Consider the following 271,624-nt stretch of genomic DNA (forward strand, 5'->3'; position numbering starts at 1 on the left):
GCTTTATACAGTTTGAGATTACTGGGCCTAGTTGAATGCTCTATTTTAGATTCATTAAAGCAAATCATAGAATGTTAGAACTGAAATATTCCTTAGAGATCATTAAGTGCAAATCATTGTTTATCTGCTAGGAACAGGCTGTATAGCAGAGTGGGTAAGGTTACATTCTCTGAAGTCAGGCTAGCTACGTTAGATTTCCATTTCTTCCACTTGCTACTTGGGTGGTTTTGGCCAGTTACTCAGCCCATTTCTTCATCTGTAAAATGGAACTAGTAATTTACCTACTTTCTGGGCTTACTGTGAGATGTTTAGATGACAATCTAGGAAAATCTTATATATAGCATAGTGCCTGGCAGGTGGTAGACCTTCAGAAATGTTGCTGCTGCTGCTGCTGATGAGCCTTCAGTAAATGTTACTGAATACTACTACTTACTACTACTACTACTATATCAGGATTAAGATATAAAGATTATATTAAGATTACTCTGGGCCATAATCATGTCATATTTGTTTGGTTCTTTTGGGGCAACTGTTTTGTTTGCCCTCCATTAGATTCTTTTCTGCTCCCTCAATATGAATAGCTTTAGTTATTCCCAAAATCAAAGTAATCCTTCCTGGGGCCTAAAGCCTACTTATGTTTAACTTAGGCAAATTAAATGAAATGAGCTTGGCCAAAAAAAAGAAAGGTGAAAGGAAAATAATTTTACTATTGTAAGTGATTGTGCCTTTATTAAATGAGCCTATGAACCTGTACTTCCTTGGATTAAGTGTGAGTTGGGATTCATGGATTCTCTGTTCCCTCAGTCTCAATTCCTATGTGTCTCTCTTAAGAATAAATGTCTTGCTGGGCTGAATATATTTTTTATGTTTAACAATATGTAAATTTTGTATAAGGAAGCCTCTAAGCATAAGCCTATTACTTCATCAGGTGTGAAACAAAAAACAGCAACTAGTTGAAATGCTGAAGGAAGAATAAGCTGCATTGGGCTTATTGTTTTATGGGAGATGGTTACCTTCCTAAAGGATTCTAACTCTTTTTAAGTTGTAAAATGTAACGCACATAAACAAAAAGTGAACAACAATAAGAAATGTATAATATACACACAAATATATAAAATACATACAAAAAATGAACTACGAAACAGAATTTATCAACAAAGCAAAAACCTATGTAATCACCGCCCTGTCAAGGAATATCACAATGCCAGCACCTTGGAAGCCTGCCTTATGCCTCCTCCCGTAAAGACAAGCTTATCGCCCAGTGTGTGAACATTCTTTATACATGTTCCATGTGAGCTTTTAAAGAATGTTTATTCTGCAGTTGTGAAATTCTACATATGTGCATTCGGTTATACTTGCAGATTGAATTGTTCAAATCTGTATCGTACCGTTTTGTTTTCTTGGTGTACTCTTTGTTTTGGAGACGTACTGAAATCTCTCATGACCCTGGATATACATATTTCTCCTTCTAGTTCAGACAATTTTTGTTTTATAAATTTTGATGCTGTGTGATTAGGTGCATATAAATTTAGATTCTGCTGTGTTTCTGGTAAATTGAACTTTTCTAATTAGGAAGTTTTCCTTTTTTCCTAAAGGCTACTTTGTCTAACATTAGTATAGTAACATCAGTCTTCTTTTGGTTAGTGTTCATGTAGAATATCTTTTTCCATTCTTTTGCTTTTAACCTTCTGTCACTTTATATTCTTTTCACATTTTGACAAATTTTAAACCTACAGAAAAGTTAAAATAATTGGCTAGTAAACATCCATATACCTGTCAACTGAGATTTACCAGTTATTAACATTTTGATCCATTTGCTTTCTCTGTCTTTAAACATACATTTTTTAAAATGAACTTTTTATTTTGGAATAGTTTTAGCTTTATAGAAAAGTTGCATCTAATATATGGAGAGTTCTGGTACACCCTTCACTCAGTTTCCCCTAATGTTATTATTTTATGTAACCTTGGTTCAGTTGTCAAAACTAATTAATACTGGTACGCTGCCATTAACTAAAGGCTTCATTAGGATTTCACCCCTTTTTTTTAATATGTCTATATTTTTATAAATATTTATCTTTGGCTGTGTTGGACCTTCGTTGCTGCACGTAGGCTTTCTCTAGTTGCAGCTGGCAGGGGCTACTCTTTGTTGCGGTGTGCGGGCTTCTCATTGCAGTGGCTTCTCTTGCTGCAGAGCACGGGCTCTAGGCGCGCAGGCTTCAGTAGTTGCGACACGCGGGCTCTAGGGCGCGGGCTTCAGTAGTTGTGGTGCATGGGCTTAGTTGCTCCGTGGCATGTGAGATCTTCCCAGACCAGGAATAGAATCCGTGTCCCCTGCATTGGCAGGCAGATTCTTAACCACTGCGCCACCAGGGAAGTCCCACCAGTTTTTCCGCTAATGTCTTTTTGCTATTACAGGATCCTATCCACGATACCGCCTTGCATTTAGAATATAGTTTTTAAAAAATTTGAACCATTTAACAGTAAGTTGCAGACACCATGACAATTCACCTTTCAATACTTTAGCATGTAACCCCTAAGAACTAGGACATTCTCTTGTATAATCAAAATATATATATATATATATATATATATATATATATATATATATATCTTGCCAAAGAAATGTAACACTGGGCATATATTTTATATGCCCAGTGCAGTTTAGCAATAATATTAGGTATTTTTTTTCAGGGCCTATTCAGAGATTAAGCATTACATTTTGTGGTCATGTCTCGATCTCCTTCACACTAGAACAGTTTCTCAGCTTTTCTTTTTCAGTCTTTCATCACAGTAACGTTTTTGATGACTCCATGCCAGTTACTAGTAAGTTTGCCTCACAATCTGGATTTGTCTGTTTTCTCATGGTTGGATTCAGATTTTAAAATCTTGGCAAGACTACTACAGGGTGATATTTCCCACTGCATCATGTATTGATGATTGTCAGATTCATACATTGTTGGTGTGTTCCCGTTACTGATGATACTAAGTTTGATCACTTGGTTAAAGTAGTATCTTCAGATTTCTCCATTGAAAAAGCAATCTTTCCCTTTTGTAATTAGTAAGTAGCCTGTAAGGTGATATTTTAAAATTTATGTGAATATCCTGTTTACCAGCAAACTTTCAGGAAATAGGTAGCATTCATCGATCATCTTTCTGCCAGTAACTACACTGGTAGTTGTAATAAGGTGAGTTCTTAGTTTTATCATTTCTTCTACATGTATTAGGTATCATTCTTCTGTAAAGAAGAGGTTTCCCCTTTGCTTCCATTTTTTGCCTTTCACCATTCTTTACAAACCACTATGGACTGATGGGTTCTTTTTTTCATATATGCTATAATCTATTACCATTGTTATACTTTGCTCAGATTTTCTGGAGTTATCCCGTGGGAGCCCCGTTCAAGCTAGTTCCTGTGTCCTTTTGCTATCTCCCCATCAGTCTTGGAACATTTCTTTGCTTAATGGCACAAGCAGTTTCCTGTTCACCTTGTATTTTCCTGTCCCCAGAACAGGAATCAGTTTTTTCTCCAAGGACCTCTGCTTCATTTTAATGGAGAATGGTATTAAGAAAGCAAGATCTGGGTGTTTTGTGTGCTCATTGCTACTAAGTTGTGGGGCCTTTTTAGGTTTTTCCAACAGGCAGAGCTAAGAAATATGTATATATAAAAATCATAATTTTATCTAATACCACAATTCTTTCTTGCATTTTCCCTGAAAATATTTGTATCTTTCTTCTCACACAGTGAAAATTCTGGTTCCCAAGAACCTCAGTATATTTACTCATTTGCTCTGTTAATAATTTCAGACTTGCCAATGCAGTGCTACTATGAACAACAAATTTACTAAGTAGAGTTCAATGTATATTTTTTGAAAAACAAATTTGCAGTTCTTTGTGTCCTTAAGGTGTTTCTCACTAAGGGAAATAGAGCACTGTGTTTAAATGTTACTTGAATGAATGCCTTTTCATTTGTGGTTTTTTTTTTTTTTTTTGCGGTATGCGAGCCTCTCACTGTTGTGGCCTCTCCCGTTGCGGAGCACAGGCTCCGGACGCGCAGGCTCAGCGGCCATGGCTCACGGGCCTAGCCGCTCCGCGGCATGTGGGATCTTCCCGGACCGGGGCACGAACCCGTGTCCCCTGCATCGGCAAGCAGACTCTCAACCACTGCGCCACCAGGGAAGCCCCATTTGTGGTTTTAATATAAAGTCATTTGTTTCTCTTATTTAATTTTATGGGTTTTTCCCCTTTTTATTTATTTTTTGAATAAGTAAAGTACTTACACTGTTTGAAAGTCAAAACTACATCCATTCAGAGAATGTTTACTCTCTTGCACCACATTCCCATGTTCTATAGCTAACCATTTCGCTAGTTTCTAGATTATCTTTCCTGTGTCTCTTTTTCTAAAAATAAGCAAATATTTATATATATGTACTTTACTTCCTCCTCATGTAAAAAGTAGATGTTATAGATAATTATTTTATACCTTGCTTTTTTAAGTTAACTTTATTTTTTGATAGATACATGTGTATATTTATTTTCTTACTTTAGTGCATGGAGAACTCTTTCTTTGTCCTTCTCCTTTTCCTCCCTTGCCCCCTTCTGTCCCTCCTCTTCTCTTCTCTGTGTTATACTTTTGTAAAGGTGTACCGTAACTCATTCAATTAGTTTCCTATGGATGGGCATTTAGGTGTTTCTAAGTTTCTGATATTTTATAGAACCTGTATAGAATTATATAGTGAGTAACTTTGTGGATATGTGGTTTTGTATTTGTGGAAGTGTATCTTAAGAGTAAATCTATGGAAGTTGACTTGGAGGTCCAAGGGTAAATGCATATATAGTTTTGTTAGCAGATAATCTGGGTAAAAAAGCATATTAGGCAGAGGGTACAGCAGGTGTAAAAGCTCTGAGGCAGAGGCGTGTAGCTGGTGTGCTGAAGGGGTAGCAAAGAGGCCACATGAAGAAACAGGTCTAGAGAGGACAAGTGACCTGTCCAGATCCTATACATCAGAGGCAGAGCTGTGTTAGAGCCCTGGATTCCATAGCTCCAGTCCATCGCAGCATACTTATTAAACAAGGAATGCATGCATGGGAAACAAGAATGTATTTGACCGAGGCCAGCGATGTCAGGGCTGTTAGGTCAGAAGAGGGAGAAGTTTCTGTGGACTTGAGTCGGATAAGACTTCACAGATGAGGTGCGATGTGAAGGATGATTAGGATTGGAGTAGCAGCTAGGAGAGCAGGGCCGCATTCCAAGCTTTTAGAACCAGGTGTGGATAAGGGCTAGGAGGTGAAAGCAAATGCATGGCTTGTTTGGGAGGTAATGCCAGGAATGGAATGTTTATCTTGGAGGAATGAGAGAGAAATTGGAAACAGGTAAGTAAATTGGGCCTTATTATAACAATTCTTGGATTCCAGGCAGAAGTTCGAAGTTGATTTAATTACCTAGAGAGTCACTGCAAATTTTTAGGTGGGAATGAGATGATATGTTCCTTCATGTCTTTCATAGTTTGTAGTTTTGTCTTTCTGTTTTTCGCTTGAAAAATTCGTTCACTTAGTCATTCTGATGACTATTTACTAGATACTTATGTGCCTGGCTCAGGTAAGTTCTCAATATTAGCTGATACTTCGTTATGCTATTTTCTCTCCTTAATATCTTTGGACATAACTTCACATCTGTATTAGAAAATACTTAGATGTCACCCAAGACTTACAGCATCAATTAAGTTTTCTAACTGCTCACTGCTATCCTTAAAGCTTAATTGATTATAAGGTAGGGACCCCCCCCCCACACACACACACATGAAAAACAGGATAGGACACGATCCTTATTCCTAAGGGCTTAAGGAATGTGACAAAGGAGTAGTTAACTGCATTTTCACTTCGGAGGACTAAGTGGTGATTTGTTGTATCCCTTGTTTTCCTTATACTGGAGTTAGGTCTAGAGCTGTGCTGTCCAATAATTTAGCCACTAACCACATGTGTCTGTAGAGGACTTGAAATGTGAGTAGTCTGCATTGACGTGTGCTGTAAAAGCGTAGAATACACTTCAGATTTCAAAGACTTATTATGACAAAGAGAACGTAAAATACCTCAATTTTATGTTGATTACATGCTGAAATAATATTTTGAATAAATTGGATTAAATAAAATATATTAAAGTTAATTTCATCGGTTTCTTTTTTTAAAAAAGTAGCTTCTGGAAAGTTTTAAATTGCATATGTGACTCACATTTTATTTCTGTTGGACAGCATGGTCTACAGACAAAGAGATTTAGGTTAAACATTACTTCCTGTGGTACCATATCAAGAGATATGTAATATCAGTTTGTCCCACTCTTAGTGATGCTAAATTTGATAATTTCTCAAACTCTTCCTTTTAAAGATACGTTTTGATCACTTGCAGAACTTTCCATTATAAAGATACATATTTTTAATCACTTTCAGAGTTTTTTTTTTTTTTTTTTTTTTTTTTTTGCGGTACGTGGGCCTCTCACTGCTGTGGCCACTCCTGCTGCATAGCACAGGCTCCGGACGCTCAGGCTCAGCGGCCATGGCTCACGGGGCCCAGCCTCTCTGTGGCATGTGGGATCTTCCCGGACCGGGGCACGAACCCGTGTCCCCTGCATTGGCAGGCGGACTCCCAACCACTGCACCACCAGGGAAGCACCCACTTTCAGAGTTTTTGTTGTAAAGATACATTTAAAGAAAACACTCTCAGGACTTTCCATTGTAAAGATACATTTTGAGTATTTCTCCAGAGTTAAGATCTGTTATTTTTTTTACAATTAGAAATCTGTAGAGTGATGTTTTGGCACCTTGCAAATGTCCTGTTCCCATTTTTTACCTAATGGTTTTATTACCCCTGATCCTTTCCTGAATAAATTATGTTGGAGACTGTGCAAAATGGTGATTTTCTAATGCCAAAATTATTACCAAACCAGACTTGGGTTTGCTTACCTGCTGCACAGCAAAGCCAAGCTACTGACACTGGGTTGTGGTGAAGGAAAGCGCAGCATTTATTTTATTTGCGGGGTGCCAAGCAAGGATAATGGACAGGCAGCTTGTGCTCAAAAGACCGGAACTCCCTGATGGCTTTCAAGTATGAGTTTTTAAAGGCAACATTTGGGGTGAGGGTTGTAGCTCCTGGACTTTCTTCTGATTGGTTGGTGGTGAGGTAACAGGCTAATGTTTTGGGAATCTTAATCTTCAACTTTCTGGTTCCAGCTAGTCTGAGATTTCTGTGCTTATGGTCAGCAGATCGTCACCATCTTCTACCAGGTTGGGGGTCTTAGTTTCTGCAGAACAACTCGAAGATATGCATCAGATTGTGTGTATATCCCTTTAGGAGGAGCTCGGCCTCTGTTTTATTGCTGAACTATTTGCTTTTCCTTTATTTTTGCATTCCCTCACTTCCCTAATTAGTAATTGCCTTAGTCTTAGCCCTTTAGAACTTAGGGGGAAGGCCTAGGAGACTAAAGCCATTTTCTACAAATAAGAAACAGGGAACATGGAGGGACTTTTGTACCTGAGAGGGCCCTGCAAGGTCCTGCTTGATTTCAGTCTCCCCTTTTCTTTGATAATACTCAGTCCTGAGGGGAAGAGGGGCTGGACAATAAAGAGAAAGTTTTGGATAGAGTGGTTAATCATAAACTCAGCAGGGGACTCTGTTTCAGGGGACTGGGTTTCAGTTACTATATCTTTTCCATAAATAGTTGTCATTCTTCTTTAAAGGAGAACATTTCTTTTTCTTCTTTCTCTTTTTCATTTATTTTTAGGTGAAAGAGCTGTGTGGCATGTGGATTGGTCACTTCATACAATAGATGTTTGATTAGAAAAGTTGGCACAAATGAAATTTTAAAAAATGGAATTAGCTTACATGTGCAATGGTTGCTCATTCTTCAAAGGAATCTTATTGTAAATCTTTTTGCAAAGCTAGTAATCAGTTAATTTCTGTTATTCTTATAAACTTGAATTTTCATATATAGCACATTTATTCAACAAATTATTGAGTTCTTATCAACAGTGTTTCAAACACTGTGTTAAGCACTTGGAATAGAGTGGTAAGCAGAAGAAACATGGCTGTCCTTCATGTGGGATGCATCCTTACAGTTAAGAAGACAATGAGAGTTGTCCAGAGCCTAGTGAGTGAAGGCAATTATGAAGCTGTATCTGAAGGATCTTGATTTGGGAGGTATTATATAGGCTTTTGCTAACAACCCTGTTAAGTAAATGCTTTGAAGTTCAGAACCCGAAACAATCATTCTCTATGGGTCTGATGAGAATATATAGTAGAGTTGGCAATTTCCGCCTGTTGTCTTTCTAGTATAAATAACATTGAATTTTTATTGCAGACCCCTCCCCTCAATGTGCAATTTTCTCTAATTTTTTTCCTCTAGGAATATTTTCCTAGTGTTTCTGGTGTCCGTGCCTCTATAAGACATGCTCTAGAGGCATACTTCAGAGGCTCCTAAGACCCTGAAGATTCAGAGCAGTAGGGAGGCGATCACCAGCCAAGCCCTGCTTTGTTCCAGATTCCATTTGGGCTGTGTAGGGAAGAAGCACCACTTCCCCGGCATGCTCAATGAAGTCCATGGAAGAGTAGGAGATCTAGAAGTTGTAAAAATCCTTAGAGACTTGGGACAACTTAGCATAGCTTAAACTTTAGGAAACCATCTTTTATTAGGTGGTTTCAAGCACGATATCTGTGCTGCAAAGACCTTTCTTTCTGTCTCTGTTTTCAGGTTATTTGTGGGAACTCATACCCTCTTGCTGAATTGGACCAGCAGCCCTGGGGATGATGAGAGGCCCCCACTACTTCTCAGTTACAAGGCATGGCGGAAATCTGTAGCCTTTTGAGTCCCCTAAGGAAAGGTCAAGTGACACTTAGCTAGATAAATGTTTGCTAGAGTTATCTCTTAAAGCAAAGGGATTTTTCCACCAAAGAGAAGTTTTATTTTTATTTAACTTACACTCTATCTTCAGCAGTATCTCCCTTCAGGTTAGTAAGATGGACGTGCCCACTGTTAACTGTGTACGTGGCTTTAAAGAAATAAGATGTCTGCCAGTTACACTGCTATGACCTCAGATTCCAGAATATCAAGGCAACATTCTTTAGATGTTTCATTTTGGAATGAACCTAAGTTTAGAATCAGTCAGCTTATTGTTGAAGGGAAAAGGATATCTATCCCAAGTGACAAGAAAGTACCTATTAACTATGAATTGGTTTGGAAATTACTTCTCTAAGTTTCCTGAGGATATTTCCTTCTTCAACACACACTCACCTCTGTTGCTTTCACTCATATCATCTGAAGATGAACAACATTTTATTTCCGGCTTGAGGTAGGGAGTAGGGTGATTTTACCCCCAGCTTTTGCTCTTTGGTTGGAATATCAAATCAATCTCCTCTTATGAGGAGCCAGGAAAAAGAAAACTGGGCTCAGGAAGAAAGCTGCTCTTATTTCCCATGTGTACTTGAAAAGGAGGCAACTGATTATTTCCTGCTGGCCTTGCTTGGCTGGTGAAAAGAGAAGAGCTGGCTTGGATGGAAAGGTGTCTCTATTCTTAACTGAAAATGTTGCACCCTGACCAAGTGAAACTTTATTTCTGGTGGCTGCCATTAATTTCCACCCTTTTGAAATCAAAACTCAAGAGTTTTGACTTCAGTTAAGAGTTTGAAATGGTTAATCAAGGAGGCCTCAGTGGAAGGCAGAACAGACTCTTAGTACTGCAAGTTTCATTAAGGTAGAGGGTGACATGAAACCCCCCCACCCAGGCTGAAGCACCAGGTGTGTGGGAACATGCAGTGGGGAATGTGTTTAGCTGCTAGAAGCGGTGAAGGTTAGGGTAAGGCTGAAAGGGGGAAGGCTGTGTGTCTCATCCGTCTCAACTCTGTTGTTTGGTAGGAGCTGATAGCTAGAATGACTGCAGTCAGTCCTCTGCCTCCCACCAGCTGAAGCCTCTCTCTGCTTCTCTCCTTTATGGTGACCAACCCTCTTGGTTTGTCTGGGACTGTTCTAATTTTAACACTGAAAGTTTTCCATCCTGGAAAAACCCTTAGGCCAGGGCAAACTGGGATGATTAGTCACCCTGATTGAATTTTAAGGTATTTGGATAGCACATATGACAACTGAGAAACTGCCCCCAATCTCTCGCCTCCCTCTGTTCTTCGTTTCTCAGAAAAGTGTTCAGGATGCCCTAGGGTATGTGCAAGATCCTTAATTTAAATAATAATGGTAGCTGCCATCAACTGCATACCTACTATATGCCAAGTACATAATCTTGTTTAATCCTCAGGGCGACTATGGAGGTACGATAGTTTAAATCCAATTTTATGGAAGAGGAGACCAGAGCTGAGGACTGGGACAAGTTGTATTTTACAGGGTCAAACAACTAGAATGCAGCTGAGCCACATTTGTACTTTAGTGTGCCTGAATCGAAGCTCTGTCCTCTTTACACTAAATGAAGAACTTGCTGAATTTGATGGCAAATGGATAGCTACTCTGGTTTAGAAACTGTGTGACCATCAGCTTCACCCACTGCTTCCAAACTCATTCTTATTACTGGTAGTGTAAGATTCTATCTATCTAGAGTAATATACAGAGCTAAAAGCTACGTAGGAAGCTGCAATAGCTACTTTAGTCTGACACCTGTAGCAGCCCCTGAATAATTATTCAATTCTTAAAGGAACTACTAAGTGCCTGGCACATAGCAGGTACTTGGTGAAGGGTAGCTATGCTTCTTATTTTAATTTTGACACATGAGCTATAATCTTGAACTGAAATGTTTTAGCTAATGAATGTCAATTCAAACATTTTAATATAAAAATCACCAAAGATTCAGAGTATTAAGGAAAGAAAATAATACAGTTCTTGAGTTCAAAATTAGGCAAACACACACACAAAACCCCCTTTTTTTTCCCCACCAAGGAAAAGCTACCCTCTTAGTTATTTGATTTGCAATAGCTAGAGGACAGGCTTCCTTGCCATAATAGGTGTTACACATATAATGCTGAGATAGAAGCAGAAAATTCTCTTCTAGGGCTCCAAGCTATAAGTGCGTTTCAGGGGAAAATCTAATCTAGGGGCTCAGCGCTAAGAAACTGCTTTACTAAAATTGCTGGAAACTCTTAGTGTAATAATGGAAGTCCCAACTTGCAGGGATCACGTTGAGAGGTAAATGCCCTGGGTTATGTGGAGGCATGCAAGAAGATTTTAGGCTACTCTCTATAAAAACTCTTGATGTTTTTATGTAATCAATTCACATCTGAGAGTTGTGCCTTTACTAGAGAATGAAACCTGGTTAAGGTCACATAATCTGAAGCTAGATTTGAGGAGGACTCAGATCTAATGGAAGAGATGTGTGAATTGAGTTTAATCCAATTCAACAGTTGTCGTGCACCCACTAGTTTTCAAGGAGTGCACTGGATTCTGGGGATACAGGGAGAAGCAGCAGGTGCCCTCTGACCTCAAGGAGTCCACATGGAAGTAGAGGAGATAAGATATGTATAGAGGTAGTTTCTTCAGGACCAATCTGAAGTCTTCATAGGTGTCTTAGTCTGCTCAGAATTTCATAACAAAATACCACAGACTGTGTAGCTTACAGAACAGATACTTATTTTCTCACAGTTCTGGAGGCTGGAAGTCCAAAATAAGGGTGCCATCATGGTCCAGTTCTGGTGAGGACTCTTCTTGGTTTGCAGCCTTCTCTCTGAGTGCTTACATGGCCTTTCCCTTCTTATAAGGCCAGCAATCCTATCGGACCAGGATCCTACCCCTATTCTTTATCTAACCTTAATTATCTCCTTGAAGCCCTACCTCCAAATACAGTCACATTGGGAGCTGGATCTTCAACATATGAATCTGGGGAGACACAATTCAATCCATAGCAGTAAGCTTTAGCCCACATCATAGCAAATATATTAACATGTACCCATACATATGTTATATCCTTTTTTTTTCTTTTTTCTTTTGAAATTACTTGGCTTTGAGTAATTTAATTTATGATTAGCTGCTGCTTCTTAGCAGTCATTCATTCTTGTTTTTTTTTTTTTGCAAAATGAGAGAATTGTAATTTGTTTTCAAATGTAATAAAATATGTGTGAATTCCAAATTGAACATTCATGTGACAGGTATCATGCTAGGTTTTTGTGTTTAATTGAGCAATAACTAATTTCTACTTTGCAGTTTTTATATTTTGTAGCCAATACTTTTTTCCAGGTCTCAAACACTTTGATAGGTTCTTGAAAAGCTTGTGAGACCCTACATATTGTCTATAATGCCGAATGGATAAAAGGGTAGGGATGTTTCATAGCTCTACTTTCACACTTCTAGATAGGTCACTCCCAACTCTACTCGCTCTTCCAAGCTCTTGTGCATCATTCTCAGCTGTTGGCTGGGATGCCCCTCATGTCTCACTGGCTCTGTAGATTGCCTTTGCTCCCAGCATCCTCTTCCCTTCTGCCTTACCTCCTATTCTACTTTCCTTGCCATCTCTGTTACATTGACATCGCCACCTACCTGGTAGGAGATGCAGAAGCCATTGCAGTGATCATCAGTGGTCTCCAAGTCCACCTGTATCAGCTTTCAGGCTGTTCTCAGGATGACTATGTGGGCGTTGCCTGGGAACTTTATTATGGACACTGATTTCTATACCTCATCCCTGGAGTCCTGTACAGTGGTCTGGGGTGAGGCTTAGGAATTTGTTTTTTTAACAAGCTAATGTGCTGTCAGCTTTGGGAGGGTGTGGGTAGTATTGGTGGAATGAAAAAGAGATGTGATCTTAAGAACAGTGCTCCCCATATTATGATAACTTGAAATCCCATTGGATTTAATGTCCCAAATCAGATGTTCTCAAAGGGCTCCACAGCTGTTTCCAAGATGCCCACAGGGTGTTGCCTTAAGGATGCCCAGGAGTATTCTACTCTGGCCTCTAGGTTTTGTGTCCCAGGTGTCCCAGGTGCAGAATTTTGGTGACTTACTGTAACAACAGCTGTTACAGGAAGAAATTCTGCTGTCTTTTTATTTTCTCTCAAGTATGAGGCAAGCTCTTTATTTCCTCATAACACATCAGAGACCAGGTACAAAATTCTTAATGAAGCTTGCTAAAAGGGTAGCCCCAAACAGAATAACTGCTACTATGTACAGGCTGAGACTCATTCTCATTCTTGGGCCCCTCTATCCCACTCTTGACATACCCCTTCCATGAGGCTAGATAACAGCTTACCCTTCACTATAGGACTCACTCCAGGTATCCCTGTGGTAGGCATTCAGGCAAAACTAACTTTCAGCCCCAGAAAGAGAAGGAAGTTTTTTTCTCACCTCACTTTTGAAGCCCACCCCCTGGGCCTGTATTTCTATTTCAGAATGACTGAGTGGAATATCTATGCCCTTCAGGGAAAATCGAATCAGAGTTGTACTATGTGGCTGCACGAGGAAAACCATATAGTGGTTTGATATCAAGATATATTCTGAAGTCTGCGTTATTCATTTAAATGATACTACCTGTCCCACCTCAGTAGCCTCGTCCAGATTTAGATGTACCATTCAGTCCAATTCCTTATTTGTCTTTTCAACAAAGTTTCAAAATCCTTGCATACAGCCTCACTCAGGGTCACATTGTTACACATGCTGTGTGCACAATAAACAAATTACCTGTCCTTCAGTCCACATAATAACCCTGTGAGGTAGTTTTTTCATCTTAAATTTGAACAAACAAAACAGAGAGGTTAAGCCACTTAACCAAGGTCAGGCTTCCAGGAAGTGGCATGCTGGGGCTTGAACTGAGGACTCCTGGTTCCAAATTTGTGAATTTATTATTAAACACTGAGAAACACTGAGGAACTAGACTGGACACTGAGTCTAAGTGACAGAACTTGGAATAGTAATGCCATTAATAGAAATGGGGCAAAAAATCAGAGGAGGAGGTACAATGGAGGAGGAGGGAGGGAGATGGTGAAGTCAGCTTGGGCTATGAAATAAGAGCCACTGGGCATCACTGGGTCTCTATCTCTTTATCACTGTGTCTTGGCTTGATGATTATCCTTCTGAACCATCTTCTTTGTTTCCAAGTTAATCACCATCCTTGACTCTCCAGGAGCCAAGCACCAGCCCAGGCTGTGGTGAAGCAGCCTGTCCGGGGAGCCAGTGGCAGGACCACAGTCACAACGATTGTCCAGACTGGTGGGGACTGGAGCACCGGCCTCTTCAGTGTCTGCAGAGATAGGAGAATTTGTATGTTTTTTCTCTTCCTTTAAGTTCTCCTTTACTGTTTTATTTCCTAAGACACGAGTGGGTAGAAAATCTGCGTCAGGCACAAGAACAGAAATTAAATGGTTTCAGACTAACTAGACTAATATTCTAGGGACTCAAATACACTCCTTGGCAGGAAGGATCTTGCTTTTCAGGGATGTGGATGTTTTTATAAAATAAGTGATGACTTCAAAGATTTTTTTAAATGACAAAATCCATTGCATGTAAAGACGCACAAAATGGGCTCCCTTATCTGCAGCTGATGGAGTATAAATTGGTACAAGCTTCCCAGTGAATGGTTAGTAACACCTATAAAAAGGACTTCAAGTGTTATGTAGCCTTCGACCCAGTAATTACAGTTTTAGACATTTAGTCGAAGGAAATAAATCATGTGCAAAGATTTAGCAGCATCATTAAATGTTGCAGCATTGGTTATTGTAGCTACAATCTGGAACAACCTAAATGTTCAGTGGGGGCTTCAATACAATGAATTATACAGCCATGAAAAGTCATGTTGTAGAATAATACTTCCTGAGATGGAAAAATGTTGGGATATAATTTTAAGTTAAAGAATCAGATTGTAAAACCATGTACATTAGACATTAATTTGGGGGAATATTTAGAAAAATATCTGGAAGGATATAAATAAAATGTTTACAGCAAGTGTCTCCAGATGGTATGCTAATGAATAATTTTTCTTTTTGCTTATCTCTAGTATTTCTGTGAGGAAAGTGTAGTACTTTCCTTACAGAATAGTGAGGAAGACCAATCATTGAATAAGACCAATCATAAAAAGCTGCTCCCTTTGTTTTTTTTTAAATTAATTTTTATTGGAGTATATTTGTTTTACAATGTTGTGTTAGTTTCTGTTGTACAGCAAAGTGAATCAGCTATACGTGTACGTGTATCCCCTCTTTTCTAGATTTCCTTTCTGTTTAGGTCACTGCAGGGCATTGAGTAGAGTTCCCCATGCTATACAGTAGGTTCTCATTAGTTATCTATTTTATACATAGTATCAGTAGTTTATATATGTCAATCCCAGTCTCCCAATTCATCCCTTCCCCCCTCCCCACCTTGTATCCATAAGTCCATTCTCTATGTCTGTGTCTCTATTTCTGCTTTGCAATTAAATTCATCTGTATCGTTTTTCTAGATTCCACATATAAGCAATGTTATATGATATTTGTTTTTCTGACTTCACTCTGTATGAGTCTCTAGGTCTATGCACGTCTCTGCAAATTGCACAATTTTCGTCCTCTTTATTATGGCTGAGTAATATTCCAATGTATATATGTACCACATCTTCTTTATTCATTCTTCTGTTGATGGACATTTAGGTTGAATAGCTCCCTTTGTTGATTGAAATCTTTTCAGACACTGGTTTAGCTGTAAAGAAGTACCAACAACACTGTCCTCTAGCTGCCTGATTTTCCACTGGGTTTGAAGTTCAAAGCACATTGATTCTATTTTTACCTTAGGACATTCTGATCCATCTCTGGTACCACATGTCAGTATCCTTTTCCAGGACCTGATGTTCTTGCCCTAGGGAGTAACTTGGTCACAGAATCTTTTTTTTATTTTATTTTTTGCGGGGGGGGTGGGGGGCTGTCCTTTTTGATGGATGAGGGCCAGTCTCTTAAGTTCAACAGACTCTGGATCTGCTATTTTTGAAGAATATGGCTCCCCCACCCTTTAGAGGGTCTGGCAAGACCTGAATTTATCCTAAAGCCTCACAAGATGGATCAACCAGAGAGCTCTGAGCTGCTACCTGATCCACGTCCTTATTCAGCTGAGTCTTGCTGAGGCAAAAACTCTAACAAAATTTTTGGTGCTCTGATCATCCAAGCCTGAGCCTTCACTGTTTGCCTGTGCCTCATAGAGAAGAGACCGCCCGGCACCAAACACTACCCTCCATTGCTGTCCCTTTGACCATCTGACCCAGAGCTCAGCAGATTTCTTCCTGCCACAGCTACCCATGTGTACTTCTGACCAGACAATTATGGCAGCTGTTCTTTGAATCACTCAGGATTCTTCCTGGTTCTTGTCCACATTCTCTGACTTTGGTTGTCACCCAGTACTGTGGTACAGAGAAGGCAGAAAAGCTACTTGGAGATGTGGAGACCTAGCCCCAGTTTGGGAAGTGGACCATTTTCCTTTCATAGCTTATAGTTGGTGGTTGGAGGGGTGAGGGTATCAATGCATTTCTAAGTAGAGCAAAGCCTGGAACATAATGTAGTGGTTAGGAGAGCACATTTGTATTGGATATAGACCTTGCCTTGAATCTTAACTCTGCCTCTTACTGGCCATTTGACCTTGAACAAATTCTCAGGGCCTTCATTTTTCCAGCTCTGAAATGGGGGTAAATAAAGGTGCCCACCTTAAAGATTGTCAAGATTAAAGCAGATAATGCATAGAACCCACTCTAGAACACTGGTTTGGAACATAACTGGATCAGAGTTTTTTTTGGTTGCATGCTATATATTGGGTTAAATAGTGTCCCCTCAAAATTCATGTCCACCTGGAGCCTCTGAATGTGACCTTATTTGGAAATAGGTTCTTTGCATTGTTGTCAAGTTACAAAGTTACAAAGTTATAGTGGATTAGGGTGGGCCCTAAGCCAGTGGCTGGTGTTCTTGTAAGAAGAGGGAAATTTGGACATACATACAGAAAAGATGGCCATGTGAAGACAGGCACAAATTAGAATAATGCATCTATAAGCCATGGAATGCCAAGGATTGCCAGCAACAACCAAAAATTTGGAGAGAGACATGGAACAGACTTTCCCCCAGAAATTCCAGAAGGACAAAGCCTGCCAACATGCCAATTTCAGACTTCTAGCCTCCAGAATTCTCCAATGAGAGAATACTTTCTATTGTTTTAAGATGTCCAGTTTGTGGTATTTTGTTATGTCAGCCCTAGGAAATTAATACACAAGCAAACATAGGATTTCATTAGAAGGTTATGGGGTAGCTCACAAAATCAGGAAATCAACTAAAAGCTAAGCTCAGGAGGGACAAGATGCATTATCAGGAGATAGCTGAAAGTCTGGTCAACTCCAAGCATTTTAATCCTTTTGCTTTCCTGTCTGAGAATTGCTGTTTCAGCAATGGAGCCCAATCTGCCTAGCATAGGTCATGACTGCTGCTTGACTAGGCCAGGGCATTTTGAATGACAGTTCTCTTATTTCCCACAATAGGGAAGGAATAAATTCCTAAATTTACTATTGGGGTGTGTTACTATGAAAATTCCAACCAATATACAATAATGCACTTAGTAAATCTTAGGTATTAATGTTATTGTTGTTATAAATTTTTATTTTCCAGAATGTTGAGAGCAAAGAGTAGAATCAGGAGACTTAGATTGGTTGCTGCCCAATCCCAAGAGTACCTAAAAAGTTGACCAAAGAAAGGACCACATGCCACCCCCTCAGCCTTAAACATTGTTTCACTGCTTAGTTCTGCGCTCCACCCCCATCAGTGTTCAGGAGACCAACCACAGGGGTCTTCTGGGTCCCTGCTTGTCCATTGGAGAGCCCATTCTAGGGGCAAGAAGGAATGACATGTGGAGAATACAGTATTCTTTACAGCTGGACGTGATCGGTGGCGGAGAGGCCATGGATATACAGTACTGGCTGATCTCGAATGTACTGTGTCCTAATTGTTGTTCCCTGGATGGGCCTCCATTTTGTGACTGCTCATAGTATCTCTAAGCTAATGGTCTCACAAGAGAAAATTTATAGGCAGTATCAATTTATACACTGGTGATCTGCACCATGATTCCCAGGATGCAGTTGGAGTATGAGTGCTACGAGTCTTAGGTTTTTTTCCTTCCTTGTTTAAAAGGGCTACTTCATCCACAAAGTTTTATTTTAAGCAAATCACTGTGACAATAGTTGTGACAAACTTGGAAACAAAAGGGACATCTTCTTTCCATGACTTTGTTTCACGTCAGATTCCCATCTTGGGATAGTTTACCATTAAATGTTGAGAAGTACTGCTACAATTTTTCATTCATTAAGCAAAGGGTACATTATGAAGAGTGATAATTTCCATTTATTTTTGACATTTTGCTTCTTCATTTAATTACACTTCTGTTTTTTAAACTGCCTCCCTCTTCCCACCTCTGTGCTTTCTTCTGAATTCACACTGCCCTGGGATGAGAAAATGGGTGCTTTTGTGTCCTTTGAGGATGTGGTTTCTGAAAGCTCAGATGTGAAGCTGAAGCGGAGGTGAAATAAGTGGCTGTGAAATGGCCTTGTGGGTGAAAGGCTGGCTGTTCCAGCTGGGGATGTTTTTGATGTTGCCCCAGAGGAGGTTTATGTGGAAGGTGTAATCAACACTGGTTTGTAATTCAGCCAGCCTTTACTGAGTTCCTACCTATGTATGGTCATGTGATAGGTGCTACAGATATAATAGTGATTAAGACAGAGACGGTCTCTGAGAGCACATAGGCAATAAGCAAATAGACGAAATAATTGCAGTTGTGCTGAGTGCCGTGGAGGAAATAAACAAGGTGTTTTGAAAGGAAATTACAGGGGGCAAAGGATGGCCTCTCTGAGGAACTGACTTAAGCTGATACCTGAGAGATGGGTAAGAACCAGCCACTAAAATCACCTTTCCTGTGGAGGCACCACAAGCACCAGGCAGTAAAGGGCTTTGTGTGGACGAGGAGACATCAGAGGCCCAGTGTGGGTAGGGTGAAGCAGTCCAAGAATTTCTTTGGTTTTCTGGAAGAGGAAGGAGACATGAAAAGGCCTCAGACTGGGATTCGTGTCCTTGAACTGTATCTTGGGTAAACTATACACTGTACACTGCAGTCTGAAAGCAGGGACCACTGGCCCTGCTCACTGGTCCTGCCCAGTGGAGCACCTGACCAATAGAAGGTGCTTATGAATATTTCCTGAACGACACATCTATGAATGAATTTTAACCTGTATTCTCACTTGCTTCCTTCTTTCCTGCACTTCATTGAAACAATCATAAAGACTTAGATTCAGAAGGGATATTGGGGTCGGCTGGTCTGGCCCCTCACCAGCTTGTCTAAGTCCCCTCTGTAGCAAGCCTGATACCAGCAAGCCTGGTAAGGACCTGACAGCCTTGGCTTTCTGAACATTTCTGGGGAGGAGGCTCCTCTCCCTTGGAGCCATCTCAGTGCTTAAAAAAAAAAAAAAAAAGATTTTTAATAGGTTACCAGGTACATGATGCAAAATTCAAAAGTACCTACCCCTTAGCTATATGAAAAGCAGCAACTCCATCCTTGCTCTCCTGCCCTGCCCAGTTCTCCTCAGAGGCCACCACTCTTACCTGAGCCCCAATATAGTCTATATGCTTATAAATATATAAAAATTTTTAATGAAAATAGGTTAACCTTTTTATTATAAAAGTATCATATAATCATGGTAAAAAAGAAAAATGCAAAAGACTATAAAAGAAGAAAGCAGTATCCTGTAATCCCAGCTGTCGGAGATATATATTGTTAATATTTTGGTATCCTTCCAGATTTTTTCTGTATATGTGGTATATATAATTGACACAAATAATAGAATTGTAAACACACACAGTTCTGCATCTTTATTTTGTTTTAATTTAACAATATAGGTGACCATATTGTGCAGACCATATCAGCACTTCTGAAGCTAATAGTTTAAATTGCTGCATAGATTCCATTGTATGAATGTACCATAATTTATTTATCAAAAAATTCTTATCAGTGGATCTTTATGTGGTTTCCAGACTTTTTGCTATTCAAACCAGTGCTTTGTGAATATTCTTGTATAGGTGCCATTTTGTATGTGCGTGAGTTATCTGTTGGATAATTGCTGAGGGTCAGATAGTACGTACTTTTTTAAATCTTGATAGATGTTTCCAAATGGCTCTCCATTTAGAAGTTGTACTAATTTACACTCCCACCCACAATGTATGAGCATGCCCCATTCCTTATTTATCTATCTATCTATCTATTTATCTATTTATTTATTTATTCTTGGCTGAGTTGGGTCTTCGTTGCTGCATGTGGGCTTTCTCTAGTTGTGGTGAGTGGGGGCTACTCTTCCTTGCGGTACATGGGCTTCTCATTGCAGTGGCTTCTCTTGTTGTGGAGCATGGGCTCTAGGCCCACGTAGTTGTGGCTCACGGGCTCTAGAGTGCAGTCTCAGTAGTTGTGGCGCACAGGCTTAGTTGCTCCGCAGCATGTAGGATCTTCCCCGACCAGGGCTCGAACCCGTGTCACCTGCATTGGCAGGCGGATTCTTAACCACTGTGCCACCAGGAAAGACCCCCATTCCTTTTTAAGCATCTCTTATTGTTGCAGCTCTATTCACAATAGCCCGGAGCTGGAAACAACCTAAGTGTCCATCATCGGATGAATGGATAAAGAAGATGTGGCACATATATACAATGGAATATTACTCAGCCATAAAAAGAAACGAAACTGAGCTATTTGTAATGAGGTGGATAGACCTAGAGTCTGTCATACAGAGTGAAGTAAGTCAGAAAGAGAAAGACAAATACCGTATGCTAACACACATATACGGAATTTAAAAAAAAAAAATGGCATGAAGAACCTAGGGGTAAAACGGGAATAAAGACACAGACCTACTTGAGAATGGACTTGAGGATATGGGGAGGGGGAAGGGTAAGCTGTGACAAAGCGAAAGAGAGGCATGGACATATATACACTACCAAACGTGGGGTAGATAGATGGTGGGAAGCGGCCGCATGGCACAGGGAGATCAGCTCGGTGCTTTGTGACCGCCTGGAGGGGTGGGATGGGGAGGGTGGGAGGGAGGGAGATGCATGAGGGAAGGGATGTGGGAACAGATGTATGTGTATGACTGATTCACTTTGTTATAAAGCAGAAACTAATAAAAAAATAAAAAAAAAATAACACCAAAAAAAAAAAATAGATTCTGCCTTTTTGTGATAATGATCTGAAATGTGCCTTGCTGCAGTTTCCACCCACCTTTCCTACTTCTGCTCTCTGGGGCTCCACACTGTGGTTTTGTGTAGCCTTCTTTTTATCTCGACTCCCCCTGTGAGTTAGAGGGATGAATAATGAACCACATTCCATGCCTGAGGGTGGAGTTCATGTTAGAGAATAGGCCAGGAATGTTTAGGCTGTGGGAGCTGACATGACCAGCAGGCCTTTGGGGGTAAGAGGAAGAGGCTGAGCTTCTTTTTTTAAAAAAAGTACACGCACACACACACACACACACACATATGCACACACACATACTTGCATATATATATATATATATATATATATATATATATATTTTTTTTTTTACTTCACAAATAACACATGAATATATTCACTTTATCAAAGAAATGAAACATTACAGAAAAGGGAACCATGTCACTCCTTTTTATTAAATAAATTTGGAGTGTTTTCTTCCAGATCTTTTTCTCTGTATTTACATATGCATCTATTAGTAATATATACTATTGCTTTGTAACTTTTTTTTTTTTAAGAAGATGTTGGGGGTAGGAGTTTTTATTAATTAATTTATTTTTGCTGTATTGGATCTTCGTTTCTGTGCGAGGGCTTTCTCTAGTTGTGGCAAGCAGGAGCCACTCTTCATCGCACTGCGCGGACCTCTCACTATCGCAGCCTCTCGTTGCGGAGCACAGGCTCCAGATGCACAGGCTCAGCAGTTGTGGCTCACGGGACCAGCTGCTCCGCAGCATGTGGGATCTTCCCAGACCAGGGCTCGAACCCGTGTCCCCTGCATTGGCAGGCAGATTCTCAACCACTGCGCCACCAGGGAAGCCCTGCTTCGTAACTTTTTAAACAAAGCGTAAATGGTATTATGCTGTAATATCACTATGCAATTTGATTTTTTTAACTCAAAATATGTCTTAGAGATTTATCTCTGTTGGTACTTAATTGATCTTTCACTGCGTTCTTAATTATTCCCTAGTATGATCTGCAGCATCATGGTTTATTTACATGTTCATCTATTAATGTACTCTTGTCTTAAGTTTGAAGCCACAAATAATGCTTCTGTGGATATCCTTGTACCGGCCTCTTTGTGTGCATGTGTAAGCATTACTCTAGGGTAGATGCTAACAAGTGGAGTTACTGAATCCCAGAGTATTTAAAATTTTACGAGATTCAGCCAAGTTGCTTTCCAAAGTGACTGTGCCAATTTCCATCTCCATCAGTGTATGGAGCACTTATTTCTCTGCAGTGCCCCACAACATTTGACATGCTCTAAAAACGTTAGAGTGTGGCCAGCCCTGAACCAAGCTGGCGGAGTAGAAGGACGTGCTCTCCCTCCCTCTTGTGAGAACGCCAGAATCACAACTAGCTGCTGGACAATCATCGAAAGAAAGACACTGCAACTCAACAAAAAAGACACCCCACATCCAAAGACAAAGGAGAAGCCACAATGAGACGGTAGGAGGGGCGCAATCACAGTAAAATCAAATCCCATAACTGGTGGTTGGGTGACTCACAGACTGGAGAACACTTAAACCACAGAAGTCCACCCACTGGAGTGAAGGTTCTGAGCCGCACATCAGGCTTCCCAACCTGGGGGTCCAGCAACGGGAGGAGGAATTCCTAGAGAATCAGACTTTGAAGGCTAGTGGGATTTGACTGCAGGACTTTGACAGGACTGGGGGAAACAGAGACTCCACTCTTGGAGGGCACACACAAAGTAGTGTGCACATCGGGACCCAGGGGAAGGAGCAATGACCCCAGGGAAGACTGAACCAGACCCACCTGCTAGTGTTGGAGGGTCTCCTGCAGAGGCAAGGTGGCTGTGGCTCACCGTGGGGACAAGGACACAGGCAGCAGAAGTTCTGGGAAGTACTCCTTGGTGTGAGCCCTCCCAGAGTCTGCCATTAGCCCCACCAAAGAGCCCACGTAGGCTTCAGTGTTGGGTTACCTCAGGCCAAACAACCAACAGGGAGGGAACCCAGCCCCACCCATCAGCAGTCAAGCAGATTAAAGTTTTACTGAGCTCTGCCCACCAGAGCAACAGCCAGCTCTACCCACCACCAGTCCCTCCCATCAGGAAACTTGCACAAGTCTCTTAGATAGCCTCGTCCACCAGAGTGCAGACAGCAGAAGCAAGAAGAACTACAGTCCTGCAGCCTGCAGAACAAAAACCACATTCACAGAAAGACAGACAAGATGAAAAGGCAGAGGGCTATGTACCAGATGAAGGAACAAGATAAAACCCCAGAAAAACAACTAAAGGAAGTGGAGATAGGCAACCTTTCAGATAGAGAATTCAGAATAATGATAGTGAAGATGATCCAGGACCTCGGAAAAAGAATGGAGGCAAAGATCGAGAAGATGCAAGAAATGTTTAACAAAGAATTAGAAGAATTAAAGAACAAACAGAGATGAACAATACAATAACTGAAATGAAAACTACACTAGAAGGAATCAATAACAGAATAACTGAAGCAGAAGAATGGATAAGTGACCTGGAAGACAGAATGGTGTAATTCACTGCTGTGGAACAGAATAAAGAAAAAAGGATGGAAAGAAATGAAGACAGCCTAAGAGACCTCTGGGATAAAATTAAACACAACAACATTTGCATTATAGGGGTCCCAGAAGGAGAAGAGAGACAGAAAGGACCTGAGAAAATATTGGAAGAGATTATAGTCAAAAACTTCCCTAACATGGGAAAGGAAATAGCCACCCAAGTCCAGGAAGCGCAGAGAGTCCCAGGCAGGATAAACCCAAGGAGAAACATGCCGAGACACATAGTAATCAAATTGACAAAAATTAAAGACAAAGAAAAATTATTAAAAGCAACAAGGGAAAAAGACAAATAACATATAAGGGAACTCACATAAGGTTAAGAGCTGATTCTCAGCAGAAAGTCTACAAGCCAGAGGGGAGTGGCACAATATGTTTAAAGTGATGAAAGGGAAGAACCTACAATCAACATTACTCTACCTGGCAAGGATCTCATCAGATTCGACAGAGAAATCAAAAGCTTTATAGACAAGCAAAAGCTAAGAGAATTCAGCACCACCAAACCAGCTCTACAACAAATGCTAAAGGAACTTCTCTAAGTAGGAAACACAAGAGAAGAAAAGGACCTACAAAACAAACCCAAAACAATTAAGAAAATTGTCATAGGAACATACATATCGATAATTACCTTAAACGTGAATGGATTAAATGCTCCAATCAAAAGACACAGGCTTGCTGAATGGATACAAAAACAAGACCCATCTATATGCTGTCTACAAGAGACCCACTTCAGACCTAGGGACACATACAGACTGAGGGTGAGGGGATGGAAAAAGATATTCCATGCAAATGGAAATCAAAAGAAAGCTGGAGTAGCAATACTCATACCAGATAAAATAGACTTTAAAATAAAGAATGTTACAAGAGACAAGGAAGGACACTACATAATGATGAAGGGATCAATCCAAGAAGAAGATATAACAATTTTAAATATGTATGCACCCAACATAGGAGCACCTCAATACATAAGGCAACTGCTAACAGCTCTAAAAGAGGAAATTGACAGTAACACAATAATAGTGGGGGACTTTAACACCTCAGTTACACCAATGGACAGATCATCCAAAATGAAAATAAATAAGGAAACAGAAGCTTTAAATGGCACAATAGACCAGATAGATTTAATTGATATTTACAGGACATTCTATCCAAAAACAGCACATTACACTTTCTTCTCAAGTGTGCACGGAACATTCTCCAGGATAGATCACATCTTGGGTCACAAATCAAGCCTCAGTAAATTTAAGAAAATTGAAATCATATCAAGCATCTTTTCTGACCACAATGATATTAGATTAGAAATGAGTTACAGGAAAAAAAAAACGTAAAAAACACAAACACATGGAGGCTAAACAATATGTTACTAAATAACCAAGAGATCACTGAAGAAATCAAAGAGGAAATCAAAAAATACCTAGAGACAAATGACAATGAAAACACGATGATCCAAAACCTATGGGATGTAGTAAAAGCAGTTCTAAGAGGGAAGTTTATAGCTATACAAGCCTACCACAAGAAACAAGAAAAATCTCACATAAGCAATCTAACCTTACACCTAAAGGAACTAAAGAAGAACAAACAAAACCCAAAGTTAGCAGAAGGAAAGAAATCATAAAGATCAGAGCAGAAATAAATGAAATAGAAACAAAGAAAACAATAGCAACGATCAATAAAACTAAAAGCTGGTTCTTTGAGAAGATAAACAAAATTGATAAACCATTAGCCAGACTCATCAAGAAAAAGAGGGAGAGGACTCAAATCAATAAAATTAGAAATGAAAAAGGGGAAGTTACAACAGACATCGCAGAAATACAAAGCATCCTAAGAGACTACTACAAGCAGCTCTATGCCAATAAAATGGACAACCTGGAAGAAATGGACAAATTTTTCGAAAAGTATAACCTCCAAGACTGAACCAGGAAGAAATGGAAAATATGAACAGAACAATCACAAGTAATGAAATTGAAACAGTGATTAAAAGTCTTCCAACATGGGGTGTGCTCAGAGCAGGGGGTCTGAAGAAATGGCTTGTCTGTTTACAACACACCTGACAGGAATCAGGGTTCATTGTGACAAGGGGCACAAAACCTGTGGCCTTCCTATGAACAGATAGCCAACACATATCCCCCCCTTCACCTGCACGTGGCTGCTGGGCAGTACCAGTGGGACAGGGCTCAGTACTGGAAGGAAAGCTACAGTATTTAGTGGAGGTGTTTGCCACCTGGAGCCTGTCCAGTCCACATGTGGCTGGGCCATGTGTGGTGTTACAGGCATAAAGGCTTTGAACCCCTCTCTTCAAGGAAAAAAGAAAAATAGATTCCGTGTATATGCCATTCTGGAAAAGGCAAAACAATGGAGACAATAAAAAGATCAGTGGTTGCCAGGAGTTTGTTGGGGAGGGAAGATGAATACATAGAATACAGAAGTTTTTATGAGCAGTGAAAATACTTTGTATGACATTATAATGATTTTATGTCATCATACTTTGGTCCAAACCCATAGAACGTGCCACAATATTCACTTCATAAAGCGAACCCTAAGATGAACTAGGGACTTTGGTGATTATGATGTGTCAGTGCAGTTCAGCCTTAGTTTTTAAAAAAAAGTCTTAAAAAGAATTAACACTCGGGGTAGACGTTTTTTGCAAAACCTTTGTTTCACATTTATATATGTATATGCATTATATATGTGTTTTTTGGACTGTGATGTAAAATGTGCTTTCTAGAATAAAAATGTTTGCAGGTTACTGTAGTTATACTGGCAAATAAAAGCACAAATTAATCAAAAAAAAAATCTTCCAACAAAGAAAAGTCCAGGACCAGATGGCTTCACAGGTGAATTCTATTAAACATTTAGGGAAGAGCAAACACCCATCCTTCTCAAACTCTTCCAAAAAATTGCAGAGGAAGGAACACTCCCAAACTCATTCTATGAGGCTATCATCACCCTGATATCAAAACCAGACAAAGATACTACAAAAAAAGAAAGTTACAGACCAATATCACTGATGAATATACATGCAAAAATCCTCACCAAATACTAGCAAACAGAATCCAGCAACACAATAAAAGGATCATACACCCTGATCAAGTGGGATTTATCCCAGGGATGCAAGGATTCTTCAATATACGCAAAGCAATCAAGGTGATACACCATATTAAGAAATTGAAGAAGAAAAACCATATGATCACTTCAATACATGCAGAAAAAGCTTTTGACAAAGTTTAACACCCATTTACGATAAAAACTCTCCAGAAAGTGGGCATAGAGGGAACCTACCTCAACATAATAAAGTCCATATATGACAAACCCACAGCAAACATCATTCTCAATGGTGAAAAACTGAAAGCATTTCCTCTAAGATCAGGAACAAGACAAGGATGTCCACTCTCACCACTACTATTCAACGTAGTTTTGGAATTCCTAGCCATGGCAATCAGAGAAGAAAAAGAAATAAAAGGAATACAAATTGGAAAAGAAAAAGTAAAACTGTCACTGTTTGCAGGTGACATGATACTATACATAGAGAATCCTAAATATGCCACCAGAAAACTATGAGAGCTAATTAATGAATTTGGTAAAGTTGCAGGATACAAAATCAATGCACATAAATCTCTTGCATTCCTATACACTAATGATGAAAAATCTGAAAGAGAAATTAAGGAAACTCTCCCATTTACCATTGCAACAAAAAGAATACAATACCTAGGCATAAACCTACCTAGGGAGATAATAGACCTGTATGCAGAAAATTATAAGACACTGATGAAAGAAATTAAAGCTGATACCAACAAATGGAGAGATATACCATGTTCTTGGATTGGAAGAATCAACATTGTGAAAAGGACTATACTACCCAACGCAATCTATAGATTCAATGCAATCCCGATCAAATTACCAATGGCATTTTTTACAGGACTAGAACAAAAAATCTTAAAATTTGTATGGAGACACAAAAGACCCCGAATAGTGAAAGCAGTCTTGAGGGAAAAAAACTGAGCTGGAGGAATCAGACTCCCTGACTTCAGATTATACTACAAAGCTACAGTAATCAAGACAATATGGTACTGGTACAAAAATAGAAACAAAGATCAATGGAACAAGATAGAAAGCCCAGAGATAAACCCATGCACCTGTGGTCAACTAATCTATTACAAAGGAGGCAAGGATATACAATGGAGAAAAGACAGTCTCTTCAATAAGTGGTGCTGGGAAAACTGGACAGCTACATGTAAAAGAATGAAATTAGAACACTCCCTAACACCATACACAAAAATAAACTCAAAATGGATTAGAGACCTAAATGTAAGGCTGGACACTACAAAACTCTTAGAGGAAAACATAGGAAGAACACTCTTTGACATAAATCACAGCAAGATCCTTTTTGATCCATCTCCTAGAGTAATTGAAATAAAAACAAAAATAAACAAATGGGACCTAATGAAACTTCAAAGCTTTTGCACAGCAAAGGAAACCATAAACAAGATGAAAAGACAACCTCAGAATGGGAGAAAATATTTACAAATGAAGCAACTGACAAAGGGTTAATCTCCAAAATTTACAAGCAGCTCATGCAGGTCAATATTAAAAAAACAAACAACCCAATCCAAAAATGGGCAGAAGACCAAGATAGACATTTCTTCAAAGAAGACATAAAGATGGCCAAGAAGCACATGAAAAGCTGTTCAACATCACTAATTATTAGAGAATGCAAATCAAAACTACAATGAGGCATCACCTCACACCAGTTAGAATGGGCATCATCAGAAAATCTACAAACAACTAATGCTGGAGAGGGTGTGGAGGAAAGGGAACCCTCTTGCACTGTTGATGGGAAAGTAAATTGATCCAGCCACTATGGAGAACAGTATGGAGGTTCCTTAAAAAACTAAAAATAGAACTACCATATGGCCCAGCAATCCCACTACTGGGCATATACCCAGAGAAAACCATAATTCAAAAAGACACACACACCCCAATGTTCATTGCAGCACTATTTACAATATCCAGGTCACGGAAGCAACAGAAATGCCCATCGACAGACGAATGGATAAAGAAGATGTGGTACATATATACAATGGAATATTACTCAGCCATAAAAAGGAACAAAATTGGGTCATTTGTTGAGACGTGGATGGATCTAGAGACTGTCATACAGAGTGATATAAGTCAGAAAGAGAAAAACAAATATTGTATATTAACACATATATGTGGAACCTAGAAAAATTGTACAGATGAAACGGTTTGCAGGACAGAAATTGAGACACAGATGTAGAGGACAAGCGTATGGACACCAAGGTGGGTAAGCATCAGGGGTGGGGTGGTGGTGGTGGGATGAATTGGGCGATTGGGATTGACATGTATACACTGATGTGTATAAAATTGATGACTAATAAGAACCTGCTGTATAAAAAAATAAATAATTCAAAAAAAAAACCTTAGAAAAATTTGGCATTCTTATAGGTAATAAATAGTTTCTGATCGTCTCAGTATGCAATTCCCTGATTACTGACGATATTGAGCAGCTTTTCATGTTTGTTCTTGGCCATTTGTATTTCTTCTTTACCTGTTCATGTCTTGTGTTCATTTTCTTCTTCTGTTTAATCCTTGATATATTAATTTGCAGGAATTCTTTGTATGTTCTGGATACTTATCCTTGGTCTGTGATTTGTTTAGTGAAATTTCCTCCTAGAGCCCGCTGAAGACAAAGGATTCCATCATCCTACCCTTGTGCATCTCTTGTTGAGGACAGTGTTTATCCCACAGCACTCCATCTCGGTACACCTGACCCAAGGATCTTTCCTAAAGAAGTTGCATGATTTCACACTCTCCACAGGAATAAATACCAAACAATGGTAGTGAGGACACTGTCTTAGAACACACAAGTCCACAATTGTTTACTAGTTAAATACATAAAACATGAGAACATTTGGGCATATGTGGTATGTGTAGTAGTTAAGACCTTGGAGCCAGACTACTTGAGTTCAAACATAACCTCTGCCCCTTCTTAACAAATGTATGAACTTAGGCAAATGGCTTAAGTCCTCTGGGCATTAGTTTGTTCATCTGTAAAATGGGCCTAATAATAGTAAATTTTATAGGCTTGTTGTGAGAATTAAATGAGTTAATAAATGTAAAGTACTTTTAGCAGGGCTTGGCACATAGTGAAATCTGTATAAATATTATCTATTATATAATACAATTTTGGCTTTTATAGTGTTTTGTTTTTTTTTTAATCATATCTGACTTCTTTCCCAAGGTAATTGAGTTTTGGGTGTGTTTCCTCAGTATCTAGTACTCCCTCATAAAGAACACTTAGATAACCTGGATATACAAATGGAAAGGCTTAAAAATAAAATTAACAGCATGTGTTATATGAGTCATAAAAATAAGGTACAGGAGTTTCAGTGCACAAAATAACTTCTTTACAATATGCTTATTGAGGATGCGGGCATTTCTCTCTTCCAGTTAAAGTGGTACAGCTCAGGCAATTGTGTAAACACAATTTATTACTCACTTAGCTTGCTAGCTTTATAATTATGCAACTTTTGATTAATTTTTTATTTGCAGGGATATACACTACAGTATTTTGTAATTCATGCATAAGTTTTGATTGATTTTTATGTGCCATGATCTCAAAGTCCCCTAATTCAGGGTTGCATACAATATTACCACTCTGAACTCACTGCACGTTCATGGGCCATTTGCTGTCCTCTGACCTGTTTATACCAGTTGTCAGTGCTGAGTGGGACCTGCTGATCTCGCTAGGAGTAATGATTTTTTTAAAATGTGGGACAAAACATCCCAGACTTAATCAGGGCTGAATTTAGTGTTTGCTTTGGGCCAAGTGATGCCTATAATACATGATTTAGTGATTTTCTTAAGATTCCTGATGAAATAGATGTTCTGTTCCTCAAAGATAGGCTGCTCCTTGTCCCCATCCCTGCTCCAGTCCTCATGCCCTCCGTGCACATGTGCTACCTCACCTCTTATATGAAACTGGAGAAGTCCAGAGTCCAGGCACATCCCTTGGAGGTTCTAAGATAAAACAGCATTCCTAGATTTCTGCTTCTTTGTCACTGAATTTAGAAGTGGGACTCTGCACTCCTCACTGTTGAAGAAGGAGGGAGGGATGAGGCAACAGAGACAGGTGTTTGACAAGGAATTCTTCTAGTATGCTAGTGACATGGTATGTGAGCCTTTGTGTCTGGTGCACTAGAAGGCTATGAACACTACCATTTCACACTCATTAGAATGGATAAAATAAAAAAGGCTGACAATAGCAAATGTTGGTGAGGATGTGGAACAACACTCTCTTACATTGCTGGTGGGAGGGTAAAATGGTACAAATACTTTGGAGAACTCTTTGTAAATTTCTGGTAAAATTAAACATAAGTCTACCCCATGACCTAGCAATTCCATTTCCAGGAATCCACCCATGTGAAATGAAACTACTTGTCCACATAAAGACTTGTATATGAATATTCATAGTGCTTATTCATAATAGCAAAAAATGGAATAAACAGTGGGAGAATGGACAATTTGTAGAACATTTATACATTGGTAATACTACTCAACAATAAAAGGAACAAACTGCAGATATACATAAGAACATAGATGAATCTCAAGAAACATGATGTTGAACAAAAGAAGTCAGATACAAAAGTAAACATGATTCCACTTATATGAAGTCCAAATCGAGGTAAAACTCATCTATGGGAATAGAAATCAGAATTGTGATATGTCTGGAGTGGGGGTGGGAGGACTGGGATTGCCTGGGAAGGGGCACACGGGAACTCCCTGGGGTGATGGCAGTGTTCTACACGTTTGGTTACGTGGGTGAATATGATTGTCAAAACTCATCCAACTGGGCTTCCCTGGTGGTGCAGTGGTTGAGAGTCCGCCTGCCGATGCAGGGGACACGGGTTCGTGCCCCGGTCTGGGAGGATCCCACATGCCGCAGAGCGGCTGGGCCCGTGAGCCATGGCCACTGAGCCTGTGCGTCCAGAGCCTGTGCTCCGCAACGGGAGAGGCCACAGTGGTGAGAGGCCCGCATACCGCAAAAAAAAAAAAATCCTCATCCAACTGAACATTTATGATTTGTGCATTTTCTTGTTTATAAATTATGCCTCAATAACATATTTATTGAATACATTTTTAAAGGTTATGCTTAGTTTTTTTGCTCTTTCATAGTTCAAATTATTTGTATTCGTCAAGGTTGTCATCTTTTGCAATGATATAGCATCTTAATCGTTTACCAGGGGTTCTTAACCTGTGATCCAGTGATAGTTTTCAATGGATCCTTGAACCCCGTGAAATTGAATGCACAATTTTGCATGTCTGTGTTCATGTATTTTTCTCTCCCCTTCAGGAGCAAGTACATAGCTATCACCATATTCTCAAAAGGTTCTGTGACCCAAAACGTATTTAAAAGAGAACCTCTGTGTTAATGGTTCATGCAAGATGTGTAGGAAACAATATCAGTAGTTAAAGATGAATGAATGAATAAATGACCAACTGTTTCCAGCTGATGTTCAAGGAACCAAGCCTCTACTAGTTTACAGATTAAAACTGGCAGATGTCAGTGGCTCCATGAAACTGCAAACATTAGAGAAACCTTCTGGCCTGAGAAATAGAATAAAGTCATTATAAAAATAGCAGGCAGAATCAGTGTACCATATAAGAGCTTTCAATCACATTTATAGAAAAAGGCACCTGCTATTCAAAAGTATCATATACTGTGTCTATTTTAAATATTGAAATTAGATAGATGAACATAAGAGAAGCAACAGTTATGTTTCAACTATAAAAAATTATTTAATGCTTTTCTCTTGACAGAAAAAACAATTACTGTAGTGAACGTTAACAGAATTGTAGTAGGTTCAGCTTTGCCAGTGTTTAACAAAAGAAGACAATTTTGATGTGGCTCAGTTATGGCAATTCTCATATAGTGAGTTTTGCAAATTGGTTATTCATTCTCAGTCCCTGATTGCAGGGGGACAATGCAGTATTAAATTGATGGCATAGGGCCATAAATGCTCTTTGAGATGTGAAGTTGCTCCAAGCACAACTGAGAACCTGAGCTTGCTTTTATGTGGTTATTGACAGGTTTCTGTGGTCTCTTTTGTCCCATGTGTCTTGAATGTGACATCGCCAGGCATTATGGAGAGTGTTTTTGTTGGCCATTGTTACCTGGGTCCACCTTTGCACTAAGAATTGGCACCAGAGAGAGACATAAAATACGGGTAAGTGTGTTTGGATGCATATGTGAAGCTGGATCTATATGAGAACCTGGATGCCTTTCAAACCTGTGATTTTTTTAAAAAAAATGAGGTGTGGGTGAGGATACTTAAAAACACCACACTTAGTGGAATACTTTGAGAAAGGAAAGGGAAGAAATTTCTGATTTCATTTGTTACTAGGATGTATATTAACGAAAATGCCACATTGTGAAGGGTATTTCCAAGGGGGACCTATTATAATGTAGATCGTTGGCCACTTCTGTTTCTCTGTCTCTTATTACATCCAGAGAAGATGATAGGTAGAAGTGCACCAAATTTGGAGGATACACTTGGGATAATCTCACCTAAAATGTAGCCCATCAGCATATACAGAATTCACTTTGGGGGTTCCCTGGGGACCCTTCAAAGAGCCAGACAATTTCCAGTGCAGCTGAGGCTGAGGTACAATGAGAGACTGAGGACAGACATGTCATACCTACTAAGATGTGGACAGATAAAAAGGCATCTTTTTATTATTTTATTTGTTTTTTTATTGGGGTATAGTTGCTTTACACTGCTGTGTCAGTTTCTGCTGTACAGCAAAGTGAATCAGCCACACGTATACATATATCCCCTCTTTTTTGGATTTCCTTCCCATTTAGGTCACCACAGAGCACTGAGTAGAGTTCCCTGTGCTGTACAGTAGGTTCTCATTAGTTAAAGGCATCTTTTTATATATTCATGTGAAATGATCCCTGAGATATATTTTTAAGTGAACAAAGGAGCAAGGCATATAAGTATGTAACGATTTACTTAAAAAGACTATATATATGTAGGTAAAATGTAATGTGTATATATCTGTATGTATCTATATATTTGCCTAAACATAGAATTTATCTGGAAGTGTATATAAGAACTACCAACAATGGTAGCCCTCTGACAGGTAACTGGGTGGCTGGTGAGAGCTGTAGAAGGGGGGGATTTACTTTTTACTTCCTATCCCTTCTTACTGTGGGGATTTTGGACCATGTGCATTTATTACTCTAAAAAAGTAAATAAAATAATTACAAACATTAAGTTCTAAGAGGAAATAAAAAGATGTTGACAGAAAATTTTCTGTCAGTGAGACAGTGGTTTCAGGTATGAAGTCTTGAGGGCAGGTCTCTGAATTGCAAGGATCGATTAGCAGTCGAGCTGCTTGGCACGTGGGTAACGTGGTGGAGTTGTGTCCCTGGGCGATAACTTCAGGGTGGTGGTGGATCTTGGGGGCAGTGGGTGGGATGGGCCGTGAGGTAATACTGCAGAGGTTCCTGGGAAAGGGAACTGAGCCTGTGTGATTGAGCCAGAACAGAGACCCGGTCTCCCCTAGGGCACGCTGTGCGAGGACTGGCTGGCAGTGCACTGCTGCTGGCCTTTATCCATCTGCCAGGTGGCCCGGGAACTCAAGATGAGGACCTCCCAACTCTACGAAATCTATGTGACCCCTTCGACTAGGGAAAATCTAATCTGACAGAGCAAGAAATCTCCTCCTCCTCACTTCTCCGCACCCTCCTCTCAAATCCCTCTTAGTAGAGAGATTGTTCTTCAGGTTTCACTGAAATAGTATGAAAATAAATGATTTCCCACTACTGTCTTTACTGTTGTCCTTTCTTTACACGTACCCCCGACGAAGACTCTGTTATTTGTCTGAATTTGCTATCCCAGCCCAGCCATATTAGGCAGATTCGAGAGGTGCGTTTTTTGCCCTCCACCACCCTGCCTGGAGTTTTGGAAGGCTGCATTTCCCCCCATCTTCCCCTTTCACAAGAGCTGTCTGGGAAGCTGGAAGAACTATTATATGGCTAAGCTAAGCCTCTTTTCCCAAAGTACCAATGATGGGGTAGAAGACGGTTTATTTTTTTATTATTTTTAAAGACTGTTATTGGATTATAGTTGATTTACAATGTTGGGTTCGTTTCAGGTGTACAGCAAAGTGAATCAGTTAGCACCTGGACTGGGCTCTAATTATCACTGTAATGCAGGAGCACTGTCCTTCCCTTGTCCTGACTCCTTCAGTCCTGACTGGCATATAGGAGAAAGTCTCAGCTTGTTGCTGATCATGAACAGCTCTCCAGCATTTGTAAATCTTCAGCCCCAGATTCAAAGCCTTAGGTGGGCCACTGTTAGAGGTTGAACTATGCCCCCCACCAACCCCTTCCCACAAAAGAGCTACTGAAGTCCTGACTCCTCGTATATGTGAATGTGACCTTATTTGGAAATAGTCTTGCAGATGTAATTAAGATGAAGTCATTAGGGTGGGCCCTAATCCAACATGACTGCTGTCCTTACAAGAAGAGGAGAAGAGGGCTTCCCTGGTGGCGCAGTGGTTGAGAGTCCGCCTGCCGATGCAGGGGACATGGGTTCGTGCCCCGGTCCGGGAAGATCCCACATGTCGCGGAGCGGCTGGGCCCGTGAGCCATGGCCGCTGAGCCTGCGCGTCCGGAGCCTGTGCTCCACAATGGGAGAGGCCACAACAGTGAGAGGCCCGCATACTGCAAAAAAAAGAAGAGGAGAAGAGACACAGAGGTAGACACACAGTGGGAAGACAGCCATGTGAAGATGGAGGCAGAGATTGGGGTGATGCTGCCACAAACCAAGGAATGCCGGGGCCACCTGAAGCTGGAAGAGACAAGGGAAGATCCTCTCCTAGAGGTTTTGGAGGGAGCACTACCCTGGCAGCATCTTGATTGTGGACTTCCGGCCCCCAGAACTGTGAGAGAATAAGTTTCTGTTGTTTTAAGCCACCCAGTGTGTGGTATTTTGTTACCACAGCAGCCCTAGGAAGCTAATTCACCAACCATCTACCATGGGAATAGAATACTTTTGTTCTTGTTAGCGTGGCAGCACAGAGCAGTGCTGAGGAGCTTGGGGTCTGAAGCTGAACTGCCTCCTTCATTTACTAATTGTGTAACTACAGGCAAATTTGCTAATCTGTCAGTACCTCAGTTTCCTCCTCTGTAAAATGACAGTACTGTCTTCATAGGGTTGTGAGTATTTTAACAAGTCAAGGCACTTAGCACAATGGCTGGGAAGGAGCAAGGACTTGGTAAATATCAGCTATTATTACTATTTACTGTTACCTTATATTTGCTGCAAATGATACAATTTTCCATTTACAGTTGGGTTATAAAGTTTTCTATCAAGTTTTAGGTTAAAATTGAGTTAATTAAAAGAAGAACATTAGGTAAATAATAATATAATTGGTTGGTGGATAGGGCAAACATTATGCAGGTGGTAAAACATGAATTGAGTGCTTGTATTGCCAGGCACTGTTCAAAGCACTCTACTTGTTTTAAGACATTTCATCCTTAACATCCCTCAGGAAGGAGCTATTACAGCTCCATTTTCCAGACAAGAACCTGAGTCACAGAGAGGTTAAGTAACTTGCCCAAGGCCACACAGCTGGTAAGTGACAGGCAGGCTATTGAGGCTGTGCTACTAACTCCTGCACTAAGCAAGCAGAGAAAGTTTCTGGCTAAGAGGCCTTCTTGGGCCCTCGTGGTTGCACAAACCGGAGTTTGCTCTAGGGAGGCGAACTCAGCCTGGTGAGTGTTGAGGGGAAGTGTCACTCACCCCTGCACTCAGCCATCCCCACTGAAACTAAGCAATTCCTGTCTGATGAAGGACTCCTCTCAGCCCTCCTTTTGGATGTCCAGGGCAGCTGCCAGGGGCCAAAGCTCTTTGGGAACAATAAAATGCTCAGTGTTGACATTTAATACATGATAAAGTACTCCCTGCTCCAAGCCAGCTACTGAAAACACCAGGCCTGAGGGACGGGTCTATTAAGTGAAAATAAACCTCTTTTATTGTTCAATGCAAAAACACATATTGTGCTTCACAAGCTTACAGCTGGGAACAATATGCATTTTTGGCAAAGGAGACTTGGGTGACCTCTCCACTCTCACACGATGACCCCTCACTGTGTGAAGAGTAGATGGCATTTCACACAGCGGCTACTGTCCCAGAGCTTCTCTCGGCTGTGGTCAGAGGTGCAAGCGAACCTCTCCAGCAAGGGAGCTCCCTTTTCCCCTTTGCTTCTTCTGATCAGTCTCGGTGGTAGAGCAAACTTAACACTTCTTTAGAGCCACAGACCCAAACAAATAAAACTCTGGGCTCTGAAAGCATTGAGTCTGCCAATGAATCACGGAATATCAGAGAATTAATATGTGGATGGTTCTTTGAAAACGGATGGTGGAGAGTGGTCCTGAAGAAAGGTGGCTTAGGGCCACGACTTCTAGTTTCCCTTAGAACATGTCAAGTCCATGAAGAAAGAACTTAACAAAAATATGTACTTGCTTCCCAGCAGAAAAGTTATCCAACGCCCAGTGCTTAAGTGAGAGGCAACAAATTTGATCTTAAACTTCCCGTTTCCTCAGACTTACAAGAAGCTCTCAGTGGTACAAAGTTGAGTTACCCAACAGTGGAGGCTTCTCTGTGTTTTTCTTCTCACTAGAAAATTCCTTTTGGTTTTCCAGGCTGCAAAATGTGGGATGGATCTCTGATGACTCCATGTGGGCAAACAATACCAACACATATGCAACAGACATTTCAAAGTAATCCATTCAGATTATTATAAATTACAAAACCAGAAAACAAACAAATGAAACCCCACCAAACCTTTTGGCTTTACAGTGCAATATACTAATGAAGAATAAGATGCCAGCCCTGGAACTCTAGTTTTTGGAACGAAGATATGAAAAGTGTCCACTGCCCTATAAAATAATTTTTATATGTTTATATATTTTACATATCTAAGGTTTATTTATACAGTAGTTGATAATGACTAACATGTTATATATACCCTTTTTATAAACATTATTCACATACCTATTACATCATAAAGATTGTCTTTTGGTCTATTAAAAACATTGTACTGAAAAAAGAAGCAGAGACACAAGAGTCTATAGATTTTCTGCTGATATTTCCATGGAGGAGTGAATTTTTCTCCACTTTCATTTTCTCTTTCCTCCATTTTCCCCCTAAACAACACCCTCTCCCCCTGACCCAGCGTGCAGTAATAAGAAGCAACAATTCGAGAAGATGAAACTCAGACTTTATGGTTAGCAGACTATTCTCCGGTGCATTTCTGGGCTGACCTCATTCTAATCACTCTACTTCATCCTTGGCTGCATTCCCACCACCTCCAGCCCTTTTTGACCCACGACAATTTGGAATATAGGTGCTGGAGCTCACAGTCTGGAGATGAAAACTTTAGCAAATGGGGGAGCTTTTCTTATGCTTCTGAGTTTGGGTGGGAACAAATCATAGTCTTCATTTTGTGCTTTAGAAAAAAATATTTTGTTTATTTGGCTAAGCAGTTTCAAAGGAAATCTAAATCTTCATAAAACCCTCCATGAAACTATAAGACATGGAAAGTTCTCAGAGAAGAAAAAACAGCAAGTGTAAAAATTAGGAGTGGTGGTTTCCTGTTATTCTAAATGTGAGAGGGGGAAGCCAGTCTAAGAAGAAGAAAGTCTGAGCGAGAGGGCCTTGGGGACAAAGCTATAATTAGCCAATGTGGTCTAATGGTTTCTGGGCATTAAAAGTTGTATTGTTCCCCCATCCCCACCCAGCTTATACAACTTGCTTTTGTGTGGACAGCTTGCCTATACTTAACCTTTCTGTGTATCACCTATAAATCTAAAATTCCTTCCAACTCTGACACTCTATGACTTTGCCCTGGCAAGTGAAGTCTTTGAAACGTATCTATAGGTGGGTTGTAAGGCCTCATGATTGTAACAAGTAGATGCCAGAATCTGAAGGCAGCATCTCTCTATTCATTGCTCCTGAGGAGCCAGCCAAACCCAAATTCATCCCAGAGGAAATGGAACCAACATTTAGTCACAGTAGTTCAGAGAAAAGGGGTGACTGACAATTGGCAGTACCATCATGGACCACATGTAAGAAGGAGATGTTGTCACTGCATTGGCCTTTCTGTGGTCTCAGCATACCTCTTGCTTCTCACTCACCTCTTGGCAGATAAAGCCAATGCTATGGGGCTTTTTGTTGCCTATTATCACCTTCCCCTGGGGTTAACCAAGAGAAGGCTATGATTAAGAAGTTCATTAAGTTAGTCATCCCATTAAGACACAGATGCCAGTTTGAGCCCTACAAGTGACAGCTTCACACAGAGGAAAACATTTCTGTAACCACAAAATACAGTCCTTACTCAGCTCATGGTTTGGCTTGGCTCCTTACCAGCAGGGCTGGATGAAAGACTGGGGATGCTTCAGTGCAAAATTATGATACTGAACTTCAAAACCATCTATCAATACATATCCAACTCATGCTGCATTCCTGTCATTGTCTTTGATAATCAAGGTGGCATGTGCTTTTAGAAATGAAACTCTTATTGATGTCTTAAGATGGGGGAGAAGATGAAAACACATGGCTCAAAGAGTCTGGGGGTATTTGTGCATTTCATTTATCTGTACAATCTCTCTCAGGTTAGCACAGATAATTTAAAATTTATATTTTAAATGATAGTTTTTTGAAAAAATAGGGGTAGAATATGTTCTTTTGATTTCTTTAAGATGACTTATTTCTGAACAAAAAAGCCTGCATGGTTATAACTGATTTTTATATCTTTAGACTTGAAATAGCACTGCAGTCTGTGGCATCTCTCTTATAACATCATGCATGTTTCTTGTCTGAGATTATTTATGTACTAAGTCCTTATTTCCTTGATTGGTATAGTCTAACAAGAACCCTCTGGATCAGAAAGTATCAGGGTGGAAAGACAGAACGGAATTGGAGTGGAAAAAAATGTGGATGTGGTGGAGTGATGCAGGGTGCACAGTCAGGGGAGGGAGTGAAGGCTGGGACATTGTGAAGAAGCACTAGCCTCTCTGGCTTGAACATCTGAGAGGAGAATATTATGCCATCCCCTGTTCTGCTCTAAATCTGAGCTGGAGCAATAGGCCAGACACAGTGTTGGGAGGCATTTGATGTCCAGTCTTTTCATTTGTCAGTAAGGTGCCAAGGTGTGAGAAATTGGCAAGACAAAGTTTGGCTTTGACAGCAGAACAGAATAACGGGAGGGCCAGAAGTCTGGTGTAACCTGTAGCAGCATGTGACTCACGTGCTATTCTCCAACCTGGCCCGCCACCCATTGATACTGTGGGAAGACAGATTTGCTTTTTCTCGTATTACCCTGCTGTCTTGGAGGCCAGCCTACTGGTATTCCTGTACCATCCCTGATGTCCAAGGAGTATCACATGGTCCACAGCTCTGTACCGAGTGGTTTCCATTCAAGCAGACGATTTGCTCTCTTCAGTATCCGGTTATTGCTAGCTCCTCCGGGGAAGATTTCCAAGGCGGGGTCTGTGAAGGTGAAAAGGATTTCAGAATCTATTGTGTGTGAATGCAGCCTGGTTAGAATTATAGTTCTTTAAAATTCTTAAGTCTTTTGGGCAGGAATTTGTCTTTTCTTTTTTTTTTTTTTTTTTTGCGGAGCACAGGCTCCGGACGCGCAGGCCCAGCGGCCATGGCTCACGGGCCCAGCCGCTCCGCGGCATATGGGATCCTCCCAGACCGGGGCACGAACCCGTATCCCCTGCATCGGCAGGCGGACTCTCAACCACTGCGCCACCAGGGAGGCCCGGAATTTGTCTTTTCATTTCACAAAAGAGATGTCGTGTCCTCCGTTCATCCTATCGGGAGGTACACACTATCTACTTCCCCATTACTGGGGATGCTAACTTTGATCTTTTGGTTAAGGTGGTTGTCTACCAGCTTTCTTCACTATAAAATTGTTATTTTCCCCTTTGTGATTAATAAGTATCTTTTGAGGAGATACTCTGATACACTAGTTTTAATCCATTGATGACTTTTGCTCGAACCAATTGTTACTGCAGTGGTTGTCAAACTGGGATTTTAAAAAATTCCATCATTCCTTCTACAGTTTTTAGTTGGCCCTCTACTGTAAGGAAGAGCTTTTCCTTCTCCCTCATTTCTTTATATAGTATGGACTCAGGGATTCCTATTTGATTATTTGTAAGGATTATCATCCATTACTGCCAAAAATGAATAATCTGACTCTATTGATGAAGAAATGTCAGACAAAGCCTAATTGAGAGACATTCTATAGAATAAATGACCTATATTCTTTGAAATGCCAGGATCACGGAAGACAATGAATCTTGTGGAACTGTTCCAGATTAAAAGAAACTAAAGAGATATGACAAATGCAATATGTGGTCCTAGATGGGATCCTAGACAAGACAGCAGAATCTGTTTTCTCTGTAAAGGAAAAGAGTAGGACAATTGGATAAGATCGGTAGAGTAGTTAATAGTGCTATATCAATGTTAATTTCCTGATTTTGGTAATTGCATTGTGATTATGTAACACCCTTGTTTTTAGGAAATACACACTGAAATGTTTAGGGGGAAATGGGCACTTGATTTTTAGCTTACTTCCAAATGGTTCAGAAAAATTATATATATTATTTATATTAAATTTTAATTTAATAATTAATTAATATATATGTACATACATATATAAAAGACAGGATCAAAACAAACATAGTAAAATGTTAATATCTAGGGAACCTAGTTCTGAAGGGTATACAGGAATTCCTTGTACTATTTTAGCAACATTTCTAAAAGTCTGAAATTATTTAAAAAATAAAGTTAAAATTCACAAGCCCTCAGAATTTCTCCAGAGCCTCAAATATTTTATTTTTGATTTCCAAACCCAACCTGCATTCCTGTCATCCCCACACATGTAGCCAATGTCCTCCCCCTTCCTGCCTAGCCCCGGGTGCCTTTTCTCTTCCTGAGGCTGAGGCTGCTCGGAAGGAAGTGCAGCCAACACTTCCAGCTGCCCCTTGTCCAGGTGAGGGCAGGCGGTTTGGATGGGCATCACAGGAGCTGGCTGCTCTCTGTGACTTTGCTGCCAGTGCTTGGCTCTTGGCCTTTCTGAGTGCAAATGAAGTCCCAACGGACCATGCTGAAGGGGGACAGGAGAAAGCTAAAAGGATGATGGGAAATTGGTCCAATAACATTTAAAAAGATTTGCTTTCTAAAAGACCCAGGCTCGGAGTTTGTCCACAAGTGAATTCCCATGAAAACCCAGTAAAACAGGAAATAAGTAGGAGAGGGAGTTTTCTATAACCCAGTAAAACAGGAAATAAGTAGGGGAGGGTGTTTTCTATCTCCTGCCCAATGTCTTTCATTTGGAGCCTGATTCCTTTTCTATCCAACGACTCCTGCTGATTTAACAGGCCAGTTTTGTCTTTGGGGAAATTTTTGTGATGATCACAGACAGGTTCATTCTTTGTGGGGTGGCACAGGACAGCTGGATCTTGCAAGCAAAGTTTATGGGAAGTATCGGTTTTGGGAGTCTGACCAAAACCCACTCTCCAAAGGCAGAAGCATGAATCGTGGCTACAGAGACTAAGTATACTGAAGGAGCCTGAGCTTTCAAGCAGGCAGCCACATCTGGGCTAACAACTGAGCTTCTCTGCGCTCTCAGGGCCTGCCGATGCAAGACAGGACTTACGTGCTCCACTCAGAATAACACAAGTAAGAGCCATTGGAGGCTCCAGGTGGCTGCTTCCTGTTCAACGGGAGAAGCAGGAATGAATAGAAAGCCTGTGATTATGAGGACGCATTCTGCTTCCCATCATGACAATAAGTTACACAGGATTTGGAGTTATGCTGTCTCCATCGTAAACCCCCAAACATGGGCAGGAGTTTCAGCCTGCTATTCACAACTTTTTTTTTTTTTTTTTTTTTTTTTGCGGTACGTGGGCCTCTCACTGCTGTGGCCTCTCCCGTTGCAGAGCACAGGCTCCAGACCGGACGCGCAGGCTCAGCGGCCATGGCTCACGGGCCCAGCCGCTCCACGGCATGTGGGATCTTCCTGGACCGGGGCATGAACCTGTGTCCCCTGCATCGGCAGGTGGACTCTCAACTATTGCGCCACCAGGGAAGCCCTATTCACAACTTTTATCCCTAAAAAGGGAAGACACCTGTGTTAGACATAGTCTGCTTCTCCTCCCTGTGCCTAAGTGGGTACCGGCACTGATGCTGGGCACCTGCCTTTGGAGATGGGTCAACCCGTTGCTATCACAGGGGGCCTGGAAATGGCTGCTTTGATCTGCACATCAGGCCTGGCATCAGCAGCTGGGGGCATATCCCTCCGAGACTGGAGGCAAGGTGATTTGAGACAACTGCTTCTGGATCTCAAGGGAGTAGTGGTGGTTTGTTAGCTCTTTAACTACCTTTATTGTGATGTAGCATTTCTGAGGGTGAGCGCAGGGACAGGGAAGTAATAAGGAAGTAACTGCCAAGGGAAGGCCAGCTGCCACATGAATCTGATCCTTCAGGTTGTGCTAAATGATGTAGAAAGAACTTCAACTCTAAGATCCACTGACATTTTAATGGACACTCAAAAATCCCATCAGTGGCAGGAGGTGTGAATTTACCTATGGCTGGCGTTGTACAGTACTGGGCAGCAGCTCTTATCAGTCCTGTATCTACAGGCCAGGGGTTTTAGGATTAGGCAGATAATAATGCTTTGCTTATTGAGTGCTCAGGGGACAGGTCTGCTTGAAGTAGAAAACCCTGATGTCTGCAGGAAAGCTTTTGTGTCTCATCCTAAATGAGGTGGCAAGCAGCTAGCAGCATCCACTGGAGTCCGATTGCCTGGGTTTATTCCCAAGCTCCACCAAGTCCCAACTGTATGACCCCATGAAAACTATTTAATCTCTCTAGGTCTTAGTTTCTTTACTTGTAAAATGGGCATAGTAATAGTATTTACTTTGTATGGTTGTAGTGAGATTTTAAAATCAGTCAATATAAGTAAAGCACATAAAAGTGTCTGGCACAAGGCAGGGGGTCTGTCTATCATTGTTGACTCAAAAGTATTACTATAAATTAAGAGACCTCTTCAAGGCTATTTATTATGTTCCTGGTTCTTGATTATCTCAAAGAATGGAAAACCCTACAGGTGGATACAGATCATTAAACTGGCTCATGGTCACACTCCTTACTGGAGTTTCTTTTGCCTTAAAAACCTGAATAGAGTTCTTAAAATTTTACATCCTAATCCACAAAATGAGGATAACAGTAGCTCAGTATTTACTTTATGTGATTGTCATGAGAGGGCCTCTATTATTCTTCCTATTATATAGATGAGAAAATTGAGACTCAGAGAGGTGAAGTGACTTGCTCAAAGTCACAATACTTAAGATCCTGCAGTCCTGGAATGCTAGTGCCTGAGCCAAGCCCCTTGTTTGAGAGGTGAAACGGGGCTGGAGAAAATGGAAGTAACTTGCCTCTAAGCTTGTGGCATCGCCCATAAGTTCATCTTTCCTGTGAAGGTCCTTCTTGGCAGGAAAAAGAGGATTCATTGATTCTCCAATTGTTCATTCAACACATATTGAATGTATGATCAAAAGTGTTTGATAAATGAATGAATTTCCTTGGCACTTTGAGCTTGTTCCTCTTTATCTCACTAGGCTGCATGTCCGATTCCTTCTCAGTCTTCAAATCTCAGTTGAAATCTCACCTCCTTGGAGAATCCTTTCCCGGCCACCCTACCCAGTGTAGTGCATACCCCCCAGCCATTCTCTGTCCCACCTCTTTGTTTCCTTCATAACATCTGTCATATAGAAACAATCCTGTGTGTTTAATGGTTTACCATTTACTCCTGTTCATGAAGGCAGGAACATTACTTGCTTTGTTCACTGCTGTTATCTCAACTGTATGGAACCAAACCTCACACACAGTAGATGCTCAGTCAATATTTGTTGAATGAAAATGAATGAATAAGTGAATGAAGTGACACTGATTTCTACCCAGGAAGAAAACATTCTGTGACTTTAAATGGAGATGGAGTGAGAGCTAGGACTTTGGCCTGGAGCCTCTTGGTCATAATGGCGTGTCCAGCTGGGGATTAACTAATCAGCACATGCATTTTCTGAATTACAAAGTGTGCCAGGGACATTTAATTTCTGTTAATTAGCACCGAGGAGGAGGGGTTGTTATCGAAATCACCAGCCAGCTGGAAGCATGTCCATGTCAGACCTATTTGCAAATCAGAATGGACATTTCATAAACCTTGTCAACCTTGTGAAGCTGCAAGTAAGTCCCCAGAGGGGCAGCACCAAGGTGCTCACCAGCTGCATTCAGGGTCACAGACGACCTTAAACCTCAAACCTTCAACAGATGAGGAGGTGAGGTGATAGGGACAACCAGGAGACAAAAGACTGATGAGGGTTATGGCATGAGATACATTTAAAAATAACTGTAATATTTCCTCAACTCTGGTGCCACTGACCAGCTGATCTGAAAAGCGAAGAGAACAAAGAAGCTGAGATTTCTAGTCTTACAGAGCCAGCCCCACTGCTTCCTTTCTGTGACCTTAGACAAGTGATGTATCCTCAGAGCCTCAGATCTGTTTGATCCATAAATAGGGGACAATAACACCCAACTCATGGGATTGTTGTGAATGTTAAATGAGAAAAGGCATGTAAACAGTCATGATAGCTAACGTCACAGAGCATTTTCTAAGAGCTGGGCACTGTGCTAATGACCTCATGCCCATTGTCTCTTTTAATCCCCACCAAACCACTCAAGGAAAGCACAGTTAGAACCTGCATTTTGCAAGCAAGGGGACTAAAGTTTGGGAAGATTAAATGACTTCCCCGTGATCACACAGGGAGGAAACGCAGAGCCTGGATTTGAATCCCGGTCATCTGACTCACTGTGCTTTTAACCACCCTGTAAATGAACCTCTAAGGGGTTAGCTCAGTCCCTGGCATTTAGTAGACGTGTAATGAATGGTAGTTAGAAGATTCTGTTCTTATTTTAGCATTTCTTCTGATCACCTGCCTTTGTCATGACTGCAGAATTCACTGCTAGGGTCCCTTCTGCACGCCAGCATCTGGCCTATCTGTCTTACTTAATCTTCCCAATGACTCTGTGAAGTGTTGATTATTGTTTTCACTCTTCAGATGAGTAAAGAAAGTCTCAGAGAGGTTAGTTAACTTGGTCCAAGGTCAGACAGCCAAGAAGTGGTGGGGCCAGGATTTGAGCCCAGGGACATGTGATTCCAGAGCCCAGGTGGTTTCCTCTTCATTTCTCCATGCTGCCATCTTTCAGAATCTGTTTCGCCTCAGTGGAGCTCTCCTGACAGCTGAAACACTCCATTACTCCCCACTCTTGCTTCTAAGCCTAGCTCTTTCTTGTACTCTGTTTTTGAATTGTGCCTCCATTCCCACTTACAGGTAATAGCTACCATTTATTGAACACTTTGATGTACCCCGTATCACCATCAGAGCTGTACATGCATGATCTTGTTTAATCCTGCTGAGAACCCTATGTGGTGGAGGTTCTGATTCCCATTTTACAGATGAGAAAGCAGGTTTAGGGAGGTGGTGTAACTTTCTCAAGTTGCTTCAGTCATTTGCCAAAGGAAACCTAACTAGTAAGTGACAAACTGGGACCAAACCCCAGATGATTTGGTTCCAAAACCCGTCACCCTAGCTATTATATTGTTCCTCCATATCTTGTAAAGTTCTAGTGGATTGGGAATATAGCTAGAATAGCTACCCCCAAATCCTTGTTGACTGATGTTTTAAAATTTAGTCCTTTACTGGAGGTCTCCATGAAGAAGGTCCAAACTATCAAATTTGCCAAATCTAAAAAGACTGTAAGCTTAAAAAAGAATTCAATTTATAAATAGAATGTGCAGGATGGAATATTTGGAAATGTGGTTGTGATATCTAAAATTAGCCTTCTGTTCCAAACAGTATGGCGCCTTCCAGCTGTCTGACTGCTCTGTCCTTTGTCATGGAAGCTGGTGCCATCTCTCTCGAGCTGTGACTGACATGTTCTCCTCAGGCAGTGCGGTCCTCCAGCTCTCTCCTAGACAGAGATGGAAAACATCTCCCAAGGAACTGGGTGGGGAAGGTGTAGGGATCCAGGTACAACCCTTTGAAGGTGATATTTGTTTGAATTCCTTTATGGTCCTCCAGGCGTTCTTGCTGTCTCCTTATGTTTTGATTCACGCTTGCTTTTGCTTATTTCTGAGAGTCTCCTGACTGCAAATAGTTCTCACAGTCCTCTCAGATGGTCCAGGGAGTTGTTTTCATGGGAAGGACATTAGGATGGCTCTGGCCTCTAGGACACGTGCGACTGACAGCAGTCACACTCTGACATTGCAAGTGGCCTTCATCAAGTCGGTCGGTCACGCTAGCATTGATTCTAACAGCGTTAACCAAGGATACACAAAATGGCCTTTGCCAATGCATTTTGCCTTTCTCCCTGGGTCTTGGCTGGCATCCTTTTAGTCCTTACCAGGCTGCAGCTCTTGTCCATCCAGCAGTGACCCTATCTGCATAATTAGCTTGCATCTGTGGGTGTGTATTTACCCCACCCCCACCCCCAAAAGCAATTGCCTTTGAACTTCGGAAAAATACCGGCATGGAACACTGGAAGGTGTCAGCTCTCTGAGCCCTCTTGTTCCCACAGAGAAGATGAAAGTGGGGGTCATTTTGGAAATCATATTCCCCTTCTTCTGGACTCTGTATCCTTTAGAGTGAGGACAGGCAAAACCGGAAGTAAACTCAAGAAGAGGGAGAGATCTAGGGAATGCAAAATAATCATTGTGTTTTGATGTCAATGATCCAGAACCACATTGCAAGCTTTGGTTCTTTTTCAAGCTGCTGGGCTGTGTCTGGCCGCCCTTGCAGCAGGCGTAGATTTGCTTTTTGGATTTCTCTGTACAGAGCACTCTCAGTCACCTTCTTTCCCGCCCCTACTTCTTGGATGATAAGACCCTTGTATGGGTTGGCCAAAGAGTTCATTTGGGTTTTTCTGTTAAGATGTTATGGAAGAACCTGAACGAATTTTTTGGCCAGCCCAATACTTTTCTCTGGGAGGGCTTGACCCCCTGAGTTAAACCATTCCCCCACCCCCGTCTCCATCCTCATCCCTGTGGTCTCAGCAGCACACACACATTTGTGCAGCCTCTCCAACCTCAACCATGTTATGTGTTTACGGTTGCTATTGAAGAAGAGGGATGTGGTGATTTAAGATTAAGGTTTGGACTTAGAGTCCTGGGTTCTAGTTCTTGTTGCCTTGGACAGGTCATTTGACCTCTGAGTCATAATTCTAATCCCTAAAATGGAATAATAGCAGTACCTGCCTTCATAGGGTTGGGTACGATTGGATGGCATAATGCATATACAGTGCTTGGTACAGAGTAGGTGCTCAGTAAGTGGTGACAATTATTGCTGGACGAAGAATCAGTAGTCTCCCTTCCATCTCAAACTAATTATGTGACCTTAATCAAGGCATTGAAACATCTTGAGTCTCAGTTTTTTGATCTGTAGTCTGGGGACAAAATTAACTTTTCTCTGCTCTCTTCACGAGATTCTTATAAGAATTTGGTGGTAGCAGCAGCAAGATCTGTTTTAGTTTCAGAAGTTGAGGAGCTACTCTGGTTTTTGCATTTGGCTACCCAGAGGCTCCAGGCAAGGCCCAGAGGAGAGCTAGGTAGAAAACCCTGTACTCAAACAATGCAGGCACAGCCACAACCCATATTTTCTCTATTCAGGAGCAATAAGTTCTCCTAAAACAGCTGTACTTGGAAGAATTCTTATAAAAACCCCTTTAAACTCAAACTTCTCAAAACCAGACATGCTGGTGCATCAAAATCTCAATTCCCAGCAATGAATCAAAGATTTAGAGTCCCAGTGACAGAAGCCAGATGGGAGTTCAAGTATTCAGGCAGGGTATCTATGGCCCCAGGTTGCAATATTTGCTTTGACTAGTGCTTACTGAGTACCTCTATGAGCTGCACTCAGAGTTCCATATGGTACATGATTGGGAAATTTACAGGGAGTGATAAGCATGGAATTCAGGATAGTGATTGTGAAGGAAGTGGGGAGGTGGGGAAGGAAGGAATGGGACTGGGAGAAGCACACAGCAGGTTTCAATTATTTTTTAAAAAGCTAGGTGGTAGGTATATGGTTATTGGTTTTATGATCCTATATATTTCTATAGAACGTTTAATTATAAAAGGGGAGAAAAGCAGAAAGGAGCCCCAAATCCAGAAAAAAGTAATAAGAAACAACATTCTGTGAGGGCCATATGTATTTTTATCTATCCTGGTAACTACTTTATTTCTGTTGCCTCTCATAGAGCCTTGTCCAGAGTACGTGATGAATGAACTGTTGTTGCATGAGTGGATGGATGGATGGATGGATGGTTGGATGGGTGAATCTAATGCTCCTCCATCCCATCATCTTTGATCCCACCTCTGCTGCATTCCATTTGTCAAAGTATAGGTCAATAGGCAGAAGGGCTTCCTAGGAACATTTTGTTTCTGCTCTGGTCTAGGACACAATACTATGGCCTGGCCAGGTGGCAGGTGGCTTTGGTCATCATTTAACATTGCTCTATTTCAAGCAAAACGTCCTTGTGAGATTCATCCTCAGGAACACCAACCTGCTGCAGGGCTCTCTGGAGTTAATTCCTCTGGCTTAGTCTTGCCTGCCAAACACATTCCCCTAGGTGACTGCCTTTCGGGCTCACCTAAGAGGTTTCTGTAGGTGCTAACACTCCTTTCACTTAGCCCAAGGGGGAACTGGAGTCTTTACTCTCAAGACTAAGTAAGAGAAACATCAGTGGCAGCAGCTGCTGCCCCAGGAGCGCCCAGCTTGTTAAGTACTTGCTCCCAGCTGGAGAGGCTTGAGAGGCCCTCGTTATTCTACCTGCTTCAGCTTCTCACTTCCTGGGAAGGGAGTCAGAGGCTGTGGGGCTGCCTGTGTGAATAGGGCCCGGGGAGAGGATCAAGATGGAGGCCTGCTCATCTTATTGAAGCAAATGATGTGCTTCCATACCTGCCAACATGATGCCAGAGGAGCTGGGAAGCTGAAGTGCATTACTTATGCCTATGAAACTCTTAGCTGAAAAAGGTAGGTGAACAGGCATGGAAATGCTCATCCTCCAAGTCAGCTCCTTTTCTAAGCTAGGGGCCTGATGAAGGTGCTTGTCGAGGGATGAACAATGGCCAGGATGGGGGTTGGGAAGAGTGTCAGGTTTGACAGCAGTGCTCTCAACCTCTGGGCCTGATTCTCTATAATAGGGTAACAGTCAAGATATTTAATAATCAGTATGGCATAGGCACTAGCCAATCAGCATGAAGAAGGGCTTTATTGCTGGAGGTCTCAGCTGCAGCTGGCCTTAGCTTTTTAGCTGTTGGATGGGAGAGCGATGGGGAGGACGACATGGAGAAAGGGCCAGGGTATGGGAAGGGGGAGAGGTCTCGGAGAGCTCAGAGCATCTACTATTCACCTATCAGTACAGGACGATTTCAATATATTAACCAACAGTGAGGTCATACTCCTGCTGAATGTCAGATCCAAATGTCAGCTCTGCTATACCACATGAGAAAGGTGAATTTGATTCTCATACTTCATGTGCCTCAGAATCCCTTGGGGAGCTTGTTGAAAGCACAGATGCCTAGTCCCCACCTCAAAACTACTGAACGACACCCTGTAGGGCCGTGGCTTGGCCCGCTATGCTCCTGAGACCTGTGTGCCTGGATCAGTGGATGTCTGAGGATCCAGCTCTAACTTTCAAGGGGTTTATGATGCCTCTGGGAGATGAAGTCAAGCACACAGTCTCTAGGGGAACACGCCCAGTTCAGGTGCAGGTCGTGTGTGTGAGTGAAGCAGGCTACTGGGGCTGCGTGGCAAATTGAAGAGCGCATGTCCGTTTCACGGCAATTGCAACCCCACCAGATGGCTGCCATTCGGGAGCGCAGGCCTGGTGTGGATGGACCTTCTGAATTGTCAAGGGAAGTTGGAAGTCAGCGAGTCAGCTCTGCATCTTACCAAGTCACAGGTAGGGCGTTGCTTTAAACTTTTCCTGCTACCAAAGCTCTGTCTGGGAGGGGGAAGGGTGGAGGAGGTGCAGCTGGTCCCATGTGAGAAGGGAAGGAGACAAGTTTTAAGTGAGGACCTTGATGCTGCTCAAGTCAAGTGTGACTCCACCATTTCCTTAGGTGTGGCCCTCAGAGTCTGTCCTCAGCTGGTTGCACCCCTCCTTCACCTCTCAGATGTCCCCCCTGCTCTCTGCCCCCGCCCCCAGGAAGAGCCTGCCCTCCACAGCTTTCCTAGTACTGAGGTGTCAGATCTGCTCACGAGGTGAAGGGGTACCTCTTCTAGGGACTCTGAGTCTTAGCTGAGGATGGAATATCTGGCTTCAGACGTGAGGTGCTAGGGATCCAACTGGGATCCCGGGAATGTTCCACAAAGGAGTAGATTCCTCTGTACTTAGGTACAAGAGAACTTGGCTTGATTGCTACGTTTAAACCCATTGCCAAATGCTTCTTTCCCTGCTTGGGCACCCTTTCTCCCACCCCTTTGTCTGCCTGACTCTTTCTTGCCCTTCAGGACTCAGACTGTGTTGTGACCTCCATGACTAGGCTACTTGGTCTCCTTTTAGCACCACATCCCCGGACAGGCCCTTGTTTTAAGCTTTTTCACCTGGAATTTCGATGGTCTGCTTCCTTAAAAACATTCAAGGCTAACATCTCTCAGGTGTTCACTATGTGCCAGCACGGTTCCAGTCACTTTATTACCTCAGTTAACCCTCACAATAGCCCAGTGAGGTTGGCACTATTATCGTTCCTATTTAAGAAGACAAGGCTCAGATAGGTTAAGTAACTTGCCCAGCATCACATAGCTAGCATGTGGTAAGTGAAGATTTGGACCCAGTCTTTGTGCAGCAGAGCCTGCAATTGTAACCACTGCATTATGCCACCTCCTTGCAGTTTGAAGTCAGTGGCCTGACATCAAGGATGGTCTCTTGATTCATGTAGCATAGTTCCAAGTTAGGCTCTAAAGTTAGATATCTTGAACTCAGGGTGAGGGCAGCTATCAAACTCGCTCTGTCACTGTCTGTAGTTACCCTTCAAGCCTCAGTTTCCTTGGCTCTATAATGGGGACAATTGTACTTGCCTTATAGGGTTATGGTGGACGTTATAGGAGAGGATGTATCTCTTGTTCTCACTGCAGTACCCAGCTCATAGGAATATCTGAAACATGGTGGTAGAATAAATGATGGGCAGTGCCCAGTGAGTTCAACTTGTACTGCCCCTTTCAAATCCTCATATGACTCCGCAGAGATGGGATTTGGTTTGGGAGGGAGTGAGTCTGATGTGGGGCATGGGGGAAGAAGGCTGGATGGAATGGGGATGGCCAGCCTCTGGCGTTGTTTACATTTCTCAGAGAGGTTACTCTATAGAGATCGTGGACAATGGGAAGACTAGTCTGTTTCACTTGGAGGGTATGGAATGTATCTTCATTATGCCCAAACAACCTGCTTTTCAGCCACAATAGTTAAAAATTAACTGGCTCCATTGCTACTGAGGCACAGACTAAATGTTTGGTTAGCTGGGCATGCCATGTATCTGCCACTCTGGGTGTAGATTGCGAAACTCATTAACTCACCGAGAGTGCTTTTTGGGGTAAATACGAGGTGTAAGTGCTCATATTTTGACAAATCATACAATGCCTGCCTGTCTTTATGACTTTTCCCCATTTCTCCATCTGGATTACAATATTCAGCTCATTGAGTCATGCAGTTGGGCCTGACAATTCTGTGGAATAGACATGGGTCACCATCACACAGAAACACCAGGGCATGTGACCACATTGGCTCTACCAACCCCAAAGGTCTGACACAGGTGCAGTATTTCTTGGCATGATTATGGTTTTGTTTTTGTTTTATTAAGGTCTGGAAAAGTCTTGACAATTCAGTTTGCCAAGTGTGTGGTTGGTACATAAAATATGGATGTTTTTAATCCCAGGATCTTCAAGAACTGTCCAGGGAGAAGGTCTAATTAGAGCTGCCTTTTTTTTTTTTTTTAATGACACCCAGGCTTAGTAGCAAATGGCATTTATGCACTAAAGTGCCCACATTGATGGGCGTGCAATAAATGTTAAATCACAACAATTAAGTTAAATGAGAATTAATGATTTGTCTTACAGCATTGCCTCCACTCCCTGGGATGCTCTTTTTCCCCCGTTTACAAGGCTTTGCCTGGCTGGTCCCGCTCACTTCAGCCCCATCTTAGTGGGGTCACCTACTTTTGCGACTCCATCCTTCTTTCCCCACCTGTCAGGAATGTCAAGGCTGCTCTCCTACTCTTTTATCTTCTTCCCTGACACCTCCCCTAGTCCTCTTTCTCTCTCACTCTCATCACCTCCCCACTCTCTCCTCCATATTTTCTTCACTCTCCCTTTCTCCTCCTCCTTACCCACTTTTCCTCTCCAACCTTATTTGTCCAGTCCCTTTCCTCTAGAAGGCACCCCCAACCCAGCCGTGGATTGGCATCTCCTCAATGACATTGTTGCCTTATTCTGCACCCTGGTGAAACAGCTAGTCTGCCCCAAATAGAAGAAATCAGTGAAAGTAAAGACTGTTGCAAGGCAAATAGAATGTATATCTAAACTCAACCCCCTTACCAAGTTGTTTCTAAGCATGCTGTGTTTTCTTGGGGAAGTCAGACTAGAGCCAGGATGAATGAATTGTCCGTAACACCATACAAGACCCTCTCCACAAGTACGAGATTCCTGCTTATCTATCATGTAGGATTATATGTGGGCAAACAGATTAAGAAGCTTAAAGTATGACAATAGTCAGCTTTCTCTCTGACCTTGTTTGGAGCAAAGCCAGGAAGCTGACTCTCTTTGGTTTAGCGGGTTCCTGGAATTTTCAAAGTATCCGTCTCACACCCTTCCCAGAAACTCTCCCTTGGCAGCCAGGATTTTGACTTGATGGAGGGACAAAGATATGGTGGCTACTAGTGGCTGGTGTCTAGGTCCCAGAAGATGGCAGAAGCTGTTCTAAGATGTTGAGGTCAAAGAAGTAATGCCAGCATTCCACCATTGTGACATCCCTGGCTGAAGCCCCTTTTATAACATCATAGAAATTCTACACAGAACCCAGAGGATGAGAGGCTGCACACTCCATGCTGGGGAATAGAGTGGGCAGGATGAGCTCCCATTCCTTGGTCTGGGTAGTGGCCTTGCTACATCGAATCATTATGTTTGGAAGGTCACCTAGTCTATCTTCCCAGCCAGGGCAGGAATCCCCACTCCCACCTGTCCTTTCCTGGAGGTAAAATGGGCAGAACAAGGACCCATGCTCGAGTCCCCAAAGAATGGCAGGACGCCCTCAGTGGAGGCATACTGTATTTAAATGCAATTCACCTCTTTGGGGTCTAGGAAAAGCCACCTGTAGATTCATTTGCTGGGAAACACGGTCTGCGTGGCCGAGGCAGTGGGCGCTGGGGTCATGATTTTGCTAAAGGTTGACTTCCTCCGGAGGTCTGTCTGCTGTCCAGAATGGCAGCCACTTCGGTGGGCGAATAGGACGGTCATCTCTGGGCTCAAGGGGGCTGCTTCAGGCTGGGACCCCTTCGGGCTGGTTGGTTGTTCAGGCTTCCCAGAGGTGTGATGTTTGGCCGGAGGAGGGCTGTAATTCTGAAATCTCACGGTTTTGACTTGCTGTAAGACAGAGGAGAGCAAAGGGACACAGGTGAGTGGGAGACCTGTGCTATTTCCCCCTGGGACTTGGTTCATGCTGTTTCTCTACACTTGTCCCTTCCTGGAATGCCTCATTCACGTGTTCATCCAGCAACTACTTGTGTCTGTCATGAGTGTCGACCATGCATCACCACTCTGTCAGGTGCTGTGAAGCCAAGAGTGAACAAAACCGCCCTGACAAATGACAATGATAACCAGTGCCACCGCGGGGGAAGCAGAAGATGCTGAGGAATGCGGAGGAGTATCCAACTGAAGCTGGAATGGGCCTTGTCAGAGAAGGCCTCTTAGAGGCAGAGTTATTTCAGTCGAGAACAGAAGAACGCCTGGGAATTAGCTACGAGAAATAGGGGGGACAACCACCTACCTGAGAATAGGGTCCTTCACCTCCCCTCTCTCCTTTCCACCTGCCAGTAAGGCCTCCCTGCTGTCTCCAGACAGTTCCTTCATAAACCCTCAGAGCAGAGTTAGCCAACTGGACACTGCTGACTGAATATAGTCTGCAGAAAGTCTGGGAGTTTGATTTAGTTGCTAACACATAAAGATGGGGAGATGCATATAAAAATCAGCATTTTACATGTCCCTTAAGATAATCAAAGTGCAGGCACACTGGGGCCTGTGCCCCATTCTGGCAGCAATTGGCTGGAGCTGATTAGCAGGCCCCGCTTTATGTGGGAGTCAATGATCCGATGTTTGCATAAGCCCTTCCTCTCTCCCTTCTTTCCTAGCCTGGTATAGATCTTGTATATTAGGTTTTACTTTGGCCATTCCCTATCTTAGAGCTTAATAAAGTGTTCTGTGCTACTGCTCAGAAATCTTTTTTTTTTTTTTTTTTTTTCCTGTGAAATTCAATCCCAATGTCTTGGGATTGAAAGGTGAGTGGGAGACCAAATGTCTTCCAAATGAAGACATCCAAATGTCTTCATACTTTTGACCCTTACATGTCCAGCAGACGTCTGGGCACTTACTAAACACAGTTTGAGGGCTGCATCTAATGGCTTGGGGGTAACTGACAAGTGGGGTCTGGAAAACTTTGAATTATTTGAATACCGTAGTTCAGAAGAAGAACTCTCAACATTTAAATCAGTTAACACTAACTTTTTCCAAATGCCCTTCCCTGCAAGCTTAGAGCTTAACGTTAAGAGCATGAGTTTTTGTGTCAGATCTCGATTCTACTCCAGACACTCATGTGTGTCAGCTGTGTGCTTTTGGGTAATGTACTTTAACTCCATAAGCCTTCATGTCCTCATTTTTAAATGAGGAAGACAATAATAATTATAGCTACATCAGAAGGTTGTTGTCAGAATTAAATGAGATAGGACATGTGAAGTACTCAGCACAGTGCCTGCTAGGTCGTTAGCATTCAGTAAATGCTTAACAAAGAGGAGGAAACCACACCATCTTTCCATTTGGAGGGAAATGGGTGATGGTAGTGATGGTGATGTTGGTGGTGATGGTGGTGGTGTGATGTTCAATACACTAAAAGATAACAGTCACCTAATTTCCTTCACGTCACCTCCTCCATCCCTGCCTCAAGGATATTGTTGAGAACATAACACTTTTACAAAAACTCTTAGGACTTCTGGTGGGAAAAGCCCTAGAACCGATAACCGATAACTGCAAAGGTCCCGATAACACTTGTTGGAGTAGTTATAACTCAGTGTGACCTTACTAAGTCACTTACCTTCTCCTGTGCCTCAGTTGCCTCTTCTATACTGTGAACGAGTACGTATCAAGCCCTATGTAAGTACTTTACTCATTTAACTCCAATCCTATGAGGCTATTACTCTTCTTACCGCCATTTTACAGATTAGGCAAAAGAGTCTCAGAAAGGTGAAGTGTTTTAACCAGAGTCACCAGCTAGCAAGCAGCACAGCTGGAATTCAAATCAAGATTGTGTCTGATGCCAAAGCCGTGTTTTTTCCAAGTTGCCTCTGGGCCTCGAAAGAAGGACGTATAAAATCTTCTGGAAGCATAAAGGAGATTCAGTAACATGTCTGGGGAGGGTGCGGATGATGTGAGGATATGGAAGGGGGGTTGTGTGTGAGGATTCTTTGGAGGCTGCAATTTTGATTCCTCGTCCATTTACGGTGAAATCTCAGGAGCTGGGACACTGTGCAAAGTTAGGGGTCTAAAGAATCAGGCCCCCCTAATGTCACCTACTCCTACCTTTTCGCTGCCATTTCTTGAGTTCTCTGGTTTCACCAGGATGGATGGCGGGGCAGATGCAGGCAGTTTTGGTAGAGGCTCACTCCTGACGGGGATTTCTTTGCCTTCCATGATGAGGGAGCTGGCCGCTGAGTGGATCCTGGTGTCGCTGCCCCTGCTGACGCACGTGAGGGCAGGCTCCCCTGTGGCAGTGGGCTTGGGTCCCATCTCCGCCACCACCGCTGAGGCTGAGGAGGGGGCCCCCTGTGGCTGGTAGAATTGGAACTGCTGAGGCCGGACGACCATGGTGGGGCTGCGTCTGAGGGAGCCCACTACGAAGGTGGGGACCCCTGACTGGATGGGTCTCTGCAGGGATCCATCTGGGGAATTGTATGACAGAGATATCAGCAATGGGGCAGCTGACAGCAGCTTGGGTGGGAGCTGGGTAAGCAGTGTGTCCTGATAGCCCAGAATAGTTAAGTGCTTTCCCAATTTGACTGTGCTCACATTCTCCCAGGGTCTTTCAAAGGTGACCTTATTCTTTTTTTAGTGCTGTTTGCTGATGCTGGCAGCAAATGACTGGCTAGGCGAATACTGGGGGTGGGGTGGCGTCAGAAGGTATATCACCTCTATTTGTCCTCTCCCTCTCTCTCTCTGACTCTCTCTGTCTCACACACACACACACACACACACACACACACACACACACACACACACACACACACACACACACACTCCTACTTTCTCCCTCCAGGCCTTTAAGATGGAAAGTGAAGAAGACAGTCCTAAAGAGAGAGCTTCGCAGTGAGAAATAAACATAAAGGCATGGAGACCAAAGAGGAAACAAAAGCAGAGACAAAGAAAGAGACAGCAGAAATTGAGACACGCAAGAGAGAGTCAATGGAGGGGCATGAGTGGGAGGGAGAGAGGGCGGGAGAGAGGGCAGAGGACTCCAACCAGCTACTTAAAGAAAATTCTGATGGAAGCTTTAGGCCTGTGGTGGTGGGACCTTTGCTTTTCATCGGGTCTGCAGGGAGGAAGGGTGAGCGGGATTTAGGGACTGTGTGTACCAGGCAAACGTGACAGCAGCTGGAAGCAAGTTTGGAAAGGTTATTCCCAAGTTAGGGATGTGAGTGGATGAGCTTTGTGAAGTCCCATGACACAGGCTCTGGAATCAGAGCTCCTCCCAGGGAGCCAGGAGCACATCAGTCACATCATCTCCCTGCTCCTTGGTCCCCTGGTTGTAAACTGGAGCTAAAAACAGCACCTCATGGCCTGGGGTGAGGATTACACTTTATGATGTGTGCAAAATGTTAGGATAGTGCCTGGAACATCATAAATGCCCCATATTTTAAAACGTTTTTTGTGTGTTTTTAGGTAAAGGAGAAGCAAACTCTAAAAATGCACGGTCCAGGAGTTTGGTTTTGCCCCTTCCGTTTCCCTGAGCTCTTTTTTTTTTTTTTTTTTTTTAACTGAGATAGTCCTCCCTCAGTAAAAGGAAGCCATTCCTTCCCCTCAAATTCTCTGGAAGACAGGAGATCCCCATCCTTTGAGCATATGTCCTGTGGGTGACCTGGAGAATAATCGAGAGTTCATTGTGCTCTGTGGAGGGCAGTGGGGGAGACACCCTGAGAAGCATTGTGGGCTATTTCTTCATAAGGGTCTCCCAGAATTTAGAGCTATAGGTGACATCCAGCAGAGATGTTACTTCTTTGTGACACTCTATGGACACGTGTGTAAATCAAAGTCATCTGTGTCCAGCACAGAAGGCCTGAGCCAAGGCCATGTTCTGTGTCATGACTCTTTATCAAGCCGGGTGTGAACATGAAGAGCAGACGCTCACTGTAACACCGCTGGCGTTCTCAGCTGCCACCGGCAACCCAGCCACCACTTACACAAGTCTGACCTTTCAATGTCAATGTCTATTTTTCCACTGACAGCCCTGTGAGATGCATACAGTCAATTCTCTGTCATTTCTCTTGGCTTTGGGGAGATTGATAGCTTGACCATCCTCACCTTGGGAAAAGGGAGAGAGAGAAAGCCTCTGGGACCTAGGAAGGTCAAAGCCACACTAGGCAGACCTGTCCTTAGGCTCTCGGAAATGGGTGAAAAATCAGTTTACCGCCTTATCTACTTATCTTGTCGGGTTCCTAATTTCCAAGAGATTTCATGCTTTCTTATTACATGTGCATATAATGCAAGCGTTCAAAACTCCAAGCCAATCAAGATCTACACAAAGATAGAGAGGGAGTGTCCGAAAGGAAGTATGAACAATTGCCGAGGGGCTGTTCTCCTTGGTATTCAAAAGTGGTCTAGACTATGTGAACATTTCAACCGCCAGTGAAGTGAATTACATTCACATTCTGGAGGGACCCACTATGATCTGCTTAGCTGCAGTAGCAATATTGATACTGATAAACTGCTATACTATAAAAATAGCTAACATTTCTCGAGAGCTGCTTATGTGCCAGGCACTGGGCCATTAGTCTTAAATGAATTATTTAAGGCCCTGATGAGTTAGGTACTATTTTTATTTTCATTTTGCAAATGAGAAAACTGAAGGCCGAAGCGGTCAGTAACTTGCCCGAGGCTGTTGTGGTGGGATAACTTATTGCAGGTGTGTTTTGTGGGGAGAAGGTGGAGGAGAGGGTGAGGAGGAAGGCACCGTTGGCTAGAATTAAGAAGCAACAGTGGTGGGATTGGTGGTCAAGCAGATGATCAGAAAGCACTGAGAAAGGATAGAACTAAGATAATTGCTTTAATTGTCTTGGGGCACTAATTGCTTTAATGTCTGTGTGGCATACTGTCTCACATGTGAACCTTTTGCTCTGACTAGTACTGCATTTTCACCTTTGATCATTTTTTAAGATAGCAGGAGGGATGGCAGAGCCCAGTTTAAGTCAGGGGATTTAGAACAAATCAAGTTGACTTTGCTTGGCTTGTTGTCTTCTTCTAGAGTGGTGTACGAATATAAAGGCTTGATGTTTTATAGAACAGTGGGTTTCAACCACTTTTTTAGAACCCCTGAAAATGAAGCCTTACGCAGAAATTCAATATATTAGGAGATAAAAGCATGGCTTTGAAGATGAAGGAGCTATGTAATTGCCATGTGTGCAATGTGGATGCTACATAAAAATAAAACCAAGGTGCAGAACAGTGTACTAAGATTACAAGGTATGTATGTACATGGACGAAAACTTGGGACTGGGGGGGAAGGATATGAAGGAGACATTTGTACAATATAATGTACTTTTGTACAATATAATTCTTTTACCTTGTGCATATATTAGTTAAACAAAGTGGGATTCAGGGGCTCTTAGCAACGACTCCTCTTTTCCTCTTCCCCTTATTTCCCTTTTGGCACCTCCTGAGGGGTTCCGTGGAGCACAGTTTAAGAAGCATTGACCCAGCAAGTGCCTTAGTTGTCCTGTCTTAATAAGAACCAGCATCCACCTTGGCCATGCTCTAATTACACGTTGGCACTCAGGGCTGGTATCATCCCAATCAGTCAGTGTGTGTGTATGAAGTGACTGAGGGCGGGGACCTTGAGTCCATGTGGCTTCATCTGATAAAACAATGCAGTATTTGGGAAGTGTAAAGCAACCTTCACAGAGGCTTGTTTTAAAGCCAAGATCCTTGTTTTTGCAAAAAGCACTCTGTTTGCCAGTGTGAGATCCCCCCATCCCCTAGCTCTAGGCACCTACCTCTCTGCCACCACTTACTCTTTCTCATGCTGCTCCGCCCTTTGCGGAGGGAGCCCTGCCCCAGGGTCCCCAGACCGGCCAGGTTCCGCACGGGGTTGACTATGGCTGTGGGCACGAAGACGGACTTGAAGGGCCGGTTCTGCCGGGGATCAGCTTCTGAAATGCTGCCTTGGGAGGACACAGAGGAGGTGGATAACGTCCATGTGGCGTGGAGAGCAGAGCTCCGCGAGTCTGGAACACTAGATGTCTTTCTGGTTATGCAAATTTTTTTTTTTTTTTTTTTTTGTGAAAGAGAAGAAATAGAGAAAGAAAAGTTTCAGTCAAGAGTCCTGTTTTAAAAAAAAACGGTCAGCTCCTAACTGTATAGCACATGTGGTCCCTCTTCATCGTATTCCTACCCATACATACATCATATACACATATATATATATATATATGTTTATACTTGTCTTCAACACAGGCTTAACTATGGAGACCTCAGCTTCCACACCTGGATAACTGTGTGGGCATGCTGAGGGAAGGGAGAGGGTCTTATACTGAGGCCTGGTGGAACTAGAAGACTTGAATATCTTCATCTTTCACTCCAGCTCTGATCACTCTTCACCCCGTGTCCCTTCAGCCCTCAGTTCAGAGCACAAGATCTTGTATGTGCTCATTTCGCTTTGCAGGGGCGATTTCTTGTTCTTCCAGTGACTTTCCCACTAGATCCTAAACTCTTTGAAGGCAGAGATTTTATATGACTTGTTTTATAGCCTCTGTGTTCTGCACATATTGTTTATTAACAAATGTTTGTTGAATGGCTGCCATGATGCTTTTAGCACTGAAGCCAATCATTTTGTCTCACACATAGTAAGCACTTACTGTATACCCACTGTAACACCCAGCATTGGCCAAACACTTTGCCCACATCATCTCACAGGTTCTTCTCGACAGCCTTTTGAGGTAGGTCCTATTAGTGCTACTGTTTTGTAGGTTAAAAAATAGAGATTTACTGTTACTTGTCCAAGCAATGAAGAGATATGAGATTTGAACCCAGGTCCAGGCTGGCCCCTCGCTCTACCACTAAGCTACCTACCTTCTGGCTAGTTAGAGCATTCATCGTTTGGAAAACCCTGCATCCTACTTGAAAATTAACAAACTAAAGGAGCTGGTAGGCCCTACACATGCCTCCATAAGACCTAATTCTTCAGGCTTAGGCTCTGATTTTTAAGAACAGTGTTAATGTTTTGTAAAACAGCAATCTCCTGTCCATGTTTCCAGCCTGCAACTCCCTGAACCCCATGGGGAATCGTGTCATTTTACAGGCCCTTCTTGCCCTTTTACCATCCTGCCCCAACATCACAGCCCCTACCGAGTAGTCCATGAATCCCCTTGTCACTCTGTTGATTAAATAACCCCTGCTAATTCCCTGGAGATAACCAGTTCAACCAAGGCCCTGGCACAGAGATGCCCTCCACGTATTTTCCTTCCTGTCAATGCCTCCGGGTTTCTCTTTAGGTAATTTCCCCTTATTTCTCCTTTTCTCTCCTTGTTTTGCTTTAAAAAAAAGTATATGTAGTTTAATATTGAGCCACCAGTGTTATACAAGATGGGAAAGGCATCATGTAATGCAGCCAACTCTGCCCAGGAAGCATATGCAGCCAAACATGCTGGGAACTGATGCTTGCAGAGAGGGGCTTCTGTCCACAGCCTTCAGCCTGCTTCTGGCCCCTGGGGATGCAGTCAGTGAGGCAGAGTGGGCTGTACACCAGGAAGAGCTCAGACTACATTCTGGAGATGAAGGCTGGGCTGGAGAGAACTCCCCAGCACTGGCTTGCCTGGCACAGTCTGCATCTACCTGTTTTTTAAAAAAATTAATAAATTTATTTATTTATTTATTTATTTATTTATTTATTTATTTATTTGTGGCTGTGCTGGGTCTTCGTTGCTCTGCGAGGGCTTTCTCTGGTTGCGGCGAGCAGGGTCTACTCTTTGTTGCACTGTGTGGGCTTCTCATTGCGGTGGCTTCTCTTGTTGCAGAGCACGGGCTCTAGGAGTGTGGGCTCCAGTAGTTGTGGCTCACGGGCTCTAGAGCGCGGGTTTCAGTAGTTGTGGCACGTGGGCTCAGTAGCTGTGGCTCACGGGCTCTAGAGCACAGGCTCAGTGGTTGTGGCACACGGGCTTACTTGCTCCGCAGCACATGGGATCTTCCTGGACCAGGGCTCGAAACTGTGTCCCCTGCATTGGCAGGTGGAGTCTTACCCACTGCCCCGCCAGGGAAGCCCCTACCTGTGTTTTAAACAAAGGCCTCAAAGTGTTGGATGCTGCAAAATGGACTGGCAACAGGAAAGACAGGTTCCAAATTTGTTGCCAGCAGCAGAAGCAGCAGCAGCAGCCTGGACAGAATACAGTTAATGAGGCCCAAGCCAGCCTAATTCCACCAGTCCCTTCTTTGGACAACTGTTTACAGACCAAGGTACAACTTCATTTTTCTGGACCCAGCATGAGGCTGGATTCCAGAAACTCCTAAATATCAAGTCCCCCATCCAACACTGAGTCCCTCTATGTCTTTTGGCAAAAAGCTCAGCACTTACCCAGCATGTTCTTCTAGTGTCAAAGCACTTTGCAAACTTATATTCATTTATCCCCATGACACCCCAGACCCGCAGATATTATGATCCCTGTTTTCTAGATGGAGAGACTGAAAGACATTCTGGGTTTAAGTGGGAGGTGTATGTGTTGCCTCTGATTTGCTCCACTGGGATGCTTTGAGTGTGCAGGTCCCTGTGTCCCCTTTTCTACCTGAGATATGAGTCCTTAAGAACTTGCGCAGAATTTGAAATGGACATGACACACAGTGGCTCTATCCTGCTCAGCATTGCCAGTAACCTCCTGGTAAGGCAAAAGCTTGGACCATGACAATCTTTATATAGTTCTATGTAGAAAGTTAAAGGAAAGTGAGTGGTAGCCCTCGTGTCACTTTTCTCTACCCCTTAGGCATCAGGATGGCATATGTGTCCAGTGAATGTTGCCAGAAAGAGAAATATCCTGGCTTATTGGACAGAAGGGCATTTATTGGGAGGACAGGAGGGAGCGGAAAGAGCTTGGAAACAGGATCCAAGGGAGGCTGCTGAGAGCTGGGCAGCAGGGATCTGAGGTGGGAAGAGTCTGATCAGGTGCTGCTCCTTGAGTCCCCACCATGAATGGCCTTCAACTCTGTCCACATTCTCTCCTCCCTTGTTCCTTCCTTGTTCATGTTTCCAAGTCCCAAGAGGCTGAGCCTGTCCCTCACCTGTGGTGATGAGTTGAGGAGGTTGGGGATGAGGGGAAGAAGGAGAGGGAGGAGGAGGGGGAGGAGGAGGAGGAGGAAGAAGGAAGAGGAGGGGGAGGGGAGGGGGGAGGAGGGAGGAGGAGGAGGGAAGGGGGGAGGGGGAGGGGAGGCGAGGGGAGGGGGAGGAGGAGAGAAGAGGAGGAGGAGGGGGGAGGGGAGGGGAGGGGGGAGGAGTTGGCTTCTGCAGCCTCTGAAAAGGGAGGACACTTATGCCTCTACCGAGACTGTGCTTGGAAGAGGAAATCAAAGGGATGTAGTGCTGTTAGGTAGGGCTGGAATGAAAATGTGACAAGTGTTCTGTACCACCTGAGCCAGGGGATAACTCTGGGATACGGGAACTAGGTCATGGTGGCAGATATTTAGTTGTGGTTGGCACAGTTGGACAGGCTGGTGGCACCATCGAGCACAGAGGGCTGGAGCTTTACACAGCATAGAAGCCTTTCCTCTCTCAGTAATTAAAAAGTTCCCTTGCTGAATTGTAAATCGAAACCCTGGCATTTTGGTCAACTCTGGTCTCTAATTGATCCCCAAACTCTGGCTGGCTCAGTTCATTAGGAGATGATGCTAGTAAGAGCAGAGGTTCAAACGCTCAGGGGGCACTTCACACCTTTGAGGTCTGGCTGTCTTATAAAAGGCAGCCCTGTACACCAAGGGGGCTGGTGGCAGTGCGGAGCCATCACTGCAAACAGACAACAAAAACGGGGCAAAACCTTTCACACACACAGAACGTTAGAACAGAAAGGGGCCTTGCGCACGTAGTCCAACCCACTCAGTAGGAAAAACTCAGCTGACAAAAGATGGCATCATTCAGCCCTGAGAAGCGGGAGGAATTAAACCTCCCACAGTGGGAAGGGTTGTTAAGAACAAGGGTGAGCTGCCCCCAGGTAGACAAACTGAGCATGTCATCTGCGTCCAAGATTTTGGGTATGGGAACTTTCTCTGCATCTGAGAGGTTGTCAGAGAAAACACATACACACAGAAAGCATTGATCTGCTGTCACCTAATAGCCCTCAGGAGAATATACTGTGACAGGGACTTTCCTTTTTAGAAATGCTGGCTCCCTAGAAGCAAACACACACATCAGCATAAGTAGCATCTCAGTATAGGCACATATGCAGGTTTCTATGAGCTGGGGGTGGGGATGGACTCATGGCAAACTATGCTGGTGCTGAAACTCCATCCACTGTCTAACACGCGGCCATCATGGAGCGGGTGAGTCTAGATGCTCATGACTCGCCTAAGAACAGATATAACTTGGAGAAAAGCCAAGAAGGAGAGAATGGGAAGCTGGAGCCTTGAAGTACACTGGAATGGAGTCCTACATGCATTCTAGTTAGGGTGACCTTATGTCCAGGTTTTCCCGGGAGAGTCTCAGTTTACACCTGCTCTCCTGGTAGAGTGTCCCTCTTTTATCTCAAAAGCATCCTAGTTTGGATGGTAAGTTATATGGTCACTCTTATTTTAATGTTTTTTTTCATGGAATATCCAGGACTTTGGGCTAAGGCCTGATGCACAAGCAAATGCCCCATTAGTAGAGATGGTCCCTAGAGGGTTCATGATAAGATTCCATGGAAGACTGTTCATGAGTTAGGGTAGGTCCTTGCTCTTCATTGTCACTTCTGGACCATCCTCCCACTCTTCTCAAGACTTCCCAGCTTGGATTCACATGATTAGACTCCACCACCTACCACCCTGCTGTGTTGGAGCCATCATTTCCCCTCTTTCCTTGAGGAATTGAGCTCCTGGATCACTGTCATTCTCTCCACCTCAATGGATCCTATCATGATGATCTCATCTAGTCTTAGGGCTTTAAATACCATCTCAAGGCTGGACCTCTTTCTTAAATGCTAGACATGTATACTCAACCGCTTACCAATGTCTTTACTAGGAATACTAAGGCATCTGAGACTTAATCTTCTAGGAACCAAGCTTTTGCTTCCCCCCAACACCTCAAAACCTGTTTGTTCCTCTCTTGGTTTTCAACTCCATCTCAGTAAAAGGCAACTCTGTCTTCCAGTTACTCAAGGCAAAAAAAAGGTGGACTCACCATGAATCTTCTCTTCTTTTACACCCAGTATTTGATTTGTCAGAAAATCCTGTTGTCTCTACCTTCAGAATATACCCAGAATCTAACCACTGCTCCCTCCCTCCACAGCTAGCGCTTTGGTTCATTTCACCGTCACCCCCTCCCCCAACCGGATTATTACAATATCTGCTTAACTAGTCTCTCTGCTTCCACCTTTTCCTATCTATAGTTTACCTTCAACCCAGCAACTAGAGGGATTCTGATTACAACGTAAATTAGATCATGTCATGCTTCTGCTCAAAGCCCTATAATATGGTTAAAGCCAAATTCCTCATTACGACCGAGGAAATTCTGTGTGATCTGAATCCCTGTTACCATTCTGACCTCATCACCTACTAACCCCCTCTCACTTCCCTAACCCAGTCCTATTGGCCTTCATGTCAGGGGTGCTTCTCCCTCAGGGCCTTTGTTCTGTACTTGCTGTTCCTTGGGCCTGGAACACACCTCCCTCATTCCTTCATTCTACCTTCTTACCACTCAGTAAGGCCATCTCTGACCAAGCTTTTAACATTGTAATCACCCCCACGCAAATTCTATCCCCCTTTCCTGACTTCTTTTTTCTTCTTAGACCTTATCATTAGCACACCACATATATTACTTACATGTCTTGTTTATTGTCTGTCTGTCCCACTAGAATGTAAGCTCCACTGGGCAAGGATATTGTGTCTTTTATTCACTGGTGTTTCTCCAGTATCTAAAAAGGTGCCTGACATATAGTGCTCAATACATATTTGTTGAATAAATGAATTAAAGCATCAGTTGTAGACATCCTTAGTTTGCCTTTGGAGGTTTTGCAGTTTTCTAACAAATTCCAAGAACCTTCCATTTGAAAGGAGTAACTATGATCCTCTATTCCAATTTTCTGACATGTGAAGAAATCTTTTTGCCTGGATCTGTTGGAACCCACATTTTGCCTGTAGTCTTTCTAGAAAGGGGATCCACCACCTCACCAGCCAGACTGATTAGAAAAATCTGTGGGTTAGAAAGTGCAGTCTTTTATTGAACCAGAACCTTCTAAGTTGTATTCACTGGTTCACTGTCTCCTCATGGAACAAATCTACTTCCTGGTCTACACATTCTGTTATGGTCCCTCTGACCCTTGTCTTCTGCAGCTCAAATAATCCTACTTTCTTTATAGGTTTCTCCAGTGATGTAGTTTCTGTCTCCTCACCATTGCTGCCCTCCACTGGACACACTGCCCCGCCTACATGAAAGTCCCCAGAACTGGCCATATATGACTCTAGTTCTGACCCCCATAGAGTACAATGGGATTATCCCTTTCCTTGGAGTTATGACTCTCTGGTATGTCATAAAGACAGAGTGTATGTGTGGTGATGGTCTTGCTGCCTTGTGACAGGCTTTGCCTGGACTTATGGGGGTGGGGGTAGGAGGAACCATGGATAGTTTTGGGGTCTGTGTGTATTTGTGGTCATATGAGGTGGCTGGACAAACTGTATGCCAGTGAAATTGTTGAATGTGCCAGAGAATGAAAAAGATTGGGGAAAGCTGCTTGGGAAGAAGATCTTCAGGGTAACTAGCATGTGACCTGGGGTGTGGATGGATGGGTAGTGGTCTGAGTCACAAAAACCCTGCCTAATGGCCCAGCATCCTGGGAAGTCTCCCAAGGTGCTTCAAGAGGTCTTCTGATCATTGTGTTTTCCCATTGTGCCATGATTGTGAAGTGTCAGGGTGCAGGGTGTGAGGTGCGATTTGGGGGGGATTATATAGTAGAAAACCTGAAATCTAGCTCTTGAGCAGACTGGTTAACTCTGCACATCAATTTCCTCATCTGTAAAATAACATCTACCTTAAACGAGATTCTTGAGCATAGCCAATGAGTTAAGAGATGCAAAAGTGCTTGTAAAATGTGAAGAGCTATTTAAAAGATAACTATTCTGCTATTTTTTTTTAAGTTAAGTGTTAGGAGGGTACTAGAGCAAAAGCTGTTTCTTGGCCCTTACTCTGAAAGGGCATTGAGTCCTTCAGTGATTCAACCCACAGATGGCCCCTGGCCTAGGTGACCTGACCCTCTGATGCCTGAGATTGGAGAGGACCCACCTGAAAATGGGGATGACATGGTTGTTGGGGAAGATGCCGACTCGCCCGGTCACCAAGGAGACACCCCTGAGCCAGCCATCCTGGTACTTCCCCAGGACCCTGATGCCCTCTCCTTTCTGCAGGTCCAGTTCGTCGGGTCCATGGGCTGAGTAGGAGTGCAGGGCTACAAACCTGGGGAGACACAAGGAACTGTTAAAGGAAGCTGGTGAGTGGAGGGTATGGAACCAGTGAAGGGTGAAGCGAGAGGAAAACTCAGAGCCCACCTGCCCGGTGTTTAGCAACAACACCTTTTAAGAACTGAAATCTCACTATGTAAGGCAGATGAAAGTGGTGGAGCCTGGTTGAAGTAGCAGTGGAGGGGCCCAGATCCTTGCCCCCTCCTCCTCTCTGCTCCTCCAACAGAGTGCCCCATAGCTGCAAATCACTCATTTAGGTCACATCAGCACTTTGACAATGGGGAAACTGGTCTAGAATAGAGAAAGGTGTTGGTGACCAGGAATCAGTGGCAGAGCTGGGTCTCAAACCTGGAAGTGATGGTTCTATCTAGGATGCTTTTTCACACTGCTTAGAATATGCCCCAAGACAATGGTCACAGCCATCAAGGTTCAGGGAACTGAGGAGTCAGCAGAGAAACCTCTCTGATCCACTCCCTCTCCTGAGGGTAGGGACATGTCTGACCCCAGGAATGGCCCGAGGAGCTTAGCTTAATGTAGGCCGGAGGTGGACATGGGAAAATGGGAGGCAGGTGTTAATTTCAGTGTTTGGCACACTGGAATACTGGCTGCATGTTGGCATGGAGGAGGATGGGCTTGAAACATGGTAGAAATGTTCTCGGGTTAGAGCAGTGACTTGCCTCTCTGAAGTCCACACAGGAGTTGGGCAGGTAACATCCAGGTATGAGCCAGGGGGTGAAGACCCTGGGGAATAGTGAGGCTGTGGAAGGAGAATAACTGCCCGACTAAAGGCATTAAAAATAACCCACTTTGGCTTGCCAGGTTCGGGATTACCAGTGAATGGCCTCAGGCTGGATGTTAGGAAGTCCTTCTAGACTCTATGGACTGTGAGACACTGAAACGTTTTATCAAAGGGGCTAGGAGAGTGTTCTCATCTGCAAGGTTCCTTTCCCCTCTAAAATGCTATATTTATTTCTTGCTGATTACTAGAGCAACATCTATTGATGACCTAGCATTGTGAATCTAAAGGAAGACAATAGAAATTGCTCAGTACCCAAGCTTCCTGCAATGTTTTGGTATATGATCTTCCAGTCTCTTTCTACTTTTGTAAAATAATGAGCCAGGAAGATGTGGTTTGGTAATTTGTGTTTTTCACCATTATTCCCTTTGGAGGTTGTAAAAGAAGGGGAGCTGTTATCTCTCTGGATGTGTTGGTTGGGGACTGGGAATGCTTGATGGCAGAGGGATGGCAAAGATGACCCCTCTATGCCAGGACCGGGAGTGGAGGGTTGAGCTTTTTTTACTCACATGTTAGCTGAGAGGTGTTGCTGGGAGCCGGGCAGACTGATGATGGCTGTGGAATGTCCTGGGAAGGCAGGTGCAGGGTGATAAGTGCTGACCTACACAGACAGAAAAGCCAGGCAGAGCCAGTGAACATCACCAGCCAGACCCACAACAGAGTTGCTGCAGCCTGACGCAACTAAAACCAAGGGCCACGCCTGGCACCACCCAGCATGTGTCTTCTCTGTGGTTTGGGACTGTGGGCAGAGCTGAGTGGTGGTAGATTGGTTTATGGTCTGCTGGGGTGGCATGCCAGGGTCGCAATCTAAAAGACTGCTCAGAGAGGGCAGAGGAGAAGACCTGTCTAGTTTACAGTCAACAGGGTACTGCCAGGATCCTCGATCTCTTCCCTGGGCCCCTCCCTACCCATCTCCCACTGCACTCACCTCCGTCTATGAAAACCTATTCTCATAAAATGATACAATGGCTAATACTGAGAACTTAACACTCGCCAGGCAGTTTCAAGAGCTTTACAAGTATCAGCTAATTTAATCCTTATTAAAGGGACTATTATCATCCCTATTTTTGGATGAGAAACTGAGGGAAAGAAAAGTTACCTAACTAGTATGAAACAAATTTTTAAACCAGGTTGTCTAGGTCCTGAGCCCACACTATCAGTATTAACACACACACACAGACACACACACTCACATTCACACACACACACACACACACCAGTTTACCCAGTGACTTAAGGAAGGTAAATCTGCATCCTCTTTACTTTTCCAGGATGAAAGAGGGAGCAATAATGCTAAAAGTATCTGGAAACTGCCTATTATCCTGGCACCTTGCCTGTTGTCTAATGTCTTACCTTGCTTATTTCCTTCTTGGCATATATCACAGGCTGTGATTGTTTCCTTGTTTAATTACTGACCATCCCCCATCACTAGACTGTAAGTTCCATGAGGGCAGGGACTATGTCTTGTTCATCATTGTATTTCTTATGTGCCCAATATGTACTTGTAGCTTAAAGAATGAATAAATGAACAAAAAGATCTTTCTACCCAGTCCACCAAGGACTAATGAAACCTCAACCATCTCCATGCCATCCAGAGTAAATACATTCAATCTGTCTTCAGTTGTCAACCCATAAGCGATGGTAGCTACATATGTGTGCCTTTTTAGGACTATGCATTTGTGGGTAAAACTATTATTTGCATTTGTGTGTTTGGGCAGTTGCTAATCCATTACTGAGTACATGTATCTCTGGTTCTTTCTACAATTGCATATGCTTTTTCAGAACCCATGACAATTGTATGTACATGTATGATGGCACTGGTCTATTGTATGTTTGATTATGTTCACATATGCGGGTCTGTGGATTGATAAGCATGTATACTCTGTGTGATTATATGTATGTGTGGTTGTAAATGTCTATCTGGAATTCTGTGTGTATGTATGTAAACTCTAGAGGTGTGTGCAAATATGCATGGGTATAGTTTTGTGTGTGTGCCAATGACTGTATAAATGTATGTATGGCTGGGTATGTATGTGTGACATTTCAATCCAGGAATAGGATCAGAAAACTCTTCCAGTCAGATAGTAACAAGTGTTGGCAAGAATGTAGAGAAATCAAAACCCTCATACAGTGTTGGTGGAAATGTAAAATGGTTCAGGCCCTTTGGAAAATAGTTTTGCAGTTCCTCAAATGACTAAACATAGAATTACCATATGACCCAGTAAGTCCAATACCCAAGAGAGATGAAGACATATGTCCACACTAAAGCTTGTGCATGAATTTTAAAGCAGCATTATTTATAATAGGCAAAAGGTGGAAATAACCCAAATGTCCATTGACTAATGAATGAATAAACAAAATGTGGTATATCCATACAATGGAATATTATTCAACCATAAAAGAAATGAAGTATTGATATATGCCAGAACATGGATAAGCCTTGAAAACATTATGCTAATTTAAAGGAGTCAGACACAAAAAAAATTACATAATTCCATTTATATGAAATGACCAGAATAGGCAAATCTATATAGAAAGTAGATTAGTGGTTTCCAGAGGCTGGGGTTATAGGGGGATATAGGAATAATAGTTAAGGGTACAGGGTTTCTTTTTGAGGTGATGACATATTGTAAAATTGTGGTGAAAATGATTGCACATATCTGTGAATATATTAAAAATCACTGACTTGTACATCTTAAATGGCTTAAATGTATGTTATGTGAAATATATTTTAATAAGCTTTAAAAAAAGATGCCAAAAAGCATATGATCATCTCAATAGATGTAGTAAAAGCATTTGATAAAATTCAACATCCATTTATGATAAAAACGCTCCAGAAAGCAGGCAAAGAGGGAACATACCTCAACATAGTAAGGGCCATATATGGCAAACCCACAGCTAACATTGTACTCAATGATGAAAAATTGAAAGCATTTCCTCTAAGATCAGGAGCAAGACAAGGATGTCCACTTTCGTCACTTATATTCAACATAACTTTGGAAGTCCTAGGCATGGCAATCAGAGAAGAAAAAGAAATAAAAGGAATCCAAATTGGAAAGGAAGAAGTAAAACTGCTCGTTTGCAGATGACATGATACTATGAATAGAAAATCCTAAAGACACCACCAGAAAAACTACTAGAGCTCATCAATGAATTTGGTAAAGTTGCAGGATATGAAATTAATATACAGAAACCTGTTGCATTTCTATACACTAACAATGAAAGATCAGAAAGAGAAATTAAGAAGACAATCCCATTTACCACAACATCAAAAATACCTAGGAATAAACCTACCTAAGGAGGCAAAAGACCTGTACTCTGAAAACTATGACGCTGATAAAAGAAATCAAAGATGACACAAATAGATGGAAAGATATACTGTGTTCTTGGATTAGAAGAATCAATATTGTTAAAATGACCATACCACCCAAGGCAATCTACAGCTTCATTGCAATCCCTCTCAAAATACCAATGGCATTTTTCACAGAACTAGAACAAATAATTTAAAAATTTGTATGGAAACACAAAAGACCCCGAATAGCCAAAACAATCTTGAGAAAGAAGAACAGAGCTGAAGGAATGACACTCCTTGACTTCAAACCATAATAGTCATCAAAACAGTATTGTACTGGCACAAAAACAGGCACACAGATCAATGGAACAGGATAGCACAGAAATAAACCCACACACTTATGTTCAATTAATCTATGACAAAGGCGAAAAGACTATGCAATGGAGAAAAGACAGTCTCTCTTCAATAAGTGATGCTGGGAAAACTGGACAACTACATATAAAAGAAAGGGGGCTTCCCTGGTGGCACAGTGGTTGAGAGTCTGCCTGCCAATGCAGGAGACACGGGTTCATGCCCCGGTCCAGGAAGAGCCCACATGCCGCGGAGCAGCTGGGCCCGTGAGGCAAGGCTGCTGAGCCTGTGCATCCGGAGCCTGTGCTCTGCAATGGGAGAGGATACAACAGTGAGAGGCCCGTGTACCACAAAAAAAAAAAAAAGAAAAAGAAAAAGAAAAAAGAAAACATATAAAAGAAAGGAATTAGAACATCCTCTAATACTATGTAGAAAAATAAACTCTAAATGGATTAAAGACCTAAATATAAGACTGGATACTATGAAACTCCTAGAGAAAAACATAGGCAGAACACTCTGACATAAATTGTAGCAATATTTTTTTGGATCTGTCTCCTAAAGTAAAGGAGATAAAAGCAAAAATAAACAAATGGGACCTAATTAACTTAAAAGCTTTTGCACAGCAAATGTAGCCATTGACAAAATGAAAAGACAACCTACTGAATGACAAAAGATATTTGCAAATGATATGACCAATAAGGGATTACTATCCAACATACGTAAACAGTTCATACAACTCAACAACAAAAAAACAAACAACTGATTAAAAATGGGCAGAAGGTCTAAGTAGATATGTTTCCAAAGAGGAAATGCAGATGGCCAACAGGCATGTGAAAAGACGTTCAACATTGCTAATCATCAGGGAAATGCAAAACAAAACCGCAATGAGATATCACTTCACACCTGTGAGAATGGCTATCAAAAATGGACACAAATAACAAATGTTGGTGAGGATGTGGAGAAAAGTAAACCTCTGTACACTGTTGGTGGGAGCCACTGTGGTGCAGCCACTGTGGAAAACAGTATGGAGGTTTATCAAAGAAATAAAAATAGAACTAACATATGACCCAGCAATTAAACTCCTGGGTATATGTACAAAACAAACAAACAAACAAACAACCAAAAACACTAATTTGAAAAGATACACGCACTCCTGACCTAGAGGAACTTGACCAACAAGTAGAAGATGACGAGAGAGCCTGAACCAAGATGGCGGAGTACAAGGACGTACTCTCACTCCCTCTTGTGAGAACACCAGAATCACAGCTAACTGCTGAACAATCATCGACAGGAAGACACTGGAACTCACCAAAAATGATACCCCACATCCAAAGACAAAGGAGAAGCCACAATGAGACAGTAGGAGGGGTGCAATCACAGTAAAATCAAATCCCATAACTGCTGGGTGGGTGACTCACAAACTAGAGAACACTTATACCACAGAAGTCCACCCACTGGAGTGAAGGTTCTGAGCCCCACGTCAGGCTTCCGAACCTGGGGGTCCGGCAACAGGAGGAGGAGTTCCTAGATAATCAGACTTTGAGGCCTAGTGGGATTTGATTGCAGGACTTGACAGGACTGGGGAAACAGAGACTCCACTCTTGGAGGGCACACACAAAGTAGTGTGCGCATCAGGACCCAGGGGAAGGAGCAGTGACCCCAGGGGAGACTGAAGCAGACCTACCTGCTAGTGTTGGAGGGTCTCCTGCAGAGGTGGTGGGTGGCTGTGGCTCACCGTGAGGACAAGGACACTGGGAGCAGAAGTTCTCGGAAGTACTCCTTGGCGTGAGCCCTCCCAGAGTCTGCCATTAGCCCATTAGCAGCCTCCAGTGTTGGGTTGCCTCAGGCCAAACAATGAACACGGAGGGAATCCAGCCCCACCCATCAGCAGTCCAGCGGATTAAAGTTTTACTGAGCTCTGCCCACCAGAGCAACAGCCAGCACTACCCACCTCCAGTCCTTCCCATCAGGAAACTCGCACAAGCCTCTTAGATAGCCTCATCCACCAGAGGGCAGACAGCAGAAGCAAGAAGAACTACAATCCTGCAGCCTGTGGAATAAAAGCCACATTCACAGAAAGACAGACAAGATGAAAAGGCAGAGGGCTGTGTACCAGATGAAGGAACAAGATAAAACCCCAGAAAAACAACTAAAGGAAGTGGAGATAGGCAACCTTCCAGAAAGAGCATTCAGAATAATGATAGTGAAGATGATCCAGGACCTCGGAAAAAGAATGGAGGCAAAGATCGAGAAGATGCAAGAAATGTTTAACAAAGACCTAGAAGAATTAAAGAACAAACAAACAGACATGAACAATACAGTAAGTGAAATGAAAACTACACTAGAAGGAATCAATAGCAGAATAACTGAGGCAGAAGAATGGATAAGTGAACTAGAAGACAGAATGGTGGAATTCACTGCTGCTGAACAGAATAAAGAAAAAAGAATGAAAAGAAATGAAGACAGCCTAAGAGACCTCTGGGACAACATTAAATGCAACAACATTCGCATTATAGGGGTCCCAGAGGGACGAGAGAGAGAGAGAGGACCTGAGAAAATATTGGAAGAAATTATAGTCAAAAACTTCCCTAACATGGGAAAGGAAATAAACACCCAAGTCCAGGAAGTGCAGAGAGTCCCATACAGGATAAACCCAAGGAGAAACATGCCGAGACACATAATAATCAAATTGGCAACAATTAAAGGCAAAGAAAAATTATTGAAAGCACCAAGGGAAAAACAACAAATAACATACAAGGGAACTCCCATAAGGTTAACAGCTGCTTTGTCAGCAGAAACTCTACAAGCCAGAAGGGAGTGGCATGATATACTTAAAGTGATGAAAGGGAAGAATCTACAACCAAGATTACTCTACCTGACAAGGATCTCATTCAGATTCGATGGAGAAATCAAAATCTTTACAGACAGGCAAAAGCTAAGAGAATTCAGCACCACCAAACCAGCTCTACAACAAATGCTAAAGGAACTTCTCTATGTAGGAAACACAAGAGAAGAAAAGGACCTACAAAACAAACCCAAAACAATTAAGAAAATGGTCATAGGAACATACATATCGATAATTACCTTAAACATGAATGGATTAAATGCTCCAACCAAAAGGCACAGGCTTGCTGAATAGATAAAAAAAACAAGACCCATCTATATGCTGTCTACAAGAGACCCACTTCAGACCTAGGGACACATATAGACTGAGGGTGAAGGGATGGAAAAAGATATTCCATGCAAATGGAAATCAAAAGAAAGCTGGAGTAGCAATACTCATATCAGATAAAATAGAGAATAACATTCTTTAAAATAAAGAATGTTACAAGAGACAAGGAAGGACACTACATAATGATCAAGGGGTGAATCCAAGAAGAAGATATAACAATTATAAATATATATGCACCCAACATAGGAGCACCTCAATACATAAGGCAACTGCTAACAGCTCTAAAAGAGGAAATTGACAGTAACACAATAATAGTGGGGGAGTTTAACACCTCACTTACATCAATGGACAGATCATCCAAAATGAAAATAATTAAGGAAACAGAAGCTTTAAATGACACAATAGACCAGATAGATTTAATCGATATTTATAGGACATTCCATCCAAAAACAGCAGATTACACTTTCTTCTCAAGTGAGCATGGAACATTCTCCAGGATAGATCACATCTTGGGTCACGAATCAAGCCTTGGTAAATTTTTAAAAAATTGAAATCATATCAAGCATCTTTTCTGACCACAATGCCATGAGATTAGAAATGAATTACAGGGAAAAAAAATGTAAAAAACACAAACACATGGAGGCTAAACAATACATTACTAAATAACCAAGAGATCACTGAAGAAATCAAAGAGGAAATCAAAAAATACCTAGAGACAAATGACAATGAAAACACGACGATCCAAAACCTATGGGATGCAGCAAAAGCAGTTCCAAGAGAGAAGTTTATAGCTATACAAGCCTACCTCAAGAAACAAAAAAAATCTCAAATAAACAATCTAACCTTACACCTAAAGGAACTAGAGAAAGAAGAACAAACAAAACCCAAAGTTAGCAGAAGGAAAGAAATTATAAAGATCAGAGCAGAAATAAAATAGAAACAAAGAAAACAATAGCAAAGATCAATAAAACTAAAAGCTGGTTCTTTGAGAAGATAAACAAAATGGATAAACCATTAGCCAGACTCATCAAGAAAAAGAGGGAGAGGACTCAAATCAATAAAATTATAACGAAAAAGGAGAAGTTACAACAGACACCGCAGAAATACAAAGCATCCTAAGCGACTACTACAAGCAACTCTATGACAATAAAATGGACAACCTGGAAGAAATGGACAAATTCCTAGAAAGTTATAACCTTCCAAGACTGAACCAGGAAGAAATAGAAAATATGAACAGGCCAATCACAAGTAATGAAATTGAAACTGTGATTAAAAATCTTCCAAGAAACAAAAGTCCAGGACCAGATGCCTTCACAGGTGAATTCTATCAAACATTTAGAGAAGAGCTGACACCCATCCTGCTCAAACTCTTCCAAAAAATTGCAGAGGAAGGAACACTCCCAAACTCATTCTATAAGGCCACCATCACCCTGATACCAAAACCAGACAAAGATACTTCAAAAAAAGAAAATTACAGACAAATGTCCCTGATGAATATAGATACAAAAATCCTCAACGAATTACTAGCAAACAGAATCCAACAACACATTAAAAGGATCATACACAATGATCAAGTGGGATTTATCCCAGGGATGCAAGGATTCTGCAATATATGCAAATCAATCAATGTGATATACCATATTAACAAATTGAAGAAGAAAAACCATATGATCATCTCAGTAGATGCAGAAAAAGCTCTTGACAAAATTCAACACCCATTTATGATAAAAACTCTCCAGACTGGGCCCGTGTGCCACAACTGCAGAGCCTGTGTTCTGGAGCCTGCGGGCCACAACTGCTGAGCCAGTGTGCCACAGCTACTGAAGTCTGGACACCTGGAGCCCGTGCTCCACAGCGGGAGAGGCCACCACAGTGGGAGGCCTGTGCACTGCAATAAAGGGTGGCCCCTGCTCGCCGCTTCTGGAGGGAGCCCGCGCGCAGCATCGAAGACCCAATACAGACCAAAAATAAATAAATAAATATTTTAAAAGATGGTTAAAAAAAAAATCTCTCCAGAAAGTGGGCATAGAGGGAACCTACCTCAACATAATAAAGGCCACATACAACAAACCCACAGAAAACATCATTCTCAATGGTGTAAAACTGAAAGCATTTCCTCTAAGATCAGGAACAAGACAAGGATGTCCACTCTCACCACTAGTATTCAACATAGTTTTGGAAGTTCTAGCCACAGCAATCAGAGAAGAAAAAGAAATAAAAGGAATACAAATTGGAAAAGAAGAAGTAAAGCTGTCACTGTTTACAGATGACATGATACTATACATAGAGGATCCTAAAGATGCCACCAGAAAACTACTAGAGCTAATCAATGAATTTGGTAAAGTTGCAGGATACAAAATTAATGCACAGAAATCTCCTGTATTCCTATATACTAATGATGAAAAATCTGAAAGAGAAATTAAGGAAACACTCCCATTTACCACTGCAACAAAAAGAATACAATACCTAGGAATAAACCTACCTAGGGGGACAAAAGACCTGTATGCAGAAAACTATAAGATACTGATGAAAGAAATTAAAGATAATACCAACAGATGGAGAGATATACCATGTTCTTGGATTCGAAGAATCAATATTGTGAAGATGACTATACTACCCAAAGCAATCTACAGATTCAATGCAATCCCTATCAAATTACCAATGGCATTTTTTACGGAACTAGAACAAAAATCTTAAAATTTGTTATGGAGGCACAAAAGACCCCGAATAGCCAAAGCAGTTTTGAGGGAAAAAAGTGGAGCTGGTGGAATCAGACTCCCTGACTTCAGACTATACTACAAAGGTACAGTAATCAAGACAATATGGTACTGGCACAAAAACTGAAATATAGATCAATGGAACAAGATAGAAAACCCAGAGATAAACCCACACACCTGTGGCCAGCTAATCTATGACAAAGGAGGCAAGGATATACAATGGAGAAAAGACAGTCTCTTCAATAGGTGGTGCTGGGAAAAGTGGACAGCTACATGTAAAAGAATGAAATTAGAACACTCCCTAACACTATACACAAAAATAAACTCAAAATGGATTAGAGACCTAAATGTACGACTGGACACTATAGAACTCTTAAAGGAAAACATAGGAAGAACACTCTGTGACATAAATCACAGGAAGATATTTTTTGATCCTCCTCCTAGAGTAATTGAAATAAAAACAAAAATAAACAAATGGGACCTAATGAAACTTCAAAGCTTTTGCACAGCTAAGGAAACCATAAACAAGATGAAAAGGCAATCCTCAGAATGGGAGTAAATATTTGCAAATGAATTAATGGACAAAGGCTTAATCTCCAAAATATATAAACAGCTCATGCAGCTCAATATTAAAAAAACAAACAACCCAATTCAAAAGTGGGCCAAAGACCTAAATAGACATTTCTCCAAGGAAGACATACAGATGGCCAACAAGCACATGAAAAGCTGCTCAACATCATTAATTGTTAGAGAAATGAAAATCAAAACTACAGTGAGGTATTGTATTCACACCAGTTAGAATGGGCATCATCAGAAAATCTACAAACAACAAATGCTGGAGAGGGTGTGGAGGAAAGGGAACCCTCATGCACTGTTGGTGAGAATGTAAATTGATACAGTCACTATGGAGAACAGCATGAAGGTTCCTTAAAAAACTAAAAATAGAATTACCATATGATCCAGCAATCCCACTACTGGGCACATACCCAGAGAAAACCATAATTCAAAGAGACAAATGCACCCCAATGTTCATTGCAGCACTTTTTACAATAGCCAGGTCACGGAAGCAACCTAAATGTCCATCGACAGACGAATGGATAAAGAAGATGTGGTACATATATACAATGGAATATTACTCAGCCATAAAAAGGAACAAAACTGGGTCATTTGCTGAGATGTGGATGGATCTAGTGACTATCATACAGAGTGAAGTAAGTCAGAAAGAGAAAAACAAATATCGTATATTAACTCATATGTTTATGTGGAACCTAGAAAAATCGTACAGTTGAACTGGTTTGCAGGGCAGAAATTGAGACACAGATGTAGAGAACAAACGTATGGACACCAAGGGGGGAAGCGGCAGGGGGGTGGTGGTGGTGGTGTGATGAATTGGGAGATTAGGATTGACATGTATACACTGATGTGTATAATATTGATGACTAATAAGAACCTGTTGTACAAAAAAATAAAATTAAATTAAAAAATTAAAAAAAAAGAAAAGATACATGCACTCCAATGCTTACAGCTGCATTATTTACAACTGCCAAGATATGGAAGCAACTTAAGTGTCCATCAAGAGATGAATGGATAAAGAAGATGTGATATAAATATACAATGGAATACTACTCAGCCATAAAAAAGAACAAAATTTTGCCATTTGCAGCAACATGGATGGACTTGGAGGGCATTATGCTAAGCAAAATAAGTCAAACAGAGGAAGACAGATGCTGAATGATAGCACTTATATGTGGAATCTAAAAAATACAGCAAACAAGTAAATATAACAAAAACAGAGCAGACTCACATGTGAAGAATAAACTAGTCGTTACCAGTGGGGAGAGGCAGGAGGGACAATATAGGGGTGGGGAAGTGGGAGGTTCAAACTATTGTGTATAAGATAGGCTACAAGGATGTATTTACAACATGGGGAATATAGCCAATATTTAGTAATAACTGTAAATGGAGTGTGACCTGTAAAAATTGTATTTAAAAAAACCCCAAAGACTATTCCATGGTTATCCATCTGAAGGCCTCTAACACTGCATAAAGTGCTCTGAGCTTTGCAATCAAACACTTTCATACTGGTTCCCTTAAACAAGCTGCTGGCTTTGGGCTAGGATCTCCTTCCCTGCAACTGGGCAAGATAAAACCCTGCTGGGATTGGGAGATGTGCCAAGGGAGGGCCTCGTTGTGTGAACAACTAATCTTATGTTTGTGTAGGCTGTTGGACCACTGATTAAGCAGGATGAACCTCACTTAACACCTGTGACTTTCCAATGTTATGTTTGAGTAAAAAGCCCTGCCATCCATAAACACTATTAATTCCTTAGGGAGGAGGAAGATGCTGGCATGCAAAAAAGTTATCCCTTCATTATACCAGGCTTTTTACCTCTCTAGGTCTTTGGCTGGAGAGGGGGTCTTTCCCCCTGTTTGGAACATGGAACCCTGCCAGAACTGAAATCACTGGGATTGTGATGGAGTTCCTTCTACTGTGGAATGGGAAACGAGGACAGATTCTCAGATTTTGAGGTGTCTGGGAGGAGAAGGAAGAATACAAATGGAGAAGGAGGAGGAGGGAGAGAGGGAGATAGTGGACAACTCTGAAAGTTGGGGAGAGAGTCAGAAACTGAGACTGAGACACAGTGGGAGAAAGAGATAGATCCAGAGGGATAGAGGAAAGAAGAAGAAAAGGGAGATTAAGAAAAGACTGGGGAAACTCATAACCCATTCAGAAGACAAATAACGCAATTAAAAAGTGGGCAAAAGACATCACGGAAGAAGATCTATTGAGTGGCCAGTAAGTACATGAAAAAGTGCTCAACATCAACAATTTTCAAGAAAATACAAATTAAAACCACCATGAGATACTACTATACACCTCTTAGAATGGCTAAAGTTAAAAACTGACCATACCAAGTGGTGGTGAGGATGTGGAGCAACTAGAATTCTTTTTTTTTTTTTTTTTTTTTTTGCAGTACGCGGGCCTCTCACTGCTGTGGCCTCTCCCACTGTGGAGCACAGGCTCTGGATGCGCAGGCTCAGTGGCCATGGCTCACGGGCCTAGCCGCTCCGCGGCATGTGGGATCCTCCCGGACTGGGGCACAAACCCGTGTCCCCTGCATCGGCAGGTGGACTCTCAACCACTGTGCCACCAGGGAAGCCCTAGAATTCTTATATGTTGCTGATGGAGATGTAAAATGGTGCCACCACACAGGACAAGTTGACCGTTTTAAATAAAGTGAAATATACACTTACCACTCTACTCAGCATCCTACTCACAAGTATTTACCTAACAGAAATGCAAACTTATGTCCATACAAGGACTTGTACATGACTGTTTATAGCAGCTTTATTTATTTTAGCCAGAAACAGGAAACAACCCAAATGCCAATCAATGGGTGAGTGAATAAACTGTGGTACAAACACAGTGGAGTATTCCTCAGGAATACATGCAACTACATGGAAGAATCTTAACATCATCCTAAGTAAAAGAAGCATGAAACACAAAATTACATATTCTGTGATGCCATTTATGTAACATTCTAAAAAAAGCCAAAACTATAGTGACAGCTAGATTAGGCATTACCAAGAGCCAGGGATGGGGAGAGATGATTGATTGCAAAGGGGCACAAGGAAACTTTTGGGGGTGATAGAAATGTTCTATATCTTGATTTTGTTTGTCATTACCTTTTTACATCTGCCAAGTCATTGAACTGTATGCTTAAAATCGTTGAACTTTATGTAACTATAGCTCAATAAAGCTGTTAAAAAATAGGAATATATTATCTAGTTGGCAGGAACCATCCAAGTGGCCATAGCTTGACCCAGCCCAAGCTCTGGGATTGGTCAGTGAAGGAGATAAGGGTGATGGCTCAGCTTCACAGTGGACAGCTAGGCAGTGGCCCTCATGGCAGGGGGCCACCCGAATAGGAGAGAAATCAAAGGTGGAAACCTATGCATCAGACAGAAGCTCAGTAAATAAGGTGAAAACAAAAATGAATGAATGAATAAATGGAGTGATAGGAAAAGAGAGCAAGATAGATAAAGGCAGGGAAGGAGGACAGACAGAACAAGACAGAAACAAAGGCGCCACCCAGTAAATGAAGACAACTAGGTAGACGGCCAACTTCTGAGGAGGCAAGTCTGTTCCTGTCACTGGCATCCAAGACAGACGCCCAGCCTGTCTGAGTGAACGGGCCTCTGGCGGGTGGTTTCCTGAGGTCAATTGTGACTTCAGGTCCCCGTGCCACAAAGGGTTTGTGAGGCTGCATGCGAGGTCCTCTAGCATCTGGTGCTTCCTAGGATAGGATTTGGGGATCTGAGCAGGATCAGGGAAAGGGTATGTACTTGAGGGTAGGGGTGGATATTTCTGTTGCGATCTAAAAACAGTTTTTCCTCCATTTTGAAGGAAATGACTCATTTAAAAGAAGTCTTTATTGGGAACAGAAGAATCCACTGCTGTGTGGCCTCTGGGTGTTTTCAGGTCTCAAGGTGTTAAGTGAGGGAGGAAGGGGGCATGGCGCCTGGCACAGAGTTGCTGCAACATTCCACTGGCCCTGTGCCAGCCTCATCAGTCACGTGGGCACAGAGTCAGCTCCCGTCCAGGAGTCTGGAGGCAGGTCTAGCCTAGTACTCAAGCATGCGGCTCTAGCATTTTCCAGGATATGTGATCTTGGGCAAGGACTGAACACTGTGGCTCCTCCACCTCCTCATCTGTTAAAATGGGGGCAGTAATGGTATTTGTCTCATAGAGTTGTTAGAAGGATTAAATAAAAGTATCCATGTACAGGATTTACCGCATTGTAAGCGCTCAATAAATATTACTTATTTTAAAAATTTTTTATTGAAATAGAGTTGATTTACAATGTTGTGTTAGTTTCAGGTGTGGAGCAAAGTGATTCAGTTATATATATGTACATGTATCCATTCTCCCCCAGACTCCCCTCCCACCCAGGCTGCCACATAACACTGAGCAGAGTTCCCTGTGCTACACAGTACGTCCTTGTTGGTTATCCTTTTTAAATATAGCAGTGTGTCCATGTCAATCCCAGACTCCCTAACTATCCCTTCCCTCCACCCTTCCCCCACCGCCCCGTAACCAAAAGTTCATTCTCTAAGTCTCTGATTCCATTTCTGTTTTGTATATACATTCATTTGTATCATTTCTTTTTAGATTTGGTTATCTATTTTATATATAGTAGTGTGTATATATTAATTAACTACTACTTATTTTGATCTACAAAGAGATTAGCTGCTGTGCAGGGTGGGGTGGTGTGGGCTGAGCAGCTCCTTTTATGCGACAGCCCTGCGAGGTCTTGGACTGAGACCAGGACCCAAGGATGCGGTGGGGGATGGCAGTAAGCAGCCCTCCTCTTCTAGAGGAGTTTTCGGGTCCCCGGCTTTCCCAAATGTAAGTTTGCTGTTCCCCCCACCCCACCCCCATGCTGTGGCACTCAGCTCTTTCCTCCAGGGCTCATGCCTTTCAGTAGCTTGGTGGGCATGGGGTACTATTTTCCTCAACAGAGTGTGACCTACTCCCAAGCCCTTGTGGTCCTGCATCTCAGTATTCCCAGGAGCTAACAAGGGCCTGAACCTACAGAGTGTTCACTCAGGGTCGGGAGAAGGGCTGCATTTTAGAGACAGAAAATTACCTATTATACGGTAGTTTCTATACCAACACTATGGATAATCTAGAGTTGACTGGACTTTATAAAATTAAAAATTCATCCTCATCTTTAATTAAAAGAGGCTTGCTGGAGAGGCTGTGGAGAAAAGGGAACCCTCTTGCACTGTTGGTGGGAATGTAAATTGATTCAGCCACTATGGAGAACAGTATGGAGGTTCCTTAAAAATCTAAAAATAGAACTACCATACGACCCAGCAATTCCACCACTGGGCATATACCCTGAGAAAACCATAATTCAAAAAGAGTCATGTACCACAATGTTCACTGCAGCTCTATTTACAATAGCCAGGACATGGAAGCAACCTAAGTGTCCATCGACAGATGAATGGATAAAGAAGATGTGGCACATATATACAATGGAATATTACCCAGCCATAAAAAGAAACGAAATTGAGTTATTTGTGGTGCGGTGGATGGACCTAGAGTCTGTCATACAGAGTGAAGTAAGTCAGAAAGAGAAAAACAAATGCCATATGCTAACACATATATATGGAATCTAAAAAAAAAAAAAAAAAAAGGTCATGAAGGACCTAGGGGCAAGACAGGAATAAAGACGCAGACCTACTAGAGAATGGACTTGAGGATGTGGGGAGGGGGAAGGGTAAGCTGGGACGAAGTGAGAGAGTGGCATGGACATATATACACTACCAAATGTAAAATAGATAGCTAGTGGGAAGCAGCTGCATAGCACAGGGAGATCAGCTCAGTGCTTTGTGACCACCTAGAGGGGTGGGATAGGGAGGGTGGGAGGGAGGGAGACACAAGAGGGAAGAGAGATGGGGATATATGTATATGTATAGCTGATTCACTTTGTTATAAAGCAGAAACTAACACACCATTATAAAGCAATTATACTCCAATAAAGATGTTAAAATAAATAAATAGATAGATAAATAGATAAATAAATAAATAAATTAAATTAAATTTTTTTAAAAAAAGAGGCTTAAGAGCCACAGTCAGCAATTGCAATGTGTGGGTCATAGTTAGTCCTGGGCACTGGAGTTAATGCAACGAACAAGACACATAGAGCTCCTGCCTCAGGTGGACCTCACCATGTATACCAGGGAAGACACTTAAACCCATAGTTATGTAAACATGGTGCATGTTGGTGCTGCCGAGGGTTGGGGCTCAAGGTGCTCTGTGTGCTGCTGGGAGACGCTCGCCTTGATCTCCAAGAGGTATTTCACTCACAGCCTACGACTCCAACACTAACTTGTGATACACAGACCTCACCGTCATCAATTCCCATTTTTACAGATGAAGAAGCCAAGATAGAAAGATTACATGATGTTCAGGAGATGGCCAACAAGTGACTGGTTAAGTGGACCCCAGGAGCAAGGACCCTGGCCCGGAGCCCTTTCTGTGAGTCACCAAGGTTAGCACTTAACTCCATGTGGCTAGAGAGCTCATGTATGTGAGGCATGTTTGTGCATCCCAGGAAAAAGCTGTCTAGCTAAATTCAGCATTCTGTTTTTATGTTCACAGGTATGTCATGTTCATGACGACCACCATCCCTGGCCAGTGTCCCCTGTAATATACAGTAGATCTGGAGGGAGGTTGAATATGACGTTGTTTTTGTTTTGTTGTTTATCTTCCTCCTTCCCTGGCCAAAGCGATGTCCCAACAGAGTCAGAGCTCCTTTTGCCAGAATGCTCTCCTTCCTTCTCTAAGCCTGTCTCAGAACCAATCCGGCCTACAAAGCCTCCCTGTTCTGGATGAGCAGGGAGCCGCCATCCAGTGCTTTGATTTGCCCTGATAGTAAGAGCATTGTCTGAAAGAGAAAACTCAATCATGAGCTTGCAGCAGGTCCCTTTAGGTCCACCTCGAAAAATGTCTTCTAAAGTACACAGCGAGGTCAGCAGGGGTAGTATTATATAATGCTGTGAAGCCAACTACATCTCCATTTTCTAGGTAGTCATCGAAGCTTTGAATATGCTCTGTGGTCTAGACCCTGCCCTGCTCTCCAGCCTCACCTTCCTCCCCTCTCCCTCCCCGCTTCACTTCCTTCAGCCGTGGGGTCTTTTCTCAGCTCCTTGAGCAGGTCACACTGCTTCTGTCACCCCTGCCCTTTCCATGCCCCCCACCCCCATCTCCACTCTGTTATTTTCCCTCATTATTGACATTTAAAATTATAAATACAGTAGGCATAGAAATAAGTGTATATAATTTTTTGTTATTTAAAGAAGAATAACAAAACTAACACCTGCATACATACCACCCAACTCAAGAAACAGAATAAAAATAGGAATTGAATACTGTACTTAGAGGCCCTCTTCATATTCCTCTCTAATCAGATCTCTTCCCTCCTCCCAGAGCTACCTACAATGCTGAAATTTAATTAATTGTTCCATTGATTTTCTATGTAATTTTTAACAATGTTGGTATACATCCCTAAACCATATGTGGTTGAGGTCTGCCTGTTTCTGAACACAGTGTGAATGGATTCACATTGCGTGTGTTCTTCTGTGACTTGCACCTTTGGCTTAACATTAAGTTGTCGTGGTTGGTTTTCACTGCTGTCCTGTATTTCACTGTATGCATCTACCACCATTTAACCATCCTATCATTTATGTGTCATTTGGGTGATTTTCAGTTTGGGGCTGTCCTGAAGGATGTTGCTATGAACATTCTTGTATATGTTCCCCGTGCACTTGTACAAGAGCTTCCCCAGGATCTACACCTAGGAGTAGAATTGATGGGCCGTAGGGTAGGAGCCTGCTCGGTTTTAATAGGCAATAACAAACTGGTTCCCAGCATGGCTGTAACAATTTACACTCCCACCAGCAGTGAGTGACAATTCCTGTTACCCCACCGTCTCGCCAGCATGTGATAATGCTGGGCTTTTTAATACCTGTTTGTGGTGGGTGTGAAATGATATCTCATTGTGGTTTCAAATTAATTTCTCTGAGTACTAATGAGCTGGGGTTTCTTTTCAAATGTTTATGGACCATTCTTATTTCTTATATGAAATGCCTGTTCATTTCCTTTGTCTGCTTTTCCACCCCTCTCTTGGGTTATTTTCTTCTTAAGTTATGGAGTTCTAATGTTTTGGATATGAATCTTTTGTAGTTTGTATTTTTACTCTGTGGTGTCTTCTGAAGAACTGGAGTTCTTATTTTTAATAGAGTCAAATTTACAGTATATTTCCTTATGGCTTATACTCTTGAAGAGTCTTGAATACTATTTTTTTTATCCCAAGGTCATAAAGATATACTTCTATGTTGTCTTCTAAAAGTTTTATAGTTTTGTCTTTCCCATTTAAGTCTTTAATCTACCTGGAATTGATTTTTTGACAAGGGAGGAATCCAATTTCATCTGTTTCCACATGGATACCCAATTAGCCCAGCACCATGGTTCATCCTTCCCTTCTGATCTGCAAAGACTGCTCTGACATAAATCAAGTCTCCATGTTGTCTGTTTCTAGGTTCTCCAGTATGTTCCATTGGTTTAATAGAATCCCTATGCTAAATTCATGCCATCAATTATTATAGCTTTAATGTAAAATTTGATATCTGATAGGGTAGGTCCCACTCTTCACCCCAACCAAATTCCATCTTCTTTTTAAGAAGCATCTTGGCTATTGGCATTTTGTCCTTCCATTTGAATTTTAGAATCACCTTTTGAGTTCCACACAAAGAGCCCACTGGGATTTTAATTTATAAATAAAATTGGGGAGACAGTGAGTCTTTCTATCCAAGAGCATGGCATAATTCTTCATTTATTTTAGGTCTTCTTTTTAATTTTATTAAGGTATAGCTGGTTTACAATATTATATTCGTTTCTGCTGTACAGCAAAGTGATTCAGTTATACATACATACATTCTTTTTCATATTCTTTTCCATTATGTTTATCACGGGATATTGAATGTAGATCCCTGTGCTATACACTAGGATCTTGTTGTTTATCTATTCTATATATAATAGTTTGCATCTGCTAACCTCAAACTCCCAATCCTTCCCTCCTCCACCATTTTAGGTCTTCTTTAATGTCTTTCAGTAAAGTCTGATACATTTTCTCCATAAAGGGCTTGCATATCTTTTGTTGGATTTAAAAAATTGACTTGTTGTTGTAAATGGTATCTTTTAAAAAATATTTTTCTATTTTCTTTTTATTTATTTTTAATAATTCTATTTTATTTTATTTGGCCATGCCATGCAGCTTGTGGGATCTTAGTCCCCCCATCAGGGATTGAAACTGGGCCCTTGGCAGTGTAAGCACCACCTAACCACTGGTCTGCCAGGTAATTCTCTGTTTTCTTTTTAGAGTACAGAAGTGCAATTAACTTTCTTGTATTGATTTGTATGCAGTAACCTTGCTAAATTCTTATTTATTCCTAATACCTTTTTCTGGATTCTTTTGAGTTCTCTATATAGACAACAATATCATCTACAAATAATGACAGCTATGTTTCTTCTTTTCAAATACTTAACCTTTTACTTCTTTTTCCTATCTTCCTGTACTGGCCAGGTACTCTGGGAGGGACAGTGTTGAGTAGAAACATAACAGACTTTTTTTTTCCTTTTTCCTAATCTTAAAGGGAATGCCTTCAACATTTTACCATTAAGTGTGATGTTTGCTGTAGATTTTACATGGATTCCATTGATCGTGTTAAGGAAGTTCCCTTTTACTCCTAGTTTGCTAAGACTTTTTTTTTTTTTTTTTTTTTTTTTTGCGGTACGCGGGCCTCTCACTGTTGTGGCCTCTCCCGTTGCAGAGCGCAGGCTCCGGACGCGCAGGCTCAGCGACCATGGCTCATGGGCCCAGCCGCTCCGCGGCATGTGGGATCTTGCCTCTCCGAGGCATGTGGGATCTTCCCGGACGGGGGCATGAACCCGTGTCCCCTGCATCGGCAGGCGGACTCTCAACCACTGCGCCACCAGGGAAGCCCTGTTTTCTGGTTTTTGATATTAAGAATATCTTGGCCTCATGAAATGAGTTGGGAAATGTTTTCTTTTCTTCCATTCTTTAGAAGAATTTGTAAAAAGTGAAATTATCCCCTCCTTGAAAGCATGAAAGAATTCACCTGTAAACCTGTCTTGGTCTGGGGTTCTCTTTGTGGGAAGATTGTAAATTTCTTTAACGGTTATTATACGATTCTAAAGAGTTGCCAAGAACTGTGTCCCAGATGTAAAATGTTTTTCATAAACCATGTTTGCTGAAGATAAATTTCTGATTAATTTATTTGCTTGATGGCCTCTGTTGGGGAGCAAAGGTGGTGCCTGGAATATCTGTACAGAAGCTTGGAAAACCCCAGGTGATGTGGACCACCACACTGTAAGTTCAAGTTCTTAGCATCTCCAGGGTCCCATGGCATTACTCAAGAAGAACTGCATGGGGACAGTCACTGATATGGTGGATTTCTATAAATCCTTGAAACACTAGGCCACCATAGCTAAGAGAATGGACTTTGGGGGCCGTCTGAATTGAGTTTGAAATTTGGCACTGTAACCAACTGTGTGAGGCTCAGACGTAATTCCTCTGAGCCTTAGTTTCCTCATCTATAAAAGGGGCCAGTAACGGTAGCTCTCCCTTAGAATTCTTGTGAGAATTCAACAGAACATATATGCAAAGTACTTTGCACAACGTCTGGCTCATATGAAATACCCCCCAAATTGTAACATTGTTACTATTACAAGAGGGGAGACATACAAAACAGATGTGTGAGAAGAAGCAGCAGAATATAGGACTTTCTCAATGAGATTGGATTTAAAAAAATTTTTATTTAAAAAAATTTTTAATTGGAGTATAGTTGTTTCACACAAGATTGGATTTTAAGGAGGAAATATTCATTCTCTGGGACACTAGGGCCTCAATAGTCCAGATTCCCTTTGAGAAAGACTGAGTGACGGGCAACTAACCCTGTGTGTGGGACATGTATTCAGGAGTCCTTTCCTGACACTGGACTGGGCTTTTCTCATGTACCCTGAGGCTTCCAGTGGAGGATGGGGTCTGGCACCTCTGTGCAGCTGTGCTCTGCACTGGCTTCTTGGGAAAATGCAGAAAAAAGGCCACACCTCAAACCAGAAAGGCAAAATTCCCTTCTTTAAGCTGGGTCCTCTGGTTGGGCAAAAAGTTATCTCCAGCCTTGCCACTCCCCCTTCCATTTTCGACCTCATGTTCTCCTGAGCCTAACAGCCTGCTGCCTGCAAGGTGGGATTTTGTACCAAAGCAGAATCCGAGTTGAGTGCCATTAGTGCTTTTTGAAATGGCACAGTATACCAAAACCTTAATTATAACCCTTGCCCTCCTAGTCATAACGGTCCGTTTGTAGAAGTAACTGCTTGGCAATAATTACAATTAAATCCTCTCACTGGGCTTCGTTAGGGGCCATAAAAATCTAAACAAGCAAAGTTCCTCTTAGATCTGCTGTGGGTCCTCTCATGGCATTTATTCCCAGGAGATGCTTGTCATGCATCTACGGAGTACCGAGTATTGTGCCAGGTCCTGGGGATCGATGACGAAGGCCACTGCTCACCAGAATAGCGCAGACTGTGCGAGAACTCTTCTGTCTCAAACCCGACAGAACCTGGGTCCTGCCTGCACATCTTCCAGACACGAGCAACCCAAAGAGGAGTCATTTCTGAACATCTAGAAATTCACATGCTGTACTGGCCTCTGATACAGACTCCATGACTTAGAAAGTGGCTTTTTATGGCAGAGAGAGTGGGGCTGACAGTTATTTCCTGAACTAAGGAAAATGGACCCACAGGGAGAGCTGGATGGGGAAAGCAGCAAACCAAAACCAGTCAAGAGACAATATGGCATAATTGCTAAAAACTTGGGTTCTGAATTCAGATTCTCCTAGGTATGGCTCCCTGCTTTATTACTCTTTTACCAGGTGACCCTGGGGAAGTTATCCTCGTCCTAAATTTACCTACCTCGTCCTAAATTCCTTCATCTGTTTTAAGTGAGGTTTATAGGTTTTTCTCTAAGGACTATCAATCTTTATAGGCCTGTGGCTTTTACTTTGAGGGAGGTAGCTGGAGAAGCAAACTGAAGCAGGGCTTAAAGGAAAGTTAAAAAAAAATTCCCTTCTAAAAAATTTAGTGAAGGGAATTCTCTGGTGGTCCAGTGGCTAGGACTTGGTGCTTTCACTGCTGAGGGCTCAGGTTCAATCCCTGGTCAAGGAACTAAGATCCCACAAGCCACGTGGCACGGCCAGAAAAAGAATTTAGTGAGCCCAGAAATCATGTGACAGTGTCAAGTTCACTTGGTATCTTCAGAAAGTTAATTTCTTGCCACTTACTTGTTCTCTCTTCTGTTGGCATTAAGAAGTTGTTAATACCAAACAAGGTGTATATATATATATATATATATTTGGGGGGATGGACAGTTTTACTTTTTGTTCTTTACCTTCTCTTGATGTTCCTTAGCTCAGCCTCTTCTCACAAACTGTGCCATTTTTCTCAAAAGAAGGCTAGGTGCCAGTGCCCATGGATTTTGACTAGCAGACCTCCTATAACATTTGAGAATGAATGTCTGATGCCTGTTGACTGACAAGCGTTCTGAGTGTTCCCAGCCTTGGATGAGGCAATGTGAGGATGGGGTTGAGAGGAAGGTGTAGTCCCTGCCCTTAAGGAGTGTATAATCTCACTGAGATAAGATGGGGAACATCATCCACAGATTTTGCAAATCACAACCACCACAAGGGCTAATATTTGAATGCTTCCTAGGGATCATCCATTCCTAAGCACCCTATTAGCTCATGTCATCTTCACAACACACCAAAGGGCTAAATACTATTATTATCATCACCATTCCCATTTTACAGATGAGAAAGTCAAGGCAAAACCCATGAAAGTAATTTGCCCAAGGCCATAGAGCCAGCAAGTAAGCAGAGCTGGGGTTCAAACCTAAACATCCTGACTTGAGAGCCGACCCTCTCAGAACTCCCTACAGTATGCAAAGCAGTGTGTGCAGTTTGGAGGTTGGATCAAGAGGCTGTCAGGGCTGAAGGGTTCTCAGAGTGCAGGAGTCTGTGAGGGTTGGAGCCCTCAGACGAGTCCTCTCCCAATGTTTGTACCTTATTTTCTGGGCTGAGCCAGGGCAAGTATGCCTGGTTTCTGGGAATCCTGTAAGGATGGCTGAGAAGAGATTTCCCAGTCCTTTCCCTCCCTGGGGTTTCATGGTCCACTTTCATGGCTTTCATAAGGCACCGGCAGCGGGATGTCAGGCCAGGCTTTGGCTCTGGGCAGAGGCTCAGCAAAGCCTAAGGGAGAGGAATGGCTGCATTTGGATGCAGCACTTGATGCTCAGATGGCCACTGGCCAAAACAGAGATGTTACCACACTCAGTGTCACTTTATCTCCATCATGAGCCAGATGGAATGGCTGTCCCTTATGCAATAGTCAAAGTTTTTTTGTTTTTGTTTTTTTTTAGAGTTGTGATCAGAGAACTGAGATTCTTATTAACTAACTATATATGAACCTTGAAAAATCTGAAGCCCACTCCCCTTGGCTTTAGAACTGTAGGATATGAGAGCTGCAAGGGACCTTAAAGATAGTCTAATTTAATCTCCTGAGCCTCTGAGAGGCGAAATGGCATGTTGAAGGTCACACGTGGGATTTGGTGGCAGAGTCAGGTCAGGTCCCCATTGGGAGAGGGGATCCTGTCTTGGTAGCTGTTTCAAGCAGTTGGTTTACATGATTTGTTTTCCAGACTATGTTTCACTCATTTTTGCCAAGTATTTATTGAGACTTCCATGTGCCTGGCTCTGTCCTCAGGGAGCTTATATTCTAGTGAGGGAACAGGCAAAACAATAAACATACACAAAACAAAAAACAAGGAAAGAGACTAAAAAATATGTGCTAGGAAGGAAACAGAATACCGGGAGGGGCTGGCTTTGGAGAGGGTGTTTTTGATTCCACGTCTTCCCACCTGGTTAGGATGACCGTGGCCATGAATGTCATCTAAATCAACATGTTGCCCATCCCTTGCACTGGGAAAGTGTGCCTTTGTGGGGATCTCTGCTTTTGGGGTAGGTCCTATTCCTGTGCGGTGCACAGAAGGGATGAGGCTGAGGATGCATCAGCTGAAGGCGTATCTTTTCCATACGTGGGGAGGCCACAGTAAGGGAGGCGCAGCCATGCGGCCTCATGCCCAGGGGCGCAGGTGTTTTTGTCCTCTGACAGAAGCCCTAGACGCTAAAGCACTGAAGCATGGGCACACCCTCAGCAAGGGAGGGTGTTGATTAAGCACAAAATCCCCACAGCTGGCAGGGCATGAGCAAGCAAGGCAAAATGAGGGGATCAGCAAAGCTTGGTGGTGACACCCTTCATCTCCTTTACGTGGCATCTGTAGAGAGCCCATCTCCCACTTTCACGTGTATACTTATTTCTTTCTTCAGTTCCTCACTCTTACAAGCATTCCCTCACTCATCCATGTCTCCTATCTTTCATCCAACCCCTAGATCACTTGATCATTCCTTCATTCAGCCATTTCTTCAGTCTCTTATTTGCGTTAATTGACTCAGACACATTGGTACGCTCACTGGGTTTCACTCACTTCCTCACTCAGACATCCACTAACATTTACTAAATATTTCCCCATGCCAGGCTCAACTAGGATTAACCCTGGAGGGGGTCAGGAGGCACCAGTTACCTTGCTGTTATGGAGTTTAGGGTAAGAAGGCAGCAGTTAGGTAAATGCCAAAACAAGGTGCAAAGTGACAGCTGTGTACCCAGAGGCAGATATGAATGTCTGTGGGGGCTCAGCTGGTGGCTCCCAGGCATCTGCTGCTGCCTCTTCCCTGCAGGGCTGCAAGTGGCCAGGTACACGCATTCTCACCAAGATATTAGGGACCTCAGATGTCGCTAGACCAGCAAGTATTTGCATTTTAAAGGAAGAGAGGGAGAGAGAGAGAGAGAAAGAAAGAGAGAAAGAGCAAGGTTTCACCTAGGGGTTGGCAAACTTTTCCTGTAAAGGATCAGACAGTAAATGTTTTAGGCTTTGTGGCACATACAGTCTTTTTGAAAGTCCTCAGCTCTGCTGTGTGGTGTGAAAACGGCCGTGGACAATACGGAAAGAATGAGTGTGGCCGTGTGCCAGCAAGACTTTATTTTTGGATGCTGAAAATGGAATTTTTACATGTCATGGAGTATTCTTCTTTTGATTCCCCCCTACCCTCCAACCAATTAGACCTGTAAAAACCTTCTTAGCTTTGTGCCATACAAAACGAGGCTGAGGGCCACATCTGGCTGGTGGGCTGTAGTTTGCCATTCCTATTGTAGCACCTCCCCAGCAAATAAATGAATAGTGGATAATTTCCAGGTGCCAATAGCAAAAATAGTTTGCAGTGCATAGTCCTTCCCCTGGTGACTGCTTTCTCTATTTGCATAGAGAGGTGAGGCCCCAGCAAGGGCCTAATCCCAGGCATAGGGAATATGACTTTGAACATCAAGGGTAGACATTCTCCAATCTCATTCATGTCCTACCCACTTGAAAGGGATGCAAGAGAAGGATTAAAACTATGAATGCTCTCTATGACCTGGTACACGCTGCTTCAAATATATTTAGGGTTGGTCTCCCCAGTGCTTGCCCAGAACTTGGCACATGACAGGGAATCACTAAATCTTTATTGAATGAATGGTTGGCTGGCACCTGGTGGGCACACTGTGTTTGTGAACAGGACCGTGAAGGCAAGGAGCCTTCCCTAATCAGTGCCAGCACAGATCAAGGTCAAGGCCAAGGCAGCAGGTGGAGCACAAGAGCTCAGTTAGGCAGCTTGAAGCTGCCCAGCAGGAGGGAAGGATCTGTTCCCATTTCTGACTCTACCCTCTCTGTCCTCAGGGTTGCCCTAGACTCAGCCATGAGAAAGCACATTTCCCTAGCCGAAGTGTCTGGAAACAGACGAACTGGAGTTTGCAATGTTCTTTGCACATGTAAGCAGGTTTTATTATGCATCTAGTTGTGCAATTTTCCACCAGGGCTGGATTGTTTTGGAGTGGGAAGAGAGGGAGAAGGATGGATATTGCATCTTCCAAAGCTTGTGCTTTGAAAATACAGCAAACATTCTTTTCTATGAAAAAAAATGGCCCATTTCCTCAGAAGTTTCTCTTTCCTTTTCTTTTTTGAGAACATTATTAATCATCAAAAATAAAATTCCTCCAGCATTAACAAAGGGTTGTGATAGGGGCTTTTACCTTGTTTCTCCATGAGAACAATGTGTTAAGAACAGGCTCCTTGTGCCCTCTGTAGAAAGCCTCACCTATGGAGAAGACTTGATTTTCAGCTATGCCCCGAGAAAGCACGAAAGCAGCTAATTTGCTGAACAAACTGAGATGTACCCCTAGTCCAGTGTAGACCCCAGAAAACGCCAGCTAAGATGATACAGAATCACTGAATCTTGGATTATGGGTCTGTACAAGGATGGCAAACACCTGGCACACCTGCCTCCTTTTCCTATTCCTGGGCCCATGACAGACATTGCTAATCAATCCCATCATTCCTTCCCACTAAGCCTGGTTGCTGCCCTCGAATTGCTCTTAAACTCTCACTGTGAATGATCAAGTAGGCATATGAGAAGCCCTACTCCTGCCACCTGGGTGGGGAAAGAGCATGGGCATGGAAGAGAGTCAGACCTGGGTTCTGACCCAAATCCTGAAATGTACTTGCTGAGTAACACTGAGCTAGTTACTTAGCCTCTCTGGGTCACAGTTCCTCCATCTAACATGGAAATAATAACATCTATTCACAGTACTCACAGAGGCTGGTCTGTATGTAAGACCCTGGCACTGGGCCTGGCACCTGCTACCCACGCCACAAAATTAGCTCCTTTCCCTCTGAGCTGAGCAGAGTGGAAAGTGGACCTGTTCCAACAATCCAGTGAATATATAGGTCCCTTCAGCCTCTCCATCCCTGTGCACATGAGTCTGTTTGCACATTTCCAGTGATGGCACTGGCAAGTCTACCCGTCCCACCTACGGAAAGTTCCAGTTTTTCTCCAAAGCCCTTATATTCTTGGCATGTGTTTGGGAAGAAGGGTCTGATATTCAGAAAGGGCATTTGCCTTGCACAGACCTTATGTCAGCTGCCGTTTATTCTACATGTATTGTACGCCAGGCCCTGTGCTATCTCCTGCACATAAGTGGTCCCCAGTTGGGGCTAATTTTGACCCTGGAGGACATTTCACAAGGTCTGAAGATATGTTTTGTTGCCACAACCAGGTGGTGGATGCTCCTGGCACCTAGTAGGTAGAGGCCAGGGATGCTGCTAAACACCCTACCGTGCATAGGACAGTATCCACAACAAAGAGTTATCTGGCCCCAAATGTCAGCAGTGCTGAGGTTGACAAATCCTTCTCTATGTGAATATCTCATTCACTTTCCTAACAGGTCTGTGTGAAAGGTGCTATTACTGAGTCCTTGCAAATGTGAGCCACATGGACAAGGTCCCTGTGCCATTAAGGAATGTCCATGTCTCCCTTCTCTATACGACCTTCCCTGTCCCTGACTGTTGCCCTGTACACCTCTTTTCTCTTTCTCTTGCCCTTCTATTTTATTTTTCCTCTCCTATTTTTCCTTCATGCTGAATTCTGTGAGTGTGTGTGCGTATGTGTGTGTGTGTGTTAAGCGCCCCAGTGGCCTTGGGTATCAATTACCCTTGCTCCGGGCTCCCAGGGCTAAAGAGTCTGTGTTAAAATGTCTGCGGTGCAGGCCAGGCCGCTCCCTTTTTCAACCCTGGCAGGGCTGGGGCTCCTGAGTGGCTCACCTGCCAGGATTAACTGGGCAGAATGATGATGTAAAGTTAACTTCTTGTTGAAGAAATGCTGAATCAAAGAAGCAAGCTGGGTTAATTACCGAACTTGATTTGGTCACCAGAAATAAGAAAGGTTTTTCCCCAGAGTACCTCAGGGAGCTTGGGCAGGGCGGGGATCTGTGCACTGCAGGCCTCATGGTGCTCCAGGAGCACTGCCGTTTTCTGGCGTTAACTTCAGTATAAAGTGAACTGGGCTGCTGGGGCTGAGGAGAGGGTCTCGCTTCACCTCCTTCTTTCCCCAGGCTGACTTCCTTTATCCTTCAGGTCTCTCTCTACCTGAAGGTCACTTCCTGCAGGTAGGCTTCCCTGACCACCCTCAGACTCTCTTCATTCCCCATCCTTCAACCTTACAGAACTTTGCACACTTACAATCTTGTATCAGGTATTTATAATACTTTGTTTAGTATTTGTCTTCCCTGCTGGTCTGGAGATTCCACGAGCTTAGGGACCAGGTCTCCCTGGTCCACTGTATTGCCTGTGCCTGGAGCATTGGGGGCACCTGACAACTCTTTGTTGGCTGCTTCACTGGTGGGCCATGAGGGGCTTCGGCAACTAGACCAGATGAGGATGTGGCTTACAGAAAAAGCTGAAAGGTGCCAAGAAAAGATGGTGGAAACACGGCCCTGCCTCAGTCTCCACCCTGGTCTCCTCCTTTGTCCAAAGTCTTTTTTCGTGGCTTCCCTCCTGCGGGTTCCCCTTGGGATTACAGCGGAGGGTCTGAGCTGAGCAAATACAGTTACCCCAAGGGGCCGCAAGATACAAGCCCAAAGCCATACTCCTTCCCTGCTTCCAGAATTGCCACTGCTTAACAAGGAAGCACGGGGACTTTTGGAAGCCTCTGCACCCCAGGCAGGCTCCGATGGAGCATCCTTCTGAAGCGTGCTGCTGGTGGATGGCATTCTTAGCAAGGCCTGTTTGCACAGGCCAGCCCTGGGGCATGGGCATGGGGGCAGGTCATAGCTTCCTGAGCTGACCCAACATTAATCATACAGTGAACATTTACTGGGCCATTTACCACTGCCAAACCCTGGCCATTATCTCATGTACATGCATCACCTCATTTTATCCTCACAGCGATCTTAAGAGGTTTTAAAAAAAAAAAATCACCACATCACTTCCATTTTACAGATGGAAGAACAGAGGTCCAGAGAGATTAAGTAACTTGCCCAATGTTATATTGCTCAGTAAGAGGCAGGGTGAGAGCTGGCTGACCCCAAAGCCCTTATTTTTATCTTCTTACTATACTGTTTCTCCCTAAAGTGCCAAGAAGCTCTTTGTTAAAGAGCTCCTAGAGGAGAACTCTACCTGACACCTACTGGGGCTGAGAAAGCTTTGCAGTAGCCAAAAAGGAAAGAGAACTCTTGTGTGAAAGTGTGCTTGAGAAAAGACCAGAGGAATCACAACCAGGACCATCATTAACTAAATAATGGGAGCTGTTCTTCCTGGTGTCATTTACCTTCAGAGTGTGCTATTTGCTAACTGAGCAACATAATACTCTGCCAGGTCTGTTTTATTACTCTACCTAGAAAATGAGAAAACTGGGACCTAGAGAAGCAAAATGCCTTTCCCCGGTCATGCAACTGATGGAAGGGAGCACTTGGATCAGATTCTTAGGCCTAACTGGTGACATCATGGCACATCAGGTGGTGATGGCACCTGTCTTATACTAATGATCACTCTTGCAGCCTGGGACCACATGGCTCACGGATGAGGCATTAAATGATGCAGTAAAAGGACTCTTAGTTTGGTCTTAAACCACATTTAGTTTATTTGATTTTGGAGGAAGACGTTGACTCTGTTATGGAATTACCTTTTCCTGCCAATTTTCTCACATATAAAACGAGACAAGATCACCCCCTTGTCGGCCAGGAGTTGTGAAAAATATACCTTAGGGAATTCAGATTGGAAGGGTCACCTGGATCTTGGAAGATGTCTGGCTCAATGCCCGGTTTAAGCCAGGGGTTCTCCTCAGTCACACCAATGATGATATATTCTAAACACTCTGCTTGGAGGCAAGCAGGTAAGAGCAATGGCAGCAGCTTACTGAGTTATGGCTAATCCCTGAAAAGACCTCGCATGGAAGGACCTACCCATTTTGCAGATGAGGATGCTGAGGCTTAATGGGGTAAAGTACTTAGTTCACTGTCACTTAGTTATTAGGTAGCAAAGCCATGGCATGAAGCTTAGCCTGACTCAGAGCCCTTCTATTTATATTAAGCTGCCTTCCTCTACAGGGAAAAATAAAGACCACCCCAAAATCCAACAGCAGCATCCATAGGCTCCTTCAGCATTTTCAGTACTTAGTTTCTAACAATCTATGTGATGGGAGAGATTTCTCCCTGTTCCTCATGAAATCCTTCATGTGCTGATTTATGTTCCTTTCCTCTTCCAGACACAGGAACACAAAACCAGTCTATAAACCCACGTTTGGAAAAATAAAGTCGACTCCTATTCCCACAGCAACACTGAAGCCCTTTCTTCTCCAGGCTGAAGAAACCTGGTCTTTTCCTCCTGGTCTTAGCCCAGCTGTGGGAACCAGTCCTCAGGAGGGGCTGAAGGGGCCAGGATGAGGAGGCCGGCTTGAGGGCAGTGATAAGGATGTAAACAAGGAGACTGGCACAGGCAGGCAGGGGAGATTAGCCCAGCTGGCAGCGGCCAGTGGAAAAAGGAGTAGCAGTTCAGTGATGGCAAACATGCCAGGAGAGAAGGTGGTGAGAAATGAGTCCTGTCTTTGAACTAGGGAAACGCCCGGGAACAAACAAGTAAGAGAGAGAGAGAAACACGGGGCGGGTGGGGAGAGAATAAATATATAGTGGTTAAGACATGAACTTTGGATTCCCCAGTATATGCTGAGGGCCTATGATATGAAAGTTTGGAGATCATTGTGAAATAATTTAGTTAAAACTCACAGTATAAGATCTTACACATCATCAGCTCTTAGAAGGTAGTAGTCAATCTTACAGAAGCATTGCAGCTTAAAAAAATTCAGTAGGGGGACTTCCCTGGTGGCGCAGTGGTTAAAACTCCACACTCCCAGTGCAAGGGGCCTGGGTTTGATCCCGGGCCAGGGAACTAGATCCCACAGGCATGCAGCAACTAAGAGTTTGCATGCCACAACTAAGGAGCCCGCAAGCTGCAACTAAAGGAGCCTGCTTGTCACAACTAAGACCTGATACAACCAACCAAATAAATAAATATTAAAAAAAAAGTTCAGGAGGGATGACAGATTTGGAATGTCACCATTTTGCAGCCCCGAATAAATGGTCATGAATGGTTCCTCATGAATGGTAGAGAGGAATGTGTTAACATTGCAGAGGCTCAACCAGTACAACCCAGAATGTGCAGAAAGTGGAAAATTCAACAGGAGAAATGACTTGGCTTTTTTTTTTTACATGTCCATGGCAAAGGATGAGAGACAGAGAGAGAGTCAGAGACAGAGACAGAGAGACAGAGAGACAGAGAGAGAAAGCAAAAGCAAGAGGACCTGTAGAATAAAAGAAATCTAATAGACATATCAACCCAATGCAAGGTGTTTACCTCATTTAGATGCCATTTAAACAAAACATCTTGTAAAAAACTTATAAGGCAAATATGGACATTTGAACACTGAACATTTAATGTTTTTAAGAAATTATTTTCCATTTTCTAGTGTGTGATAATGGGATCACTCTTATGTTAAACTCTTGGAAGAAAATACTCCCTGAAATTTTTAAAGAGATACTGAGATGTGTATGGATGAAATGATATTATGTCTGAGCTTCGCTTTAAAATAACTCAATTAGGAGCAGGTTCATGAGCGGGGGTATAACTGAAATAAGGTAGGCCTGTGAGTGGATAATTGCTGAGACTGGGTGATACGTACAGGAGGGCTCACTGTGTTCTTCTCTTAACTTTTATATGTGTTTGAAATTTTCTGTTACAAAAAAGTTCAAAAAACCTGGAGGAGAGTGATTGAAGAGAAATCTAGCAACTGACTACTAAGAAATTTTGACTGCTAACATTTTTAATAATAACAAAACTAATAAAAATGGGAGCCAAGCACTTTACACCCACTTTACATCTTTGATATTCCCGACAGCCTTGTGAGGTAGGGGTTATTCCTGCTTTTTTTTTTTTTTTTAACAGTAGAACAGTTTATCACCAGAAACAGAATAAGCCAGAAGACAATTAAACATCTGTACAGTGATGAAAAAGATGGAAACTGAAACTTAGAGTGGCTATGGACTTGTCAGAAGTCTCACTGCTGAGACGGGGGAGAGGTGTCTGGGCCTAAGGCTGGAGTGGTTTCCCCTGGACATAACACTGCTTCTCTAGGTGGCTCCTGACAGCTCTTTACCCAGGGGATCTGGCAGAGCAGAGGGCAGCAGAGGCCCTCTGGTTCTACCCTGTGTCTTTTTTTTTGCTTTCAGATGTCTGCCAGGGAACTCCTGCTAAGGCATTAACTGATAATGTATGAGAACAGTCTAAGGGACTGTCTCCACCCAAGGGGTACGTTCTTGAAAATTTAATAAACATATTTCAAGCACCTGTTAGGTCCCATAGAAGGTACTTTGGGGCAGATAATGATGACATGGAACAGAACAGTTTGAGGGGACAGGTGTTCATTTAGTGGAGCCTCCCCACTTTTCACTCACGACTCTTTGGGGCCAATCCGGCCAGTTCAAGAGAGCTCTGACAGCTTCACTTGTGGGCAGGGGTTTTTTGTGTGAAAATTGTAAAGATAGAGATTTATATTGGAAGATAATCAAAATAAGAATATTAGCATAGGGGAAGTTTATGTCTGTAAATTACCTTATAAGGAGGATTAGCTAAGAATCTTAAACATACATTAGCACTGACACTGTGTCCAAAGGAAAAAAAGTTATCTTACTATTCAGTAAAAACCATCTCTCATGGCCGTCCTGAGTACTGTAAAGTTGGGTTGGGAGATTTCTACAAAAGATGGAGACAAAGGGACACAGGAGATCTGGACTTATAGTTGAAGCTCCTAGAAATTACTTTCTTCAGAATATTTTGAGTATTGGATCGAAAGGAGAGTCAGCTTTACAGACCTCAGGATTCCCTAAGGCACATGACAGCTCATCTTCCCAGGAGCCCAGGAAAGATGCTTGGACTTGCCATTATCATCCTGGGATGGGATGAAGGAGGCCTGGGGGAGGGAATCACATCATAAGGAATGATTTCAGTGACCTGTCTTTCCCCTCTCTATCTTACTTCTTTTATTTTCTGGGTAATCAGAAGAGGGGAAAGGGATTGGTAGTTATTTAAGTAAATCAGAGGCCTCTGTCTTTGTTTTTGATTCTTGAGGCAAAATATGTTATTAGAAAACTTTATTGGGGCTTTGGAAAGTCAAGAGCAACATAAATGAATAAAATACCACCCCTGCCCCTAACGAGTTTTCAATCTAGTAAGCCTGGTGATAAGATACATATGGGATGCTTATAGTACTAAGAACACAAGTGTAAACAATGTGATGTGAACACAGGGGAAAGATATTAATTCTGCAGAACAGGGGTGGCAGAAGTTTCCTTGAAGAAATGGTATGTGTACAGGGCTTGGGGTATGGATGTGACTGTGACAGGCAAATGAACCAAAAATAAATTCCAGGGGGAACAGCATTTATTTATTCCACAAACATTTGTTCATTGCCCAGAGTAATGCAGGCACTATGCCGGGTACACGGACAAAAAGCCAAGAGGCGGTCTAGTATTCACTATGCTTACAAATGTTGAGTAGGTCACTGCAACTTGTGTGTGTGCCTGTGGGGGGGGACATGGGGGGAGGCTGGAAGGCTACCATCAGATCAGGGAGGGTTTAGAATGCCTTCACTCATTTAGGAGAGAAGGCACAGGTCTGGCCTCAAATCCTGGGTCTGTTTCTAGCTTTCAGACTTTGGGCAAGTTATCTAATTTTTCTGTCCCAAACCTTTTCTGTTTGGTAAAATGGGCAAATGAACACCTACTCTGAAGGGTTGTGAGAATAGTCATAATGTCTGTAAATCATCTCATATTGATAGTTTCTGACTTTTAGTGGGCACTTAGTTAATGGCAGGTATTGCCGCTTCTGAAGACTGTAGGGAACCATTGGTGGTCTGGGGAGGAGAAGCAGACAAACGGATTTGGGTTTTCAAGAGTATGGAGGCTATGATTGGGAGAATGAGTAGGGGTGAGGGGGTCGGCAGGATGAGGGGTTGAGATTGAGCAAGGTCCTGGGAGACCAGGAAGAGGCTGAAGCAGTGATGGGGACCAAAACTAAGGCAGTGGGATAGAATGAATAGAAACAATTGCAAATTAGGTGGCAAGCTGAGCTTGCTGACGAACTGGATGTAGAAGGTGAGGGAAAGAGAGAACTCTGGAATGACGAAAGGCTTTCTATATAGCTGCATTGCAGTTGCACTCACCTGGGCCTGTGATACAGGGGAAGGGGCAGGTTGAAGGAGGGGGCTGGAGGGATTGGCAGTAGCCAGAGGGGGAAGGGAGGAAGAGGCTGAGTTCCCTGGGCAGGGAGGGTGCGTAGACTGGGGGAGCAGAATGTCTTAGGAAGGCTAGAGTTACAGAAAACAAGAGCACCTCATGGTGCTGTGAGAGGGGAGATGGGACAGACCGACTCCACATCCTGAAGAAGTCAGTTCTGGAATCTCCAGGGTGGGCCTGGCACTGTGGCTTCCCTTAAGAGGCATTACTGACGGACTTCTTTCTAACTCGTGTCCCATGCAGTTGACTTTCCTTCTCCTTCGAAGGCATCGCCGTCCTCAGTGCAGACCTAGAGATAATCTCCAGGACTCGCCCAAAGGCCAACTACATTGGTTCCAATCCCCCTTCTTAACCACCTCCAGTGCCGTTTCCCATGGAACCTACTCAGAGTCTTCAGGTCTAATCCTGAATTATTTTCAAGCACAATTGTGTTTAATCCAAAGTTCACCTTTAAGGTCACTTCCTGACGTTCCAGCCAGATGTGTCAGGTGGCTTCCCAAGGGTGGGAGGACACAATGACAACAGGAAAACAGAATTCCTTGCTTCAGCTTCTCTCTGTGAGAAGATAGGAACTGCTACCCTTTGGTGTTTAAGAGGTGAAGGATAATCCACCTCTTCATTGTTTCTTTAGAGGTGTTTTCAGAAAACCTACTCCTTGCTCCTCCAAGCCCCCTCCGTTTAGTTGGTGGGGACTTAACATTCTTTAAAGAGGCTCTTCCCTAAAAAATTTTCCTGGATTTTTTACACGTCAGTCACAGAAGGACCAGTGTTCAAATATTCAAATATCCCTCTCTCAGGGAACAGGACTGAAGCTAACAAATGCCCTCTCCTCTGCTTCCGTAGCACTTCCTACACGTTCTAATTATGCATGTATTTACTCTGGATTGGTGCTTTCTAAACTGCATTGCGTCCCATCTTCATGGTTTTTGCCATATCCACATACCACTTGTACCTTTATTAACTCACTGTTCTTTAAAAAAAAAAGCTTTAACATTTTAATAAAGTATTAAAAATTTTTCATAGACTTCTGTGAACAAGAACTGGTATCACTTGTAAGATATGGAGGATAACCATCTGACAACATGATAAAAACATACAGTGTTATGTAATTCAGAGATGGGCAATTGCTTGCCCAAAGCTCTGAGCCTGATGCCTCGTTCTCTCTTCCTGACAGAAGGAGATTAGCAAAACCTGATAGAGGATGTTAAAGACAGACTAGCACCAAACTAAGACTTTCTGATATCACCAAGAGGCTTGGGGAAAGTTGGAAAGGAAGTAACTTTCTCTGTCGACAGTTCTGTGTTGTAAAATTCCAAGTATCTTCACCACCTAAGTCAGTGTGGGTGCCATCAGGGTGCTCATCTCATTTTAGGAAGCTCTAACTCCACTGTAGTCAGTCATTTATTTTCTGTATCCCTGCTAGACTGTGAGTTCCTTGGGGGCAAAAGCTTACTCCTGGTGCCTTCAGTACCATGCACAATGCTTGGACATGGTAGTTCATAAAGGAACAAAGTGATAGTAAATGAAAACCTTCTTGAGGTGCAGAAGACTTGGGGTAAATTCTTTACTGAGGGGTGGGCAGGGAAGAGAATGCTGGAAGGCCTTGGAGTCAAGTGAAGATGTGCAAGAAAAGGGAGGCTACAGACATTCAAGATACACTACATTGATGTAACGGTGTTGCCTGATGACGTCTCTGTTAATGGCGAAGCATAGTGACAGGAGCTTATGGGCCAGAATCACATAATTCTACGGTCAAAACAGACTCTCACTGTTCACTAATTATAGGAACTTTGGCCAAACCATTTTTCTTTGGGGGTCTTAATTACGGCACTGTAAAGTGGTGAGCGTACCTCACCTACAAAGGCTCTTACCATATTTTAGGATGGAGCGTAGGACTCAGGACACTGGCAACAAGGAAAGAATTCCTTCCTCCCTGCCTTCCTCCCTCCCTTCCTTCCTTCCTTTTCTACCTATCAATTCTTTTACTTTCAATAAATGTTTGAGATTATTATTGCTGTTCTTGATGTTTTGGTAGTAGAATCCCCAGGACTCAGTCTGGTAATTAGTACATTGTAAGCACTCAACAGATGTCTACTGGTTGAAAGAATTACACTTACCTGTGATCTTTCTATAGGAAACAATTCCTCCTCCAGTCTTCCCTGTCTATGTATACGTCACCACCATCTGCCCAGATGTTTAAGCCAAATGTCTTGATTCCTTGATTTACTGAGCACCTGCTAGGGACTATGTACTATGAAAGGTGCTGGGATGGGGAAGGAGGGGGAGTTTGATAAGCTAGACCCAACCACAGCTATCAAGGTGCTGGGATGGGGAAGGAGGGGGAGTTTGATAAGCTAGACCCAACCACAGCTCTCAAGGATGTTAGAGAAAAAGGAAGCAGGAGATCTTGTCATTTGCTCAACTTTCCACTCATCTTTAGATGTAGCTCATAAGTGGGGCATTTTAAGAGTGTGCTTTTGACAACATCTGGGCAAACATGTAGAAATACTTATAATCCACCACCATGTGAATTGAGAAAAGGCTATCAGTACTGTGCAGTGGTTCCCTGGGGATAGGACATGCCAATGCCACACTTTGGAATTCTCACCATTTGTGAACATTAGGAAGGAATACTACTTGTTTTGAATCCTACTAGGATTCTCTGCTTCGGTCCAGACTCTCTGTTGATGAGGTAAATGACCAGGGATAAGAATGAAAAAGGCACAGGGAAAGTGACTCTTGGTTAAATCCTTTGGGAAGCCAACTTATATCTGAGTGAGCTAGCCTAGATCTACTGAGTGTGGGCTGTACTTCGTATACCTATGTCTATATATTTAGAAAGAATGGTTTCAGAAAAATTCTGCTAGTCTTTCACTTAACTGTGAGTCACTAGGCTCCCATGTTGGAGCATGTATGTGTGTGTATATGTGTGTGTACGGGGTGTAGAACTTGGGGCACAAAGTGTGTATGTACTTGTAAAAAAGTGTTTGGAGTGTGTGTGTGTAGGAAGGGAAGAGAATTTCACAGTTTTTTAATGCAAGGAGAGTGTATAGGGAGGGGAGAGTGTAATTGTGTGTGAGCGTGTATGTAGTGCAAGTGGTGGGCAGAATGACATCAACAGCCAGCCTCCTAGAGATGCAGACAGTGGTATAAGGTCTGAAGTGCTGTAGCAGGTGATTGTTTTCCTTTTAGACCAGCACACAGGTCTTTGAGGAACCCTTGACTTTCTCCTCCTCCTTGTCTTGTTAAAAAGGGATGAGTCCAATTAAGTCATTTAATCCCAAGGTAGAGATTCATATTTAAAAACAAGATTTACAGCTTAATAAAAATTACATCAGTGCAAGTTGAGGTTTGTTTTTTCAAGTTGTCACCTGCATGGTTCCAAAGAGTGTTTATAGCAGAATACCTGACATGCAATTCTTAATTACTTTGCCTTGTACCTCTGGTCCTTCATCTTTTAAAGCATCCTTCAACCTAAATAGCCTCATGCTGTTAGAAGTAGTTCTGCTTCTAGATTGCCAGGACTGCCCCTTGGCTTATCTCCCTTCAGTTGGCAACTCAGTGGCCAGGCTTAATAATAACAGTAGTTGTATTAATAACAATAGTATTAAGAGCTAATGCTTATTGGGTACTCAGTATGTGCCAGGCATTGTGCTAAGCACTTTACATACATTATCTCATTAAATGCTCCATATGAAAACCACCGGGGCTGGCTTCAAGGATGTGTGACATGTGTAGTCACACAGGGGTCTGTGCTCAGAAGGACCTTTCACTCGGTCTGATACTCTGCTGTTGCCATCTTGAAATTCTTAACCATTTTTGACCTGCATTTTCATTTTTCACTGAGCCTTGCAAAGTATATAGCTAGTCCTGAAAACACCCAATAACCCATAGTCTTTTTCTTTCTTTTTCTTCCCTTCCACATGATGCCTGATACATTACTGGAGGATGGAACAGTGAATGTTAAACTGTGATCCCAGAAAACAGATGTCATTACCTCCTTGGAGGGAAGTTCTCTAAGGGACAGGAACCATGCCATGGCTCTTAGCAAGGGAAAGCAAACCCCCCTCCTCTAAACCTCAGTTTTCTCATCTGTAAAATGGCGGTAACAACAACAATACTAATAACACCTAGCTCACAGGCTGTTTCAAGAATGAAATGAGATCATGTATAGACAGCTCTGACACATAATGACATTAGTTGTTATTAATGCATTATAGGGGCTTAGCAGGTACTAAAGGTCCAAGATTGCTTGTGACACGGTGTGGGTCACTTGCCCAACTCCAAGGTACCCTTATCCCAGGGGTTTGTTCCCTACCTGCCCCACAGGGCTGGGAGGAGCATCCACTTTCTCCATGTGCTGGGTGATCACAGAGGGGTTGCTGGAGCTGATGAGCACTGGGGTGCTGATCTCCACCATATGGCGCCCCGAGGGAGAGTGCACCATCCTGTTGAGGGTGTTCAAGGCTGTCATGATGGAGAACTGCCCGGGCCCCTTCCTCCTGGACCCCGGGCCCCTTCGGAGTGTGGGTGCATTGGTCGCCTTGCTTCTGGAGGATGACACCAGGGACATGCCTTTTGTGTGGGATGACTGACGGCCTTTGTTCTTCTCTAGGAGGTATCTTGCAGTGAGGTTTGGCTGAAAAGACAAAAGGTCTGATGAGAATTTAGTCATCCTGATCTCGTGTGAGCGGCTGTGTCTTACCCAGGCTAGTCTGAAGTCGGCTCAGATGCCACCGCCTCAGTTGTCATTCCTTGGTCAGCTTCCATCTGTTATCAATATATCCCAATTCCTTTACTATATCAATCAATTCTCACAACTCTCCTGCAATGTAGGTACGACTCTTATTGAGGTCTGAAGAATTTAAAACAAGCCATGATACTCTGCTCTGATTTTCCCACCTCTCTCAGCATCATCCCAGCCTCCTTTACCTGGGGGACCCTTCCCTCTTCCTCTAGCCACCCCTGAATCCCTCCCTCCACCCTTGACCTGGCTGTTTGCCCTTCTCGGTGTTCCTGCAGCCCCCATGCTTTCCCACTCCACACGGTAATCATTTATCTTCCTTTCCTCCGCTGGACTGTTAGCTACCTGAGGGCAGAGACCTTATACACGTGTCCTCTGCTGTATCCCCGAGTGGGTGCTCAGTGAGTGTGCAATAATGAGTGGATGAAGTTGCTCAAGTTCATACGATAAGTGTTTAACCAGAATGTAAATCCATTCAGGACCCTGGATCACCTAAGGCTAAGACCACCTTTTACTACTTCCTTTAAATACTTTTACCTCATCACCATCCTCTCTTGTTCTCTACCTCTTATCGTCAGTGGTGTGCTGGTACATCAGAAAAACAAACAAAACAAACAAACAAATGACCCCCCTCACCCCGACCTGTAGAGTTTACCAATCACTGTGGTGTAAAGATCTACCAATGGTTTAACAACTGGCTAGCAAGATTCCTGAAAACCTAACACCCAGCCCTTGCCATCTAGCTCCAGCCAGCTCTAGCACCACCACTGACTGTATTGTATTTTGAATATCCTGCCCACCAAGGGCCCTGTGAGTTCGTGTCCTTCAGAAATCGGAAATATGCTGACAAAAGGGATTGTGTGAATAAACTTTCCAGGACAGTTACTTAAATTTCCATCATGATGATTGTCACCAGTTGCCCTCTAAAAGCATGTGTCTCATTCTAATTTAGAGGTTCACCTATAGAGGTAAAAGGGAGTTTGCTCCTTTAAGAACTTTTTCTTCATTTAAGAACTTTTTAATAACCATGTGAGGATGATTAAGATGATTCATATAGTTGAGATAGAAAATTTTAAAAAAGATATAGTTCCTGCCGCCAGAAGCTTGTAATATTGTGAAAAGAAGCCATCAAGTAGGGGAAGGGGTATTATTATGCCCACTTTAAAGACAAGAGAGCTGAAGGGGTGACGTACATGGCAGAGCCAGCATGTAAACAACCAAACAAGAAAAGACCAGGTGGTAATAAATGCTCTCATGTGTCAGAGGGTGACTGTGGGAGGCGGCTACTTTAGATTGGTGGGGGGCTGTCAAGGAAGACCTGCTGAGAAGGTGACATTCAAGCTGAGACACAGATGCCAAGAAGGAACCAGCCATGTGAAGATAGGCATGAGAACATGCCAGGAGAGGGATTGCAAGCTAGTGGAAAGATCCCGAAGAGGGAGAAAGCTCAGCCTGTTTGAGAAAAAGATGTGAAAGAACCAGAAAGAAGGATGGACCAGAGCGAGTGAGGAACAGGTGGTCAAGAGGAGACCATGGAGGCAGGCAGGATCCGGATCACATAAGACTGGGAGGCTCTGAGTTTATTGAGTGTAATAGGAAGCCTTTGGCAGGATTTAGGTGGAAGGGTGACGTGATCTGATGTTTGCTTTTATTTAGAAGCTCATGCTACGGTTTGGCAGTTTCCTACTTAGCGTCTGACCCAGCAATCCCACTCCTAGGTAATTACCCAAGAGAAATGAAAACTCAGGCTTACTCAAAAATTGGTATGCACATGTTTATAGCTGCTTTAGTGATAGCTGCCAGACAATTGGAAACAATCACAATGTCTTTCAATTGGCGAATGGATGACAGACTCCGGCACATCCGGATCGTGGACTATGACTCAACAAAGAAAAGGCACAAGCTACCAATACACCCAACAACATGGATGAACCTCAAAGGCATTATGCTAAGTGAAGGGAGCCAGACTCCAAAGGCTACATTCTATATGATTCCATTTCTGTGACATTCTGGAAAAGGAAAACTGCAGGAGCAGAAAACAGATCAGTGGGTGCCAGGGGTTGCAGTCAGGGAAGGAGCGGACTTCCAAGAGGCAGCCTGCCCTCGTATTTTTTGGCAGGTGTTGGAACTATTTTATATCTTGATGGTAGTGTGGTTATACTGTATGCATTTATCAGAATGCAGAGACACCAAAAAGAACAAATTTTACTGTATGTAAATAAAAATAAATACATAAAAACCTCATTCTGGCTGCTATTCAGAAGTGCCAGACCGGAAGGAGGGAGATCAACTGGGAAATTACTGAAATTATTTAGGGCGCTTCTGACGGAAGCCTGGACCATGTCTCATGTTCCCCCAGAGCACCCATCCCTCCATTGTTCACCCAGTAAGACGATAATACCTGCTCTCTGAGTTGAATGAGTAAAGTTCTTTCTGGTCTTTCATAGCCACGATGAAATAAGTTAATTTTTTTCTGCCTTCACCTAATTGTTCTGCCCCCAGGTGAGCAATACCGTGAGTGTTTCCGTCAGCAACACAGACAAAGAGCCCCATGTGACTCTAGGTCTTCCCTGTCCTCTGCCAGGGTGATTAATAGCTCAGCCGGGGAAGGACTGCAGGGCTCTTCAATTTGCACCCACTCATTTGAAACAATATCCTTGAGGTCCACTGGGCTGAGCGAGGTTCATATAACCCAGGCACGCCCCGCTGGAGAAGTCCTGACAAGAATGGGCATAAGCTCCGCGTTTGTTTTACCACCTTTTACCCAGATGCAATTCAATAACTCAAACGATACATTAACAAGAAAAATCCTGTTTATGCCAAAAAGCCCACCTCACTCTCAGAAGAAAGCACTCCTTCCTTCCAATTGCTTTGCATGGCGCTGGTATTTCAAAACTTATTTAAAGGGTTCTCAGCAAGTGCTGGTCTTAGTGAAATGACTGGAATCAAATTTTAAGTACTGCTTTAAAAAGCTCAATTTAGATTTCAAGTAATTTTTGAAAACCAGGTTCCCAGATTAGAGCAACCACTTGATTATCGTTTCCCCTCCTAGCAATTAGGAGAACAGGACCCTAGTTTGATGATGACTGTGAGGGTTCTTGTAATCACTAATTTTAAAGGTGGAGTAGTGGGGAGAGTATCCAAATGAATACTCATTAAATGTAGAAGTTTTGGAAAAAAAGGATATCAGAAATGGGTAATGAAATCAGTGATGCCTTTTTTCCCCAGACCTATGAAGAAGCTTCTTGAAATAATACAGGGGACCATGCAAGCTCTAATCTGCAAAAATTTAAGCACCTCCTATGTATCCAACTAGGATTAGTTGTAGCTCATCTCTGTCCTTGGAGACTTAACGGTATCTCCCAAACATCATAATTGTTCCTCTTCAGCATATGTTGCTTGATCCAGCAAATGGCTCTACCACTGACCTAGACACACAAATCCGAAAATAGGGTGTGATCCTTGACCATTTCCTCACCCCTATCCCCTGCTCCTGTGGATCTACCTCCTAAAAGGTCCTGGAATCTGTCCAGTTGTTTCCAATCTACTAGTCAAAGCTACAATCATTTTCTAACTGAGCCATGTAGTAGCCTCCTAATTGATCTTTCTCCTTTTTTTAAATCCTTCCTCCTCAAATTATTCTTCCCACTGCATCCAGAGCAATCTTTAAGAAACCCAAATCTGATGGAGTCACTGCCTTACTTTAAATTTTTCAGTGGTGTCTTCTGACTTCTGGGTCAAGTCCAAACTTCTTATGATATGGCAGAGGTGATGATGCTCAGCAAATATTCCAAGTAGTCCCCTATACTTCTCAGCTGATTTCAAGCCAGGTGGGACTATGTGACTGGTTCAGGCCAATGGACTATGAGTGGGAGTGACAAATGTCACAGAGCTGAGGCCTTTGCTGATACACACCTCACTCCTCTTTACTCTTCCCCGCCATGAAACCTAGGAAGTCCATGTGTTTCAGATGGCGCGGCTACAAAATGGCCCAGCCTCATCAGTCTGGGTTCCTCAGTGACTGTGTGAGCACAGCCTCTCACCATTCTGTGCTGAACATGTAATATGGATTCGAAATAACTTTTTCTTTGTGAAGCCACTGAGATACAGGGGTTGTTTATTACCATAGCATAACCTAGCTCATCCTGACTAATGCAGGAAGGTTTACAAAGTCTCCTGTGGTCTGTGTCCCATTTTTTGCTTCCCTGGCTGCTTCTTCTTTTTTTTTTTTTTTATCTCTCTCTTACTCTCTAAGCTCCAGCTCTAGTATTCTTTGGTCTTTGGAGGCACCACACTTCCTCATCCTGCAGGACTTTTGCACATGTTACCTCCATTCCCTAAAACACTCTTCCCGCCATGCTTGCTCCTCATCATTTGTCAGATCTTGGCTTACAAGGCATTTGCCGACACCCTACCCAGGTAAGTTGAACATCATACTCTCCTCCCCCCAATAGTTCCCTCTCCTTCACTCTTTGCATCATTCATCACACTTATAATTATTTATTCATGTCTGCCCCTACAATCCTTGAAAGTAGGGACTCATATCTGTCTTGTATCACTGGAACTTAGCACAGGACCTGACATGGCAGGCACTCAATGAAAAATAAGTTGAATGATTGAATATATATTTAGGACAGGGTCACGTTGAAAGGTATGTTCTCTGAATTTTTTTCCTGGTCAGTCGGACCACCTCCCAAATATTTTTTTCATTCATTCACTTGTGAAGCTAATTTTTTTTTATGAAGTACCTGCTCTGTATTGGGCTAGCCTGTGAAGTACAAGCCACACACCGATCAGGTGTTCTGAGAAGAAAGAGACAACTGAGTATTCAACTAGTTGCTGGAATTTTATGGAAAAAGAAGATTTCTAGCTGAGCCTCATAAAATGAGTGAAGTTGAACATGTAGAGAGAATTGGGTGGCTGTACCTGGAAGGGGCTTCAACAAGAGAAAAAGCACGATCATTTAGTGGAGAGAGTAGGAAGACCAGCCTCTCTGGACCATTCCTCTTCCCCTCCCTTCCATTTTTCATTCCTTCCATACAGATTGAGATGAGAGGGTGAGGGAACTTTGACAGCTGGGCAGTGTTCTGGGCACACCACTCACTTCAGAATCCACTTCGGCTCTTACGAATGGTAGAACTAGTCCCTTCTTTGCAACTCTGCCTCTGTTCTGTTTCATCCCACCCTCCTAGAGGGCAGGGAGCATACTTTCTACTTCTTTTATAGCTCAGCACTGCTCGCTTTTAATGCTTTATGCCTGGTAAGCACCCAATAAGTGCAGTTAAACAATGAAAACTCTCTTTTAAATTTGTAATGACCTGTTTCAAGCTGGGGTGAGACTGATGGCTAGAGAGGTTAGGGGCTATAGGTTATATTACTATACTGGAGAAATAGGTAGATAGCCTAGCATGTGTTCTTTCTTTTTTTTTCAAAGTAGATTTTAAAAAACAATAGAAGTAATATGTGCTCATTTCTGAAGATTTACAAAATACAAGTCAGCAGAAGAACATGAAAATTATCTAGAATCTCACCATCTGGTGATCACCACTGTTAATATCTTGGTACATAGTCCTCTAGCCCTTTATCCATTTATATATACACATATGTATTTACAAAGCTAGTTTCAAGCAGTTAATTTTTTTTAATTGTGGTAAAAAACACATAACAAAATTTACTATAATAATCATCTTTAAGTATAGAGTTCAGTAGTGTTAATTTTATCCACATTGTAATAGAACTACAGAACTTCATCTTCTAAATCTGAAACTTTATACTCATTAAACTTTATTTTACTTAACAATAAATCACAAACATATTTCCATAATACCAGATACTCCATGATATTGAGTATTCTCCTTTAACATTATTTTTAATGGGTATATATTTTTCCATCACCATAATTTTAAAAAACGAAATCCTTATTGTTGAGTTTTAGATTATTTCTGGTTTTTCACCACTATGCACAATGCTACAATGAACATTTTTGCACATTTTGTACACATATATTTGCATATTTGTTTTAATATTTCCTTATAGTGAACTCTCAGGCGTGGAATTAATGACTCAAAGGAGATGTACATTTTCAACATCCTTGGTAGGAGTTTGAGTCTGGAAACGAGAGAGGGCACCAACTTGTACTCCTATCAGCAGAATGAAAAGGCCCATTTCCCCACACTCTTGCCAGAAATGGGTATTATCATCTAGCATCTTTTCTTTCAAGACTTTAGTTAGTTCTGAAATAAGCCTCATATCAAATAGGAATTACTCACTGTAGCACATGTATAATTCTGAGTAAGCTCGAGTCAGATGTAGACTTGATAGTCACGTACCTCTACAAACAAGATTGGGAAGATGCCGACTTTATCTCCTAACTTGCCTTCTGCCCAGTTCTCATCTACTCGGCTGATCACAGTGATGATATCATCCTGAAAGAGAGAAAGTCTCCTGGTTAGCATTTACTGTCAGTTTTCAGGTGCTGAAAGCCTTCAGTGGAGATCAGCTTGGAGTCTCAAATGGTGTAAGGGGCAAGGAATGTAACTCTTTCACAATTTATTTACAAAATCTTCCACTAAAATAATTTTTCTCCATAAAGAGCAGATTTGGGTCACCAAGACCAAAAGAGGAGTAGAAATAATTTGGAGCATCAAAGAAATCCAATAGGAAAACTTGGAAATGTCTCTAATTTTCCATCACCAGCAGAATCTGGGCTTTTCATTTAAATTAATCTGATGGGGCTTCCCTGGTGGCGCAGTGGTTGGGAGTCCGCCTGCCGATGCAGGGGACATGGGTTCGTGCCCCGGTCTGGGAAGATCCCACATGCTGCGGAGCAGCTGGGACCGTGAGCCATGGCCGCTGAGCCTGCGCACCCGGAGCCTGTGCTCCGCAATGGGAGAGGCCACAACAGTGAGAGGCCCGCGTACCGCAAAAAAATAAATAAATAAATAAATAAATTAATTAATTAATCTGATGGAGAAACCAAGATGGAAGAGGTAGGGAGATAGAATTTTGGCTTAGCAAAAGGAAGAATGAATTGCATTCTTATTTTGAACACTTTTCTGTGTTCAAAAAATTTTTTTTAAATAAATTTATTTATTTATTTGGCTGCGTGGGGTCTTTATTGATGCACATGGGCTTTCTCTAGTTGCTGCGAGCGGGGGCTACTCTTGGTTGCTGTGTGCAGGCTTCTCAGGGCTTCTCATTGCGGTGGCTTCTTTTGTTGCGGAGCATGGGCTCTAGGTGCGTGGGCTTCAGTAGTTGTGGCTCGTGGGTCTAGAGCGCAGGCTCAGTAGTTGTGGTGCACGGGCTTAGATGCTCCACGGCAGGTGGAATCTTCCCGGACCAGGGCTCGACCCGTGTCCCCTGCAATGGCAGGCGGACTCTTAACCACTGTGCCACCAGGGAAGTCCCCCTATTTAATTTTTAATGTAGCAAACATAAAGTGGCTTTTTATTTGAATGTTTCTTATTACCAAAGGTTATATGGAAATTTGTAGAAACATTTGGAAACACAGATAAGCAAAACAAAGAAAATTCTATCACAATATAGATACAACCACTGTTAACATCTTGGTTGACACATTTTTTCCCAGATTCTTTTCTATGAGGATAAAATATATGTACATAGAGACACACTGATTTTTAAAAACTTTTCAGAAAATGTACATAGGCGTACAATAAAGTACAAATATTTTAGATGTAAAGCTTGATGAATTTTTTAAATTGAATATATCCACAAAACCCCAACCCAGAGTAAGAAATATAAAATACTTCCAGCACCAAGATGGCTCTTTCATACTCTTTCCTGTCACATAGCAAGAGGTAACCACTACTCTGACTCCTAGCAAATACATTCATTTGGCTTATTTTGTATTTCTTACAAATGAAGTCATATAGGATACATTGAATTTTCACTTACTATCACATCAGGAATACCTTTCCATGTCCGTATCTGTTATCAATCTAAATCTGAATATTCATCCACTGATCTCTCTGATCTTCTGATCTATGCCCCTTAGTAATATAGACGAATCCAAATCTAAATCCATTACTGCATTATACCCTTTCTTATATTTCTCTGTCCTTATTACAACCTGTAATTACATATTTATAGGTTATGATTTCTTTAATGCCTGTACACCCCATCAGACCATAAACTTCATGTGTGCGGGGCCTGTATCTGTTTTGTTCATTTTTGTCCCTGGGACCTTATATAGCGGCTCCCCTATAGCAGTCAACCAATCATTCCTTTATTAAATTTTTTTAATTGAGGTATAGTTGATGTACAATATTATATTAGTTTCAGGTGTACAACATAGTGATTCACAGTTTTTAAACAATCAATATTTCTTGAATGCATGCATGCATGAATGAATAAATGCATGTGTGAATAAACTGGAAAATTTACTGAGATAGAAAATACTAGGAATAAAAGCTTCTGGAGAGAAGATCTTGAGTTTTTTTGGACATGCTGAGTTTAGGAAGACCATGAGATATCCTAGTGTAGTCTTGGCCTTCAATAGGCTTCCAGAAGGGATTGAATCCTCTCTTCTGGGTCCGCTGTCCTAATTTCCCATTTATGTGTCTGTTCCTTCCACTAGGCTGCTGGCTCCATGAAGACAGGGACAATGACTCATCACTTTATCTCCAGTGGACAGCTTGGCACATGGATGGATTCAATGAATGAACAAGCAGGTGGGTAAGTGTCCCAGTTTGCAAATTCCCAGAAAAGGGCAAAAAAGCAGGTACTGCTTCCTGCCTATGTCTTCCTCCAGCTGTGTCCCTAGAGCTTAGTGTCTAATGCCTGGTACAAAGTAAATACTCAATAAGCGCTTGTGGAATTGAACTGCCCTTCTCCAGCTGTAGTCAAAGTATAAAATTTACAGGTCAGCTACAGAATGACATTCCTTAGGGGACTCACTCTGAGGTGCTAAGACAATAACAAAGATCAGTATTTCAAAATATGGAGGACAGTGGGGTTATCCAGTTTGAGTGAATCTTAAGTAAATCTCATTTCCAGTAGCGATGGAATAAAAATGTTTTACAAAACAAAAGACCTTTCCTGAGCTACTGTAGCAGCGCCACTTGTACTTGTATTTGACCTACTTATCATAAGTAGCAAAGAATGAAAATACCCCAACTTTGGTTTCTAAGAGAGAATTCAAATGTTTACGGAATAATAAGTACTGAATACAATGATTTAAAGTACAGTCAACCCTCCACGTCCGCGGCTTCTGCATCTTCAGGAATCAATGTGCCCTAGAACTAATCCCCCTCAGATACCAAGGGATGGTTGTAGTCTAGACTTTAGTAGACTTGTCCTTACTTGCAAATGCTGAAGAATCATCCAAAAAAAAAGAAAGGGAAAAAACCTTAGGGTAACTAATGTGTTTGGAAAATATATCTTGTAAGAGGTGATTTATGTGTAAAGATATAATTATGTTATTGTGTTGTTTGGAGTGTTTTGAATGCAATGTTTACAAACAAAATAGAGTGTTGTAAACGAGTAGTACTAGGTGATCAGAACTTGGTCAGCGAGAATACCCCTGCAGATACACAATGAAAAGGTAAGATCTGTAGTTCTACACAGCACGCTGTTAAACTGTGTCTGTAATCTTCTGTCCAAGTGTCTGTTTCTCTCACTACTCTGCCTGAGGGTATGTGCTGTGACTTGTTCATACTGTCTCCCCAGTATCTGCAAAGAACAGGTGTTCAAAAGTGATTGTAGGGCTTCCCTGGTGGCGCAGTGGTTGAGAGTCCGCCTGCCGATGCAGGGGACACGGGTTCGTGCCCCGGTCTTGGAAGATCCCACGTGCCGCTGAGCAGCTGAGCCCGTGAGCCATGGCCGTTGAGCCTGCGCGTCCGGAGCCTGTGCTCCACAACGGGAGAGGCCACAACAGTGAGAGGCCCGTGTACCGAAAAAAAAAAAAAAAAAAAAAAGTGATTGTAGAATGAATGAATGAGTGTGCAGATACTTAGTTTTGCAGTTGCAATAGAAAAGGTTTGAGGATTCCCATCAAACTCCTATTAGATTTCTCTGGTGACTTTACTACCATATGTTGGAATTATACATATATGTTACATATATAGGCACACATTTATGGATAAAATATAATTTAAAACAATCAGCAAATATTAAACAAACAACTCGAGGTTCTGCCAGTCTTTATGTGGTCACTGGTGACTTTGGTAGCTGCCCAGAATCTTACCTTGAGGAAGGTCAGGCAGTCCTGGTTCTCACTCTTGTCCTTGTTGCGCAGGTCGAAGTTGTAGAGGGCCCGGCAGAGTGGGGGTGGCTGGGGAAGCTGCTTGAGGACCTCCACGGAGCTGGCTGGGAAGACCCCACTGATTCCATTGATTTCCCCCTGGTACCAGTTCTCATCCAACTGTCTCCGGAGAAGGATGACATCTCCCTTATTAAACCTCAGGTCACCGGGATTCTGCCCTCGGTAGTTGCACAAGGCCTTTGCTCGCGGCACCTGCAGTGTCACGGATCAATAAAATATGTATGGCTTAGAGGCTGGAGGGACACAAGGGATCATATTAATAACTAAATACAGGGCACTTCCTATGTACTAAGTGCCATACGTGGGTCATCTTGTTTAACCTTTGAGATAGACACTATTATTCCCCTTTCTAAGATGAGGTGACTGAGGCACAGAGTGGTTTAGGAAGTTGCCTAAGGTGACACAGCTGGGAAATGGCAGATATGGGGTTTGAACTCTGACAATCTGATTTTAGAGACCTGTTCTTTTTTTTTAATACATTTAGTTATTTATTATTTATTTACTTATTTTTGGCTGCGTTGGGTTTTCGTTGCTGTGCGTGGTCTTTCTCCAGTTGCAGCGAACGGGGGCTACTCTTCCTTGTGGTGAGCCAGCTTATCATTGCAGTGGCTTCTCTTGTTGTGGAGCATGGGCTCTTGGCGCGGGCTTCAGTAGTTGTGGCGCACGGGCTCAGTAGTTGTGGCTCGCGGGCTCTAGATCGCAGGCTCAGTAGTTGTGGCACACGGGCTTAGTTGCTCCGCGGCATGTGGGATCTTCCCGGACCAGGGCTTGAACCCGTGTCCCCTGAATTGGCGGGCGGATTCTTAACCACTGCGCCACCAGGGAAGCCCAGAGACCCTGTTCTTAATCACTATGCAGGGAACGGGATTTTGGACTTGACTCCACAACTATGTGAACTTGAGTGAGGCTGTGACTCTTTCTGGGATCTGAATACTGATTTTGAATTCTGGCTCCATGTCTTTGCTCTTGTGTGACTGTGGTCAAGCTATTTCATCTTTCTTAAACCACATTCATTTATAAAATGGGGTAATAATAGAATGTCTACCTCATTAGAGTTGCTGTGAGGACTAAAAAATATTGATAATGCATTCTGTGTATTGCTTGGTACATAGTATGTGCTCAATAAATGACACCTCTTAGAATCAACACCTGTAATGTAGGGCTCAGTGTTGACGGCAAGAAAAGTGAGGTGAAAACCCCCTGAAAATAGAAAGTGCTATGTGAGAGTGATGCATTATAATTTGTCTTCAGCCTGTCTAGAAAGTGTAAACCTCCTGTGTGTTTGGATCTTTAGGAAGCACAACCGAGATGAGTTAACAGTCAGAAATCAATCATCACCTAAAACAAATCAGCTAAAGAATTATCATTTGTCAAATCAATTGTCAGTCTAAATAATTATTTCAGTCAAATGCATTTCTTTTCCTGATTGAAACTGGTTTCTTCACAGAGAAATGGCCTCACTTTGGTCTTGTTTAAGGTCAGTTTGACAGATGGGAAGTTCTAGTAACTTAGGTTTTATAGAAAGCCCTTCAGTGTCACCTGTGATTGTATTGTATTTTGTGCTTTCCTCGGCCATTGGGTGGAGTATTCCCCTCTGCTGGGGACAGTCTTGCTGGAACCTTCAAGGACCTTCAGAGTCTGCAGTGTTCATTTGAAAAGGAATTTCAAGCAGCTTCAGGGTCGAGACAAGACCTGAATGGCATCATATTGCTGATGGGACAGCAGCAGAGCAATGGGTTTCTGCTGGTCCCTGGGGAGTTAGAAAACCACAGGAACACAGCTCATCCTTGGGAAACTGGTGGACAAATGAGCAAAGATGTATGTGCTAGGAGGTTTAACACACTGTTGTAGATAAATGGAACCAGTTGAATAAATTATGATACATCCATACAATGGAAAACCCTACAGACATTAAAACTGATGATGTTGATCTATAATTAATAACACTGAGAGGTACTTATAATATACTGTTAAGTATAATAGAAGAGATTAAAAACAGTTATGTAGACTAGGCTCTCTTTGTAAATATACATATATATTTTTTACCTGGGGAAAATGCTAGATGGCTATATACTAACATTTTAAGAGTGGTTATTCCTAAGTGAGGAGATTTTTGAATATTAAAAAAAAAAGTTTCCCTAAGTGCTTTGCAGTGTTTTCTAACTTTTCTACAATGAAAAAATTGTACTGTCTATCACAATTGGATAGTAAAAAGAAAATGAATGAAGCTGGGGGATAAGAAGTGAAAGGTATGGGAGGAATTTAGGAAGAAAATAAGCCTAGCTGAGTGGGGTCAACAACCACGTAACTACCTTTTGGAGAAGCTTCTCCCTTACCTGAGAAGTAAGCAGGTAGAAGCAGATTGAGAACACAGGATTTCTGGGGAATGATCTGAATCTGTTAGACTCCCAGGGTTAGACATATCAGGGAATAATAATTGTCCCTAAGCCTTCTGCCAATTTTACACTGTGATATAAATCACATTTTTATGGGTATATGAGCACCTGGCACACACTGGTCACATTTACCAGGCTCACTGGCAGCTACATCTGGCCAATGGGATATAAGCAAATTTTAGGAAGTGTCCCTACTGAGAGAGATTGACTTTCTTTTTCTTTCCTCCATTTTGCTATGTGGGATGCAGAGCTGGCGCTCTAGCTGCCATCTTGAACAATGAGAATAAGGGTCACACCTAAAAAGGGGAGAAAGTAGTCTGGGTTGCAGAGCTGCCAGGCAAGTCCTGGACTACTTTACTTCCAGACTTGTGTCTGAAATCTAAATAAACTTCCATCTTGCCTAATACACTGTTATTTTGGATTCATAAAAGGAAAAGAAAGAAAAGGAAGGAAGAATGAAAAAATTAGGAAAAAAGGAATTAAAGCTCCTTTGACTTTGCATAATAATGATAATATCAATAGCTAATATTTATTGAGTGCTTCCTCCTATGTACCAGATACTGTGCTAAGCACTCCACAGTATATTTTATTTAATTCTCACAACAACCTGTGATTAGAAAACTGGGGATCAGAGAGGTTAAAAATTTGTCAAAGTTCATGAAGCTAGAAAGTGGTAGATTTTAGAATTTGAGCTCAAGTATGTCTATTCTCAAACCCAAGCTCTTAACTACTCAACCAGTGTTTCTCAAAATGAAGTCTGTGGTTTACCTAGATCAGAATCTCGGGAAATGTAAAAAATGCAGACTCTTGGACCCCATCCCTGACCAATTTGACCAGAATCTCTTAGAGGGCAGTTTAAGTAGCTGCATTTTTATCAAGCTCTCCCATCCATCCAAGTTTGATGCCGCTGGTCTGAGTTATGTCTTATTCTAACTAAAATGGAGATTTGATGTAGTTTTGTAAATGGCTGAGCTGCTTTTTTCCTTTCTTTTCTGGAAGACATTCCCATACAAGGTGGCTTATGTATTTTAATGACTATTGAGCAAGTATGTTAGACTAAAACTGCACAAAATGCTTAAATCTCTTTGAAGGGGCATAAACTTTGAAACCCTGAGATAGTACTAATTGCCTGACCATCTTCATCTTTTCTCTATCTCCCCTCAGTTGAGATAAACTACTGTGGAAGCAAACTGTAAATTCTATTTTTAACATGAAGATTCTTTTCATCACCTTTTTTCTTCATTCTCCCCTTTTACTCTCAGTTCTACATTCATACTTATAGAAAACATTGGCTTCCATGCTGTAAAGAGGGTGGGGGTGGGGAAGGAGAGAGAAAAAATCTGAAGAGGGGAAGGAAATTAACATTTATTGTGTTTCTGGCAAGCCATAGAAATTTGTCTTACATTATTACACTACTGCACTTTCCATGTACAATACTATCTCATTTATATGAGCTCAAAGCCCTGTGAAGTAGGTTTATCTTAATTTTATCGATGAAGAAACAGAAGTTCTGAGACGTTCACCTTCGGGCAAAGTCACACAGCCAATGTACAGCGGCCCGGAGACTGACTTCCGTTCATTTGACGTCAAAGCCCTGATTTCTCTTTCATCCTGCTGAAGTCACCTAGTATGTTTTTCCATCATAAAACTCATTTGGGGTGATGTTTTATAATCAAAATCTGAATAGAGTTTGAATGCCATCTGCTTGCTGCTGGCTGCACGAGCATGAATTATTGAACTCTAGAGCCCTTGCATAAAAGTTAAGCACCTGCCTGAAGAGACTCAGCTGGTTGATTCTATCCAGTCCGCAGTGGTTCTCTCAAGGGAAAATGACTCCAAGTTCTGCAGCAGCCATCACCTGTTGTTTTGTTGGGTGAAACAAAACACCACCCCAATTGTTTTCTGTCTCGACAGGTGCAGGAGGGAGGGAGAATGGGGATAAAGTGGGTGTGGTGGTCTCACAGCCAGGTCATTACCAAATGTTTCTCCTGGTGTTTTTCAGAGAGCCAGATAATCCAGTGGAAGGCTGTGTGTGTGCCTACAAAGCTTTCCTTCTCTGAGATTCAAAAGGATTAATACTTCTATGCACCTGTAATTTGTCTATTGATTTGTCACCTCAGTAGGGTGAGGTGAAAGCCACACGAGGTCCATGCTTTTGATGGAAGATAAAGCACAGAACGCTTAAATAAGGAAGCAGGGGGTATGCAGAGACATTAGTGGTAAAATTATGTTGTAGTAGTTATGTGTGTTGGTAATAAAATGGCAGGCATCCCTTCTCTGAGGATCCACCCATTTGCTCTCCATCTTCTCATGGGCATGTTATTCACTCTGGTCACACTGCATACACATGGGTATGTGGCCCAGGCTGGCCAGTTATATAACCGAGCAAGGCCCTGTGAAGGCCTTTCTGGGGACAGAAGCACCCCCACCCACCCCCACCATGTCCCTTGCCTCCTGTTTGTAAAAGAGCTTTAGCCTCCTAGGCCTTCCCTGAGTTCCAGAGAAAAAATTCAATCAAAAATGAGAAAATGCAGAAACAAAAACAGTCAAGTGAGACAAGATAATAGTTTAGCCATAATACAGAGTCAAGGACCTTCAGTTCCTCCTTAAGGACTATAAATAATATTTTAGCCATGTCCTTTTGTTGTTTTACAGATACTAAAACCCTCCCTAGGTGAAAAAAGTTAGCTGCATGCTGACCACATACACGTAGACCCCAGACCAGTTAAATCCAAAAGGTTGATGATGTTAACCCCCCAAATACCACTCAGTTACCTCTCCACCAACCAATCAGAAAAATGTCCATGAGCTGATCTGGCACCCTGAAACCCTCTCCCTCACCTTGCCTTGAAAAGCCCTTCCCTGAAATCCTTCAGGGAGTTTTGGTCTTTTGAGCATTAGCCACCCATTCTCCTTGCTTGGTGTCCTGCAGTAAACGCCGCACTTTCCTTCACCACAGCCTGATGTCAGTAGATTGGCTTTACTCTGCGGGTGAGTGGACCCAAGTTTGGCTCGGTAACAGAGTGCCCAAATCCTCCTGGCATAAAGCTTGGTACAGGGCAGGCGTGTGCCCCAAATAGGGTCAGTTAGAATCTTCTTTGACATTTGATATATAGACACCCAAGAAGAGAGTGTTTCTTTTGGATCATGAGGCTGGAGGCGGTAAGCCTTGGACTACCAGTGGTGATATTTCCCAGCCAGCAGACACACCTTCCTGAGTGAAGCTGCAGAAGGCAGCAGAACTAGAGAGATTGTGAGATAAACAGGTAAGTAATGGATAGAGCCTTCACAAGGAAATTTGAATGTCTATATCCAACTGTGCCTAAAGGATACACAGTTAAATGAGATGATATCCTCAATGTATTGCTTATTACTGAAACTGCTTGGAGTTATTTTCTGACCCCTGAAACTGAAAAAGTCCTGATTAATATATATTAAAAACCCAGAAACAACAAAATTGCATAACAGTGAAATATCCAAAAAGCAGAATTCAGAAACAGCAGGAGGACTAGCCGCCAATGAGCTCTGAGCTTATTTCCAATTGGAAAATAAAGAAGGAGGCATATGGATTGATAACAGGGTAAGAGAAAAGGAGCCCAAGATTGGAATGATCACAGTGGTGAGACAAAGGAAAAAGCTGAGCTGGAGCGAGCATTCAACCTGTTCCTGTGTAATGAACTGTTCACCATGCATGAGTGGCGCTCCCACTTGTTTAGAAAGAGGTTGGCCTGGTTCTCTACTCCTGGCATCAGATGGGGCCAAAACCAACATGCTGAGCTAACTGCTTACCTCCCTAGCTGGTCACGAGATGGCCCATCACAGGAGAATGGAGCCAAGAGAAAACATCCTGGCCTTTGGCTCAGGTTATCATTCACCAGGCTATGAATTCTCTGCCCGAGAGTTTAGGATTTGTATCTGAAACACCTCTGAAACTCTATCTCTGAGCCCTGGACACAAGCAGGTGTTTCATAAATGCTTGATGAATGAATTTGTGAATTAATCAAGAAACATCCAGGAATTGCCATTCCTGGAGGAAAAGAATGCATATGAGATTAATAAATATGACTGATAATAATTATTGGAAAGATCTAGTGGCATGAGCTAGAAAATAAAAAAGGAGAGTTTGGGTCCTCTTTTCCAAATTGCCCTGAATTTTAACAATTTCTTGCTACACATACTCAAAAAGGTTTCCATACTCAAATAAGCTCAGGAATCACTGAGTTGAACAGTCACACAGGCTCTTTTGCTGACTGGCTTCTCAGAAGTTTTACTCCACTAATGTGACCTTGTATTTGCATCTGGACCACTTTGCAGGATTAGCAGAATGGGCCTGGGGAATGCTGGGTAAAGTAAATGTGACTTCCCCTGTGATTTCATTCTACTCGTGAGGCAAAGGGTCAGCTAACTGTCCTGGGTCCTACCTTCCCAGCTGCTGCTCAGACAACTGAGCCATCCCGCATCTCTCCCTCATGTTGGCAACCCTTTTGGATCTGATGTCGGGGGCAAGGGAGCAAATGTTAGAAAGTGCTGGCTGGCCCTTGTGCTCATGTTTGTCTGGTGAGGAGGGGGAACACTTCAGTGCTCACTCAACAGCATCAGATCTATCAAGCCTTGACAAATCCCAGACCTTCTGCTGCTTGGGGGCTTGAGATCACCAGAAGGTCTGAATCCTGACATTCAAAGGCTTGAGGTCACTAGAAGGTCTGAATCTGGACATTCAAAGGCTTGAGATCATCAGAAGGTCTGAATCTGCACATTCAAATTTGAGTCCAGGCTTATGAGACATACCATGTGAGTTTCTTCCTTCATAGAGAATTTTACTTGTTCAGGGGTGGTACTAGGGTGCAACAGAACACAGATGTTAGAGTCAAGTAAGTTGTTGGTTTGCATTCTGGCTTTTGTAACTTTGGCCAAATCACTTAAGTCTTCCTGATTCTTAGTTTGGATTATCCACAAATTGGGGCTAATGCTAATACTTCTTTATGCAGTAAACTCAGCAAGTCTGTGTTACCCAAACCCTGCAGATTCCAATCGAAGTTTTGGCCCTTGACCTGGGCCAAAATCTCTAAGCCCCTGGAATATCCTGCCTGACAAGAGAGACTGTTTACCTGGAGTCTTTTTGAGTGTCAACCATGCCAGGCATTGTCTACCTGGTGAAACAAAGATCAAACGTAAATAAACGAGTATATACATAATTATAAGTTGGAGTAAGTGTTATAGAGGAGAAGAATAGGGAGGTGAGAGATGCTGAGGGATGGAAGGAGAACCAGTGCAAGAAAGGTTCTTATTATTGGCCTTACACCTATATCTAAAAGTCTATTCTGTCCTGTGACTTTTGTCATGTTATCTCTCTCCTTTTTCTCTCGCCCCAGCCTTTTGTCTCAGCCTCTCTTCTTCTAGTCCTAGGTAGAGACCTGGGAGAGCACAGCTCTCCATTTTCCTTCTTTTGTGTGTGTGTGTGTGTGATTTAAAAAAAAATCAATTTAATTAATTTATTTTTGATACAGCAGGTTCTTATTAGTTATCTATTTTATACATATTAGTGTATACACGTCAATCCCAATCTCCCAATTCATCCCACCCCCCTGCTTTCCCCTCCTTGGTGTCCACATTTGTTCTCTACATCTGTGTCTGTATTTCTGCCTTGCAAACCAGTTCATCTGTACCATTTTTATATGCATTAATATATGATATTTGTTTTTCTCTTTCTTACTTACTTCACTCTGTATGACAGTCTCTAAGTCCATCCACATCTCTACAAATGACCCAATTTCGTTCCTTTTTATGGCTGAGTAATATTCCATTGTATATATGTGCCACATCTTCCTTTTTTTTAAAAAAACATCTGTATTGGAGTATAATTGCTTTACAGTGGTGTGTTAGTTTCTGCTTTATAACAAAGTGAATCAGTTATACATATACATATGTCCCCATATCTCTTCCCTCTTGTGTCTCCCTCCCTCCCATCCTCCGTATCCCACCCCTCTAGGCGGTCACAAAGCACCGAGCTGATCTCCCTGTGCTATGCGTCTGCTTCCCACTAGCTACCTATTTTACATTTGGTAGTGTATATATGCCCATGCCACTCTCTCACTTTGTCACAGCTTACCCTTCCCCCTCCCCGTATCCTCAAGTCCATTCTCTAGTAGGTCTGTGTCTTTATTCCCGTCTTGCCCCTAGGTTCTTCATGACCACTTTTTTTTCCTTTTTTTTTTAGATTCCATATATATGTGTTAGCATACGGTATTTGTCTTTCTCTTTCTGACTTACTTCACTCTGTATGACAGACTCTAGGTCCATCCACCTCATTACAGATAGCTGAGTTTCGTTTCTTTTTATGGCTGAGTAATATTCCATTGTATATATGTGCCACATCTTCTTTATCCATTCATTCGATGATGGACACTTAGGTTGTTTCCAGCTCCGGGCTATTGTGAATAGAGCTGCAATGAACATTTTGGTACATGCCTCTTTTTGAATTATGGTTTTCTCAGGGTATATGCCCAGTAGTGGGATTGCTGGGCCATATGGTAGTTCTATTTTTAGTTTTTTAAGGAACCTCCATACTTTTCTCCATAGTGGCTGGATCAATTTACATTCCCATCAACAATGCAAGAGAGTTCCCTTTTCTTCACACCCTCTCCAGCATTTGTTGTTTGTAGATTCTCTGATGATGCCCATTCTAACTGGTGTGAGGTGATACCTCATTGTAGTTTTGATTTGCATTTCTCTAATAATTTGTGATGTTGAGCAGCTTTTCATGTGCTTCTTGGCCATCTGTATGTCTTCTTTGGAGAAATGTCTATTTAGGTCTTCTGCCCATTTTTGTATTGGGTTGTTTGTTTTTTTAATATTGAGCTGCATGAGCTGTTTATATATTTTGGAGATTAATCCTTTGTCCATCCATTTTCCTTCTTTATCTATCTCCTGCCACTGTGGGTCAGTGGGCACGGCATTCCTTCCTTCCTCCCTTAATCAAATATCAATCAGGCACCAGGAATATGCCAGCCTTCTTTCCCCTGGTCCCTTCTGCTTCCTTCCTGAGTTATCAGGGGTCCTAGGGCAGGAAAAGGGAGAAGGAAGCAGGATTTACACCAGTGGGCAGAGAAAGAACCATTCATAACCAGCAGCCTGTTTTCAGGGTCACCTTTAGCATGCTTTCATTTTTCCTTCCAGACATTTCTCTGAGATTGCCTTGGGGTGATTTCATTCCCCCATCACAGGAGGTAATCCCAGACATGTTCATGGCTGTATTCTTGGCTACCTACATAAGGTGGTTTTTAATGCACAGCTTGGGATTGCATTTGAGATGAGCTGGGTGCCAGATCCTGGAGCTGTTCAGTGGCAGAACACTGAATTCTCCAGGGAACCAAAGCATTTTGGTTGCCATCTCTTCTAACAGGAGGGTACAGGGTACCTGTGAGGAAGGGCTGGAGGTGTGTGGGAGCCTGAAGGACAGAGGGAGGAGCCATCTCACTCCTCCTGGGAGGCCACTCTGTCCCCTTCCATTTTCTCCATTCCCAGAGAGAGCTTTTCCTGTAGGTGTGGCACTTGGTGGGTGAGTCTCTTTCCATATGGCTTGAGAACCTGAGCCAAATCCACCATGCAGAGGGAGGGAAGATGAGTCAAATGACTCTCCCACCACCATCACCACCACTTTTCTGACTTAGGGGGAAAAAAACTGTGGTCACATGTACACTGGCTTTCTCCGCCAAATTGTTTATCTCTTTCACCTCCATGTGGAGGTTTCTGGAGCTGAAGGAGGAATGACTGGTGACAACATGATTCAGGTAAACAGCAGAACGTTTCTGATAATGGAGCCATATGGTCTGGGGACTGGAAGTGGCCCCTAGATGTAATACACAACTTACAGACTTGGGTCCTTGAGAGAGGCACTGAACCTCTCTGGGCCTCGGTTTCCTCAAATGCAAAGTGAAGAAGGTGAATTTTACCATTCCTTCAAATGCTAATGATAATGGGATATTAAGTGAATGATCAGAGCTCCAGGAGTATCTTTAGAATATGCTAGAAATAAGGGTGATGGATGAGGTGAAACCAAATTGGCAAAATATCTTTTTTGAATTTTATTTATTTATTTTTATACAGCAGGTTCTTATTACTTGTCTATTTTATTCATATTAGTGTATATACGTCAAGCCCAATCTCCCAGTTCATCCTACCACCACCACCCCTGCTTTCCCTGCTTGGTGTCCATACGTTTGTTCTCTACATGTGTCCTTCTGCCTTGCAAACTGGTTCATCTGTACCATTTTTCTAGACTCCACGTATACGCATTAATATACGATACTTGTTTTTCTGACTTACTTCACTCTGTACGACAGTCTCTACATCCATCCACGTCTCTACAAATGACCCCAAATTGGCAAAATATTGAAAATCATTGAGATTTGAGTCATGGGTAGAGGCAGTTTATTCCACTACTCTCTCTGCTCTTGTGTACGTGGTCCTCCTAGAATGGCTGGTGAGTAAAGGTGCCATCGCAGGACAGGCTGTGGTGAGGAGTGAAAGGACGTGAGTGCCCCAGAACCGCGGGGAAAGTGGCTTTGGAGAGGATAGCTGAAGTGGCTGGGCTTGTCCTCTACTGTCCAAAAGTTACATCTGGATTTCAAATGCTTTACTTTTTTTTTTTAACATCTTTATTGGAGTATAATTGCTTTACAATGGTGTGTTAGTTTCTGCTGTATAACAGAGTGAATCAGCTATACATATACATATATTCCCATATCTCCTCCCTCTTGTATCTCCCTCCCACCCTCCCTATCCCACCCCTCTAGGTGGTCACAAAGCACGGAGCTGATCTCCCTGTGCTGTGTGGCTGCTTCCCACTAGCTATCTACTTTACATTTAGTAGTGTATATATGTCATTGCCACTCTCTCGCTTCGTCCCAGCTTACCCTTCCCCCTCCCCGTGTCCTCAAGTCCATTCTCTACATCTGCATCTTTATTCCTGTCCTGCTCCTAGGTTCTTCAGAACCATTTTTTTTTTTTAGATTCCATATATATGTGTTAGCATATGGCATTTGTTTTTCTCTTTCTGACTTACTTCACTCTGTATGACAGCCTCTAGGTCCATCCACCTCACTACAAATAACTCAATTTTGTTTTTTTTAATGGCTGAGTAATATTCCATTGTATATATGTACCATATCTTCTTTATCCATTCATCTGTCGATGGACACTTAGGTTGCTTCCATGTCCTGGCTATTGTAAATAGAGCTTCAAATGCTTTACTTCTTAAATGGCCTCCTCCTCTCTGACTTGGGTGTTTGTGTCTGTGTGCCTATCTACACTTATTTACACTTTAATTTGGTGATACCCAAAGAAAAAGCCTACATGACTCTTGTTGAAAACATCAAGCCCTGGGAAGTTAGAAATCTTCCCTCTCAGTTCGGCTGTCCTTGAGATGGCATTGTCAATACCAGGACCTCCTGCAAATCTGCAGTGTATCTGCCTCTTTGAAATCAAAATTCAGAGCATGCCTCTCCTTTACACCAAATGGAACAGATGTGGACTTACAGGAGAAGTACCCTGCCTGCCTGTAGAGCTGGACCCCATTTTAGGAGTGAGTGGCTGGACATCAGAGAGATACTAAAGACCCACATGTCATCTGTCACACTGAGCACAGGATTGTTCCAGTGGAAAGCTTGAATTGAGGGAAACCCTCTGAAAGTCCCTGAGAAATGGAAACCGTTTCCGAGGATTAAGCCATAGAAGTATTACAGCAGCTATTTGCAATCATATTCCACAATGCGATAAAGTCACTAGTCCTCCCAGGAATATGAGATACTGCAGAATATGCGGACAGTTCCTTTTTTCTTTAAGGTCTTATCCAGATAGTTGCCAATATCTTTGGCATTGCCTCTGTCTTCTGCATCTTGGTCTTTAGAAAGCCTTTGCTGTTTCTTCCCATAAGGTTGAGTTGGGCTTCCTTTTTTAGTGAGCCACTGCACCCTACACTTCCCCTGACACAGCACTCATCACTTTGTATTGTAATTGCTGGTTTACTTGTCTGCTTGCCCACCAGATTTGAACTGTGCAGCAGCAGGGTCTGTGATTTGTCCATCCTTATACCACTCACACATGGCAAAGCAATGGCATCCACTCATTCATTCAACACAAATGTTCTGAATGCCTACAGCACATCATACAGATGCAGTCTCTGTGTTTATGGGATTTACATTCTAGCAGCACCTAGTAAGAACTCAGTAGGTATTTGTTGAATGAATAAATGAATGAATATTAAGCCACACCATGCCACTTAAACCCAACTCCAACTTTGATTTTTTTTTTTTTTTTTTTTTTTCTGCGGTATGCGGGCCTCTCACTGTTGTGGCCTCTCCCGTTGCGGAGCACAGGCTCCGGACGCGCAGGCTCAGCGGCCATGGCTCACGGGCCCAGCCGCTCCACGGCATGTGGGATCCTCCCAGACCGGGGCACGAACCCGTATCCCCTGCATCGGCAGGCGGACTCTCAACCACTGCGCCACCAGGGAGGCCCCAACTTTGATATTTTGCCATCTCTGCTCCTGACATAAAATTCCAACAGGTCCAACTAGTTATTTTTCCAGGATTGGGGTGTATCCAGGCATGCTAGCCACAGATAAAAATAGTATTTTTATAGGTCATCCTTTAAAAAGGCCCTATTACATAAAATGTGCTTTGAGCTATGTCTGTATCCCTATTTTTCCAACGGATACCTGCCTTGGAGCCTCCCACTGCTGAAGGCTTTTTCTTGCCTACATGTCCTCTTCATCAAGTGTCTAATTTCCACTACAGGAAGCCATGCTGAGTGACAAAAAAAACGCCAGCTGGCAGTGCCAGGAAAGGGAGCAGAAGGAAGCAAGGAGATATCTTTTTCTGCCTATTCAGAACATTGAAATCCAATTTCTCACTGGCCACATGAGCCAAAGAAAGCAGCTCCTAGCAGCTGTTGATCTGAGAGGCTCCAATCTCATCTCTGTGACCCGGGTGTCAGTGGCACTCCCCAGGCACGTCTGGGAATGGGTTGGCATGAAGGAATGGCCCTGCTGTTCTCTTCCCCGAGGACTGGCTTTGGGTGGGCCTGTTTCAGATGGCAGAAAAAATGATAGACTCACTCTGTGAAAAATCTTTGTTGTGGGTGGACGTTCCTTGATAATTGCTGCCCCAGGGTTCCTCCTCTTTCTATTCCTTTCATTCTCACTTGGTGGTGTGCTGGTAAACCAGCTCTCCAACAAAGAAAAAAAAAGGCTCTGATTTGTAGTATTTGCCAATTTCCATGGTGTAATTACTCCTACCTGGGCTACCAACCTGGCGTTGCTGAATATGGAGTTGGGAAGACAGGAGACATGTGCGTTATTGCCTTTTGTGGGCCCGCAGGGACCTGGTCTGACCCCGCGACACAGCTCCCTAATTCACGCTCGCTCAAGGGGTGCAAGATGGTACAGAACAGTACGGTTGTGTTTCTACAACTCGGACTTTAGGATATGGTTTGTAAAATACTTCTGCATCTGTTGGGTCACTGGGCTCTAACCACAACACTGCACGGTAAGAATTACTATGCCTATTTGGTGGAGGAAGAAATCGAGGCACAGGAAGCTAGGACTTGCCTCAGCTCCGAGAGCTGGGATTTGCTCAGGCCCTGTCTCTCCACTCTTAACCCTAGTCATTCTCCTACCACACTGCCCACTGCAGCCCAACCGCACATCTTTCTGTACTACCAATGCCTCATGCATGGCTACTTCTTACATTCTTCCAGAATGTTCTTTAAGCATCCCACCCTCTTCCTCTCCTGCCCAACTGGTACCTGTTTTTTCAGTCTCAGCTTAAACAGTATGTGCCTGAGAGTCCGTGTCAGGGGCAGGGATCTCTTCCAGGTACTTTAATGACACTGTCTAGCACAGCACCCCCGTGCCCCCAGCATGGTATTTGTTAAATGGCTTGTTTATGGACCTTCCTCCTCCATAGACTGTAAACTTGGTGAGAGCAGAAACTTTTAATGAGCTCACCTTGTTCCTAGTGCCAAACACAGTGTCTGGCCCAATAAGTATTCTTAATTATTATTTATTTATTTATTTACTTTTGGCTGTGTTGGGTCTTTGTTTTCTGTGTGTGGGCTTTCTCCAGTTGCAGCAAGCAGGGACCACTCTTCATTGCGGTGCTTGGGCCTCTCACTATCGTGGCCTCTCCTGTTGCGGAGCACAGGCTCCAGATGCACAGGTTCAGTAGTTGTGGCTCATGGGCCTAGTTGCTCTGCAGCATGTGGGATCTTCCCGGACCGGGGCACAAACCCGTGTCCCCTGCATCGGCAGGCAGACTCTCAACCACTGCGCCACCAGGGAAGTCCCCCAATAAGTATTTTTAGAATGAATGAATCCATGAATGATGGTCTCCTAACCCCAAATTCACAGAATACTTTTTTTTTCTATACTATCTCCTATCAGGACCCTAAACAATACATTTCCTCAGATTGGTTGAGGTTTTCTCAGGAACCCGGGGAGGTTTCTGCTAGAATGCACAGCCAGTCAGACAGTTCCATTGTCGGTGGCAGCTGCTCCCCTCCCCTGCCTTGCTGTGGCCCCTGTGGGCTTTGCCAAGTGTCACAGAAGTAAGCTGAGAAACCTATTTGGTGTGGTCTGAAATGTGCTCATTACACACATGCCATGACAAAGACACAGGCAGGAAGAAGACTTCAGCCAGAAACACCTGCACCTCTGGGAGAGGAGGAATGTTTAGGAATATTCTGGAACCAGCATGTCCTGTAATTGCAAGACTGAGCCTTCTGAATCAGCATTGATTCCCTCAATTTCCCTCTGAGGAGGCAGGAAAGGGTCAGGGCTGCTTGCACGCTGGGAGCTGCTGACCTTTTAGCATCACAGAATCTCATACATACCTGTGGCGCTCATCACAAACATCTAATCATTGTCTGGAAACACAGGTGACTGACACCTAAAACAGACAGGGGTAGTCTGGCACATGTGAGTGACTTCCCTTATATTACCTGAGCCTACCTAGTAACACAAACTTTAAGGTGTTCATCTTTGCTCTTGAGCACAGATGAGGAAAAAATAATCTAATAATCATAGAGGATCTGATGATGCCTCTAGAAGCATTCTGTGCAAAGAGCTGTCTATTGTGATAGAAGTGTGCTATTCTGCACTGTCTTATACAGTAGCCACCAGCCATACATGGTTACTGAGCACTTGCCATATGGCTAATGTGATGGAGGAACTGGAGTTTAGATTTTTATTTTTAATTCGTTTAAATGTAAATAGCCACATGTGGTTAGTGGCTACTACACTGTACAGCATAGCTCTAGATCTAACAGTTACAAGATATACAGAAGACTGAAGACATATTAAATGACACCCCCCCAAAAAAATAAACAAGTGACACAACAGGGATGTAATAAGAAAAATTCAGAAAGTGGGAAACTCTAAGACAAATGACCCAATTCCTCTAATGAGTATATTGCAAAGAAAAAAAAGAAGAGAATGTGTGTGAGTGTGTGTGTGTGTATGAAACAGAGAGATTTAGACATGGAAGAAGCATATGAACCAAGTGTAATGTGTGGACCTTGGTGGATCCCAATTCAAACAAACCAATTATTAAAAACTTCTGAGACAATTGGGGAAATTCGAACACTGACTGGGTATTTGATGATATCAAGGAATTTTTAGATGTGATAATGGTATTGAGGCTATGTTTAAAAAAAAGAGTCCTGGGCTTCCCTGGTGGCGCAGTGGTTGAGAGTCCGCCTGCCGATGCAGGGGACACGGGTTCGTGCCCCGATCCCGGAAGATCCCACATGCCGCGGAGCGGCTGGGCCCGCGAGCCATGGCCGCGGAGCCTGTGTGTCCGGAGCCTGTGCTCCGCAACGGGAGAGGCCACAGCAGTGAGAGGCCCGCGTACAGCAAAAAAAAAAAAAAAAAAAAAAAAAAAAAAGAGTCCTGGGCCTTCCTTGTGCCTTAGTGGCATAGTGGTTAAGAATCCACCTGCCAGTGCAGGGGACATGGGTTTGATCCCTAGTCTGGGAAGATCCCACATGCCACAAGCAACTAAGTCCATGCACCACAGCTACTGAGCCTGTGCTCTAGAGCCCGCGAGCCACAGCTACTGAGCCCTTGAGCCACAACTACTGAAGCCCATGTGCCTAGAGCCCTTGCTCTGCAACAAGAAAGGCCACCACAACGAGAAGACTGTGCACTGCAACGAAGAGTGGCCCCTGCTCGCCACAACTAGAGAAAGCCTGCGCACAGCAATGGAGACCCAATGCAGCCAAAAAAAAAAAAAATTAAAAAAACGATCAATGTTTTTAAAAAAAGAGTTCTTATCTTTTAAAGGTACCTATTGAGTTGTTTATAGATAAAAGAGGATGATATATGAGCTTTACCTGAATTTAATCTAGTGAAGGGAGAAAGTGGGGTATAGATGAAATAAGATTGTTGATAATTATGGAAGCCAAGTGATGACTACACAGCAGTTCACTATTATTAGTTTCTTTGTTTTTTTATTAGTTATCTATTTTATACATATTAGTGTATATATGTCAATCCTGATCTCCCAGTTCATCCCACCACCCGCCCCCTCCGCTTTCCCCCCTTGGTGTCTACACGTTTGTTCTCTACATCTGTGTCTCTATTTCTGCCTTAAAATTGTTGATAATTGTGGAAGCCAAGTGATGGCTACATTGCAGTTCAGTATTATTATTTTCTTCATTTTTTACATCAAGAAACTTTCATAATAAAAAGTTTTAAAAATTATCAGAGGAATGCCAATGTTGGTGAGAGTATGGACAAACAGGCACATTCCTTCTTTTGTTTTAAATTGAAGTATAGTTGATTTACAATGTTGTGTTAATTTCTGCTGTACAGCAAAGTGATTCAGTTATACATATACATACATTCTTTTTTTATATTCTTTTCCATTATGATTTATCATAGGATATCAAATATAGTTCTCTGTGCTGTACAGTAGGACCTTGTTGTTTATCCATCCTACATATAATAGCTTACATCTGCTAACCCCAAACTCCCACTCCATCCCTCCCCCAACCCCCTCCCCCTTGGCAACCACAAATCTGTTCTCTATATCCATGAGTCTGTTTCTTTTTCGTAGATAGGTTCATTTGTGTCATATTTTAGATTCTACATGTAAGTGATATCATATGGCATTTGTTTTTCTTTCTGACTTCACTTAGTATGACAATCTCTAGTTGCATCCATGTTGCTGCACATGGCATTATTTCATTCTTTTTTATGGCTGAGTAGTATGCCATTGTATATGTGAACCACATCTTCTTTATCCATTCATCCGTCAATGGACATTTAGGCTGTTTCCATGTCTTGGCTATTGTGAATAGTGCTGCATGTATAGGGGTGCATGTATCTTTTTGAATTGAGTTCTGTCTGGGTAAATGCCCAGGGGTGGGATTGCTGGGTCATATGGTAGTTCTATTTTTAGTTTTCTGAGGAACCTCCATACTGTTCTCCATAGTGGCTGTACAAACTTACATTCCCACCAATGGTGTAGGAGGGTTGCCTTTCCTCCACACTCTCTCCAGCATTGTTATTTGTAGACTTTTTGATGATGGCCATTCCGACCGGTGTGAGGTGATACTGCATTGTAGTTGTGATTTGCATTTCTCTAATAATTAGCAATATCAGGCATCTTTTCATGAGGCACCTTCCTTCTTGAATGCTGGGAGCTTAAATTTCACATTGAGAAGTCAGTTTGGGTACTGTGATCCAGATTTAAACTAGGTGTTCTTTTTGAGCCAGAAATCCTAGTTTTAGGAATTTCTCCTTCAGACTTGTGAAAGAATCTATAAAAGATTGTGGAGTGGGGAATCATTTATATGAGTGAAGATTTGGAAACAGCCTAAATGTCTTTTAGTCATGAAGTGGTTAAATAAATGCTGGTATGTAGCCACTGTGGAGTGAGTGATAAAAGCTTGAGGGAGAATGACATAGATTGGTATGGACTGCCATCAGAAAGATGTCCATGATATACTCTTAGGTTAAAAAGAAAAGAAAATTGCAAAAAAATGACCTGATATAAAATGACGTATGTGTATGTGTACATATATCAGTGTATAAGCACAGAGAAAGCCTGGGAAAAAAGTTTGCCAAATTGGGGAGGGGAGGAGCTTACATCTGTCCCACGAGTAATGAACAGCTGGCTCTTCCATCAGACAACCTGGCAGCTCTGGTCTGAATGTTGTGTCCCCCGCAAATTCATATGTTAAAATCCTAACCCCCAAAGATGATAGAATTAGGAAGTGGGGCTTAGAGAGGTGCTTAGGTCACGAGGTTGGAGCCTTCATGAACAAGATTAGTGTTTCTGTAAAAAAGACTCCACAGAGCTCCCTAGCTCTTCTGCTATATGAGGACACAGTGAGAAGACAGGGGCTATGAACCAGGAAGAGGATTCTCACCAGAATAAGACCATGCTGGTACCTTGATCTTAAACTTCCCAGCCTCCAGAACTGTGAGAAATAAATTTCTGTTGTTTACAAGCCACATGGTCTGTGGTATTTGTTATAGCAGCCTGCATGGACTGATACTGGCCCTTCCTCCCAGAAGAAAATGAATGTAGCATCTGTGACTGAGAAGCTTCTTTCAGCACAAACTGTTGATCCCTCCTTCCAAAGTGGAGAGGCGTTTAATAAGTTCATTTCTATGGTGATAATAGCTACCAGTTACTGAGCGACACCCTGTGCCCAGCATCGTGCAGAGAAGTCTACACACAGGTGCTAAGAAGTCTCTCACTCATAGGCTCTCCCACTTGCTAGCTGTGTGACCTTGGACTAGTTCCTTCAGCTGTTTCCTCATATATAAAAGGGAAAGAATAATAGTACTCAACTCATGGGTATGAGAATTGAGTGAGATAATGCATATTAAGTGCCTGGTACCTATAAGTATTCTTATTATTTTTTCACTTCAACATTCCAACATTCCATTTACCCTACGAGGTAAATACTAAATCCGTCCATTTGACAGATGAGAAAACTGAGTCTTAGAAACAGTGGTGTGCTGGCGTCAGCTTGAGTGGGTTTATGAGAACTAACTGTTAAATTTTCATGAACTTTTTGAGTTAGTTGACCATCATGTGGGTAGCTTGAAATTAGCTGAGATGGGAGTATTTACACCATGGAAACTGGCAAACACTACATTTCCCACGGAGCTCTTCGTTAAACATTTACCAGCACACTATTGCTTAAAGCAGTTAAGTAACTTGTCTAAGCCCCATGGCTGGTGAGAGGCAGAGCCTGGATTGGAGCCCTGCTCTACGCAACTCCAAACATTTTAATGTTTAGATATGCCTTGTTAGATATGCCTCTAACTCTTTACGAGTTAGAATTCCCATCTCCTGGACAAAGCTAGTAAGATCATGCTCTTCAATATCATGTTCCTAGAAACGTGGTTCTCAAATTTTAGGGCACCTCAGATTCACCTGAAGGGCTTGTTGAAACACAGATCGCTGGGGATCTCAGAATTTCTTATGCATTTTGGGTGGGGTTCAATAATTTGTGTTTCTAACCAGTTCCCAGGTGATGCTGTTCCTGCTGGTCTGGGGACCGCACTTGGGGAACTACTATTCTAGTGCAAACTCTGAAGCTTTGTGCTATATATCTTGCCATAATCTTAGTGACTTTACCAGTTCTTCTCTGATCTAAAGTTGGGAGGATTTAGATAGTGGTTCTAGGCCCAGAGCTTTCTACAGGAGACCATTTTGCTAAGATATTTGTGCTCCCAGCAGTCTGAGCACAAGAAAACAGGAACCAAATCTTGGTGCCTCTCTCTCCATTTGGCCCCCATTTAGCTCTGGCAGGTATCCCAGGAACCTGAGCTGCTCCCCACACACAGCGGGAGGCAAATGAAAAAAGAAACATTTCAAAGTCTATCTTTAAAGCCTGGCAGAAAGCTGCCCTATAATTACACTAAGTGAACTAGTTACAACTTCTCTTGTATTGATGTAGGATTATTAAGAGATTGCTCACACAGCCCTGTGGAATTCAACTAATGAATTTAGAGATTTTTTTGTTAAACCACCCTTCTCTTCTAACCAATTCCTCCCTCTTAAATATGATAGAAAACCAAACCAGGAAGGAAAATGAAGTAAATCCTGAATTAATGTTCCTGATAAAAACGTGATTGCTGCTTCTAGAAAAGGGTAACTTTCCTAGCCTAATGTTCTAACTTAAGTATTCATTTTTTGGTAAATGGGGGAGAAAGCAAGAGGACATGGAGTTACATATAAAAACTCACCTGTGGACAAAGGAATCTAGAGAAGCTAGGATGGGGATTTGGCTATCCCAAGGTTGCACAGATTTAATTCATTCTCCCGGCAACGATATTCTGTGGACACACCAGCCAATGGTGTATAGAAGGAAATAGACCAGGCCAATGGACCCTGGTGGGCCACTTTTATAATCCTGAGCTTGGGAGACAGGACAGACCCTCTTGCCTTAAAATGTACCACGGGCTTATACCATTTAGATTTGCTTTGAATTAGGAAATCAGGGAATATGATTCCAGGAATATGAATTCTTTTTATTAAATATTAAATATTCTAAATTTTGTATTGGAGTATAGTTGGTTTACAATGTTGTGCTAGTTTCAGGTGTACAGCAAAGTGACCTCACCATAAATATACATATCTCTATTCTTTTTCAGGGGAATATGAATTCTTGCTGGCAACTGGAATCCCAGTTTCTTGAGAGTAGGCACTAAATCTTATTAATCTTTGTAGCTCCATATTCCTGAGCACATAATTAGAGTTCAAGACACTCAACAAATGCTTATGAGTGACAGAATGTTATTATGGAAAGAACAAGGACTTTAGAGTCAGAGCTATTTGCATTCAAATCCCAACCATATCTCCAACTCTCTGTGTGACCTAAAGCAAGTTATTTAGCCTCTTTGACACTCAGCTTCTTCATCTGTAAAATGGAGGTCAATCAGTCCATGAAATTTACTGAGTGCCTGTGTGTGCCGACACTGTTTTGGACACTGGGGCACGTCAGCGAAGCAGCCAGAATTTCTGTCCTCAAGGTGTATGTAATATTAGAGCCCCTATCTCAGTTTGCCTCTCACAGAGCCCAGATATGAGACAAGGGTCAGAGTTCCTGGGTTCAAATCCTGCCTTGACCACTAACTAGCTGTGACATCTCAGCAAGTGAACAGTAGTAGGACCAGCCATATGGGGATGCTGTCAAGATCCCTCCACCACATATCTATGCATGCCTTTGTGTATATTTGGGCAGATAAGTTACACAAAGAGGCACTCTTACCAAGCAGCTGATGTGGTCGCATTTCAGGGTTTGGTAAGCAGAGGTTGGATTCAGCCTCCGGTATACCTCCTTGGCTGGGTACCATGTGCAAAAACACATAAAACTCCTAGAAGAGCAGCTGGCTATCTTTAATCAATAAATGCTGTCTTTCATTATTGTAGGTGTATGATGAGAATTTAATGCAAGCAAGGCATCTACAGTATATAATTGGTGTTCAATAACTGTTAGTTTCCTTCCTCGGAGTCTGTGGGAAAATAGTAAACATATATGTCAGAACAAAGTATAGGTGATGGGCAACCATAAGCTATCTTGTTTTTTCTTTTGTTATAGTAGGTACAGGAGGTAGTTTGACCTAAGAAAAAGAGCTCTGGGCTAGTAATCAGAAGACTTGGGTTCTGGCCCCCCGCTCACACATTGCTTGTCTCTAATTGTCCCAAGTGACCTTCACCAAGCCTCAGTTTTCTCATCTGTGACTGAGATGAGGGTGTGGGTTGGCCTAGGTCATGTGCTGGTATTATGACATGAATGTACTTCATTTGAACAAGTTCTTGCTTTGCCTAGTCTGTGTAAAGACAAAAGGGTATGAGCCAGACTCTGGAAGGTGGTGAGTGGGTCAGTCTTAGAGTGCCTTTCTGTTCTAACATGCTTTATAAAACACTAATTGAAATGACAGGACTTGCCCAGGATCACACAGTGGGTCAGCTTCAGATTGTTTCAAATGACCTCAACTTAGAGAACCATGGGGAGAACTGGATGGAGAGCCTAGCTGTCAACTAGATGGCTTAGGCATGTGAGCTTCTCTTTCATGTTCTAGGCTTGCTTGGGATAACTGGGTTACAGTGGTGAAATCGCTTCTGCTCAATTTGGTCTAAGAGTCTCTCCGGCTCAGACATTTTATCTGTCATTGACTAATATCTTTCACTTCTCACTGACGTTTCCAGTTAGAACAAGGCTATTCAAATTCCCAGTCAAGCATGAATAAGGCAATCTTTCTCTCAATTTAGGGAGTGAAACTATAGCAAGATGTTTTCTAAGAGTTAGTGATTTTAGCCTTTAGGCAAGTGCATTTCAATTGAAAATCCCTTTTTGTTTTCCTTTTTAATTCCATTAGTCTGTAAAATAGTGAATGAAAGTCATTACTTATCATTTAGTGTTTGCTGTGGATCAGGAACCAGGCTAAAGTGGATTTAGATATAATATCTTGTTCAGTCTTTATAACCAGCCTATGAGGCAGGTATTACTGTTATTTTATAGGCAAAGAAATTTGAAGCTCAGAGAGGAGGAGTAACCTAAGGTCACACAGCTGATAAGTGGTGGAGTCTGAGGATAAAGCCCAGCCTCCTTCCTCTGCAGCATCCTACATTTATTAATGATCCCTCTCTATGTAGTGTTACAGGAGTGGCTTCCCATGTACTTGCTTAATATTCCAGGTCAATTAATTCCCCAAATATTTACTAAAATCCATCACATGTAAAGGAAAGTTCTTTATCAGTATGCATGTGACCTGTCACTGTCTTACTCAAGTTGCACAGTTAAGTATTTGTGTAGTACGCTGTTCACTGCAGGTGTCGAACTTTTCAAAAAAGTCAACACCCTTCATTCCTTATCGAGTGCCTACTAGAAATTACATTTATCGGTTAGTTAGTACTATGTCCTAATGCAGCAACTCATCTAAGCCTCACAATAGTCCATGAGATAAGTCCACTTATCATCCCAACCCTCAGATAGGGATGTGAGGCACAGAGCAGGGATCTGTCCGCAGCACCACAGCTTGTAAATGGCAGGGGCCGGGTATGAGGACATAATGTCTTCTGTTTCCTTGGACTCTCTGCTGAGGGTCCAGTGGCCCTGTGTAAAATTTGAACTCAATTCAAGTTTATGGCTTGGTTAGACTCCAGCAGGGTTGACTGTGAACCATAAGATCAATGGTTTTACTCATCTCTCCCTCTGGGCAGGTGGGGACCAGCTGGGGGCTTTGTCAAGTCAAACAGTACAGGAGGCAGGGGCGGGGACTAGCCATACTGCCTGCCCCAAATTGGTGCAGGGGGGCCTATTTCTAAACCCTTCCTTTCCCCCATACTGCTTGCTGTGAGTCACCTTTTGTCCGTGGGAGGAGGCTTCCTGTGCGGCCTGCAGCTGCCCCTTTCAGACAGCTGAGGGGAGTCAGGAGTATGCCATGTTCAGCCATCCTTCTTAGAGCAAGTGTTGGACAATGCTAGTTCCAATTCTTAGAGCAAGTGTTGGACAATGCCAGTTCCAAGGACTGGTGCTGAGCAGCGCTTTTGGAGCCATCGTGGTAAAGTGGCTATTGGGAAACTTGAGCTCCATTGTCACTTGGGAAGGACGGAGTGCCCAGGAATAGAACGGGACATTGCAAATGAGTCGTGAAAAACAAGCCCAGGCTCCGGCCCAGCACCTGGGCCCAGATGTGCTCTGTGCCCAGATGTTTCTCTGCAGAAATTCGGCAGAACTTGGGTATAGGACGCTGCCTGTTTGAGCTGGCGTCTCCAAGGTCCCGAGCGCAGCTTGGCTGTAGTGCTTCGCTCTAGGTTCTGAAAAACCTAGGTGGGCCAGAAAAGGGTTCAGAAGCCTGAGACTCATCAATGGTCCCACCAGCTTCAGTTCAAGTTCATGTTTTTCTAATTGGCTACTTCTTGCTGAAACCAATCCAATATACTGTAGACCTAAGATTTCCTCACTGATTGCCAACTGTTTTAGGAGCAAATTTGCATTTGTTTGGAAACTCTGTCCTGTCTTATTGCTCCATTCACTTTAATTCTTTTGCTCTCTCCTTCCCTACTCTCTTAAAACACAGAATAGCAGTTATAAACTTGGACTGTGGAATCTAGTAGAAATGATTATGAATTCTTATTTTACTTTTCACACTATGTAAACTTGAGAAATGTATTTAACTTCCTTGAACCCTAGTTTCCTCTTTTGCAAAATGGGGGTATTAGTAACACCTACTACACAGGGTGATAAAATAAACATAAAGATAACTGGCACAGGAACTTGCACACAATACATGGTTAATAAATGTTACATACACGTAGACATTTTTTCCTCCTCCTTCCATTTTTCTTTTCCTCTCCTTGCTCTTTTCTTGCCCTTTCCTTCCCTATCCTTCTGTGGCAGACAGACTCTAAGGTGACCTCCATGACGCCCCACCAGGGACAAATGTGTTCATGCCTTTGTGTAATCCCCTCCCCTTGAGCGTCAGTGGGATCTGTGACTTGTTTCTACCAACAGAAGATGGCAAAGGTGTTGAGACATCACTACTGTGATTACTTCATTTGTATAAGACTCCATCTTGCTAGTGGTTCTATCCCTTGCTGGCTTTGCAGAAGTAAGAAGTAAGTGTTGGCAGGTGCTTATGGCCAGGAGCTGAAGGTGGCCTTCAGCCTACAGCCAGCAAGAAGCCTGGGCCCTCAGTCTTACAGCCATAAGGAAATGAATTCTGATAGCAACTTTAGTGAACCTGGAAGTGGATCCTTCCTCAGTCGAAACTCCAGACGACAACCCAGCCCTGCTAGAAGCTTTGACTGTAGAAGTTTCAGCTGGTTGTGCCTGAACTACAGATCTACTAAAACTGTGAGATAATGAGTGTGTTGTTTTATGCTTCTAAGTTTGTGCACATTTGTTACACAGCATAGATATGCCCTTCTTTCTCAATTATTCTACTTTCCTTTTCACTACTTCATGACCTTCATAATTGCCACATATATGTCTCAAGTAGAAAATGCAGTAGAACCATATCCATATATCCCTTGCTGAAATATTTAGAGGGCAATTTTGTCTTAAGGTTAAAAACAAAAACAAACAAACAAAAACAATCAAGAAGAACAAACTGAGTTGGGTTGAATGGGCTCAAGTATCCTTGGAGAAAGACCTAGGGAAGCTGCAGTTATTTTTTCTGGCATAATAAGAGCAGCATCTCTTTCCTCCTATACGGATCAATAGAGATTTCAGCAACTTATCCTTCTTAAAAGGATGAATCTATTTTGGGGCCTTTCAACAACTACTACATATATGATGAAAAGTTTGAAAGAATGAAAGGAACTCAAAAGACTTATTATGGAGAGAAGCACGACTGCTTTCAGATCCACTGTCTTTCTTGAATGATGTGGAAGATAATGTTGAAAATGCCCAGTTCCTAAAGGATCATATTTTTTTTTTTCAGAACTCTTCAGCAGTCTCCCGATTGCCCCCAAGATAAAGTCCTGACTCCTTAACATGGCTTAAAGGCCACTGTCAACTTCTTCACCTTCATTGTTCCTCTTTCTTCCTCTGATGTTCCCAGATCTCTCGTTTCAGAACCTTCCTCCTGGAGGAATGTGTTGTTCCTCTGCTCTGAACCCTCTTTGCCATATTCTTTAACTGGCTAACTCTTATCCATCTTTCAAGTCCCAGTTGAGATGTCATTCACTCAAAGGTTTTCTTGACTCCCAAGCACAAGTCAGGTGTCTCTCCAGGGGACCCTTTACTTCCCCAACCATAGCTCTTACTGTGCTACATTTTAATTCCATGTTCACATGCCTGTCTAACTGCAGTGAAGCATGAGTTCCTTAAGGGCAGGGTTCATATGTAGGTTCCTCTTTTATCCCTCACACCTTGTTGTGTGCTTACCACTGTGACTAAAGCAGCAAATAGGACAAAGTTCCACCTCCATGGAGCTCAAAGTAGGATCAGGGTAATGTACATTGCCAGCCTCAGCTTCACTTTGGCCACAGTTATACTCTCAAAATCCCTCAACCAAAGCAGCTAAGTGACTTGCCATGGTGCTAGATCATTAGAGGTAAAGATAATTTACGCAGCCTCTGGATCTCCTGGAAGGGTGCAAAGGATGTAGGAGCAATTGCAGAGCAGATGTCTCCTTCTGGGGTCATATGGCCCCAGATACTTGCGCTTCCTGTGACACTCACACATTGAGGCAGTGTTCAGGCTGGGAGAGAACTTCACATCCAGTCCATTGCCCCTTCTATGGCTTGGGGCAGTCACTGGTGATTACCTTGTGAATAACACTCTGGAGCAAGTCACGTATTTGGGGTGGGTAGTGGGGAGGGACGGGGTGCCCACATCCTCCTAATGCCATAGCTTCTGCGCTCACTCCCTTAGAAGGCAGCAAACCAGTTTGTCCTGAAGAGTAGAAATGGAGCCTTTGCTGTTCTGGTAGGATGCTGGAACAGTCCCTGTCCTCTCTACCTACTATGGTTCAGAGCATGACCTCTCTCTTCCTTCCTTCCTTCTTTATTTTCCTTCTTTTCTTCCTCCCCTCCCTCCCTCCCTCTTTTGGTATTATTAGTTTTATTTATTATTTTCCAGATGAATTGATGCAAGCAAGATAAGTTAAATAGCATGCTCAAGGTCATCAGATGACTGGTCTAGTAAGGATTAAAACAAAGTCTCTCTGGTTCTAAATTCCAAGAAGTATATTCATTGAAGAGAGAATGTAGGTTCATATCCCAGCTTTTCCACTCCTAGCTGAGTGACCTTGGCCCAGTCTCTTTCTCTTTATAACGAGGATGATCATACCACCAACCTCATACAGTTGTTGTGGGACTAAAGGAGATAGCCCATATACAGTGCTCAGAACTTCATAAATGCTCAAAATTGTTAACCATTATCATTGTTTTTTCACTTCTTGACTATTTCAAACCTCATGTTTTGTCTTGTGTCTTAACTTTGGGGATTGATCTTAACCTGACCATTCCAGATTGATAGTCTTATTTATCAACACTGCTGGGGTCAGCTAAGACCATGTAATTTTCTTCTTCAGCACCCACCATAGCACCTAGCACATGGCTGGCCAGAGTAGGCATCTTGATCATTTATTCAAGCCTGGATGCTTGCCTCCCCCATCCTAGAAAACAGCACAGTATTGAGGAGTAAACACAGCCTTCAGAGCCATTTGCCAGCTGGGAGACTTTGGAAAAATAACCTGCCTATTCTAATCTCCACTTTCCACATCAGGCAAGTGGAAATAATAATTCCCACCTGGTACAGTCGCTGTAAAGGTGAAATGACACATGTGAGAAGCCCCACATGCGCTGGTCCCTTCTCCTCTTCCCTCAACCAGCTCCTGTAACTAGGATAGTCACCTTCTGATGCCGGGATCCAGAGGGAAGGAGAGAGGCAGACTGCTGTTTATTGGTTTATTGCTTCACTTACTTAAAAACCAATAAAGCCTGCTTGTCAGCTTTTGACTTGTAGGAAAAGTTTCCAAACCCAAGCACTCAGTTTGTAGGTGGAACAAATATGGCTTCTTGCAGAGTTCTCAAGTCCAGATGCAGCCATGCAAGTAATATTCATAGGTTGTTTTGGGCTGAATTTCCAAGTTTTTGCAGGAGAAAGCAGAGGGACCTCCCTGGTGGCACAGTGGCTAAGAATCCACCTGCCAGTGCAGGGGACACAGGTTCAAGTCCTGGTCCGGGAAGATCCCACATGCTGTGAAGCAAATAAGCCTGTGCACCACAACTACTGAGCCTGCACTCTAGAGCCCGCAAGCCACAACTACTGAGCCCACGTGCCACAACTACTGGAGCCTGCGTGCCTAGAGCCCGTGCTCCACAACAAGAGAAGCCACTGCAATGAGAAGCCCCTGCACCACAACGAGGAGTAGCCCCCGCTCGCCACAACTAGAGAAAGCCTGCCCGCAGCAATGAAGACCCAATGTAGCCAAAAATAGATAAATAAAGTAAATAAATTTATTTAAAAAAAAGAGAGAGAAAGCAGAGCCCTGGTCTAAGGAGAACCAGCCCACTGCAAAGGAAACCTCAAAACTAGAGACTATTTAAGGTTGGAAGGCCTTGGAACTGGGTTCCCATTAATATTCCTTGTGACTCAAAAATGATTCAAAGTTTTGTGAAGAGATTGATTTTCCCTCTTCTTTTCAAATGTTCTGAGAATAATGTGGAGATCAAATTGCATTTCTAATCATGTCAGTGAAAATTACACATTCATTAATTGTCAGAACATCTGATATACACCAAGTTCACGTCCCTCTTTAAAAAAATTCTCAAAGCTCTGAATTCCCAGGTTGTTGGGAAAATTGAAAGAATGTTTTTCTCATGCTGACGTTCGTTTCATTTACTAGAGTAAGATGGGGCCCAGTCAACACCCAGTAGGAGGGAAAGCAAATATAGCACAGAGGTCAAGAGTACTGGTTGGGCAAACCTGATTAAAAATGTGCAGAGAAGCTGAACAGACACTTTTCCAAAGAAGACATACAGATGGCCAACAGGCACACGAAAAGAGGCTTAACATCACTAATCATCTGGAAAATGCAATGCAAAGCCACAATGAGATATCAGCTCATATCTGTCAGAATGGCTGTAGTAAAAAAAAACAACAAATAGCAAGTGTTGGCGAGGGTGTGGAGAAAAGGGAACCCTCATGCACTGTTGGTGGGAATGTAAATTGGTGCTGCCACTATGGAAGATGGTATGGGGATTCCTCAAAAAATTAAAAACAAAACTACCGTATAATCCAGCTATTCCACTTCTGGGTATTTATCCAAAGAATACGAAAATAGTAATCCAAAAAGATATCTGCACCCCATGTTCATTGTAGCATTATTTACAATAGCCAAGATACTAAAATAATCTAAGTGCTCATCAATGGATGAATGGATAAAGAAGAAAAGAAGATGTGGGTGTGTATATACACACACATACACACACACACTCACAATGGAATACTACTCAGCCATAAAAAGATGAAATCTTGCCATTTGCAACAACATGGATGGACCTTGAGGGTATTATGCTAAGTGAAATAAGTCAGACAGAGACAAATACTATATGATTTCACTCCTATGTGGAATATAAAAAGCTGATAAACAAACAAAAACAAAGTCAATGAACAAACCGAACAAAAATAAACACATAGATACAGAGAACAGAGTAGCGGTTACCAGAGGGGAAAGGGTGGGTGGTAGGGGAAGAGGACAAAATGGGTAAAGGGGATTAACTGTATGGTGACAGATGGAAAGTAAATTTTTGGTGGTGAGCACACTGTAGGGCATACAGAAGTAGAAATATAATATGGTACACATGAAACTTATATAATGTTATAAATCAATGTTACCTCAAAAAACAGACAAACCATTGGGGGTGGTAGGAGAATGCTGGTTTGGGTTCAGATTATGTCAAATGCCAGTTCTAGCCCTTACTGGCAGTGGGAATCTGGGCAAGCAAGCCACTTAATGTTCCTGAGTCTCAGTTTCCAGTGTCTAAAATGGGATGATGCTCAAGGTTTCGTACAGCTGCTCAAGGTTTCTGTAAGGATTAAATGAGTTAATGCATGTATAGCCAATGTGAATGAGGGCTTGGTCATGATTAGCCATTATTATTATTAGGCAGTATGAGTAGATTCTTCTGCACATGAATCCCTTCTTTCTTGGTAAGTAGAGCATTTTCAGATTAAAGGGATGGAGAGAGAATAAATGCAGAGTTCTGGGAGAATGCGTTCAGAATATGTGATGTTGCAGCACAACCTGGGTCTTCCAGGATCCAGGGAATCACACACCCATGTTAGAGAATATACTGACCACCCCACCCAATCTGCCTGGTGTTCTTTGCCAACTCACGGCTAGGATCCTCCTTTCCTCTAAGCTGCTTTACCCTCTCACCTCTGTAGCCGCTCCATAAACCAGGTAGAGAATAAGGAGGTGTTGGGATCTGCCCTCCATCCCTTTCCATCACTACTCACTGACACAGCGAACCTGGAGTCCTCCTGCTCCGATACACCCACGATGGGCATTTTTTGTTTCCCACCTCCTTCACTTCCATCCTTCCTTCCCTCCCACTTCCCACCAACTCCCATTTCTTTGAATTCCCATTGCACTGTCACCCCTACACTGCCTACTTGATGATGCCATTCAACCTTGAATTTTTTCTACAATTTTTCCATAAATAAGTCTTTTGTGCCAACAAAATTCTAAATTCGAGGGCGGGAATTGTGCCTCCTTCTTCACAACCTCCATGGGGTTTAGCTCTCACTGAGATTTTTTTCACACTGTACATTTTAAAATTGATGTATAGTTGATGTACATTATGTCAGTTACAGGTGTACAATATACTGATTCACAATTTTTAAAGGTTATATTCATTTATAGTTATTATAAAATATTGGCTCTATTCCTGTGCTGTACAATATATTCTTGTAGCTTATTTTATACCTAATAGCTTGTACCTCTTAATCCCCATCCTTATATTGCCCCTCCCCCCTTTCCTCTCCCCGCTGGTAACCACTAGTTTGTTCTCTATATCTGTGAGTCTGTTTCTTTTTTGTTATATTCACTAGTTTGTTGTATTTTTCAGATTCCACATATAAGTGATATCAAAGAGTATCTGTCTTTCTCTGTCTAACTTATTTCACTTAGCATAATGCCCTCCAAGTCCAGCCGTGTTGCTGCAAACGGCAAAATTTCATTCTTTTTTAGGGCTGAGTAGTAGTCTTTTGTATATATGAACCACATCTTCTTTATCCAGTGTTGATGGACACTTAGGTTGCTTCCATACCTTGCTGCTTGTAAATAATGCTGCTGCGAACGTTGAGGTGCATGTATCTTTTCGAATTAATGTTTTCATTTTTTTTGGATATATACCCAGGAGTGGGATTGCTGGATCCTATGGTAACTCTCTTTTTAGTCTTTCGAGGAACCTCCATACTGTTTCCATAGTGGCTGTTAGCAATTTACATTCCCATCAACAGTGTACGAGGGCTCCCTTTTCACCACATCCTTGCCAACATTTATTTGTGTTCTTTTTGATGATAGCCATTTTGACAGCACACTGTATATTCTTAATAAACACTTGATGGCTTGACTTATCTGCTTGGCAGCAGCATGTAAATATTGGTCATGAAACCTTGACATCAAGTATGTTATAGCCCGGGTGGATATCTAGCTGGACTTGAGAAGCAAATTCAGGTACCTCTATGTTGCTCCTAATAGTTCTTTAAAATATATGTAACTAAGAAGTAAAAAAAGAAATATATCTTTATAAAGAAACCTAGACACTATAAAACGTATAAAGAAAATATAGCTCCCTTTTTTGCTCTCTCCTCTATCCTACTTCCTGGACAAGACAACTGCTGTCTGCAGTTTGATGTATATGCTTCTGGATTTGCACTATCCAGTATGGTAGCCACATGTGGCTACTGAGCACTTACAATGTGGCTAGTCAAATTTAATGTGCTGCAGATACACACTAGATTTCAAAGACTTAGTATGAAAAAGGAATATAAAATATCTCATAATTTTTATATTGATTACATGTTGAAATGATAATACTTTGATATATTGGATTAAATAAAATATGTTATTAGAATTAATTCCACCTTTCTCTTTATTTAATGCAGCCACAAAAAAAGCTAAATTACATACATGGCTCACATTATATTAGGGAATAATGTTCTAGGATTTTTTTCTATGCATACACAAACATACATACATGCACAAACACAGATGTAGACATAATTTTTAACAAAAATATGTATATAGCACATGTAGATATGTTCTGCAACTTGCTTTTTTCATTTAGTTGTACTTTGTGGACATGTTTTATTAGTATACTAAGAGCTACCTTCATTTTTTTAAATGGCAATAAATATTCTGTTGTATAGATAGACCATTGTTTACTTGATCATTTCTCACAACTGGGGTTGTTTCCAGTGTTTTCTTTTATAAGCAGTGATGCAGAGTTTGAGCATCTGTACAAAAATATTGTTAAGCACTTCACTAGTATTTCACAAGTGAGATTATTAAATTAATAAGTTATTATTATTAAATTTTGATAGATTAAGCCAACTTTTAACATTTGGGGGTCATGACCCCTCTTGAGAATCTGATGGATTCTCTGATGGACTCTCTGTGCTGGAAATTGCACACAGGTAAACATCCATATGGTTTTCCATAGCATGTCAGGAATTCATGGATCTCCTGGAATCAAAGTTAAGAAGTCTACTTCTAGGGAAACAAGTTACCATAAATTCAGCTTCTAAGTGTCCTGACTGTTGACTAGAAGAGAGAGACAATCCCACATAGTGGTCAAGACTCCTCACTCAGAGCCCCACTCAGGCTTATGCCTTAAACTCACATAGCCTCGGTCTCCTCCATGAAGAAGGGGAAAACTACCTACCTCATGGGGTCTGACCTATGGCAGGCACTAAATAAATATTACTTCTCTTTTGGCACTTCTGCTGAATGATTTTATCCTGAGGCATCTTTGTTCCACTGACAGAGTTAACAATGCTTTCAGTGCTTGGTCATTGGTCCTGACTGGGGCAGGAGTCATAAAAGGGAGAATTAGGAGAGTGAACTGGTGTCTATGTTGAGTTTACTTAAATGTTGGGCACCTTTTCTCCACACAAAACTATTATTTTGAAGCAGTTGCCTAAATAGGAACAATTTAAACAGTATTCAACTTATACCAGGGCTCCTATTCCAAAATCATGGTTCCACTTGGCAGATTTTCATCTAAAGGATAAAAGCTAAAGGATAAAAAAGACTCTTTGAAGGGTCTTTGGTTCCTATTTATAAAGTCATTACTTCTACTTGTTTCACGAGGACGCATCTTATCACCTCTTCATTCCCACCCATCAAATCTGGATTGTTCTGAGTGCAAGAACCATATCTCCTCTGTCTCTTGTGTTCCCTCCAGCATTTGGTACAGGGCTGGATATAGAATGCGTATTTTAATTCTTGTGAACCAGAACCCCTTTCCAGAAGGTTCTCAATACAGAGGAGAGAGGTTTTTTTTTCAAGTCATTCTGAAAATTGCTCTGAAAATTATGCAAACAATAATGGCTAACATTTACTGAACATTCACAATGTGTCAAGCATTGTTATAAACCATTACATACATTGTCTTCCTTTTTTCTCACAACCCCAAGGTATAGGTGTTATCGATTCCACTTTAAAGTTGAGGGAATTGAGTCTCCAAAATAGGTCTCAACTATGTCACCTCTCTGTCTTCCACTCTCATCTCTCTCTGCCATGCTTTCCTCGTAGTCACCCCTCTTCCCCTTTGCCCTCACCCAGTCCTTCATAACAACGTATCCAGGGAGATCCTTCGAAAATGTAAGTTAGATCATATCCTTCCCATCTAAAACTTTTCAGTGGCCTCCCATTGCATTTGAAATCTGATTCTGCCTCCCTCTCCTCTACCTGTGACTCCTCTCCCCTTCTTTACAAAGCCTGAGGGCAGGTCCTCTAACAGTTCCTTTCTCCTCTGCGGAACTTCTGCACAAGCTACTCCCTTGCCTCAGATACTCCTGCCCAACTCTTTAGTTGGGTCATCCCAACTTATCCTCCACTCCCTCAAGAAGTACCTTTTTCTCATCTCTGATTCTCATTTTAATGAAGTCTCCCTCATCGACTCTTGTCTAAAATATCCCTCCTCAAGAATAGGCCAGAGCTTTCAGGTCTTTTTCTTAGTACCTATCACACCTCAAAATTTTATACACATTTGTGTGTTTTACTACTTAACCTCTCTCTGATGAGATGGCACACTCCGTAAGAGGGGAAACTGCATCTACATGTTTCTTCACTCTACCCCCTCCACAGCCTAGCAGTATGTCCAGCAAATGGTGGCTGATAAATGAATATTTGTTGAAAGGATGAATGACATTTAGAGTAGTTCATGTAAACATTGATTATCTTACCTCTTTTCGACTTTGAAAACCCCACAATGCCCAGTCTATCACTCTCTGTGCAAAAGCAATGTTTGTTGAAACGAATACAATTGAATTTCAACTTTCTTTCCCTTCTTGTAGTTTAACAGAAGACTGCCATCATCCTAGTCCAAAACGGTGATGGCTCTAGATCACAAAATGACGATTGCTCAGAAGTCTTACGATGATTTGCAACACAGAGAGTCAATTGACCATTGATATCGGGCTAATATAGCCCCAGATAAACAAGCGAACTCACATCACTCTTTACTTGATAGCTACCTACAGAATCAGACAGAGCCTGAGGGTAAACATCACCGACAAAACAAGGCAATGCCATTTCTAGGAGAAAAATTGAAAAACTGCAATTGGCTGAAATAGGGCTCTTCTAGATTTTGTTTTTTGAACAACCGTGTCAGAAATAACAAAAGCCTCAAAAATGAGCTGGCCACTTCATTTAATTATTCTCAGTACGTACAAGAAAATGTCTTTCTACTGGAGCATTTTTTGTGAGAACAAAGTGGAGCCTTGGAGCAGACCACTTAAAGATCCATGGTCAAAACTGACACAGGAGGGGCTTCCCTGGTGGCGCAGTGGTTGAGAGTCCGCCTGCCGATGCAGGGGACACGGGTTCGTGCCCCGGTCCGGGAAGATCCCACATGCCGCGGAGCGGCTGGGCCCGTGAGCCATGGCCGCTGAGCCTGCGCGTCCGGAGCCTATGCTCCGCAATGGGAGAGGCCACAACAGTGAGAGGCCCATGTACCACAAAAAAAAAACCCCAAAAAACAAACAAACAAAAAAAACTGACACAGGGCACATGTCCACAACATGCTTGCCTCTCTTTTTGTTGTAAGTAGAATTTAACTAGAACTAGAACTGCACTTTTGGGACTTTCTAATGATATGGAGACACAGCAATAAAAAAAACCCAAAACAATTAAGGGGAACTCCAAGGAATCAAAGAGCTGGGGGTGAAGGAGAGGGTTGAAGAAGGTCACCTGATGTCATTTAATCCAGCCCCTTGTGTTCAGGGGACTTGAAAAGTAGTAAGTGAAGGTAGGAGGGGTTTTGGTGTTTAATCAGCCTGACAGGAGGGTAGTTTTTCATTATATTAAACCAAATTCTCTTGTGCAATAGTTTAATGTATTGTGTTCCATTTATTTTCTTTTTGTGTATGTGTGTGTTCCTTTTGTGTTCAATGTAGTTATGATACCTTCCAGTATAGTTTTTGGTTGCTTACTCAGCTGATCTTAATCTCTTCATTCTTTGGACCTCTTTTTTATTGGAAAAGGGGAAGGTTTATGTCAGCCTGCAACTAACTCTATAAAGTCACTCACTTATCCATCCATTCATGCATCCAGTATTTATTTTGTGCAAGCTATAAAAAAAGGAATAATTGAACAACAGAGTCATCGCCTTCAAGGAACTGAGTCCAGGAGGAGAAAGAGACAAGAAATCCATGTCAGTAAAGGGGGAAGTGTGGAGTCCAAAGGGGATCCTGCATTAGCCTGCTGCTTTTCTTCCTCCTTCTCTTGCTCCCTTAATCTTTTCCTTTCTAAGTATCTTCTGAGTTTTAGTCTGGTGGCAGTCAGGGGGTGGTACCTAAGGCAAAACCATGCATATATAAGACACATGGAGGCCGGGCGAGGGAACTGCCAGGTGAGGCTATTGGAACTAAAGGGGGACGCAGAATCTCAGACAGGGACAAACTGAGATTTTCTAAAGAAGTGGCATTTGGGATGAAAGACCTGCATGTAAGACTGGACACTATAACACTCCTAGAGGAAAACATAGGCAGAACACTTTTGACATAAATCACAGCAATATTTTTTTCGATCCATCTTGTAGAATAATGGAAACAAAAACAAAAATAAACAAATGGGACCTAATTAAACTTAGAAGCTTTTGCACAGCAAAGGAAACCATAAACAAAACAAAAAGACAACCTCCAGAATGGTAGAAAATATTTGTAAACTTTGTGACTGACAAGGGATTAATATCCAAAATATACAAACAGTTCATATAGCTCAATATCAAGAAAACACAAACAGCCCAATCAAAAAATGGGCAGAAGACCTAAATAGACATTTCTCCAAAGAAGATATACAGATGGCCAACAGGCACATGAAAAGGTGCTAAACATCGCTAATTATTAGAGAAATGCAAATCAAAACTACAACGAGGTGTCACCTCGCACCAGTCAGAATGACCGTCATCAAAAAGTCTACAAACAGGGCTTCACTGGTGGCACAGTGTTTGAGAGTCCGCCTGCCGATGCAGGGGACACGGGTTCGTGCCCCGGTCCGGGAAGATCCCACATGCCGCAGAGCGGCTGGGCCCATGAGCCATGGCCGCTGAGCCTGCGCGTCTGGAGCCTGGGCTCCACAATGGGAGAGGCCACAACAGTGAGAGGCCCGCCTACCACAAAAAAAAAAAAAAAAAAAAGCTTAAAAAGTCTACAAACAATAAATGCTGGAGAGGGTGTGGAGAAAAGGGAACCCTCCCACACTGTTGGTGGGAATGTAAATTGGTGCAGCCACTATGGAGAACAGTATGGAGGTTTCTTAAAAAACTAAAAATAGAGCTACCATATGATCCAGCAATCCCACTCCTGGGCGTATACCTGGAAAAGACAAAAACTCTAATTCAAAAAGATACACGCACCCCAATGTTCATAGCACAACTATTCACAATAGCTGAGACACGGAAGCAACCTAAATGTCCATCAACAGATGAATGGCTAAAGAAGATATGGTGTGTATGTGTATACGTACATACACACACACAAGATAGAATATTACTCAGCCATAAAAAAGAATGAAATAATGCCATTTGCAGCATCATGAGTGGACTTAGAGATTATCATACTAAGTGAAGTAAGCCAGACAGAGAAAGACAAATACCATATGATATCACTTATATGTGGAATCTAAAAAAATGATACAAAGGATCTTATTTACAAAACAGAAATAGACTCACAGACATAGAAAACAAACTTATGGTTACCAAAGGGGAAGGGGGTGGAGGAGGGATAAATTTGGAGTATGGGATTAGCAGATATATATTACCATATATAAAATAGATAAACAACAAGCTCCTACTGCATAGCACAGAGAAATATATTAAATATCTTCTAATAACATATAAGGGAAAGAATCTGAAAAAGAATATATATATTCCAGTGTAGAAGGGTTCCCTTTTCTCCACACCCTCTCCAGCATTTGTTATTTGTAGACTTTTTGATGATGGCCATTCTGACCGGTATGAGGTGATACTTCACAAACACACTGAATCACTTTGCTGTACACCTGAAACACTGTAAATCAACTATACTTCAATTTTTAAAAGTGTTAAAAAAATAAAGAAGTGGCATTTGAACAGGACCTTAAAAAGTGTGGGCAGGATTTTGATACACTGAACTGTGGGGTGGTGAAAAGGTTGGATGGAAAGTCAAACAGTTCAGGAAATAATAAAACATTGGGAGGTACTTGGTATTTTGGTTCCTTTTTGCTTTTAACTGCCATGCATGGCAGTTAATCCTAAATAATATTAAAAATGTGCCCAGGATTTAAATGTATTCTTACTGAGACATATGTCTGCACAGGCTCTTTTCCTTTTGTGAACCAACCACCTCTCCTTTGTCCCCTAGCAGTTCTGCCCAGTCCCTGTGATGCAGGTGGGCTGACCCTGCCCTGCCCTCTGGCTTCAGGTGTGGCCACGTTACCTAGTCCTGACCAGAGTATTCCTTATATCCCATCCACAGCAATTGCTCAGAGATGCACATAGGACCTAAGGCAAGCTAATTAGCATCTCTGGCAGAGCTGTCAAGGAGTATGCCCTCAATTTCTCTAAGATTAAGAGCCTTAAGAATGATGTAGCAGAAGACCTAAATAGACATTTCTCCACAGAAGATATACAGACTGCCAACAAACACATGAAAGGATGCTCAATATCTTTACTCATTAGAGAAATGCAAATCAAAACTACAATGAGATATCATCTCACACCAGTCAGAATGGCCATCATCAAAAAATCTAGAAACAATAAATGCTGGAGAGGGTGTGGAAAAAAGGGAACACTCTTGCACTGCTGGTAGGAATGTGAATTGGTACAGCCACTATGGAGAACAGTATGGAGGTTCCTTAAAAAACTAAATATAGAACTACCATATGACCCAGCAATCCCACTACTGGGCATATACCCTGAGAAAACCATAATTCAAAAAGAGTCATGTACCAAAATGTTCATAGCAGCCCTATTTACAATAGCCCAGAGATGGAAACAACCTAAGTGTCCATCATCGGATGAATGGATAAAGAAGATGTGGCACATATATACAATGGAATATTACTCAGCCATAAAAAGAAACGAAACTCAGCTATTTGTAATGAGGTGGATGGACCTAGAGTCTGTCATACAGAGTGAAGTAAGTCAGAAAGAGAAAGACAAATACTGTATGCTGACACATATATATGGAATTTAAGGGAAAAAAATGTCATGAAGAACATAGGGGTAAGACAGGAATAAAGACACAGACCTACTAGAGAATGGACTTGAGGATATGGGGAGGGGGAAGGGTAAGCTGTGACAAAGTGAAAGAGCGGCATGGGCAAATATACACTACCAAACGTAAGGTAGATAGCTAGTGGGAAGCAGCCGCATAACACAGGGAGATCAGCTTGGTGCTTTGTGACCGCCTGGAGGGGTGGGATAGGGAGGGTGGGAGGGAGACACAAAAGGGAGGGGATATGGGAACATATGTATATATATAACTGATTAAATTTGTTATAAAGCAGAAAAAAAAAAAAAAGAATGATGTAGAGTTTGGCTGCCAATATCCTTCTCCTGGAAAGAACTTTCCTGAGAATGAAGAAAGCAGTAGCAGGCAGAGCAGAGAGACAGAGAGATACAGAGTTAGATTACTGTGAACTCATAGATCCTGCCACTCCTAAAATCCGCTCTTCAAATCTCCGTGAAACCACCAATCCTCTAGTCACCCTCTCCCAATTTTTTCTTTTCTTTTGGTTAAGTTAGTTTGGCAAGGAATTTTGCAAATTACAACTGAAAACGACCTCACACATAGAGCAGATAAACTGTGTTGACACAAGGGAAAATTTCTTGGATAAGTTGGTCTAAACAGTGTAAATAAAAGTTGGTATTTCAGGTTGACCTCTGGCTTGGCCCACTTTTCTTTCTTGATGAATTGATGGCCTCAATCACCAACTTCAGTTAAAATGATAAAACCATTGTGGTTATAATAATGGCCAAGTAGATGCCCAGACTTCAAATATTTTAGATCAAAACCACAAAATTCTTTTAACCATGAATCCCTGATTATTTCGTGTATTTTAGGTACTTGAGTCCTTTCATTCCAGAGAATCCTGAAATAGTTCCCTGTCTGCACCCAGGATTCTATGAGTGTTACTTCATCCACCTCTGAAAGGTTATCTCTTTCTGTGGCTCCCTCCTTCCCCGCAGGCAGAAAGAGGCAGTATAGTCTGGAGAAGAGTCAATGTGCTTTCTTGAGAAATGAGAAAATTCTAATGACTCAACATGTGCTTATTTCTACTACCAAATTAGGGAAAGACTGTTACAAGTGACAACTAAAGATAACTCCCTCAGGATTTTTCTCTACTACAAACTTTTGAATTGACATGAGGCAAAAAAAATGAGGATGGACGTGGGAATGCAGTGGTTCCTGAAAAATCCTACTGTCTTCAAAAACGATACCAGTTTGCCCTCTTCATTTTATCTCCACAGGCAACTTGCCAAGAGTCAAGGTTGGGTAGTGCTCACTGTAGGAGTAGTGTTAGCAAAGCTAATTTCAGCATCTGTATAAAAATTTCCATCAGTTGCTTGCTGCTATCAAATATCCCACTACCTGTGAAAGCTCTTTGAGGGATTGCATGTTAACTTCCTACCCTGTTTTCAATGCAACTGAGAATTGTGTTTGTCATCTGCCTTGCCTATTGGGTTCTTTTTGATCCCAGTTTTGACCCTCCTAATGCATCTTTAAGTGCCAATAGCAATTTTATATGCTGTTAATGTTCTTCCCAGGTAAGAATCTCATTTTCTATTTCAGTAGACTTCCATTGGTAAAAATGTCAAGCTTCCATTTATCAGAAATATTACATCCCACTTTTTCCCCCCACAAAAAGAAATCAGACAGCCATAAAAGTTAGACACAAGTGAGGTAGGTCAGCCTGCCCACCTTTAAACAAAAGTTCAGGTAAGAAATATTTTAGATATAAGGAAACTAGGGGGACACAGGACTTTAATTTCATCTTCGTTTTGTCAGTATCAGACAAAGGAGTCTTGGGATTTGGAATCAGGTCTTACTTGTGAAAGCTTCTGGATCATTTCTGTCCAACAGGTATTTACTACGTGCCAGGCACTCAACTAGGTAGTGTTGAAAGAGGCTTTCCTTTCTTTCTGGGGTGGTGGAGCTAGAGAGATATAAATCTGAGCTGTCTGTTGCTGTGTTTTGTGTAGTACGTGTTCATGAGTCTTTTGAATGCCATGCATCTGAACCCACTTTCTATGTTTGGGAACTCCCCCACCTTACGAATTTTGGTGGGTGGCAGAAACTGCCTCAAAATTAAGAAGCTGAAAATGCCAGCTTTATCAGTACTGCTTTCAACTAGGGGTCTAGGCTCTGTCAGTGACAGAGATCTGACTTGAACTTCAAATTGGAAGTTAGTGACACAAAGAGGGGACCCAGGAAGACTCATCTTTTCTTCTGTGGGAAAGTGGTAGGGGCTAATGCAAAGGTGACCTCCAAATGCAGTAACAGGAGGGGGGCCACAGGAGGCCTCCGTGTTCAGAGCCTGCAAGGTCAGCCCTGGAAGTCAGCACTTGGTCATTTAAGGCAGTGTTCCTGGCAGAGTGGCCTCCAGTCAGGCTTTGCAGCCCTCGCAGAAATTCTGTGAATTTAGTAATTCTGCCTCTTCTTAATTAATTTATTATTATTATTACCCTTTTTAAATTTTTTAATATTTATTTATTTGCCTGCTCCGGGTCTTAGTTGTGCCATACAGGATCTTTTTTTTTTTTTTTTTTTTTTTTTTTTTTTTTTTTTTTGTGGTACGCGGGCCTCTCACTGCTGTGGCCTCTCCCATTGTGGAGCACAGGGTCCAGACGCACAGGCTCAGCGGCCATGGCTCACAGGCCTAGCCGCTCCGCGGCATGTGGGATCCTCCCAGACCAGGGCACGAACCCATGTCCCCTGCATCGGCAGGCGGACTCTCAACCACTGCGCCATGAGGGAAGCCCCATACAGGATCTTTGATCTTTGTTGTGGCATGCAAACTCTTAGTTGTGGCATGTGGGGTCTAGTTCCCTGACCAGGGATCAAACCCGGGCCCCCTGCATTGGGAGCTCAGAGTCTTACTCACTGGACCATCAGGGAAGTCCCTATTATTATTATCAATTGAAGTGGATTCTGTTGGAACCTGGGGGATGCACCTTCTTCCAACCCCATCGTGGAGAATGTTATTTGTAATTGGGGAGAATAATGCCAATATAGGGAAAGAAGTGGAGTTAAGATACAGGAGCAAACTGGCAAGACAGTCTGGGTCCTTAGAGGCCCTGAGATCAGCTCTCTGAACTTCCCATTTCATGAGCTAACAAATTCCCACTTTTATTTGAACTCATTTGAGGTGAGTTTCTGTCACTTGCAAGTAAAAGTTCTGACAAACACAGATGAAAGCAAATGAACATTACGTATCAGGAGTCTCAAAAATATTCATCCCCTCTGAGCCAGCAATCGTTTTTCTATTCTTTGGAAATAATTTAAAATATTTAAAAGACAAAACCGAAATAGCAGGTGGGATTGGGCAAATGGCTGCATAACAAAGTGCTTCTAAAGAACAATATCCATGAAATTAGAGCCACTCGATACCAATTCCAGGCTCATCTCTTTCATACCTTTTGTTTTACACTGGAAAGATTTTTCTTTCATTGCCATCCTAGTTTTATTCTTTGTCTCTCTGTATAGTTTGTCCCTTGTTCTTTACCCCTGAGTCTTTGGAAATTGCCTTTTGAGGCTCAAAATTGGCATAAACCGTGAGACCGTGTAAATGCTTATATGCTTTTCAGCCCAGATTGCAGTTGAGGGCCAGAGGTTTGAAAGTGCCCTCACCAGGCCATGCTGCAAAACACTACACATGATCTGAATGTGCTCACGTTTCTAAAGGAGTTCTTTATGCTGCAATCTGGTTTGGAGGCCTCTGACCCAAGCCCAACAAACTCACTACAATGGCCTGGGCAAGATGCAAGGCAGCTAAAATACGGAGTGCTCAGGCCAAGATTCAGAACGCCCAGAGTTTGGTCCCAGTGTTTATTCACTGGCAAACTGTGTGGCCTTGGATAGTCCTTTCTTCTCGCTAAGCACAGACTCCGCATTTGCATAGGAAGACATTGGGCCAGATGGTTTTTTATGGTCCTTTTCAGCTCTCAGCACCTGTGGGTTTTTTTTAAACTTATTTATTTTATTTATTTATTTTTGGCTGTGTTGGGTCTTCGTTGCTGCGTGTTGGCTTTCTCTAGTTGTGGCGAGCGCGGGCTGCTCTTCGCTGCAGTGCGCAGGCTTCTCATTGCGGTGGCTTCTCTTGGTGCAGAGCACGGGCTCTGTAGTTGTGGCACGTGGGCTCAGTAGTTGTGGCTCATGGGCTCCAGAGTGTAGGCTCTGTAGTTGTGGCGTACGGGCTTAGGTGCTCTGCGACATGCGGGATCTTCCCGGACCAGGGCTCGAACCTGTGTCCCCTTCATTGGCAGGCGGACTCTTAAATCACTGCACCACCAAGGAAGCCCAGCACCTGTGTTTTATGATTCCTTACAAGGTGACATTTTTAAAGAAAGCCTGAGATGAACTTGGGTTAGGACTGCCTTTTATGCAACACCAGTCTAGGTCGGGCCTCAGGCAGAGTCATGGGAGGAATTTGTTTGGATGAGTTTCCCCTTTGAAGGAATCTGCCCCTATGAGTCCTGAGAGTCAAGTCTCCTGAAACAACTCCCAAGGATGGAGGCCTTATGTGGCCCCAATTCTGTTCCTGGCTGGAGGCACCCAGGGAGGTGGTCTGAGTTGGGTCTGGACAACCTGGTGATTCAGCCTTTACAAGGTTCCATTTATTATAATATCAAGAACAACCATTTGACACAACATTGTAAATCAAGTATACTTCAATAAAATTTAAAAAAAAAAGAACAACCATTTGAAGTAGATGTTACTACCTTACTGAGGAGGAAACTGAGGCTCAGAGTTCTAGTGACAGTAGCCAGTGAGAGAGCTGGGATTCAGACTCAGGTCTTTTGGTTTTAATGCCTGTGCTTTTCCCTCTCCTGACTGACATCCTGCAGGTTTAACACCGTTGAACAGTGAGGTACACATTCAAAGAGGGTGACGTGGGCCAATCCCCACCTCCTCTTGGGTTTAGTGAGACCATAGAGCACCTTAAGGTCACCAGCTATGGCCACATCTAGCTTTGTCTCTTGATTTCTGTGAGACCTTGAGCAAATTAATCTTTCTGAGCCTCAGTCTCCCTACCTTTAAAATGGGCTGAAGGTAATGGTATTTGCCTCACACAGAAGTTGCAAGAGTTAAATGGAAGTGCTTGGCATAGTGAGTTTTCAGTAAGGTTAGTAGCACATAAAGCGTCCAATTTGCATGCCCAAATGCAGCAAGTCCCACTGTTTCTACTTCCAACTTTGCTCTCAAACTCATCCACTTCTCTCCATCACAGGTGCCATCTTAGTCCAGGCCACCCATTCAGAAGACTTAAAATTGATCTTCTGTTTCTACTGTTGTATCCCAGAAATTCGTTTCCCACACAAGAGCCAAAGTAATATATTAAATTGAAAATCAGGTCAGATGATTTTCCTGCTTTAATCTTTCTCATTGCATCTAGGATCCAAGCTCCCTTCATGACCATGGTTTCTTGGTCCCTGTAGACCTTCCTCTGAAGTCTATTCTCATGCATCTCACCTCATTGCTTATCACCCCTCAGCCAAGTGGGCATTCAGTTGGTTCCCCAAACTCAGCGAGTTCCATCTGGAATCAGGCTCAAGATGTCCTCCATTGCTGGAACCCAGTTCTTTCCTTGTCACAGAGCTGCCCTCTTCTCATCACTCAGGTCTCAGCATCAATGCCTCCCCTGATCAAAGATCTTCCCTTTTATCCTCTATTTCATATCCTTGTATAGATAAGAGTTAGTTTATACAGCAAGCACTCAGCACAATTTGTGATTATCTTGGTTATTTCGTATGTATGCAAGTGACATGGTTGGTGCTCCACCCATATCTTCTCAGATCCCTTTATCATTTCTGTGCAACTCAACTTCACTTCCAATAGCCAGCACCTGCAATTCTGTTGGAAGCCTTCCCTTGAGCTTCTAGAACATACTTTGCCCCTTGGGGTAGCTCTTAACCACTGGCCAACAGGTATAGAGGTATAAATGCCCCAGATCTCTCACCTCTTGGCCAGGATAATTCTTCAGTCTGAGTTTTACACTGTTTCCTAGAGCTTTTCCAAGGGGTAAAGCATCAGTAGCCCACTGTGGTGAGTGGCTTCAAAACACACCTTAACCAGTCACCTCCCTCTCCTGTATGATGTTCCCACACCCCGACCGATGTCCTCATTCCTCCCAAATGATCTATGAGCACTCAATCCTCATGTCAGAGTCTGATTCTGGGGGTAACTTAACTATGACCATGGCTTTTTTCTTCTTTTTATCAATCCCAGTAGAGTGTACCTTTTATGTCTATCTTGTTCATTATTATATCCTGCTGCCCAGTTTACTGTCTGGTGCATAGTGACAGCACTCGATATATATTTGTATAATGAGTACCTACTAGTGGTATTATTACTGGAATGTAGTGCTTTTTCCTGTCATTGAGTTTAGTTTATACCAGTAGCCTACCTTGCACCCACAGAATGTTACGTGCGCCCTCCCAAACATACAGTATTAAAAAAAGAGAGATTTTGTCTTCTATAGTGCTTTCAAGAGCAGCATTCCTGTTATTGTTTTAGCAAGGTTTGTTATGGCTAGAGGCTCTTTACAGGGAGGAGATCCCAAGAGACATTCTCTAGGACTGCGGCATTTCTTCCTGAAATCCCAGTGTGGAGATACTTCAGAGGTCTTTTCTGGGACAGACCCTGTTATGCTTATTTGTGGGTGGTTTAAGCAAAAAGCAACTGGATCCTGGACCAGGTGCTCCCAGTGAAATAAGATGGACAACTACGCAGGGAGAGGGGCAATAATAATACTAAAGAATAAAAAAGTCACCAACATGTGGGAATGTAAATTTGTGCAGTCACTATGGAAAACAGTATGGAGGTTCCTCAGCAAACTGAAAATATAACTATCGTATGATCCAGCAACCCCACTCCTGGGCATTTAACTGGAAAAGATGAAAATTCTAATCTGAAAAGATACATGCACCCCAATGTTCGTAGCAGCACTATTTACAATAGCCAAGACATGGAAGCAACCTCAATGTCCATCAACAGATGACTGGATAAAGAAGCTATGTTGATATGTATACACAATGGAATATTACTCAGCCATAAAAAAGAATGAAATAATACCATTTGCACCAACATGGATGGACTTAGAGATTATCATACTCAGTGAAGTAAATCAGAGAAAGACAAATATCATATGATATCACTTATATGTGGAATTTAAAAAATAACACAAATGAATTTATTTACAAAGCAGAAACAGACTCACAGACACAGAAAACAAATTTATGATTACCAACGGGGAAAGGGTAGGGGAGGGATAAATTAGGAGTCTGGGATTAGCAGATACAAACTACTATATATAAAATGGATAAAAAACAAGGTCCTACTGTATAGCACAGGGCACTATATTCAGTATCTTATAATAACCAATAAAGGAAAAGAATCTGAAAAATATATATATATAACTGAATCACTTTGCTGTATACTTGAAACTAACACAATATTATAAATCAACTATAGTTCAATTTTAAAAAATTAAAAAAAAACAATGTGGGCTTAGAGTTAGTCTACACAAGTAACTTTGGGCAAGCGACTCAGTACTCCTGAACCGCAATTTCCTCTGCTGTTAAACAATGTTGCTCTGTGGTTTAAATAAGCTTTTGCAGGTATTTAGCCCAGGCCTGTGAAGACCATAAGGGTTCAAAACCAGTAACTATTTCTCTGAAAATCTTTAAATTTATATAGATTTTTTAAAAAACATAAATGCAAATACTTCTGTATCATTTGCATATTCTGTAAAATATTTGAGATGGTGGAATTCTGAGACTCAGAGAATCTAAGACTTTTTCTATAGCCATAGTGATTGCTTACATTTACTAAGCACTCAGATACATTTCATGTCACCGGGCTAGTTCTCAGCTAAGACAGGATTAGAAGCTAACTTTCCTGAATTTCAGGCTCTATTTTTCTCCACCTTTAATAGACCATTCTGCCTATCCCGATGACAAGTTTCCGAAAGGAATGGAGCATAAATATTTTGATCTAACTCTGTTTATATTTCAAGAAAAGCAGACCAGCTCTGGCTCAGAGCCTGCCATATCTCCTGATAACATATCTCCCCAAGGAGTCCTCCCCCCCGACACTTGCTTCCTTGATCAGCTTCTCCCTTTCCTCCTCCTTCCTCCCTGCTTTCTGTTGCCCGTCTACATCTCCCATGTGTCTTTTCTGCCTTTCTCTATCCCTACCCTCCTCTTTTCTCTGGCTCCATTTCCTCCTCTCTTGTCTCCCTCTCCATCCACTTAGACTCATTTCTACTACTTAAACCCTTAAATTTATGACCAGGTGGCATCCAGTTAAGACACAGCATATCGTGCGCATGGAGTTAGATTGGCTACAGACTACATCATGCTCTGGAAGGCTTATCAACCACATTAGAATGGTGGTGTTGGTGCCAACAGGAACCAACCAGCAATGGCAGATGGTGCAGGGCTCCCTGGGGTGCCAAGGGAACACCATACTTGTCTTGGTCACCCTGACAGATCTCGTTTAGAGCCCAGTCCTTGGATGTAGGCAAACCTGGTTCAAATCCTGTCTCTGCCACTTCCTAGCAGTTCCTTCAACTGTAAAATGAGAAAACACCATGGACTTCCAAAGGCTGTTGGGAGAACTCAAGAAAACCATGCTTATTTCACACAGTGTCTGGCACACGGTGTGTGCTATGTGACAGTTGTAGTTATTAAGGTGCTAATAAATAATGTCCACCTCCCGTCTGGCTTCTCTGTCTTCTGGTCCCACCTCCTTGCCCAAGCAATCAGGACAAGCACTCTGCGTGCTGGAATTTGCCTGATTCTCGAGGCTTTGGGACAGCAAGTAGACGGAGAAGTTAGAAAACCCAGGACCTGTCTCAATCACAAAGTTTTATGGTCATGAAAAAAAAAATCTTAGTGTTGCAAAAACTTAAGAAAATAAAAACAAAAAGAAACATGTTTAACAGCAAATTATTTTCCTTTCTCACACAAAGGGAAGTAAAAGGAGGAGATGGAAAATGTTCTTTTTGTTAAAATGTGGGCTTCTGCATCCTTTTTATAATCTCTTAAGGGGAAGAAAACACTGCCATCTCCTTTTGTTCTTCAGTCATCCCCTTCTGCCTTCCTTCAAGCATGGAACCACTCCAACGAGAAACTGGAAGTCCAGAAGATTACCTCTCCTGATTCCCCAGAAAGCCAGAAAGAGAAGTTTTCTCTTCTTCCCCTCCATTTCTCTGCCATTCCTGTTTATTAAGCAAAAGTCCCAAATAAGGTTTATGTCAGCCTTGCCTTTCTCCTATCCAGGCAGCTCATTAATATCACCGCCAATCACCCTTCCGGAACACAGCTCTTCAGAGATCTATTCCTGCTCCATGCCCACTGACTCTGCTGCGTTGCCTTGGCAACCAAATAAAACACTTCTATGTGTGCGGCCGTATCATCCTCAATTTTGCAAATCCAGGGCAACCTGTTCAGAGGGCTGCGCCTGCCAGTCAGTTGGTGTTCTCCTCTCTCTCTGGCTCCATTCTGCTCTGATTTCTTTTTTCACCTCCCAATTACCTCTGAATTCCCTGCAAGCACTTACGTGCCATTCCTAGCACACCTGGCCTTGAGTCAAGAAACACCCTTGTCAACAAGACAGGGGCTGGAAGGGATCCTGGGGATGAGATGGCTGGGATGTCTCCTTTCCTCTAGCCTCAGGGGGAGACACCAGGGGCTGCTGAGCCTTGAAGATTCTGAATCTAACTGCAGTGTCTTGCAATATCGCCAACATTATGCATTCAGTACTTCAATATTTATTGAATGCTGGTTGCATTTCAGGCACTGTGCTGAGTACAGAGGAGACAAGACACTTCCTTGACCTCATGGACCTTATGTGTGCTACGAGGCCAGAGGGTAGCACTGGGGACTCTGGGAGTCTGAGGAGTAACAAATGGCCGGCTGGCTTGGGATTTGGGACAGAGGGCTGACTTCCTGGAGGACTGAAGGCTACACTGAGACCAGAGGATGGGTTGCAGTCAGCCACGTGGGCCAGTTTCCCAGTTAGGCAGATGGTTCCATACTTGCCTTCTCTAACACTGGCAGGTGGCTGATACCCTCAGCTGGGGTGGTTTGCTTCAGGCACCCCGGGAGTATTTGCCTTATTTCTCCTGTCTCCAGGCTCAAGTTTTCCTGTTAGCCTCTCAGGGAAGAGTCACAGTGAATGATCCAAGCTCTCTCACCTCTTCACTTGGCTTTTCATGCTGTGTGTGTGAATGGCAGCCAAAAGGCACATTTTTCCAAACCAGCAGCATTGGGACCATGATGCCAGGACTCACCACCCAATGTACATGCCTCTCAGTGTATTCTGAGGTTTGCAATCCTCAGTGTTGTGGGTTTCTATGAATGGTTAAGAATCAGACCATTTGCATTTTTAAAAAATGCAACCTCAGCAATTGCCCCAAACACAAATACAGGAATGCTCAGTTTTGATCTGCAGCCATTTTCTCCCATTGTGTTTTCTTATATGAACATTTACTGAGCACAAGCCTCTTATTTGTGAGGTAGAGAAAATGGTAGCACCTATCTCAGTGGGTTGTAGAAAGAATTAAGTGAGATTCTGTAGGTAAAAGTGCTTTACCCAGTGCCTGACAGAGGAAGTCCTTTGTTTAACATTTATTAACCGCATCATAATTATTACTTTATGTGGATGTCTCCCAAAAGACCATGAGCTCTTTAAGGGAGGGTTCCAGCCATTTTGGTGAATTAGTCAGTTTTCCTGGGTCTCTTCCATGTCTACATGTTATTAAGGATCATATCTTATTTGCTTTTGTTCTTCACTAGAGCCTGGCAAAGGGTCTTACTCATAAAAGGCATCCTGTATATGCTTGTTGAATGAATGAGGCATAGGAAAAAATAATAATGCCTCACACTTACTGTCATGGAGTACCATGCGTCATGCCCTGTGCTAAGAACTTCACAAGAATTATCTTGACTTATCCTCCAAGTGATGCCACGATCACCGTTACCCCCCGTGTCTTCAGTGCAGTAAAATAGCAGGCTGACCACAGTCAGTGTAGTAGTACTTTATGAGATTAACCTACCTGGACGAGTGCAAGCAGACAGTTAAGCTTTACTAGGAGCTTACTTTGTCCAGACCCTGTGCTAAGTACTTTACAAGAATCGCCTCATTAACTCCTCCCAAGAACACTATGAGTTAAGTTTCCTATTTCCATTTTGTAGCAGCGATGCTCAGAATTACTAAGTAACTTGCCCAGAAGCACACAGACAGTATACATTTATGAAGAGCCTTTGTCTTGAATCACAGCATTATCTTGTTTGCTTATCTCATTGGAAGTCTAAGGTCAGAAGCAGCAGAAAACTGGAATACATATTTTAACAATGATACTAAAACACCTACTCCTCTTACTCAGAAAAAAGTTTTAAATATATATGTGTGTGTGTGTGTATGTGTGTGTGTGTGTGTATATATATATATATATATATATATACACAATCACATACATGTACACATACACACACACACACACAGGGCAATGAGGAGTTATTGTTTAATTGGTACAGAGTTTCAGTATGGGATGATGAAAAGTTCTGGAGATAGTGGTCATGGTTACAAAACAATGTAAATATACTTAATGCCACTGACCTATACACATAAAAATGGCTAAAATGGCGACCTTTATGTTATATACATTATATACATGTGTGATGAAGGTTTGTCAGCATGAGAGGGGCCATGTTCCTACCTGAAATACTGCCTTCCCTTCATATAGGAGGCCAGGTCAATTTAACTCATAACTCAGGGGCAAATTCTTCTAGTGCCTCATCTTTTCTGTCACTGGTATCCCTGGGACTAAGTGTAAATTAACTCAACATGAAGTGTTTCCCCCATGATCAAAGGAGCACATAGAATTTGTGGTGTCTGATGCAGGAGTTTGGCCATATATGGAGAGGCATTTCCTATCTTCTTAGGGTTAGCAATTCATGAGCTAAGTGGTTTGAACCTGGCCCATTGTGTTTTCTGGACAGTACTGTTTGTCACCCAAAAAGGTATTTAATAAGGTGATTCCCAACTAGAATATTTCAGTATGCCTACTAAAATAAGCTGCTCATTCCTCACATAGCTTTGTCATGGCTCTATCCATAAAGGGTTCATTTCTGCATTATGAGGGGTTATTCCATGATTCCATGAAGTCTACCAGAGACATGAATACATTAATTATTTATTCATCCATTCGAAAAATATTTGGGGGTTCCTAATCTGGGCCAGGTTGTAGGCTGGGTACTCCAAGCACAGTATTGAGACACAGGACAAGTTGCCTGTTCTGCTGGTGTTTGGAAAAAAGATTGGAAAAATGACAGAGATCTGAGGTGAACTCAGCTGCTATTTGAGTCCTGGCGTCTGAGACCATGAGCATTCCTGGTATGGGCTTTCAATGGTGTGAGCTTTCAAGGCAGAGCCTGGCACGTAGCAGGCACTTAGAAGCAGTCTGTTGAATGCCCTGGTTTCTGACCTGGGGATCTAGAACGGTGTGACCCTGGGGGCAGACACAGACCCAAGTTGCAGGAAGCAGCTCACGACAGATGGACTTGTCTTTCCTTGTCCTGTGTTCTACTCTTTGCTTTGGGTGTGCTGGCTCGTGTTCCTGCATGCTAGGGTTGTCAGGTAACCTGACCATTTCAATGGAAAAGAGTGGCTCTGTCTGCCAGTGAAGTGGAGACTCCTGCTCGGTTACCCAGTGAGCTCAGCCATCTGCTTGGAGCAGAGATATCTTGTTTGGCTGCACTGAATCCATCAGGCCACATGATGACAGGTTAGCAGTTTGGCTGCAGAGAGACTTTATTACAGGGTAATTGACACATGCCTTCCTAGCAGTGATGTTGAAGCAGGTAACAGGTCACCCCATCTCCACTCCATCTGTTTCCTTTTCCCTCTCTTCCAACTTCCATTCTGTTCAAGATATCCTTGTCCTGCCCTGACTTTCCTAGCACCCACATGCCCTGCTTTTTCATTCCTTGACCATGTCCTTCCTGACCATTAAAACACCTATTTTTTGTAGGAAGTTTCTTTTTATTGGCCAAACTTCATTTCCCTTAAACTGAACCACCTCCTCGCCTGACATTTTCATAAACCATCATCTTTTGTGTCTAAGACTTCTTTGTCTTAATCACTTTACTGGGTTATAATTTACATACCAAAAATGAACTTTTTTAAAATGTACAGTTTGATGAATTTAGACAAACCTATATCCACCACATAAAACATTTGCATTACCCAAAAAAATCACTACAGTTTATAGTTTTGCCATTTCTAGAATTTTATATAAATGGAATCACACAATATGTACTCTTCAGTAAGACATTCCTTTTTTCATATCTTAACATTTCTAATATTGGATGTATCTTACAGTGAACATCTAACATGGTAATGTTTCTTTTCCCTTAAGAGCTATAACTAAATAATATATCTTACAATAGATAATATCTTTAAATCAGGGATATGTTATATATATATACACACACACATATATTCACATATATATTTATTTATGCATGCTTAGACACATGTATCTAACTAGTTGGTTTTACCATGAGACGGTAAGCACTGGGAAGGTGGAATCTTTACTCTGCTGTGTGGGTTCCCAGTGTACCTATAGCTGACTACTGACAGAAGCTAAATAAATACTGCAGAAGGTGGTGATAGTGAGTTTCAAACAGTTTTCCAAAAATATCTTCTAATGACAAGAGCTTGCCTAAAACTCTTCTTGGAATGAGTCAACAATCTCTAACCACAATAAAGGTTCTCTCTGGGGGCTTAACTACCTCTGCATTAGTATGAGACAGCATTTCCCCAAATTTGTTCCATGACAATTAACACTACTCAAGGTACTAATGAAAGGAGGGAGAGGGGAGTACCACTGTTACAGAAATTTGGGGAACGTTTCTTATTATTATCTACCACTTAGAGATTCACAGCTCATTAGCGTGCTAAAAGTGCTGAAAAGTCCTGCGGCAAAGAAAAAATGTTTGGCTCTGTTTCAGTCCAGGTTTGTTTGACCCTGGAGCTTTATGGAACATCCACTAATAGCTTACAGAATACAGTTTGTGAAAGACTGTCATATAAGCATGAATTTAAAAATGAGAAAGAAAGGGAGAAGATAATGAGATTGAAGAGAGCTGTATGTGGGCTGGGCCCAGCTAAGCCCAAAGCTATGTAATGGTGCCTGGAATGAGATGGATGAGGATGCTCTTTCTGAGTCAAGGGCTGAACAGCACTTTCCCTCATTTCTTAATCTCTTTATAGTATGAAGGGACATGTGGGAAGGCAACAAAATGACACAAAATATGCGTTGACTGATCCCTTAGGTGACATGCCCCAGTGCATGTGCTGGATAATTGAGGTTGAGTGAGGAGAACCTTCTATCCCAGCCATCTGCCTGGGCCATCCACTGGGGGTCGAGCTGCTGTGTTTGTCTACTGGCCAGATACCTCTAACTGATGAGAAAACTGAAGCAGGTAATAGAATGGTTTGCTAAAACAGAGAGAAGCCCACCTGCAGGAATTACCCTGATCATTTAAATGATGGTAAAATCCTTCCCGAATAGGACATCAGAGTGGGACCGGTAAAAATCAGGCAGAGACTCAAAGAAATGTATAAGAGCTCCCTTTCATTTTAAAAAATATTATGTTAAACATCATCATAGAGTAAAATTGACTTTTTTTTCTCTTGGTATATATTCCTATGAATGCTAACACATACACAGATTTATTTAACTGCCACCACAAACAGGATACAGGACAGCCCCTTCATCCCATAAAATTCCCTCATGCTCTCCCTTTATAATCCTCTCCCAACCCAGAACCCCTGGTAACCACTGAAAACCACTATTTTTCATCACTATAGTTTTGTCTTTTCGTGAAGCCCCTGTCCTTTTGCTATCCCCTTTGCTTAATTTTTTAACAGAAGTCTCTGCATGTTTATGCGTGGCTGCAAATGCAGTGCCCCAAACTTTCTCCTCTATTGTTAATTTTGTTATTTAACATTTATTAGCATCTATTATGTACCATACTATACTAAGCTTTTCACATACATTATCTCATTTTAACCTCACAATAGCCTTCTGATATATGTACGCCATGATTATCCCCATTACACAAATATGGAAACTGCGGGTCAGGGAGGTTAAGTGACTTGCCTGAGGCCTCATAGCTCACAAGTAATTGAATCCCAGCACAAACCCAGCTCCATCTGACCACAATCCTTAAACACTAATCAGTAAAAGGGAGGGAACTGTAACTAGGAAGGAGGTCCATGGAGAGAGGGTTGGGAGCAAAGCCAGTTTGGGGCCATGTGGTTTTTTAAAAGGTTTGCATATGTGGGTGGAGCTGGGGAACCATCTGGGTGTCCTGACTTCTCAACCTCAGCTCCTACCTTTATGTCTTCCTCCACTTGCCGCATCCAGGCCTTGCTGACCCAGTGGCATCTGCCTGCTGTTTTCAGGGGCTTGGGATGGTTTTAGTCCCATTGTAAATTTAGCAGAAACCACCGTCTGTGTCACAGCTCTGCCGAAGGACACAGCAGCTGAAACCCAGGAAAAGGGGCTGGGCGCCTTCTGCTTTCTACCCAGCCTCAATTCCCTCATGTGCCTTCTGACCTCATTTTGCCATCTCAGCTGCTTGCAACACCAACTGAAAAAGTTTCTAGGACACGGCCACCTGGTCTGTGCTGTAGGTGGCAGGTGTGTTCTTGCTGAGACGGGCAAGAGAGACAGGAATGTGTGTGGTTGGCATGTTGTTTAACAAAGAAGGGAGAGAGTCCGGCCCTGCAAGGCCCAGGGTGGCAATGTTTGTATTGGGGATAGAGAGATGCAGGGGAAAGGAAAGATAGACCTTAATGAGGAACTGGTGATGCTGCGGAGGTGGACCAGGTTGTTGCCCTTTGTATGGTGTCCTGCTGAGCCTGCCATTTGGGGAAGTGACGCTGGGTAGCACGTTTTCTCCTAGAATCAACTCCTAGCTCCTAAAGGGTCTTGGAAGTGAGCAGCCAAGGCAGCGCATGCTGGGAGAAATCACACACCTGAATCATGGCCCCGGATCCTTTGGAGACACACAAAGCAAACCAAAAATCAGGGTACCCAGGACCATCTCTGGAGGACACTCGATTAACAAGGGGGTGAGAGATGTTGTGTAATTTAGACTGGAAAGTCTTGAGTCACTTTAATAATAATAACAGCTCATATTTATTGAGCTTGTAATAGGAACCAGTTGCGGTGCTACGAGCTAACTGACATTAACAGTCTCATTTATTTCTCCCCAATGACGCTCTGAGGTAGATACTACTGTTATCTCTAGTTTATAAAAGGGGAATTAGAGGCACCGAGGTTTAAGTGATTCATCCAAATTACACAACTATCAAGGGGCAGAATCAGGATTTGAATTCTGGTATTTTTCAAACCTAACTTTGCAAATTTTATCTCTACTGCTTTCTTGCCTTTTTTCTTTTGTTTTTAAAAATAAATTTATTTATTTATTTTTGGCTGCATTGGGTCTTCGTTGCTGCCCACGGGCTTTCTTTAGTTGTGGCGAGCGGGGGCTACTCTTCGTTGTGGTGCGTGGGCTTCTCACTGTGGTGGCTTGTCTTGTTGCGGAGCAGGGGCTCTAGGCACACGGGCTTCAGTAGTTGTGGCACGTGGGCTCAGTAGTTGTGGCTCGCGGGCTCTAGAGTGCAGGCTCAGTAGTTGTGGCGCATGGGCTTATTTGCTCCACGGCATGTGGGATCTTCCCGGACCAGGGCTCAAACCCATGTCCCCTGCATTGGCAGGCAGATTCTTAACCACTGTGCCACCAGGGAAGCCGCTCTTGCCTATTCTAACTCAGAAATATTATTAAAGGATAACAGAGGGAGGAGGAAGAGAGATCAGCTATACAGAAGCCCATAATCTTCTCGAAGGCTTGCAAAATTCCTCTGGCTCACCTTCAGTATGGGAAGGAATAAGAGCCGGTGGGATGTGCACTGCCATGGGCCCTCCAGGAGTTTGTTGATCTCCCCTGTTGGTTTGAAACAATTACGTGCTGTAGAAACCTACAGCCGTTTCTCAAGTTTTCTTTTTACACAATCGGCTTAGGAGGGTTTTAGACAGGTAGGCACAATGGATTATTTTTTTGTCTCTTGGCTGGCACCGTGAAGTGTGACTATTGGTTCCACCCTAGTATACTGGCTGGCACAGAAAGTACCAGGCCTCTTTGAGCCAACACAAACATCTTGATCAGCTTGTGTTTTCGATGAGTTTAGGAGAGCAGAACAGACTTTGGGCTTAAAAAGCTGCTGGACAGGAAGTTAAATGAACTCTTTGAGAGTTAAATGAACCTTAACATCGAGTCCTTTGGAAGAGGTGTTTTAGAAAATGGTGCCCTGTGACAACAGGTTTTTTATGCCATATTAGGGTAGTACTTGATACTTAGTATTATCCTGGCCTGGACTCATCATAGACTCAAGTTCAATAATAACACCTATTACATTCTCCTGCAAGGGCTATCACTCCTGCTGTATTTTGTAGAATGCCTCATGCACGGCAGGGCACACTAAACAGTCAATAATAATGCTTACTATGATAACAACCTTCCTAATGCCTTTCATCTAAGGATCTCAAAGTGCTTTGCAAACACTCATTAGTTAAGCCTCACAGTGGCTCTCTGTTTTTATAATACGTTTTCCCATTTTACAGAATTTTAAATTGAGACCCAGCAAGCTTAAGTGGCTTGCCCAAAGACATAAAGCCGGTTTAAATTAATGATAATGATGATGCTTTGCATTTACACAGCATAGGTTTTCTAAGGTGCTGTGAGTATGTTGTAAATATAATTTTTACACTCTCCTGGAGGAAGAGGGGTAGCAAGTGTTACTAAGTGTTGACTGGATTGGGTAAACTGAGGCTGAGAGGGCAAGTAGGTTGGTGAGGGTTTGACTGAGGATGCAAGGCCATCCCTCTGCCTCTCAGAACAGTGTGGCCTCCCAGATAATCCGCAATTCTCTGAACCCAGGGACACACGATCGCTTTCACACTTACAGGAAAGGTAGCTGTATTGGGGGGAGTAGAACAGGTTGTAGAATTACAGCCGTATTTACATCCAGGAATAATTTGTTCATATCCCCATTGAGAGAGGCAAAAGGGATGACACGAGGCACTTGGAGAAAGGTGGGCTCAGGAAATGAAGGAAACAGGGGCAGTTGCGGGCTGGTTGCCAGCTCTGTTCTCTTGTAGAGAGTCTTCACTAAACCAGGTCCTGCAGGAGCCCTCAACGGCTTGGTTCTCCATTTCAGCCTCATGGCAGGACTCCAGTGCAGCTCAGAGGATGGGCACAACCCCATCACCGGCACCTTGGTCTGAAGAGACAGGTCCTTGTGAAAGAGTTCCAGGGACACGCAGCATCTTACTGGCTGTCTCTCCCGTTGGACCAGCTCTAGTTCCTACAACTCCCTATGCCGGGAGGGGCCTGGGAATCCTCTGTGGTTCAAAAAGTAGGTAGCTGTGGATCCATCTGTTGCTACCTTTTCTTAGCAACATAGCCACATCGAAAAAAGATGAAAGCATGAACAAAAACATGCGAAGGTGGTAGGGGACTTGCCTTCTCCCAGTCCCCGAACACTCTCTGAGTGATCAACACTCTCTGAGTGATCGATGATACTCTGCCCTGCGGGGAGGCAAGTCAGACTTTGCAGCGCAAGGGAGGGGAGAGGTTGCTGGGTCTTAGGAATTCAAAGGGAGATTTGCTGACCCAAGATAGAACCTAATGCTCTATAAACACAGCCTGCCTCAGAAAGTTTGCTCCGCGACCCTGACCCTGCCTTTTCCAGGCCTGTGGATTCTGACTGATGACTACACCTAGGGCTAATAAGGAGCCTTCAGCAAGGGCGCCAAGCCCTCTTCGGGAATGTGTTCATGCACACAGGCCCAATGGCACTAAAAAGTCTGCAGTGAAGAAATCACACCAATGCCCGGCTTCTTCCCGCTCTCATTTTGGAATGTTTCCATGCACCCCCTACTGCATGGGTGGCTTAAAGGTGCAGGGAACCCAAGGAGGGGTGAGCTGTTGGAAGGAATACTTTAGAAACTTGCCCTGAATGCACACCACAAGGCTATTCTCCTTCAGTGGGAAGGAAGCCGGGGAAGACCCTCCCACCCTCTGCTGCTTTTCACAGCAGGGAGTCGTGAGACTCTGCTGCCAGTATTAAAGCTTGCTTCAGGTGGGACTTCACAGAATACGGCTGAGACTTTCTAAGTATGCCAGCCGCCCAAGCCACAGCTTGCCACGTCCACGTGGACACACTGACTGCAAGGGTGACAGCAAATAATCCTCCTGGAGCCACAAGGACCACGCCCTTCTCTTGAAATGTCCCCTTACCCAGCTTCCCATATCCAGGTCAGATAAAGTCCTGAGGATGTGCCCACAAGGCTGGAGAGAGCGATTCCCATTACAAACACCAAAAGCAGGACTGGGTGATCTCCCGGGGCTCTCCTGGGGCTCTTCATTTTTTTTTTTTTTTTTATTGCAGCCTCTGATGTGCACTTTGTGTATGTTTTATTCATTTTGTAAAGTAAGACACACCTGCGGGGCTCCTATACACATCTATCGTACTTCACAGCCAGCCTTTCCTGTCAATCACTCCACCCACGTATACGCTTCCTTCCCACGTGAAATTTGGGCAGTTAAGTGTCTTGATAACTTTGAACTATTATGAATGAGCATTGTCATCATGGCACTTTATGACTGGGAATGGAAAGATGGATCGGGGTAAAATGCAAACAAAACCTGACATTTGGAAACTTCTTTGAGATCTCGAAAGCAACAAGCAGTTAGATTTGTTTTTCTTTTTTCCCATCCTCTGTGCATTTCCCGTGCCCTGGTTTGGCCTCAGAACAGCAGAAATGTAAGACCAAAAATATAATCAAGAACGTTTTCCTTGTCCTACACCTTCTGGACAAGGAGCAGGGAGAACCTGGGAAGCTTTAACAATTCTAAGAATTTGTGGGTGGATCAGATAGGCTCAGGATTCCACCAAGTCTCAGTACAAGGATCACTGCCCACAGAAACTTATCCCCAGGGAACCCTCCGCAGGGGCTCTTTGAAATGTAACTAAAAGAACAGAAGCCCCAACTGCTGGTGCAGGCAAACCCAACCTCCAAGTGGACACAGAAGGAACAAATGAGATCTTTCTTACCCCATCCATGTGGATTCTGATGTTAGGCACCAGCTGGAAAGGGCTGTACTGCAGACCTCGGGGGTGAGTCTTGCTCTTCCTGCTGTCCTGTGAGGTCAGCACGCCAGGTCTGCAGAGGGAGCCCCCTCCCCCCGAGCCCTGGCCCGAGCGCATGCCATCCAGAAGGCGCACGAGCAGCAGGTTGGCCGGCAGCGCCTCGATGCTGCAAAACACCAGGGTCCTGCATTCGGGGCACCTCAGCTCCTTGTGGGTCTTGAAAATCCTCTGGAGACATGGTTTGCAGAAGGTGTGCTGGCAAGGGAGGACTTTGGCGGTGACATCGAGCTTTTCGAGGCACACGGGGCACTCCAGAAGATCAAGTAATGTCACATCATCCATTTTATTTTAAAACTCCAGTCCTGACCTGGAGGGGCTGAGTCTACATGGTCAGGTCAGCTGAGCCAAAGGGGCAGAGACTGCCTCTTGAGAGTGTCCGGATGCCTGCCGGTTTGAAGGAGAAAGGAAGAGAAGAAAAAACTGTGAGTGCTCAGAGAGGTATATCCCACCTACATCCAGCCAGCGTCTCATAAGGCAGTTCACAAGGACTTTGCTCCCGCACCCAAGTTTCAGATGACTCATTCTGATTCAGTGCTAGCAGGTATAAGCCTCGACTCCTGCCTGCTGGCGGATGTGAGGGAGCTGTCAGCACGGCCACTGACTACTTACTCATTGCCTCTCCGTGTGCAAGGCAAGAGGGGGAAACAGAACTGGCCTGTTGAGGGGACAAAGCCACCCCTCTCTCTCAGCCAGGGCTCCAAGGGTGAAAGTCCTCAGGCAGTCCATCTGGGTCTCAAATGAAAGGCCCCTCAGGATGCAATTTCTCTGAAGCTATTTACTCTTCCCCCCACTTCTTTAAGTTTATCTGCTGTGCACCACACTATAACAAACTGTTTACATAGATAAATGTATCTGAATCTCATGTAGTTGTAGAATTCTTTCCTTCCCAATACATCTTCCCCCATTATTTTGTTCTAGCAATGTACAAGAAACATTTCTACTAGAAACTAATTTTCAAAAATTCTTTTGTCAACTCCAGGCCATGTGGCTTGGAAGTTTCTTTTTCTTTCTTTCCTCTCTCTCTTTTTTCTCACCTTGATTATCTTAGCCTCAGAGACAATATCCTTCCCATATGATAAAGTTGCACAGCCTGTTTTGTTACTTTGACAATGGTTCTCAGTTTCAACTGAAGCAGATAGGAATCCTGGATTGTGGTCACAGCCTGCAAGAACCAAGATGGAGCAGCATATACAGGTGTGTGCGCCTATGTGTGTGTGTATTCTGAAAATCATCCTTGTCCCAGAAACAGTTTCCTTTCGGATGTCTGAAAAGAAGTCTCCCCTTTAGGAGAGTCTCCAAGGAAGAGATCCCCGGTCCTCACAGCGCCAGGGCTTGGGCAAACGCATTCGCGGGAGGTTAGGCAGGACAGCCGGCGGCCCCACCGGTGAATAAAGCAGACAGGACACACCAGGCTGAGAGCCGGCGCCGGCCTTCCTGAGACAACAACTCTCCAAAGATGTCAGCACGGGGAGGTGTGCGGGGGCCACTAACCTTGGGTTTGTAATCCCGGCTGAGTTCAGCTCAGCACGGTTCTCGGCTGCCGCTCCGCCAGGCTCCTTCGACCGGCTTCCGTTTCCCCGGGAGCTGCTGCTGCCGCCGCTGCTTTGCAAAAACTTTTACAACTCGAGCCTTACTCACTTCAGGGATCGCCTTACTCAGCCCTGTTAACGCTTTCAGCGCCGGGCGCCGGCAGTGCTTTCCTCTGAGCTTACTTACTCTCTGCTACGGAGCCTTCCTTTGTGCAATTGAGTCGATTTCTGGGAAAAGATTACAGGGGGTAAAATATTTGGCTAGCTCATAAGGCCAACTATTTACAAAGTTTATATTTTCACCTTTCTCATTTTCGCTCCTTTCCCAGACGCTGAAACACACTTAGTTATAAATATGCCCCGGTGATTGTGTTTATTTTAAACTTTTGTGAGGATTTCCTGAAAACGTCAAGTGTATTAACGGTAGCTATGATACCAAAGATAAACCGGCCACCTAAAAAATACTGTTCCTTAAAAATCACAGTCAATCCTTGAATTGTGAGATTTGAGAGGGACTTGAGTGACCTTTTTGCTCAATCTTTTGAAATTAAAAAAACAGTACTGTGGTGGTCCAGACACATCCTTGAAAAGTCAAAGCACAGGAGGGCTTAAAGAAAAAGGAAAAGCAATGTCCCATGTCCCCCCTACCCTACCCACTGGAGCCTTATATAGCTCCAAATAATGCTTATACTTCTATTTCTTGATTTATCAATAGTATATTTCTTTTAGCACTACAAAGTTACCCAATAAAGTAATAATAATCTTATTATTATCACATAACACCAGAGTAGTGTAGCCCTTATCTGTGCCAAGCACTGTTTTAAATACTTTACCTGCACTAACTCATTTAATCCTTTTAGCAACCCAATGATACACTATGCTCTTCTTACCCTCATTTTACAAAGAAGGAAATGGAGACTCGAGGTTAAATAACTCATTCTAGGAGTCACAGCTAGCAAGAGGCAGGTGGTCTGGGCTCTCAACCACCATGTCATATGGTGATACAACTTTAAGGGGAGGAGAGATGTTTGAGGGGAGCTAAACCTCATCTAGGATGGCAGGAAGTCAAAAGATAATGGCCCAAAGTGACCAGTCCAATTCTGTGGCAGATGAGGCAGCTGTGCCCAGAGAGACTGAGAGATTCCTTGCGGTTACCCAGTGAGTTGGGGGCAGAACTGGGACTAGATACTGGATGCTCTGCTTTTACTGTATCTTCTCTCTCAAACACAGGGATGACAATTCCTTATCATGAAGAAAGTACTTAGATATAACTCCATGGGAAAATCGTAAGAGGGAACCAAGAGGTCTGAGAACAGATCACAGTGGTTTACATGCTTTTCAAAGTTCTTCTGTGTCAGTTCTGAAAAAACAAACATGCATGAGGCTCAAAACAGGGGGGAGCTTTAGGATGGAGCAGATGAAGTCATATGTTCTCCAAGCACAGAGGCCTAATTTGGATACATGTCAATTCCAGAGATCACTTTCAATTCTTTTTTTTCTTTATTTCTTTCATCTCCCTTTTATGTAGGGTGTTTTGAGCTTCAGCATCACATCCCACTCTGTTGCCTGTTTCCTTCAACTAATTTCCACTTTAGATTCTGTGCTTATCAGGAAGGCCCTGTAGTTCCAGACCCTTTGGTGTCCCTGCTTGGTAAAGCTGAGCTGTCTCCTCTGTGAGCTGTCCCTCAGTCGCCTCACCTCATAGAAAGGGCCACTCTAGTGGTAACTCCACCTGCAGGGGTGGGCAACATTCTCCCTCTTCCCCTCTCTTGTATTTTTTTTGGATCTTAGTTCCCCACCAGGAAGCGCAGAGTCTTAACCCCTGGACGACCAGGGAAGTCCCCCCGCTCCTGTTCTTAGACATATTCTCTCTCCCTTACATACCCACATCTGCACCTACACGTGCAGGCACACGCATGTTTGCACAAGGACAAACATACTCATCATCTCAGTAATGTAACATTTATGCCTCAGAGCAGTGCTAAGACTTTAAACAGACTATCTCATTGAATCCTGCCAACCACCCTATAAGGTAGGTGCTACAACTTTCCTGGAGTCACAGAGGTTGTGATCTGAACCCAGGTTGGTCTAATCCCGGGACCTATGTTCCTTACCATTATTGCTTGCCATGTTATAAAGTCACGTATATGCCATAAGTATACCTGTCTATGTTTACCTAAGTTTATGTAAAGATACACATGCAACATTATGTATGCATCCTTTAACTACAAAAGAGCCCAAGCTCCTTTCACTCTCGCTCTCTATAACCTACCCAGTCTCATGGCCCCTCCCTGTCCCTGTGTGGCCAGTGATCTCAAAAAGCTTCAAATCCTCCCATCCCCGAGAAAACACAAAAAACCAGCTCCATCCCAGGAAGGCAGAATAGATCCAGTGCTACCATATTTGACAGTTGAACATTCATCAGAATAGAATGGTGATGGTAGAATTTTAGACACTAGCAGAGGGCACAGAAAGTTTACACTGAATAGGAGTGGTGTTATAGCACCTTTTGAGTCACATCCTATAGGTGGTCCCTACCACCACCCACATATGAGGTTAGTCTTCGTGGAAACTTGAGAAATTTTCTTTTGAAGCTTCTGAAGAAGGGGGAGAGTTTTCAGTGGGGATTTCATCGTGGCTTACCCAAATGCAAACCTGGCGTCAAATCAGACCAAGAAGTAGTCCTCAAAAACACAGAAAAAGTGAACTACGCAGGCCTTCCCAGACTCCAGGCTCAGGCCACCAGCCCACTGCTCCCACCTCATCAACACTCCTCTTTGTTTTTGTACAGTTACATAGCGATTACAGACGGTGCTCTTTTTAAATACCTGTGTGATATTTATGAGCTTCTGCTGCTTGTATTTACAAGCGTATCTTGATTTATGTAAAACAAAACAAAACAAAAACCCAAATCTGATCATAATTGTTCCCCTGTTCAAGATCCTTCAGTAGATGCCCATTGACCTTAGGATAAAATCCAAATCCTTTTTCTGACCTATCAGGCCAGACGTGATCTGGCTCCTGCTCAGCCACCAACTTACTCCCACCTGTCCCCCTCACTCACACACTCCAGTGCCCCTGGCCTTTTCTTTTTACTCAGGACAGTTTAAGTTTTTCTGCCAAGGGGTATCTGTTCACGTTCTTCCTTCTGCCTGCAACACGCTTTCTAGTTATTCTCCCCTACTTTACTTTCTTCACCTCCTCCTCTGCAAGTTTTAACTTAAACGCCACTTCCTCAAGGAAGCCTTCCTTGATTCTCATGACTAGAAAGTTTATCATCCTACGCTTCATGATAGTTTTCACAATTGTAATTCACTAATTGTTATAATAATTTACTAAATGCCTGATTCCCCCAAATAGACTGCAAGTTCCAAGAGAGCAAAGCACTTATGATAGACAAACTACCGGATCCCTCGTACTTGACATAGTCACCGGCATGTGGTTGATGCTTAATAAATGTTTGTTGAATGGGTTTATGAATGAATGAATGAATGAATGAATGAATGAATGGTGTTCTTAAAAAACTGTGTCTGGGCAGATGTACATCATACTGCTGATAATGGTTTTATATTGGGGACCTCTTGGATGCCACTTGGAATGTTCTCAGCCTCACCTCTAATGCTGAGAAGTTTCACCAGATTCAGGTGAATGCTAGCTGGCGCTGTCGGGACCCTGCCATGCACCTCTTGCTTCCTGCCGTCAGCTTCTCTGACGTTGCAATAGGGACACCCGTGGGAACTTGCTTTCCAGTCACAAGTGCATGATCCAAAACTGTGGACCACCTTTCACTAATGGGGAATCTATGGATAAATGCTTCCTCCGTTCATTCTTTGGAGTGGGCAGTCCTGAGATTTCATAAGGCTCTTCAGAAGGTTCTGTGGGACGAGTTCCACTCATCGTTGGGTGGCTAATACAATAATGCGTCCTTATGTTATCTCTCCCTCATTCCCTGTAACACTCTTTCATCCCTAACACTTGCCCCCAAATAAATTACCTCAGGCCAGCAAGGCTTTCTCTCAGGCTAAGATAGTTTCTTTCACTTTTTTTTTTCGTAGTGCCACGTGGCTTGTGGGATCTCAGTTCCCTGACCAGGTATTGAACCCAGGCCCTTGGCAGTCAGCACAGAGTCCTAACCACTGGACTGCCAGGGAAGTCCCTCAAATTTAAAATTAAATCACAAAATAGGTATACAGACAATTTTTTTAACATCTTTATTGGAGTATAATTGCTTTACAATGGTGTGTTAGTTTCTGCTTTATAACAAAGTGAATCAGCTATACATATACATATATCGCCATATCTCCTCCCTCTTGCGTCTCCCTCCCACCCTCCCTATCCCACCCCTCTAGGTGGTCACAAAGCACAGAGCTGATCTCCCTGTGCTATGCAGCTGCTTCCCACTAGCTATCTATTTTACATTTGATAGTGTGCATATATGTCAGTTCCACTCTCTCACTTTGTCCCAGCTTACTCTTCCCCCTCACTGTATCTGGAAGTCCATTCTCTACATCTGCGTCTTTATTCCTGTCCTGCCCCTAGGTTCTTCATAACCAATTTTTTTTTTAAGATTCCATATATATGTGTTAGCATACAGTATTTGTTTTTCTCTGTCTGACTTACATCACTCGTATGACAGACTCTAAGTCCATCCACCTCGCTACAAATAGCTCAATTTCGTTTCTTTTTATGGCTGAGTAATATTCCATTGTATACATGTGCCACATCTTTTTATCCATTCATCTGTCAATGGACAGTCAGGTTTCTTCCATGTCCTGGCTATTGTAAATAGAGCTGCAATGAACATTGTGATATATGACTCTTTTTGAATTATGGTTTTCTCAGGGTATATGCCCAGTAGTGGGATTTCTGGGTTGTATGATAGTTCTATTTTTAGTTTTCTAAGGAACCTCCATACTGTTCTCCATAGTGGTTGTATCAATTTACATTCCCACCAACAGTGCAAGAGGGTTCCCTTTTCTCCACACCCTCTCCAGCATTTACTGTTTGTAGACTTTTTGATGATGGCCATTCTGACCGGTGTGAGGTGATACTTCATTGTAGTTTTGATTTGCATTTCTCTAATATTAGTGATGTTGAGCATCCTTTCATGTGTTTATTGGCAACCTGTATATCTTCTTTGGAGAAATGTCTATTTAGGTCTTCTGCCCCTTTTTGGATTGGGTTTTTGTTTTTTTGATATTGAGCTGCATGAGCTGCTTGTAAATTTTGGAGATTAATCCTTGGTCAGTTGCTTCATTTGCAAATATTTTCTCCCATTCTGAGGGTTGTCTTTTTGTCTTGTTTAGGGTTTCCTTTGCTGTGCAAAAGCTTTTAAGTTTCATTAGGTCCATTTGTTTATTTTTGTTTTTATTTCCATTTCTCTAGGAGGTGGGTCAAAAAAGATCTTGCTATGATTTATGTCATAGAGTGTTCTGCCTATGTTTTCCTCTAAGAGTTTGATAGTGTCTGGCCTTACATTTAGGTCTTTAATCCATTTTGAGTTTATTTTTGTGTATAGTGTTAGGGAGTGTTCTAATTTCATTCTTTTACATGTAGCTGTCCACTTTTCCCAGCACCACTTATTGCAGAGGCTGTCTTTTCTCCATTTTTGCTCTTGCCTCCTTTATCAAAAATAAGGTGACCATATGTGTATAGGTTTATCTCTGGGTTTTTTATCCTGTTCCATTGATCTTTCTGTTTTTGTGCCAGTACCATGCTGTCTTGACTACTGTAGCTTTGTAGTATAGTCTGAAGTCAGGGAGCCTGATTCCTCCAGCTCCGTTTTTCTTTCTCAAGATGGCTTTGGCTCTTCGGGGTGTTTTGTATTTCCATACAAATTGTGAAATTTTTTGTTTTAGTTCTGTAAAAAATGCCATTGGTAGTTTGATAGGGATTGCATTGAATCTGTAGATTGCTTTGGGTAATATAATCATTTTCACAATGTTGATTCTTCCAGTCTAAGAACATGGTATATCACTCCATCTGTTATTATCATCTTTCATTTCTTTCATCAGTGTCTTATAGTTCTCTGCATACAGGTCTTTTGTCTCCTTAGGTAGGTTTATTCCTAGGTATTTTATTCTTTTTGTTGCAGTGGTAAATGGGAGTGTTTCCTTAATTTTTCTTTCAGATTTTTCATCATTAGTGTATAGGAATGAAGGAGATTTCTGTGCATTAATTTTGTATCCTGCTACTTTACTAAATTCATTGATTAGCTCTAGTAGTTTTCTGGTCGCATATTTAGGATTCTCTATGTATAGTATCCTGTCATCTGCAAACAGTGACAGCTTTACATCTCCTTTTCCGATATAGATCCCTTTTATTTCTTTTTCTTCTTTCATTTCTGTGGCTAAAACTTCCAAAACTATGTTGAATAATAGTGGTGAGAGTGGGCAACCTTATCTTCTTCCTGATTTTAGTGGAAATGGTTTCAGTTTTTCACCATTGAGGACGATGTTGGCTGTGGGTTTGTCATATATGGCCATTATTATGTTGAGGAAAGTTCCCTCTATGCCTAATTTCTGGAGGGCTTTTATCATAAATGATGTTGAATTTTCTTGAAAGCTTTTTCTGCATCTACTGAGATGATCATATGGTTTTTCTCCTTCAATTTGTTAATATGGTGCATCCCATTGATTGATTTTCATATACTGAAGAATCCTTGCATTCCTGGGATTAACCCCACTTGATCATGGTGTATGATCCTTTTAATGTGCTGTTGGATTCTGTTTGCTACTATTTTGTTGAGGCGTTTTGCATCTATGTTCGTCAGTGATATTGGCCTGTAGTTTTCTTTCTTTGTGACATCTTTGTCTGGTTGTGGTATTAGGGTGATGGTGGCCTCGTAGAATGAGTTTGGGAGTGTTCCTCCCTCTGCTATATTTTGGAAGAGTTTCAGAAGGATAGGTGTTAGCTCTTCGCTAAATGTTTGATAGAATACACCTGTGAAGCCATCTGGTCCTGGGCTGTTGTTTTTGGAAGATTTTTAATCACAGTATCAACTTCAGTGCTGTGATTGGTCTGTTTATATTTTCTACTTCTTCCTGGTTCAGTCTCGGAAGGTTGTATTTTTCTAAGAATTTGTCAGTTTCTTCCAGGCTTTCCATTTTATTGGCATATAGTTCCTTGTAGTAATCTCTCATGGTCCTTTGTATTTCTGCAATGTCAGTTGTTACTTCTCCTTTTTCGTTTCTAATTCTATTGATTTGAGTCTTCTCCCTTTTTTTCTTGATGAGTCTGGCTAATGGTTTATCAATTTTGTTTATCTTCTCAAAGAACCAGCTTTTAGTGTTATTGATCTTTTCTATCGTTTCCTTCATTTCTTTTTCATTTATTTCTGATCTGATATCTTTGATTTCTTTCCTTCTGCTAACTTTGGGGGTTTTTTGTTCTTCTTTCTCTAATTGCTTTGGGTGTAAGGTTTGGTTATTTATTTGAGATGTTTCTTGTTTCTTGAGATAGGACTCTATTACTATAAACTTCCCTCTTAGAACTGCTTTTGCTACATCCCATAGGTTTCGGTTAATCGTGTTTTCACTGTCACTTGTTTCTAGGCGTTTTTTGAGTTCCTCTTTGATTTCTTCAGTGATCTCTTGGTTACTTAGTAGTGTATTATTTAGCCTCCATGTGTTGGTATTTTTTACAGATTTTTTCCTGTAACTGATATCTAGTCTCATAGCGTGGTCGGAAAAGATACTTGATAGGATTTCAATTTTCTTAAATTTACTGATGCTTGATTTGTGACCCAAGATATGATTTATCCTGGAGAAAGTTCCATGAGAACTTGAGAAGAAAGTGTATTCTGTTGTTTTTGGATGGAATGTCCTATAAATATCAATTAAGTCCATCTTGTTTAATGTATCATTTAAAGCTTGTGTTGCCTTATTTATTTTCATTTTGGATGATCTGTCCATTGGTAAAAGTGGGGTGTTAAAGTCCCCTACTATGATTGTATTACTGTCTTTTCCCCTTTTATGGCTGTTAGCATTTGCCTTATGAATTGAGGTGCTCCTATGTTGGGTGCATAAATATTTACAATTGTTATATCTTTTTGGATTGATCCCTTGATCATTATGTAGTATCTTTCCTTGTCTCTTGTAATAGTCTTTATTTTAAAGTCTCTTTGGTCTGATGTGAGAATTGCTACTCTAGCTTTCTTTTGATTTCCATTTGCATGGAATATCTTTTTCCATCCCCTCACTTTCAGTCTGTGTGTATCCCTAGGTCTGAAGTGGGTCTCTTGTAGATAGCATATATACAGATCTTGTTTTTGTATCCATTCAGCCAGTCTATGTCTTTCGGTTAGAGCACTTAACCATTTACATTTAAGGTAATTATCGATATGTATGTTCCTATTACCATTTTCTTGATTGTTTTGGGTTTGTTATGGTAGGTCTTTTCCTTCTCTTCTGTTTCCTGCCTAGATAAGTTCCTTTAGTATTTGTTGTAAAGCTGGTTTGGTGGTGCTGAATTCTCTTAGCTTTTGCTTCTCTGTAAAGGTTTAATTTCTCTGTTGGAGCTGAATGAGATCCTTGCTGGGTAGAGTAATCTTGGTTGTAGGTTTTTCCCTTTCGTCACTTTAAATATGTCCTGTCACTCCCTTCCGTCTTGCAGAGTTTCTGCTGAAAAATCAACTGTTAACCTTATGGGGATTCCCTTGTATGTTATTTGTTGCTTTTCCCTTGCTGCTTTTAATATTTTTTCTCCATATTTAATTTTTGATAGTTTGATAATATGTGTCTTGCTGTGTTTCTCCTTTGATTTATCCTGTATGGGACTCTCTGTGCTTCCTGGACTTGATTGACTATTTCCTTTCCCATATTAGGGAAGTTGTTGACTATAATCTCTTCAAATATTTTCTCAGTCTCTTTTTTTTTCTGTTCTTCTTCTGGGACCCCTATAATTCGAATGTTGGTGCGTTGAGTGTTGTCCCAGAGGTCTCTGAGACTGTCTTCAGTTCTTTTCATTCTTTTTTCTTTTCTGCTCTGTGGTTGTTATTTCCACTATTTTATCTTGCAGCTCACTTATTTGTTCTTCTGCATCAGTTATTCTACTGTTGATTCCTTCTAGAGAATTTTTAATTTCATTTGTTGTGCTGTCCATCATTGTTTGTTTACTCTTTAGTTCTTCTCGGTCCTTGTTAAACGTTTCTTATATTTTCTCCATTCTGTTTCCAAGATTTTGGATCATCTTTACTATAATTACTCTGAATTCTGTTTCAGGTAGACTGCCTGTTTCCTCTTCATTTATTAGGTCTGGTGGGTTTTTACCTTGCTCCTTCATCTGCTGTGTGCTTCTCTGTCTTCTCATTTTGCATAACTTACTGTGTTTGTGGTCTCCTTTTCGCAAGTTGGAGGTTCATAGTTCCTGTTGTTTTTGGTGTCTGCCCCCAGTGGCTAAAGTTGGTTCGGTGGTTTGTGTAGGCTTCCTGGTAGAGGGGACAGGTGCCTGTGTTCTGGTGGATGAGGCTCGATCTTGTTTTTCTGATGGGCAGGTCTGCATCCGGTGGTGTGTTTTGGGGTGTCTGTGACCTTATTATGATTTTAGGCAGCCTCTTTGCTAATGCGTGGGGTTGTGTTCCTGTCTTGCTAGTTGTTTGGCATAGGGTGTCCAGCACTGTAGCTTACCAGTCGTTGAGTGGAGCTGGGTCTTTGCATTGAGATGGAGATCTCTGGGAGAGCTTTCACCATTTCATATTATGTGGGGCTGGGAGGTCTCCAGTGGACCAATGTCCTGAATGCGGCTCTCCCACCTTAGAGGCACAGGCCTTACACCCGGCCGGAGCACCAAGACCCTGTCAGCCACATGACTCAGAAGAAAAGGGAGAAAAAATAAATAAATAAATAAAAATAAAATAAAATAAATTTATTAAAATAAAAAATTTAAAAATTATTAAAAATTAAAAAAATTAAAAAGTAATTAAAGAAAAAAGAAAGAAAGAAGAGAGCAACCAAACCAAAAAACACATCCATCAATGATAACAAGCTCTAAATGCTATACTGAAAAAAACCCCAAAAAACAGACAGACCGAACGTTAGGACAAATGGTAAAAACAAAGCTATACAGAGAAAATCATGCAAAGAAGTATACACATACACACTTACAAAAAGAGCAAAAGGAAAAAAATATATATATATATAAAAGGAAGAGAGCAACCAAATCAATAAACTAATCTACCAATGATAATAAACTCTGAATACTAAACTAAGATAAACATAAAACCAGAAACAAATTAGATGCCGAAAGCAAACCCCAAGTCTACAGTTGCTCCCAACCTCCTCCACCTCAATTGTGGGATGATTTGTTGTCTATCCAGGTATTCCACAGATTCTGGGTACATCAAGTTGATTGTGGAGATTTAATCCGCTGCTCCTGAGGCTGCTGGGAGAGATTTCCCTTTCTCTTCTTTGTTCACACAGCTCCTTGGTTTCAGCTTTGGAGTTGGCCCCACCTCTGCATGTAGGTCACCCTCTGGCATCTGTTCTTTGCCCAGACAGGACGGGGTTAAAGGAGTGGCTGATTAGGGGTCTCTGGCTCACTCAGGCCGTGGGGAGGGAGGGGTACGGAATGTGGGGCAAGCCTGCGGGGGCAGAGGCCGGCGTGCCATTGCATCAGCCTGAGGCACACCGTGTGTTCTCCCCAGGAAGTTGTCCCTGGACATGGGACCCTGGCAGTGGTGGGCTGCACAGGCTCCTGAGAGGGAGGTGTGAATAGTGACCTGTGCTTGCACACAGGCTTCTTGGTGGCTGCAGCAGCAGCCTTAGCGTTTCACGCCCATCTCTGGTGTCCGCACTTACAGCCGCGGCTCGTGCCCATCTCTGGAGCTCATTTAGGCGGTGTTCTGAATCCCCTCTCCTTGTGCACCCCGAAACAATGGTCTCTTGCCTCTTAGGCAGGTCCAGACTTTTTCCCGGACTCCCTCCCAGCTACCTGTGGCACACTAGCCCCCTTCAGGCTGTGTTCATGCAACCAACCCCAGTCGTCTTCCTGGGATATGACCTCTGAAGCCGGAGCCTCAGCTCCCAGCCCCCATCCCCCATCCGTCCCAGCGGGTGAGCAGACAAGCCTCTCGGGCTGGTGAGTGCTGGTTGGCACCGATCCTCTGTGTGGGAATCTCTCTGCTTTGCCCTCTGCACCACTGTTGCTGCGTTCTCCTCCATGGCTCCGAAACTTCACCCTCGCCACCCCTTGTATTCGCCAGTGAAGGGGCTTCCTAGTGTGTGGAAACTTTCCCTCCTTCACAGCTCCCTCCCAGAGGTGCAGGTCCTGTCCCTATTCTTTTGTCTCTGCTTTTTCTTTTTTCTTTGGCACTACCCAGGTATGTGGGGAGTTTCTTGCCTTTGGGGAAGTCTGAGGTCTTCTGTCAGTGTTCAGTAGGTGTTCTGTAGGAGTTGTTCCACATGTTGATGTATTTCTGATGTATTTGTGGGGAGGAAGGTGATCTCCATGTCCTAGTCCTCCACCATCTTGAAGGTCTCTCCCGCAGACAATTTTTGTCAATCAAATTTACTTACTTATTCGAGTTATAACATTAGAGGTGTGCTATTTTCATTTGACCTGCTCTTAGCACTTTGGTGGTCTCAGAAGCTTTGCCATAAGCTTAATCATTCATAAACCAATCCATAAGTCCATCAAAGGAGTTCAGGTCACTGGAACTCTAAGGCATTATAACTGAAAGGTCATGAAGACTCTCTTGACTGTCACTGGACTCTTGTTGGCAGAGCCCATGCTTTGTAATTCTTTTCTCTCTGTCCTTAGTACCTAGTATAAATCTGGATATAGGTTTTAAATATTTAAATCGAGCTATACTGTCTGTTTCCATGATGCTGAATTTGCCTCTGTGATTTGGTTTTCTAATGATATTGGGAAACCTTTGGAACTATTCAAGGAGAGGAATGATTGGAGAAAAGTGGGCACGTTTCCAATAGTGGAAATGTGTAGGAAAGTAGGCAGGGGTTGAATGGCTATTAGACCTTCTGTCTTTCTTTGAAAGATGCAGGCCCATAATGAAGTTAACTGTGAGATTTCCTTTCTAATCAGGAGTATGTCTGTCTAATCAGGTCAGGAATGTACTTTAGGGAATTCCTATGCAAGCACCAGACCCGCAGTGATCCAAAGTCCTGGCAAGGATAAAGAGTCATCCCAAATTTTCTAGAGATGACTATTGGTCTTTAAGTTTAGTGAGAAACAGTATGAACCAGCAGTCACCTGGTCTGAATCCTAGCCCTGCCAGGTCCTCTGTCCCTTGGATTCCTCATGTTTAAAATGAAGTTATTAATGAAATCTATCTCATCGGGTTGTTCTGGGGAGTCTATGAAATGATGCATCCAATAAGTGCTTAATAGAGGTAGGATTCTGTTCATCTATTTCGTTTTTGTAAGCAGATCCCAGAAGAGAACCAGAAGCCAGGTGGTTCTCACTCTCACCCAATCTCAACCCAAGGAAGAATATGCTGGGCCATTTGGCTGGTCAGTTCTTTATTGACCAAAATGCTCTAACACGATGTATCACTAAACTCAGCCATTTGCATTCCATCTTTTTCCTTTTTTAAAAAAAATTTTTAAAATAAAATCACTTTTTTGTTAAAATAAATTTATTTTAAAAGGAAACTTAAAAAATACTCCTGTAAATGGAAAACCAGTTTCATCTGCTGCAATTTGAAAGCAAAAGTACATTTCGTTAAAACAGTAAAATGCCATGGAATTCCAATTAAATGATGTTGCCTGCCTACGTCTGAACTTGAGGCCTAAGCAATTTGTTAAAAAGGGAGAATGAGTAAGTGTTATAGAGGAATTGAAGACTAGCCCTAAACTGAGGCTTTCTCCTTGATGTCATCAAAGGAGTGAAGGAGAAATGAATCACTTTCTCACTGTGTGATTCACTGTTACTTGCTTTGTGTTGGGGTACCCTCAGCTTTGGAAAACTTTGTTCCAGTGTATTATAAAGGAACTGGAATGATGCAAAGAACCAAAAGGAGGGCAGAATCCTACGCATTTTCTGTGTCATAAATGTTGGTTCAACCACCTCTGCATCTGGTGAAAGTCTTACTTGCATTTTTTTCCTCTTAATTTTTTTTTTTTTTTTGCGGTACGCGGGCCTCTCACTGTTGTGGCCTCTCCCATTGCGGAGCACAGGCTCCGGACACACAGGCTCAGCAGCCATGGCTCACGGGCCCAGCCACTCTGTGGCATGTGAGATCCTCCCGGACCAGGGCACGAACCCGTGTCCCCTGCATCAGCAGGCGGACTCTCAACCACTGCACCACCAGGGAAGCCCCATCCTCTTAATTTTTAATAAAAGACAATAGTCTACTAAACATAGTTGTAGTCTTTCCTCTACATAGGATTTGAAGTGAGTGCTAAAGGCAGCTGTGTGAGAGGAGAAAGTAGGAAAGTGAGAATGCATCTTACCATTCTATTAATATTAAAAAAATAATTCAGCTGGTTAAATCCAAGTAAAGTCTGTAGTCTAGTTATTGTATTATGCCAATGTCCTAGTTTTTATACTGTATTATTGTTATATATGATGTTATCATTGAGGGAAGACTGGTGAAGGGTGCAAGAGATTTCTCTGTACTACTTCCATGTTTGCAACTTCTTGTGAGTCTATAATTATTTCAAAACAAAACAAAGGAAATAAACCAGTAAAAAATTAGCCAAAGTCTTACAAATATGTCCTTATTTGATTCTGAAATACCACTTCTAGAAATTTATACTAGTGCAACAGGTATATACCCCAGTATGTTCCTCATATAATTATTTATGGTATTTGAAAACATCCTTAGTGTCCAACAATAGGGGAATGGGTAAATGGGTAAATAAATTGTGGCATAGATAGATAGTTAGATATTACAACTATTGAAAATTATAGTGGAGATGTATATTTAATGACATAAAGGACATTCACAATTAAGTAAATATAGAAACTTACAAGCCATATGAGCCCAGGTTATTTAAGAATGATATGTAGATATATAATATTGAGATTAGAAGAATGTATGCCCAAATATCAGTGACAGTTATCTCTGGCCACTGGTCTTATCAATTGATTTTAATTTTTTTATTTTGCTCCTGTGTATTTGTAGTTTTTCTACAATGAACATATGTTACTAGTGTAATAAATTTTTCAAAGATAATAAAACTAGCTTAAATCATTATAGATTTACTAAAACATTTACAACAGAGTTAAATCCTGTAACACTAATAATCTATACATTACAATTGATAAGATAGACATTGAAAAGAAAAATAAATCACAAAGCTCCGAAATTGCTGTATGTAGATGTTAATCCACAACAGATACTGTGCCTTATAAAAGAAAAGGGCTGTGGTCAGTTACTTCACTCATAACCTGTCTTTCTCCTCTTCCTTCACTGTTTCCTTTCTGATGAAGTCAGTAAATGTTTTGATTCAAAACCATGAGCAGGATGCACCCTTAGTACTTATTAAACTCAGGGCAAGTCTGTGCAAGAGCTGACTATTTCCCTAGGCTATTGAGTAACCACGATCTTGTACTTTTGATCACAGTTGGGAAAGTTGCAAAACTTAGTAATTCCTTACTTGCCCCAATTAGTCCTACATGCCTTTCTTCATAGGTAGGTCTTCTAGGATAATATGAAAATACATGATAAACAAATGTCTTCCTCTTTTTTAAAAAAAATATTATTTATTTAGTTGCGCTGGGTCTTAGTTGTGGCAGGCGGTCTCCTTAGTTGCGGCATGTAAACTCTTAGTTGTGACATGCACGTGGGATCTAGTTCCCTGACCAGGGATTGAACCTGGGCCCACTGCATTGGGAGCACAGAGTCTTAATCAGTGTGCTACCAGGGAAGTCCCCTATCTTCCTCTTTTTTAAAAGAGAGAATTAGAATTATTTTTCTGTAACTGACTGTAAATCAGTTAGACATTTTTTTGGGCCCTGTGATGGTGCTGATTATATATTAATTATATAAAATATTACTTACTGACTTGTCCCTGTAAATTGTTTCTCTTCCAAATAATCCCTGTTCTATGGTGCAGGAACCATGTTTGTGTTGTTCATTTGTGCCTGAGACAAATAAGTGCTTAATAAATATTTGCTGAGTGGTGAGGATGACTCATTTGTGCTTGGAATTCTTACTGCAATCCTAGGGAGAAAGCCTGGGACTTGGAATCTGCAGACATGTTTTGGTAACTCACCTCTGCCACTAACAGCTCTGTGACCCCAGGTGTTCAATAGCTCTAAGCCCCATTCGCAAAAGTGCTATCAGTAATATGTAATTCTCAGGCATGGCATAAGGAATAAACCTCCTAATATGCATTGGTAGCCTTAGAACAGTATCTGGTACAGAGTAGTTGCTTGAAAGATATTAGTTGACAATGCCTGAATTCCTCATTTTGTCCTAGCTGTAACTGGCCTCTTTCTGCCGTTGTTTCTGACTTACTATAGTGGTTAAGTGTGTAAGCTCTGAAGTCAGAAGGCCTATGCCATCTTTTTAAAAAAAATTTTTATAAGAATATAAGATTCTGCACAAAGAACTATAACCCTAGTATTACCCCAATCTTAATAGATTAGGAGACAGTCTTAGAGAGGTTTATGTTTTGCCCCAGCTAGTGCTTGGGGGAACGTCAAGACTTATGCCCAGGCAATCTCTATTCTTAACTTCAAGTCATCCCATTTGCTACATTTATTATTTAAAAAAAGACGCTATTTTTGTCAATTCCTTATTGTAATTTTGATCCGAGATTTTTATTTTTAGTTCCACTCAGTAGAGCCCAAACCTTGGAAACATAAGCAGCCTTCACACAGTAACATCGGGTTAATCTACAAGGAACAGAAATGGAAATAAACCTGAAACATAAATGGAGAAAATATAGGGGGTATTTTTTTTAGATGAAACAATGAGAAGTGCCAAAAACTAAATAAAGACTAGTCAATATATTTGGATAAAAATTCCTTTTGTTTTTAACAGCAATGGAGAATTCCATAAATATAACCAGAATTATTATCTCATTTTCTTTTCACGCCCAATTTATGACTGTGAAATAACTTGTCAGCTAGAACTCTAAAATATATTTGTCCTGCTGCATCTGCCTTTTCCATTTGCAATATTATCTTTGTGGAAATCATCTATGGTTAGATTAGGAGTATAGGAGTACGGTTATTGAAGAAGAGGGCTCACATGTTGGACAGTTCATCTCTTAAAAAAATTTTTTTTTATCGAAGTATAGTTGATTTACAGTGTTGTGTTAATTTCTGCTGTACAGCAAAGTGATTCAGTTACACACGTATACATTCTTTTTCATATTCTTTTCCATTATGGTTTATCACAGGATATTGAATCTAGTTCCCTGTGCTATACTGTAGGACCTTGCTGTTTATCCATTCTATATATAATAGTTTGCATCTGCTAATCCCAAACTCCCAGTCCTTCCCTCCCCCACCCCCCTCCCCCTGACAGCCACAAATCTGTTCTCTATGTCTGTGAGTTGGACAGTTCATCTCTGGTGCCTGTCTCTAAACTCAACTACTCCTTGCTCCTTGCTTGGGGCAAAAAAATGGCTTGGATTCTAAACCAACTTCAGTATTTTGGCATTATCTATTGAAATTTTAAATATATGTTCCCTTTTACTCAGTAATTTCACATTTAGAAGTTTATTCAAGAGAAATGCCCAAATATACAAAGATACATATAAGGGTTTTTACTGTTACCTTCTTTGTAATTAATGATAAGTATCCATCAGGAAGGGATTGTTTATATATACCATAATGTGGTCATACAGAGGAATACATAGATAGATACAATAAAAAAGAGAAAATTATAGGCAGTGTTCATAATACTCCTACTACAGAAGGGTTTTGAAAGGATAGACATCAGTGAGTGCAAACTCAAATGCATATGGGGGCCAGACTGGTTTTATAAATGGGTCAGGTAGGTACTGTGACAACCTTGAGAGCACACCCTATGTGAAATCAACTGGCGCCACTCAGCTTCAGATAATCATTGCTAATGGGTTGGTGGATTTTTGGATTTTCCGAGAAAAACTGTAACTTTTCGTGCTACTTTGTGGTAGTCTGTTTCCTTCTCTGCCACCTTCAGAGCTCCACAAAAATATCTCAGTTACATGAACCTTTCGATTTTTATTTTGTGGCAACTAATAGAAATATTTTTAAAATATTTTAAACTGGATTTTGTCTTGCGGGCTCACAGCATGTCAACCTCTAAAATACTCTTAACAATGGCTCTCTCTGGAGAATCATATTATGGGCCAATTTCCACTCTCTATACGTTGCTTTATGTTTGAGGGGTTTTTGGCCTGTCTCAAGAACCTGTTTCTTGGTCGAGGTGAGGGCTGAGGGGCCTATACCCATGATGAGCAAGGGTTCAGGCCTTCCTAGTGACCTAGAAATCCATGTCCTTGACCAGGTCTTGGAGATAAGCCTTGTACTGGTTCAAGGTGAGGGAGAGTAAGTGGCTGTTGGAAATGTGCAGTTTCAAGGTATGCCCCAGCGAGGAGGTATCCTCTAAATGGGCCATATCTGGCAGGGTGCTGAGGCACATGGGAACAACCTTGACCACCAGGAGCCTCTTGATAGATAGCTGGTCCTGGGACCACGACTCTCCAGCAAGAGAATTACAGGGTGTAGATGGTGTCTGCTTCCTTCCCTGAAGATGATCAGGTTTGCCACAAAAGATTCCAGGTGGAACATGCCTCCTTTCTTGCCCTTGGGGACCTCACCATCGTGCTGGTGACCACCATCAGGAAGGCGGTCTAGCCCATGGCCCAGTACCAGTGGCAGTGCCCCAGCCTCTGGGCCCAGAGCTGCTGCCAAGCTCTCTGCAGAGCTCCCCGCTTCCTCCCCCCACCTCCCTGCAAGGCAGCTCAGCACAGCCTCGTGTAGCCTGTCATACCCTGGGGTCTGACAGTCTTATTGGCTACCCAAGCAGTGCCCTGTCCCCTGCATCTGACCCCACCAGCCACAGGCCCCTGGGCCAGAAGACAGTCTGCTGGAAGACTTGGTACCCAGGTAGGAGGTGGTCCCCTTGAACTTCCACTCTGAGCAGTGATAGCAGCAATATTAAGAGAGAAGGATGAGAGAGTGTAAGGGGCTGTCACCCCAGCTCCAGCCCCTCCCATGCCACAGCTGGTACTCATCTTCCTCAGGCAAGCTGCCTCAGTGGGCTTTTGGGAGTTGGAGCGGGGGTCCGAGTTAGGGCAGGGAACAGGGATGTTTAAGGTGGGGCTCAGCAAAAGCTGAGGAGGGTGCTCAGGGTCCACACCCAGGCTCTAGGGCCCCCATCTGGTAATGGGGCCAAGCCCATGTCACTCAGGGAGTCAGAGGTACCGCATCTGCCACTGGTGTCTGGAGAGGTATCCGGCTCAGGAAAGTCGCCAACTCCTGAGGTCACAAACTCGTAGATCTAGTGCAGATCCTGGGAGGTCTTTGCTCTGTCCTAGGCCAAATGCAATAAAATACTTCCTTCTGGTTTAGGGCAGACCGGAAATTCCTCTTCTGGGTCAGCAGGTTGGGCTTATCCTTCCCAGGGTTTTAGGACCTCTAGCCTTGGCCCAGGCTGGAAGATGCGGAAGTCCTCCTGCTGAGCATCCTGCCACAAACCATTCTTCAAAGTGATGTAGAGGCACATGCGGCTCTGGTCCAGGCAGGCCACACCCTACGGCTGCCCCAGGCCCAGCTGCCACACAGGCCAAGGTAGGATGCGAGGCTTTGGGGTTCCCATGGTCCAGCTTAGAGGCTCGGTACATGCAGGGTGCTGGGACCTAGGCCTGCTCTTGGACTCCAGGTAGCTCTTGAGCTCACAGCTGCACGTATCCGTCCCCTTCCTGGCAGCTGGGCTTTAGAGTGGTGGAGCTTTCTTTTCTATCTACTGCTTTTATGATGAATACAAACACACAAACATACTTACACTGAGCTTGTGCTAGAAAGGTCTGAACCAAAGTGAGTTTCCAGACCATTTCAGACTGGAGCCAGTTTCAGGATTTTGGCCTAGCTTTGGTTTTGTTACTGATCGCAAGTATCTTGAGTTTGGTGGATACCCCTGGGCTCATCTAGATAATGAGCTCATCTGGATACTGCTTTGGACTAGGGTTTCTGCAGCCTTGAGATACTTCTGGCTGTGTTGGACCGTATGGGTCCTTGGGGTAGAAGCAGTATTTTAAGGAAGGGAATGATCATCTCTCTCAATTTCCATGATGTGCTCAGAGTTTGTGGTAAAATGAATAGCTAAGTGATCATCTTTCATCCATTCATTCACTCTTTCATTCAACAAAGATGTTCTGAGTGCTTACTATGTGTCTGGCCCTTTGTTGGGTCTTGAGAGCAGTGAGAGATTTGCATGGAGTTCTGAGCTTTGGAGGTGGCACCAAATAAACAGACTGATGTAAAATCGTGTGAAACGTAGTGTGGGGAGGGTCAGCACATGATGCCTCGAGAGACTCCAGTGGAAGTTAGGGAAGACTTGTCTGAAGAGGTAGCACCTGGGCTGAGTTTGGAGAGACGAGCAGGAGTTAGCCTGGTAAAGAAATGAGGGGCTATTGAGAGATCCACAGGTGTAAAGGCATGAAGGCAGAGAGGACCTGGGACCTTCTGGGAACAGCCCATACTCTGTAGAGCCTGAGTGCTGAGTTTGTGGCAGGAGATGTCAGGCTTTGGGACGAGCGTGGGCAGCCACCTGATCACAAGCACTTGATAGAGCAGCCTGGGATGCCTGGGCTCCATCCTAAAAGAACATGAAAGCCAATGACTGGTTTTAAGCTAGGGAGATTTGGGGGCTGTCTTATATATTTATGTCAACAAATATTTTCACCCAGCGTTTTCATTTTGTGTTCCCTTGATTCTATGAACCAAGGGGTGTGGGGTGGGAAATACTGGGGGTTTTTTTGTTTTTGTTTTTATTAAGTGAAAGGAAACAACAAGTGTTTAAAAAAAAAAACTCTACAAAATGATGGGTGAGAAGCTGTAGCTTTAAGTTTTGTACCTTCTGTGCTGCTTGACTTTAGACGTTTCATGACATGTCATGCATTGCCTGCAAGTTAACCCACCAACTTGGAAGGTTGCTGGTAAATTCCAAACCAGTTTCGAGGGTGTGTATGTGTTCCAACTGGAAGCTGGTTAAAGGCATCCATAACATTATAATAATCCTGGCTGAATATCGCTAGGATTTCAACTGGCAATTCATGCCATTTCTGGCACCATTACCCACAAAAGGCCATCTACCTTTCCCCAGAAAGGTAGATGAATCCTCAATCAATAGGAAGAGAATAAACATGTTTAATTTGGTAATAACTTGACTTCCCTGTCTCACAAGGTGAAAGGGAAAAGTCAGTGGTTTTTGAGAGAGAGAGAAGGGAGGGGAGGGAGGAACAGACTAGGTTGACTGATGACGCTGTGAAAGCCTCACAATTGCTGTCAAGGTGGTTTTTCACCCCTGGAGCAGGGTGATCTCATTTGCTGCAGCCTATGCATTCATCCCTAACTTTCTTGTCTTTTTGCCATGAGGACACATGCATATGCTGAATGTGTAAGTGTGCCCCAGGGAGGCTGTAAGGATTTTAGAGGCAGACTAAGCAGGATTCAGATTCTCCTCTGCAACTTACTTAGCTGTGAGAGCCTGGGAAAGTTGTTTACCCTACCTGATTGGATTTCAGAATGCCTACCTAGCCTGGGCTTCTGTGACAATTAAATGGGATGAGATGTTTGTGTATAGTGACTGACACATACCTGATGTTCAATAGATGTTAATTTCTCTCCCGACCCTGGACTAAAGTTACTTTTAATTGGTTTTCATAGGAATAGCCATTTGTCTCCCTGACTCTCTGTCCTACTTACTTTTCACCAGTAAGGAAACACATGTTCAGAGAAGTGGGAACTTTGGGAGCAGAATGCCTTGTATTCCAATCCTGGTGTTACTACTTGCTTTGGACAGGTGACTCAATATTTTTATTTTATTTTTAAATTTATTTTAAAGTAATGTGTATTTGTTTTTTGTTGTTGTTGTTTTAATTAATTCATTAATTTGGTTGCGCTGGGTCTTAGTCGCGGCAGGCAGGCTCCTTAGTTGTGGCATGCGAACTCTTAGTTGCGGCATGCATGTGGGATCTAGTTCCCTGACCAGGGATCGAACCCGGACCCCCTGCATTGGGAGTGCAGAGTCTTATCCACTGCACCACCAGGGAAGTCCCTCAATAATTTCAGACTTAGTTTTCTTCTCTTTGAAATGGGAACAGTGATGCCCAATACTTCCTACATCTTCCACGGTCGTTGTAAAGACTCAGTGAAGTAAGGCAGGGTTCCCAAACCTCAGAGAATCAGAATCACCCAGATATCTTGTTAAAACAGACCACTAGACTCCATCCTCAGGGGTTCTGATTCTTGAAGTCTTGGGGGAGGCTGAGAATTTGCATTTCTAACCAATTCCCAGGCAGTGCTAGTGTGGTGGTCCCAGGCCACACTTTGACAACAGGGCAGCCTGTCACTACCAGATGGATGTGAGCTACCATCACCTTTTGTATTTTACGGTAGGGGTCATAAAGTAGTTGCCACCACTTGGCTATTTTCAGGTCCTTATTTTGGCTATGTCAAATAATTGCTTAATTTTGAATTTAAGTAGAACTAATATAAGCAGTGAGGAGAAAGAATTTAGTATTCTAGGGGGTTGGAATCTACCTTTGCTGCTGAGGACATCTGTGTGACGCAGACACAGGAAGGAGGGGCCTGGACTGACCAGGCGTCAATACAGTTTTATCAGCCTTGACCCCTTGGGACGTGTCTGGATTAAAAAACACATTTCTGGAACATTCTCCTATTGCACAAGACTCTCTACCAGGTGTTAAGGGCACGTTTTAGGGAAATTCTGGAAAATGACAGGGGAGTTCCACAGGCCAGAATTTCTTTTAGTAACTTGTAAAAAAAAAAAACAAAAAAACAACCCATCATCCCTAGGGTTTTTAAGTACATAAAGATGGATCTTCCCACTGAGGAAATCATAGGCCCTGACTCTTTTATTTTAGAAGGTGGATGGCAAAGATAAGGGGCATGGTGACACCTCTGTCACTTCATGAGCAGCCTGAATTACAGATCTAAAATTAACAGGTTCTCCCCCATCCACCAACCCAATACTTAAACTCTCCTTTGTCATTGTTTCTAGGAGCAATCGAGTCATAAGAAATTCTACCTGAATCTGCAAGCCTTTCAAACACAGCCAAGGTGGGGAACTCAGTGTCAAGTTAGCGTTAAGAGTTTAGGTTCTGGGGCTTCCCTGGTGGCACAGTTGTTGAGAGTCCGCCTGCCGATGCAGGGGACATAGGTTCGTGCCCCGGTCCAGGAGGATCCCACATGCCGCGGAGAGGCTGGGCCCGTGAGCCATGGCTGCTGAGCCTGCGCGTCCGGAGCCTGTGCTCCGCAACGGGAGAGGCCACAACAGTGAGAGGCCTGTGTACTGCAAAAAAAAAAAAAAAAAAAAGAGTTTAGGATCTGGGGTCAGATGGATGGGGCCCATTTCTTCACTTTCTAGCTTGGAGACAGTGACCTTAACAGATGACTTTCTAAACTCACATTTTCTTATCTAAATTGAGGGCAGTAGTAGTACTTATTCCAAAGAGTCTTTGTGAGGGTTATTTAGATAAGTATGTGAGGACTCAATAAATGACAGCTATTGTTACTACCAGGGCGGTTTTTAAGAGTTTAGGATTGGGACCAACAGCTGCATGCCCCCCTGAGCTGTCATGTTTACAGAATTATCCAGCAGTGTTCAGTTGGTTTGTGGGGCTAGATTCTCCGTTTTCTCCAACTTGTTTATATGGTTTTGGATTGAAAGAGAAGGGGAAAGAAATGGGGACACAGGGACAGAGGATGGCCTGTGGGGTTATGACTCTGCCTGACCCGAGGAACTGCGGCTCAGCCTCCGTAAGGCAGGGGTTAGAGCCATAAGCTGAAGGATCTGTCCTCCCCAGGTGGGGCGGCACACTCAGTGGCTCAGAGGCCAAGGTGACAAAATGCAGAGTTGGGGAAAGGGCTTACACATGACGCCAGGGGTGCAGTGAAAGCACAAGGGAACCCGGGTCTGTTTTCCTCTCAAAGTTCTGAGGTCCCAAGAGGCAGCATCCTGGGCAGGGAAAGCAGTGTTTTCATGGAGGCCACAGCATCCACGGAGATGACAAAGTAGTTCCCACAGGGACTTGTGAGTGGGTAGTAGTTATTAATGAAGAATACAAGGGGACTCGTTCTGAAGGTCCTCTTTCTGTGTGCGGGGAAATCCCTAAGTGATGGGGGTGGAAGTGACACAGGTGGGAACAGGGGAGGAGTAGGGACATTCGGGTGATGTAGCTGAAGTCTGCTGCAGAATGCTGGGCACAGGGTAACCATCCAGGAACTGGGCATTATTCCTAGCTGTTTCCTGTCACCTGACCTTGCCCTGTGCCCATGGCCCCGGGCAAGGTCTGCTTGAGTATTGAAGGACGTGAGAATTCTCAGCCCCTCTTTCCATGGAACTCTTTGGAGAATGCAGAGTAGGGTATTATTAAGTCTATGCTAAGTCAGTTTTCTCCATCACAACCACAAAATATCTACTTTTGAGAGGAAAGAGTAACTTGGGCCTTAGGTACTAGGCAATAGTGATCATCTTGGCCGGCTCCCTAGACTTGGAGGCAGAAGACCTGGTTCAGACCCCCGATTTGTTACTTTTGAGCTTTGAGGCCATAGGCTAATTATTTAACTTCCTCGTCTCTACAGTGGGGACAAAACTGCCTGCCCTACCACCAGATAATAAATGCAAAATGTTTTGTAAACTGTAAAGTTCTGTTTAAGGGAATTAAGGAAAGTGGTTTTGGTTTGGCTGATGATGACAGCTCCTAGGGCTACTGGCATTCGACCAAGGGATGGTACCTTATTCCAAAATGAAGACTCATGAGGGAACTCAGGCGTGGAGACAGGTGAGGGATGGGGAGGTGTTTGGGGAGATCCCTGGGTGTTCACTACCTACTCCTGAGGCTGGTCTGTGGGACACGAACCCAATAATCTCATCAGGAGGTATCCATCACTGGGGCAATGCTGAGGATGCGACAGCTGCCCCTCCTCTCTCCCCTGCCGTGGTCATGTATCCCTGTCTCCCTTCTAGACCGTGCACTTCTAGATCATGGACCATGTTCCCTTCTCTTCATTGTCCAGCCCCTGGCACAGGGCCTGCCACTGAGTGGCGGTTCGTTCCATCAGGGTTTATGGAACAATTTAGTGAGTGAGTGAGTGGGAGGGTGTGTTTCCTTTTTTTTGGATCACGGTTCTTTTCTGTATTCTGCACACTTTCATTCTTATGCTGCTTCTCTTTCTGAAATGTCCTTAAAGTAATCCACAGCTCTGGGGAGCCTGGAACATGGAAACACAAATTCATGGGTTGAAGAAACAGGGAAAGCTGAGGAAGAACAATAAGAATTGCTTTCCTTTCTGAGCTCTTTGTGCCTTGGGGATCAACTCTGGGGAAGAAAGGAGACTTGGGAATTGGTCGCTGGCGGTGGGTGCGTGGGTGGGGCAGCAGGCATCTTCTGTGGAGAATTCGCCTGTCTTAACACAATAATGCTGTTCTGTAACTTGAAGGAGATGTGGGCTCTGAAGACTTCTGGCCCTGGAAATAGGAGCTTTTTCAAAAAGAACTGGGAACTGATAAAATAAATCTGGAAATGGCTCCCATTGTTGTTAGGGTTGAAACAGGTGTTTTGTGAGTTTCCTGAATGCTGCTATGATTGTAAACCAGGGAACATCTTGATTTTATGTTGGTTTCCCCTTGTTGCTCCCAAAACCTCTTACGGATAGTAACAACAGTGACATCAATGCGGACAGTGCCCTTCCTCTGAGGGCTTGCTCTACACCACCCTGTCTTATTTCTAACAACAACTCTGTAAAGATTAGTGACAACCATGACCCCATTTTACAGATGAGGAAATGGAGGCTCAGAGAGGTTAAGTGATTTCCCCAAGGTCACACAGCCAGTCAACTGAATTTGAACCATGTTTGAATCCCAGCATGAAAGCTACATCCATGCCCTCTTGAACCCCCTGAACTGCCTCCTTTGAAAAGTGTAAGGTTGAGTTTATTGATGAGGTTGTACAGACTTGCCTCTGAAGTATTTTCTAGGCAGTTCAAGTAAAGCCCTTCAAGATACAGATTGTGTGTATTTCCCTGACAAGAAATCCTCCCCGTCCCAACACCTCCCTTCAAGGGTTTTTTTATAGACAGCGCCCCCTCCCACCCCCAGGGTTCAGCCTGGGGGAGAAAATGAGACAAGAAAACAAGGAAATAAAAGAAAACAAAAGACCCCAAGGCCTGTAACCAGTCATGAATGAAACATGCTCCCCCAGCCTCACAAAATGTCGGTCAGATTCTCTTTGTTCTCAAAGCTCTGGTTTTGCAGCGCATCAATTTCCCCTAATAATAAGCTTTTTTATTCTTCATCTGATGATGCAGCCTGGTCTTGAGGGTTCTTATCATGTCTATTGCTCATCCAGGATGACAGACACACGCACAGAGAGTTTGTCACTTCCCTTCATTTCTTTTCCTTTCCCGTCACACGTGATTTCCGCCCCAGTGCAAGCAGGGGTCTGAGCAGCATCCCGCCTTTTCCTCCGCCCCCTGCCTCCCTCCCACACAGCTCTTTGAGTTCCCATGAGTAAGCTCGTCTTTCTCCACCCCCATCATTCACCCCTCCACGGTGACTTGTCAGCTGGGTGTGCCCCTGGGGGCCCGGTATTTCCGACAGGGTGTATATTTGAGCTAACGTGTCATGTATGAACTTTGTTCCAGGCACATGCTGAGAGCTTTGAACGGATTATCTCATTTGCTACTTACATCATCCCAAGGAGGAGGGTCCTGGTGGTAAACCCACTGTACAGATGCGGAAACTGAGGCACAAGATGTCCAAGGACACATAGCCCTCTAGTGTCTAGAGTCTAGAGCCTATCTTCTTAACCAGTCCTCACCAGCTTAGGTTTTGTTCTGGAAACTTCCTTGTGAAACATCGGACAGCCTTGAGAGTAATCCCTGGCTTTTGAAGTTCTCAGCCCACAGGGCCCTAGAGCAGTGGTCCCCAACCTTTTTGGCACCTGGGACCGGTTTTGTGGAAGACAGTTTTTCCACGGACAGGTTGAGGGGGGCCGGGGGTGTGGTTCAGGTGGTAATGCGAGTGATGAGGAACGAAGGGGAGCCGCAGATGAAGTTTCTCTCGCTCTCCCGCCCGCCTGCCTCTCACCTCCTGCTGTGCGGCCCGGTTCCTAACAGGCCGCAGACCAGTATCTGTCCATGGCCCGGGGGTTGGGGACCCCTGCCCTAGAGAATCAAGGTGGACAGTAACCTCAGAAACGTCAAGTCAAGCAGTAACAATGACTAGAGGGGTTTACAGAACATCCACAGACCGTTTAAGATAACCAAAACCTGACCATTCTCTCCCTGTAAGGAGAGCGCCGGAATGGTGGTGGGAATGGCCCCCTGCACCTGTCTCCGTCTGTCGCCTCCTGCAAGACCTCCTTCCCATCATTTGCACCTTCCCAACACCTCTGTCATTACAGCCATCTATGGATAGGTAGGGTGACCTTAAGGACAGCAGTTCTTAAGGTTTCAGGGGCGTCAGGATCACTTAGGGAGCTTATCTAAAATCCAGATTCTGGAAATTCTGATTCAGGAGGCCTGGGAGAGGGACCTAGAATTTTCATTTTTCCAAGCACCTCTGGTGATCCTGATGCAAGAAGTCTCCAACCCGCTACTTAAAAGTAACCACTGCTTCTCGGACAATAGCATTAGGACAAGGAAGCAAAATGCAATCGTAGGTCAGTGGCCTGATTTTGCCTCGAGCAATCTGTCACAAGTGCCCGAGAGCATGACTGTAAACCCGGGACCCCAGCATCACTTGGCTGCCCTGCTCTCTGCTCTTCACCCTTCACCTCTGTTGCTGGGGAGGATGCAGCTGAGGAGCTGTTCATCTTTATCTGCTGTGCTTATTGTAGGAGCTCAATAATATTTATTATTATTTATTAATCTTCTTAACTAAGATCAAGATTTTTATCTTCTGGTCTAATATCTCCTACCAAGGGATTCTCTAACCCATTTAGAAACCAACTTTGACTGCCCATTTAGACCAACTGAAATGATCAGGAAAAAGTAGGGAAGAGATCCTGCACTAGAGACAGGTTATAAAGACAGCTGCATGTTTAGGTGTAGACACAGCTGAAATTGCCCCCAGCTTGGTTCCCTGTTTAAGTCATGCTGGATGCCCCACCTCCCACAGAAGGCCTTTTTCCGAAGAAAAGGAGTGGCTTCCCGTCCCATCCCAGATATAATCTCCTGCGGGGCACTCCCATTGCTATGCTCAGTTTACAGCCAATCTGTCAATGTTAAGTGGCCTGTAATCATTTGCTGTATCAGGTTAGTAATAAGCCTCTGAGCATGTCATTCTGCAATAAGTTATCTCATTCTCTTTGGTCCATAGTGTGCTTCTAAAACCAGAGCTTTTCTGATGCCCACAAAGGCTGTAGACTCTACTAGGACAGGAAACACATGGATCTTGAGAGAGCAGTGTAGTGCCTGAAACATAGAAGGTGTGCCATAAATGTTTGTTGATTAAGTGACTGTAATTCTGTGAATCCACAATTTTTTGAGGAGCGGTTGTCTCCAGATGAGACTCTGTGGGTTGGACCAGAATAAGTCCATATAAAGTTGCACTCTTCTCAGACAAAAATGCAAAACTTTAGGGCAGTGTATTAAGTTTTTCATAAAGCTAAATTTAAAAGACTGTCTATTCTGAGACTATGTTCTTCCTAATTTGGGTGTGTTAAAATTACCTCTATTCTATGAGGTGATAGCAAGAGATGTGACCATATTGACTTAACTGACTCCGTGCCCCGCTCTTTTGGGTAGGCTCCTGCATTTCTTGCCTAGAAGACTGAAGTAGCCTCCAGAAGTAGCCTGCCTGAGCCCACTTCCCCCCTTTTATCTGTCAAGACTTTCAGTTACAATCCAGACAAGGGGATTCTAGCTGACCTGGGTATTTCCTCAAACACAGAAAGACTATTTAAAAGGAGGTAGGCCTAAAGGCATTGTGCTATCCTCAGTTGGATCCTGGAAGAGAAAAAGGACATGCGTGGAAAGACTGGTAAAATCCAGATGAAGTTTGTAGTTTAGTTAATGGTAATCTATCATTGTTAGTGTCTTTGTTGTGCTGACTACACCATGGTTATGTAAGACGTTAGCGGTAGGAGAAACCAGGTGAAGGGTATAGGAAATCTCTGTGCTATTTTTGTAGCTTTTCCATGAATCTAAAATTATTCCAAAATAAAAAGTTTATTAAAAAAATGCTGACAGTCCATGTGCTCAAAAATCCATTTGATCAAAGATACCTTTTGAATATATAAATCAGAGTATATCAGTATGTTTCTTAAAGTCTTTCAGTGACTTCCCATTGCCCTGGGAATCAAAGCCCACACCTATACCAGGACCTCAGGAACCAGCCCTGCTGTATCTCCCACCTCATCTCTGGTCTGTCCACTCTGCCTTTGATTACTCCAGTCACAGTGGCCTTCCTGCAGTTTCCTGACGAGGCCATGCTTGTTGCTGCCTTAGGCCTTTGCACCAGAGGGTTCTGTCTAGAACCCTCTTCCACCAGATGTTCGCATGGCTGGCTCTGGATACTTAAGGCTCTTTTCCAGCACTTTTGCTGCCCACCCACTCCAGCGTAGCTTCTCTGCTGGTCACTGTCCTTCACTTCACTCTGCTTTGTGTTCTTCAAAACACCTAACACCATCTATCCAATTACTTAAATGATTTATTTCCTTGGTATTTATTTGTTTATTGTCTCTCCCTCCCCTTTGGATGTCAGGTCCATGAGGATCAGGGTTTACTGTTCATCCCTGGATCCTCAGCACCTAGAGTAGTGTCTGGCACATACTAGGGGCTCTCTAATTATTTGCTGAAGGAACGAAAGCAGGGACATTTCATCCAGGAAGGCTCCCTGACCGCTGCTTAGGGATAAGATTCTCCGCCTCTGGTCCCACGGCCTCCTGCATTTCTCTCTCCTACAGCTTTTGCCCAACTGGGTGTAACTGCCTGTTGGCCCTCTGTCTCCTTCGCTAGGCCCTGAGCTCTGGTGGGTAGAATGATGTGATCCACCTTTGCACTTTTACAGCTTGCACACACCTGGGACAAAGGGGCATTCAGCAGCAGTGGAACTCATTAGGGCCTCTGGCTTGGACACTTGCTGGCTAACTTGGGGAGTCTGAGGTGAACCCTATTTTAGACAAGACCAGTCACTGACCACTTCATTCATCTTTGGACCATCACTGCCTAGCATTAGAATGGGTTACATGGGTTCCCAAACCCTGCCTTGTAATGACTGAGTAATCTTGGGCAGGAAATGTAACCTCCCAGAGCCTTGCTCTCCTCATCCATGGGATGGGGATGTGGATGTTGATGGACATGTACATGCCCACAGGTACACACACACACACACACGTACACACACTTCACATAGCTGATCTTCTTACCCTTTCAATCTCAGCTTAAATCTTATCTGCTTTATCTAAAGTAGGTCCCTTGGCCTCAGCCATAGCACTTATCACAGTTTATAATGAAGTGATTTACATATGTTTTGTGTCATCTCCACCATCAGAGTGCAGGTAGGTGGTGTAATTAATTGGCACCACTGTATCCCAGATGTTGCAACAGCAGATAGTATAGAGTTGCTATATTATTATGCCATTATTTATACTTATATTACTACTATTATTTTTTTTGCGGTACGCGGGCCTCTCACTGTTGTGGCCTCTCCCGTTGCGGAGCACAGGCTCTGGACGCGCAAGCTCAGTGGCCATGGCTCAGGGGCCCAGCCGCTCCGTGGCATGTGGGATCTTCCCGGACCGGGGCACAAACCCGTGTCCCCTGCATTGGCAGGCGGACTCTCAACCACTGTGCCACCAGGGAAGCCCAATACTTATATTATTTTTATGGACAGTGGGGAGTTATTGAAAAGAAGGAAAAAGAAAATCTCTGGGCAACAAGGTCCTCTTTGCTTGGTTACTGGAGAGGGTAATTTAGAGTCACAAAGTCAAGTCGTGGTCTGGGGGTGCCGGCCAAGAGAAATTATTTCCCAAGGAGAGGTGGTGTGTGTTCTACTGATTGTCAATTTATGACCGGCCCCAGAGTTTGAAAAGATAAAGTTTCTTGGATACCTCTTCCCCTCAAGCCTGCTCATGTAGTTTCAGTTTATTTTAGTAGTGAATTCAGTTGGCATTTTCTCTGGAACCCTGTTATTAAAACAAACTTGACAGAGACTGTGCTTGCAAATACAACAGCCTAGGAACGAAATGAACTCCGATGTACTATATGAGTCCCAATATTGGTTCAGCCATGGCATGACACTTAGAATGAGTGAGAGCGATGGGAATCTCATTAATCCTCACAATTTAGCACCAGCCTCAGGAAGAGGAGAAAAACACATCTGATCGAACTGTCCTGTTAGTCTTATAAATGTGTGTGGGAGAGGTATGAATGGGGGGCAGTAAAGGGAGCAGGAATATTTATCCCAATTCCTTGGTCATTTGCTGGTGGATCTAAGACAGAAGACTAACTGAGAAGGATTTATAGAAGTAAAATGAGGCTGCCGTCCAAAGGCTCAGATAAGTGGAGAGAACGTCAGTCATTCATCTTTCATTTATTGAGCATCTGCTATGTGCTGGGCGCTATTCGAGGCCATGTGGATCGAGTGTGAAGAAGCCACTTGCAGTCCCTGCCCCCAAGGAGCTTACATTCTGGTGGGAAGAGATAGACAACAACCAAATGAGCAAGTTAATCAGTAACTTTAGTAAAGAAAATAAAACAGGGTCACATTATAGGCTGGTACTCGGATGGGGGTGGTAGGGACTGTTTAAGGTTGATGGTCAGAAGAGGCTTCTCTGAACATGTGACATGGAATGAAAAGCAGATGTTTGGGCGGAGGCAGCTGCTCGGAGCTGGAAGTTCCTAGTGGCTCAGCTGAGGAACAGAACAGGAGAAGCCGTGAAATGAGCTCAACATCAGGGAGAAAGCCATAAGGTCTCTCAAACCCTGCCACATACTAAAATACAAATAATGAACAATTTCACATTCTTTATTACTTACTAGTGATACTTATTACTTACCAGCAGTGTGACCTTAGACAAGGTATTCACCACTCTAATTTGACAGCCATAACATAGCAGTAATAATGACTACACACCTCCTGGTCGTGTTATGAGACTTACATGTGATGGTAATAAGTACTGATAATTATTGCGTGCTTATTATGTGCCGGACAGTGTGCTAAGCGTTTCATTTACCAAAGCTCATTTAATCTTGTTGCTAACCTTCTTGATAAGGTTAGAAGCTCATATTATGTCCCTCATTTTGCAGATGAGGAAACTGAGTACAGAGAGGGTGAGCAACTTGCTCCAAGTCACCCAGCCAGTGAGTGACAGGGCAGGGATTTGAATCCAGGCACTCTTCTTCCGAAGTCCTCAGCCTTACCCCATGTATCTTCCAGATTTAGCAGCCTTAGAACAGCACCCATCAGGTACCTCGCCCAGTGCCGGCAGCGGTGACTCTCAATGCTCCTAGTTCTGTCATTACTACGCACATTGTCTTTCTTCCACTTCGTAGCAACTGTGAGCCATCTTAGAACCTGCATTTTAGAATGTGACATTCCGAAGTCAGTGATTTGCCATGAGGTTGGAAGCCAGATTTGATTCCCAGTCCACCGGTCTTTTCCCCATGGCGCAGCTCCCTGGAGTATTTGCTTATTATAATTAAGCATATTTTGAAAGGAACCCTCAGAAATACACACTGAATTTGCTTCAGTAGATCCAGCTGTTTGAGAAACAATAGGTTCAATTTTCTTCCTTAATACTGCTTCTATTAATATTTAAAAGATCCCTCCATATTCATTGTTCCTATTTTGAGCTAAAAAAATCCCCCAAGCGTTTCAGTATTCATCAGCTGATGAAAGCCACTGCGATTCTGAATCGACACCCCCCTCTACCACCTGTCACCCAGACATTGCTCTCGGTGCCTGTATTGCGCCTGCTTGTGTACAGCCCAGGAATTCTAGGTCTCCTTGAGACTTCTCAGGTAGGAAACATTGTTCCCAGCGAGTTTGTTTTTGTTTTTTGCATATGGTCATTCCTATGTTCTTGGATCTCTAGAGCTGAACTTTCAACTTGAAAAACTTAAGAAAAAAAGGTCTTCTTAGGCTTCCCTGGTGGCGCAGTGGTTGAGAGTCCACCTGCCGATGCAGGGGACACGGGTTCGTGCCCCGGTCCAGGAAGATCCCACATGCCGCGGAGCGGCTGGGCCCGTGAGCCATGGCCGCTGAGCTTGCGCGTCCAGAGCGTGTGCTCCGCAACGGGAGAGGCCACAACAGTGAGAGGCCCGCGTACTACAAAAAAAAAAAAAAAAAAAAAGTCTTCTTGGATAAGACTGTTAGAATATAAAAGATCCTCTGAGACCAGAGGAAAGCACATTTGAGCTCACTGCCTGGCCAGGCAATTACAGTTACAAGGGGAGCAGGTGCAGTGACAGAGGAAAAGTAAGGCAGCCAGAGCAGCTTTCCCTTGATCTTCCTCTGAGGTGGGTGCAGGTGTGTCACTCCAGTCCAGATATTTTCTCTGGAGTCGAGACTCTAATATTTGACCACCTACTCCATGTCTCCACTTAGAAGTCTAACAGGCAACTCAAGTTTAACAAAATAACAACAAATGCCTGACCTTCACCCTCACGCTTGTTCCTCTCTCGGGCTTCCCCACATCTGTTAATAACAACTCTATCCTTTGAGGTGCTTGAGGGACAATGTTGGAGTCTCCCCAACACTTTTCTTTCCCTGACAGGACCCATGTCCGATTCATCAGCAACACCTGTTGGCCTTCACTTTCAGACTAGATTCAGATTCTGACCGTGTCTCACCACCTTCATGGCTGTCACCATGGACCGAGCCACCATCCTCTCTTCCCTGATTTCCATGGTCTCCTAACTGGCCTTGTGCTTTCGCTCGTGCCCTTTTTCATACACGGTGTGGCAGCCAGAGTGATCCTTTGAAATCTGTGCGAGTGCATACCCCTCCTCTGCTCAAAACTCTCTAATGCCTTCCTGTCCTCAGAACAAAAGTTAAATCCTCAGAATGGCCTATTAAGCCCTCCAGGGTGCCCCTCCCCCATTATTGTTCTAATCTCATTTGATCTACCCTGCTTGTCCACTCTAGAATGTAAGTTCCTTGTGGGCAGGAATATTTGTCTGTTTTTTCACACTATTTCCAATACCTAGAACAGTGCCTGGCACAGAGTAGGCACTTAAACATATTTCTGAAGTGAATGGATGACTGTTAAGGGATTCACATAATGCCTGACTGTATGAAGTCGGAAATCATTTCATTACAAACAGAAAACCAATTCAAATGGAATATGATTGGATCACTTCCAATGGGATAGAAATTCAGGGGTGCATTACTTTCAGGGCAACTCTATCCAGGAACTCAAATGAAGCCAATAGTCACTTGCTTCCTTTGTCTATTGTCTCTTTTTCTTCCCTGTTAGCCTCATTCTCAGGCAGGCTTTCTTGGTCACCATAAACTTCAGCCTTACGTAACACTACGTTAGCAATACCAGTGGGGAAAAAAACAAACACGTCTTTCCCAACACTTCTATCCAAAGTCCTAGGAGACAATCTCATTGACCTAGCTTGAATCAGACACCTCTACCTGAACCAGCCACTGGGATGAAATGTTCCCATTGGTCAAGTCGAATCATCTGCGCATCCCTGGAGTAGAATGAGAGAGTAGGGGTACCAGGCCCCCCAACATCCGTAGACTGAGACAGACGGAGGGCTGCTTCTGTAAAGGGAAGTATAGGTTCATCCCTTATTATTACCAGACTGATCTTTGCAAAACATGGTTCTGATCTTGTCATTATTAGGCTCCAGGGTCCTCACTGACTCCCTACTGAAATAAATGCGAAAATCCTTGGACTTTATATACTTTAAATACTAATTCAAGGCTCATCATAATGTGGTCCCAATCTATTCCTCTGGTTTTGTCTCACCATTCCCTCCCATCTTCCCTTTACTGCAGAAGCACTGGACTCTGTGCTATCCTTGGGACACCATTTATTCACTTACTTATATCTTTCTATCTTTTTCTCATGAAGCACCTACTGTATGCCTCCCAGCCTTTGTCCTTTTGGTGACCGCTCTCCAGAATGCCTTTTGCCTCCTCCATGTATATAAAAGCCAGCACATTCTTTATGGCCTAGGTTAAGTACCATATTTTCTAAGATGTGCTCATTCTTCTCCCCCCCCCACCCATCATGCAGCTCAGAATGATTTATTCCCTCCATCTCTCGCCATAGAAAAATGTATTCCTCTCCTGAGGCAGCATTTTTTTTTTAGCCTTAGGTTAATGTTATATATATATATATGGGTTTGGCCAAAAAGTTCCTTTGGTTTTGTTTTTTTTTTTTTAAACATCTTTATTGGAGTATAATTGCTTTACAATGGTGTGTTAGTTTCTGCTTTATAACAAAGTGAATCAGTTATACATATACATATGTTCCCATATCTCTTCCCTCTTGTGTCTCCCTCCCTCCCACCCTCCTTTGGTTTTTAAAGTTAAAAATAAAAGACACATTTTTCATTTTCACCAAGAACTTTATTGAACAAAGTATTCACCTTCTGCCATTTTCAGGCAACTTCATCATTCCATCTTCCCAAAACTTTTTATCTTTTTGAGCAAAGAACTGTTCCAGGTACATTTTACAGTCTTCCAAGGTGTTGAAATTTTTTCCATTGAGAGAATTTTGTAAAGACCAAAATGAATGGAAATCCAAAGGTGCAATATCTGGTGACTACGGCAGATGAATCAGAACTTCCCAGCCAAGCTGTAACAGTTTCTGCCTGGTCATCAAAGAAATATGTGGTCTGGTGTTATCCTGATGGAAAATTATTCATTTTCTGTTGACTAATTCTGGACGCTTTTTGTAGAGTGTTGCTTTCATTTGGTAACTGGGAGCAGTACTTGTTGGAAATAATCATTTGGTTTTCCAGGAACTCATGAGAGAGGACTCCCTTCCAATCCCACCATATACACAACATCACCTTCTTTGGATGAAGACCAGCCTTAAGTATGGTTGGTGGTGGTTCATGTCGCTTGCCCCACGATCTCTTCCCTTCCACATTATTGTACAGTATCCACTTTTCATCACCTGTCACAATTTGTTTTTTAAAAAAAGGAATGTTTTCGTTACGTTTAAGTAGAGAATTGCATGCAGAAATACGGTCAAGAAGAGTTTTTTCGCTTAACTTACGTGGAACCCAAACACCAAACCGATTAACACAACCAAGCTGGTGCGATTGATTTTCAGTGCTTCATTTGGATATTTTGAGTATGTCAGCTACCTCCCGTGTGGTATAAAGTTGATTGTTTTCAATTAATGTCTCAATTTGATCGCTATCAACTTTCAGCTTGTTTACCTGACCTTGGAGCATCGTCCAGGGAGAAATCTCCAACAGGAGACTTCACAAACCACTTTTGACACATTCAATCACTCACAGCACCTTCTCTATACACTACACAAATCTTTTTTTGCATTTCAGTTGAGTTTTTTCCTTTCTTGAAATAATAAAGCATAATATGCTGAAAATGTTGCTTTTTTTCTTCCATCTTCAATATTAAAATGGCTACACAAAAATTCACCAATTTCGATGTTTTTTTTCAAATGCACGCTGATATAACAGCTGTCACAATACAATCTAACAAAATTGTTTTGAATGAAGTTAAGGACAACTAAGCGCTACTGGAGCCATCTTTTGGAAAAAAACAAACGAACTTTTGGCCAATCCAATATATATATATATACATATGTGTGTGTGTGTGTCTGTGTGTGTATGTGTGTGTGTGTATACCTGTTTCCCCTATTGGACTCTAAATTCTTTGAGGGCTTGGACATCTCCTCCCACTATACAACCAGCCATTTATAATAGTAGTGTACACATAGTAGATATCTAAGAACTGTTTGTGAAATGAATCAATTACAAACTGAAGCGATTTAAACTTTCAGTTTCTCCTGCTTTATCATCACCTTTATCATCATCATTTATGATATGTTTATTTGTATAGGACATCTTATTTGTATAGCATGTTGGGATTTTTAAAATGTTTTGGGGATTTTCATCTTATTTACTTTTTATAATGGTATTTTGAACTGAATATTATCTCTTATCTTAAGGATGAAGAAACTGAATCTCAGGTCAGGTAACTTTTTGGCTGCACAGTGGTAAGGACAAGAATTGAATTTAAATATTTGACTCTGTATTAGTCATACTATTTTGGCAACAAGTGAGAGCAATTCAAGTCAGCTTAAGTACAATAGGAAATTTATTGGTTAAGTGGTGGCCCCCAAAGAACCATGCTTTTTGGTACTCACACTTGTGTAGGGCCAGCCATCCCTCAGTGACTCTAAGCTTGGACGTGACATGTTTTGACTGATGGGATTTTAGCAAGCGTGATGTAAACAGAGGCTTGATAAATTGCTGGCAAACTGGGACTTGCCTACTTTGAATGCTCCTTCTTGGAACCCAGCTGACATGCCCTAAAAAGCCCAAGCTACATGGAGAGACCATGGGGTAGAAGAAGCAAGATGCTCCAGTCAACAGCCCCAGCTGAGTCTTCAGCAGCCACTCAGCACCAATAGCCAGCATGGGTGAGCCTGCTGGGTGCACTGAGTGTCCCAGATGGTCCAGCCCAGGCCAGCCTCCAGCTGACTGCAATTCCAGCCACAGAACCTTGAGGGAGAGTAAAATGGTTGTCACTTAAAGCCATTAAGTTTCAGGACAGCTTGGTCTTCAGCAATAGGTAACAGAAGCATCAGGCAAGCGACTGATTTATTCCAAGTTTACCTGACCAGCCCTGGACCAGTCACCGTGGCCACGGTGGTGTGGTCTTGTACCTCCTCGAGGACCGTATGGATCAGGGGAAGAGAGCCTCACAGAAGGTCTGGGAAACTGTGCAGAAGAGAAAACAAGTGTAGGTCCTGGAGCCTGGTAGAGACTGCAGAAAGCCAGCATAGCTCCTAGGGGAACAGGTGGAGGTCCTTCATATCCCGGAATTGTAGATTGTCAGAGTTAACAAGTTCAAGTCCAGTTCTTCCGTTTTACAGATACTGTAATTAAGGCCCAGAGAAGATCATTTCTAGGGTCAAGATCTACCAGTCATCAGGCCAGAAGCCCAGTATCCCAGTTCCTCCTCTGGGTCTCTTTCTGTCGCCCCAGGTTTCCTCAGTGGTAATGGTTGGCGGGGGTGGGGTAGAGGTGGGGTGAGTGTGTATGTTTCTGGGAATCTGACATGGGGTAGATTGGAGGGGCCTTGGGCTGGGGGTTTAGGGGGAGTGATGTAATCCTCCCAGAGCTCTGTGTGCTCCCAATGCCCCTCTGGCCAGAGACCCATGTTCGCACACGAATCGGCTGCCTGGATTTGGAGTAAGTCAGATCCAGCTCAGCTCCAGTCACCCCTGCTCCTCAGCCTTTACCAACAGAGCTGATCGTTAAGCCAGGCAGCCCAGGACACATCTCTGAAGTGCTGTAAAATTTTCATAGGGGGGAAAGTACTTACAGACAACATTTGGGACCTCAGGCTTCTCGTAATGCCCTGTTTGGTGTGAATTTGTGGCTCTTTAGACAATTTAAGATCAATTTTTGTGAAATTTCCCAGAACATTTTGTTTCCTCAGGCAAAAAATGGCTTTTGCTGCATGAACAGCAGTTGAGCGTCTGCTCCAGAGGAAGACAATCAATTGTGGCCTCTGACAAATCAATAAATATAGGTAGGAGGCAAGATTCTTCGTGTGCACTGCATCCATAATTCTCTTCCTTCCCATCACCACTGGAGACAGAGTTGTAGGATGTTCATTCTGAGAGATAATTTAGAGTTTCTTTGGTTTACTGATGATTTCAGAGATGGGAAAATAGGCTAAGAGAGGGCTAAGGGCTTGTTCCAGTTACACAGCAATTCTATGGATCGAGTTGGGACTAGACTCTCAGCTTCTGAGTGAGGCAAATCCTCTTTCCACAGCCCTGAAATCTTTTGGTGACTTTGGTGGCAGCTCTGACACAGGATAGAGAGTAGGTCATGAAGAAGGTAGATAGGGAGGATGCTGCATTTCCAAGGAAACTGATTTGTAGCAGGGGGACCACAGGAAGTGGAGGGAATGATCTAGATTTCTCCAGTAGACTCTGGACTTCAGTGTCTGTCTTTAGCCACAAACAGGACACTTGGATATAAAATCTTTAAGAGGTTTTTATACTCACAAGTCCCCATAGAGAATTAGCCACGCTATGTTTTGTTTTCTCTGGGGCCTGACCCACTTCTCTGAGGTTTAGAGGGGTTAAACTGTTTACTCAAGATCATACAGTCAGAAAGAGCTGATTCCATAGCCTGTGTCCTTTGCATTACCCTGTACTGCCTTTTAGGGGGGCAGGCATAGTCCTTACTGTAAATGGAATTGAAGGTATTTTATCCCAAGGAAAAAAAATCACAGGGTAATGTAGAAGTTTATTTATATTAAACACTGCACAGTGCAGATGGCTGAGGATGTGAGCTTCAGGGCCAGGTTAAAGTCCAAGTTCCATCAGTTATGTGTGTTTGACCTTTGGGGTGCATTTGTCCTCTGCAAGATCTTATTTTACTTCTTATCTATACAATGGACATAAACATTTATTTCATAGTGTTGTCATGAGGGTAAAAATGAGAAAATGCTGGTCAATCACTTAACACTGTGCCTGGCACTCAAGTCCTCAAAAATGTTAGCTGTTATGTGATTTTATCATGCACAGTATTAATTGGGGAATGGAATGATGCAAGAAGAGAAAATGTAAAAGAGAAAAGATGACCTTTTCTTCATGCTTAATTTGGCTTCACTCACTGATTCCTTTGCATGTCCTGAGAACACGTCTGTCCTCCCTGGTGGATTAGAGTAGATCAGCTCGTTTCAAAGGTGAGAGATGAGTGAAACTGTTCACTGGGAAACCCAACTGGATGTGCATAAAAGTACATGTAAGAGGATAACATTTGCAAGATCATTTATAGTAGAGAAAACCTAGAAATAACCTAAATGTTAGTTTATAAAGAACAGGTTACATCAGCTATGGTACATCACAGTTAATGCAGTTCAGTACTTCCATGTGCTTAGGATAAATCACCTTTGATTCCTTTTTTTTCCCCCTCTCACTCCCCACGTGAATACCATCAGTAAATCCTGTTGACTCTACCTTCAAAATATATGCAGAATCTGACCAGTTCTCATTATCTGCTACCACCCTGATCTTAAACCACTGTCATCTCTCATAGATTTTTGCAGTCACCTTCGACCTAGTCTTTCTTCTTCCACTTTTGTCCTTTCCAGCTGCTGTAGCATCCTTGCTGTTTCTTGAAACTATTAGTTACATTCCTACCTCAGGACCTTTGCACAGGCTGTTCCTGCTGCCTGGAAAACTCTTTCCCACAATGTCCTCATAGCTCTCTTTCTCATCTACTCAATCCTGCTTCCCAGTGAGGCCTGCTCTATCCACCCTGTTATTAGTTGCAATCCACCCCACTCTGAGTTTAGTATTCCCAATCTCCTTTATCCTGTTCTATATTTTCCATAGCAGTTATCACTTTTTCATGTGCATATATTATTAACTTATTTATTAAGTGTATTGCCTCTTCCTCTCCACTGGAATTTAAGCTCCATGAAGACAAGTGTTTTTGCCTTTTTTTTTTTTTTTGGCTTTTGTTGTTTACTGTTACATCCTCAGCACCTAGAATAGTTTCAAGTATGTAGTAGGTACTTAATAAATATTTGTTGAAGAATGAATGAATTCTTTACAATGAGTTAGTATGGAATCATAAAACCAATGAGGGGGATCTATCTGTACTGACATGGAAAGATCTCCAGGATATATTTTTAAATTAAATTAATCAAGTTGTAAAGCTATTAATATATATATTTAAACATAAATGAAATTATAATATATATCTGTATACATACGTATCTATGTATATATAACTTCATTTACATTTAAAAAACAAAACCATCTATTTGTATCTGCATACATATGTATATAAATGCCTAAAATGTTGGGAAGGCCACATTCTAGTTGTATTAGTAACAGTTACTTTTTAAGAAGAGTAAAGGAGACCTTTTATTTTCTTCTTTATTCCTCTCTAATTTAAAAAATTGATCCTCTAAAAGGCTGTATTCATGTATTACTTGTGTATGTTTTTCTAAATTGATGTAAATTTTGAAACAATATGAAATATATGTGCAGAAAATTTAGCACTCTTTGTTATATCTTCCTGGATCAACTAAACTGAACAGGTTGCTAACAGAGAGGATTGAAATGGATGGGGGTATCTCTGACCAGCTGATTATTTGTGCCCACTTGACCTGATCCCCCCTCCCCAGACCCACGTACTTTCCCATCCTGGACTGTGAGCTCCTTGGTAGCAGAACCCTAATTGTTTGGGTCACTGCCATAGCCCTGTTTTCTAGCACAGTGCTTTGGACTTGGGAGATACAAAGTATGTAGCTGTTTCATTGAGGCAGCTCTTTCCTGTCCTCTGCGTTCTGGGCTGCAGCCTCAGTTTGCTTTCCTACCTGCAGGTGGCAGTCTTCATCGGCTTGAGCCAGCCATGCTTCTTCCTAGAACAATGGTTCTACGTGCTTTCAGAAACACATTTCATAACACCCCTTTACTATTCTGGAATGAAATTACTAGATTAAGTAATCCTCCTACTAATATAACTTTGAAAACCCATACAATGCCCTTGCTCTCATATAAAGAGAGATAAAGGAAAGTAATTGATAATAAAATGCTGTGTATATTAACAGCAAATGCTTGGGTGTGATTTCCCTAGAAGATACCATGAAGTAGTCAGCTGCTTTACCTGTGTCTAGGACCCCTGTGAATGCCACAGTTACAGGTGCTGTCTGATATAGGAGCGACATTTTAATCTGTGAAGCAGTTTTTCAAAGTGTTATGCAATTCTTGGTAGAGCTCTGAATAAAACAAACTTCTATTAATTTATATACATTTTCAGCCCTCCAAAATGTATATTAAAGCCAAGCATACTGCTCTCACCAAAACAAACAAACAGGTTCTAATTATAAACAGGTGTTTAACCTATGCGGGAGTCTGAGATGTGGGACAGTGTCGTGTTGTGCAGAACTGCCCTTTATGTTTCAGGATGTCTGCATCTCTGGCCTCCCACCCACTGACTGTGAGTACAGTACTGAAAAAGAAATGTTTCCACACATTTCCATTATGCCCCTTAGGGGGCACTGCTGGCCCCATTAAGAACTCTTGCACAGCTGTGCTGTCTAATAGGGTAGCCACAAGCAGAATGTGGCCTGTGAGCCTTGAAATGTGGCTAGCGGGACTAAAGAACTAAACTTTTAATCTAATTCAACTTACACATATACTTTTAAAAAAATAGATCTTTATTGGAGTATAATTGCTTTACAATACTGTGTTAGTTTCTGTTGGATCAGCCATATGCATACATATATCCCCATATCCCCTCCCTCTTGAGCCTCCCTCCCACCCTCCCTATCCCACCCCTCTAGGTCATCGCAAAGCACCGAGCTTTGTGAATCTACTTCATAAACTATCAATCTTATGAAATTTGAATACTGATAAAATATTTCTAGTATTTCACTTGTTTCTTTGTACTTTTTAAAATGTTGCTAGTGGAAAATTTAAAACTATATATGTGGGTTACGTTACATACATATGCGTATTTCTACTGGAGGGTGCTGAGATCAAGAAAATTCAGGACCGTTTTGCAGCCTCTGAGAGCTCTTCTTGCTTTCTGTCTGGTAGGAATGCACAGTAGGTCAGAAGGGAGAGAGGAGTTAGAAAAACGAGTTCCTTATTCTCTAGCTGACAAACCAGGGGCCCTAGGGACAGGGTCTTTGCAATGGTAGAATAATCCCAAGTGATTATTATTTTTAATGAAGTCCCAGATTTTGGCCTGTGGTTTCTGGCAGGGTTGATGTTTTTCCACTACACTCACCCTCTGCTCGGTCCTCTGGGAACCTTCCCTTTACCTTCTGACATGGGGATTTTGGCCTGTGATGCAAAGACTTGTGCCAGCTCTGCTCAGAGGCAATGAGGAAAAGTCATTTCAAAGTGCAAGGAAGATGGCCTATCTCTCCATTCTGGTGAATTACAGATAATGCAGGTGGTTAAATTTCAAAACAAACTATGGGCTCTCCTCTGAGACAGAACATAGAGACCCAACCACACTGGTGGCTAAGTTATATCCCAGCCACAGAGAGGCCTCACTGGTCATATATTCAAAAGTCTATTATGGGTTTTAGATTACGACTAGACTTCTTAAAATTATTTTCTATCCCACTTTTTAAAAAATATTTATTTATTTATTTGGCTGCAGCGGGTCTTAGTTGTGGCTCAAGGGATCTTTCATTGTGGCACGTGAGCCTCTCTCTAGTTGTGGGCGTGGGCTCCAGAGTGCATGGGCTCAGTAGTTGCGGTGTGTGGGCTCTCTAGTTGTGATGTGTGCGGGCTCTAGAGCCGTGGGCTTAGTTGCCCCGTGGCATATGGGATCTTAGTTCCTTGATCAGGGATCAAACCCGCATCCCCTGCATTGGAAGGCGTATTCTTAACCACTGGACCACCAGGGAAGTCCCCTCTATCCCACTTTTAAAGAATTGACCTTTTTCCCCCAAGTGGTCAATTTGATGATGTAAGAGAAGCATGAACTTCGGGGTCAGGCCTAGGTGAGTATAACAACTGACATTTCGTGTCTCTGGGACCCTGTGCAGATAACATAACCTCTCTGAGCTTCAGTTTCCAGTTTTCTTACCTGTGAAATACCTCTCTCACACATAGCAAATGTTTAATAAGCTGTAACTGTTTTTCACTATGAAGAGGGTGAGAGTCAGAGGTGGGGAGAATTTTTAAGCAGGTAAGCATCTTCTAACAGCATCTCTGAGACATTTTTCTCAGAACACTGGTTTCCTGAAATAGAATTCCAACAATAAAAAGAGTTTTGTGGGCACTACATTTTGGAAATGGTGTATCCCCTGGTGGAAGTCGACAAAGTACATTAGTATATTTAACATTCTAAGAAGTTCTGTAGTAAAGAAATTAGTTTAACTTGACTTAACCCATAATTTCCCAAACTTATTTTTTTAGGATTTTTTTTCCCAAGAAATAACTTTTAATTCTGTCGGTCACACTTTGGGAAATGATGGCATGGAAGAGAATGTCTTACCCTCTGATCAGAGCCCTTGATCTCACACTTTGGATGGGCTGCTCTCCTCATCAGATTGTCCTGTGATATGGGGGAAGACAAGGCACCAGACTATGTTCCATATCACCTAGGTCCGTAATGAAAAACTCATTCCTGTGGGAGCTTAGACAACCTTGTAAAATTTTTTTTAAAATAGTGAGATATGAGTCTCTTGAAGTATTGCCTTGGAAATTTCTATTTTGGTTGTGATAGCGTAGGGGTACTCTAAACTTAGATTTTGTTTTTCATGTTTTTTATAAAATTGCATGAACCCTCACAACTCTCTTGGAATGATCAATAACTATAATAATGTTCTGCCATAACAGTATTTCAAAAGGAAATGCCAGACTGGAGTTTAAATACACACACACACACACACACACGCACACACACACTCTGTGTAGTAATGTATGAGCAGATTAAAAGGATATGTTTAATTTATAAGCCCTACTCTGATTAGAAAAGATAGATGTGGAAAGATCGCTAAAGGATAACGTTTATACTCAGTTTGCACTAATTGCACATTTCTTTCATCAAGACACATATTTAATATAATCTCCCAAATCCCAAAGTACACATAAAAATAAAGTCCAGTAAATGACATCAGACAGGATAGGATAAAAATTCTACTCCAAGAAGATTCAGAATACACTAAGTATAAATCAAAATGCATACAGGCAAACATAGATATCTGTAAATATTTTTCTAAGCGCATTATTTGCCCCCAATTTTTATCATAAACATTTCAAACATTAAAAAAATAGAATAGTATAATAAACAACCATAAAGAATTGTTAATATTTTTTCCATTTTTTTACTTTATATATATGCATATGTATTTAAGTATGCATATATACTGAGGGGATAAGCTTTTTTATAATAAATTGCAGACATCATGACATTTCACTTTAAATATTTTAGCATGTATCTCCTACAAAAGGACATTCTCACACATAGTCACATAGTGTTATCCTGCATATGAAAATGAAGAATAATTCTCTAGGTCCCTCTGATACCAACTCTAGAGTCAAGTTTCTCCAGGAACCAACCAAGGTTCATATATTACATTTGGTTTTATCTCTTTAAATCTAAAATGTCCCATTCATCCCATTTTTCCCCAGGGTATTGACTTTTTGGTGAGACCAGTTGTCTTGTAGGATGTCCCACATACTGGCTTTGTCCATCTGTTTCCTCTTGGGGTCATTTCACTCATACTTCCATCACCTGGTTTCTTGTAAATGAAAAGTTAAGTCTAAAGTCTTGATTACATAAATATTAAATATTTTTGGCCAAAATACCTCATCAGTAGGGTGATCATTTATTCCCGTTTGTCTCCTGTCCCAGTGTAACTATAAATAGTGCCTTTCAGTGTCAAGAACATCTTGGTTTGGACACCCCATCTGTAAATGAAGCATCCCATTAGGAGACACAATGTCAGTTTGTCCCACCATTAGGGACACCAAGTCTAATCACCTGGTTAGGTGTCCATCAGAGCTTTTAAAAATTAATGAGGGCTTCCCTGGTGGTGCAGTGGTTGAGAGTACGCCTGCTGATGCAGGGGACATGGGTTCGTGCCCCGGTCCGGGAAGATTCCACATGCTGTGGAGCAGCTGGGCCCGTGAGCTATGGCGGCTGAGCCTGCACGTCCGGAGCCTGTGCTCCACAGCGGGAGAGGCCACAACAGTGAGAGGCCCTCGTACCGCAAAAAAAAAAAAAAAAAAAAAAATTAGCCCCATAATGAGATTATAAATTGATTGATTTGATTTTGTTATGTAAGTCATCTCTACTTTCAATAACCCATCAAAATTTTCTGTGTCTGGGTACAATCATGAGTAAATGATTCTACCTTAAGTTTGACTTAAGTTAAAATCACTTCTTTTTGTGTTAAAATGGTATGAAAAAAAAATATTTTTACAATAAAATATGATTTCCTATTAGTTGAATTTATCCAGAAGAAAAATGGCAGTGGTTGAAGATTTTTCTCCAGCCAATTGCATAAATTCATCTGTATTTTAAAATGTTAGACACAGTTTACTTTTAAAAAAACTTTTTTCCCTAATATTAAAATCAATATTAACTAATTATGGGAAATTTAGAAAAATACAGAAAAGTATAAAAAAGAAAATAAAAATCACCCCTAGCTACCTTCTCAGACAGAACCATTTTTAACATTTTAATGGATTTACTTTTGTCTTTTTCTCATATACAATTTTACATAGTAAAGTCTATATCACAGAACAAAAAATTTTTTTACACCTTTTTTCACTTAATTTTTTCATAAGTATTTTTCCATATTATTTCAAGCTCTGTAAATCTTTTTAAAATGACTACATAATCTTTCATTTTGTGAAATTCCTATGTTGAACATTTAAGTTGTTTTCAAGTTTTTTTCCTACTGTGAATAATTTATCCATACAGATATTTTTCTCCACTTGAAATTATCTCCTTAGGAGCGCTCCTAACCACTTCCGGTTTGCCACTGATAGATTTGAATTGAGTTTTGTTCAAATAAACTCTTAAAAATTTTAATATGCCTCAGTTTATCTTTTCACAGGTCTGGTGACATAAGAGGGAACCCAAGGCGACCCCCGAAGGCCCTCAGGAGCAACGAGCGACAGCAGTGAAGGCACCTGCAGAGCCCCTTGCATTGCTGCTTCCTCGCTGCATTTGGAGGTGGTGAGTAAGGTCCCTCCATCCTCCATCCACAGCTTCTGCATTATGAGCTTTCAGACTTTATTTCAACATTTCTTTCTGGAAACTGCTGAAGTTGGCCTAGGTCTACTTGAGAAACCAGACTGGGTCCAGGGTTGGACTGGTTCTGACTTAAACTGGACTGGGTCCAGTGTGAAGCCTCAGTTTCTGGTGACCAGGAGGAGTCCTGCTGGGACACCCCACTCTCTCCGGGGACTGCAGATGGCATCCTGGGAAAACTGGCAGAAGCCCACAAGGGGTAAGAATCCTTACGAAAGTCAGCTCGCCCAGATCTCTGTGGTGTCTGCTCAAGAGAGGAAGGTAAAATTTCACATTGTCCCTTCCTTTCCAAATCCAGATTGGCAGGAAAAAACAGTTATCAATCCTTGGTTTCCCAGGGACATCTATTGCCTTCTTGTTTGTCTCAATTTGTGTCCTGAGAACTTGGCTTGACATCTGTTAGGTGGGGCCGCCAAAATATGACCGTACAGGACTGTGGGTTGCACACCATTTGCAGCTAGGGTCCTACCGACTGTTGTCAGCTCTCAAGGGAATTTTCTAAGTCTTTCTTTTTCTTGCTTATCTTTGGAAGGAGTCCTGAGTCTTGGGAGGATTGTATCTTTTGCACCCTCTTTGGGGAATGCCTCTTCATCCAAGGGGCTGTTCAATACTGCCAGGAAAATTTACTATTTGCCCTGATTGAAAGCTAACAAGACATTCAGAAGGGTTTTTTTTGGTGTGTGTGTGTGTGTGTGTGTGTGTGTGTGTGTGTGTGTGTGTGTGTGTGTGTGTGTGTGTGTGTGTGTGTGTGTGTGTGTGTGTGTGTGTGTGTGTGTGTGTGTGTGTGTGTGTGTGTTTAGTAGCTCTATGGTCAGAAGCTGGCCAAATTAGAAGCTGATATTCAGAGCCTGGTAGGAACTTTTTTTAGGCCCTCTCTCCGAGACTAAAATGAAACTGTGTATCCAGAGGGAAAGAAAACATTTTGAAGCCCTTGTGGAAGGGTTTACTCACGCATTTCAATGACACACGGCTCTCAAGCTATAATACAGGAATCTTTTGACTTCCACCTTAGTTGAAGATCTTCTCCCTGATATAACCAAGCAAACTGAGTATGATGTAGTTGGGTGGGTGGGTCAACCCCTTGATTGCACAACCCAATTCTTTAAGGAATGAAAAACAACTGTGCTTGTCTTACAAATTGAGTCTTGACAAGAACAGAAATTCGGCTCTAGAAACAATTAGAAGCCACCTATCCTTTTTTTATCCAGTCCCAGAATATCCCCTATTCATCTCAAAAGCCTTGCTGATATTGTGGAAGATCTGGAATTAGGGGGAAAAAGAGTCCTTTTTGGAGATAGGCCATCCTTTCTCTGTGCCTTTGAGATGTAAATGTTCTACCTGGTCTTCTCTAGGAAACTACAGCCATCTCTTGAGATGCAAACTTAAAGGAGGTAATTCTGATCTAGAAAAAAAATTTTTTTTTTTGGAAATTAGCTGAATTAAAAATCTTGAAGTCTTTACCACAAATATTAGTAAGAGCCTTAGCCATCAGAGAGGTAACCTTAACTTATTGTATTCACCAGAAACACAATTTGTATCCAAATGTTTTTTTTATAAACTAGTGAGTTTTATATTATTGTAACTGTCTCATGGCTAAAATTTTTAAATGAAAGCTATAAGAGTTCTGCATTTGTCTGTATGTTTATATATGTCTATGTATGTATGTTATAGATACGTGGTATTTTTCTACCTCCTAATGGTATTGCCAAAATTAATTGGTAAAGAGCTCTATTTAATTGGCTTAAAGACAAACATTTATATAAATCAAGTATACTTTCAGAAATATAGAAACTAACCCAAATATCTTTCAATTTCATGTGATCTAGGATAATCTTTGACAAATAAAAGCTAGTTTAAGCCTGTTGGTTTAATTAAAACAGGCATGTCTTTAGAGTTACAGTATTAAATAGAATGCTTTCATTCTACCTAGGTTTACTAAAAGTCAAATAAGCTCATGTCTTCTCTGTTACAGAATTTGTCAGCAAGAAAGATAACTTAAGATGACGGTTAGCTGTTTAATGTCTCATGAAATTTTCATGAGTAATCTAAACATAATTGTTAAGAACAAGTAAGTTAAATAGATGTAAGTAAGGTTAAAGCTTATAAATAAACTTTTCAACAATAATAATGCTTTAAGGTATGTCTACTTAAAAATAATTTCCAAAATATTTTTGATAAATTGAAGCCTTAAAGTTATGTTGAGATCAGTTAAATGATGGATATTCATTGAATAACCAGATCATTTCCAAATAAAATAAAGTACTGAAACATAAATTACTGACATAGGTTTATCCACTTTTGACTTCCTTTTAGAGAGGAACTAAAGATATTTGGATCTATTAGTAGACACGTTTTGTAACACATTGAAAATTTTACTATGAGGAAGAATATACTTCTAGTAATTGTGAAATATATTGATGAATTGGCCAATCCACAGAATGCTACTGTAACAGTCCACAATTGCTTACTTCTTAGTTTTTATTAGGAATAAAGGATTCTAAGGGTTAAGAATTCTAATCAATAAATGTAATTAAAACTACTTAGAAAAGTTAAAGGAAACAACTGTGGGAAAATTAGGTAAGGAAAGTAAAATGACTGGTTGTTTCAGATGAGGAAGAGAAAAATGTAGGACAAAACCTGAATGGATATTAAAAAAAAAGAAAGTTGTAAAAGTTTTGTGGAAAAGAACGTTGGAAAAGGAATTTGATGTGTGGTCAAGCTGACTAAAATGAGAATGGATTTATTTAAAATGTTAAAGTATGAGTTTTAATATCAAGTACACTGTTACAAAATTAGAATTTGGCTTTCTCTCTGTTAAAAGGACAGAGTTTTCTTGGAATGTTGGTTTCTTCTTGATTGTGAAAGTTTGTTGTTATTGTTGTTGTTGTTTAACTTTTTGGGTAATCTACCTGGAAAGCAAAGATTTGGTGTCTTCCAAAATAATTTATTGTGCTTTACTTTGTCTTTATCAGGTCTTTGATTACTTAAGAAAACCCAGTCTTCTCAATATTAAAAGATCTAAGTTTTATTTACAGCTTTGTAACCTTCTGTGTTTGCTTTTAAAATCTTCTATTGTCAATTTAGTTAACTTGATAATTAAGTATTATTTCATAATGACATGAGATCCTATTTAGTCAAATGTTCAAACCTTTTGACATTTTGACAACTTCCCAAAATCAAAATATAAGTGCAGTCTTTTTGACCTCAAAGTAACTTTGAAATTTCCCAGAGGAAGCCTGGAAAATCCCAAAGGATTTGTTTCTCACCTTGTAAAAGAGAGATGTTAAACTAATTATGTTTATTTGTTATGTTAAATTATGTGGGGTGCATTGTCAAATAGTAAGTAATGACAAACCTTCTTAGGTTATATGTTTTTGGATATATGTTACTAACATAGGTATTCTAGAAATTGTTTAAAGTTTCTAGAAATTTGTCAGCACTCTAATAGTCCAATTATTATCCTAAATTATTGTATACTATAGAAATAACTACATTTCCTTATCAAATGCACTCTCATCAGTTCTTAGTCCATGGCCATTTTAAAGTTTTTTTTTTTATCATCTACAAACAGTTATTTTCTTACTGTGATGCTTTTGCAAAGGTGTTTCATCTTTAGAGAGATTCATGGGAAGGACTCTGACAAGTACTGTAGAATGTAAGTTTGTGATAAAGACCATAAAAGTGACTTGGGTGAGAATTTCCAGAACGAATGGGAAAACTGTATTCAGCAGAACAAGAATTAATAACATGGGATTGAATGAACTGATGAGGATGATTATAATTTTTTTTACAACTTTTTCTTTGAAACATTGCTGGATCTTTAATATTCTTTCCCCCCTACCTCCCAGATTTAAGGAAAACTTTTTCTCTTTTCTCTTAATCTATCTATGACTTAGAGTAAGTAATTTTGTAAAGTATACCTTTATAAACAGAACTGGAACATTTACTTTTTCTCCCTACCCAATCCCTCCAGAATTTAGAAAGTTGTTGCATATTCTTATTTTCATAGCAATATAGTTATTTGCATAAGTTCAATAAGAATATTTTCTTCTTATAATAAGATACAATTGGAAACATTGGTTATACTACCAAAGCTTTGACTAGAATGTCATATTTGAGAATATGCATAAAATCAGATTTGACCTGATACTTTTAAGGAACTCAGGTGGATTCTGTGGAGCCAATAAAAACCCCTTGGAAAAACTGGCCTCTTACCTTGCTTAAGGATTCCTGGAAGCCCTACCAGGTGAATAAGGAAGCCCACTTCCTGGCAGGCCCAGAACCTTAGGGTACCCTCAGAAAGAGAGGACTTCACTCACATCTGTAGGTATTCCAGGTGAAGTTTAATGTTGAGTTCTTGGCCTGGTTTCTTAGCCTGGAGAGGCTTTTAAAAGTCCAATCTAAGATTCCTTATGAAAAGTTCCCACAAAGCAGATTTAAGAGAATCTATATGGTCAATCACTATTCTTGCTGCATTTATCTGAATAATCAGGCCAAATTTAATGAGACTACACTTGCAAACAAATTTGTCTTACTATGATTATCTTTGATAGAAATGAGGGTGATTGTAGAGGAAATAATTATATTTCATAGAAAATTATAACACGGTCTTGTGGATATCGGATTCTAGTCCTGTTCATTGTCTTTGAGGTTTTGTTATATACCAGTAAACTGACTGGATCCTTAATTCTAGTTTCCTCAAATACCTGGCTACAACTGTCCAAACTAATGATTCCAATTTTCTGCCACCCTTCTGATTTGGAATCACTAAGAACAAAGACTGCCCTTGTGCCTCCTTGAAAGGGACCATACCAGGTCCTCCTCACTACCCACATGGCAGCTGAATTTTAGGGACTTGAACCTCGGGTCTACATCCTCCAGTTATAAAGGGCTTCTCCAGACTCTTGGAACTGCATACCAGCTGGAGATCTAAAATTAAAATTGACTATGGAGGTTACTTCCCAGAAGCAGACAGCATCTTGAGGTGGACAGCTCTCCCAAGATCACGGATCAAGATCTTCATCTCCAGTGTGAAAACTGTATTCCTTTTGCGTTTTTACTACTTGCTTTTCCTTTCTGTTAACTCATAGGAAGACAATGCTCCTTAACTCTGGCAACTATCACAGAATCTACCGATAAGGCCATGGCTGCACAACAGAAGTCCCTAGACTTTCTTGCTAACGCAGTTTTACGTGATAGAATTGCTTTAGATTACTTGGCTGAAAAAGCAGTCTATGCCATAGCAAATACCTTCTGCTATACCTAGATCAGCACCTTTGGTATTGTAGCAAATACAAGAAATTAACAAATAAGCCACTTGGCTAAAACAGGTTGATGCCCTTTCAGGTACCTTCTTTGATTTATTTGATATCAACTGGTTTGGTTCATGGGGTCCCTGGCTAAGGAGTATACTTAAGTCTCTTGGTATTATCCTCCTATCAAAGGTCTTAAATGCATGTTTGTAGCCATCAGCAGTATATCAGATGGTCTTGCTGCACTTGGAGAAACAGAAACTAGATGAACAACGAGATGAACAGCAAAAACAATTCTTCTGTGGATCTGACATCATAATCTATGAGACAATGAGACAAAAACAACTTAACTTTGATGGTGATTGAGAGAGGCACTAACAGCAAATGTTTGGTCAGTCTCTCATGTATGAGAAGATAGCAAAAAGAGGGGAATTGTTAAATTAATTAAACAAGGAGGCTATTAAATTGGTGTAGCTTTAATGCTGTGGTGGCCTATGTAAGCAAATCAAAGTCTAAGCCTGTAAATGCCTCATGGTTATGAAGTCAAAACGCTAAGGCTGGGGCTTCCCTGGTGGCGCAGTGGTTGGGAGTCCGCCTGCTGGTGCGGGGGATGTGGGTTCGTGCCCCGGTCTGGGGGGATCCCACGTGCCGCGGAGCGGCTGGGCCCGTGAGCCGTGGCCGCTGGGCCTGCGCGTCCGGAGCCTGTGCTCTGCAGCGGGAGAGGCCACAGCAGTGAGAGGCCTGCGTACCACACAAAAAAAAAACCCCAAAAAACAAAAAAAAAAAACGAGAGGGAATTCAAAGTATTAGCCATCACGACCAACACTATCACTGTACAGGGAAAAATTATTCGAAGTTTATGGGTAATTTTAGGCATAAAAAAAAAAAAAAAAAAAAAAAAAAAAAACGCTAAGGCTGACCAGTCACAAACAGACAACTAGGCTTTGAGCTATAGCCAAACAATGATTGCCTTACTTTGCTTCTGCCTTTTCTCTATAAAATTCTCTCCCCAGGGCTTCCCTGGTGGCGCAGTGGTTGAGAGTCCGCCTGCCGATGCAGGGGACGTGGGTTCGTGCTCCGGTCCGGGAAGATCCCACATGCCGCAGAGCGGCTGGGCCTGTGAGCCATGGCCGCTGAGCCTGCGCGTCCGGAGGCTGTGCTCCGCAACGGGAGAGGCCCGCGTACAGCAAAAAAAAAAAAAAAAAAATCTCTCCCCAAGCCCCTGTTGGTGGAACACTCCTAACCACTTCTGGATTGGTGCTGCCTGATTCAAATCAATTTTGCTCAAATAAACTTTTAAAATTAAAAAGAAAAATCATCTCCTTAAGAAAAATTACTGGGTTGAAAGTAATGAATTTTTTTTTCATTTATTTTCCCCCAATTATTAAAGCAAGATACGTTTATCATAGTCAAGTAAAATATAATGAAACTGGGAAGGAAAAAATAGTCATTGAGAGTCTTCCACCTGGGGGCACCTCATGCTAATGTTTTGACATTATTTCTTCTGATTTATGCGATTATTTTCTCTTTAGTAAAGTTCAAGGATGTGAACATTTTTAAAGCTTTGGATAATACTGCCAAAATTGTTTTCATTTTATCAATGTATGCTCCATCTGGAACTGTGTAAGTTGTGACTGTCCTGAAATCACTAACATCTAAAAATTATCAAGTAAGTATGATTGTTTCAAAACTTCTATGATCTTGGTCTGGCTTGCTGAAAGTCTGTTTGTGAACGTGGGAATGGGTGTAAAAAGTACAAAACAAATGTTACTTGGAAAACTCATTGCCAGCTTTTGATTTCTGCATATAACTAAAGGATTCTTTTTTCAATATTGAGAATCCTATCCAATTCATTCAGTTGTGTTCATAATTCTATCTTAATTTAAGCTTAACGAATTTTCAAGGTAGCAGAAGCACAATTGTGCAAAATGCATCAATGTATACACTCTGGTTGAAATCCACCCTTTTGAAAGTTTACCTTTTAATGATGTTTATTCCGTGTTTAGTGGAGAATGCCTATTTACCAGGTAGCCATGGAAGTCCACTCACTGGTCCTCTGGATGAAGATAGGCTATAAGTCACTTACTAATACTTGTTTCTTGGGATGGATAGAAGAAAATGTTCTTCTAGTTAGGGCTTCCTGGTCTTTTTCATGGCATGGTATACTTAGAAAATAATGGTACTTGTTTTTTTACACTGGAGGAAATAGATGAGGCTGATGTCATCTGAGGTGACCATCTGGGAGCCTGGGGCCCCACCTGGCTGTCCTGAGGGCTGAGGGGTCTATGTTTCAGCCTCCTGTCATCCATTCATGGCACATCACAGCCAGCTCTGCATCCTAGGGAACCTATAGGCATGTATCTTCTGATATTATGAAGGCATATCTATCTTTCTTTCTTTCTTGTTTTAAAATGTTGTTTCTGTGTGAGTGTGTGTGTGTGTGTTTGTTTAATCTATTCCTTGCATTGATTACAGAGAGACCTTCTAACCAGGAAACCCTTTTTTGTAGAAATATAGATGTTTTTCTTGACACCTTTTACCTCTTCGCTGTTCTCCACAAAATGTGCTCATCTCCTGTTCCAAAAGTTTTATTTATTTGATTTCTCTCACCTGGAAGTCATTCATTGAATAATTATTAACTGAGTTTTATTAAATACTAGACATTTTGATAAAAACTAGGGGTAAAGAAATGGTCAAGATAGCGCCTGACTCTGATGTGTTCACAGTTTCATGGAGAACACAGGAATGGTAAGAGAAAAACAAGAAGCAGTTAATGGTGGTAGGTCCAAAGTCCCATGGCCTTCTCCTCGGGGCAGGTGGAAAGGCTTCCCAGGAGCTGTGACTTTGGAGGTGTGACTTGAAGGATGAGTGGAAGTTTGACATTTCAATCAGGAAACAGAGTTTGTACTGGATAGGAGACAGAAATCTGTGGTTTTGAGAAATAGGTGAGATTGTCAGTATGCCTGGAACACAAATTCCAGGCAGCACCTGGAAGAGACAGAGGACCAGTCTGGAGAGGAAGACAGGGTTAGGTTTTGAGGAACTTTGCCTGCTGCATCAAGAGTTAGGATGTTTTATGCAGGAGAGTGGCAACCGCAGACTTCTGCTTTGGAAGCATAGCTCTGGCATCTATGTGGAGAATGGACTTGTGGATGGGTGGGGAGGTCACCACGAGGCTGCCACAGCTCTGAAAACAGGAGTGATGAGGGCTTGAGCTGGGACCAGAGAGGTGGGGCTGGATGGAAGAAGGCAGTGGTGATAGAATCCATGGGAGTGGCTGCAGAAGTACAGGAGAAGTCAGTTTGGGCAACTAAGTCAATGATGATGTCGTTAGCAAAGACTGGGAGAAAGTCTTAACCTCCACCCTGTCAGCTCTTCAAATCCAACTCGTTCTTTTTTTTTTTTGCCAAACCAAGGGCCCTTCCATTATAAGCCTTCTTCTTCCATCCTTGTCTCCTGAGGGACTGCTCTGTTCCTGGAATAGCTGTTCTAGCAGTTAGCAGTGGACGGTTTGCTCCCTAAGCCAGAGGCTGTTATTTCATATGTGTTAGGCCTGTTTCCTAAACTAAGTTATAGGACTGTCATTCTTTTATTTATTTTTATTTTTATTTTTTATTATTCTTTTTGTGGTACGCAGGCCTCTCACTGTTGTGGCCTCTCCCATTGCAGAGCACAGGCTCCGGACGCACAGGCTCAGTGGCCATGGCTCACGGGCCTAGCCGCTCCATGGCATGTGGGATCTTCCCGGACCGGGGCACGAAACCGTGTCCCCTGAATCGGCAGGCAGACTCTCAACCACTGCGCCACCAGGGAAGCCCCAGGACTGTCATTCTTAAGCCCCATGTCTGTCATTCTTAAGCCCCATGTCTTGTGCTTCTCTGATATTCATCCCAGCAACTATCTCACGGTGTGGGCATTTACTAGGTGCTGTCTTCAGTAGGCATTGGGGCTCATGCTGTTCTTGCAGATGAAATCTTAAATATAAAATAGATATAAAGTGAAGGTGCATTGGTTAATGCAGGGGTAGAAGGCTCAGAAGGACCCATGGCTTCTTCCTGTCTAGGGATCCATGAGACACGGTTTGAAAACTTTCGGCTTGGTGGACTGGTCATGGGTTTTGGAATCAGTTAGAGCTGAGTTCGAATCCCTGCTCTGTCACTTACTTGCTGTAATAAAGTAAACTAATGGAGAAACTGCTCCGGCCCTCACTTTCCCCTCTGTAAAACACAGATAACAATAGTTTCATTGTAGGTTTATTGTGAGGACAAAGTAAGATAATGCATGTAAAAATCTCTGGCACCTATTAAATGCTCACTAGGTCATAGTTGTGGGTAAGAATAACAAGACCCTTGCTAACTGATCCCTGCTGAACTGTTGTTCAGTCTAAATAAACCTACTCATGCCCATATTAAGAAATGCCAGGGGCTTCTCTGGTGGCGCAGTGGTTGAGAGTCCGCCTGCCGATGCAGGGGACACGGGTTCGTGCCCCGGTCCGGGAAGATCCCACATGCCGCGGAGCGGCTGGGCCCGTGAGCCATGGACGCTGGGCCTGCGCATCTGGAGTCTGTGCTCCACGACGGGAGAGGCCACAGCAGTGAGAGCCCTGCGTACTGAAAAAAAAAAAAAAAAGAAAGAAAAAAAGAAAAGAGAAAAGAAAAAGAAATGCCACGGTTGGGCACGGAAGTTATGGGTGAGTTTGGGATTCTGAGAGGACCCAGTCTCGTCTTATGCTCCGTCTACTCCATAAACCCGCAGTAGCCTGCCTCTGCATGAAGGCCTATCAATATTTAATGTGCAGGTGTCAGTTGCTGTAAACCGAGCATACCCCAGCACCAGCTTGAATTAATTATATGCAGGAGAGAAAATAAAATGCCTTTTTCTCAGAGCCCCAAGTTTCACTGGCTGCACCAAAGCCTGGAAACCACAAGGTGAACCTTCCGCTGATGGAGGACCCTGCGAAGAAGCTGAACCAGAAGAGTGACGGCAAACCCCGGAAAGTACGATTTAAAATCTCTTCCTCCTACAGCGGCCGGGTGTTGAAGCAGGTCTTTGAGGATGGGCAGGAATTAGAGTCGCCAAAGGAGGAGTACCCTCACAGTTTCCTCCAAGAGTCCCTTGAACCAATGGATGGTGTTTATGGGTCTGGGGAAGCCCCCAAACCCCGGTCGTACTCCCCTAAGCTGACTGCTCAGAGGATCAGCGTGTTTCGAGAGGGTAGTGCCTACACCTTGGCGAGCAGCCAGCCTTTCTTCAATGATTACAAGGCGAATGACCGTAAGGTTGGTATTGCCCCTGGTGTATAAGCTTTAAGGACTAAACTGTGTTTAGAGAAACACCTGAATTGTTCAGATTTGTATCTCGCTCCTGCTCTGGTACTGACCAGAGCTATAGGTGCACCAAATGTGAAGCCGCTCTCAGAATAATATTCCTGGGATGAAAATAACATTCTTGTTGACTACCTATTGGGAAGTGCAATACGCATCGCTAGTATTCAAATTCCATCCAGGGTAGCAAATTGTAATTGGGTCTTTGGCTGGGTAATCTTGGTAAGTAAATGAAATAGAGATGCAGCGGTTTTCAGGTTGCCAGTCTGCTGTTTTAGAAACTTATGCGACAACGAGTTGTTCTTTTTCCTGAAAGAGCTAAGTGTTTGAAGGTGCTTATTGTATTCCAGCCAATTTTTCTGCGTGTGGTTTATCCATGTCTTCTTTTATTTCTTATCTCCCTCCTGCTGCCTGCTTTTCTGTTTGTTTGTTTATTTATTTATTTTGCCTTTCCATTGCTTGTTAACATGAATGCTGGGTAGTGGGAGTCCTGGGAAGAAATGGTGAAAAGCAAATCAGCCAGAGGAAACGTTACACGGGAAGACATTTGAGCTAATATTTCACCTGAAACATGTATTTTATCTGTGAATTTCAGTTACCTTCTCCAGTACCATGGATAATCAAAAGCCCATACATGATCTTCTTTGAAGCTAGAAGAACCTGGAAAATATTCGCTGATTTCCAGAAACTAATAGGAGATGTGTATATGCTCTCTGCCAGTAGGGCCATGAATGCCCTAAAAGAAAAAAAAAATAAAGAGTAAATACAATGATATAATGTACCAGGTTATTAATGAATAGCACACCAGGATATGTTTTCATCTTTAAAGTGTGAAATTCAGATAATTACTCTCTAATCATTTTTATTGTTCGTTTCTTAAGGGAACAGATTATACATCTATAGCAGACAAATGTATTGGCCTTGCTGGCATTGGTAAAAGTGTAATTATGGGCATGTCCACATTTATCAAAGATAATACCAGGTTTCTTCGCGGGCCTCTCACTGTTGTGGCCTCTCCCGTTGCGGAGCACAGGCTCCGGACGCGCAGGCCCAGCGGCCATGGCTCATGGGCGCAGTCGCTCCACAGCATGTGGGATCCTCCCGGACCGGGGCACAAACCCGTGTCCCCTGCATCGGCAGGCGGACTCTCAACCACTGCACCACCAGGGAAGCCCCAGGTTTCTTTTTGATATTAAAGGGGACTGGAATGAACAATCCCTCATGTTAGTGGAGTGACTTAACGCATTACAAAGCACTATCACATTCTATCTCATTGAGTCTTCTTCACAGCCTTGAGGAGAAAGGCAAAGTATGGTCATTTCCATTTTGCAAGTGAGGAAAATTGAGTTCCAAGTTGTAAGGGACCCACCCAATATTATAGGGTCATTAGGTGCAGAGTCAGAATAAGAACCCAGGTCTTCTGATTCCTCATGCCCTTGGCCCTATGGAATGTTCCTTTTGAGAGAATAAGGCCATTAATAATAGTGATAATGATGATAATAATAGTTACCATTTATCAAGTGCTTATTATGTCCTAGGTACTTTGTTATATCCTGTACTTACAGTATTTCTTTTTAACTAAATCTCATTTGTAGCTTTAGAATTTATAAAGCCATAGTTTATATGAACCTCGTACAAGGCCATGGTTTATAATATTGGACTGCTTGACCTTCCTCAGTCATGTGTCATACTTGGCACTTATATAAAAGTATGATTAGGCATGGACTTGATAAAACCAGCTACCGGAGTCTTCCTGGCAGCACCGCACAGTGGTTTTAAACATAGTACTCTAGAGATAAGGTTCAGGGTTTGATTTCTGCTTCATCTGGTTATCCTTGTTTTCTTTGTTGCCTGAACAAATGCCACATCCCACTGCTAGCCTGCCTCTGCTGTGAGAGTGGTCGGGATGGATTCGTGCAGCTCCACCCACTGAAACAGGTTGTCAATGCGGTACTTAGGAAAAATAAGGAAATGAGAGCTGGGAAGTCATGATTTTTCAATAGTGAATCCAACTGTAAAATAACCCTTAGTAAATATCGGCTTTGCGGCAACACTGGGTAGCAGTTAAACGCAATAATTAAATGTAAGGGCTCTGAACTTGAACAGATATTTGTACACCAGTGTTCATAGCAGCACAATTGCCCATACGTGGAAACAACCCAAATATTCATCAGTAGGTGACTGAACAAACAAAATGTGGTATATACATACAATAGAATATTATTCAGCCTTAAAAGGAAGGAAATTCTGATACACGTTATAACATGCATGAACCTTGAAGACCTTGAGCTAAGTGCAATAAGCCGGTCACAAAAAGATAATTGTATGATTCCACTTTCAGGAGGTGCTAGCATAGTCTAATTTACAGAGACAGAAAGTAGACTGGCGTTTGCCAGGGGTTGGGGAGAGGAGAAGGTGGAGTTTAACTGAAGAGTTTCAGTGTGGGAATAGGAAAACGTTCTGGAGACACGTGGTGGAGAGGCTTGCACAATAACGTGAATGTACTGATGTCCCTAGACTGAACCTTAATAAGGTTAAAGTGGTGAATGTTATGCTGTGTATATTTTACCACAATAAAATAATAATCATATAAAGCAAGGCTCTGGTGTCAATTAAACCTGGACTTGATGTCCGTTCCACACACTTACTCTGTGAGCTTGAGCAAGCCACTTAACCTTGTGATAATAAAAGTACCTAGTTTCAAAGATTATCATGGTGATTAAAACTATATGACATTAAAAGGACTTAGCATTGTGCCTGGCACATTGTATATGCTCAGTATATGTTACCTACCGTTGTGATAATGACCAGGTTCTTATCTAGGAAATATGGAGTCTTTTAAAATTTTATGTGATGGATAGAGAAAGTGATTATAAACAATCAGATATTTTAAGGAATTGAAACTGACTATAATTTATAAGTTTCATTAAAAAAATGAAAGGGAAAGGAAGAAGGAAAGTAACATTTATTGAACAGGTACTTTGTGTAAATTATGCAATTTTATCTTCACAGTAATTCTGTGAGAGTTTTACAAATTGGAAAAAAAAGTTTATAGGGCTTAAAAAAACTTGCAAATCTCACACAGTTTGAGAGATTTAAAATCTGAACTCAGGTCTGCCTACCTCCAAAGCCCATTGAGTTTCTAGTACCCACTAGGCATGTCTGCATTTAAACACAGAGCAGTGGAAAGGTTTCATGGTCCCTGAATGGCAATTCCCAGTCCTGTTGCTTTTGACATCAGAGTATTTATGAATGTTTAATCACATAAGTTGCCATTCCGGGCATTGGAAGGACACAAAAAATTCCTGGCTCCATCCTGGTCCTCTATAATGTAAGAGTGGGTATTCCTCACAGGCAATTGGGTGTAACTGGATAATGTGAACTTTAGTTACACCCAGAGAGTTTCCTTAGACACAAGGAAGAACTTGGCTGTCAGGGTGACTGAAACTTAAACACACCTTAAAGGTGATTTGGGACCCTCCGTCTTTGGAGTATCTTAAAAATAAATTGACTATCCTGGGTGTCTCAGACGCTGACCAGCTTAGAGGCAGGAAGTTGGACCAGATGACTGCAATTTTTTTTTTTTTTTTTTTTTTTTGTATATTGAGAATTTTGCCTTGAAAAAACCAGCCCTATGTGTGAAAAAAGCTTCCTAGTAACTGAACCTCTTTGGCTATTACTGGAAAGAGATATGGAACCTTCCAAAAGTGCCACCATCTTTATCTTCTGATGCTCAGAAACTGATAGTCCAGAGTGTGAAACAGGAACCCAGCATGCATCAAACAGTAGGAAATGGAAGCTGCCACATGATCCCCTGAAGAGAGGGAGAGAATACAGGGCCAGGCAGGAAGCTTGTGGCTCCGTAAATAATTATTGAAAACTCCATGGGTGTTTCAAGGAAGGGCACCTGAAGATTGAAGTCCTGCTCAAGCCAGGTTGTGACTGAATGCCTGATGGTTTTAAATAGGAGACTGCTTAACTGTGGCATCTAAATAAATTTGGTTTATACAGTTCTGTAAAAGCAGGGCCAAATATTTCACGCTGGGGAATGTAGTTGTGTAGCGTTATCGTACATGCACTACTGAAGAAGTTTTTAATACTAATGGCAGTAACAATGCCCATCACTTGCATAGTCTCTTCAGCTTTTGCAAACTCTTACATATTCTTCCTTGCACCCTCGCCCCTAGACGTTGATATAATTAGCCTCAGGGATGAGAGTCAAAATATTTAAGCACAGGAACACGGCTCAGTCAGCACAGAAGCCAGCAGAGTGCTGGAGCAGGGTCCTGAGACTGGGGTCTTAAGCATTAATGCCTACATTGCTGGGTTTGGGGATGTGAGAGGCTCCCTGAAGAGAGAGGCTGGGGAAACAGAAAGGCTCTCAGGAGTATCAAGACAGCACCTGATTACCACCCAGTATGGAAATATTCATATATTTTAATAAGTAATTTGTCTCTGGTGGTGCCCACCAGTTGGATGTCAACCCATTTGGGTGAGCAAACAGGTTCTGAGAGGCCAAATGGCTCTCCCCGTCTCACAACTGGTGGACAGTGGAACTGGGATCTAGTGTTGTTTCCCCCCAAGCTATCCTAGCTCTGCGAAACATTTCCTCCCCAGGCTTCTCTACTGCATTGTAGTATTGCCCAAGTTGTTTCTCAGCAAATGATGAAGTAACACATGATAAATCCATACAAGGGAACATAGGCTATTAATAATGATGCTATAGAAGTACATTTATTGACATAAAAAGATTTTCATATTATATGAATAATGAAAACACACATATACACACACACACACACATATATATCTGGTGGTGGTGGGGAATGTTTGTGAATACTACAGTATAGGTGTTAAGAATATGGTTCTTAGGGTGAGACAGACCTGGGTTTGAATCCTGGCCACAAACCCTGAGTAACTCTGTAAACGTGGAAGACTCTTAACCACACAGAACCTCAGTCTCCTTCTCTGTAAAATGTAGAAATCATAGCATCTACCTCATAGGGATGTTTGGGAGGGAAGTGAGGTAATGTTTGTAAAATGCTTAGTATGAAGCCTGACCCAAAATAAATGCTATCCATTATAATAATAGTAGTAATTCAATAAATTGTGTCTACTGTTATTATTTATGCATAAAAATGTTGGAGAAAGATTTATTTATTTTTTTAAAAATACAGTTACTCTATTGATTTCTTACAATCAAATACTGCCAACTAGCATTACTTCCATTCACGCATCATTAAAAACAAAAAGATATTTCCTTGGTAGTTTCAAATGATGCATTATACAATAAACAAAAAAAAAGTTAGAACTTAAAAGTCACCCTGATTAATTATGTAAACTGGTAATTTTTTTTAAAAAAAGCATAACTAATAATTTGGTTGCTGAGAGATTTATTTTTTAAAAGCTTTCCTTTGTATGCATTAAGCACTCACTGTGCCCAGCCCTGCACCAGAGCCCATGGTATGTAGTTGGAATAGAAGCTCTGGACCCTGTGCTGCAGAGTCCTACATTCTACTTACATGATTAATTCAGCTTTGGCTGGTTACCATCAACAGGAAGAAAGAAGCTGGTGTTCAGGGTTTTCAGACAGAGCAAAGAAACCAGAGAATGAACTGTAGCTTTGGGCTGTGATGGGATCCCTAGTGCCAGACCATATCTCTCTTTCCTGGGATGTTGAAGAGGTTCTGCAGCCCTGTATTTGGTGACTCCTGGTGAATCACCATGCTCATTCTTCATTTCTCTAGTCCCCGCCTATTATAGATTTTGGAAAGATAATCATCTACACGAATAACCTGAAAATCATTCGAACTCCAATGGACAAGAGAGATTTCATGAGGAAAATGCTCCAGAAGGAAGAGGAGGCTGAGGAAGAGTCTCTGATGAGCAAAGAAGAAATCTATGGAGACCAGAACGATGGGCCTTTGGCAGAGACGGGAGGCACCTTCCCCCATAACCAGTACCCACAGGTATGTCAGAACGGTTCACTGCCCTGCGCAGAGGTGGCCCTATAGCCGTGGTCTCCAAATTGTTTTCACTGTGCACTATTTAAGTAAGAACTTTTGAATGTGAATACTTATGTCTAAATGTTAAAGATGTTGAGGAATTTTAAGTTGATTATACTCTAGTGGTTTATCATATTTTATTGTTAGCAATAATAGTTATAAGCCCATATTTCAAATACTTATAATTTGAATTATTTTGAATGATTTAAGATCTGATTAGGAACTTATTGTTTTCACTTTGCATTGAGTCTTGTTCTAGAGATGGAAAAAATCAGCTCTGTCCTTATGGGTTTGCTTGTGCGCCTATTATTGGTGGTAATCCTCAACCCACAGTTTCCTTGAAGAAATCTAATAAATCTACTTGTCTTTAGAGTTTGTGGAGATTAGTTTAGTTAAAACTAAGCAATATCATCTGTAAATCCACTAGACCAGACACTAGTGAACCACAACATGTTGTAATATGCTGAAAGTGAACGAATGAGCAGGGTCGTCATTGTCACTTTATGTAAAGTGAGGTCACTTTACATCATGCATACAACAGGGTCCCTTGGGTACCACCTATGTTAAGTGACTGCCCAACTTAGTGAGGGTGCTGGTGTCACCTTGTTTATTAAAAATCAATATAACCATTTCTTCTGAAGATATTATTAAAGCTTAATTTCTTGTTTTGTTTTCTTTAGATAAAAAATAAATATAAATAGTAAAAAATAAATATAAATAGTACGAATGTTTTTTCTCCCCACACGTTTCAGAGGTGTGCACTCCCCACCTTGGAAACCATTGCTCAGACATGCTCAGACAAGCGGGAAGGTGATGACATTCGTTAGTTCACAGTGTGGGGTTGAGAGTGAGAAAAGCAATTTTGGTGAATTTAAGCTAAGAGAGTAAAAGCTTGGAAAGCAGCAGGAATGAATTTTCTCTCTTTAGAGTCCATCTCTTGGGACTTGAAGCTGAACCTCCCATAGGTTAGCGTGATAAAATGGGCCAGGGGCTTCCTCGCACTTGAGTGATGTCAAGGGAATGAGAAAGCCATGACCAGACTCCAGTTCTCCTCACAACCATTCCTGTCTCTTTCCGACCTGATCTCACACTTGATAAAATATAGTTGAAATGCAAATCTGATCATGCCATCCCTTACTCATCGCCCCCCCCCCCGCCCCTGCAGCCAAAAGAAAACAACTTTCAATGGGCTCTTATCACTTGGGATAAAACCAAAACTCCTCACTTGTTCTAGAAAGCACTGTGTGGCCTGGCTTTTTCAGCCTCATCTCTTACACATATCTGCTCATTCTCTCTGCCCTAGACACACTGCCCATCTGGCTACCCCTCAGATGTTCTTTGCTCTGTCCTGCCAGAGGCAACTTCCCTGTGCCTAGAATATTCTCCAGACTCCCTACCTCCTTGCCCACAGATCTCGGCGGAGGCATCACTTCCGCAGAGAGGCCTCCCCTGGTTTCCATGAGGATAAAATCCCATGAGGATAAAAATCCACAAGGATGGACCCCTCAAGGCACCTCCCCCTCCCCCTGCACATGTAATCTTACATTTATTTGTGTGATTGTTTGGTTAATGTTTGCTCTTACCCACTAGGATTTGGTCTCTATGAGGTCAGGGGGCATGTTTATGTTGGGTGTAACATAGTAGTTCCAATGCCAAAAAAAATAGAGCCTGGCATATAATAGGTGCTCCGTAAATATTAGATAAATGTTTGTGGAAAGAATACTGGAATTTGGAAGGAAAGTGCCAACTGATAAGAAACATTCTGCCTCTGCCTTCTCTCGCTTTCTACAGAGCACTATTCAGAGCCTAGCATAGCAGCAGTCAGACAACTAAACTTTGTGATCCAAAGCATGACCATCCCACTTTAAAATTCATTAATTCTAAACTTTTCCATACCGTATGGTAACTTGGAGCATGCATTTTCAGAAGAGGACCAGAAATGCAGGTCACGTTGCAGGCCTGAATGAAAAAGCAACAACAAGCCTGCTATGACAATTACCTTTAAATTCAATTTGGAGAGAACTGTGTTTTTTAGCTATAATGCCATAAACCAAGACAGATGTGTGCAGCAGAAAGTTGCTGTGAAAGGTTATACTCCACTTGCCTGTCCTTTAAGCTCTATTTTATTTATTTATAATTAATTAATTAATTGATTGATTGATTGATTGATTTTTGCCTGCGTTGAGTCTTCATTGTTGCACGCGGGCTTTCTTTTTTTAGTTGTGGCGAGCGGGGGCCACTCTTCATTGCGGTGCATGGGCTTCTCATTGTAGTGGCTTCTCTTGTTGCGGAGCACGGGCTCTAGGCACACGGGCCTTAGTAGTTGTGGCACTCGGGCTTCAGTAGCTGTGGCTTAGCAGGCTCTAGAGTGCAGCCTTAGTAGTTGTGGTGCTTGGGCTTAGGTGCTCTACGGCCTGTGGGATCTTCCCAGACCAGGGCTCAAACCCATGTCCCCTGCGTTGGCAGGCGGATTCGTAACCACTGCGCCACCAGGGAAGTCCCTAAGCTCTGTTTTAAATTGCTATTTGTTTTCCCCATCCCTCATGCAGTAAATGCCCAGACAACTTTTATTGTAAAACAGAGGGTCAAAGAACATCAAGGAGCCCATTCTGACCAAGAGACTCTTTGTTGTGTTATATGGAACAGGGAAACAGTAGGACCTTGATGAAAGAGCAGGGAGGGCTAAAAGCCAGGCCATGCTTGAACGTCTGTATTAACTATAAAAGAAAAGGAGAGGAATAATTGAATTGAGCCACAATTAAAAGTAGAAGGGGAAAAATCTGACCCTGTATTCAGTGGATTTGAGACCATAAGTCATCTGGGCTTCTTTATGCTTTATGTGATCTTATCTTTGAAACAGAATAATAATAATAATAATAATAATAATAACAACAACAACTGCCATTTTTTGAGGGTTCATGTTAGCCAGGCCCCATGCCCAGTGCTTTCCATGCAGTAGTCCATTTCATTCTCACAAGGACTCTGTGAGGTGGGTATTATCTGTAGTCTCATTCTGCAGCTGGGGAAACTAAGGCTCAGAGAAGTTAAGTAACTCACCGGAGGTCACCAGAATCAGTAGTCAAACCCAGGTCCATCTGTCTACCAATCTCATGATCTTAATCACTCTGCTGATCGGCCTCCAGATTGGTGCTGTTTACTATCTTCAGGGCCACACAAGCCTTTGAGTCTCTGATGAAAGCTGAGACCCCTTTTCTTGGTCATGGAGCTAGTGAGAGGTGGTTTGGGTAGGTTGTTGGGTTCTAGAACCTAAGTTACGCTGTGCAGCGATGTTCTATATCTTCTTACTAAATGTTTTCTGAGAAGAATTTTTAAAAATATTGAGACTGGTATGCAGACGCTGATATCATGAATGCCTTGTATAGAGTAGAGGCTCAATAAATACCTGTTGAGTTAACTGAATGATTAAAAAGAGCATATTGAGAGCAAACAGTTGGAGGAAGGGTGGTAACTTAGGATAAGTATGGAAACTCCAGTGAAACCTCTAACAAGGTGTCATATAACAACATGACGTGAGATGAGATTTGATTGATGATTTGTTCTTGTTCTTTATGGCAGGCTCACCAGGTCATTTCACTAATCTTTCAATATCTGGCCTGGCATTCTATGCAAATGAATTTTTGGATCACATGTATAGCATTATGATAGGATTTTACTGGATTTTCTTTGACAACATTGACTTATATCATTAAAATCTCAGTTGAATCAAGTGCAAAACAAAAACTGATGGATTTGGCAGAAAAATGAACCATGGCAATTTGCTTTAAGAATATTTTGGCAAATATATTTATTCTGCATACTTTAAGGGAAGAAAACCAATTTCCCCGTTGTTAACGTATCAGAATAGGGCAACAATCAGTAAAATATTAACAAAAGGGGGCATGGACATCATCTGGGATTTTGTCAGCTGGAAAATGACCTCCATTCCCTACATCTAGAATAAATAAAATTTAATACCTACTTAGGCACTTTGCAGTGCGGTGGGGCTATTTTTAGAATGTAGGCCTCCCTTTTCAGAGATGATTTTTATTCTTAGGTTACAAAAGAAAGCTGTGTTAGCTGGTCGAGGCACCCAGTGAACTTCAGCTGTCTTGTTAGTTCCTAGAATTTAAGAACACTAAGCGATCTCCAGACATCATTGTTTTGTTTGTTTATTCATTCAGCAAGTATGTGAACAGCAAATATTGTGCCAGGTACTATGCTAGATGTCAGGAAGTGATGGGGAGAGGCACGAGCCCAGAACACTTCCTGTCTAGTCAACAGGAACTTTCAGGGGAGTGTGAGACCTGCCAGGCTAGGGGCAGTAGAGGTGGGGTGGGACTCCTGGTCCAGAGGTACGGGTGGGCAAGGCTTCCTGGGGGGAGTGCTGCTAAGCTGACATCTGAGAACAGGTAGGAGCTGGCTGGGTTGAGAGTGGGGAAAGTTCCCTCGACACCAGCTAGAGAGAGACCTAAGGATGAATGCCTGATGAGAGAAGTAACTGACGATGTACGTCAGCTAAGGAGATTTTTTTTTCAATAAATTTATTTATTTATTTATCTAACTATCTTTGGCTGCGTTGGGTCTTCGTTGCTGCACGCGGGCTTTCTCTAGTTGCAGCAAGCAGTGGCTACTCATCATTGTGGTGCGCGGGCTTCTCATTACAGTGGCTTCTCTTGTTGCGGAGCACGGGCTCTAGGCGCGCGGGCTTCAGTAGCTGTGGCGCACGGGCTTCGCTGCTCCGCGGCATGTGGGATCTTCCCGGACCAGGGCTGGAATCTGTGTCCCCTGCAGTGGCAGGCGGATTCTTAACCACTGAGCCACCAGGGAAGTCCCAGAGATTGGGTTTTAACCTGAAGTTTTTCTGGTGGGCAGGTGTTCATTACAAGGTTTTTTGGATGCTTTCTATGCGGCAATCACAACTGTAGGTTCATGAGATTGATATCCATGGTGAGACCATCCCACAAGCCCGGAGGTAGGACCTATGGTGAGTTCATGCCAGAATCAATAGGCATCTGGATCGGGATTGTGGTTGTAGAGGGGAAACTGAAGAGATTTGAGAGATGTTCAAAAGGTGAAATGGACAGGAATTGGTGCTGAATCTACCTGGTATCGATCTGGTATTACCCCTTATTTCACAGAAGGTTCGTGGTCTGTGCACGGTCATTGCATGGCAGCGCAAAATTGCCAGTTTCCTTGAGATGTCTTAGGGGAAGAGCACAGAGATAGCCAAGGGGCATAGTCTGGTGTCCCTGGCAGGAGGGGACAAGGCTTAGAAGTAAACTAACTTTAATGGAGAACCTATAATATGCCAGATAATATATTAGGGCATTTACATATACTCTCTCATTTAATATTCCAGCTACTCAGAGAGGTAAGCAATATCCCTCCCAGATCACAGGTAAAGAAATTGAGATTTAGGGAGGTTGAGGGAACCGTCCCAGGTGCACAGTTGTTGTCAGAGGCAGGCCTCAGCTCCAGGCTGCTGACTCCAGAGCCAAGCTCTTAATCACAGGGCCTTTTCATGGTTCTCCAAGAGCATAAAGATAAAAGTTCTGCAGGAATTCAGAGCTACGCTCCAAGGGATTGCAACATACATTCATCCGTCCCCTCAGTCACACAGAACAATCCTGAGCACCTGCTGCTGGGCAGCTCCAATGAAGTCTGCATATGGAGTCAGTAGGAGCATGATCTCTGGCGCCCGACCCGCTGGGACCCAAGCCTGCCTCCTTCTCTTCAAGCTGTGTGACCACTGGCACAGAGAGAGCTCTTAGAACAGTGCCCAGGGCATTCCCTGGCAGTCCAGCGGTTAGGACTCTGCACTCTCACTGCCGAGGGCCCGGGTACAGCGCCTGACCCCTCCCAGGTGTTTCACAAGTGTTCACTATTAGTTTGGCAATGAGGAACATTAAGTCCTGCCCTTATGGGCACTGAAATAACATGTCAGATGGTGACAAGAGAGATGAAAAAGGTCAAGTTGTGGAGTTCACGGCCTGGTGGCAGGGGTTGCTGTCTTAGGTCCATCAGGGAAATCTCAGATAAGGTGCTGAGCTTATTCTGTGCCTCTGGCCAGGTCCCTCGTTGGCACGTGTGGGACGCATTTTCCTCTAATTCTGCCCCGGCCTCTGCAGGCTCCCAGTGCTATTTTGACTTGTGTGTGAACAATGGATTTGAACTGCTGCTGTAACTTAACCCTGACCTGTCTCTTGCAGGAAGGGGAACTTCCCGAGGACAACTGCTTTCACTGCCGAGGATCGGGCAGTGCCACCTGCTCTCTGTGCCACGGCAGCAAGTTCTCGATGCTGGCCAACAGATTTAAGGAGTCCTATCGGGCCCTGCGGTGCCCTGCCTGCAATGAGAATGGCCTGCAGCCTTGCCAGATTTGCAATCAATAGCCCGTGTCTTTGTATGTCCGCTTTTATTGCATCCTCCCTAAAGCTATTTGTAATCAACTGCCCCTCCTCCACCTTCTCCTCCACCTTCTCCTCCCTCTCCCAGCAAGGAAGCCACCGTGGCTGCGATCACTTCCACCACTGGCACAACTGAGTTACTCGATGACATTTCGTGAGGCTGGTAACATCTCCATGTGGGTCTAAGTGGCAGAGGCATTTTTGAATTAGAATCTGCTTTGAAACTGGTTTTAAAATGATCCTTCCAGGACCGTGTGCATGTATCTCACTTGACTTAGCTCAGGTTTCTCCTTGCACAAGTGAACAAATAAATGTACAATTCAGGCAGCAGGCTGAAGTCATTTTCCGGTTGGGAGTTATTTGAAAAATTATGCAGAGAGAAAGGAATAAAAAAAGGCAGGTTTCTGATGAACTGCATTCTTGTTGCTTATAATGCATTTCACACAGTTATTGGTCAGATTGCATTTTTTTTTTTTTTTTTTTTTTTTTTTTTGCGGTATGCGGGCCTCTCACTGTTGTGGCCTCTCCCGTTGCGGAGCACAGGCTCCGGATGCGCAGGCCCAGCGGCCATGGCTCACGGACCCAGCCGCTCTGCGGCATATGGGATCCTCCCAGACCGGGGCACGAACCCGTATCCCCTGCATCGGCAGGCGGACTCTCAACCACTGCGCCACCAGGGAGGCCCCAGATTGCATTTTTAATTAAGCAGAAGAGGAAAGGGATGCCCAATGTCGAACGCACTAGCAGGCCACTGAAAACAAAACAGGATGTGTTTGCTTCTTGCTGAAGAGAGGCAAGCTGAGGAGCCCCTTTTCTTCAAAGTCCTGAGTCTCTCCTGTGTGATGTGCTTGGGTAATATGCATGCAGGCAATGAGCAATGCTACTTCTTAGGGCAAGATGAGATAAGACATTTCTGTGTGCCTCTACACTACTGAGGTTATAAGCCAAGTCAAAGCTATTTATGATAAATTTGGTGCTTAAGTATATGGGTGTGTGTGATAACGACTTCTTCCAGCCCCCAAATTATTACCAAATGAATGCATTTATTTTAAGGCTAAGATATAGCCATGATCTCTTCATAAAAGACTGTGGATATTTTATAGGTATCTATTGGAAACTTCTAAAAAAAAAGCTAACCAAGGCTGATATTTAGTAATTATGTTTCTACTGTCTATGAATATGCATACTAAGGATAATTTTTCCTCTTAAAGTTGGTTGTAAAATTAGAAAAATACATTTGTTAATGAATTTTGCAGCTCTAACAGCCATTCCCCTTCCCCCTTGAGAATAGCACTGTAAAATCTGTTATCTATTTATACGCATTGCTTTTCTATGGTAATTATTTTGATTTTCGTAACTTAATTTTTTCAAGATTTGTTTGTTATTCTCTAATATTCAGCTGTTAATATAATTCAACAGTGGAGTGATCTTCAGACAATATACATACTTCTAATAAAAATATTAAACTATTTTTCAAGACCAAGATAATTTTGCCTGTTCTCTTTCAGCCAAAACAATGACACTATCGCTCACCAACTTCCTTTGCTTCTGTACTTAACTATTTCCTGACTCTGTTTATGTTTTCTTACAGCTATTGGCTCTTCTGTCTTTCCAGAATATCAGAGGAAGGAATGATGTCGAGAGATCCTAAGACCTTTAAGTGTATTCTTCTGCTTTTTGACAGGAACATTCGACCACAGATACTGTTTGTTGGACATGCAGGATGGTATTACCAGGTGCTTGATGTGCAGTGTTTCTCAGATGGGCACCACCCTTTGGTATCTTATGGGACTTAGAGTTTCAGTGGAGGAGACATATATAAACAGATAATTACAATATAGTGTGACAAGTTCTGGGAAAGGGGAATTCCAGGGAGCATTTGGAGCACATAGAAGGGACACCTAACGTAGCCTGAGTGGGGTTAGAGTGGCTTCCCAGAGGAAGAGGTGTGAACTCTGTTGGTTTCTTTTCCTTAACCCAAGCTCTTAAGAGCATTTAATACTTGTCATTTCATAATAAATACATCTACTGATTACATTTATTTATTAAGTTAAGTATTTATTGAATACTGTGGATGCATCACTAGACAAAACGGACAAAGTCCTGGTCCCTGTGGAGCTTACATTTTGGTGGGGTGATATTGACAACTAAAATATATGTATTTAGAGACAACTAAAAATATGTAATACAGAATAAAAAGATACTTATCTGATTAAACTATATACGTATGTATATAATGTATAGTGTGTTAGAGAAGGATAAATGTTTGCTGAAAAATAAGACATTGGTGAGGATCGGGAGTTAGAAGGGGTTGCATTTTTTTTTTTTTTTTTTTTTTTTTTTTTTGCGGTACACGGGCCTCTCACTGTTGTGGCCTTTCCCGTTGCGGAGCACAGGCTCCGGACGCGCACGGGCCCAGCCGCTCCATGGCATGTGGGATCCTCCCAGACCGGGGTACGAACCCATGTCCATTGCATCGACAGGCAGGCTCTCAACCACTGCGCCACCAGGGAAGCCGTGGGGCGTTGTGTTTTTAAATTAGTTTTCAGGATATATATAACTGATTAAATTTGTTATAAAGCAAAAAAAAAAAAAAAAAATTAGTTTTCAGGGAAGTGTCCTTGAGAAGGTGTCCTTTAAATAAAGGCTTAAAGGGGACGAAGGAGTTGCGAAGTTATCTGGGGTAGGACTATTCCAGGCAGAGGAAACAGCGCAGGAAGGAGAGCATGGTGTGTCTGAAGAGCAACGAAGCCAGCGTGGCTGGAGCACAGTGAGCAAGATGACAAGAGGAGGTCAGAAAAGAAGGCGTGTGCGTGTGTCGGGACCAGGCGGTGCCTTCTTGTGAAACCGTCGTAAGAACTTGGGTGTTACCGTGAGAGAGGTGCTGCTCTGGATGGGAGCTGTTTTCTGAAACGCCTCACCCTCTCCTTCAGCTCCTTCCTCTCACTGCTGGGGCAGGGGACCTGCAAACTACACTTCCCAGAGTCCCTTGCCTGCTGGCGTCCTCTTAGGTTCTGCCCTGGGAGGTGCTGGCAGGACTGGAAGAAGGGAGAAAGGAGGAGCCTTTCTTGTTTTTCCAGCTGAGGGTCCTGGCAGCCTTTCCCATGTGGCAGCTGCCCTAGCAGCAACGGCAGCTGGGGACTCTGGCTCAGGCAGCTCCTTCCAGCCATGGTCCCTTCAGTGGCTCTGATTGCAGGTTCCATGTCACACCATATTCCCTTTGTTCCTCCAGCCTGAGGGTGGCAGTGGCTTCCTGCAGTTACTCCTCTTTGTCATCAATTCCTTATAATCCGTAGCCTCTCTCTTTGAGATATGTAGAGTGGTTTCTGGTTTCCTGACTGGATGCCGACTGATACAAATGTTTTGAGCAGCAGAGGGTCACCATCTAATTTACGTTTTAACAAGCTCCTTTGGCTGCTGTGTTGAGGGAAGATGCTACAGGGCAAAAGTGAAAGTGGGAGGCCAGTTAGGAGACTACTGAAGTAAGCCTGGTGACAGCTGATGGTGGCCTAGGCCAGGGTGGCTCCAACGGAAGTGGTAAAACTGGTCAGATCGTGGATATATTTTGAAGGTAGAGATATAGGGTCTACTTACTGTCCTTTGTATGCAGAAATATTGCATGTGACCTACTTAACTGTATACAAAACTTTCCTGAATTCTTCGCTTACTAGTGGAGATAAGTTTGCACAAAAATCCGCTTTCTGATTTGTGTACTGCAAGCATTACCAGTGGGTTGGGCAGTGTCAGGGATAGGTTTAGGGCAAGGTTAGCCAACCAGGATGCCTAAGACTATGAGAATTCCTTCAGAGCTAGAGACAGATAAGAGGGTTAGAAAGTATCACAGTGGTGCTGTGGTCAAAATAAAAATAATGCTATGTCCTTTGAAAACTCAAAAAATTTTCAATGAATACATGTTTTCAAAAGGCACACTATCTATCCATTCATTTATATTCCAGCAAGATCAGATTCCAGGAAGCTAAAGTCTAAGCATTAATCTCTTTCTTATTTTGAGATTTAAAAAATATTATACATAAAAGACATTATATAATATCACAGTGTATTTGTATAGTCTTAGTAGCTTTTTTTTTCTGTTTGGTTTCATAGACTTTTGTGTGTACTCTTCTTTTGTTTGTTTGTTATGTGTACTCTTTTAAATCATGCTTCTATTTAATAAAGAATTAATAAGTAGGGGATTCAAAGAGGAAAATACACTTAGTATTTAGCATTAATGAGATTATAATCTTGGGCCTCTGGTCAGCATAATGAGTGAATCTGGCCTTACAGCTCTGGGAGGACTCAGTTGCCTCCTCTGCTACTTCCTCCAGTGACTTTTGGTTCCTGTGCTGGCCCAGGTCAGCTGTATTGCAGAGTTATTTTACTTGTTTATTTTAACAAGTACATATCAGCTGTAGTGTGTGCAAGACACTGTTCTTTTTTTCTTCTTTTAAAATTTTAATTTTCATTATTATAATAATTTTTTTTGAATTTTAGAATTTTATTTATTTTTTTATACAGCAGGTTCTTATTAGTTATCCATTTCATACATATTAGTGTACATATGTCAATCCCAATCTCCCAATTCATCACAAGGCACTGTTCTTAGCACTCCACATTTACTAACACCTTGAATTGTCCTAACAATTGAATTAATTCAGTTTAGGGATCACCTCTTAGTCCTGATGCCAAAAACTCAGCCTCTCTGCACCAGTGCCGAATGGGCTCTTCGAAACAAGAGTTCTGGGTGACGTAGAAAAGAGCAACTTTACTGCTTTGCTAGGCAAAGGGGCCACGGTGGGTTTGTGCCTCTCAAAACTCTGTGTCCCAACCTGGGGAGATTTGGTAAGGAGTTTTTTTTTTATAAATTTATTTTTATTTATTGTTGGCTGCGTTGGGTCTTCGTTGCTGTGCACGGGCTTTCTCTAGTTGCAGTGAGCACGGGCCACTCTTCATTGCGGTACGTGGGCTTCTCATTGTGGTGGCTTCTCTTGTTGCGGAGCACAGGCTGTAGGCATGTGGGCTCAGTAGTTGTGGCGCACGGGCTTCGTTGCTCCGCGGCATGTGGGATATTCCCGGACCAGGGCTCGAACCCATGTACCCTGCATTGGCAGGTGGATTCTTAACCACTGGGCCACCAGGGAAGTCCCTGGTAAGGAGTTTTATAGCAAAGCTTCAAGGGCAGAGTTGCTGATAGGGATCAGAGTGTGTGCAGGGCCTGCTCTCCTTTAATCCGGCCTCCTGATGAACTTCTCTGGTTCCTTTAATGTGGCCTCAGGTAGTCCTGATGAGCTTCTCGAGGTTATCAAACTGTGATCTTCTCTCTGGGACATCTTCCAGTTGGTGGAGGTTTTAGATCTGCAGAAGAGCTTAAAGATATTGTTATGTCCTATATCCCTTGAGGTGGAACCAGGATCCTGTTCCAAAGCTGCACTGTTGTTTCTTGGCGGCTCCGCCCATGTCTCTGCACCCCCTCCCTTCCCTGATTAGCAACTGTTGGAATCTGCCCTTTGGATCTCAGGGAAGGTCATGGAGGCTGGAAACTATTCCCTACAAACAAGAAATGGGGGACACGGAAAGGCTTCCATGCCCAGGAGCCCCACAGGGTCCTGCTCGATTTCAGTCCCACACAGGATGTTCCTTTCCATTGGGTGCCACGTCCACCCAGACTATACACCTGCAGGCCCTTGCTGTGGTCCTCACAAACGTCTTGCCTCACTATGCCTTTGTGAAAGGAACAAGCTGTAGGAAAATGGGGGCTGACCTTATATGATTGTAATGAGGCAATCTAACTCAGCAAGACTACCTTTGCTGACTGTGCTGGCCACTTGCAGCCATCCTGCTGGTCCTTCCTTTCTTTTCTAGTTCAGCCTCTGTTTTTTTTTTTTTTTTTTTTTGCGGTACGCAGGCCTCTCACTATTGTGGCCTCTCCCGTTGCGGAGCACAGGCTCCAGACGCACAGGCTCAGCGGCCATGGCTCACAGGCCCAGCCGCTCTGCAGCCTGTGGGATCTTCCTGGACCGGGGCACGAACCCGTGTCCCCTGCATCGGCAGGTGGACTCTCAACCACTGCACCACCAGGGAAGCCCCCACCCTCTGTTTTTATTAATCTGTTGGGTAGAGTGACTCATCTTCATGGCCCCTATTCCCAAACATGGCTTAGCCTCAAGGCCTATCTGCTTCTCCACAGGCCAAGATCTGCAGGGCCAGGGGTTTTCTTTCACACACCCCACCCTTCTTGGAAGATGCTTGTGGTTTGAAATGACTTATCTTCCCTTCCCTTCCTGTCCAGGGGATTCTGTGGGGTGAGGAGGGCAAGAGTCCATACTCCTGAAACCTTTGCCTCTAGAATAAGTCTACTATTTTTCTGTTTTTTTTTTTTTTTGGCATCCTTGTTTTTTTCCAGATAAGATTCTTCTTGAAGAGAATGTTGCATAGTTAAAATATTTTTTGAAATCCACATAATTTACCTTTCCAAAGACATCAATTAAGCTTACATTTATAGAGAAGATGTTGTTCTTATTCTAAGCCTTCTGAAAACACGAATCGCTGTGGTAAAATATTCATTTAGACCTGTGCCGGTGACATTTATAAAAAACTTCTGTGGTTCACTAGAGCTTAAGCTGAGTGAATTTTATGCTAAAGGTAAATTTGAAAGAAATGTTCACAGTTGTTTTTATCACCTGTCCTCATTAGTTGCGTCTCCTCATTTTCTAATTAACCACAGTGATTATAGAGAGTTTGCATTCCTGCAATTATGTGAGAGAGAAATGGAGTTATGTCTGTGTCAGATTGTGGCATATAATTACTGCCTGTGTTAAAGAACGTGTACAGCCCAGAGAAGAGAAGACTTGGAACCATAATACAGTAGAACTTCCTCATTGCTTGGGGGTGGGACAGTGGGGGAAGGAAGTAGGAGGGGGAAGTTAAATCAGGCCTTGACAAAATTAGAGTCAACCTGTATCTCCTTTAACATGACAAGATTCCTCTTTGTACATTTCCCTTAGCATCACTTTTGTCCAGCTCCCAAGTCCTTCTTTCCCTATTAATGATTAATTCTCAGAAGACTGGGGCCATTAATTCACATTTAGATGCGAATGGCTAGTAGATTATTGACCATGGCTGCTTTTTAGGTTCAAAGTGTTATGCCGTTGAAGGCCTCCTATGAGTCAGGTCATGTGCAAGACACGAGGAGCCAAAAGATGAAACAGACATAGTACCTTTTCTTGGGGACATTATAATCTCACAGGGAACCAGAGATTTTTTTTTGTTTTTTGAGCACTAAAATATTTTATAACAATAAAAGGTAGCTGGAAATACTATATGCTAACAGACAAACGATACATAACTCCTGGGGTAGGAGTCAGCAGCAGGGAGTGTGGCAGAGGCCACACTCTAAGAGCCTTTCAATGGACTGTTGGATGGATTGGGTCTGCTGCTTCAGTTGTGAGCCTTCTTTGATGGTGACAGAACAGGCGATGACAGGCCTGGAGACCCCACAGGCTCGCCCCAGGGCCTGCTTGGAGCACACAAACACGTAGGGCACATTCTTTTCCTCACACAGCAGTGGGAGGTGCAGGATGATCTCCAGGGGCTCGGCGTCTGCAGCCATCACAATGAACTCAGAGATGCCTCTGTTGAGGATTTTGGTGGCCTCATTGGCTCCTTTTTGAAGCTGCTTGTAGTTACATGACTGCTGAACAAGGTCCAATAGTTTCTTGGTGAGGTGGGCATCTGCAAGAGGGTAGGCCTCCAGATTTACATCAGCCTCAGTCATTGAGTCCGCCTCGGCAGTCTCCTGCCTGATGCCGCAAGGACAAAGAAATGACCCCGGAACCAGAGATTTAAATAAATATTTGCAAAATAAAATTATGTTTGCCATAGGAGAGGAAGAGAAGAGAGAGTGGCTAACTCTCCTTGAATTGTGGGTCTCTTTCATTGAGCTATGAGCTCCTTAAGAGCAGGAAGTGTGCCTCATCTATCACTGTATCCCCAGCATCTCCTACAAAGCCTGGTGCATAGAAGGTGCTCAGTAAATGATTGGTGATTTGGTGTTTGCAGAGACATGACATTTGGTTGCACACACATGGCCCTCAGTATATTGCCGTATGGGCCAGTGCCTTGGGAAATTTCACACGTAGACAGCTTCTAAAATGGCTCCCAATGATCCCCACCTTCTGGTAATCATCCTGTGCAATCATCTCCTTGAGTGTGAACTGGACTGAGTGATTTGCTTCAAACAGTAGGCTATGGCAAAAATGATGGGATGCCATCTCTGAGAATAGATTATAAAAGACTATGACTCTCTGGCTTTTCTTGCTTCCTCACCTGATGAAGCCAGCTGCCATGCTGTGAGCTGCGTTATAGAGAGGTCACATGGCCACGAACAGAGGGTGGCTCCTGGCCAACAGCCAAGGAGGAATGGAGGTCCTCAGTCCAGCAACCACTAGGAACTAAATCCTGCCGACAACCACATGTGTGAGCTTGGATGTGTGAGCCTCTGCTCCTTCCCTAGGTGAGCTTGAGACTCAACCAGAGCTGACCTCTTAATTGTAGCCTTGTGAGGGACCTGGGGCCACAACCACCCAGTTAAGCCCTGCCTGGATCCCTGGCCTGTGGGATGCTAAACTTTGAGATAATAAATGTTATTTTAAGCCAGTAAGTTTGGGGACCATTAGTTACATAGGGATAGATAATTAACACAAGGTAAGACTACCTTCTCTCTAGGTCTTTACTGACAGATCATTTCTTTTGTTTTGTTTTGTTTTGTTTTCTTTTTTTTTTTTGACAGATCATTTAAATCCAAAAGGTTTTCCCACGGAGAGGAATACACAGAATCATTTGTTCTTTGTTTAATGTTCAATTTATTAAACTCATGAATCTAATACCCCAAACTGAAAATGAATTTTTTCTTGGAGACTTTAAATATTGTTTACAGATTTATTAAGCATATCATTTAAAACAGTTTAAACCAACTGTAATTATATATTTAGAACAGCTGATCCTTTTAAACACTTTGAAACCATGATTCACAAACATATAAAACAAAGGCTACAGAACTTATTGTTATAGTTTCACTTAAATTTACTCTAAAGCATCAATATCATAGGTTTAATGTCTTTCTTATTTCTCTTCTTGTTTTTCTATATTTGTTTTTAGATACCCTCAGAGTTTCAGCATTATTAATTTTATTCCTTTCCTTGAGTCATAAAATTCTTAGCAGATCCTGAAGAAAAGATAACCTTATCAGAACTGCCTAGATTGCAGAACTTTGGTATATTGACTGACTAATTCTTGATCATACTTGTTTGTTTCTCTCAAGGTGATTCTAACCCAAACTACCTTTCTATATTAAGCTTTTCTATGAAAGCTTAACTCTAAAAATTAACTATAATTTTCTATAGTTAAATTACACCTGTTAATTCCAGTGCAACTATTTCAGGCCTTATCTTATACCTAGGGTTTTAATTTTGCAACCTAGTATTTATCTCTGATTAAAAAAATCACTTGGCCATTCTTATATATAACCTATTATCTTGTCATAATCAAGTATTGATTTTTGTCTCTTAGCATTAAAAATTACATCTCCCTTATTAGCATTGAGATTTAATCTCCTAGGGGTTGAGAGATTAAGTCTGTGTAGTTAGTGTTCCTCTGTAGCTCATCTGGCAAACACCGTGGAACCCCCTTTCTGGTTGGTTATTGTGGGTGCCCACCCAAACTGAATAGTCCTTCTTGTTCTTGGCATCTACGTTTTCTGGGGCTATTTGACTTACAGTGTCCAGTGTTTATTCTTAACAGATAAAGCAGACATATGACTGTGCTTTATAAACATACAAGATTCATAGAAGAAATATCAAACCCTCTTAATTATTAAAATCAATAAAAATAAACATGATCTATTATAGTCACTACTTTCTATTACAGTAATCTTTCGGGCAAGCTTCATAATAACTTTTCTATTTTGAGTCATTTTGAATTCATGGTCTTTCACAAAACTCATCTTGTCCTGTAAACCATGATGATGATTATGATGGAGATGGTGATGGTGATGGTGATGATGATGGTGACGGTGCTTTTGATGCTCAAATTGTAACTTCATCCTAAGAGATGCATCTTCTTTTAAATGGGCAAGAGTAAACTATAGTGTTTAAGGATGCACATTTGGGTGATAAAATCAAAAAAACAAAAAATAAGAAAGTCATTATTATAAAAGTGAGGATATGAGGAAGGGGAAGGGGGTGTGATCAGAATGAGGCTCATGGAAGGAGCTTATGGAATAGGTGGCAAAGTTCTATTTTTTGACCTGGGCAAACATTTGATTTGTGTGTGTGTGTTATATCTGCTCTATTTGTATAATAGTAATTTTATTTAAAAAACTGTCAATGTATGGTCACTGGGGGGCCCTTTATGTTGACTCCTTTATCCTTTATAAACTGCCCCTAATATTTTTGAAAACTCTCTTGCTTTTTGGCAACAATAGGATGTTGGAGAGATGTTCTGAAATTTTTTTTTCCATCATAAATCATGAAATTAGCTACCTTCCAAAGGATTCTGTTTTCTTTTAATAGGAAATAATTCTAAAGACCAGGAGCTGGGCTCTGGGGATGCACATGGAAATGTGTGGGGAGCAAGAATGCATTGCTGTTGCTACTGGGTCACTGAGAGCTGAAAACATACTTATTAAGGTTATTATTTCACACTGATATTTCCAATTTAACTTACGGTATTGCTATTCCATACTTTTCTTGTATTATATAAGGTTTCGTCAACTACAAGCCTTTCTCCTGAATTGACAATCTTTTTGGTCTGATGAAGCTCCTGGATGGAACCAAGAAATGCTTTATATTACATTCTGCTCTTTGGTACAATAATTCCCAAACTTCTGTCAGTCACATAATTCCTAAATTTTTTTCTACAAATTTGCTAAGTTTATAATTTTGTACCATTTATATTATTGTCTTCTTAATATTTTTGTTTAATCAACATTAAAGTGACCTCCTTAAAAGAATGATATTCATATTAGACAATAATATCTGTGGAAATATAAGGTTTCATTAATGGGCCATATATTTTTTCCAGTATCTATTAAGATGGATGTGAGTGTTGGAATTTGAGGAGACTCAATAAATGTCATCTTTCTCACTCAAGTTTAGCACCACCTGAAAGATAGACAAAAATCAGGAAAAAAGAGTTCAAAATATGAGGTTCATTACTAATAAAGGCTGCACTGGGGGTGTTGCTTAGGAGCTGGATGATTACGGGCTCCCTTAGAGTGGACCCCAGGCTTGGACAGACACATCCACTGACAGGCTTGACCTGCAGTGTGGCCCCATTTCCCTCACAGCCAAGGAGGAGGATTCAGAAGGAGACAGATTCAAACAGTAAGGAGAGAAAGACTGAGCTACCATACTTAGTTTTTTCTCCAAACTCACCAATCAGGCAGGAATGAGTAAGGGAGCAGAGAGGGGCCAGGGAACATTAAGCTAATGGATATTTCTGTAAATAAAACACAAATTCAGGGGAAATAATTACTAAAAATACATGTTTGTCCATGTATCGAGTTAAAGCATCTAAGTACAACTTTTGGGAAATGCTGCTATAGTGAACAGTGTTATGATAAAGTGCCTGTGAAGTTCACCTTGTCCGATATTTCTTGGGTACTTTCCCTGAATCTCAATTTATTTGTTACATTTGGAGGAACACATTTAATGTAGAAGAGTCTGTCTGAATCCAAATCAGAGTGAGTCATATTGACAATGTAGTACATATGCCATCTGGATCATTTTTCAGATACTTGTGTTAAATAAACTATCATTATGAAATCATAATCAAAAGGTTCCAGCCCTTCTTATGCCACTGGGTGTTATTTTACCATCACTATTCACAAAGCGACTATACTATGGCAAAATCTTCTGTGTTTTCATTCTTTATTTCCTTAATTGAGTCGGGGACACTTATCCCATTCAAATATTTTGATATGGTAGTTTCCTCTGATCAAACTCCATAGAATGACAGTGCTTAAAGGAAAAAGTAGAGATACCCTGACTCCCCCCTTGTTTTATAGAGATGAGAAGTGAAGGTCTGCAAAGGCAAAGGACTTGTCCAAAGTCACGTCCTACTTAACTGACTTAACCCCAGATTTGGGGTCTTCTAACTCTCAGTTCATTAATTTTTTAATGCTGCCCCTGGGCTGTTAAACATAAAGTCAAAATGAGAAAGCAAGGGGTCTTAGCAGAGAAAAATTATTTCCTATCATTTTCTATCTCTAAAATATATTTTGAATCTCTCCATTCTTTTCCATACTCCATACCATCACCATAGTCCAGTCAACATCACCTCCTACTTGGATCACTGAAGTAACCTCAAAACACGTCTTCCCCATTTTCAACCTCCAATTCAGTTTCTTCCCTTCACGTGAGTTGTTCACTGGAATGCTTTGTCTTTTATTTTTCACCACTCAGAACTCAAGCCCTAACTTTTTTGATTCCTCATACTGTGATCTCTAATAGAACACAAACTTTCCCCCATGTTTAGCTGATTTAAAGATCTGTAAAATGAAAATATAGATACTAATTTATTGGAAAAAATCCACCTATAAGTGGACCCATGCAATTCAAACCTGTGTTGTTCAAGGGTCAACTGTATATCTATTTTGTTTAGTGATGTTTCCTCAGTGTCTGGAAAACTGCCTGTATGTGATGGCTCCCCAAAAAATATTTATTGAAAGAAATAACAGCAAACACTACCCATTGGATACTTACAGATTTTAAGATAAAGACATGGAACAGAATTTTGGAGATTTTGGCTCAAAGATACATGGCCTGGTATGTCTAGGTTAACAAGGAGATGCATTTTATTTTTTTAAAATTTTATTTATTTATTTATTTATTTTTGGCTGTGTTGGGTCTTCGTTGCTGTGCGCGGGCTTCTCATTGCAGTGGCTTCTCTTGTTGCGGAGCACAGGTTCTTGGCGTGCAGGCTCAGTAGTTATGGCACACGGGTTTAGTTGCTCTGCAGCATGTGTGATCTTCCTGGACCAGGGATCGAACCCGTGTCCCCTGCATTGGCAGGCGGATACTTAACCACTGCGCCACCAGGGAATTCCAAGAAGATGCATTTTAGTAAGACAGTACAGCTAACAGATTGCGCTAATAGCATGGATTATCAAATGCTTCTACAATAACTTTTAGACTGCAGCAAAATGAAAAAAACGAGTTTCCAAGAATCTATAAATCAACATAGCATATTAAAGTGTTGTAAAAAACTAAGCAAATCTATATTTTTCAACCTCTCATCCTGTCTAGAAGATGAAACACGATCCTGTTATGAACTGGCTTAGGTAAGTCCTATTGGTTGAAGTATGGAGACTTTAAGATTTTCTTTTTATTAGTCGTTAGTTAACTACTGAGAATTTTCATCTTAAGCAAACTTTCTTGTAAGTATCTGAGTAGGTGTGTTGGACCTCAGCTTCTTCGTCTGTAAACTGTGGATATAACAGTTCCTGGATATTGTGGTGAGGGTGAAATGAGTTAACACATGCAAATTACTCAAAGCAATTACACAAAGAACAGTGCCTGGCTCATATTAAGTGCCCAAGAAATGTTACCTATTATTACGAAAAGCTTGTATTAGTGCTTTAGTTCCTTTATTATTTTATTTGAATAGCAATTTCCTCTATCAGAGAACTTATTTATACATCACCTTATCTGAACTGCATGAAAGATTCAGCACTTAGTGTTTGCAGGGTGCCAGAGATACAAAGAAACGTAAGACCCAGTCCCATCTTTGAGAAATTTGCAATTGAGTTCCAGCAAAGTACTTTATCCTATGGCTTGCTTTTAGAAAATACCGCTCCAAGGGAGCTAAATTTGGACTGTCAGCTTTTTACCAATTAGGATTCTCTAGGTTGCAAGTAAGAGAAGCCAGCTCAGACTGGCTTGGGCTACAAAGTGGATTTGTTAACCCATGTATGGGGCAATGAAAATAGTGTGGATTAATTGGGGGTAATTGGCGAGGGGTTCCATAGTGTTCACTTTAAGGCCGAGATTTTAAAAAAAAGACTGGGAGTTCCCTGGCAGTCCAGTGGTTAGGACTCCACGCTTCCATTGCAGGGGGCTCGGGTTCAATCTCTGACCAGGGAACTAAGATCCCACAAGCTGTGTGGTGCGGCAAAAAAAAAAAAAAAAAGAAAAGAAAAAGAGGCCTAGATTTTCCTATCTGTTGTTTCCTGTCATCACAGGGATGGCATCAAACCAAGGCTGTGGCCCCAGTAAACCTCTCTTTACATTTCACTGGTCCAGACTGGGTCAGATGCCCATTCTACTGCCAATCAGTGGTAATGAAGATCTTTCCTAGGCCAGTAAGGCCCACCACTGAAGCTAGGGGTCGAGTGAACACCTGAAGAAAAACAGGGCTCTATCCTGAAGACAGAGGGCAGGATGAATGCAGAGTACACAACCAACGATTCCCAGCCTACCCTCCGAAGGGGGAACTGTATCTTACTTTTCTTTATGTTCTAACACGTTCTGTGCCAGCTGCACAGAAGATACTTAATAAATACTAGCAGAAAGACTGGGTAGTAAATAGATGTAGGAAGAATTATTTATTCACCTTACGTAAGCCTCCTGAGTCCGAGAAATGTTTGTCCCAGGAACTAGCATGACCAGTTCTTTCTTGTTTAATTGCCTTTTCCCTTAGCAATATAACCATGGGTTCCATCTAGTCCCAGTGGTGCTAGAGGGGAGGTCTGGATTGACCCTTCCTTCTGGAGCCCCATCGTTGATTAATTATAAGTTGTGATGTTCCTCATTCATTCCCAGGTCATGGGGCATCTTTTGGCTGGTTGGTATCATACGTCATGGTAGATGAGTCAATCTTCTAAGGTTTGTGCCCAGAGAAATTGCCATTTAAGCTCCCTCTGTATTTCAACTCTGAGGTTAGGGAAGCAGATGTTGATGGACATCTAATTAGCATCTTAGGAGTGATCTCCCCATCCTTAAACTGTTGTTTAATCAGTTGTCCCAGAGAGACACTGAGAGCCTCACTGGAATGTTGCTTCATGCAGAAAAAACAACCCAGCCTAGCCTCCCAAGTCACCATATGTAATGACAATGGTAACAACTATAGTAAAAAAAAAAAAAAAAAAAAAAGCAAGTCTAATGCCTGGTCACAAGTAAGAGTAATGTTAGGTACATGTGACATTGGTAAATGTGTTACATCCCTGGAATTAACCCTTTGACTTGCATGCTCAGCATCTCTTTTATCTCATCTCTAACTGAGACAGCGTCCATATTTTAGGGGTAGACTTGGGGTAACCAAGTACACACAACCACTGCATAATATCATCTACAATAGTCATTTAAGCTTTGGGGGAGCTAAAAGCAAAGTCAGGAACCACTTTATTCTGAGACATCACTACCACATTAATTAGATATGCTCTTACTGGTAAGATCAGCCTTCTTGGTGAGCAAACAAAGGCAGTTGCTTGATGGCTTAAGTTAATCTTGATGTGACCGTTCTAGGAAAAGAATATTTTTTTCCAAAGAGGAAAGAATTATTCAAAGTCCTTGCATGAATCGTCTATTTCTAGGGGTAATTTCTCTAATATTTATGTTTACCTCGAATTTTATTTTCTCATGCTTTCATGAGTCACCAGTACCTCTTTTGACTGGCTTATTCTTTCTTCAGAATTATGAATGCCTTTAATCTAAACGCTCTTTTGTGTTCTGCCTTCAAATCATTCCAGTTTTCTTCCAGTGACTTTGTGTCTATTAGTTTACACCTCTGCAGAGAAAAATTTTAGGAGACTGGATTCTACTCCCTTCAGATGAGTTAACCTCTGCAAGCTTCAGTTTATTCCTCTGTAAACTGTGGACAGGAATGATAATGGTTGTGGTACTCTACCCGGATCTCCTCTTCAGGACCTATGCTTCCTCCAACCCCCAACCCAAAGCTGTGCTCCTCACTGGGAATTGTCCTGCACTGCAAGGGAATTGCCTCCCCTAGCCCCTCGCCCCAGTGGGGCTCACCCAGAACCAGAGATTCTGCTCCTAGAGGGTTGGCTGAGACTCAGTTGGAACCATATTTTGGGGCAGATTATCTCTTTGCCTAATCTTGCATTCTTCACTACCTGTGGTTGTATCTCCCAAAGCGCCCCCAATCTTCCTGTATGTCATTGACTGATGACATTCACATTTCTGCCTGATCTCATCAATCAGATAGTCCTTTGAGAAAAGTAATAACTAACTCAAGGCAAAGTTAAGTTGTCTTAAGTTTGTTATTTGTCCCTAAACTCACTCTTCTTTTGCCCTGGGGCTCTTCATGGTTGCCTCTTTCCCCTCCAACAATTCCAGCCCTCCAGTTCCTTACTGCTCACACCTTCTTGCCCTAGAAAAATAGGTGGGAAGGGAAAAGACTTGGTAAACTTATTCTCATTGAGGCTGAATATATTACCCCTTAGCTTTCTAAGTTAGACTTCTTTTGAGATTCTCTCTGTGTGCCTTTTCTTTTATTATTATTGTTCCCTGTATTATGACCACAACTGCCCTTCCGTAATTTCTGGTTTTCAGTCTGGTGTGAGATCAGTCTTTTAAAATTGGCCTTCTCAGACAGGAAATATCTTAGATTCTTTCAAAATTCATGCCATTGGCCTTCCCTGGTGGCGCAGTGGTTGGGAGTCTGCCTGCCGATGCAGGGGACACGGGTTCATGCCCCGGGCCAGGAGCATCCCACATGCCGCGGAGCGGCTGGGCCCATGAGCCATGGCCACTGAGCCTGTGCGTCTGGAGCCTGTGCTCCACAAAGGGAGAGGCCACAACAGTGAGAGGCCCACGTACTGAAAAGAAAAAAAATTCATGCCATTAATTGCTACCGCTAGTACAAAGAAAATTTCCCTATTCGTACGAACATCATGAGGTAAATTGGCCTTAAAGGATGCAGTTTTACCAAACAAAATGAATAAAATTCTAAGTGGATTTCTAAACAATCAAGGTGGAAAAAGTAAAAAGAGAGAGTTGAAAATATAAATGTGAAAGGCAGCTCAACTTTCAAAGGTATCAAGAATTGGGTTGATTTGCAGATGGAATAAGGCCTGGCAGGCAATAAGGGGTTCTTTTCTCTTTTCTTTTTTTCCTGGCGTATGAACTCATAACAGCTAAATTTTTCTCCCACATTATATTAGGCAGGAGTCTCAGTTGAAAGTGTTAGAGAACTCAACTCAAATTAAGTTAAGCAGAAAAGGCGATTTACTAGAAGGATTCTGGAGAAACTCAGAAAACCCAAGGAGCTGCAGGAAACAGGGCAACTCATGGGATTCAGGGACTAGACCTGGAAATCCGGTTCCACCAGTCTCTCTTTTCATCTTTGATCTCTGCTCGTTTGTGTCTGGTGTTGTGGGCTGATACCTTTGTCCTTTAAAAGGTTTTGAAGTCCTAATGCCCAGTACCTGTGAATGTGACCTTATTTGGAAAGAGAATTTTAACAGATGAGCAAGTTAAGATGATGTGTTAGTTTGTTGGGGTTGCCATAACAAAGTACTACAGACTGGGTGGCTCAGACAATATAAATTTATTTCCTGAGAATTCCCTGGAGGCCCAGGGTTAGGACTCTGTGCTCTCACTGCCGAGGGCTCTGGTTCAATCCCTGGTCAGGGAACTGAGATCCCACAGGCTGCGTGGCATGGCCAAGAAAAAAAAAAGAAAGAAATTTATTTCCTTACAGTTCTGGTGGCTGGAAGTCTAAGATCAAGATGTTGACAGGGTTAAAATGGTCCTCAAAAAAAAGCCCTATCTTTTTACCCTGTAACTACCCTTCAAGGACTCTGTTCTAAAAAAGCAATAAAACATGCTGATAAAAATTTACCCACCAAGATTTTCATGATAGCAATAGTTCCTATCATGTCCCTCCCCAGCTCAACGTTTTCAGTAACTTCCCATTTCACACAGAGATAAAGCCAAAATCTTCACCAAAGGCCTAGAAGACTCTCTGTGACCTACATCCTTGTGACTTTTTTGACCTTTTCTCCCAGGACTCTGCTCCAGCCACACTGGCCTCAGTTCTCAAATACACCAGGCAAAGGAGCACCGTCTCAGGGCCTTTGAACTTGCTACTCCCTCTGCCTGGAATGATCATCCTTCAAGTATGAGCATGACTTGCTCCCTCTCTTCTTTCAAATCTTCTACTTAAATGTCACTTTGTCTGGGAAGTCTTCCCTTCTGCCCTGCCCCCATTTATCATCCTTCTTCTACACTTTTTCTCCTTAGCACACATACTTCTGTAATACCAGATATTCTACATATTTGTTTTGCTCTGCGTTGGAAATTGAATACCTTCTAGGTTCTCTATAACACATGGATGGTATGATGACCAGCTGGCTCCTTGCCCTGGAACGTTTCTTCTCTGCCTGATTAAAATTCTTGAACTTCCTTTGTGTGGAGCTGCACCCCTCAGGCCTGCAAGCCCTTTACTTGCCCAGCCTTAAGGCTGAAGAAAGAGCTCAGAGTCAGGGACAGAGACATCACTGGTTTAATGGATGGGAGAGCTTACATGTCTAAAGCAAGGTCCTGGAGCTACACCCCACTGTCACCCCACCGTCTGTAGAGGGAGGGCAGGGCATGGCAGAAGTCTTTGGCTGGGGAGGAATGTGTATGTGTTACCAGTTGCAGAGGGAATTGAAGTCAGGTTGCCAGGGAAACCTGCAGAGGGGCACACTCTTTTGATAAATTATCATAGTGGAGATAGTTCTGATCTAAAGATTAGAACAATCACTAGTTGGGGCTAGGGGCAAGTATGTAGGCATTTTCCAATTAGGCTCTATAATTTAGAGGGAAGGTCAGTCATGTGAGTAGGTGTAGTTAAAGCAGGGGATGTACAGAAAGCAAGAGAACCGCTATTCTGAGTGACCTGACCATACGCTTTGTCTGACCAGTGTCATCCTTAATTGGGGGAAGAGAAGTCTGGTTCAATGATGCCATGGGTCTAACTTACCCTGACATTGTGAACTTGTTCTGAGATTTTGCCTTGTTTTCCCTGCAGATTTCTGCTTTGTGCCCTTGTGTCCATGTTGCCTGCCCTGAGTCTCTAGTCCATATCTGAAATCTCAGGGAGCTAGAAGGGAATTTAGAGATAAAATTGGCCCATGTGGTCATTTTGTTGATGGTGAAACTGAGGTGCAGGGGCAGGAAGGAACTCGCTCAAGGTCATATTCTATGTTAAGTACATTCATGAATTTATTCAATATATACTATGTGCTAGGCACTTGTAGAATAATAGAAAAAATATATATTGGTCTCTGCCGCCCTCCCCCCTACACTCCCCTCTCCCACCTCTTAAACTCCTCCTGGCACAGAGCTCCTGAAACCCTTGTCATATCGTAAGTGATCAGAGCACTAGGAGCATATTTTGTTCTAGTATTTGGTCTTTGACTCTGTTCCTGACACCAAGCTCCTAAATCCCTTGGAAATTTCTGGGTGATAGGAGTGTCTTTTGTTCTAATGAGGCAACTCTGGGTAGGCTGCTGGATGGGGGCTGATCACCAGAAAGACCAAACCAGGATTAGAAACTTGGAATTTTCAGCCGCATCCCCCATGCTCCAGAGACGGGAAATGGGCTGGAAGTGGAGTTAATGATTGATCCTGCCTATGTGTGATGAAGCCTTCATAAAAATCCCCAAAGTATGGGGCTTGGAGAGCTTCCAGGTTGCTGAACATGTGGAGGTGCTGGGGGAATGGGATGGCCGGAGAGGGCACGGAAGCTCGATGCCCCTTCCCACCTAGTCCTATGCAACTCTTCCATCTGGATGTTCATCTCTAACCTTTGTCATATCCTTTTATAAGAAAATGGTAAACAGTAAGTAAACTGTTTCCCTGAGTTCTGTGAGCTGCTCTAGCAAATCAATTGAACCGTGGGAACCTCTGATCTATAGCCCATCAGGTAATCACCTTGACATGGGCTTGACACCTGGAGGGAGGGGCCGTCTTGTGGGAGTGAGCCCTTAACCCGTGGGGTCTGAAGCTATCTCCAGATAGATCGTGTCAGAATTGTGTTAAATTGGAGGACACCCAGCTGTGACACCCAGGTGTCACAGAATTGCCTGATGTGAGGGAAACCCCTACGCATCTAGTGTCAGAAGTGTGAGTGTGGTAGTAATGTGAGAATAAAAGAAACACAAGAGGTGGACTGAGGTTTTTTCCTACCCAGCACTGAATAGGGAAGAGTGAATAAGACACAGTTCTTTCCAGTCTGGACAACCTCACAGTTCAATGGAGAATTCACATAAACAGACAATTACAAGACTGGATAAGAAAGATCAGTGAGAGAGAGACGGTCAGCATGAAGAGGGTGAGAACAGCACAGAGGTGAGAGGGCAAGGAGAGAAGTTCAGGGCTGAAGCTCTCCATCCACTTAAATCTCACAGTATTTATAATGGGCCAATCATCCAGTCTTTCCATCCAAATGTATTGGATGTTCTTCTACTGGGCCTTGCCTTGAAGATACAAAGATGAGTCTGGTATCTTAAAGGCCAAATAAGGTCATGAACTTGTGAGGTTGGCCAGCAAATTTCCAAACTCGAGTCCCTGACTGGTTAAGCCACTCAATTTCAAAGCAAAGGAAATTTGTTTCACAGCCCTTTTCTCTTCCTTGGGACACAGCGAGTAAGTTGTGCAAACTGGCTGTGATGCTGAGCCACAAGACTGCTTGGAGGTGGCCTCCCTTGTCAAGCCTGGCACCCCTTTTCACCTTCAGAGTGCTCTGATGTCCTTGGAACGGGCAGGTAGTGTTTGTTCTTACACAAGGCAGTTGGCCAGCCAGCCCAAGTAGAGCCAACAGGTGCTGGGTCCTTTAATCTTTCAGGACACAACCGTAGCCTTTTGTGGCTGGTTGATCAGGAGTGGGTGAGCAGCTGTCCAAGGATACATTCTGGAAGAAACCGGTGGTCCAGGTGGAGCGTGGGCACAGGGTCCAGTCTGGTAGGAGCTTCTCTTTCACACCCAGTATCCAGCTGCTGTCGGTTGCAGAGGCAGATCAGAGACACCATCAACTCCACAAGCAAATTATCTCTCCTTTGTAGGCCTATGTAATTCCCCAGGGACATTGGTGTTTGTTCTTTTCCTGTAAGGATGGGTTGGTGATATAGTAGAGTTGCTTTATACATACATTCAACATGCAATGGCTTTGGTGCCTAACTCTCCACCTCACTTCTCATTCAGTATTTCAAGATAATGCAGCCCATAGGTTTAGTAAGGTGGGGATTAAGAATTAACTAGTGGGTTTAGCAATTTGGTCCTTGGTGACCTTGACAGCAGTAAGTTCAGTGGAGTGCCAGGGGCCTGAACTGGCTGGAATGGGTTCAAGAGATTATAGGAAAAAAATGGAGCAGAGAGTTGAAATAGAGCTGAAAGAAGATATGGGGTTAAGAGTAGATTTTTTTTTTTTTTAAGATGGAAGAAATCACAGTGTACTTGTATGCCGGTTGTAATGATCCAGTAGAGGCAAAACTGATGATTCAAAAAAGAGGGAGTGGATATGGCTTGAGATGTCCTTGAACCAGAAGGAGGACAAAGAACTTTTAGGGATGTGGTAGAGCTGTGTAGGGGAGGAAGAAGTTTTCCTTGACCCTCTTAGGGTCCCTGGCTGGATGTGAAAATTAAACTGACAAAGACAGATTAACAGGAGAAAAGCATACACATTTACTTACTGTAAGTTTTATAAGTGACATGGGAGCCTTCATCAGGAAATGAAGACCTGAAGAAATGGTTAAACCTAAGTGTCTTTATTCTAGGTTTGATGAAGAGTGGGCAGTTGTGGAGAAATATGATAGGACAAAGGGTACGAGGTAAGTGTAGTAAACTGGGGGAAACTTGGCAAGGCCTGTTTGTTCGGATTCTTCCTGGTGACCCTTCATCCTGGAGATAAAGATGCTTCTTTCCTCCGGGTATAGAGGGGCACCTGTTAGAAGAGGGTCTTATGACCTGCTTCAGGGGAGAAGGGTGGGGGACAGTCAGAGAGATCTTTCTGCTTCTGCTGTTTTCTCAGACTCCTTCAGCTTAAAATATCCTATACGCTAAAGTGCATGTTTTGGGATACTGTGTTCTGAACCTCATCAGCTGGTTGTTAAACACAACTGGAATTAAATATTAAATTATATAAATTTACTATTAAATAAACAATATTTTAAAAGGTAATAGATATTCAAAAAGCTTCCCTTCCTAACTTCATTGCTACCTTTACCATGGTCTGTGTTCTTGCAGTTATGTCTATCGTGAGTGGAGGTGGGTGGTGGAAATGACACCATGCTGGTCATTTCAAATTGGCCATGGTGGGAATATTTACACCACAAAAATTGCAGCCATTAGACATCAGGGCCTTGTTTTGGTTTGTTTTTTAAAGGAGAGCTGTTTGTTAACTATATGCAGCCCATGCCTGGATTTGGTGGACAAGGGGAGAGATTGGCCCTCAACTAAGTGGCAACAGTTTGTCCACAAGAACAGGAGAGAAGGCAGGGCATTTGGACAGGTGGGTAGATAGATGTGGTAGAGAGATGTTTCCTATTTAGTAAGGGAAAAAGGAAGCAAGGTAATCACCTGAGAATAAGGCTGGGGAGGGAGGTGTTGGAGGTTTGAAGAGAGAGGAGCCTGGCACAGTAAGTGGGTTAGAGAAATGCAGTGTTTTTGTCTAAGCACCATTAAAAAGGCCCCTTGAGGGCTTCCCTGGTGGCGCAGTGGTTGAGAGTCCGCTTGCCGATGCAGGGGACACGGGATCGTGCCCCGGTCCAGGAAGATCCCACATGCCGCGGAGCGGCTGGGCCCGTGGGCCATGGCCGCTGAGCCTGCGCGTCCGGAGCCTGTGCTCCACAACGGCAGAGGCCACAGCAGTGAGAGGCCCGCGTACCGCAAAAAAAAAAAAAAAAAAAAAAAAATAAGGCCCCCTGAGGTTGGTGGTTATGAATCTAAAGAGAGGCCTGGGTGTATAGTCGTTTTCCTCCAGGCCCTTTCAGTGGCTTGGGTGAGGCAGTGAGTAAGTGGAGAGCTGGATTTATCCAAGGCTAGGGTTTTGCCAGTCCAGTATGACTATGTGTAAGTGAGATTATAAAATTATAAATGAAAAAGCCACCACCTCAAAGACCTCCCTTATTTATCCGAGCTAAAATCATGCCGCCTGTAACTTTGAGCTATTATCCTGCTTCTTTTTCTATTTTGTTTATTGGGTGTTAAATTATCTGACAGAAGGGACTGTGCTTTCCTTACTGCGGAATCCAGTGCCTACCACAGTGCTTGGCACATAGTAGGTGCTCAGGAAGTAACATGTTGGATAAGTTATTGGATTAATGGATTCACTTGCTTGCTCCATGGTGTTTAACCTTTCCTGAGCGTAGGATTTCCTTACGGAGTCAGATGCAGATATGGGCAATTTTTAAGTACTTGAGATGCAACCTAAAGCCACAGAGGCAGCTGCCCGGGTCGTGTGAGTAATGAAGCTGTTGGTCTTTGTCACACAGGACTCGGCAACACGAGGGGGGTTATATTACAATCCCTAAACTTGGAGGGAGGGTAGTTT

The 271,624-nt window shown here is 42.5% G+C and overlaps 4 protein-coding genes and 1 pseudogene across 6 annotated transcripts; 2 read left to right on the forward strand and 3 right to left on the reverse strand.

The window, feature by feature from the left end:
• Positions 1-9,207: 9,207 nt before the first annotated feature.
• On the forward strand, positions 9,208-34,468 carry PLAC8L1 (PLAC8 like 1; the record flags this gene model as incomplete). The annotated part of the gene is made up of 4 exons (XM_082621753.1): positions 9,208-9,332; positions 14,085-14,221; positions 32,846-32,982; positions 34,328-34,468. The coding sequence occupies 4 exons, from the start codon at positions 9,208-9,210 to the stop codon at positions 34,466-34,468; spliced, it is 540 nt and encodes a 179-aa protein (XP_082477879.1).
• Positions 34,469-36,801: 2,333 nt separating this feature from the next.
• On the reverse strand, positions 36,802-179,081 carry SH3RF2 (SH3 domain containing ring finger 2). 2 transcript variants are annotated; one of them, XM_082620912.1, is made up of 11 exons: positions 178,978-179,081; positions 177,391-177,870; positions 118,241-118,510; positions 114,366-114,461; positions 107,611-107,931; positions 69,354-69,445; positions 67,873-68,043; positions 60,437-60,669; positions 56,736-57,094; positions 54,234-54,530; positions 36,802-40,320 (listed from the first exon to the last, which is right to left on the reverse strand). In XM_082620912.1, the coding sequence occupies exons 2-10, from the start codon at positions 177,766-177,768 to the stop codon at positions 54,267-54,269; spliced, it is 2,184 nt and encodes a 727-aa protein (XP_082477038.1). In that variant the 5' UTR covers positions 177,769-177,870; positions 178,978-179,081; the 3' UTR covers positions 36,802-40,320; positions 54,234-54,266. The 2 variants fall into 2 exon arrangements, with proteins under 2 accessions (XP_082477038.1, XP_082477037.1); XM_082620911.1 differs by having other exon boundaries at positions 60,419-60,669.
• A 17,314-nt stretch (positions 179,082-196,395) lies between these two features.
• Positions 196,396-197,733, reverse strand: LOC309805357 (interferon regulatory factor 3-like; annotated as a pseudogene). The gene is made up of 2 exons: positions 197,146-197,733; positions 196,396-197,048 (listed from the first exon to the last, which is right to left on the reverse strand). The product of its transcript is annotated as an interferon regulatory factor 3-like (transcript).
• A 37,548-nt stretch (positions 197,734-235,281) lies between these two features.
• Positions 235,282-248,059, forward strand: GRXCR2 (glutaredoxin and cysteine rich domain containing 2; the record flags this gene model as incomplete). The annotated part of the gene is made up of 3 exons (XM_082621726.1): positions 235,282-235,617; positions 241,410-241,631; positions 247,877-248,059. 3 exons carry the CDS (start codon positions 235,282-235,284, stop codon positions 248,057-248,059), a joined length of 741 nt encoding a protein of 246 aa, XP_082477852.1.
• Positions 248,060-255,431: 7,372 nt separating this feature from the next.
• On the reverse strand, positions 255,432-255,866 carry LOC309805358 (NHP2-like protein 1; the record flags this gene model as incomplete). The annotated part of the gene is made up of 1 exon (XM_082623283.1): positions 255,432-255,866. The coding sequence occupies exon 1, from the start codon at positions 255,843-255,845 to the stop codon at positions 255,432-255,434; it is 414 nt and encodes a 137-aa protein (XP_082479409.1). The 5' UTR covers positions 255,846-255,866.
• Between the last annotated feature and the right edge of the window lie 15,758 nt (positions 255,867-271,624).

Source organism: Mesoplodon mirus (genome assembly GCF_964341445.2).
Source record: "Mesoplodon mirus genome assembly, chromosome: 5".
NCBI lineage: Eukaryota > Metazoa > Chordata > Mammalia > Artiodactyla > Ziphiidae > Mesoplodon > Mesoplodon mirus.

What these genes read in the sequence shown, in the direction of transcription:
- SH3RF2 (XM_082620911.1), bottom strand. Translation starts at nt 177,768, where the DNA reads ATGGATGATGTGACATTACTTGATCTTCTGGAGTGCCCCGTGTGCCTC. An exon ending in ACTGCCTGACCTTCCTCAAG is followed by an intron (nt 114,462 to 118,240) that starts GTAAGATTCTGG and finishes TCTCTCTTTCAG; the next exon opens with GATGATATCATCACTGTGAT. An exon ending in GAGTAAGTGGTGGCAGAGAG is followed by an intron (nt 57,095 to 60,418) that starts GTAGGTGCCTAG and finishes ACAATTCCCCAG; the next exon opens with ATGGATCCCTGCAGAGACCC.